Source organism: Syngnathus scovelli, chromosome 8 (genome assembly GCF_024217435.2).
Source record: "Syngnathus scovelli strain Florida chromosome 8, RoL_Ssco_1.2, whole genome shotgun sequence".
In the NCBI taxonomy this organism is placed as follows: Eukaryota; Metazoa; Chordata; class Actinopteri; order Syngnathiformes; family Syngnathidae; genus Syngnathus; species Syngnathus scovelli.
The window spans coordinates 7,139,423-7,372,138 of record NC_090854.1 but is presented as its reverse complement, the minus strand read 5'-3'; the positions used below and the strand labels follow the sequence as shown (position 1 = coordinate 7,372,138).

The following is a 232,716-nucleotide window of genomic DNA, read 5'->3' as shown; positions in this document are numbered from 1 at the left end:
ACACTATTGTTATTGCTGTCCTTTATTAGTGTGAAGGTGAAGACCTTCACACTATTGTTATTGCTGTCCTTTATTATTATTAGTGTGAAGGTGAAGATCTTCACACTATTGTTATTGCTGTCCTTTATTATTATTATTATTATTATTATTATTATTCTACTTATTCCGCTCACTTTTTTGACGCTTAACTCCTTCCACATACTTCAACCGATTCACTCCGTTCCACTTTTCACTTATTCCAAATATTCATGACACGGCTGCTTACATTTTTTTTGTTCGAAAAATTTTCCGTTTTCACAAAATTCACGATTTTGTGGCATTTTTTTCCCCATTCATTCTTAATGGCAGATTCAACATTTCACATTTTTGTTGTTCCAGTTTGAAATTCACTTATTTCAACACATTCAAATCACATTGGGGACATTCCCAAACTTGCCAAATTCAAAAATTTCACGTTTTCACTTTTAAAATTTGCACAAAATTTTGCAAAATTTCACAAAATTTAGTTTTTCACTTCTAGTTTCTACATTTTTCCACCGATTCAACTCGTTCCAACTTTCAACTGTTCATCTTTTGCCTACCTATTCCACACCTTCCCACTTAGCAAAATTTGCAAATTTTCAATTTTGAAATTCACACCAAATTTTCCCAAAATTTAGTTTTTCCCTTCTAATTTCTACATTTTTCAACCGATTCAACCCATTCCAACTTTATTCACTTTGTTCACCTTATGCTTACCATATTCACCCCCTTCACCCCCACTTCCACAATTCAACCCTTGACCCCCACTTCCAGAGTGGCGGCCATCTTGGATTGACCCTGAAGTGCCCCAATGAACCCGGAATGAACTGGAAGTGCCCCAAATCAAACCGGAATTGACCCCAAATGAACCGGAAGTGACCTCAGGTAAACCGGAAGTGACCCCAAATCAAACCGGAAGTGACCCCAAATCAAACCGGAAGTGACCTTTTTAAACCGGAAGTGACCCCAAATAAACCGGAAGTGACCTCAGCTAGACCGGAAGTGCCTCTAATCAAACCGGAAGTGACCCAAATAGACCGGAAGTGACCCAAATCAAACCGGAAGTGACCATATTTCAACATTAAGTGCCCTAAATACCTACATTTGCGCTAACTTTTGCAAATTTTGCCCGATTAAACCCATTTCAACATTTTAACCCCAAAAGTGAACCTCCTAAAGCTGTTTTTTTCCTTTTGTTCCAAATTTCAAAAAATTTTGATGCAATTTTTTTTCTTTTAATTCCCATTCATTCTCTATTAGGATTCAAGATTTGCTCTAACTTCTACATTTTTTAACCGATTCAACTTGTTCCAACTTTGAACTGTTCTTCTTTTGCCTTCCTATTCCACAACTACCCACTTACCAAAAATTCTCTACAATTTTGTTTTTCTAATCTAATTTCTACATTTTTCAACTTATTCAACCCATTCGACCTTTCAACTGTTCATCATTTTCCTACCTATTCCACAACTTCCCACTTACCCAAAATTCCAAATTTTCAATTTTGTAACTCACACCCAATTTTCCCAAATTTCCTTTTTCCCTTGTAATTTCTACATTTTTCAACCGATTCAACTCTTTTCAACATCATTCTGCAACATTCCCCAAGTATTTATTCAACCTCTTCACCTTCACACGCAATTTCTTCAGGAATTGCAAATTCTAGTTAGTGTGAAGGTGAAGACCTTCACACTATTGTTATTGCTGTCCTTTATTATTATTATTATTCTACTTATTCCGCTCACTTTTTTGTCCGTTAACTACTTCCACATACTTCAACCGATTCACTCCATTCCACTTTTCCCTGATTCCAAATATTCATGACACGGGTGCTTACATTTTTTTTGTTCGAAAAATTTTCCGTTTTCACAAAATTCACGATTTTGTGGCATTTTTTTCCCCATTCATTCTTAATGGCAGATTCAACATTTCACATTTTTGTTGTTCCAGTTTGAAATTCACTTATTTCAACACATTCAAATCACATTGGGGACATTCCCAAACTTGCCAAATTCAAAAATTTCACGTTTTCACTTTTACAATTTGCACAAAATTTTGCAAAATTTCACAAAATTTAGTTTTTCACTTCTAGTTTCTACATTTTTCCACCGATTCAACTCGTTCCAACTTTCAACTGTTCATCTTTTGCCTACCTATTCCACACCTTCCCACTTAGCAAAATTTCCAAATTTTCAATTTTGAAATTCACACCAAATTTTCCCAAAATTTAGTTTTTCCCTTCTAATTTCTACATTTTTCAACCGATTCAACCCATTCCAACTTTATTCACTTTGTTCACCTTATGCTTACCATATTCACCCCCTTCACCCCCACTTCCACAATTCAACCCTTGACCCCCACTTCCAGAGTGGCGGCCATCTTGGATTGACCCTGAAGTGCCCCAATGTACGCGGAATGAACTGGAATTGTCCCAAATCAAACCGGGATTGACCCCAAATGAACCGGAAGTGACCTCAGGTAAACCGGAAGTGACCCCAAATCAAACCGGAAGTGACCCCAAATCAAACCGGAAGTGACCTTTTTCAACCGGAAGTGACCTTTTTAAACCGGAAGTGACCCCAAATAAACCGGAAGTGACCTGAGCTAGACCGGAAGTGCCTCTAATCAAACCGGAAGTGACCCAAATCAAACCGGAAATGACCATATTTCAACATTAAGTGCCCTAATTACCTACATTTGCGCTAACTTTTGCAAATTTTGCCCGATTAAACCCATTTCAACATTTTAACCCCAAAAGTGAACCTCCTGAAGCCGTTTTTTTCCTTTTGTTCCAAATTTCAGAAACTTTTGGTGCATTTTTTTTTCTTTTAATTCCCATTCATTCTCTATTAGGATTCAAGATTTGCTCTAACTTCTACATTTTTTAACTGATTCAACTCGTTCCAACTTTCAACTGTTCCTCTTTTGCCTTCCTATTCCACAACTTCCCACTTACCAAAAATTCTCTACAATTTTGTTTTTCTACTCTAATTTCTACATTTTCAACTTATTCAACCCATTCCACCTTTCAACTGTTCATCATTTTCCTACCTATTTCACAACTTCCCACTTACCCAAAATTCCAAATTTTCAATTTTGAAATTCACACCCAATTTTCCCAAATTTCCTTTTTCCCTTGTAATTTCTACATTTTTCAACCGATTCAACTCTTTTCAACATCATTCTGCAACATTCCCCAAGTATTTATTCAACCTCTTCACCTTCACACGCAATTTCTTCAGGAATTGCAAATTCTAGTTATTATTATTATTCTACTTATTCCGCTCACTTTTTTGTCCGTTAACTACTTCCACATACTTCAACCGATTGACTCCGTTCCACTTTTCACTTATTCCAAATATTCATGACATAGGTGCTTACATTTTTTTCGTTCAAAAAATTTTCCGTTTTCACAAAATTCACGATTTTATGGCAATTTTTTCCCCATTCATTCTTAATGGCAGATTCAACATTTCACATTTTTGTTGTTCCAGTTTGAAATTCACTTATTTCAACACATTCAAATCACATTGGGGACATTCCCAAACTTGCCAAATTCAAAAATTTCACGTTTTCACTTTTAAAATTTGCACAAAATTTTGCAAAATTTCGCTAAATTCAGTTTTTCACTTCTAATTTCTACATTTTTCCGCCGATTCAACTCGTTCCAACTTTCAACTGTTCATCTTTTGCCTACCTATTCCACACCTTCCCACTTAGCAAAATTTCCAAATTTTCAATTTTGAAATTCACACCAAATTTTCCAAAAATTTAGTTTTTCCCTTCTAATTTCTACATTGTTCAACCGATTCAACCAATTCCAACTTTATTCACTTTGTTCACCTTATGCTTACCATATTCACCCCCTTCACCCCCACTTCCACAATTCAACCCTTGACCCCCACTTCCAGAGTGGCGGCCATCTTGGATTGACCCTGAAGTGCCCCAATGAACTCGGAATGAACCGGAAGTGCCCCAAATCAAACCGGAATTGACCCCAAATGAACCGGAAGTGACCTCAGGTAAACCGGAAGTTACCCCAAATCAAACCGGAAGTGACCCCAAATCAAACCGGAAGTGACCTTTTAAAACCGAAAGTGACCCCAAATAAACCGGAAGTGACCTCAGCTAGACCGGAAGTGCCTCTAATCAAACCGGAAGTGACCCAAATAGACCGGAAGTGACCCAAATCAAACCGGAAGTGACCATATTTCAACATTAAGTGCCCTAAATACCTACATTTGCGCTAACTTTTGCAAATTTTGCCCGATTAAACCCATTTCAACATTTTAACCCCAAAAGTGAACCTCCTAAAGCTGTTTTTTTTCCTTTTGTTCCAAATTTCAAAAAATTTTGGTGCAATTTTTTTTCTTTTAATTCCCATTCATTCTCTATTAGGATTCAAGATTTGCTCTAACTTCTACATTTTTTAACCGATTCAACTTGTTCCAACTTTGAACTGTTCTTCTTTTGCCTTCCTATTCCACAACTATCCACTTACCAAAAATTCTCTACAATTTTGTTTTTCTAATCTAATTTCTACATTTTTCAACTTATTCAACCCATTCGACCTTTCAACTGTTCATCATTTTCCTACCTATTCCACAACTTCCCACTTACCCAAAATTCCAAATTTTCAATTTTGTAACTCACACCCAATTTTCCCAAATTTACTTTTTCCCTTGTAATTTCTACATTTTTCAACCGATTCAACCCTTTTCAACATCATTCTGCAACATTCCCCAAGTATTTATTCAACCTCTTCACCTTCACACGCAATTTCTTCAGGAATTGCAAATTCTAGTTATTATTATTATTATTATTCTACTTATTCCGCTCACTTTTTTGACGCTTAACTCCTTCCACATACTTCAACCGATTCACTCCGTTCCACTTTTCACTTATTCCAAATATTCATGACACGGCTGCTTACATTTTTTTTGTTCGAAAAATTTTCCGTTTTCACAAAATTCACGATTTTGTGGCATTTTTTTCCCCATTCATTCTTAATGGCAGATTCAACATTTCACATTTTTGTTGTTCCAGTTTGAAATTCACTTATTTCAACACATTCAAATCACATTGGGGACATTCCCAAACTTGCCAAATTCAAAAATTTCACGTTTTCACTTTTAAAATTTGCACAAAATTTTGCAAAATTTCACAAAATTTAGTTTTTCACTTCTAGTTTCTACATTTTTCCACCGATTCAACTCGTTCCAACTTTCAACTGTTCATCTTTTGCCTACCTCTTCCACACCTTCCCACTTAGCAAAATTTCCAAATTTTCAATTTTGAAATTCACACCAAATTTTCCCAAAATTTAGTTTTTCCCTTCTAATTTCTACATTTTTCAACCGATTCAACCCATTCCAACTTTATTCACTTTGTTCACCTTATGCTTACCATATTCACCCCCTTCACCCCCACTTCCACAACTCAACCCTTGACCCCCACTTCCAGAGTGGCGGCCATCTTGGATTGACCCTGAAGTGCCCCAATGAACCCGGAATGAACTGGAAGTGCCCCAAATCAAACCGGAATTGACCCCAAATGAACCGGAAGTGACCTCAGGTAAACCGGAAGTGACCCCAAATCAAACCGGAAGTGACCCCAAATCAAACCGGAAGTGACCTTTTTCAACCGGAAGTGACCTTTTTCAACCGGAAGTGACCCCAAATAAACCGGAAGTGACCTCAGCTGGACCGGAAGTGCCTCTAATCAAACCGGAAGTGACCCAAATCAAACCGGAAATGACCATATTTCAACATTAAGTGCCCTAAATACCTACATTTGCGCTAACTTTTGCAAATTTTGCCCGATTAAACCCATTTCAACATTTTAACCCCAAAAGTGAACCTCCTGAAGCCGTTTCTTTCCTTTTGTTCCAAATTTCAGAAACTTTTGGTGCAATTTTTTTTTCTTTTAATTCTCATTCATTCTCTATTAGGATTCAAGATTTGCTCTAACTTCTACATTTTTTAACCGATTCAACTCGTTCCAACTTTCAACTGTTCCTCTTTTGCCTTCCTATTCCACAACTTCCCACTTACCAAAAATTCTCTACAATTTTGTTTTTCTACTCTAATTTCTACATTTTCAACTTATTCAACCCATTCCACCTTTCAACTGTTCATCATTTTCCTACCTATTCCACAACTTCCCACTTACCCAAAATTCCAAATTTTCAATTTTGAAATTCACACCCAATTTTCCCAAATTTCCTTTTTCCCTTGTAATTTCTACATTTTTCAACCGATTCAACTCTTTTCAACATCATTCTGCAACATTCCCCAAGTATTTATTCATCCTCTTCACCTTCACACGCAATTTCTTCAGGAATTGCAAATTCTAGTTATTATTATTATTCTACTTATTCCGCTCACTTTTTTGACGCTTAACTCCTTCCACATACTTCAACCGATTCACTCCGTTCCACTTTTCACTTATTCCAAATATTCATGACACGGCTGCTTACATTTTTTTTGTTCGAAAAATTTTCCGTTTTCACAAAATTCACGATTTTGTGGCATTTTTTTCCCCATTCATTCTTAATGGCAGATTCAACATTTCACATTTTTGTTGTTCCAGTTTGAAATTCACTTATTTCAACACATTCAAATCACATTGGGGACATTCCCAAACTTGCCAAATTCAAAAATTTCACGTTTTCACTTTTAAAATTTGCACAAAATTTTGCAAAATTTCACAAAATTTAGTTTTTCACTTCTAGTTTCTACATTTTTCCACCGATTCAACTCGTTCCAACTTTCAACTGTTCATCTTTTGCCTACCTATTCCACACCTTCCCACTTAGCAAAATTTCCAAATTTTCAATTTTGAAATTCACACCAAATTTTCCCAAAATTTAGTTTTTCCCTTCTAATTTCTACATTTTTCAACCGATTCAACCCATTCCAACTTTATTCACTTTGTTCACCTTATGCTTACCATATTCACCCCCTTCACCCCCACTTCCACAATTCAACCCTTGACCCCCACTTCCAGAGTGGCGGCCATCTTGGATTGACCCTGAAGTGCCCCAATGAACCCGGAATGAACTGGAAGTGCCCCAAATCAAACCGGAATTGACCCCAAATGAACCGGAAGTGACCTCAGGTAAACCGGAAGTGACCCCAAATCAAACCGGAAGTGACCCCAAATCAAACCGGAAGTGACCTTTTTAAACCGGAAGTGACCCCAAATAAACCGGAAGTGACCTCAGCTGGACCGGAAGTGCCTCTAATCAAACCGGAAGTGACCCAAATAGACCGGAAGTGACCCAAATCAAACCGGAAGTGACCATATTTCAAAATTAAGTGCCCAAAATACCTACATTTGCGCTAACTTTTGCAAATTTTGACCGATTAAACCCGTTTCTACATTTTAACCCCAAAAGTGAACCTCCTGAAGCCGTTTTTTTTCCTTTTGTTCCAAATTTCAAAAGATTTTGGCGCATTTTTTTTTTCTTTTAATTCCCATTCATTCTTTATTAGGATTCAAGATTTGCTCTAACTTCTACATTTTTTAACCGATTCAACTCGTTCCAACTTTCAACTGTTCAATTTTGGTTTTCTACTCTAATTTCTACTTTTTTCAACCCATTCAACTTATTCAACCCATTCCACCTTTCAACTGTTCATCATTTTCCTACCTATTCCACAACTTCCCACTTATCCAAAATTCCAAAATTTCAGTTTTGAAATTCACACCCAATTTTCCCACATTTCCTTTTCCCTTGTAATTTCTACATTTTTCAACCGATTCAACTCTTTTCAACATCATTCTGCAGCATTCCCCAAGTATTTATTCAACCTCTTCACCTTCACACGCAATTTCTTCAGGAATTGCAAATTCTAGTTATTATTATTATTATTCTACTTATTCCGCTCACTTTTTTGACGCTTAACTCCTTCCACATACTTCAACCGATTCACTCCGTTCCACTTTTCACTTATTCCAAATATTCATGACACGGCTGCTTACATTTTTTTTGTTCGAAAAATTTTCCGTTTTCACAAAATTCACGATTTTGTGGCATTTTTTTCCCCATTCATTCTTAATGGCAGATTCAACATTTCACATTTTTGTTGTTCCAGTTTGAAATTCACTTATTTCAACACATTCAAATCACATTGGGGACATTCCCAAACTTGCCAAATTCAAAAATTTCACGTTTTCACTTTTAAAATTTGCACAAAATTTTGCAAAATTTCACAAAATTTAGTTTTTCACTTCTAGTTTCTACATTTTTCCACCGATTCAACTCGTTCCAACTTTCAACTGTTCATCTTTTGCCTACCTATTCCACACCTTCCCACTTAGCAAAATTTCCAAATTTTCAATTTTGAAATTCACACCAAATTTTCCCAAAATTTAGTTTTTCCCTTCTAATTTCTACATTTTTCAACCGATTCAACCCATTCCAACTTTATTCACTTTGTTCACCTTATGCTTACCATATTCACCCCCTTCACCCCCACTTCCACAATTCAACCCTTGACCCCCACTTCCAGAGTGGCGGCCATCTTGGATTGACCCTGAAGTGCCCCAATGTACGCGGAATGAACTGGAAGTGCCCCAAATCAAACCGGGATTGACCCCAAATGAACCGGAAGTGACCTCAGGTAAACCGGAAGTGACCCCAAATCAAACCGGAAGTGACCCCAAATCAAACCGGAAGTGACCTTTTTCAACCGGAAGTGACCTTTTTCAACCGGAAGTGACCCCAAATAAACCGGAAGTGACCTCAGCTAGACCGGAAGTGCCTCTAATCAAACCGGAAGTGACCCAAATCAAACCGGAAATGACCATATTTCAACATTAAGTGCCCTAAATACCTGCATTTGCGCTAACTTTTGCAAATTTTGCCCGATTAAACCCATTTCAACATTTTAACCCCAAAAGTGAACCTCCTGAAGCCGTTTCTTTCCTTTTGTTCCAAATTTCAGAAACTTTTGGTGCAATTTTTTTTTCTTTTAATTCCCATTCATTCTCTATTAGGATTCAAGATTTGCTCTAACTTCTACATTTTTTAACCGATTCAACTCGTTCCAACTTTCAACTGTTCCTCTTTCGCCTTCCTATTCCACAACTTCCCACTTACCAAAAATTCTCTACAATTTTGTTTTTCTACTCTAATTTCTACATTTTCAACTTATTCAACCCATTCCACCTTTCAACTGTTCATCATTTTCCTACCTATTCCACAACTTCCCACTTACCCAAAATTCCAAATTTTCAATTTTGAAATTCACACCCAATTTTCCCAAATTTCCTTTTTCCCTTGTAATTTCTACATTTTTCAACCGATTCAACTCTTTTCAACATCATTCTGCAACATTCCCCAAGTATTTATTCAACCTCTTCACCTTCACACGCAATTTCTTCAGGAATTGCAAATTCTAGTTAGTGTGAAGGTGAAGACCTTCACACTATTGTTATTGCTGTCCTTTATTATTATTATTATTCTACTTATTCCGCTCACTTTTTTGTCCGTTAACTACTTCCACATACTTCAACCGATTGACTCCGTTCCACTTTTCACTTATTCCAAATATTCATGACATAGGTGCTTACATTTTTTTCGTTCAAAAAATTTTCCGTTTTCACAAAATTCACGATTTTATGGCAATTTTTTCCCCATTCATTCTTAATGGCAGATTCAACATTTCACATTTTTGTTGTTCCAGTTTGAAATTCACTTATTTCAACACATTCAAATCACATTGGGGACATTCCCAAACTTGCCAAATTCAAAAATTTCACGTTTTCACTTTTAAAATTTGCACAAAATTTTGCAAAATTTCACAAAATTTAGTTTTTCACTTCTAGTTTCTACATTTTTCCACCGATTCAACTCGTTCCAACTTTCAACTGTTCATCTTTTGCCTACCTATTCCACACCTTCCCACTTAGCAAAATTTCCAAATTTTCAATTTTGAAATTCACACCAAATTTTCCCAAAATTTAGTTTTTCCCTTCTAATTTCTACATTTTTCAACCGATTCAACCCATTCCAACTTTATTCACTTTGTTCACCTTATGCTTACCATATTCACCCCCTTCACCCCCACTTCCACAATTCAACCCTTGACCCCCACTTCCAGAGTGGCGGCCATCTTGGATTGACCCTGAAGTGCCCCAATGAACCCGGAATGAACTGGAAGTGCCCCAAATCAAACCGGAATTGACCCCAAATGAACCGGAAGTGACCTCAGGTAAACCGGAAGTGACCCCAAATCAAACCGGAAGTGACCTTTTTAAACCGGAAGTGACCCCAAATAAACCGGAAGTGACCTCAGCTAGACCGGAAGTGCCTCTAATCAAACCGGAAGTGACCCAAATAGACCGGAAGTGACCCAAATCAAACCGGAAGTGACCATATTTCAACATTAAGTGCCCTAAATACCTACATTTGCGCTAACTTTTGCAAATTTTGCCCGATTAAACCCATTTCAACATTTTAACCCCAAAAGTGAACCTCCTAAAGCTGTTTTTTTCCTTTTGTTCCAAATTTCAAAAAATTTTGGTGCAATTTTTTTTCTTTTAATTCCCATTCATTCTCTATTAGGATTCAAGATTTGCTCTAACTTCTACATTTTTTAACCGATTCAACTTGTTCCAACTTTGAACTGTTCTTCTTTTGCCTTCCTATTCCACAACTACCCACTTACCAAAAATTCTCTACAATTTTGTTTTTCTAATCTAATTTCTACATTTTTCAACTTATTCAACCCATTCGACCTTTCAACTGTTCATCATTTTCCTACCTATTCCACAACTTCCCACTTACCCAAAATTCCAAATTTTCAATTTTGTAACTCACACCCAATTTTCCCAAATTTCCTTTTTCCCTTGTAATTTCTACATTTTTCAACCGATTCAACTCTTTTCAACATCATTCTGCAACATTCCCCAAGTATTTATTCAACCTCTTCACCTTCACACGCAATTTCTTCAGGAATTGCAAATTCTAGTTATTATTATTATTCTACTTATTCCGCTCACTTTTTTGTCCGTTAACTACTTCCACATACTTCAACCGATTGACTCCGTTCCACTTTTCACTTATTCCAAATATTCATGACATAGGTGCTTACATTTTTTTCGTTCAAAAAATTTTCCGTTTTCACAAAATTCACGATTTTATGGCAATTTTTTCCCCATTCATTCTTAATGGCAGATTCAACATTTCACATTTTTGTTGTTCCAGTTTGAAATTCACTTATTTCAACACATTCAAATCACATTGGGGACATTCCCAAACTTGCCAAATTCAAAAATTTCACGTTTTCACTTTTAAAATTTGCACAAAATTTTGCAAAATTTCGCTAAATTCAGTTTTTCACTTCTAATTTCTACATTTTTTCGCCGATTCAACTCGTTCCAACTTTCAACTGTTCATCTTTTGCCTACCTATTCCACACCTTCCCACTTAGCAAAATTTCCAAATTTTCAATTTTGAAATTGACACCAAATTTTCCAAAAATTTAGTTTTTCCCTTCTAATTTCTACATTTTTCAACCGATTCAACCAATTCCAACTTTATTCACTTTGTTCACCTTATGCTTACCATATTCACCCCCTTCACCCCCACTTCCACAATTCAACCCTTGACCCCCACTTCCAGAGTGGCGGCCATCTTGGATTGACCCTGAAGTGCCCCAATGAACTCGGAATGAACCGGAAGTGCCCCAAATCAAACCGGAATTGACCCCAAATGAACCGGAAGTGACCTCAGGTAAACCGGAAGTTACCCCAAATCAAACCGGAAGTGACCCCAAATCAAACCGGAAGTGACCTTTTAAAACCGAAAGTGACCCCAAATAAACCGGAAGTGACCTCAGCTAGACCGGAAGTGCCTCTAATCAAACCGGAAGTGACCCAAATAGACCGGAAGTTACCCAAATCAAACCGGAAGTGACCATATTTCAACATTAAGTGCCCTAAATACCTACATTTGCGCTAACTTTTGCAAATTTTGCCCGATTAAACCCATTTCAACATTTTAACCCCAAAAGTGAACCTCCTAAAGCTGTTTTTTTTCCTTTTGTTCCAAATTTCAAAAAATTTTGGTGCAATTTTTTTTCTTTTAATTCCCATTCATTCTCTATTAGGATTCAAGATTTGCTCTAACTTCTACATTTTTTAACCGATTCAACTTGTTCCAACTTTGAACTGTTCTTCTTTTGCCTTCCTATTCCACAACTACCCACTTACCAAAAATTCTCTACAATTTTGTTTTTCTAATCTAATTTCTACATTTTTCAACTTATTCAACCCATTCGACCTTTCAACTGTTCATCATTTTCCTACCTATTCCACAACTTCCCACTTACCCAAAATTCCAAATTTTCAATTTTGTAACTCACACCCAATTTTCCCAAATTTCCTTTTTCCCTTGTAATTTCTACATTTTTCAACCGATTCAACCCTTTTCAACATCATTCTGCAACATTCCCCAAGTATTTATTCAACCTCTTCACCTTCACACGCAATTTCTTCAGGAATTGCAAATTCTAGTTATTATTATTATTCTACTTATTCCGCTCACTTTTTTGTCCGTTAACTACTTCCACATACTTCAACCGATTGACTCCGTTCCACTTTTCACTTATTCCAAATATTCATGACATAGGTGCTTACATTTTTTTCGTTCAAAAAATTTTCCGTTTTCACAAAATTCACGATTTTATGGCAATTTTTTCCCCATTCATTCTTAATGGCAGATTCAACATTTCACATTTTTGTTGTTCCAGTTTGAAATTCACTTATTTCAACACATTCAAATCACATTGGGGACATTCCCAAACTTGCCAAATTCAAAAATTTCACGTTTTCACTTTTAAAATTTGCACAAAATTTTGCAAAATTTCGCTAAATTCAGTTTTTCACTTCTAATTTCTACATTTTTCCGCCGATTCAACTCGTTCCAACTTTCAACTGTTCATCTTTTGCCTACCTATTCCACACCTTCCCACTTAGCAAAATTTCCAAATTTTCAATTTTGAAATTGACACCAAATTTTCCAAAAATTTAGTTTTTCCCTTCTAATTTCTACATTTTTCAACCGATTCAACCAATTCCAACTTTATTCACTTTGTTCACCTTATGCTTACCATATTCACCCCCTTCACCCCCACTTCCACAATTCAACCCTTGACCCCCACTTCCAGAGTGGCGGCCATCTTGGATTGACCCTGAAGTGCCCCAATGAACTCGGAATGAACCGGAAGTGCCCCAAATCAAACCGGAATTGACCCCAAATGAACCGGAAGTGACCTCAGGTAAACCGGAAGTTACCCCAAATCAAACCGGAAGTGACCCCAAATCAAACCGGAAGTGACCTTTTAAAACCGAAAGTGACCCCAAATAAACCGGAAGTGACCTCAGCTAGACCGGAAGTGCCTCTAATCAAACCGGAAGTGACCCAAATAGACCGGAAGTGACCCAAATCAAACCGGAAGTGACCATATTTCAACATTAAGTGCTCTAAATACCTACATTTGCGCTAACTTTTGCAAATTTTGCCCGATTAAACCCATTTCAACATTTTAACCCCAAAAGTGAACCTCCTAAAGCTGTTTTTTTTCCTTTTGTTCCAAATTTCAAAAAATTTTGGTGCAATTTTTTTTCTTTTAATTCCCATTCATTCTCTATTAGGATTCAAGATTTGCTCTAACTTCTACATTTTTTAACCGATTCAACTTGTTCCAACTTTGAACTGTTCTTCTTTTGCCTTCCTATTCCACAACTACCCACTTACCAAAAATTCTCTACAATTTTGTTTTTCTAATCTAATTTCTACATTTTTCAACTTATTCAACCCATTCGACCTTTCAACTGTTCATCATTTTCCTACCTATTCCACAACTTCCCACTTACCCAAAATTCCAAATTTTCAATTTTGTAACTCACACCCAATTTTCCCAAATTTCCTTTTTCCCTTGTAATTTCTACATTTTTCAACCGATTCAACCCTTTTCAACATCATTCTGCAACATTCCCCAAGTATTTATTCAACCTCTTCACCTTCACACGCAATTTCTTCAGGAATTGCAAATTCTAGTTATTAGTGTGAAGGTGAAGACCTTCACACTATTGTTATTGCTGTCCTTTATTATTATTATTATTATTATTCTACTTATTCCGCTCACTTTTTTGACGCTTAACTCCTTCCACATACTTCAACCGATTCACTCCGTTCCACTTTTCACTTATTCCAAATATTCATGACACGGCTGCTTACATTTTTTTTGTTCGAAAAATTTTCCGTTTTCACAAAATTCACGATTTTGTGGCATTTTTTTCCCCATTCATTCTTAATGGCAGATTCAACATTTCACATTTTTGTTGTTCCAGTTTGAAATTCACTTATTTCAACACATTCAAATCACATTGGGGACATTCCCAAACTTGCCAAATTCAAAAATTTCACGTTTTCACTTTTAAAATTTGCACAAAATTTTGCAAAATTTCACAAAATTTAGTTTTTCACTTCTAGTTTCTACATTTTTCCACCGATTCAACTCGTTCCAACTTTCAACTGTTCATCTTTTGCCTACCTATTCCACACCTTCCCACTTAGCAAAATTTCCAAATTTTCAATTTTGAAATTCACACCAAATTTTCCCAAAATTTAGTTTTTCCCTTCTAATTTCTACATTTTTCAACCGATTCAACCCATTCCAACTTTATTCACTTTGTTCACCTTATGCTTACCATATTCACCCCCTTTACCCCCACTTCCACAATTCAACCCTTGACCCCCACTTCCAGAGTGGCGGCCATCTTGGATTGACCCTGAAGTGCCCCAATGAACCCGGAATGAACTGGAAGTGCCCCAAATCAAACCGGAATTGACCCCAAATGAACCGGAAGTGACCTCAGGTAAACCGGAAGTGACCCCAAATCAAACCGGAAGTGACCCCAAATCAAACCGGAAGTGACCTTTTTAAACCGGAAGTGACCCAAAATAAACCGGAAGTGACCTCAGCTAGACCGGAAGTGCCTCTAATCAAACCGGAAGTGACCCAAATAGACCGGAAGTGACCCAAATCAAACCGGAAGTGACCATATTTCAACATTAAGTGCCCTAAATACCTACATTTGCGCTAACTTTTGCAAATTTTGCCCGATTAAACCCATTTCAACATTTTAACCCCAAAAGTGAACCTCCTAAAGCTGTTTTTTTCCTTTTGTTCCAAATTTCAAAAAATCTTGGTGCAATTTTTTTTCTTTTAATTCCCATTCATTCTCTATTAGGATTCAAGATTTGCTCTAACTTCTACATTTTTTAACCGATTCAACCCGTTCCAACTTTGAACTGTTCTTCTTTTGCCTTCCTATTCCACAACTACCCACTTACCAAAAATTCTCTACAATTTTGTTTTTCTAATCTAATTTCTACATTTTTCAACTTATTCAACCCATTCGACCTTTCAACTGTTCATCATTTTCCTACCTATTCCACAACTTCCCACTTACCCAAAATTCCAAATTTTCAATTTTGTAACTCACACCCAATTTTCCCAAATTTCCTTTTTCCCTTGTAATTTCTACATTTTTCAACCGATTCAACTCTTTTCAACATCATTCTGCAACATTCCCCAAGTATTTATTCAACCTCTTCACCTTCACACGCAATTTCTTCAGGAATTGCAAATTCTAGTTATTATTATTATTATTCTACTTATTCCGCTCACTTTTTTGACGCTTAACTCCTTCCACATACTTCAACCGATTCACTCCGTTCCACTTTTCACTTATTCCAAATATTCATGACACGGCTGCTTACATTTTTTTTGTTCGAAAAATTTTCCGTTTTCACAAAATTCACGATTTTGTGGCATTTTTTTCCCCATTCATTCTTAATGGCAGATTCAACATTTCACATTTTTGTTGTTCCAGTTTGAAATTCACTTATTTCAACACATTCAAATCACATTGGGGACATTCCCAAACTTGCCAAATTCAAAAATTTCACATTTTCACTTTTAAAATTTGCACAAAATTTTGCAAAATTTCACAAAATTTAGTTTTTCACTTCTAGTTTCTACATTTTTCCACCGATTCAACTCGTTCCAACTTTCAACTGTTCATCTTTTGCCTACCTATTCCACACCTTCCCACTTAGCAAAATTTCCAAATTTTCAATTTTGAAATTCACACCAAATTTTCCCAAAATTTAGTTTTTCCCTTCTAATTTCTACATTTTTCAACCGATTCAACCCATTCCAACTTTATTCACTTTGTTCACCTTATGCTTACCATATTCACCCCCTTCACCCCCACTTCCACAATTCAACCCTTGACCCCCACTTCCAGAGTGGCGGCCATCTTGGATTGACCCTGAAGTGCTCCAATGAACCCGGAATGAACTGGAAGTGCCCCAAATCAAACCGGAATTGACCCCAAATGAACCGGAAGTGACCTCAGGTAAACCGGAAGTGACCCCAAATCAAACCGGAAGTGACCCCAAATCAAACCGGAAGTGACCTTTTTAAACCGGAAGTGACCCCAAATAAACCGGAAGTGACCTCAGCTAGACCGGAAGTGCCTCTAATCAAACCGGAAGTGACCCAAATAGACCGGAAGTGCCTCTAATCAAACCGGAAGTGACCTAAATAGACCGGAAGTGACCCAAATCAAACCGGAAGTGACCCCGAATGAACCGGAAGTGACCTCAGGTAAACCGGAAGTGACCCCAAATCAAACCGGAAGTGACCTTTTTAAACCGGAAGTGCCCTGTTTAAACCAGAAGTGACCATAAATAAACCGGAAGTGACCTCAGCTAGACCGGAAGTGCCTCTATTCAAACCGGAAGTGACTCAAATAGACCGGAAGTGACCCAAATCAAACCGGAAGTGACCATATTTCAACATTAAGTGCCCAAAATACCTACATTTGCGCTAACTTTTGCAAATTTTGACCGATTAAACCCGTTTCTACATTTTAACCCCAAAAGTGAACCTCCTGAAGCCGTTTTTTTCCTTTTGTTCCAAATTTCAAAAGATTTTGGCGCAATTTTTTTTTCTTTTAATTCCCATTCATTCTTTATTAGGATTCAAGATTTGCTCTAACTTCTACATTTTTTAACCGATTCAACTCGTTCCAACTTTCAACCGTTCAATTTTGGTTTTCTACTCTAATTTCTACTTTTTTCAACTTATTCAACCCATTCAACTTATTCAACCCATTCCACCTTTCAACTGTTCATCATTTTCCTACCTATTCCACAACTTCCCACTTACCCAAAATTCCAAATTTTCAGTTTTGAAATTCACACCCAATTTTCCCAAATTTCCTTTTCCCTTGTAATTTCTACATTTTTCAACCGATTCAACTCTTTTCAACATCATTCTGCAGCATTCCCCAAGTATTTATTCAACCTCTTCACCTTCACACGCAATTTCTTCAGGAATTGCAAATTCTAGTTATTATTATTATTCTACTTATTCCGCTCACTTTTTTGACGCTTAACTCCTTCCACATACTTCAACCGATTCACTCCGTTCCACTTTTCACTTATTCCAAATATTCATGACACGGCTGCTTACATTTTTTTTGTTCGAAAAATTTTCCGTTTTCACAAAATTCACGATTTTGTGGCATTTTTTTCCCCATTCATTCTTAATGGCAGATTCAACATTTCACATTTTTGTTGTTCCAGTTTGAAATTCACTTATTTCAACACATTCAAATCACATTGGGGACATTCCCAAACTTGCCAAATTCAAAAATTTCACGTTTTCACTTTTAAAATTTGCACAAAATTTTGCAAAATTTCACAAAATTTAATTTTTCACTTCTAGTTTCTACATTTTTCCACCGATTCAACTCGTTCCAACTTTCAACTGTTCATCTTTTGCCTACCTATTCCACACCTTCCCACTTAGCAAAATTTCCAAATTTTCAATTTTGAAATTCACACCAAATTTTCCCAAAATTTAGTTTTTCCCTTCTAATTTCTACATTTTTCAACCGATTCAACCCATTCCAACTTTATTCACTTTGTTCACCTTATGCTTACCATATTCACCCCCTTCACCCCCACTTCCACAATTCAACCCTTGACCCCCACTTCCAGAGTGGCGGCCATCTTGGATTGACCCTGAAGTGCACCAATGAACCCGGAATGAACTGGAAGTGCCCCAAATCAAACCGGAATTGACCCCAAATGAACCGGAAGTGACCTCAGGTAAACCGGAAGTGACCCCAAATCAAACCGGAAGTGACCCCAAATCAAACCGGAAGTGACCTTTTTAAACCGGAAGTGACCCCAAATAAACCGGAAGTGACCTCAGCTAGACCGGAAGTGCCTCTATTCAAACCGGAAGTGACTCAAATAGACCGGAAGTGACCCAAATCAAACCGGAAGTGACCATATTTCAACATTAAGTGCCCAAAATACCTACATTTGCGCTAACTTTTGCAAATTTTGACCGATTAAACCCGTTTCTACATTTTAACCCCAAAAGTGAACCTCCTGAAGCCGTTTTTTTCCTTTTGTTCCAAATTTCAAAAGATTTTGGCGCAATTTTTTTTTCTTTTAATTCCCATTCATTCTTTATTAGGATTCAAGATTTGCTCTAACTTCTACATTTTTTAACCGATTCAACTCGTTCCAACTTTCAACTGTTCAATTTTGGTTTTCTACTCTAATTTCTACTTTTTTCAACTTATTCAACCCATTCAACTTATTCAACCCATTCCACCTTTCAACTGTTCATCATTTTCCTACCTATTCCACAACTTCCCACTTACCCAAAATTCCAAATTTTCAATTTTGAAATTCACACCCAATTTTCCCAAATTTCCTTTTTCCCTTGTAATTTCTACATTTTTCAACCGATTCAACTCTTTTCAACATCATTCTGCAACATTCCCCAAGTATTTATTCAACCTCTTCACCTTCACACGCAATTTCTTCAGGAATTGCAAATTCTAGTTGTGTGAAGGCGATGGCCTTCACACATATGTTATTCTACACCATTCTCTATTATTATTATTATTATTATATTTTATTCTCCACACTTTTTTGTCCCGCTTCTTCTTCCACATAATTCATCCGATTCACTCCGTTCCACTTTTGACGTGTTCCAAATATTCACGAGATGAGCGCTTCCATTTTTCTCGTTCCGAAAATTTTCCGATTTCGCAAAATTCGCGAACTTACGACAAATTTTTCCCCATTCATTCTTAATGGCAGATTCGACATTTCACATTTACATCATTCCACTTTTTTCTACATTGTTCAACCGATTCAACTCATTCCAACTTTCAACTGTTCATCTTTTGCCTACCTATTCCACAACTTCCCACTTACCAAAAATTCCAAATTTGAAATTCAACCAAATTCTCCAAAATTTCGTTTTTCCACTCTAATTTTTACGTTTTTCAACCGATTCAACCCATTCCAACTTTCAACTGTTCATCTTTTTCTAACTATTCCACAACCTCCAACTTATGAAAAATTCCAAATTTTCAAATTTGGAATTCAACCAAATTCTCAAAAATTTTGTTTTTCTACTCTAATTTCTACATTTTTCAACCGATTCAACTCATTCCAACTTTCAACTGTTCATGTTTTGCCTACCTATTCCACAACTTCCCACTTACCAAAAATTCCATATTTGAAATTCAACCAAATTCTCCAACATTTTGTTTTTCTACTCTAATTTCTACATTTTTTAACCGATTCAACTCATTCCAACTTTCAACTGTTCATGTTTTGCCTACCTATTCCACAACTTCCCGTTTACCAAAAATTCCAAATTTGAAATTCAACCAAATTCTCCAAAATTTCGTTTTTCTAATATAATTTCTACATTGTTCAACCGATTCAACCCATTCCAACTTTCAACTCTTCATCTTTTGCCTACCTATTCCACAACTTCCCACTTACCAAAAATTCCATATTTGAAATTCAACCAAATTCTCCAACATTTTGTTTTTCTACTCTAATTTCTACATTGTTCAACCGATTCAACCCATTCCAACTTTCAACTCTTCATCTTTTGCCTACCTATTCCACAACTTCCGACTTACCAAAAATTCCAAATTTGGAATTCAACCAAATTCTCAAAAATTTTGTTTTTCTACTCTAATTTCTACATTTTTTAACCGATTCAACTCATTCCAACTTTCAACTGTTCATGTTTTGCCTACCTATTCCACAACTTCCCGTTTACCAAAAATTCCAAATTTGAAATTCAACCAAATTCTCCAAAATTTCGTTTTTCTAATCTAATTTCTACATTGTTCAACCGATTCAACCCATTCCAACTTTCAACTCTTCATCTTTTGCCGACCTATTCCACAACTTCCCACTTACCAAAAATTCCATATTTGAAATTCAACCAAATTCTCCAACATTTTGTTTTTCTACTCTAATTTCTACATTGTTCAACCGATTCAACCCATTCCAACTTTCAACTCTTCATCTTTGGCCTACCTATTCCACAACTTCCGACTTACCAAAAATTCCAAATTTGAAATTCAACCAAAATCTCCAAAATTTCGTTTTTCTACTGTAATTTCTACATTGTTCAACCGATTCAACCCATTCCAACTTTCAACTCTTCATCTTTTGCCTACCTATTCCACAATTTCCCACTTACCAAAAATTAAAAATTAAAAATTTGAAATTCAACCAAATTCTCAAACATTTTGTTTTTCTACTCTAATCTTTACATTGTGCAACCGATTCAATCCATTCCAACTTTCAACTTTTCATCTTTTGCTTACCTATTTCACAACTTCCCACTTACCAAAAATTCCAACTTTGAAATTCAACCAAATTCTGCAAAATTTCGTTTTTCGACTCTAATTTGTACATTTTTCAACCGATTCAACCCATTCCAACTTTCAACTCTTCATCTTTTGCCTACGTATTACACAACTTCCCACTTACCAAAAATCCCAAATTTGAAATTCAACCAAATTCTCCAAAATTTCGTTTTTCTACTCTCATTTCTACATTTCTCTACCGATTCAACCCATTCCAACTTTCAACTCTTCATCTTTTGCTTACCTATTCCACAACTTCCCCTTACAAAAAATTCCAAATTTTGAAATTCAACCAAATTCTCCAAAAATGTGTTTTTCTACTCTAATTTTCACATTGTTCAACCGATTCAACTCATTCCAACTTTCAACTCTTCATCTTTTTCCTACCTATTCCCCAAATTTCCACTTGCCATAAATTCCACATTTTAAGATTTTAAACTCAACCAAATTCTCCAAAATTCTGAAATTCCACCAAATTCTCCAAAATTCCGTTTTTCACCTCTATTTTCTACATTTCTCAAGTAATTCAACTCGTTTCAGCATAATTCGCCAGCATTCGCCAAGAAGTGATTCAAAGTCTTCGCCTTCACACGCAATTTCTCCAGTTATTATATTTTATTCTCCACACTTTTTTGTCCCGCTTCTTCTTCCACATAGTTCATCCGATTCACTCCGTTCCACTTTTGACGTGTTCCAAATATTCACGAGATGAGCGCTTCCATTTTTCTCGTTCCGAAAATTTTCCGATTTCGCAAAATTCGCGAACTTACGACAAATTTTTCCCCATTCATTCTTAATGGCAGATTCGACATTTCACATTTACATCATTCCACTTTTTTCTACATTGTTCAACCGATTCAACTCATTCCAACTTTCAACTGTTCATCTTTTGCCTACCTATTCCACAACTTCCCACTTACCAAAAATTACAAATTTGAAATTCAACCAAATTCTCCAAAATTTCGTTTTTCCACTCTAACTTTTACGTTTTTCAACCGATTCAACCCATTCCAACTTTCAACTGTTCATCTTTTTCTAACTATTCCACAACCTCCAACTTATGAAAAATTCCAAATTTTCAAATTTGGAATTCAACCAAATTCTCAAAAATTTTGTTTTTCTACTCTAATTTCTACATTTTTCAACCGATTCAACTCATTCCAACTTTCAACTGTTCATGTTTTGCCTACCTATTCCACAACTTCCCACTTACCAAAAATTCCATATTTGAAATTCAACCAAATTCTCCAACATTTTGTTTTTCTACTCTAATTTCTACATTTTTTAACCGATTCAACTCATTCCAACTTTCAACTGTTCATGTTTTGCCTACCTATTCCACAACTTCCCGTTTACCAAAAATTCCAAATTTGAAATTCAACCAAATTCTCCAAAATTTCGGTTTTCTAATGTAATTTCTACATTGTTCAACCGATTCAACCCATTCCAACTTTCAACTCTTCATCTTTTGCCTACCTATTCCACAACTTCCCACTTACCAAAAATTCCATATTTGAAATTCAACCAAATTCTCCAACATTTTGTTTTTCTACTCTAATTTCTACATTGTTCAACTGATTCAACCCATTCCAACTTTCAACTCTTCATCTTTTGCCTACCTATTCCACAACTTCCGACTTACCAAAAATTCCAAATTTGGAATTCAACCAAATTCTCAAAAATTTTGTTTTTTCTACTCTAATTTCTACATTTTTAACCGATTCAACTCATTCCAACTTTCAACTGTTCATGTTTTGCCTACCTATTCCACAACTTCCCGTTTACCAAAAATTCCAAATTTGAAATTCAACCAAATTCTCCAAAATTTCGTTTTTCTACTCTAATTTCTACATTGTTCAACCGATTCAACCCATTCCAACTTTCAACTCTTCATCTTTTGCCTACCTATTCCACACCTTCCGATTTACCAAAAATTCCAAATTTGAAATTCAACCAAAATCTCCAAAATTTCGTTTTTCTACTGTAATTTCTACATTGTTCAACCGATTCAACCCATTCCAACTTTCAACTCTTCATCTTTTGCCTACCTATTCCACAACTTCACACTTACCAAAAATTAAAAATTAAAAATTTGAAATTCAACCAAATTCTCAAACATTTTGTTTTTCTACTCTAATCTTTACATTGTGCAACCGATTCAATCCATTCCAACTTTCAACTTTTAATCTTTTGCTTACCTATTTCACAACTTCCCACTTACCAAAAATTCCAAATTTGAAATTCAACCAAATTCTGCAAAATTTCGTTTTTCGACTCTAATTTGTACATTTTTCAACCGATTCAACCCATTCAAACTTGTAACTCTTCATCTTTTGCCTACGTATTACACAACTTCCCACTTACCAAAAATCCCAAATTTGAAATTCAACCAAATTCTCCAAAATTTCGTTTTTCTACTCTCATTTCTACATTTCTCTACCGATTCAACCCATTCCAACTTTCAACTCTTCATCTTTTGCTTACCTATTCCACAACTTCCCCTTACAACAAATTCCAAATTTTGAAATTTGAAATTCAACCAAATTCTCCAAAAATGTGTTTTTCTACTCTAATTTTCACATTGTTCAACCGATTCAACTCATTCCAACTTTCAACTCTTCATCTTTTACCTACCTATTCCCCAAATTTCCACTTGCCATAAATTCCAAATTTTAAGATTTTAAACTCAACCAAATTCTCCAAAATTCTGAAATTCCACCAAATTCTCCAAAATTCAGTTTTTCACCTCTATTTTCTACATTTCTCAAGTAATTCAACTCGTTTCAGCATAATTCGCCAGCATTCCCCAAGAAGTGATTCAAAGTCTTCGCCTTCACACGCAATTTCTCCAGAAATTGCATTTTCTAGTTATTATTATTCTACTTATTCCGCTCACTTTTTTGACGCTTAACTCCTTCCACATACTTCAACCGATTCACTCCGTTCCACTTTTCACTTATTCCAAATATTCATGACACGGCTGCTTACATTTTTTTTGTTCGAAAAATTTTCCGTTTTCACAAAATTCACGATTTTGTGGCATTTTTTTCCCCATTCATTCTTAATGGCAGATTCAACATTTCACATTTTTGTTGTTCCAGTTTGAAATTCACTTATTTCAACACATTCAAATCACATTGGGGACATTCCCAAACTTGCCAAATTCAAAAATTTCACGTTTTCACTTTTAAAATTTGCACAAAATTTTGCAAAATTTCACAAAATTTAGTTTTTCACTTCTAGTTTCTACATTTTTCCACCGATTCAACTCGTTCCAACTTTCAACTGTTCATCTTTTGCCTACCTATTCCACACCTTCCCACTTAGCAAAATTTCCAAATTTTCAATTTTGAAATTCACACCAAATTTTCCCAAAATTTAGTTTTTCCCTTCTAATTTCTACATTTTTCAACCGATTCAACCCATTCCAACTTTATTCACTTTGTTCACCTTATGCTTACCATATTCACCCCCTTCACCCCCACTTCCACAATTCAACCCTTGACCCCCACTTCCAGAGTGGCGGCCATCTTGGATTGACCCTGAAGTGCCCCAATGAACCCGGAATGAACTGGAAGTGCCCCAAATCAAACCGGAATTGACCCCAAATGAACCGGAAGTGACCTCAGGTAAACCGGAAGTGACCCCAAATCAAACCGGAAGTGACCCCAAATCAAACCGGAAGTGACATTTTTAAACCGGAAGTGACCCCAAATAAACCGGAAGTGACCTCAGCTGGACCGGAAGTGCCTCTAATCAAACCGGAAGTGACCCAAATAGACCGGAAGTGACCCAAATCAAACCGGAAGTGACCATATTTCAAAATTAAGTGCCCAAAATACCTACATTTGCGCTAACTTTTGCAAATTTTGACCGATTAAACCCGTTTCTACATTTTAACCCCAAAAGTGAACCTCCTGAAGCCGTTTTTTTTCCTTTTGTTCCAAATTTCAAAAGATTTTGGCGCATTTTTTTTTTCTTTTAATTCCCATTCATTCTTTATTAGGATTCAAGATTTGCTCTAACTTCTACATTTTTTAACCGATTCAACTCGTTCCAACTTTCAACTGTTCAATTTTGGTTTTCTACTCTAATTTCTACTTTTTTCAACCCATTCAACTTATTCAACCCATTCCACCTTTCAACTGTTCATCATTTTCCTACCTATTCCACAACTTCCCACTTATCCAAAATTCCAAAATTTCAGTTTTGAAATTCACACCCAATTTTCCCACATTTCCTTTTCCCTTGTAATTTCTACATTTTTCAACCGATTCAACTCTTTTCAACATCATTCTGCAGCATTCCCCAAGTATTTATTCAACCTCTTCACCTTCACACGCAATTTCTTCAGGAATTGCAAATTCTAGTTATTAGTGTGAAGGTGAAGACCTTCACACTATTGTTATTGCTGTCCTTTATTATTATTAGTGTGAAGGTGAAGACCTTCACACTATTGTTATTGCTGTCCTTTATTATTATTATTATTATTATTATTATTCTACTTATTCCGCTCACTTTTTTGACGCTTAACTCCTTCCACATACTTCAACCGATTCACTCCGTTCCACTTTTCACTTATTCCAAATATTCATGACACGGCTGCTTACATTTTTTTTGTTCGAAAAATTTTCCGTTTTCACAAAATTCACGACTTTGTGGCATTTTTTTCCCCATTCATTCTTAATGGCAGATTCAACATTTCACATTTTTGTTGTTCCAGTTTGAAATTCACTTATTTCAACACATTCAAATCACATTGGGGACATTCCCAAACTTGCCAAATTCAAAAATTTCACGTTTTCACTTTTAAAATTTGCACAAAATTTTGCAAAATTTCACAAAATTTAGTTTTTCACTTCTAGTTTCTACATTTTTCCACCGATTCAACTCGTTCCAACTTTCAACTGTTCATCTTTTGCCTACCTATTCCACACCTTCCCACTTAGCAAAATTTCCAAATTTTCAATTTTGAAATTCACACCAAATTTTCCCAAAATTTAGTTTTTCCCTTCTAATTTCTACATTTTTCAACCGATTCAACCCATTCCAACTTTATTCACTTTGTTCACCTTATGCTTACCATATTCACCCCCTTCACCCCCACTTCCACAATTCAACCCTTGACCCCCACTTCCAGAGTGGCGGCCATCTTGGATTGACCCTGAAGTGCCCCAATGAACCCGGAATGAACTGGAAGTGCCCCAAATCAAACCGGAATTGACCCCAAATGAACCGGAAGTGACCTCAGGTAAACCGGAAGTGACCCCAAATCAAACCGGAAGTGACCCCAAATCAAACCGGAAGTGACCTTTTTAAACCGGAAGTGACCCCAAATAAACCGGAAGTGACCTCAGCTAGACCGGAAGTGCCTCTAATCAAACCGGAAGTGACCTAAATAGACCGGAAGTGCCTCTAATCAAACCGGAAGTGACCTAAATAGACCGGAAGTGACCCAAATCACACCGGAAGTGACCCCAAATGAACCGGAAGTGACCTCAGGTAAACCGGAAGTGACCCCAAATCAAACCGGAAGTGACCTTTTTAAACCGGAAGTGACCTTTTTAAACCGGAAGTGACCACAAATAAACCGGAAGTGACCTCAGCTAGACCGGAAGTGCCTCTATTCAAACCGGAAGTGACTCAAATAGACCGGAAGTGACCCAAATCAAACCGGAAGTGACCATATTTCAACATTAAGTGCCCAAAATACCTACATTTGCGCTAACTTTTGCAAATTTTGACCGATTAAACCCGTTTCTACATTTTAACCCCAAAAGTGAACCTCCTGAAGCCGTTTTTTTCCTTTTGTTCCAAATTTCAAAAGATTTTGGCGCAATTTTTTTTTCTTTTAATTCCCATTCATTCTTTATTAGGATTCAAGATTTGCTCTAACTTCTACATTTTTTAACCGATTCAACTCGTTCCAACTTTATACTGTTCAATTTTGGTTTTCTACTCTAATTTCTACTTTTTTCAACTTATTCAACCCATTCAACTTATTCAACCCATTCCACCTTTCAACTGTTCATCATTTTCCTACCTATTCCACAACTTCCCACTTACCCAAAATTCAAAATTTTCAGTTTTGAAATTCACACCCAATTTTCCCAAATTTCCTTTTCCCTTGTAATTTCTACATTTTTCAACCGATTCAACTCTTTTCAACATCATTCTGCAGCATTCCCCAAGTATTTATTCAACCTCTTCACCTTCACACGCAATTTCTTCAGGAATTGCAAATTCTAGTTATTATTATTATTCTACTTATTCCGCTCACTTTTTTGACGCTTAACTCCTTCCACATACTTCAACCGATTCACTCCGTTCCACTTTTCACTTATTCCAAATATTCATGACACGGCTGCTTACATTTTTTTTGTTCGAAAAATTTTCCGTTTTCACAAAATTCACGATTTTGTGGCATTTTTTTCCCCATTCATTCTTAATGGCAGATTCAACATTTCACATTTTTGTTGTTCCAGTTTGAAATTCACTTATTTCAACACATTCAAATCACATTGGGGACATTCCCAAACTTGCCAAATTCAAAAATTTCACGTTTTCACTTTTAAAATTTGCACAAAATTTTGCAAAATTTCACAAAATTTAGTTTTTCACTTCTAGTTTCTACATTTTTCCACCGATTCAACTCGTTCCAACTTTCAACTGTTCATCTTTTGCCTACCTATTCCACACCTTCCCACTTAGCAAAATTTCCAAATTTTCAATTTTGAAATTCACACCAAATTTTCCCAAAATTTAGTTTTTCCCTTCTAATTTCTACATTTTTCAACCGATTCAACCCATTCCAACTTTATTCACTTTGTTCACCTTATGCTTACCATATTCACCCCCTTCACCCCCACTTCCACAATTCAACCCTTGACCCCCACTTCCAGAGTGGCGGCCATCTTGGATTGACCCTGAAGTGCCCCAATGAACCCGGAATGAACTGGAAGTGCCCCAAATCAAACCGGAATTGACCCCAAATGAACCGGAAGTGACCTCAGGTAAACCGGAAGTGACCCCAAATCAAACCGGAAGTGACCCCAAATCAAACCGGAAGTGACCTTTTTAAACCGGAAGTGACCCCAAATAAACCGGAAGTGACCTCAGCTAGACCGGAAGTGCCTCTAATCAAACCGGAAGTGACCTAAATAGACCGGAAGTGCCTCTAATCAAACCGGAAGTGACCTAAATAGACCGGAAGTGACCCAAATCACACCGGAAGTGACCCCAAATGAACCGGAAGTGACCTCAGGTAAACCGGAAGTGACCCCAAATCAAACCGGAAGTGACCTTTTTAAACCGGAAGTGACCTTTTTAAACCGGAAGTGACCACAAATAAACCGGAAGTGACCTCAGCTAGACCGGAAGTGCCTCTATTCAAACCGGAAGTGACTCAAATAGACCGGAAGTGACCCAAATCAAACCGGAAGTGACCATATTTCAACATTAAGTGCCCAAAATACCTACATTTGCGCTAACTTTTGCAAATTTTGACCGATTAAACCCGTTTCTACATTTTAACCCCAAAAGTGAACCTCCTGAAGCCGTTTTTTTCCTTTTGTTCCAAATTTCAAAAGATTTTGGCGCAATTTTTTTTTCTTTTAATTCCCATTCATTCTTTATTAGGATTCAAGATTTGCTCTAACTTCTACATTTTTTAACCGATTCAACTCGTTCCAACTTTATACTGTTCAATTTTGGTTTTCTACTCTAATTTCTACTTTTTTCAACTTATTCAACCCATTCAACTTATTCAACCCATTCCACCTTTCAACTGTTCATCATTTTCCTACCTATTCCACAACTTCCCACTTACCCAAAATTCAAAATTTTCAGTTTTGAAATTCACACCCAATTTTCCCAAATTTCCTTTTCCCTTGTAATTTCTACATTTTTCAACCGATTCAACTCTTTTCAACATCATTCTGCAGCATTCCCCAAGTATTTATTCAACCTCTTCACCTTCACACGCAATTTCTTCAGGAATTGCAAATTCTAGTTAGTGTGAAGGTGAAGACCTTCACACTATTGTTATTGCTGTCCTTTATTATTATTATTCTACTTATTCCGCTCACTTTTTTGACGCTTAACTCCTTCCACATACTTCAACCGATTCACTCCGTTCCACTTTTCACTTATTCCAAATATTCATGACACGGCTGCTTACATTTTTTTTGTTCGAAAAATTTTCCGTTTTCACAAAATTCACGATTTTGTGGCATTTTTTTCCCCATTCATTCTTAATGGCAGATTCAACATTTCACATTTTTGTTGTTCCAGTTTGAAATTCACTTATTTCAACACATTGAAATCACATTGGGGACATTCCCAAACTTGCCAAATTCAAAAATTTCACGTTTTCACTTTTAAAATTTGCACAAAATTTTGCAAAATTTCACAAAATTTCGTTTTTCACTTCTAGTTTCTACATTTTTCCACCGATTCAACTCGTTCCAACTTTCAACTGTTCATCTTTTGCCTACCTATTCCACACCTTCCCACTTAGCAAAATTTCCAAATTTTCAATTTTGAAATTCACACCAAATTTTCCCAAAATTTAGTTTTTCCCTTCTAATTTCTACATTTTTCAACCGATTCAACCCATTCCAACTTTATTCACTTTGTTCACCTTATGCTTACCATATTCACCCCCTTCACCCCCACTTCCACAATTCAACCCTTGACCCCCACTTCCAGAGTGGCGGCCATCTTGGATTGACCCTGAAGTGCCCCAATGAACCCGGAATGAACTGGAAGTGCCCCAAATCAAACCGGAATTGACCCCAAATGAACCGGAAGTGACCTCAGGTAAACCGGAAGTGACCCCAAATCAAACCGGAAGTGACCCCAAATCAAACCGGAAGTGACCTTTTTAAACCGGAAGTGACCCCAAATAAACCGGAAGTGACCTCAGCTAGACCGGAAGTGCCTCTAATCAAACCGGAAGTGACCTAAATAGACCGGAAGTGCCTCTAATCAAACCGGAAGTGACCCAAATCACACCGGAAGTGACCCCAAATGAACCGGAAGTGACCTCAGGTAAACCGGAAGTGACCCCAAATCAAACCGGAAGTGACCTTTTTCAACCGGAAGTGACCTTTTTAAACCGGAAGTGACCCCAAATAAACCGGAAGTGACCTCAGCTAGACCGGAAGTGCCTCTAATCAAACCGGAAGTGACCCAAATCAAACCGGAAATGACCATATTTCAACATTAAGTGCCCTAAATACCTACATTTGCGCTAACTTTTGCAAATTTTGCCCGATTAAACCCATTTCAACATTTTAACCCCAAAAGTGAACCTCCTGAAGCCGTTTCTTTCCTTTTGTTCCAAATTTCAGAAACTTTTGGTGCAATTTTTTTTTCTTTTAATTCCCATTCATTCTCTATTAGGATTCAAGATTTGCTCTAACTTCTACATTTTTTAACCGATTCAACTCGTTCCAACTTTCAACTGTTCCTCTTTTGCCTTCCTATTCCACAACTTCCCACTTACCAAAAATTCTCTACAATTTTGTTTTTCTACTCTAATTTCTACATTTTCAACTTATTCAACCCATTCCACCTTTCAACTGTTCATCATTTTCCTACCTATTCCACAACTTCCCACTTACCCAAAATTCCAAATTTTCAATTTTGAAATTCACACCGAATTTTCCCAAATTTCCTTTTTCCCTTGTAATTTCTACATTTTTCAACCGATTCAACTCTTTTCAACATCATTCTGCAACATTCCCCAAGTATTTATTCAACCTCTTCACCTTCACACGCAATTTCTTCAGGAATTGCAAATTCTAGTTATTATTATTATTATTATTCTACTTATTCCGCTCACTTTTTTGACGCTTAACTCCTTCCACATACTTCAACCGATTCACTCCGTTCCACTTTTCACTTATTCCAAATATTCATGACACGGCTGCTTACATTTTTTTTGTTCGAAAAATTTTCCGTTTTCACAAAATTCACGATTTTGTGGCATTTTTTTCCCCATTCATTCTTAATGGCAGATTCAACATTTCACATTTTTGTTGTTCCAGTTTGAAATTCACTTATTTCAACACATTCAAATCACATTGGGGACATTCCCAAACTTGCCAAATTCAAAAATTTCACGTTTTCACTTTTAAAATTTGCACAAAATTTTGCAAAATTTCACAAAATTTAGTTTTTCACTTCTAGTTTCTACATTTTTCCACCGATTCAACTCGTTCCAACTTTCAACTGTTCATCTTTTGCCTACCTATTCCACACCTTCCCACTTAGCAAAATTTGCAAATTTTCAATTTTGAAATTCACACCAAATTTTCCCAAAATTTAGTTTTTCCCTTCTAATTTCTACATTTTTCAACCGATTCAACCCATTCCAACTTTATTCACTTTGTTCACCTTATGCTTACCATATTCACCCCCTTCACCCCCACTTCCACAATTCAACCCTTGACCCCCACTTCCAGAGTGGTGGCCATCTTGGATTGACCCTGAAGTGCCCCAATGAACCCGGAATGAACTGGAAGTGCCCCAAATCAAACCGGAATTGACCCCAAATGAACCGGAAGTGACCTCAGGTAAACCGGAAGTGACCCCAAATCAAACCGGAAGTGACCCCAAATCAAACCGGAAGTGACCTTTTTAAACCGGAAGTGACCCCAAATAAACCGGAAGTGACCTCAGCTAGACCGGAAGTGCCTCTAATCAAACCGGAAGTGACCTAAATAGACCGGAAGTGCCTCTAATCAAACCGGAAGTGACCCAAATCAAACCGGAAATGACCATATTTCAACATTAAGTGCCCTAAATACCTACATTTGCGCTAACTTTTGCAAATTTTGCCCGATTAAACCCATTTCAACATTTTAACCCCAAAAGTGAACCTCCTGAAGCCGTTTCTTTCCTTTTGTTCCAAATTTCAGAAACTTTTGGTGCAATTTTTTTTTCTTTTAATTCCCATTCATTCTCTATTAGGATTCAAGATTTGCTCTAACTTCTACATTTTTTAACCGATTCAACTCGTTCCAACTTTCAACTGTTCCTCTTTTGCCTTCCTATTCCACAACTTCCCACTTACCAAAAATTCTCTACAATTTTGTTTTTCTACTCTAATTTCTACATTTTCAACTTATTCAACCCATTCCACCTTTCAACTGTTCATCATTTTCCTACCTATTCCACAACTTCCCACTTACCCAAAATTCCAAATTTTCAATTTTGAAATTCACACCCAATTTTCCCAAATTTCCTTTTTCCCTTGTAATTTCTACATTTTTCAACCGATTCAACTCTTTTCAACATCATTCTGCAACATTCCCCAAGTATTTATTCAACCTCTTCACCTTCACACGCAATTTCTTCAGGAATTGCAAATTCTAGTTATTATTATTATTCTACTTATTCCGCTCACTTTTTTGACGCTTAACTCCTTCCACATACTTCAACCGATTCACTCCGTTCCACTTTTCACTTATTCCAAATATTCATGACACGGCTGCTTACATTTTTTTTGTTCGAAAAATTTTCCGTTTTCACAAAATTCACGATTTTGTGGCATTTTTTTCCCCATTCATTCTTAATGGCAGATTCAACATTTCACATTTTTGTTGTTCCAGTTTGAAATTCACTTATTTCAACACATTCAAATCACATTGGGGACATTCCCAAACTTGCCAAATTCAAAAATTTCACGTTTTCACTTTTAAAATTTGCACAAAATTTTGCAAAATTTCACAAAATTTAGTTTTTCACTTCTAGTTTCTACATTTTTCCACCGATTCAACTCGTTCCAACTTTCAACTGTTCATCTTTTGCCTACCTATTCCACACCTTCCCACTTAGCAAAATTTCCAAATTTTCAATTTTGAAATTCACACCAAATTTTCCCAAAATTTAGTTTTTCCCTTCTAATTTCTACATTTTTCAACCGATTCAACCCATTCCAACTTTATTCACTTTGTTCACCTTATGCTTACCATATTCACCCCCTTCACCCCCACTTCCACAATTCAACCCTTGACCCCCACTTCCAGAGTGGCGGCCATCTTGGATTGACCCTGAAGTGCCCCAATGTACGCGGAATGAACTGGAAGTGCCCCAAATCAAACCGGGATTGACCCCAAATGAACCGGAAGTGACCTCAGGTAAACCGGAAGTGACCCCAAATCAAACCGGAAGTGACCCCAAATCAAACCGGAAGTGACCTTTTTCAACCGGAAGTGACCTTTTTCAACCGGAAGTGACCCCAAATAAACCGGAAGTGACCTCAGCTAGACCGGAAGTGCCTCTAATCAAACCGGAAGTGACCCAAATCAAACCGGAAATGACCATATTTCAACATTAAGTGCCCTAAATACCTGCATTTGCGCTAACTTTTGCAAATTTTGCCCGATTAAACCCATTTCAACATTTTAACCCCAAAAGTGAACCTCCTGAAGCCGTTTCTTTCCTTTTGTTCCAAATTTCAGAAACTTTTGGTGCAATTTTTTTTTCTTTTAATTCCCATTCATTCTCTATTAGGATTCAAGATTTGCTCTAACTTCTACATTTTTTAACCGATTCAACTCGTTCCAACTTTCAACTGTTCCTCTTTCGCCTTCCTATTCCACAACTTCCCACTTACCAAAAATTCTCTACAATTTTGTTTTTCTACTCTAATTTCTACATTTTCAACTTATTCAACCCATTCCACCTTTCAACTGTTCATCATTTTCCTACCTATTCCACAACTTCCCACTTACCCAAAATTCCAAATTTTCAATTTTGAAATTCACACCCAATTTTCCCAAATTTCCTTTTTCCCTTGTAATTTCTACATTTTTCAACCGATTCAACTCTTTTCAACATCATTCTGCAACATTCCCCAAGTATTTATTCAACCTCTTCACCTTCACACGCAATTTCTTCAGGAATTGCAAATTCTAGTTATTATTATTATTCTACTTATTCCGCTCACTTTTTTGTCCGTTAACTACTTCCACATACTTCAACCGATTGACTCCGTTCCACTTTTCACTTATTCCAAATATTCATGACATAGGTGCTTACATTTTTTTCGTTCAAAAAATTTTCCGTTTTCACAAAATTCACGATTTTATGGCAATTTTTTCCCCATTCATTCTTAATGGCAGATTCAACATTTCACATTTTTGTTGTTCCAGTTTGAAATTCACTTATTTCAACACATTCAAATCACATTGGGGACATTCCCAAACTTGCCAAATTCAAAAATTTCACGTTTTCACTTTTAAAATTTGCACAAAATTTTGCAAAATTTCGCTAAATTCAGTTTTTCACTTCTAATTTCTACATTTTTCCGCCGATTCAACTCGTTCCAACTTTCAACTGTTCATCTTTTGCCTACCTATTCCACACCTTCCCACTTAGCAAAATTTCCAAATTTTCAATTTTGAAATTGACACCAAATTTTCCAAAAATTTAGTTTTTCCCTTCTAATTTCTACATTTTTCAACCGATTCAACCAATTCCAACTTTATTCACTTTGTTCACCTTATGCTTACCATATTCACCCCCTTCACCCCCACTTCCACAATTCAACCCTTGACCCCCACTTCCAGAGTGGCGGCCATCTTGGATTGACCCTGAAGTGCCCCAATGAACTCGGAATGAACCGGAAGTGCCCCAAATCAAACCGGAATTGACCCCAAATGAACCGGAAGTGACCTCAGGTAAACCGGAAGTTACCCCAAATCAAACCGGAAGTGACCCCAAATCAAACCGGAAGTGACCTTTTAAAACCGAAAGTGACCCCAAATAAACCGGAAGTGACCTCAGCTAGACCGGAAGTGCCTCTAATCAAACCGGAAGTGACCCAAATAGACCGGAAGTGACCCAAATCAAACCGGAAGTGACCATATTTCAACATTAAGTGCCCTAAATACCTACATTTGCGCTAACTTTTGCAAATTTTGCCCGATTAAACCCATTTCAACATTTTAACCCCAAAAGTGAACCTCCTAAAGCTGTTTTTTTTCCTTTTGTTCCAAATTTCAAAAAATTTTGGTGCAATTTTTTTTCTTTTAATTCCCATTCATTCTCTATTAGGATTCAAGATTTGCTCTAACTTCTACATTTTTTAACCGATTCAACTTGTTCCAACTTTGAACTGTTCTTCTTTTGCCTTCCTATTCCACAACTACCCACTTACCAAAAATTCTCTACAATTTTGTTTTTCTAATCTAATTTCTACATTTTTCAACTTATTCAACCCATTCGACCTTTCAACTGTTCATCATTTTCCTACCTATTCCACAACTTCCCACTTACCCAAAATTCCAAATTTTCAATTTTGTAACTCACACCCAATTTTCCCAAATTTCCTTTTTCCCTTGTAATTTCTACATTTTTCAACCGATTCAACCCTTTTCAACATCATTCTGCAACATTCCCCAAGTATTTATTCAACCTCTTCACCTTCACACGCAATTTCTTCAGGAATTGCAAATTCTAGTTATTATTATTATTATTATTCTACTTATTCCGCTCACTTTTTTGACGCTTAACTCCTTCCACATACTTCAACCGATTCACTCCGTTCCACTTTTCACTTATTCCAAATATTCATGACACGGCTGCTTACATTTTTTTTGTTCGAAAAATTTTCCGTTTTCACAAAATTCACGATTTTGTGGCATTTTTTTCCCCATTCATTCTTAATGGCAGATTCAACATTTCACATTTTTGTTGTTCCAGTTTGAAATTCACTTATTTCAACACATTCAAATCACATTGGGGACATTCCCAAACTTGCCAAATTCAAAAATTTCACATTTTCACTTTTAAAATTTGCACAAAATTTTGCAAAATTTCACAAAATTTAGTTTTTCACTTCTAGTTTCTACATTTTTCCACCGATTCAACTCGTTCCAACTTTCAACTGTTCATCTTTTGCCTACCTATTCCACACCTTCCCACTTAGCAAAATTTCCAAATTTTCAATTTTGAAATTCACACCAAATTTTCCCAAAATTTAGTTTTTCCCTTCTAATTTCTACATTTTTCAACCGATTCAACCCATTCCAACTTTATTCACTTTGTTCACCTTATGCTTACCATATTCACCCCCTTCACCCCCACTTCCACAATTCAACCCTTGACCCCCACTTCCAGAGTGGCGGCCATCTTGGATTGACCCTGAAGTGCTCCAATGAACCCGGAATGAACTGGAAGTGCCCCAAATCAAACCGGAATTGACCCCAAATGAACCGGAAGTGACCTCAGGTAAACCGGAAGTGACCCCAAATCAAACCGGAAGTGACCCCAAATCAAACCGGAAGTGACCTTTTTAAACCGGAAGTGACCCCAAATAAACCGGAAGTGACCTCAGCTAGACCGGAAGTGCCTCTAATCAAACCGGAAGTGACCCAAATAGACCGGAAGTGCCTCTAATCAAACCGGAAGTGACCTAAATAGACCGGAAGTGACCCAAATCAAACCGGAAGTGACCCCGAATGAACCGGAAGTGACCTCAGGTAAACCGGAAGTGACCCCAAATCAAACCGGAAGTGACCTTTTTAAACCGGAAGTGCCCTGTTTAAACCAGAAGTGACCATAAATAAACCGGAAGTGACCTCAGCTAGACCGGAAGTGCCTCTATTCAAACCGGAAGTGACTCAAATAGACCGGAAGTGACCCAAATCAAACCGGAAGTGACCATATTTCAACATTAAGTGCCCAAAATACCTACATTTGCGCTAACTTTTGCAAATTTTGACCGATTAAACCCGTTTCTACATTTTAACCCCAAAAGTGAACCTCCTGAAGCCGTTTTTTTCCTTTTGTTCCAAATTTCAAAAGATTTTGGCGCAATTTTTTTTTCTTTTAATTCCCATTCATTCTTTATTAGGATTCAAGATTTGCTCTAACTTCTACATTTTTTAACCGATTCAACTCGTTCCAACTTTCAACCGTTCAATTTTGGTTTTCTACTCTAATTTCTACTTTTTTCAACTTATTCAACCCATTCAACTTATTCAACCCATTCCACCTTTCAACTGTTCATCATTTTCCTACCTATTCCACAACTTCCCACTTACCCAAAATTCCAAATTTTCAGTTTTGAAATTCACACCCAATTTTCCCAAATTTCCTTTTCCCTTGTAATTTCTACATTTTTCAACCGATTCAACTCTTTTCAACATCATTCTGCAGCATTCCCCAAGTATTTATTCAACCTCTTCACCTTCACACGCAATTTCTTCAGGAATTGCAAATTCTAGTTATTATTATTATTCTACTTATTCCGCTCACTTTTTTGACGCTTAACTCCTTCCACATACTTCAACCGATTCACTCCGTTCCACTTTTCACTTATTCCAAATATTCATGACACGGCTGCTTACATTTTTTTTGTTCGAAAAATTTTCCGTTTTCACAAAATTCACGATTTTGTGGCATTTTTTTCCCCATTCATTCTTAATGGCAGATTCAACATTTCACATTTTTGTTGTTCCAGTTTGAAATTCACTTATTTCAACACATTCAAATCACATTGGGGACATTCCCAAACTTGCCAAATTCAAAAATTTCACGTTTTCACTTTTAAAATTTGCACAAAATTTTGCAAAATTTCACAAAATTTAATTTTTCACTTCTAGTTTCTACATTTTTCCACCGATTCAACTCGTTCCAACTTTCAACTGTTCATCTTTTGCCTACCTATTCCACACCTTCCCACTTAGCAAAATTTCCAAATTTTCAATTTTGAAATTCACACCAAATTTTCCCAAAATTTAGTTTTTCCCTTCTAATTTCTACATTTTTCAACCGATTCAACCCATTCCAACTTTATTCACTTTGTTCACCTTATGCTTACCATATTCACCCCCTTCACCCCCACTTCCACAATTCAACCCTTGACCCCCACTTCCAGAGTGGCGGCCATCTTGGATTGACCCTGAAGTGCACCAATGAACCCGGAATGAACTGGAAGTGCCCCAAATCAAACCGGAATTGACCCCAAATGAACCGGAAGTGACCTCAGGTAAACCGGAAGTGACCCCAAATCAAACCGGAAGTGACCCCAAATCAAACCGGAAGTGACCTTTTTAAACCGGAAGTGACCCCAAATAAACCGGAAGTGACCTCAGCTAGACCGGAAGTGCCTCTATTCAAACCGGAAGTGACTCAAATAGACCGGAAGTGACCCAAATCAAACCGGAAGTGACCATATTTCAACATTAAGTGCCCAAAATACCTACATTTGCGCTAACTTTTGCAAATTTTGACCGATTAAACCCGTTTCTACATTTTAACCCCAAAAGTGAACCTCCTGAAGCCGTTTTTTTCCTTTTGTTCCAAATTTCAAAAGATTTTGGCGCAATTTTTTTTTCTTTTAATTCCCATTCATTCTTTATTAGGATTCAAGATTTGCTCTAACTTCTACATTTTTTAACCGATTCAACTCGTTCCAACTTTCAACTGTTCAATTTTGGTTTTCTACTCTAATTTCTACTTTTTTCAACTTATTCAACCCATTCAACTTATTCAACCCATTCCACCTTTCAACTGTTCATCATTTTCCTACCTATTCCACAACTTCCCACTTACCCAAAATTCCAAATTTTCAATTTTGAAATTCACACCCAATTTTCCCAAATTTCCTTTTTCCCTTGTAATTTCTACATTTTTCAACCGATTCAACTCTTTTCAACATCATTCTGCAACATTCCCCAAGTATTTATTCAACCTCTTCACCTTCACACGCAATTTCTTCAGGAATTGCAAATTCTAGTTATTATTATTCTACTTATTCCGCTCACTTTTTTGACGCTTAACTCCTTCCACATACTTCAACCGATTCACTCCGTTCCACTTTTCACTTATTCCAAATATTCATGACACGGCTGCTTACATTTTTTTTGTTCGAAAAATTTTCCGTTTTCACAAAATTCACGATTTTGTGGCATTTTTTTCCCCATTCATTCTTAATGGCAGATTCAACATTTCACATTTTTGTTGTTCCAGTTTGAAATTCACTTATTTCAACACATTCAAATCACATTGGGGACATTCCCAAACTTGCCAAATTCAAAAATTTCACGTTTTCACTTTTAAAATTTGCACAAAATTTTGCAAAATTTCACAAAATTTAGTTTTTCACTTCTAGTTTCTACATTTTTCCACCGATTCAACTCGTTCCAACTTTCAACTGTTCATCTTTTGCCTACCTATTCCACACCTTCCCACTTAGCAAAATTTCCAAATTTTCAATTTTGAAATTCACACCAAATTTTCCCAAAATTTAGTTTTTCCCTTCTAATTTCTACATTTTTCAACCGATTCAACCCATTCCAACTTTATTCACTTTGTTCACCTTATGCTTACCATATTCACCCCCTTCACCCCCACTTCCACAATTCAACCCTTGACCCCCACTTCCAGAGTGGCGGCCATCTTGGATTGACCCTGAAGTGCCCCAATGAACCCGGAATGAACTGGAAGTGCCCCAAATCAAACCGGAATTGACCCCAAATGAACCGGAAGTGACCTCAGGTAAACCGGAAGTGACCCCAAATCAAACCGGAAGTGACCCCAAATCAAACCGGAAGTGACCTTTTTAAACCGGAAGTGACCCCAAATAAACCGGAAGTGACCTCAGCTAGACCGGAAGTGCCTCTAATCAAACCGGAAGTGACCCAAATAGACCGGAAGTGACCCAAATCAAACCGGAAGTGACCATATTTCAACATTAAGTGCCCTAAATACCTACATTTGCGCTAACTTTTGCAAATTTTGCCCGATTAAACCCATTTCAACATTTTAACCCCAAAAGTGAACCTCCTAAAGCTGTTTTTTTCCTTTTGTTCCAAATTTCAAAAAATTTTGGTGCAATTTTTTTTCTTTTAATTCCCATTCATTCTCTATTAGGATTCAAGATTTGCTCTAACTTCTACATTTTTTAACCGATTCAACTTGTTCCAACTTTGAACTGTTCTTCTTTTGCCTTCCTATTCCACAACTACCCACTTACCAAAAATTCTCTACAATTTTGTTTTTCTAATCTAATTTCTACATTTTTCAACTTATTCAACCCATTCGACCTTTCAACTGTTCATCATTTTCCTACCTATTCCACAACTTCCCACTTACCCAAAATTCCAAATTTTCAATTTTGTAACTCACACCCAATTTTCCCAAATTTCCTTTTTCCCTTGTAATTTCTACATTTTTCAACCGATTCAACTCTTTTCAACATCATTCTGCAACATTCCCCAAGTATTTATTCAACCTCTTCACCTTCACATGCAATTTCTTCAGGAATTGCAAATTCTAGTTATTAGTGTGAAGGTGAAGACCTTCACACTATTGTTATTGCTGTCCTTTATTAGTGTGAAGGTGAAGACCTTCACACTATTGTTATTGCTGTCCTTTATTATTAGTGTGAAGGTGAAGACCTTCACACTATTGTTATTGCTGTCCTTTATTATTAGTGTGAAGGTGAAGACCTTCACACTATTGTTATTGCTGTCCTTTATTATTATTATTAGTGTGAAGGTGAAGACCTTCACACTATTGTTATTGCTGTCCTTTATTATTAGTGTGAAGGTGAAGACCTTCACACTATTGTTATTGCTGTCCTTTATTATTATTATTAGTGTGAAGGTGAAGACCTTCACACTATTGTTATTGCTGTCCTTTATTATTAGTGTGAAGGTGAAGACCTTCACACTATTGTTATTGCTGTCCTTTATTAGTGTGAAGGTGAAGACCTTCACACTATTGTTATTGCTGTCCTTTATTATTATTATTCTACTTATTCCGCTCACTTTTTTGACGCTTAACTCCTTCCACATACTTCAACCGATTCACTCCGTTCCACTTTTCACTTATTCCAAATATTCATGACACGGCTGCTTACATTTTTTTTGTTCGAAAAATTTTCCGTTTTCACAAAATTCACGATTTTGTGGCATTTTTTTCCCCATTCATTCTTAATGGCAGATTCAACATTTCACATTTTTGTTGTTCCAGTTTGAAATTCACTTATTTCAACACATTCAAATCACATTGGGGACATTCCCAAACTTGCCAAATTCAAAAATTTCACGTTTTCACTTTTAAAATTTGCACAAAATTTTGCAAAATTTCACAAAATTTAGTTTTTCACTTCTAGTTTCTACATTTTTCCACCGATTCAACTCGTTCCAACTTTCAACTGTTCATCTTTTGCCTACCTATTCCACACCTTCCCACTTAGCAAAATTTGCAAATTTTCAATTTTGAAATTCACACCAAATTTTCCCAAAATTTAGTTTTTCCCTTCTAATTTCTACATTTTTCAACCGATTCAACCCATTCCAACTTTATTCACTTTGTTCACCTTATGCTTACCATATTCACCCCCTTCACCCCCACTTCCACAATTCAACCCTTGACCCCCACTTCCAGAGTGGTGGCCATCTTGGATTGACCCTGAAGTGCCCCAATGAACCCGGAATGAACTGGAAGTGCCCCAAATCAAACCGGAATTGACCCCAAATGAACCGGAAGTGACCTCAGGTAAACCGGAAGTGACCCCAAATCAAACCGGAAGTGACCCCAAATCAAACCGGAAGTGACCTTTTTAAACCGGAAGTGACCCCAAATAAACCGGAAGTGACCTCAGCTAGACCGGAAGTGCCTCTAATCAAACCGGAAGTGACCTAAATAGACCGGAAGTGCCTCTAATCAAACCGGAAGTGACCCAAATCAAACCGGAAATGACCATATTTCAACATTAAGTGCCCTAAATACCTACATTTGCGCTAACTTTTGCAAATTTTGCCCGATTAAACCCATTTCAACATTTTAACCCCAAAAGTGAACCTCCTGAAGCCGTTTCTTTCCTTTTGTTCCAAATTTCAGAAACTTTTGGTGCAATTTTTTTTTCTTTTAATTCCCATTCATTCTCTATTAGGATTCAAGATTTGCTCTAACTTCTACATTTTTTAACCGATTCAACTCGTTCCAACTTTCAACTGTTCCTCTTTTGCCTTCCTATTCCACAACTTCCCACTTACCAAAAATTCTCTACAATTTTGTTTTTCTACTCTAATTTCTACATTTTCAACTTATTCAACCCATTCCACCTTTCAACTGTTCATCATTTTCCTACCTATTCCACAACTTCCCACTTACCCAAAATTCCAAATTTTCAATTTTGAAATTCACACCCAATTTTCCCAAATTTCCTTTTTCCCTTGTAATTTCTACATTTTTCAACCGATTCAACTCTTTTCAACATCATTCTGCAACATTCCCCAAGTATTTATTCAACCTCTTCACCTTCACACGCAATTTCTTCAGGAATTGCAAATTCTAGTTATTATTATTATTCTACTTATTCCGCTCACTTTTTTGACGCTTAACTCCTTCCACATACTTCAACCGATTCACTCCGTTCCACTTTTCACTTATTCCAAATATTCATGACACGGCTGCTTACATTTTTTTTGTTCGAAAAATTTTCCGTTTTCACAAAATTCACGATTTTGTGGCATTTTTTTCCCCATTCATTCTTAATGGCAGATTCAACATTTCACATTTTTGTTGTTCCAGTTTGAAATTCACTTATTTCAACACATTCAAATCACATTGGGGACATTCCCAAACTTGCCAAATTCAAAAATTTCACGTTTTCACTTTTAAAATTTGCACAAAATTTTGCAAAATTTCACAAAATTTAGTTTTTCACTTCTAGTTTCTACATTTTTCCACCGATTCAACTCGTTCCAACTTTCAACTGTTCATCTTTTGCCTACCTATTCCACACCTTCCCACTTAGCAAAATTTCCAAATTTTCAATTTTGAAATTCACACCAAATTTTCCCAAAATTTAGTTTTTCCCTTCTAATTTCTACATTTTTCAACCGATTCAACCCATTCCAACTTTATTCACTTTGTTCACCTTATGCTTACCATATTCACCCCCTTCACCCCCACTTCCACAATTCAACCCTTGACCCCCACTTCCAGAGTGGCGGCCATCTTGGATTGACCCTGAAGTGCCCCAATGTACGCGGAATGAACTGGAAGTGCCCCAAATCAAACCGGGATTGACCCCAAATGAACCGGAAGTGACCTCAGGTAAACCGGAAGTGACCCCAAATCAAACCGGAAGTGACCCCAAATCAAACCGGAAGTGACCTTTTTCAACCGGAAGTGACCTTTTTCAACCGGAAGTGACCCCAAATAAACCGGAAGTGACCTCAGCTAGACCGGAAGTGCCTCTAATCAAACCGGAAGTGACCCAAATCAAACCGGAAATGACCATATTTCAACATTAAGTGCCCTAAATACCTGCATTTGCGCTAACTTTTGCAAATTTTGCCCGATTAAACCCATTTCAACATTTTAACCCCAAAAGTGAACCTCCTGAAGCCGTTTCTTTCCTTTTGTTCCAAATTTCAGAAACTTTTGGTGCAATTTTTTTTTCTTTTAATTCCCATTCATTCTCTATTAGGATTCAAGATTTGCTCTAACTTCTACATTTTTTAACCGATTCAACTCGTTCCAACTTTCAACTGTTCCTCTTTCGCCTTCCTATTCCACAACTTCCCACTTACCAAAAATTCTCTACAATTTTGTTTTTCTACTCTAATTTCTACATTTTCAACTTATTCAACCCATTCCACCTTTCAACTGTTCATCATTTTCCTACCTATTCCACAACTTCCCACTTACCCAAAATTCCAAATTTTCAATTTTGAAATTCACACCCAATTTTCCCAAATTTCCTTTTTCCCTTGTAATTTCTACATTTTTCAACCGATTCAACTCTTTTCAACATCATTCTGCAACATTCCCCAAGTATTTATTCAACCTCTTCACCTTCACACGCAATTTCTTCAGGAATTGCAAATTCTAGTTATTATTATTATTCTACTTATTCCGCTCACTTTTTTGTCCGTTAACTACTTCCACATACTTCAACCGATTGACTCCGTTCCACTTTTCACTTATTCCAAATATTCATGACATAGGTGCTTACATTTTTTTCGTTCAAAAAATTTTCCGTTTTCACAAAATTCACGATTTTATGGCAATTTTTTCCCCATTCATTCTTAATGGCAGATTCAACATTTCACATTTTTGTTGTTCCAGTTTGAAATTCACTTATTTCAACACATTCAAATCACATTGGGGACATTCCCAAACTTGCCAAATTCAAAAATTTCACGTTTTCACTTTTAAAATTTGCACAAAATTTTGCAAAATTTCGCTAAATTCAGTTTTTCACTTCTAATTTCTACATTTTTCCGCCGATTCAACTCGTTCCAACTTTCAACTGTTCATCTTTTGCCTACCTATTCCACACCTTCCCACTTAGCAAAATTTCCAAATTTTCAATTTTGAAATTGACACCAAATTTTCCAAAAATTTAGTTTTTCCCTTCTAATTTCTACATTTTTCAACCGATTCAACCAATTCCAACTTTATTCACTTTGTTCACCTTATGCTTACCATATTCACCCCCTTCACCCCCACTTCCACAATTCAACCCTTGACCCCCACTTCCAGAGTGGCGGCCATCTTGGATTGACCCTGAAGTGCCCCAATGAACTCGGAATGAACCGGAAGTGCCCCAAATCAAACCGGAATTGACCCCAAATGAACCGGAAGTGACCTCAGGTAAACCGGAAGTTACCCCAAATCAAACCGGAAGTGACCCCAAATCAAACCGGAAGTGACCTTTTAAAACCGAAAGTGACCCCAAATAAACCGGAAGTGACCTCAGCTAGACCGGAAGTGCCTCTAATCAAACCGGAAGTGACCCAAATAGACCGGAAGTGACCCAAATCAAACCGGAAGTGACCATATTTCAACATTAAGTGCCCTAAATACCTACATTTGCGCTAACTTTTGCAAATTTTGCCCGATTAAACCCATTTCAACATTTTAACCCCAAAAGTGAACCTCCTAAAGCTGTTTTTTTTCCTTTTGTTCCAAATTTCAAAAAATTTTGGTGCAATTTTTTTTCTTTTAATTCCCATTCATTCTCTATTAGGATTCAAGATTTGCTCTAACTTCTACATTTTTTAACCGATTCAACTTGTTCCAACTTTGAACTGTTCTTCTTTTGCCTTCCTATTCCACAACTACCCACTTACCAAAAATTCTCTACAATTTTGTTTTTCTAATCTAATTTCTACATTTTTCAACTTATTCAACCCATTCGACCTTTCAACTGTTCATCATTTTCCTACCTATTCCACAACTTCCCACTTACCCAAAATTCCAAATTTTCAATTTTGTAACTCACACCCAATTTTCCCAAATTTCCTTTTTCCCTTGTAATTTCTACATTTTTCAACCGATTCAACCCTTTTCAACATCATTCTGCAACATTCCCCAAGTATTTATTCAACCTCTTCACCTTCACACGCAATTTCTTCAGGAATTGCAAATTCTAGTTATTATTATTATTATTATTCTACTTATTCCGCTCACTTTTTTGACGCTTAACTCCTTCCACATACTTCAACCGATTCACTCCGTTCCACTTTTCACTTATTCCAAATATTCATGACACGGCTGCTTACATTTTTTTTGTTCGAAAAATTTTCCGTTTTCACAAAATTCACGATTTTGTGGCATTTTTTTCCCCATTCATTCTTAATGGCAGATTCAACATTTCACATTTTTGTTGTTCCAGTTTGAAATTCACTTATTTCAACACATTCAAATCACATTGGGGACATTCCCAAACTTGCCAAATTCAAAAATTTCACATTTTCACTTTTAAAATTTGCACAAAATTTTGCAAAATTTCACAAAATTTAGTTTTTCACTTCTAGTTTCTACATTTTTCCACCGATTCAACTCGTTCCAACTTTCAACTGTTCATCTTTTGCCTACCTATTCCACACCTTCCCACTTAGCAAAATTTCCAAATTTTCAATTTTGAAATTCACACCAAATTTTCCCAAAATTTAGTTTTTCCCTTCTAATTTCTACATTTTTCAACCGATTCAACCCATTCCAACTTTATTCACTTTGTTCACCTTATGCTTACCATATTCACCCCCTTCACCCCCACTTCCACAATTCAACCCTTGACCCCCACTTCCAGAGTGGCGGCCATCTTGGATTGACCCTGAAGTGCTCCAATGAACCCGGAATGAACTGGAAGTGCCCCAAATCAAACCGGAATTGACCCCAAATGAACCGGAAGTGACCTCAGGTAAACCGGAAGTGACCCCAAATCAAACCGGAAGTGACCCCAAATCAAACCGGAAGTGACCTTTTTAAACCGGAAGTGACCCCAAATAAACCGGAAGTGACCTCAGCTAGACCGGAAGTGCCTCTAATCAAACCGGAAGTGACCCAAATAGACCGGAAGTGCCTCTAATCAAACCGGAAGTGACCTAAATAGACCGGAAGTGACCCAAATCAAACCGGAAGTGACCCCGAATGAACCGGAAGTGACCTCAGGTAAACCGGAAGTGACCCCAAATCAAACCGGAAGTGACCTTTTTAAACCGGAAGTGCCCTGTTTAAACCAGAAGTGACCATAAATAAACCGGAAGTGACCTCAGCTAGACCGGAAGTGCCTCTATTCAAACCGGAAGTGACTCAAATAGACCGGAAGTGACCCAAATCAAACCGGAAGTGACCATATTTCAACATTAAGTGCCCAAAATACCTACATTTGCGCTAACTTTTGCAAATTTTGACCGATTAAACCCGTTTCTACATTTTAACCCCAAAAGTGAACCTCCTGAAGCCGTTTTTTTCCTTTTGTTCCAAATTTCAAAAGATTTTGGCGCAATTTTTTTTTCTTTTAATTCCCATTCATTCTTTATTAGGATTCAAGATTTGCTCTAACTTCTACATTTTTTAACCGATTCAACTCGTTCCAACTTTCAACCGTTCAATTTTGGTTTTCTACTCTAATTTCTACTTTTTTCAACTTATTCAACCCATTCAACTTATTCAACCCATTCCACCTTTCAACTGTTCATCATTTTCCTACCTATTCCACAACTTCCCACTTACCCAAAATTCCAAATTTTCAGTTTTGAAATTCACACCCAATTTTCCCAAATTTCCTTTTCCCTTGTAATTTCTACATTTTTCAACCGATTCAACTCTTTTCAACATCATTCTGCAGCATTCCCCAAGTATTTATTCAACCTCTTCACCTTCACACGCAATTTCTTCAGGAATTGCAAATTCTAGTTATTATTATTATTCTACTTATTCCGCTCACTTTTTTGACGCTTAACTCCTTCCACATACTTCAACCGATTCACTCCGTTCCACTTTTCACTTATTCCAAATATTCATGACACGGCTGCTTACATTTTTTTTGTTCGAAAAATTTTCCGTTTTCACAAAATTCACGATTTTGTGGCATTTTTTTCCCCATTCATTCTTAATGGCAGATTCAACATTTCACATTTTTGTTGTTCCAGTTTGAAATTCACTTATTTCAACACATTCAAATCACATTGGGGACATTCCCAAACTTGCCAAATTCAAAAATTTCACGTTTTCACTTTTAAAATTTGCACAAAATTTTGCAAAATTTCACAAAATTTAATTTTTCACTTCTAGTTTCTACATTTTTCCACCGATTCAACTCGTTCCAACTTTCAACTGTTCATCTTTTGCCTACCTATTCCACACCTTCCCACTTAGCAAAATTTCCAAATTTTCAATTTTGAAATTCACACCAAATTTTCCCAAAATTTAGTTTTTCCCTTCTAATTTCTACATTTTTCAACCGATTCAACCCATTCCAACTTTATTCACTTTGTTCACCTTATGCTTACCATATTCACCCCCTTCACCCCCACTTCCACAATTCAACCCTTGACCCCCACTTCCAGAGTGGCGGCCATCTTGGATTGACCCTGAAGTGCACCAATGAACCCGGAATGAACTGGAAGTGCCCCAAATCAAACCGGAATTGACCCCAAATGAACCGGAAGTGACCTCAGGTAAACCGGAAGTGACCCCAAATCAAACCGGAAGTGACCCCAAATCAAACCGGAAGTGACCTTTTTAAACCGGAAGTGACCCCAAATAAACCGGAAGTGACCTCAGCTAGACCGGAAGTGCCTCTATTCAAACCGGAAGTGACTCAAATAGACCGGAAGTGACCCAAATCAAACCGGAAGTGACCATATTTCAACATTAAGTGCCCAAAATACCTACATTTGCGCTAACTTTTGCAAATTTTGACCGATTAAACCCGTTTCTACATTTTAACCCCAAAAGTGAACCTCCTGAAGCCGTTTTTTTCCTTTTGTTCCAAATTTCAAAAGATTTTGGCGCAATTTTTTTTTCTTTTAATTCCCATTCATTCTTTATTAGGATTCAAGATTTGCTCTAACTTCTACATTTTTTAACCGATTCAACTCGTTCCAACTTTCAACTGTTCAATTTTGGTTTTCTACTCTAATTTCTACTTTTTTCAACTTATTCAACCCATTCAACTTATTCAACCCATTCCACCTTTCAACTGTTCATCATTTTCCTACCTATTCCACAACTTCCCACTTACCCAAAATTCCAAATTTTCAATTTTGAAATTCACACCCAATTTTCCCAAATTTCCTTTTTCCCTTGTAATTTCTACATTTTTCAACCGATTCAACTCTTTTCAACATCATTCTGCAACATTCCCCAAGTATTTATTCAACCTCTTCACCTTCACACGCAATTTCTTCAGGAATTGCAAATTCTAGTTATTATTATTCTACTTATTCCGCTCACTTTTTTGACGCTTAACTCCTTCCACATACTTCAACCGATTCACTCCGTTCCACTTTTCACTTATTCCAAATATTCATGACACGGCTGCTTACATTTTTTTTGTTCGAAAAATTTTCCGTTTTCACAAAATTCACGATTTTGTGGCATTTTTTTCCCCATTCATTCTTAATGGCAGATTCAACATTTCACATTTTTGTTGTTCCAGTTTGAAATTCACTTATTTCAACACATTCAAATCACATTGGGGACATTCCCAAACTTGCCAAATTCAAAAATTTCACGTTTTCACTTTTAAAATTTGCACAAAATTTTGCAAAATTTCACAAAATTTAGTTTTTCACTTCTAGTTTCTACATTTTTCCACCGATTCAACTCGTTCCAACTTTCAACTGTTCATCTTTTGCCTACCTATTCCACACCTTCCCACTTAGCAAAATTTCCAAATTTTCAATTTTGAAATTCACACCAAATTTTCCCAAAATTTAGTTTTTCCCTTCTAATTTCTACATTTTTCAACCGATTCAACCCATTCCAACTTTATTCACTTTGTTCACCTTATGCTTACCATATTCACCCCCTTCACCCCCACTTCCACAATTCAACCCTTGACCCCCACTTCCAGAGTGGCGGCCATCTTGGATTGACCCTGAAGTGCCCCAATGAACCCGGAATGAACTGGAAGTGCCCCAAATCAAACCGGAATTGACCCCAAATGAACCGGAAGTGACCTCAGGTAAACCGGAAGTGACCCCAAATCAAACCGGAAGTGACCCCAAATCAAACCGGAAGTGACCTTTTTAAACCGGAAGTGACCCCAAATAAACCGGAAGTGACCTCAGCTAGACCGGAAGTGCCTCTAATCAAACCGGAAGTGACCCAAATAGACCGGAAGTGACCCAAATCAAACCGGAAGTGACCATATTTCAACATTAAGTGCCCTAAATACCTACATTTGCGCTAACTTTTGCAAATTTTGCCCGATTAAACCCATTTCAACATTTTAACCCCAAAAGTGAACCTCCTAAAGCTGTTTTTTTCCTTTTGTTCCAAATTTCAAAAAATTTTGGTGCAATTTTTTTTCTTTTAATTCCCATTCATTCTCTATTAGGATTCAAGATTTGCTCTAACTTCTACATTTTTTAACCGATTCAACTTGTTCCAACTTTGAACTGTTCTTCTTTTGCCTTCCTATTCCACAACTACCCACTTACCAAAAATTCTCTACAATTTTGTTTTTCTAATCTAATTTCTACATTTTTCAACTTATTCAACCCATTCGACCTTTCAACTGTTCATCATTTTCCTACCTATTCCACAACTTCCCACTTACCCAAAATTCCAAATTTTCAATTTTGTAACTCACACCCAATTTTCCCAAATTTCCTTTTTCCCTTGTAATTTCTACATTTTTCAACCGATTCAACTCTTTTCAACATCATTCTGCAACATTCCCCAAGTATTTATTCAACCTCTTCACCTTCACATGCAATTTCTTCAGGAATTGCAAATTCTAGTTATTAGTGTGAAGGTGAAGACCTTCACACTATTGTTATTGCTGTCCTTTATTAGTGTGAAGGTGAAGACCTTCACACTATTGTTATTGCTGTCCTTTATTATTAGTGTGAAGGTGAAGACCTTCACACTATTGTTATTGCTGTCCTTTATTATTAGTGTGAAGGTGAAGACCTTCACACTATTGTTATTGCTGTCCTTTATTATTATTATTAGTGTGAAGGTGAAGACCTTCACACTATTGTTATTGCTGTCCTTTATTATTAGTGTGAAGGTGAAGACCTTCACACTATTGTTATTGCTGTCCTTTATTATTATTATTAGTGTGAAGGTGAAGACCTTCACACTATTGTTATTGCTGTCCTTTATTATTAGTGTGAAGGTGAAGACCTTCACACTATTGTTATTGCTGTCCTTTATTAGTGTGAAGGTGAAGACCTTCACACTATTGTTATTGCTGTCCTTTATTATTATTATTCTACTTATTCCGCTCACTTTTTTGACGCTTAACTCCTTCCACATACTTCAACCGATTCACTCCGTTCCACTTTTCACTTATTCCAAATATTCATGACACGGCTGCTTACATTTTTTTTGTTCGAAAAATTTTCCGTTTTCACAAAATTCACGATTTTGTGGCATTTTTTTCCCCATTCATTCTTAATGGCAGATTCAACATTTCACATTTTTGTTGTTCCAGTTTGAAATTCACTTATTTCAACACATTCAAATCACATTGGGGACATTCCCAAACTTGCCAAATTCAAAAATTTCACGTTTTCACTTTTAAAATTTGCACAAAATTTTGCAAAATTTCACAAAATTTAGTTTTTCACTTCTAGTTTCTACATTTTTCCACCGATTCAACTCGTTCCAACTTTCAACTGTTCATCTTTTGCCTACCTATTCCACACCTTCCCACTTAGCAAAATTTCCAAATTTTCAATTTTGAAATTCACACCAAATTTTCCCAAAATTTAGTTTTTCCCTTCTAATTTCTACATTTTTCAACCGATTCAACCCATTCCAACTTTATTCACTTTGTTCACCTTATGCTTACCATATTCACCCCCTTCACCCCCACTTCCACAATTCAACCCTTGACCCCCACTTCCAGAGTGGTGGCCATCTTGGATTGACCCTGAAGTGCCCCAATGAACCCGGAATGAACTGGAAGTGCCCCAAATCAAACCGGAATTGACCCCAAATGAACCGGAAGTGACCTCAGGTAAACCGGAAGTGACCCCAAATCAAACCGGAAGTGACCCCAAATCAAACCGGAAGTGACCTTTTTAAACCGGAAGTGACCCCAAATAAACCGGAAGTGACCTCAGCTAGACCGGAAGTGCCTCTAATCAAACCGGAAGTGACCTAAATAGACCGGAAGTGCCTCTAATCAAACCGGAAGTGACCTTAATAGACCGGAAGTGACCCAAATCAAACCGGAAGTGACCCCAAATGAACCGGAAGTGACCTCAGGTAAACCGGAAGTGACCCCAAATCAAACCGGAAGTGACCTTTTTAAACCGGAAGTGACCTTTTTCAACCGGAAGTGACCCCAAATAAACCAGCTGGACCGGAAGTGCCTCTAATCAAACCGGAAGTGACCCAAATCAAACCGGAAATGACCATATTTCAACATTAAGTGCCCTAAATACCTACATTTGCGCTAACTTTTGCAAATTTTGCCCGATTAAACCCATTTCAACATTTTAACCCCAAAAGTGAACCTCCTGAAGCCGTTTCTTTCCTTTTGTTCCAAATTTCAGAAACTTTTGGTGCAATTGTTTTTTCTTTTAATTCCCATTCATTCTCTATTAGGATTCAAGATTTGCTCTAACTTCTACATTTTTTAACCGATTCAACTCGTTCCAACTTTCAACTGTTCCTCTTTTGCCTTCCTATTCCACAACTTCCCACTTACCAAAAATTCTCTACAATTTTGTTTTTCTACTCTAATTTCTACATTTTCAACTTATTCAACCCATTCCACCTTTCAACTGTTCATCATTTTCCTACCTATTCCACAACTTCCCACTTACCCAAAATTCCAAATTTTCAATTTTGAAATTCACACCCAATTTTCCCAAATTTCCTTTTTCCCTTGTAATTTCTACATTTTTCAACCGATTCAACTCTTTTCAACATCATTCTGCAACATTCCCCAAGTATTTATTCAACCTCTTCACCTTCACACGCAATTTCTTCAGGAATTGCAAATTCTAGTTATTATTATTCTACTTATTCCGCTCACTTTTTTGACGCTTAACTCCTTCCACATACTTCAACCGATTCACTCCGTTCCACTTTTCACTTATTCCAAATATTCATGACACGGCTGCTTACATTTTTTTTGTTCGAAAAATTTTCCGTTTTCACAAAATTCACGATTTTGTGGCATTTTTTTCCCCATTCATTCTTAATGGCAGATTCAACATTTCACATTTTTGTTGTTCCAGTTTGAAATTCACTTATTTCAACACATTCAAATCACATTGGGGACATTCCCAAACTTGCCAAATTCAAAAATTTCACGTTTTCACTTTTAAAATTTGCACAAAATTTTGCAAAATTGCACAAAATTTAGTTTTTCACTTCTAGTTTCTACATTTTTCCACCGATTCAACTCGTTCCAACTTTCAACTGTTCATCTTTTGCCTACCTATTCCACACCTTCCCACTTAGCAAAATTTCCAAATTTTCAATTTTGAAATTCACACCAAATTTTCCCAAAATTTAGTTTTTCCCTTCTAATTTCTACATTTTTCAACTGATTCAACCCATTCCAACTTTATTCACTTTGTTCACCTTATGCTTACCATATTCACCCCCTTCACCCCCACTTCCACAATTCAACCCTTGACCCCCACTTCCAGAGTGGCGGCCATCTTGGATTGACCCTGAAGTGCCCCAATGAACCCGGAATGAACCGGAAGTGCCCCAAATCAAACCGGAATTGACCCCAAATGAACCGGAAGTGACCTCAGGTAAACCGGAAGTGACCCCAAATCAAACCGGAAGTGACCCCAAATCAAACCGGAAGTGACCTTTTCAAACCGGGAGTGACCCCAAATAAACCGGAAGTGGCCTCAGCTGGACCGGAAGTGCCTCTAATCAAACCGGAAGTGACCCAAATAGACCGGAAGTGACCCAAATCAAACCGGAAGTGACCATATTTCAACATTAAGTGCCCAAAATACCTACATTTGCGCTAACTTTTGCAAATTTTGACCGATTAAACCCGTTTCTACATTTTAACCCCAAAAGTGAACCTCCTGAAGCCGTTTTTTTTCCTTTTGTTCCAAATTTCAAAAGATTTTGGCGCAATTTTTTTTTCTTTTAATTCCCATTCATTCTTTATTAGGATTCAAGATTTGCTCTAACTTCTACATTTTTTAACCGATTCAACTCGTTCCAACTTTCAACTGTTCAATTTTGGTTTTCTACTCTAATTTCTACTTTTTTCAACTTATTCAACCCATTCAACTTATTCAACCCATTCCACCTTTCAACTGTTCATCATTTTCCTACCTATTCCACAACTTCCCACTTACCCAATATTCCAAAATTTCAGTTTTGAAATTCACACCCAATTTTCCCAAATTTCCTTTTCCCTTGTAATTTCTACATTTTTCAACCGATTCAACTCTTTTCAACATCATTCTGCAGCATTCCCCAAGTATTTATTCAACCTCTTCACCTTCACACGCAATTTCTTCAGGAATTGCAAATTCTAGTTAGTGTGAAGGTGAAGACCTTCACACTATTGTTATTGCTGTCCTTTATTATTATTATTATTATTATTATTCTACTTATTCCGCTCACTTTTTTGACGCTTAACTCCTTCCACATACTTCAACCGATTCACTCCGTTCCACTTTTCACTTATTCCAAATATTCATGACACGGCTGCTTACATTTTTTTTGTTCAAATAATTTTCCGTTTTCACAAAATTCACGATTTTGTGGCATTTTTTTCCCCATTCATTCTTAATGGCAGATTCAACATTTCACATTTTTGTTGTTCCAGTTTGAAATTCACTTATTTCAACACATTCAAATCACATTGGGGACATTCCCAAACTTGCCAAATTCAAAAATTTCACGTTTTCACTTTTAAAATTTGCACAAAATTTTGCAAAATTTCACAAAATTTAGTTTTTCACTTCTAGTTTCTACATTTTTCCACCGATTCAACTCGTTCCAACTTTCAACTGTTCATCTTTTGCCTACCTATTCCACACCTTCCCACTTAGCAAAATTTCCAAATTTTCAATTTTGAAATTCACACCAAATTTTCCCAAAATTTAGTTTTTCCCTTCTAATTTCTACATTTTTCAACCGATTCAACCCATTCCAACTTTATTCACTTTGTTCACCTTATGCTTACCATATTCACCCCCTTCACCCCCACTTCCACAATTCAACCCTTGACCCCCACTTCCAGAGTGGCGGCCATCTTGGATTGACCCTGAAGTGCCCCAATGAACCCGGAATGAACTGGAAGTGCCCCAAATCAAACCGGAATTGACCCCAAATGAACCGGAAGTGACCTCAGGTAAACCGGAAGTGACCCCAAATCAAACCGGAAGTGACCTTTTTCAACCGGAAGTGACCTTTTTAAACCAGAAGTGACCCCAAATAAACCGGAAGTGACCTCAGCTAGACCGGAAGTGCCTCTAATCAAACCGGAAGTGACCTAAATAGACCGGAAGTGCCTCTAATCAAACCGGAAGTGACCCAAATCAAACCGGAAATGACCATATTTCAACATTAAGTGCCCTAAATACCTACATTTGCGCTAACTTTTGCAAATTTTGCCCGATTAAACCCATTTCAACATTTTAACCCCAAAAGTGAACCTCCTGAAGCCGTTTCTTTCCTTTTGTTCCAAATTTCAGAAACTTTTGGTGCAATTTTTTTTTCTTTTAATTCCCATTCATTCTCTATTAGGATTCAAGATTTGCTCTAACTTCTACATTTTTTAACCGATTCAACTCGTTCCAACTTTCAACTGTTCCTCTTTTGCCTTCCTATTCCACAACTTCCCACTTACCAAAAATTCTCTACAATTTTGTTTTTCTACTCTAATTTCTACATTTTCAACTTATTCAACCCATTCCACCTTTCAACTGTTCATCATTTTCCTACCTATTCCACAACTTCCCACTTACCCAAAATTCCAAATTTTCAATTTTGAAATTCACACCCAATTTTCCCAAATTTCCTTTTTCCCTTGTAATTTCTACATTTTTCAACCGATTCAACTCTTTTCAACATCATTCTGCAACATTCCCCAAGTATTTATTCAACCTCTTCACCTTCACACGCAATTTCTTCAGGAATTGCAAATTCTAGTTATTATTATTATTCTACTTATTCCGCTCACTTTTTTGACGCTTAACTCCTTCCACATACTTCAACCGATTCACTCCGTTCCACTTTTCACTTATTCCAAATATTCATGACACGGCTGCTTACATTTTTTTTGTTCGAAAAATTTTCCGTTTTCACAAAATTCACGATTTTGTGGCATTTTTTTCCCCATTCATTCTTAATGGCAGATTCAACATTTCACATTTTTGTTGTTCCAGTTTGAAATTCACTTATTTCAACACATTCAAATCACATTGGGGACATTCCCAAACTTGCCAAATTCAAAAATTTCACGTTTTCACTTTTAAAATTTGCACAAAATTTTGCAAAATTTCACAAAATTTAGTTTTTCACTTCTAGTTTCTACATTTTTCCACCGATTCAACTCGTTCCAACTTTCAACTGTTCATCTTTTGCCTACCTATTCCACACCTTCCCACTTAGCAAAATTTCCAAATTTTCAATTTTGAAATTCACACCAAATTTTCCCAAAATTTAGTTTTTCCCTTCTAATTTCTACATTTTTCAACCGATTCAACCCATTCCAACTTTATTCACTTTGTTCACCTTATGCTTACCATATTCACCCCCTTCACCCCCACTTCCACAATTCAACCCTTGACCCCCACTTCCAGAGTGGCGGCCATCTTGGATTGACCCTGAAGTGCCCCAATGAACCCGGAATGAACTGGAAGTGCCCCAAATCAAACCGGAATTGACCCCAAATGAACCGGAAGTGACCTCAGGTAAACCGGAAGTGACCCCAAATCAAACCGGAAGTGACCCCAAATCAAACCGGAAGTGACCTTTTTAAACCGGAAGTGACCCCAAATAAACCGGAAGTGACCTCAGCTAGACCGGAAGTGCCTCTAATCAAACTGGAAGTGACCCAAATAGACCGGAAGTGACCAAATCAAACCGGAAGTGACCATATTTCAACATTAAGTGCCCAAAATACCTACATTTGCGCTAACTTTTGCAAATTTTGCCCGATTAAACCCGTTTCTACATTTTAACCCCAAAAGTGAACCTCCTGAAGCCGTTTTTTTTCCTTTTGTTCCAAATTTCAAAAGATTTTGGCGCAATTTTTTTTTCTTTTAATTCCCATTCATTCTTTATTAGGATTCAAGATTTGCTCTAACTTCTACATTTTTTAACCGATTCAACTCGTTCCAACTTTCAACTGTTCAATTTTGGTTTTCTACTCTAATTTCTACTTTTTTCAACTTATTCAACCCATTCAACTTATTCAACCCATTCCACCTTTCAACTGTTCATCTTTTTCCTACCTATTCCACAACTTCCCACTTACCCAAAATTCCAAAATTTCAGTTTTGAAATTCACACCCAATTTTCCCAAATTTCCTTTTCCCTTGTAATTTCTACATTTTTCAACCGATTCAACTCTTTTCAACATCATTCTGCAGCATTCCCCAAGTATTTATTCAACCTCTTCACCTTCACACGCAATTTCTTCAGGAATTGCAAATTCTAGTTATTATTATTATTATTCTACTTATTCCGCTCACTTTTTTGACGCTTAACTCCTTCCACATACTTCAACCGATTCACTCCGTTCCACTTTTCACTTATTCCAAATATTCATGACACGGCTGCTTACATTTTTTTTGTTCGAAAAATTTTCCGTTTTCACAAAATTCACGATTTTGTGGCATTTTTTTCCCCATTCATTCTTAATGGCAGATTCAACATTTCACATTTTTGTTGTTCCAGTTTGAAATTCACTTATTTCAACACATTCAAATCACATTGGGGACATTCCCAAACTTGCCAAATTCAAAAATTTCACGTTTTCACTTTTAAAATTTGCACAAAATTTTGCAAAATTTCACAAAATTTAGTTTTTCACTTCTAGTTTCTACATTTTTCCACCGATTCAACTCGTTCCAACTTTCAACTGTTCATCTTTTGCCTACCTATTCCACACCTTCCCACTTAGCAAAATTTCCAAATTTTCAATTTTGAAATTCACACCAAATTTTCCCAAAATTTAGTTTTTCCCTTCTAATTTCTACATTTTTCAACCGATTCAACCCATTCCAACTTTATTCACTTTGTTCACCTTATGCTTACCATATTCACCCCCTTCACCCCCACTTCCACAATTCAACCCTTGACCCCCACTTCCAGAGTGGCGGCCATCTTGGATTGACCCTGAAGTGCCCCAATGAACCCGGAATGAGCTGGAAGTGCCCCAAATCAAACCGGAATTGACCCCAAATGAACCGGAAGTGACCTCAGGTAAACCGGAAGTGACCCCAAATCAAACCGGAAGTGACCCCAAATCAAACCGGAAGTGACCTTTTTAAACCGGAAGTGACCTTTTTCAACCGGAAGTGACCCCAAATAAACCGGAAGTGACCTCAGCTGGACCGGAAGTGCCTCTAATCAAACCGGAAGTGACCCAAATCAAACCGGAAATGACCATATTTCAACATTAAGTGCCCTAAATACCTACATTTGCGCTAACTTTTGCAAATTTTGCCCGATTAAACCCATTTCAACATTTTAACCCCAAAAGTGAACCTCCTGAAGCCGTTTCTTTCCTTTTGTTCCAAATTTCAGAAACTTTTGGTGCAATTTTTTTTTCTTTTAATTCCCATTCATTCTCTATTAGGATTCAAGATTTGCTCTAACTTCTACATTTTTTAACCGATTCAACTCGTTCCAACTTTCAACTGTTCCTCTTTTGCCTTCCTATTCCACAACTTCCCACTTACCAAAAATTCTCTACAATTTTGTTTTTCTACTCTAATTTCTACATTTTCAACTTATTCAACCCATTCCACCTTTCAACTGTTCATCATTTTCCTACCTATTCCACAACTTCCCACTTACCCAAAATTCCAAATTTTCAATTTTGAAATTCACACCCAATTTTCCCAAATTTCCTTTTTCCCTTGTAATTTCTACATTTTTCAACCGATTCAACTCTTTTCAACATCATTCTGCAACATTCCCCAAGTATTTATTCAACCTCTTCACCTTCACACGCAATTTCTTCAGGAATTGCAAATTCTAGTTATTATTATTATTCTACTTATTCCGCTCACTTTTTTGACGCTTAACTCCTTCCACATACTTCAACCGATTCACTCCGTTTCACTTTTCACTTATTCCAAATATTCATGACACGGCTGCTTACATTTTTTTTGTTCGAAAAATTTTCCGTTTTCACAAAATTCACGATTTTGTGGCATTTTTTTCCCCATTCATTCTTAATGGCAGATTCAACATTTCACATTTTTGTTGTTCCAGTTTGAAATTCACTTATTTCAACACATTCAAATCACATTGGGGACATTCCCAAACTTGCCAAATTCAAAAATTTCACGTTTTCACTTTTAAAATTTGCACAAAATTTTGCAAAATTTCACAAAATTTAGTTTTTCACTTCTAGTTTCTACATTTTTCCACCGATTCAACTCGTTCCAACTTTCAACTGTTCATCTTTTGCCTACCTATTCCACACCTTCCCACTTAGCAAAATTTCCAAATTTTCAATTTTGAAATTCACACCAAATTTTCCCAAAATTTAGTTTTTCCCTTCTAATTTCTACATTTTTCAACCGATTCAACCCATTCCAACTTTATTCACTTTGTTCACCTTATGCTTACCATATTCACCCCCTTCACCCCCACTTCCACAATTCAACCCTTGACCCCCACTTCCAGAGTGGCGGCCATCTTGGATTGACCCTGAAGTGCCCCAATGAACCCGGAATGAACTGGAAGTGCCCCAAATCAAACCGGAATTGACCCCAAATGAACCGGAAGTGACCTCAGGTAAACCGGAAGTGACCCCAAATCAAACCGGAAGTGACCCCAAATCAAACCGGAAGTGACCCCAAATCAAACCGGAAGTGACCTTTTTAAACCGGAAGTGACCCCAAATAAACCGGAAGTGACCTCAGCTGGACCGGAAGTGCCTCTAATCAAACCGGAAGTGACCCAAATCAAACCGGAAATGACCATATTTCAACATTAAGTGCCCTAAATACCTACATTTGCGCTAACGTTTGCAAATTTTGCCCGATTAAACCCATTTCAACCCCAAAAGTGAACCTCCTGAAGCCGTTTCTTTCCTTTTGTTCCAAATTTCAGAAACTTTTGGTGCAATTTTTTTTTTCTTTTAATTCCCATTCATTCTCTATTAGGATTCAAGATTTGCTCTAACTTCTACATTTTTTAACCGATTCAACTCGTTCCAACTTTCAACTGTTCCTCTTTTGCCTTCCTATTCCACAACTTCCCACTTACCAAAAATTCTCTACAATTTTGTTTTTCTACTCTAATTTCTACATTTTCAACTTATTCAACCCATTCCACCTTTCAACTGTTCATCATTTTCCTACCTATTCCACAACTTCCCACTTACCCAAAATTCCAAATTTTCAATTTTGTAACTCACACCCAATTTTCCCAAATTTCCTTTTTCCCTTGTAATTTCTACATTTTTCAACCGATTCAACCCTTTTCAACATCATTCTGCAACATTCCCCAAGTATTTATTCAACCTCTTCACCTTCACACGCAATTTCTTCAGGAATTGCAAATTCTAGTTTCATATTGAAAATGGCTAAGGATAGCCCCGAGGCTAAAAACGTGCAGTGTGAAAAGCCCTAAAATGTGATAGATGTTAGGAGTCATCAGCAGTTTATATGCAGTCAATTTTGGCTTCAGAGATTATACATGACTAATATTTTCGTTACAGAGAGTAGCTACAGTAACTCCTGGTTTTGCCTTAACGTCTTTCTCAGATAGTAATTGTTAGATAAATTGTATATATATGTTATCATGCGTTCCCTAATGAGTACTTTTTAATAAAGTTATTGCGCAGAATGCTTGCTGTTTCTTCTTGCAGACATCACCCAGTCCACAGCAAGTCAAACGATGCTGTCTGGAGCTTCCTGACCTTCTACACATCTGGGAATCCAAGAAAGTTGTTGATGTCTGCACATGTCATTTTGTCTATGCACTCTTTTCTCATGACTACTTTGTTTCCCATAACATTCACTTTTCGGTTCTCATGGGATCCTGTCCGCGACTTCTAGTTTCACATAGAATCTCGTTTCTTCACTCTTGAGACTAGCCCACGCTTTCCCCCCCACCTATCAGGGGCTAGTCTCACATTGTAGGTAGGGCATTCCTTAATAAAAAGAGAGGAGTGTAAACATGACCTTTAGTGTATTTTGGATTGCTGTAAGTCTGGATGCACTCCTCGCGAGAAAAGATCAACATTCTGTCTCACTGGTTTTGTCTGCTGATCCTTGTGCTGAATCTGAACCTAACAGATTTTTGGGGGCTCGTTCCGGGATCTCAATAGGACTATTTCTGGTTCCGGCCGACTTTTCGACGCAGGACAAGTCCTTGGCCAAGGCATATTGAGAAACCCTTTTCACGGGGCTGACTCGATCAGTTGGCTGGACACCGGAGTGGTTGACGAGATCATCCGAGGAGAAGGCCCAGCAGACTGTGAGTACGAATCTTGATTCTGTTGAAGTAATGAAAGTGCAGTGACAAGAGGTCACTTAAAACCTTGACAATTCTAGACCCTATCAAGTGCAATTAGAAACAGTAAATTCTGCTGGGATGTTGGAGTCCCCTGACTGATGAGTCAGTTAAATTCCATGGGAAAGCGGACCCATCTGTTTTCTAGAGAAGTACAGGTAATTTGGAGCAGTTAAATTCCGCTGAGGTGTCGTGGGCCTCCTAGTTAACCTTCCTAGCTTTCTGCTGTCATCTGTGGTGTTTTCTTAACTCTGGTTTAGCTGGTTTGGCTTCTTGATCCGTGAAAAGATAGGTTTTATATCGGCTTTGGGGAAAAAGCAAAAATAGGGTTTTTCTTACACAATAGGAAGGTTAGAGAGTTTAGATTTTGTTAAGTTCCACGGGAGGGCGGACTCCCCTGCTTGCCTGTGGGAAGATAAGAGTGCGCATTGTGTGTGTGTGTGTGTGATTTGACTGAGAGTGATCTCCTTTGAGCTCTCCTTTGTGTAAAATACACGGGACTGTAAACCGTGGCTTTGTGTGGACGAAAGCAGAGATTCTCCGTTTCCTCCACACATCGAACATTTAAACACTGTCCTGTGAATAAAGTCAAAACTGAAATTTAGAAAATAAACCATGGGGACAGCGAATAGCAAACAAAAACCGCTACCCCGACATGAATTAAAATGCAAAGATTGGTAATTGATGGAAGAAGGCGACCCCGAAAATGTAAGATATCTTGATAAATGGATAACTGATTACAAATTTGATGGTCAGCTGAAAACGAATTCGTTGAATAACCTAAAGCAAGCAATTGATGCTAAATGTGGTGTAAAGAAGAATAGAGACGGGTATCATCTGATAGTACAATGGGAATTAGAAGCGGAAAAGAGAAAATGTGGGCAGATAAGAGAAAAATTGAGAGATAAGGAAGACGAAGAAAAGATAAAAAAGAACTTGCTGTTGCACAGGCAGGAGGATGATGAGACAGTGTCAGCTCGGACCCGCTTGAGGGCCGAGGCTGACAATGCGATGAATGAGGATGAAAAAAATGATCAAATTGTCAAGGCGGAGATTGCGGCACGCCGAGGCGAACCAACTTTTCCGTCTTTATACCCCAAATTACCAAACACAGATCATCCTCCTGAGTATAGTGCTTCTGCTCGTGGTATGTTGGCGCGGAGCCGTGCTCGTGGTATGTTGACGCGGAGCCGTGCTAAGTTGGATCATTCGGCTGACGCATACCCGATGATTGAAGTGGCAAATCCTCATGATGATGGAGGACCCACAATTTTAGTGTACAGAACATGGACCAGTGCTGATATAAAATCGGCAATTGAGGGTATAGCGTTGCCCACTGAAGATGTTGATCAATACTGTACTGACGTGAAACAACTCATTGCTTCGTATAATTTGAGAGGCGATGAAGTACAGCAGGTTTTCATGGCATCCTTAACCAAACATTGGGCAAGCGTTAAAGGCACCTGGGATCCTTTTGATTCCCGGGGCCGTCCATTGGAATGTAACGGGGTGCCATTGCAGACAGAAATTGACCGCCTATTGGGCAGGATAAAAATAAAATTCGAACGTAGAGCAAATTACACAGACATTGGCCGAACCAAACAAAAAGCAGATGAGTTGTTTGAAGACTTTAGACACAGGCTCGAAAGAGTGTTCAAAGCCAATAGTGGCTTGGAGCATGGAACTGATGTTTATGACCAACAACTCAAAAATGCTCTGCATGCAAATTCGCATCCAGCAATCCAAACCTGGATCACTAAACATATGATCACTTTCCCGACATCTACCTTGCCACAGTTCATTGATCATGCAATACACGCCGAAAAAGTTGTCAATTCAAAAAGAGCAAAAGATAAGGGGAAAAAAGACACCGTGTTTTTTGTTGAAGGAGGGCAGTCTGAAGTGTTCTATCAAAATAAGACCTTCGAACCACACCTAGGGGGGCGTGGTCGTAACAAATTCCGTGGCAGAGGTAGCGGGGGGTACAGTCGTGATTCTCCCAATTACGGAACAAATGACCAGCCCGCTTCAGGTCAGTCAAAGCGGTACAATTCTGGTCATGTGGGAAGAGAGGCCATATAGCAAGAAACTGCCCAGGTAATTACAAGGGCGGGAGCAGACCTCCCTTATGACTAGACAAAGATCAAAATACAGTTGGAACAACTGTCTTGTCAACAGCTCCCCCTGTTGATGTCGATTTGAACATTCAAGATTTGTTGATGAACAATATTGAGAAGCCAGTAATAACTCTAATGGTAAACGGGACTCCAATAACCTTTTTGTGTGACTCAGGGGCATGTGTGACCACATGTCGTGACATACCGGCAGGTGTGCAACCAAACGGTAAATCCTTTTGGGTGAGAGCAGCAAATGGGCTGGCAACCCCAGTTCCCCAGTCTCGACCAGTTTGGATACGGGACCTGGAAGGGGGAAGTTGTTGCATTCCCATTTTGCTGATGCCCAGTTGCCCTATTAATTTGCTAGGTAGAGATGCTCTCACTGCCCTTGGGCTTTCCCTTGTGTCTCTTGACGGTCAAATTGTTGTCAAAAGGCGACACCAGTTACAGATTTTTGGTCAATTTCACTGCTACTATTTTTATTCATTGGATTTGGCTGATGCGGAAGTGATGGAATTTGGTTCCCCTCTTTTGGCCCGAGTGGCCACTCTTTTGCGTTGCCCTGAACAGGCAATGGAGGCCGATAAACTGCACCTAACTATGTGGCATAAAGACACACCTGGTCCTGATCACAACTACGAGAACATGCTTGAGGCTGCTACACCTGCCACTTTGACGGCATCTTTCCTTCTGCATGATGGTGAAAGCCGTGCTTGTGTGGTTATACAAACGGCTCCCCCTGCTGTTCAAAGATTGCACATGTCTCCCACTCCGCTCCACATCTCTCTCTACAGGCCTCACACCGCAGCGTGGCAATGTTTGGGATTTATGGCTGGTGATGCCTTGGCAGTTTCTGACTGGACTCAGGTTAATTCTGACTCCTTTTATAGTCCTTCCACCAAGCTTTTCAAACAAAATATGGCTCGAGATTTGTCATTCATTAGTGGAATCCATGCTGATCCTGGTGTTGAGCAAACACCCTCATTTTGAGATTTTGTGCTGACGTCAGATGACGAGCATGTCCTCGCTGAGGTCCCGAGTCATCTTTGGTCTACGGGTCCTTCTGACGTTGGTTTAGTGAAAGGTGCGCTTCCTGTTGTCATAAGACCTAAAACTGAATACCGCCCTTGTGTGAGGCAATATCCTTTAAAATCTGATGCCTTACAGGGGATCGCACCTGTTATTTCTGATTTATTAAAAGCAGGTGTCATTGTTCCTTGCCCGGATTCTCCTTGCAATACTCCAATTTTCCCTGTGAAGAAGGCACTCCCTTCTGTTGGGTGGAGACTGGTGCAAGACTTGCAAGCTGTAAACAATGCGGTTATTCAGAGGGCACCTTGTGTCCCTGACCCGCATACCTTATTAAATTCATTGACACCTGATGCGAAATTCTTCACAGTGATTGACATTAGCAATGCTTTTTTCTCTGTCCCTATTGCGGAAGAAAGTCAATTTTGGTTTGCGTTTACATATGCTGGCTCCAGGTACACCTTTACGAGGTTGCCACAGGGGTATTGCGAAAGCCCGACAATTTACTCACAGGTGATGGCAGCCAGCATGGCTAAATTTGTCCCGCCGATGGGAAGTCAAATCTTGCTCTATGTTGATGACATTTTGATAGCGTCTCCTGATTTGGCCTCTTGCCAGAAAGACACGCTTGCTGTGCTGCATCACTTGGCAGGTGAAGGCCACAAGGTCAGCAAGAACAAGCTTCAACTGTGGTCCGCTGAAATTAAGTATCTAGGCCACAATCTGAGTTCCCAAGGTCGATCCATAATTGAGAGCAGAAAGGCCTCTATTTTACAAGCTCCTAAGCCGCTAACAAAGAAGCAAATGATGTCTTTTTTCGGTCTCACGGGTTATTGTAGAAGCTGGATACTGGATTATGCCCAAATTGTTGCTCCTCTGTCCAAATTGATGTATGTGGAGGACATCTCGATGTCCACTCACTTAAAATGGACTCCTGAAGCTGAGGATGCTTTTGTTTTGATCAAACAGACTTTGGTCTCCAGCTCCACTCTAGCCTTGCCCAACTATGAAAAGGTATTTGTCCAAACTGTTGACTGCAAGGGTCATTACATGACCTCCGTTTTGCTCCAATCACATGGCTCAAGGTTGCGACCTATTGCTTTTTATTCCTCTAAATTGGACAGTGTTGCATGTGCTCTCCCTCCGTGCGTGAGGGCCGTGGTGGCGGCCTCCATGGCTGTGGAGAGCAGTGCTGGTGTTGTGTTGTTTCATCCTTTGACGCTGAAAGTTCCTCATGCTGTCTCAGCTCTTCTGCTGCAGACTAGTATGACCTTCCTGTCGCCTGCGCGTCATCTTTCTTGCATGGCTACGTTGCTGTCTCAGGCACATCTGACCGTTGAAAGATGCACGACACTCAATCCTGCCACTCTCATTCCCCTTCCTGGCGACGGCGAATTCCATGATTGTGTCGATGCTGCCCAACAAGTTGCTAAGGCTCGGCCTGATTTGGAAGATACGCCTCTGCCAGATGGTCATGTGGTTTTTGTTGATGGGTCTTCTAAGAAAAATGAATCTGGTGTGACCCTTACTGGGTATGCCATTGTTACTGCCGACATGGTTTTGGAGGCTGCTAGACTGCCATCCAATATGTCTGCACAGGCCGCTGAGCTCATTGCTTTGACTGGGGCCTGCAAATTGTTTGCAAACAAATCCGTCACTATCTGGACTGATAGTCAGTATGCTTTTGCTACAGTACACGTGTTTGCTCAGCAGTGGAGCAACCGTGGCATGATAACTTCTGCAGGGAAGCCCGTCACCCATTCCACATTGCTGACTCAACTTTTGGACGCGGTCCAGCTGCCTTTAAAGATAGCAGTTTGCAAATGTGCTGCTCACACTGCGTGCTCTGATCCTGTTTCTCTCGGTAATGCTTTTGCTGACAAATCCGCGAAGGCCGCTGCACTAAATCCCCTTTTGATCATGTTGTTTGTGTTCCAGGAGCCGTCCGTGTTCCAACCTGTGTACCATGGCTTTTGTCTTGGGCTTATAATAACTCATTAATGTTTACTGTGGCTCCCAATACATCTTCTTCTATTATTTTACCTTTGAAAAGTTTGAAAGGGTTTCGTAATGGTCGCCCCACTACTGGAGATAAATGGCTCGGGTATTGGTGGTATTTAACTGGCCACCCGGTTAACACCGGCTGGGGCACCCTTGTCACCACACAAATGCGAGGGTATTGGCCCTCTGGTTCCAGTGACGAGGCTGTGTTCTTTGCTAAACGAGTGACTTTGATAAATCGGGGCACAAGCCTCCTTTTGACTCTTACACTCCCTGATGGTCAAATTCGTCCTCCAAATGTCACCTTGTTTAACACTTCTTGTTGGGGTTTTCAACTGTGGGCTTGGTCCTCTGGAATCGATCCTCGCTTTCCTATTGCTATTTGCCTTAATAGAACAATGTCGGTCGCAGACCGTCCCGTTACAAATAAATACACCCTGTCAGCAGGAGCAAAAATCACAAGTACGCTTCTCACTGATGTAGATAGCTATTTTGTGGCCTCCACAGGGATAAGCGGTCATACTAACAACTGGCTTCTTATGGCTGAGCAGGCCGCAAAGATGGCTGGCGCCAGTTGCGTTGCATGCATGGGTCCAAGACCTCTTTTGAAAATCATACCTGCGAATATAGGTCCTAAGTGTGCTGTTACTTTAATGTTAAGCCTGTCCATTTCACCCGCTCATGATTGTTTTAAATGGGATAAGTCAAAGTCAAAGTCAAAGTCAAAGTCTCCTTTATTGTCAATAGCTCCGCATGTCAAGACACACAAAGCGATCGAAATTACGTTTCTCACTATCCCAGGGTAACAAGACAGAGTTCACAACGCACATACAAGTAAACAACACAGGAAAAATAAAACAAGAAGATGAACAATAAGAGTGATAGCACGCTAGCCGCTCCCGATCCACAGCAGAGTCCGGAAAGATGACAGTCAACCAGGCCACTGTGAACACGAGCACACAGCAGGCACGCACTGTCCGGTTCGTGGATCTTATCAGGCGAACGCAACCCATCTTGTCGTCCCGCGAACGAACGTACGCCAGTAGAATGGAAGGCACGGCTGGGCGAGGTGGGGTGGCCGCAAGCCTGGCCCGATGTCTCCGCGCTGGCCCCTCTCCCGCTGCCTCGCAGACCCGCTGCCGACGCATCCCAACAATGCTCCAGGACGGAGCAGTCCGAGCTCACGACGCAGTCCAACCGGGGGAGGAAGAGCAGGCCAGTCCGGCGTCGCTCCATGACGAAGCAGTCCGAGCGCCCTTAATCTCTCCGCACCAAAGTCCAGAACGCCATAAAACCCACTTCCGCCGATGTTGAGCAGAACATGCCCGCCGCACTAGTAGCACGACGTATCACACGAGACGAACATACATAAAATTGCCGGACAAACACTCAAATACACCGAACGGGACAGAGAGTGGCCGCTGCGTGTGCACGCGCCGCCATCTTGCTCCTTTACCCTTTTAAGGTTTACCCTGTTGCCGCTATGACAAAATATAAACCCCTTTTTTCGTCCGATGTAGCTAAGGGTAATTTTACATGTCTTAGATTACCTGGTACCGGTGAGAAGCTCGGCGCCCTGCCTCCTCTATGGTGTGGGTCCGTGACCAATGTCACTGCCCCTTTTTTGCCCATTGCTCGTAGTGATGTTTGGTTTTGGTGTAATAGTAACAAACTTTATGATAGGTTGCCTTTCGACAGCTCCGGAATTTGCGCTTTGGTAACCCTATTGCTGCCCGTTCATTTGATACCGATGTCCTCTTATGATCTGACATCTTTTGCTAAGTCCGTGGTTCCCGTATTCTGGCCGAGAACAAAACGAAGCGCCGAATGGCGGGGCGCGGCTAATCCAACTTACATTGACGCCATTGGTGTTCCTAGAGGAGTACCGGATGAGTATAAGCTGGTGAATCAGATAGCAGCTGGTTTTGAATCCGCCCTGTGTTGGTGGTGTACTATTAACAAAAATGTTGACAGGATTAACTACGTCCATTACAACGTGCAGAGGCTTGGAAACTGGTCCGAGGCGGGTTTCAGGGCGGTCCACTCCCAACTGGCCGCTACTTCCCTCATGGCTTTCCAGAATCGAATGGCCCTTGACATGCTACTCTCAAAGGAGGGCGGTGTCTGCGCCATATTCGGTGAGCAATGTTGCACGTTTATTCCGAATAATACTGCAGCCGGCGGAAGCCTGTCCCAGGCCCTTGAGGGCCTGCGGACCTTGAACGGGAAGATGAAGGAGCACAGTGGGGTGAACACAGAGGTTTGGACCGACTGGTTGAACGTGTTCGAAAAGTACCGCACCCTGGTTTCCTCTGCCCTGGTCTCCATAGCCGTTTTCTCTGCCATTTTGACCTTGTGTGGATGTTGTTGTATCCCTTGTCTCCGATCCCTAATTAACAGACTAATTACAACTGCTATCTCTCCACCAGCTGAGACTTTCCCGTTGCTCCAAAGGGATGACCTTTCGATCGACGCGGGTTCCTTCTCTAGTGACGACCCGGTCGACGACTCTTTTGTGGTAAACCTGTCCGGTTTGTTTCTTGACCCTAGCTTTGCCGATTATGACTCAGTTTCCTCCCGTGTGTAAGTTAGTTCTTGCGAAATGTGATCCCTCGGCTGAAAATCTTTTTGAAGTGGCCATATGGGTGATGAGTTGTTCTCCGGGAACTTATGATAATACAGGGGGGAATTGTTAGATAAATTGTATATATATGTTATCATGCGTTCCCTAATGAGTACTTTTTAATAAAGTTATTGCGCAGAATGCTTGCTGTTTCTTCTTGCAGACATCACCCAGTCCACAGCAAGTCAAACGATGCTGTCTGGAGCTTCCTGACCTTCTACACATCTGGGAATCCAAGAAAGTTGTTGATGTCTGCACATGTCATTTTGTCTATGCACTCTTTTCTCATGACTACTTTGTTTCCCATAACATTCACTTTTCGGTTCTCATGGGATCCTGTCCGCGACTTCTAGTTTCACATAGAATCTCGTTTCTTCACTCTTGAGACTAGCCCACGCTTTCCCCCCCACCTATCAGGGGCTAGTCTCACATTGTAGGTAGGGCATTCCTTAATAAAAAGAGAGGAGTGTAAACATGACCTTTAGTGTATTTTGGATTGCTGTAAGTCTGGATGCACTCCTCGCGAGAAAAGATCAACATTCTGTCTCACTGGTTTTGTCTGCTGATCCTTGTGCTGAATCTGAACCTAACAGTAATCTAACATAAACGTTAGTCAAACAACCCTAATCCAATGCTAATAATATTTGTTTCCAGAGACGGGGACTCGAGTCACTGTGACTTGGAGTCGAGTCGACTCGAGTCGCTGTTTTGATGACTTGTGACTTGACTTGACAAAAAATGAAAAAACTTGAGACTCGACTTGGACTTGGAAGTTAAAGACTCGGGACTTGACTTGACTTGAGACACGATGACTTGAATGACTTCAGTGTTATTTAGTTTATGTTTTCAGTTTGAATATAAAATGAATAATGCATTTAAAAAAATAATATCGATAACACGGTAGGAGCGCAGGCTGAGAATGGCGTTGTCATGATTGGATCACTACCCTGTCAATCAATCAGTCGTGCCCTCTCTACCTACCGAACGTGTTTATTGGAGAATCACGCCCCTTTATATCAGACATGCGCAAATATGTCAGCGGGAGCGGTATCGCGAGTCATCACCTTGGGCTATCGCAATTACTTTTATGACGGCAAAAGACGGACAGCACAGTGCGAGATATACAACAAAAACATTTCGGACAGCCAGACGACAACTTCAAACTTTGTCCGTCATTTGAAGAGCCATTCTGCCAAGTAAGTGTTTTTCATTTATCTAAATAGGTGTGTATCTATATAGCTTTAATGCAATGAATATGATGATGAAACTGAATTAAGTAAATATGATTTAATATGGAGCAAGTTAATAAATAAAAACTACAGTTAACTTGACTTGGACTTGACTTGACCTATTTAAGGACTTGACTTGACTTGCCCAAGAAAAAAATGATTTGGGACTTACTTGAGACTTGAAGGTTAAGACTTGAGACTTACTTGAGACTTGCACATGTGTGACTTGGTCTCATCTCTGTTTGTTTCACATTCTTGTTGGGTGTTTCACTAGCATGTTGTGGGTAGTGGAATGCCATTAAACAAAACCAAAGAGAGGATCATAGTGGTAGAGAACATTTATATTTGTAACACAATAACAACATTACCATTTATTATTAACAGTGTTCAGACAGTCCAAACACACACACGTCTGTACAAGGTAGGTGTTTCACATAAGTGCTTGTATCCTCTTTGATACTGTATGTTCCCTGTGCTCTTGTCTTCGTCATTTTTCTCTCTGTTACGTGTGCCTCTGCGTCTTCTACATTTGAAAGGGAAACAAAGTGTGTGTGTGTGTGTGTGGGGGGGGGGGGTAGATAGAGAGATAATGTGATGACTAACTATATGTATTGTAGTAGCAATGCTCCAAAACATGTATTGGTTGTTTTTCTGTTTCCCAGATGCTCAACCTTGGACGACACTACAGATATCTTCTAGACCTAATCTAATCTAACCTAGCCTGAAGGGTCTATCGTAATCTTGCAAGATCAAAGACTGAGCTGGACACCCCTGCACTGTAGTTACACATCACAAAATCAACATTCTCTTGATTCCTGTCTATTCCAGACTAAATCTGACTTTGACTCATACATGCTGTGCCCATGTTACAGGATTAAGATGCTGTGTCCATGTTACAGGATTAATACACATCTCTCACACCCATATTCATAGCTTTCTCCTTAAGAGAAAAAACAGAGCAAATTTCACGGCCAGTCCAATAAAATAAAATACAGTAATCATGTGTCATATGTTTAAAGTAAAGTGCATCATCAAAGACTCCTATCATCCCAACCACACACTGTTTACTCTCCTTTCTTCTAGGAAGCGATACCGGACTCTTCGGGTCAAGACGAGTAGACTGAGGAAAAGCTTTTTCCCCTCTGGCGTCATCGCCCTGAACTCCGCAGCACAACACCCCTGTCATCCCCCTGAACCCTTATCATTCTGAACCCTGCAGCACAACGACCCCACTACAACAACACTTGTATTACCTGCATATACTGTCCATATCTGCATAAAATTCTATATAATCTATATATTTATTCATCACTCTTACTCCGCTTGGACATATCTGTTCATATCTGGTTATACTGACACTCTGTTGTATATTTATAACCCTATATTTATAATTAGCATTCTAGTACCGCCTGCAAAGATTTGTTCTACTGCACCATATTGTAAATACTTAGCTAGTCATATCCGTACTCGTCCCTCATGTATATTATCCCGCATAGTATGACTCTCCTCATATTTACTTGATTGCACTGTACCTACTGCTCAGTATTACTTTTTACTCTGCACTTTACTGCTTTTCGCACTTCTGCTTGGATGTCAAATTTCTTTTCGCTGCACTGTACTTGTGCTGTACATTGACAATAAATTTGAATCTAATCCAATTGTTCTATTGCACTCTCTGGGACATCACAATTAAGTACGCCAACTAGTAACGTTACAAGCACTAACGTTAATATCACGTTAACGTTAGCCATCTAGGTTAATTGCAAGCAAGCTCGGTAACGTCAGTATGGCTGAATACTGTTTGCGAAATACAAGAGGAAATATGCCGGGGTTCAACTATCTTAGTAAAATTTAATGAAAACACTACAGATGTTGGATCATAGTCTTGAAAGTTTTATTAGAATTATATTTACTGTCTTCCGATGCAATGGAGACGGCATGCAGTTCCATCTTGTTTACATTTTGGGGGGGTCCTTAATCCCCGTATGCGAATTGTCAATGGTTTATCAGCTAGAGGTGTCCAACGATAGGCATGAGAAAACATTTCATTAAAATGTAAGATTGTGTAAAAGGATGACCAAAAATTAGCTCCCAACAAATTGTTTTTGACTTAATATGATAACAAGATATCACACACAAAGAATTGTGTACTCCCTCGATGCAGATCAATTAAGTTCACTTAAATCGTGTTTGGCCCACTGTCTAGATGGAAAAAGCTGTTGCTCAATCTTGAAGTTCTCGATTTGAGAAAGTGGGAAGAACAGGGTATGACCGGGGTGTGTGGAATCAGTACTGATGTTTTTGTCTTTCTTATGGAGTCGACCAGTGTAGGTGTCTTCGAGGGAGGGCAAATCAGAGTTACTTCTGCTGTTGCCTTTGCAAGGCCAGTTCAGATATGCGTTATCGCGAATTTACACGACATTCAAGTGTGTTCGGCCATCGGAGGGGGGGAAATGACATACCAGCTCTGCCGAACCCCTGAAGCCGACTCACCGAACCCCTAGGGTTCCCTCGAACCCAGGTTAAGAACCACTGGTCTAAGCCCAGGTTGTGCAGCTTTGTGACCAGCTTTTGGGGAATGACCATGTTAAATGCTGAGCTGAAGTCCACAAATAGCATTCTCACATAGATGTTTCTCTGATCCAGGTGAGTGAGGGCTGTGTGGCGCGCCATCATGACTGCATCCTCCGTTGACCTCTTTGCTCGGTAGGCAAAGTGGTACTGGTCGATGTTGGCTGAGATGGCGGACTTGATGGAGGGGAGGATGAGTCTCTCAAAGCATTTAGTGATAATAGGGGTAAGGGCAACCGGGCGATAGTCATTCAGGCAGTTCACTGTGTTCTTCTTGGGTATAGGGACAATGATGGCAGATTCAAGACAGGTGGGAACCACGGCCTGCTGGAGCGAGAGGTTAAAGATGGTTGTGAATACCTCCGTGAGCTGGTCTGCGCAGACTCTAAGTACCCATCCCGGGACACCATCTGGGCCAGGTGGCTTCCTCGCGTCGACATTCCTCAGGGTGTCTCTGACTTTTGGCTGCAGCTGAAGCTGGCTGTCATCCTCTGGTGGAGCAAGGATGGGGTTTTCCCTGCTGTGATGGTCGAAGCGGGCGAAGAACTGGTTCAGTGCATCTGGGAGGGTGCTATCTGATGGTACTGTGGCTGTGGTGTTGTTATAACAGCCAGTCAGGGCCTTAATCCTCTGCCACATACCTCTGAAGTTATTGTTTGTGAAGTGTGTCTCGATATGCTCTTGGTAGCTGTGCTTGGCCTTCTTAATGCCCCTCCGCAGGTTTGTCCGTGCTTCCTTGTAGCTTAGCAGGTCCCCTGTCCCATGCTTTGAGCAAGGTCCTCACTTCACTATTAAGCCACAGTTTCTGGTTAGGGAACACTTTGATGGTTTTAGTCTCTGTCACATTCTCAGTACAAAAGTTGATATAATCCAGTACTGCAGATGTGTGATTCTCCAGATCTGTTCGCTGTGCAAAAAAAACCCCAGTCTGTGACCTCAAAACAGTCCTGTTGAGTTAAGGTGGTTTCCTCAGTCCAAATTCTGACTGTTTTTGTGGTTGGTTTTTGACAACCACAGACAATAAATACCTAGAATATAGTTACAAAATATTTGATTGTTAAAAAAAAAAAATAGCTCATGCAACTATAACTACACTAAGAATAAAACAACAAATAATCTCGGGGACTTCCTAAGAAAAGTCTCAAACCATATAACAGATGATGAACGTTGTGCTTCTCCTTCTCCCGACGTTCTTTGGTGGAGCTGAGCACAAACTAGCGTACATTAAACTACAGGGTCCAGCAAAATGATCTGACACATTTGTAGGTTTAATAAAATGCAAATAAAATAAAGAAACAAAAAAGTTTTTTATTTTTGAAAAGTACATATAATGCCATTTTGTTTTGTTTCGTTTCAGTTCATTTTTGTTTCGTTTTCGACTAATGTTATTTTGTTTGGTTTCAGTTGCTAACATGAATTGGACCGGTGAGCATCGCGCTTTCATTGTGGAAACGTTCATCAAGAACGAATCTGTAACTGCAACACAACGAGCGTTCCGTTTGCGCTTCAGACTTGGTGGACATAATCCCGTACCTGCTCGAAACACGATCTTGTTATGGGTTACTAACTTCAGAGGCAGTGGATCAGCATTGAAACGAAAATCAACCGGCCGACCTCGCACTGCCAGAACTCCAGAAAATATGGCAGCGGTAAGACCAAAATAACATTATTCAAAAACGAAACGAAGACAAAACAAAATGGCATTATACGTACTTTATGAAAAAAAAAAAAAAAAAAAAAAAAACTTTTTGGTTTCTTTCAATTATTTGCAGGGCGGCTCGGTAGCACACTGGGTAGCACGTCCGCCTCACAATTAGGAGGGTGCGGGTGCGATTCCACCTCCGGCCCTCCCTGTGTGGAGTTTGTATGTTGTCCCCGTGCCCGCGTGGGTTTTCTCTGAGCACTCCAGTTTCCTCCCACATCCCCAAAACATGCTTGGTAGGCTGATTGAGCACTCCCAATTGCTCCTAGGTGTGAGTGCGAGTGCGGATGGTTGTTCGTCTCTGTGTGCCCTGCGATTGGCTGGCAACCGGTTCAGGGTGTCCCCCGCCTACAGCCCGATGACAGCTGGGATAGGCCCGCGACCACCGTGGGGACAAGCTGTACAGAAAATGGATGGATGGATATAACTGAAAAGTGTAACTTAAAATAAGAGGCTGTAAGAGGGGCTCCTATTTGGTTTTCCCATGTACGTAAATGACCTGCGTGAACTTGGCCCCCCCAACCTCGCAAAATTTAAGGAAAATAGTCCGATTCGTTTGTGCTTCGTTTGTGCCGGTTTGTGCAGCAAAAATCATCGTTTGTGCTGCTATGTTTTTTTAGTTATGAACGATTATTTTATAGGTCATCCAGAGTTCACCCAGCCCCCCCTTTCCCCCCAAATGGACCCAAAGTGGTACCGTTCGTTTGTGCTTCGTTTGTGCTCGTTTGTGCAGCAAAAATTTTCGTTTGTGCTGCTTTCGTTTCGGAGATATTACACATTTATTTTTTTGCGATGACGTCATCGAAACTTTTTGCTGCACAAACCAGCACAAACGAAGCACAAACGAACGGTACCATTTTGTGTCCATTTGGGGGGAAAGGGGGGGCTGGGTGAACTCTGGATGACCTATAAAATAATCGTTCATAACTAAAAAACCATAGCAGCACAAACGATGATTTTTGCTGCACAAACCGGCACAAACGAAGCACAAACAAATCGGACTATTTTCCTTAAATTTTGCGAGGTTGGGGGGGCCAAGTTCACGCAGGTCAAAAATGATGTTATCAACAGAGCTGAGCCATTCAATGGATGAATGTTTATAGAGATGCTGTATGAGCAAAAGTGTTTGTTACAACCACTAGATGTCACTGTTGTCATTCAGAGGGGCCAAAGATTGCAGCCAGGTACACTATGACGACATTAAGGGACACCCGGTACCTGTTGAGTTGCTGTCACGTTACTACCATTCGTCTGATTTAATTTTTAATTTAACCTTTATTTACCCAGGCAAACAATTAAGAAGAAGTTCTTATTTACAACTGTGGCCTGACCCAAAGAACAATGGCAATAATAATACTGATAAGTATTAAAGGTATTTCAGTGTACATTTATGGACTTGTATGAATTAAACTACACAGCGTTTATGATTGTGTTCATCTTGTAGACATTTTAAACAGACGCTTGAGCTACGAGCATGAATTTAATGTCACCTCCAAGCCTGTTGACATCACTCAAGTCAGATCAACACGGACCGTCGTACCCCATCGCTTCGCTTCCTTAGGAGGCCTTCATAATGACGTTAATGTCTTGGTGAGTGTGAGAAACCTTTATTTTAACTAACTTTTCACTTTCTGTGATGGACACCCACAGTCAGCACATTAATAGTGGAGTTGTAGTGGTACTCTATTATCCCTGTGCGCCTGTCATTGGGCTGGCCGGATTTGAAACTCCCGGGCTGAAAAATGGTCCCTGCACGCCACTGCGATAAGCGATTTCAGAAAATGGATGGATGACATACAGTACACACTGTACACACACCACATAAGCTATTTTAATCTACACTGCTGTTTTGTGTATAGAAGTCACTATCATCACATGAGTTTTGTATTGTAAATTGTTTGCACAATTGAGTCAAGATGGCCCCAGTTTACGATACATTTTGTATGTTGATTTTGTACCCTCTAAAATTGATTCTGGTCCCAAATATGCTGATAGCAAATTCAAACGTTCTTTATGGGAAAAGGTACTTCATTGCACTTTATAATCAAACACACAATGCCAAGACATTTCCTAGCCATGATGTTCATTTATCCCACACTCCATGATCAAATACAGAAGAAAACTAAGATAACTTCATGCAGTAGTGGCCCTGGGCATTTTGGTGCTCTGGGCAAGATTTTCCCATGAGCCCCCTAGCCGTGGACGTGGTGTGCAGCGTATGCGCCATGCAGACTTGCGGAGGGCTTGACTATGTGGCTTAATGTCTCGCATATCAAAATATGCATTTATGAGTTAGAACAACTTAGAAAGTAAATGATAATAAAAAAAATATATTTTTTTTTTCTGGTGGTTGCAGGTCCTCTCAAAATAGCCATACAGATGCAAGTACATAGCTTGTATATGTCTACCCTCCTTCGGTGCAAAATAAAACAAGATTCCACCAAAGTAGTGGTCCCCAAGTTGCCCTGCTCCATAGGACGCACACAATTCAATTTCCCTTTTAGGAAGCACACCATTCACCTTCCCTCTTTCGGAGGCACCATCGCCCATACTACCCAAACTTATTTTAGTGCTACCTACTTCATGTACCACGTAGATTTTTTAGCCTAATGCAACCTGATTCATATTTCATATAGAGTTTTATATGTATAACCTGATTGTTACTAGGCATGTATAGATATATTCATAGGGGTATATGGAAATATACTACAACAACCAGATATCTCTGAAATCACGTAATTATTTAATAATTAAAACAATGTAAAATACTTGTTTCTGAATTTACACAAATAAATAAATATCAGCAACATAACAACAGTGTTCCTTGAATAAACATACAGTTGATATTAAACTCATGAAAGAATGTGGTCAAGCCCTGAAAGTAGCATATAAAACGAAATCAACAAATGTTAGACAGCACTTTGCTGTCATGCGCTCACGTTTATTTTTCCGGATTTCTGTCTTGTCTGTGTCGTAACTTCACTTCCTGTTTTATTTTGTCATCCCTTCCATTTCAGTTTGTGTTTCCTTCCTCTGTTTTCGGTTGTCTTGTATTCCCTGATCCCGATTGTGTGCACCTGCATGGTTGGCGCTAATTGTCAGCACCTGCGTCCCAGCCCTTTTGTGTGTATTTAGTCCGTGTCTTCCTCTTGTCTTGTGCCAGTGTGTCTTGCCTCGTCCCGACCACCAGCGATTCCTTGACGTCCAAACTCCCAGTACGATTCCTCCTTTTTGTCTCGCCACGGAGCGACGCTTTGTGTGTATGCCTTGTTCCCCATAGCCCTTTTTGTCTCGCCCGAGTGCGACGCTTTTTGTTTGAACTTTTTGCCTAGTGTTTCCCTCGCAAGAGGCGCCTTGAGTTGTATTTTTTGATCATCATTTGTTGGAATAAATCAGAGAACAGAAAGACTCTGCATCCAAGTCCTCCGCCTTGTTCCCTGCCTGACACTTTGCCATGTTAAGAAATAAGGAAGTCAGATCTTTAAGAAAAGCAAAGGCTGATTTCTTTATCACCATAATTGAAAAAATCAAATGGAAATGTCAAAATAATATGGAACCAGCTAAAAAAAATAACACAGGTGATTGCCCCACAGGGCAAACTAAAATAAATGGACAACTATCAAACAATAATTCAACTTTAGCAGAGACATCCAATCTTTATTTCATTAATTCTGTGACTAACATAGTAAGTTGTTTTACATCACGGACATGTACAGTTCTTCAATCGACAGACCCAGTTTTTAGTCTTTAGTGTCATAGACTATTCACTCAGACTATTCAAATTATATATCGACAAATAAGATTTTTGATATGGATACAGCTGCTTAGTCAAAAAGTTTGCCCACCCCTGGGATAGATAGATGTTATGAGATATAGATGTATCGACCGATAGACAAACAGACGGACTGGGCGTTCAGGCAGAGAGAGAGAGAAAGGAGAAAGGAGAGAGAGAGAGAGAGAGAGAGAGAGAGAGAGAGAGAGAGAGAGAGAGAGAGAGAGATAGGCGGGCAGGCAGGCAGACAGACAGACAGATAAAGTAAATAAACAATAAGCAGCAGCGCCAAACCACAGAAAACACACAATGTCAGCGAAATACCAGCAGGAGGTGTTGCTGTAGAGCCGACATGGCATCACCAGCAAGCCCACCAGAAAGTTAGAGGAGCATTAGCCTGGTGTTTCCCAACCACTTTTAAGCAGCAGAACTCCCAAAACACAGACCAGTTGCCGCTGTGTTCGATGGCGTGGTTTCAACATGGATGGCAAGTCTATGACGTAGGTTTCCATTTCGTACATTTCGTGCACTTCAGAGGGGCGTGGGGTGTAAGTCAAGAATTTGGACATGGCCCCTCCCAACTCTTCTGTAGTCTCACGCCATACCGATCGAGGGCGCTGCAAATTATTTCAGCCACACCACAAACGTGTAACTTGTTACTCGTTGTCCTTGCGTCACCACATGGTCAACCGGATGTTGAGATCAACGTGGTATCAGTAGAAGTAGAAGGTTTGTTTTTCTTATTCCACAATTAATGCCACTCAGTGATAACTAACCGACATGACTGAAAGTAAAGGAAAAGCGAGTTCTAAGATCGGAAAACAGTTACTGTCGTTGAATCCTGAGCAAGAAAATGAGTTCAAAAAGAAGGTAAAGGAGATGAAGAATTTCAACAAGGTGGGTTAATGTTCATCATAAATCATAACCAAAACGATATTTAAAATACATAATACGGACCTGGGAGGACTGCGTAGCAAAGTTACCGTCCGGGCATACGCTATGGTATTTCTAACTTGCTAGTTTGACGAGAGGGGGGGTTCAGGGTACGTTAAAATGTCCAGTTTGGATATAAAAAAAATCTGTACGTTATTGTACGATATATGCGCGGATTGAACCTGAAAATGTGTGTTCTGTTTTACAGGGCAACCGTTTGACACCTGGCGTGGTATATGTCGGCCATTTGCCACTTGGGCTCTTTGAGCCACAGCTCCGAGACTACTTCGAACAGTTTGGAACAATTTTACGGCTACGACTATCCAGGAGTAAAAAGGTAAAGAAACGTCTCATTTTAACGGAATCATGATAGACGTGAGCAATGTTCCTTCAAAATTTTCAAGTGTCTGGGCATACACAAAAGGTCCCTGAGCACACTGGGGACCACTGATCAAAACCTTTGATCATAGCATGTTACATGGCTTATTAAAAGAATCAAATCACAGTAGCAGTTTTCATTACTTTTAATATAAGTGATTTGGCTCACTTTAAATGAAAAACACAATCTTGTTGGTGTTCATAAGATATTTTGTGTGTTTTATGTTACATGTGTTAGCGTACTGCTTTGGCCATGGTAAAAGTCATTCTTTGGCCTGGGTGTGGAAGAAATGAGTTCTATACACCTTTACAGACAACATTTTGTTCACGTTAAAACATTCACATTTTCCAAAATGACGTGCTGAAGCTTGTGATACAGTGTAAATTCCTGTAACTCTTTGTCTGTAAAATATCTCATTACACAGTTTATTTAATAAAAAAAATCTTAATAAATGTCAAAGGTACTGGTTAACACGTCAGCCTCATAGTTCAGAGGGTGCAGGCTTGAGTCCACCTCTGGCCCTCCCTGTGTGGAGTTTGCATGTTCTCCCCATGCCCGCGTGGGTTCTCTCTCGCATCCCAAAAACATGCTTGGTAGGCTAATCGAGCACTCCGAATTGCCCATAGGTGTGAGTCCGAGTGCAGATGGTTGTTCGTCTCTGTGTGCCATGCAATTGGCAACCGGTTCAGGGTGTCCCCCGCCTACTGCCCGATGACTGGTAGGATAGGTTCCAGCACGCCTCCGACGCCCGTGTGGGCAAGCGGAACAAAAAATGGATGGATGCATGAATGTCACTAGAATATGTACAAATTTAACTTTAATTTGTTTACTTATTTTTCACGTCTGTCCTCACTTCACCAATGGCTGTACCCTTTGGCTTTGCTGTGTATTTTGCAGAGTAGACCTTTCTCACTCATACCAGCTCTGCCGAACCCCTGAAGCCGACTCACCGAACCCCTAGGGTTCGACCGAACCCCTAGGGTTCGATCGAACCCAGGTTAAGAACCACTGGTTTAGATGGAATATTGGACCTGAGACAATGTAAAGTTTAATTTAGCCATTTAGAGTTTGTAAACGATGTGGTGTCATTTTGGGGTGTGGCGTTATCTGGAGGCAAAAAGATGTAGCACGCTTGCTTGAACACGCAGGTTAAAATATCTCAACAGTGTGTTTGCCTAAGAAAGAATGTGAAAAATGACCAGTTCAGTGAATATGTGACAAAACTCACTCTCCTCCATCGTAAGTGTTAGAATATAAGTACTTGAATGATGACGTTTGGTGGTGTGGTCACAAGTGCTGTTATGATTCTTTTCTCTTATATAATTCTTTTAATATGCTACTGTTTTCAGACGGGTGGAAGCAAAGGCTACGCATTCGTGGAGTTTGATTGTGATGAAGTCGCCAAAATTGTAGCTGAGACTATGAACAACTACCTAATGGGAGAGAGACTCATTAAATGTGAGTATTGTGTTGGGTGTGCCTCCGATATCACTAAGATTAAGTCTCAAATTTAAACACGAACTGGTTTTGTCATTCTAGGCCCTCTATGTACCAGTACCGTACCAGAAAGGAAAGCGACACTAGTATTGATTAGCAGAAAGAAGCACAGTGACACAGTTTCCATGTTGCATAAGAATGTAAAAAACCAACAACAATAATTGCAATATATCAGCCCGCCTCATTTAGCCGATCGGATGCGTGGAAAGTCCACAAAGAGCGCGTAATGCTAGTGCATGTGCCTTGAAATTGATATCAGACATGTTGAATAAAGTGCCAATGACTTTCCATGGTCCCCAGTTTTGTTTGATTTGTATGCATTGGATTTGTGAGCTATTGTCTCAAAAGAATCATCTTATCTAAATCAGCATTCATTCATTTAAGTCATTCATTTGAAGTGTGGACAAAGTCGGTTCCGTAGATGTTTACTTTTTATTCATTCTAATTGTGTTGTAATGTAAGCTGATTGATAAAATGCACATGCAAATATTCTCAACCTACTGCGCATCCCCTTTTTGTAGGTCATGTAATTCCACCAGAGAAATTGCACGAGAAGCTGTTTGCCGGCTCCCAGAGGACTTTCAAAAAGCCTTCTAAGCCAGCTGTTGCCCGCTACAACATGGAGCGAACAAGTGACCAAGTTTCCAAAATGACCAACAAGCTCTTACACAAAGAGAGAAAGCTCCGCAAGAGGCTTGCAGGACAAGGCATTGATTATGACTTCCCAGGATTTGTAAGTGTTTCCCTATTTCCTAGTGCTCATTTATGAAGGGGAATTATACACCAACAAAAACAATTCTTACTTTTCCTTTTTGTACCGATGTGTTTTATTGCCCTCACAATGTCCTGTATTGTCGCATTTTGGGGGGAAATTTATTTGACAAAAATCGAGACCCAGAACAGTAGAGCTCTGACTTGCACTCAAAATCCCTGTCTGTTAAGAAATATGGTCAGAGCGTGCGCTGTTTCACTCTTATTGTTAGGAAACTCAGAGCATTGTTCAAACGTGCCGTTCTAGGGCTGGCGATATGGATGAAAAGTACAGCATGATATACAGTATCTCACAAAAGTGAGTACACCCCTCTCATTTCTGCAATGTTTTAATTATATCTTGTCATGGGACAACACTGAATAAATGACACTTTGATCCATTGTTAAGTAGTCACTGTAGAGCTTGGATAGCAAAGTAAATTTATTGTTACTTCAAAGTGACTCAAAATTCAGCAATGAATGTGTGAAATGCTGGCAACAAAAGTGAGTACACCCCAACTGAAAATCTCAAAATTAAGCCAAAATTGGGACCAATTAGGCATTTTTCCTCCCTGTGTAATGCGACGAGTTAATGTACTGAGGTGTTAGGTGTGATTGGCGATTAGGTGTATTCAATTAGGTATTTTCACTCTCATACTGGTCACAGGAAGTTCAACATGGCACCTCATGGCAAAGAACTCTGAGGATCTAAAAAAAAGAATTATTGCTCTACATAAAGATGGCCTAAGCTATAAGAAGATTGCCAACACCCTGAAACTGAGCTGTAGCACGGTGGCTAAGACCATACAGCGGTTTAAGAGGACAAGCTCCATTCACAACAGGCCTCGCCATAGTTGACCAAAGAAGTTGAGTGCGCGCGCTCAGCATCATATTCAGAGGTTGGCTTTGGAAAACAGGCGTATGAGTGCTGAGCATTGCTGTAGAGGTTGAAGGGGTGGGGGATCAGTCTATCAGTACTCAGACCATACGCCGCACACTGCATTCAATTGGTCTGCATGGCTGTCGTCCCAGGAAAAAGCCTCTTCTAAAAAAGACAAGCAGACTAAGGATATGGGTTACTGGAACCATGTCCTGTGTCTGATGAGACCAAGATAAACATTTGGTTCAGATGCTGTCCAGCGCGTGTGGCGGCAACCAGGTGAAGAGCACAAAGACAAGTGTGTCTTGCCTACAGTCAAGCATGGTGGTGGGAGCGTCATGGTCTGGGGCTGTATGAGTGCTGCTAGCACTGGGGAGCTATAGTTCATTGAGGGAACAATGAATGCCAACATATACTGTGGAATACTGAAGCAGAGAATGATCCCCTCCCTCCGTAAACTGGACCGCGGAGCAGTATTCCAACACGATAATGACCCCAAACACACCTCCAAGACGACCACTGCTTTCCTAAAGAAGCTGAGGGTGAAGGTGATGGACTGGCCAAGCATGTCCCCAGACCTAAACATCCGTGGGGCATCCTCAAACGCAAGGTGGAGGAGCACAAGGTCTCCAACATCCACCAGCTCTGTGATGTCATCATGGAAGAGTGAAGATTATTTGGTGCTTCCGTTCTGAGACGTGCATGCGCAACCCAACTGTGATGCCCCCGCCCCGTGTGTGGAGAGTGGAGATCCAGGCCAAATTTTACAGGCAGTATTATAGTTTAACGCGTTCAATGAACGAAGGTTTATGAACTCGTTCATATTTTGGACGAACGTGAATTGTGCGTAGCACATATTTTCTCCATGGACGTTTTTGTGAACGCGCTCATTTTGGGACGATTAAATGGTTTTGAACGGCAGTTTACTTACATTCAAGAATGCCAGGTTTTCTCTTCTGAGACTTCAAAATAAAACCCCGCAAAACACACTGTAAACAAGTCTTAAATAGGCAGGGGGAAAAGATTTGGCAACCTCGGTCACAAACAGTCGCATGGCGTGATGATGGACGCTCCATTCGATGAAAACTCGTGTCGTGCAACAGGCAGCCCTGCCCCCACTCGCACTTAAGTGTTGAGTGTGAGGAGTGTTTTTTTAAACATGTTCAATAAATGGTTTTCCAATTTCAAAAACATAATCGTGTAAATGATTGAGATTTCAATATTGAACAGAATAATCGTGATAATGATTTTTACCCATAATCGAGCAGCCCTGATATATATTGAATATTTTTAGTTTTTTTACTGAATGAGACGAGTGCGCTTTGACTCCACGCACACGCACACAGAGTGATGTTAGGCCATTAGAGTGAATTTCCAACACACCCTATGGTGATGACAGCGAACAAGTTCCAGTTTCATTTTTAATTTTGGCTTCTAACTACGGAAAGGTTTTTCTTTTTTAGTTTAAAATTGTTTAGCTTAACTACAATCCTGCATTGCGGTCAAAGGTGTTTAGCTCTTGCATCTGTAAACCCTTGCTGTGGCATAAGGAAGGTGCATGTTAAACGAGCGATATGTCACACATTTGTTGCGATCTGTCTATGACTGGTACTACTACTTCTGCTTCCATTTCCTCTACTTGCTTTTAGACAGGAGGCAAATACATTTGGTACATTAGCACCACCTAATCATCACTGTCAGTACTGCACCAAAATATTTGCCAACCACGAAAAGAAAGTCAACATGATTATGGAATGGAGATTTTGGGTGCTAGTCCAAGGTCTTTTTTTAGTATATACACAAGTCCTACTGTAGTAAAAGTCACAAGACCGGCCAAACTATTAAAATAGTGTTGCCTATAGTCTTTAAAAAATCTGGTAATTCTCAATGTAGTCATGTATTTATAATGTTTCACGGATGAAGTCAATCTGTTTTCAGGGATATTGATCAACCTCTGATTTGTTGAAATTTTTATGGAATGCAATCGTGCATCACTGTGAAGTCATTGTTAATATCCAGTAATCTACAAATTAGTGTACGTAGATTAAAGGACATGCACAGTAGTTGAAGTGGAACTTGATACTGATCTGCATATTAAATTCACTTTAAATAATATTCTACATCAGGGGTGTCAAACTCATTTTTTTTTCACGGGCCGCATTGTAATCATAGCTTCTTTCGGAGGGACATTATGACTGTCAACCCAAATAAATGTACGAGCACCTGATATTATATACAGTAAAAGCTACAAAACAAATTGAGAAATAACTCATTTTCAAATCGGATGAGTAAAAACTGGTCAAATATTTAAAAAAAAATTAAAAGTGAAGACAATTTGCAATTCTAGGAATGACACATGAATTTGATGCACAATTTGTGTTCGCGGGCCACATAAAATGAAGTGGTGGGCTGTATCTAGCCCCCGAGCCTTGAGTTTGACACCTGTGTTCTACATAAATCACCGTGCTTAGTTAGACCAAAAGGCTGCAAAAAACTTTGACTTAAAAGCACTTGTTTTCCCAAATTTGGTGGTAGAATTTCTAACTGTACAATCTTACAGCCATTCAACTTTGCATGCATGTGTGTGTTTGAATAACTACAGCACCATAGAGCAGAAGGCATTTTCACCCTGTGTTTTTCTTTTATAGGCTAGCCATGTACCCCAGAAGAAGAAGCCTGATTCCTTGAATGAGTCTGCATGCAGTGATGTAAGAAGCATAACTATCTTCCTACTGTTGGTGTGGCGCAGACTGAAAATGATCCCAGATGTGTCAGTGGTCTGGGGTCAGATAACTGTGCCTAAAGTAATGTGGTGCATTAAACTTGCCATGTTTGTCTCATAGTGACGAACGTGATAAACGTTATGCACCAACATGTAGCTACGATGTCACAGTACTCAAAAGCAAACTTAAAACTGATAGGTTTTACTTAACAAGTCCATCTCTTCTCCTTTAGGACACCACACCACTCTGCACGCCTTCTTTCCTGGAGCGAAGGAAGTCCATGGTCTGTGATGATGAGGATGAGATTGTCGTCAAGATGCCGTCTGTAGACAAAGATGAGTGCTCCTCAGAGGAAGAAGAAGAGGGGGAGGAAGAGACAGAGAAGGCCGGTGTGAAGGGTAGTGATTCTGAGTAATGAAACCTGTGGCACTATTGAGACATTTATACAGAGATGTGTAACCAGAATCTTGTTTTTTGGTGGACTCCTTTCTCTTGGTTTCAGAGCTGTTAGTGTATACTGTTTTGATGCAAGTTTTATTCATACAAATGTCACATCCCCCATTAAAAAGATCATACCATCAATGTCATCAATTGTGTTTGCAAAAAACTGAGCTGAAAATATGTATCATGTTGCATTTTTCAAAAAGTGTAATTACAACCGCATTCTTTTCATTGTGTATCAAATAAATGTTAATGTCCTCTTAAATCATGTTGGACAATATTTGGCTGCAGAAATATTTCCCTATTATGTGCCGTAGTTTTGATAGCTCAGGATTTGGATATGATTCCCTCAGCCTCAGTGGTTTTGTGCTGTTGTCATGGGACATCCGGGCCAGCGCGACTGCCTATATCGCAGACTTGTGTTTTTGTATATACTACTGAATTACAGTAATACAAAAATGTCAAATTGTGATATATATGGTCTTATACCAGCTATGAGACTCGCCGCACATGATTCTTTCGAGGAGGTAACTTCAAGTCAACGGTGTATCGAAATTTAGTTTGTATGTATTACCGTCGTCCAGCAGATGTCACCATAGGATCTTCAGCGGTTCCGATTTGCCATGCGACAGTTCTCCAAGTGCCATCATCCTTCTACCTTCTGCGCATGCGCGCGACGATCCCATTCTTGTGCTGCAGGCAGCATTCCGGGTGGAGAGAGAAAAACACGATTCTTAGGCCATATACCGAAACAACACCAAGAGATAATTTGCCAAGACCATCAACAGTCTTCAAACTGATTATGGTAGGTATTTTAATAGTTTATCCTCACTGCTCGCTTCCTTTATTGTCATATTTGCTTCGTGCTCTGCCAGTTCACTGACGTCTCATTGAAAGGGAGCGCTTCGCGACAATACAAGCTTTAGTTTTAATTCCTCATGCACAGTCTGACTATTATAAACAGGGCAGCTGTTTCCTCCTGGAAGCGGTGCATGTAAAGAATTATTTCTTGAGATTTTGATGCAGGTAGATTCTTTTGTGGTATAAGTGTTGAGTCTGACAAGGTGTTTTTACTTGATTTGCTAACAATGATGGTCTGTCTGCGAGTTAGCAGGAGCGCAGCTAACACTGCACAAAAGCACACAAACTGGGTGGCAGCACAAATAATGTCAGACTGCCATATCAAGGGCACTTTAGGTATGAATGTCACATGATGTCGTCACGTAATTCCGTAGTACGCCGCGTGTGGTTGACTTTCCCCCTGTGTTCTGACCAAATATATCATCTTGAAGAATCGGTGAAAGCATACATCCAAATAAAGTAATCAGAACGGCAACACGGTGAGGGGTATCTGAAAATAATTAATAGGAATTGTTATAGATTAACGCTTTGGTGCAATATTGAGACGACTTTTACAGGTTCTAAACTCGTGGACACACTTGAACGTGCAGGAAACACTGTTTATCTGTCGATACCAAGAAACCATCAAGTGTGGTGATTGTAAATTGTATGAGGTAACTTGTTTGTAATCTTCTCTTTAACAGTTTTCCTGTCGCAGTAAAGGTATTGTCTCAAACAAATGTATAAAACCCACACTGGAAAAGGACACACTAATTTTTAAATATTTGAAAAACATCTGTATTGCTCATAAGATCGGGCCCATTTATCAGTTCAATAGAGCTCCAAGAAGCACATTATTTCATATCGTCGGAAATTGTTTTCAAGAATTGAAAGTCAAAATAGAGAGTGTGTTTGTGCGTGTGTGTGTATGAATGTGTACTGTCAATACAGTGGATAAACACGCCTGTGTCATATTTGTGAAGTTGAGTGCCCAGCCCTCACAGGTATTTCCATGATAGTCGGTCATGCAATCATGTGAGGCTCTCCTTACAACAGGACATGAATCGGCAACAACAGGCTAAACCAGGGGTGGGCAAACCTTTTGACTTGCGGGCCGAATTGGGTTCTAAATTTTGACCGGGGGGCCGAACCAGGAGCAGATGGATGTATTGTTTGTGTGAAGTAATATAAACGACCTGTAAAGGTCATTGCATAAAAGATTTTGGCCTTTATTAGGTAGTAAAGCATAGATATTCAAAAAACGTTTTTTGAAAACAAATGCATTTATTAACAGCATTAAAAAAAAATCCCTAAAAAACTGCTCTCAGTGATTCTCATAAAATACGACACTGTTATTATGAATAACAGTCTCCATCACTTCAGTGCCTGCAGGTCAGATTAATGAAAGATGTTTATCTTATGAGGTCACATCAAACGGCAAACATTCTGACCAAATATATCATCTTGAAGAATCGGTGAAAGCATACATCCAAATAAAGTAATCAGAACGGCAACACGGTGAGGGGTATCTGAAAATCAGAGCAGAGTTTTAACTCACAAACACCTGGTAACAGAAGTGAGGAAACGGGAAACACTTCCTTAAAGTAAGCCTTAAGAACTTTAAAGGTTAAGATTAGTCACAAACAGGTGGTGCATCAATGTCCTTGAGCATCCTGCATTGTTTGAAAATGAGAATGGTCGCTAGTTTCAATCCCTGCTATTTGTACAGATCATATTCAAAATGCATTTTTTTACAACAAACTTGAAAGCCTCCCCTTCATTTTCAGTGGGAACAGTGTTGTTGGTCTCTCTTTTTTTTGCTAGTGTGTCGTAGTCTGGAGTAAAATTTGTTGTGGCAATTCTTAGGAGAGATCTGAGGTGTTGGTCCGTTTACCTAGATCTGTGACGGGTTGATGTTGATGTTCATGTGGCTGAACGTCACGTCGCGTACGTCGAGCCAAATTGGCCACTTTTTTTAAACACTCGGCACTCTGTGTCTACCTTGCTTTTCCATGGGCGACTCATTTTAATGGAAGGATTGCAGGGGAAGGTTTGTGGGTGGCTTTAGCGTAAAACTGTATCCGAAAGCTCGGCGTGCAAATTACAAGAATGCTGTCGTCACAGCCCACGCTTTAAATTCGGCACTGATACAAATAGAGCGCGAGTGCGCCATTTCCGTACTACTGAGTACTTACACGCACTTGTGAGTGTGCACCGAGCTTTCTGACACGGCTTCCGGTAGTAAATGCGCAGGCGAGTGGTTCCCCATCTACTGGGGAAACACAGTCGTTGCAGGCAAAATGACCGGAAAAAAAAAAACGTTTAATAATACAATTTATTTAGGGTTGGCGGGCCGGATTAAACGGTCCCGTGGGCCGGATGTGGCCCGCGGGCCGTAGTTTGCCCATACCTGGGCTAAACTATACGATCGCTAATGTTACATAAACACAAATGAGTAACTGAGAACGTGCCTGACATAATATATGAACAATTATTCAAATAACTATAACATAAAGAACACGTTTATCAAACCGTCTGTGTCACTCCAAATCACTAAATCCATCAAAATCTTCGTCCTTTGTGTCACTTGTAAACAACGCCACTGTTGACCCGGAAGTATGTCAGACTCATCGTCAGTTGCGGCTCCAATATTTCCAGACCTATGTAGTAACTGTATATAAACTATACACCAAATAACTATAACATAAATACAAATTTTATCGAACCATCCGTGCCACTTCAAATCACTAAATCCATCGAAATCTTATAAACACCACTGCTGACTCCGGAAGTATACGCGGCGCTGAGGTCAAAGTCATTGTCAGTTGTGGTTCCAATTATTACACAGGCCAAGAGCGCTGTCATGTGGTTTAAAGTGAAAATAACATGTGAAGTGATCAACTATAATACGAAGTAAGTAATGTGTTAATGATCAAGTAATAATGTGTTAATAATTTCACATATAAGTCACTCCTGATTATAAGTCGCACCCCCGGCCAAACTATGAAAAAACTGCGACTTATAGTACGGAAAATACGGTAATAACATCTTGAGCCTTTTCTATTAGTGTTTTCTCTCATGTGTTTTCTGCCTTTTCAGGGCTTTCCGGGGAAGATCCCAGGAATACACGTGGAGATGTGATCTGGCCTTCATCCTTCACCATTTGCCACTTTGATTGTTGCTCTCCAAAACCACCATTGCAAACACTGCAGCAGTGGTTTGGCTCCAAGTAAAACCCCAAGTTAGAGGCACTAGTAAACATTCCCCAGCTGCTGCCTTGACACACATGGTGCATTGCTGCCATTCCCAAAGCCCGACTCCATCAGTCTCGAGGGCCCAGCCACTAGCTTGCTGGTGTGCTTACAGTAGCCACAAAAAGAAGGAGGGTCCTTTTGGATAATTGTTTACCCAGTCACCAATATATATTCAAGTGTTGGGGTTTACAGAAACTTCCTGAGGCTTTGAGCTCTCAGGATATTTTGTAATCATCCAATCAAAATCTGGGAAGACTGACAAACACAGGGAAGGTGATTATTTTAGCCCAGGTTGATGGAGTACAACATGGAGAGCTGTCTAGCTCAGGTCCTGCAGAAAGATGTGGGCCGTCGTCTTCAGGTGGGCCAAGAGATCATCGATTACATCGTGGATAAAGAGAAGTCTCATGATCTGGAACAGGATCAGACTGCACTTGATAAGATGGTTGATGGCATTGCCAGCTCCTGGGTCAATTCCAGCAACTTCAAGGTAAACTCCATTGATGGGGCTGGGAACTCTGATGTGGGTTCTTTCCGCATGCATTTTGATTGCATGCTACGAGTGATGACGCTAATTGAAATTATTTTGTAATTCAAGATGGTCATCAGAGCATTAAAAAAAAATAAAAATGCATGGTATCCTATCAGATCAGAATTAGGCCTCTTCCAAATAAATTGGGATTAAAACACTGAGTGGCATGATACGGGTAACTTACAATTCAATATTGTGATGATATATGGCCCACAATTCAACAATATGATGATACATAATATTTACGTCTGTCTCCCAGCCTTTTGAATTTTAAGTTCATATCATGAATATTAATTACATGTTACCACAATACTGATCCCTCTCAGCCCATCCTCATAAAAGAAAAGAAAAGAACATTGAGCAACCATGTGAGGGAAAACAAAGTACATATTGACAAGACATAAACATGAAAGATGAGTAGTTAGGACACGTGACTGAGCCGCTTGCCTGTGGTGACGCTTGGGCTAATGGGAACAAAGTGTCAGCACATTTTACGTTTGTGGATGACGCAAAAAACAAGTTAACAAGGATGTCTGCACATGGGACAGCATACAGACTGCACGCAGCGACATACAATCACAAGAGTGGACAGTAAATATAAACATGCAGTGAATTGAACAGAATTTATGTTCTGATGTCTCAAGTCTTAGTCATGTTGGGGCTGCTCAATTAATCACATTTTAATCATGATTATAATTTTGGCTCCAGACGATCTCATAATTCATATAATCGAGTAAAAATGATTATTTAGTGTTTCCGTTCTAAATCTAATTGTGTCTCAACAATATCATGATGGGGATGATGTTGAAAATCATTGTTTAACTTTGGTTTTGTAAGATAAGATTTGACTGTTAGTGAGACTCAGAAATCTGAGTGTGGCAACAGTAAAAAAAAAAAAGAAGAGTTTTGGTACTGTTGGTACTGTCTGTGTGTAAGGTGAAGGCTGCTGGTTGGGAGAAAAGCTAGTTGGATTTTGGATGATCACTAAATTCTTTGAAAAACAAACCTTTAGCGGCGTCATCAAAAATCTTTGTCTTTGATCAAGCTGTCACGTGTTTCCTTTTAAACAATACACAATTAAAATTTTCAATCAAGAGTTTAAATTGATTTTCACTCAATTTCACTCAAACAAGCTGATCACATGAAAACTAATGTGCAAGCTCTTGAGTTTGGGATAGTAAGTGACAGAAAGGATGACAGATTAATTTGCCTTCCATGAATAGTTGGAGGGAATGCCTTTAAATCGTCTAATGCTGCATGTGGATCTGCGAACATCACTCCAACCTCCCCATTGCATTCTAATGGACTTTAATTACAAACACATTTTTGCTATTTGTGGGTAGGCTGAGCACCTATTTCCCACAAATAACGGGTATCAACTGTACTTACTGTATTGTAATGACTTGGAAGCGTTTGGCAAGTGGCTGTGCCTCACTGGTTTATGTGCATTTTGATTAGCTATAATTTGCAACATTGTGGAAGTGCAAGTCAGATTTTGAATCATCACAAGTCTAGTGGCTGAGGCTTGGCCACTCGTGAGATCTTGTGGCAGAACCCCCGCTTCATTGGCGTTCTGCTTCATCCCACGGTGTGCCCAAATTATGTCACTTATAATGTCTAAAAACTATTCATTTTTATAACAACCTGCAACGGAGAAAACAATGGCAAACGGCTGGCGGCATTCTCTCATTGTCATCAGGCTCATAAATGTTAAATCTAAAAGTAGATGTTCCCAAATATGCTAAAAACCGCCAGAGAACAGAGAACTTTCCAGAGTGTTTTTTCATTGGGTTGGGGGTACTTGCAGGCATCATTTTTAAGTCCAACAATAAAATAAGTGTGAATGTTTGCCCCATGACCAGTGTTCCCTCTAATTTTTCAAGTGTCTGTGCAAACACACAAGCTCCCTGTGCTCACTGTGGACCACTGTGTGCAACACTAGATTAAATAAATAAACAAATGAATGAATGAATGAATAAATAAACAGTCAATGAGAACTTTAACTTGCTCGGGGTCGGATTTTGTTTTATGTGACACCTCGTTCCTTTTCTGTCGATCTTTTGCGCTGTCGCAATAATGTACCGATCCCCTGTCCCATCTTGAGTCTTTGTACAATTCCAACAGCTTTCAAATAACATTTCTTCTGAATGTGACGCTTGAGGTAGTCCAACTTCCATTCGTTCCATATTTTTCCCTCAGTAAACTCGCCCGCCACTTTGGCTTCACTGCATGTTTTGCAGAGGAGACCTTTCTCATTTGAAAAAGAGAAAATCTCACCCAGTTTCACTGTTTCCTCTTGTAGTTGCACACACTCCGACAGCCATCCAATCTCAAAAGAACTGCCGCATCTCTTATTTATTTTGTCTTGGCGAGTGGATGTGTCGCCGCTCATTCATTTCCCCATAATTAGCTAATTTAGCATTCGCATCGCTTGACTCCGCCGCACTGTCGTTAGCTAGCTAACCTGCGTGGCACGGATGTGCAGGACACATATGTGACATACATATATGTAGCGTAAGTGAACCATATCATATCATTGGCTGTACACCTGTCAATTACTGATTTACACTACAAAAAGGCACAGAAAGAAAATTATTCGTCCACTTAATTAGATTAGATTACATCTAACATTAGATATTAATCTATCAGTTCATGCTGAATTTTATTTTGTGCGCAGCATGGAATTTCTTGTGCGCAAAGACTGCGCGACCAGTGCGCAATTGCGCAGCTGCGCAGCTTAGAGGGAACACTGCCCATGACAGTTCCTTTTAAAGTCAAAAAGTCAAAGTCAAAGTCAGCTTTATTGTCAATTTCTCCACATGCCAAAGACACACAAAGAAACCGAAATTTCGTTCCCCCCTATCCCACGGTGACAAGACATGGCTCACAACAGACAAACAAGTAACAAGTATAACAAAAGCGTGCTGAATAAATAATGAATAAATAACACAACAATAAATAAATAAATAAGAGGAGCAGAAAAAAAAGGAGCAAGTGCGCGTACAGCAGACATTCCCGAAAATAGCGCAACAGTGCCACACGCTACGCAGAAGGGGGTAGCGAGTTCAGGGCCCTAACAGTCTGGGGAAAGAAGCTGTTGGCAAGTCTGGTGGTGCGGGAGCGCAGGCTCCTGTACCTCTTCCCAGAGGGCAGAAGGTCAAACAAAGAGTGAGCCGAGTGACTCACATCTCTGGCAATCGAGGTTGCCTTGCGGGCGAGATGGGAGGTGTAAATGTCCTTCAGGGAGGGGAGCGAAGCACCAATAATCTTACCAGCCGTATTCACTATGCGCTGCAGGGCCTTCAAGTTCTGTTCAGTGCAGTTACCACCCCAGACAGCGATGCAACTGGTGATGACGCTCTCAATAGTGCCACGGTAGAATGTAGACAGGACTGCCTGAGGAGCACATGCACGCCTGAGCTTCCGCAGGAAGTACAGGCGGCGCTGAGCTTTCTTTGCCAGTGACGAGGTGTTTGCGGACCAGGAGAGGTCCTCACTGATGTGCACCCCCAGGAACTTGGTGCAGCTCACCCTCTCCACCACAGCACCATCGATGATCAGCGGCAGGTGTGTTGTGTGACCCTTCCGGAAGTCAACAATGATTTCCTTGGTCTTATTTACGTTCAGCAGGAGGTTGTTGTCCCTGCACCACGTGGTCAGAAGGTCAACCTCCGACCTGTACCGAGTCTCGTCGCCCTTTGTGATGAGACCCACCAGAGTCGTGTCGTCAGCAAACTTCACTATGCGGTTGTCGCTGTAGGTCGCAGTGCAGTCATGCGTCAGCAGGGTGAAGAGTAATGGACTGAGCACGCAGCCCTGGGGGGCCCCCGTGCTCAGCGTGATGCTGGCGGAGATTTTGTCGCCAACACGCACCACCTGAGGCCTCTGACAGAGGAAGTCCAGTATCCAGTTGCAGAGGGAGGTACTGAGGCCCAGCTCGTCGAGTTTGCAGATGAGTCGCTGCGGCACAATGGTGTTGAAGGCAGAGCTGAAGTCCACAAACAGCAACCTCACATATGAGTCCTTTCTCTCCAGATGGGTGAGGGCCGAGTGGAGGGCAGAGCAGATGGCATCCTCAGAGGACCGCTTGGCACGGTACGCAAACTGGAAAGGGTCAATGGTGGGGGGGGGAGAATGGACTTGATATGCTCCATGACCAGCCGCTCAAAGCACTTCATGATGATGGGCGTCAGTGCCACAGGGCGGTAGTCATTGAAGCAGGACGGTGCAGGTTTCTTCGGCACAGGAACGATGGTGGCAGCCTTGAAACACGAGGGGACGATGGCCTGCTGCAGGGAAACGTTAAAGATGTCCGTGAAGACACCCGACAGCTCCCCAGCGCAGTCCTTCAGCGCTCGACCCGGGATGTTGTCAGGGCCCGCCGCCTTACGGGTGTCAATAGCGGCAAGCGCCCTCCTCACACCGTCGGCAGAGAGGCGCAGGGGCTGCTCGTGTGGGGGGGGGAGTGGTCTTCAGCGGGCAAGTGCTGTTCTGGGCGTCGAAGCGAGCAAAGAAGCGGTTCAGATCGTTCAGCAGACGGACGTCGCCCTCACAGCTCCTCGGCGCGGGCTTGTAGTCCGTGATGGTCTGAATGCCCCGCCAAAGGCTACGTGCGTCCTTGCTGTCCTTGAAGTGGGTGGAGACCTTGCACGAGAACGCCTTCTTCGCTTCTTTGATGCCTCGGGACAGGTCGGCCCTCGCTGTCCTCAAGCCAGCCTCATCCCCCGCTCTGAAAGCCTTGTCTCTGGCCCTCAACAGTCTGAGGACAGCCCCCGTCAGCCACGGCTTCCAGTTCGCGCGAGTGACGACGGATTTCGAGCAAGTCACATCATCGATGCACTTCGTGATGTAAGAGGTAACAGAGTCAGTATACTCCTCTATGTCCGTCCAATCGTTGTAGGTGGCTGCCTGCTTAAACAAGTCCCAGTCAGTGGTGTCGAAGCAGTCACGAAGTGTATCGGAGGCACCCTCAGGCCACACTCGAACCTGCCTCCGAACCGGCCTGGATGCCTTTACCAATTGTCTGTATGCGGGCAAAAGCAAAAGCAAAACGGTGAGATGGTCAGAAAGCCCCAGATGGGGGAGGGGGGTGGCTTTGAAAGCTCCCTTTTGCGCCGAGTAGACTAGGTCCAGGAAGCTGTCGCCACGTGTCGGAAAAGGAACATGCTGGTGAAGCCTCGGGAAAACAGACTTCAGGTTGGCATGATTGAAGTCTCCAGCGAAGATGGTGAAACCGTCAGGGTGCGCTGTTTGCTGTTCACCGACAGCCTGGTACAGTTCACCAAGCGCCGCGATCCTGTCTCCTTCGATGTTGGAAGGCGGGATGTATACCGCGACTAGCAGAATCGCGGTAAATTCCCTCGGCAGATAAAAAGGACGGCACTTAATGATCACAAACTCCACAAGCGGCGAGCAGTGCTTACATACCACCACAGAGTCCCGGCACCATTCTTCTCGGATGTAGACGCATATTCCACCTCCACGCGACTTTCCCCCTCGTACAATGGCACGGTCCGCCCGATAGCACGCTAGCCGCTCCAGGTGCACTGCAGAGTCCGGAATGTTGTCACTCAACCAGGTCTCGGTGAACACGAGCACACAGCAGTTCCGCACCGTCCGGTTCGTAGACCTCAGCAGGCGAACGTAATCCATTTTGTTGTCCAGCGATCGAACATTCGCCAGAAGAATGGAGGGCACCGCCGGTCGCGCTGGGTTGGCCGCCAGCCTGGCCCGGACGCCTCCGCGCTTGCCCCTCTTCTGCCGCCTCGCACACCGATTTGACTTCTCAAATTTACTGGCTCAAATGGCCAAAATGATCCCGATCATTAGTGACTAACTCAAGATTAGTTCTACTACTTCCATAAACCGAACCAAGTTTACAACCACTAATGCCAATAATTTGCTTTTTATGTATCTTAAAATTTCAAACCAATGGAGTAAGTAGAGCCAATGACCACATTTCCAAAGTCTAAACTTCAAGGCAACAAGTTGATGTGGGTTTTAGTGCATTGACTTCAACCAGTCAACAACAACCAAACAGGTAATGAAAATTGCATTCATGCAGAATAAATTTCAATTTTTGTGACCACGTGCTTGTCAGTGATCCACACCCTTACCGAGATGAACGCTGTGTAAAACGTAAACAAAAATAATTAATTTCCAAATCTTTTTGAACCTATATTTAATTCACAATAGCAGACCCATGACCCCCGTGAGAATCACCAGTTTGTAAAAGGAAGATGTATATTGACTCCTTTTGAATTTGATACCAAAGGCATATTCTAAAAAACTGTGGCAGGGGCATGTTTACCACTGTGATCCATCACCTTTCTTTTAAACCAGGGGTCACCAAAACGTTGCCCGCGGGCACCAGGTCGCTCATGAGGACCGCATGAGTCGCCCGCAGGACTGTTCTAAAATTAGCTCAAATAGCGGCACTTGTCAGTGAGCTGCATCTATTTATTTTATAGTCAAACCTCGGTTTTCGAATGTCGTGGTTCTCGAACAAATCGGAATTCTAACAAAAAATTCGAGATTTTTTGCTTCGGTTGTCAAACAAAATCCTGAGGTCGAACCTCGCGAGAGGAGCCGGGAGGACCCGAGAAAACCCGACCGCGCGGCCCGGATGCTGACTGACTCCATTGTTATTGTGTTTTCGTTACTTTGAGGATTGTATTAACCCCTAATCATGCCTCCAAAGAAAGCAAGTGGGAGCAGTAAAGCCATCCTAAAACACAAAGACGCTCTTAAAGCAATGCGACAGTGAGCGCCCGGCGCCCTGCGGTTGCGCGATTGGACCAAATTAAGCTCTCATCTGGTTGAGTTTTTCCAGGCCACGCTACACTATTCCACAAAGTTGCCATGATACATACAAGTTCTTTAACAGTTAAGTTCTTGTTCATATTTGCTGTGGAGTTTTATCTCACAATGAAGACACTCATTCATGTTTTCTTGTGAGCGGTTCTCGACACAGTAATTTACTACATGATTATTTTTTTTTATCTTGAAATATCTTCAGACTAATCTTGTGTTTAAGAGAATTTTTTATTTTACGTGCCCAAAATTTTGCTGCAGCCTCTCTCCAAATAATATTTTTAATATACTTGAATGTTTCATTGTACTGCAGTCATATTTGAGTGTTGCAAGTTTGATTTATGCATATTTAGTTGAGTGTTTTGTGGGTGCTAGTGGAGGTTTGGTTGGGGTAGGTGTGGGTGTTCCTCAGATAAACGCTGGTTCTGTTAATTGTCAATGTTATTTCTGATACAAAGGCTGTTTATAGTCCTTGCCTGTAGCAAACAGGACTTATCACTAACGTCACACTCCATCCCGTGGTTGCCGTCTGATAGGCCACATCACTGCCTTTAAGCACACATGGCTGTTGTTGGCTGAATCAAATCTGTTTTTGAACAAATACTGTATATTGTTAAAAAAAAGTTCAAGGCAAAACCTTTCTGAGAGTACAAAGTTGAGTTCCTTAATGAAGAGGCTATTAACTGCAGGCTGGAGCTATACAGTAGGCAGATTATTTCAGTGTAGTTGTATGACTAAATTTCACTGGAGATCCAAGTGTGCTCATACTGGGAAATCATCAGGGTTATTGTACTTAATACTGGGGATATGGGCACATTTACTGTATTTTTAATCATACAATTATGTTTTAAGATCTTAGAGAAAAAGCTGCAGCTTTTATTAATTTCTGGCTTTCCTTGAACCGTTGACCAAGTACTGTGGCGGTATGTTTTTTTTCCCCTCCATGCAGTTTTACAGAACCTAACATCCTGTGCCGAAGTGCTAGAGGACCACTACTATGACATTTGATAACCTTTTTTACAACAGTCAATTGTCTTGGTGAATGAGTACAAGGATGAGAATTTTCCACGGATCCGCGGATTTCCGTGTTTTTTTCTGTCGAAAGTATCATTTTCGTGAATCGTGTAAATCCGTCGAGAAAATGTTTTTTATATATGAGGGGGGTGTAGGGAAGCAGCCAACGTTAGCCTCGGCACTCACGAGCATTCGCTCGCCCGACGCGACGTTACCTTACGAAAATCGGCTTGCCTCTGTAAACCTAACTAACTGGCAGCACTGATGCGACAACATCCGCCTTATCGTCAGCAGCATTTTGCCGCTACTTTCGTCACATCATATCTCCTTGTTAACTTAAGTTATGCGGAGAACTAAGTGTTTTTACACCGCCACAATGTGAATTTGCAATTGGGTTTTCATCACTTGTAGACGAGTCATTTAGTTAGATAGATCTAGGGAGATATATATATATATATATATATATATATATATATATATATATATATATATATATGTACTCATCGCACAAAAGAAGGCACAACCGGACCACACACATATCAACGATAAATAGATTCACAATATGTCACGCCACAAACTCACCCAGGCAGAACGCAGCATACTAGCAAAAGGACTCAACTACGCGATCACACCCAAAAACATACCCGTCGATGATTTCATTTTAGCCACGGAGTTAGCATGCAAAAAAATACGCATATAAAAACGGCTAAATCACCACCCAGTAACATTACAAAACAAGAAGTAAACGCAATGATCACACTAGCAAAAAATAAAGACATTACAATCCTCCCAGCGGACAAAGGTAGAACAACAGTAATTATGGACAGAGACACTCACGAAGAATCAATGCAACAGTTACTACAGGACGACACTTACGAAGTAGTACAAAAGGACCCAACAGAAGACAAGAAAAATAAACTCAAAGCATTACTCAAACCACTACTCATTGAAAATAAAATAAACAAACAGGCATACAATCACTTAATACCCACAGCAAACATCATCCCCAGAATTTATGGCACACCAACAATCCATAAACTAGGTACACCTCTCCGCCCCATCGTAGATAGCATAGGGTCAGTCACATACAACCTTTCAAAAGTACTCACAGAAATAATAAAACCACTACTAGGACTCACGGATCGACACTTCAAAAACTCGAAACAACTCGCCACAGAACTCACACACATAAAGGTACAGAAAGATGAAATGTTCATATCACACGACGTCATTTCACTCTTCACAAAAACACCCACACAGGCCACCATACACATAGTACATGACAGACTATCAGCAGACAGGATACTCAAGAAACGCACAAAGCTAACAGCACAGGACATCACCCAACTACTCCACTTCATCGCCACCTCCACATACTTCCAATACAGAAACACAATCTACAGGCAAAAAGATTCCCCATGGGAAACCCTCTTTCTGCCATCATGTGCAATTTTTTTATGGAAGATCTAGAACAAAAGGCACTCTTAACAGCTCCGGACACATACAAACCCACGCTATGGAGACGCTACGTCGATGACATTCTAGAAAAAACAAAAACAGGACATACACAACACCTCACAGACCATCTTAACACCATAGACACCACTGGTAACATCAAATTCACCCATGAAGAAGAAACAGATCGATCCATAGCCTTTCTAGACATCAACATACACCACACAGACAACGGAGACATACAAATAAAAGTACACAGAAAACCCACACACACCGACCAATACCTCCTCTGGACATCAGAACATCCCACTATACATAAATAGTCAGAACACTATACGAACGCACAACAATAATCACGGATCCGGAGGACATAACACAGGAAGAACAATACATACAACACGCACTCAAAAAATGTCAGTATCCACAATGGGCAATAACCAAAGGTGCAGAACAGGTAAAAAACAAAAAATACAAAACACAGGGGAAAAGAAAGAAACAAACACGGAAACAAAAACCCAGCGGAATGGTGACGTTGCCGTATGTGAGAGGAATTACGGAACGCATCAAAAGAGCCATGAAAAAATACAACATAAACACACCTATCAAACCACATACAACACTCCGTCAAATACTGGTCCACCCAAAAGACAAAATTAACCCGGAAAATAAATGCAATTCTATATACGAAATTCCATGCAAATCATGCAATAAATCGTACATCGGGGAGACAGGGAGGAACTTCATCACAAGAAAAATAGAACACAAGAAGGAGTGTGAGAAGGAGACAGCAACAAGACAAACAATAGCAATAAAACTACAAGCAGAACAGGAACACTACAAGTCAGCTATAACCGATCACTGTAAAAGAGAAAGCCACATCATGGACTGGGAAAAGGCCAGAGTCATCCGCACTGAAGAAAACAAATATCAGCGTTGGATCAGGGAGGCCATTGAGATCCGCAAGCGGGGCCCGAGGACCATCAACAAGGATGAGGGAGCCTATATGCTCTCTACAACCTGGAACAGCATTCTGGAGAGGTGAATGGACAGAAGAGGGCGTGACTCACCTGTCAAATCTGACAGGTGAGCCACGCCTTCATCCATCAGCTGATAAAGACGCGTCACTATCACATCGGTGACACTCTGATGAAGGCGGAAGAAACCGCCGAAACATGTCAGGTAATGAACCTAAAACAATTTGTTTGATATAAAAGAAACCAGTGAAGTGATTAAAAAGGAAAAACAAGATTAACTTAGTACAGCTATATATATATATATATATATATATATATATATATATATATATATATATATATATATATATACTTTTCTGTGTTTTTTCACATTTGTCATTCTCATCCCTAACGAGTACTATGTTTTCCGGACTGTAAATCGCTCCGGAGTACAAGTTGCACCAGCCATAAAATGCATAAGTCGCATTTTTTGAGGAAATCTATTTGATAAAATCCAACACCAAGAACAGACATGTCATCTTGAACGCAAATTTAAAATAAAAATAAAATAGAGGCAACAACAGGCTGATAATTGTACGGTATGCTAACTTTACATGACACATAAACAACGAACTGAGAACGTGCCTGGTATGTTAACATAACATATTTAGAGCTATTCAAATAACTAGCATAAGTAACATGCGAACAAGTTTACCAAACCATTCATGTCACTCCAAATCTCTAAATCCAAGGAAATCTTCATCCTCAATGTCACTTTTAAACAACTCTGCTAAGTCCGGAAGTAGAAGACACGGCGCTTCCTCTTCTATGTCGCTTATGTCAGTTGCAGAAATTGTCAGCGCAGTCCTATAGCGCCCTCTTGCGGTTTAATGTGAACATAACATGTGAAATGACAAAATGTGTTAAAAATTTCACACGTAAGTCGCTCCTGAGTATAAGTTTCACCACCACCCAAACTTTGAAAAAATCTGTGATTTATTGTCCGGAAAATACGGTATACTGTACTACAGGTTAGCCAGGCACTGGTGCAGTAATTGCAATGCTTTCAATTAGGGTTCCATTAAGATTGGCACATGCTGCTCATGTAAATCCTATCATTTTAACTTGTTGCTCTTTCAGCCAATATTACTACGAACACTCATATAGCCTTCCCTTTCCTAATTCCCTTATCATATTTTTTATCTGAGCGCTTATCTGAAGTTTTTTTTAAGCTGTATTCACAACTTTGGTTTTCTTTCGTCTGTGTTCCTCTTGTTTTCTCTGTCTGTGTTGTCTGCTTCTGTTTACCCTGTTGTATGCATTTACATCAGGATTGTCCGAAGTCTGGCCTGCAGGCCAAATGCGGCCCGTGTCTAAATTTAAACTGGCCCGAAGCATTGTGTCATAAAATCAATAATAAGTGGCCCGCTGGCACTGTCGAGGGGACCTGCACGCCCCAGAGCGAGCCACAGAAATGAAACTTGTCCTAGCGCTCATGATCAGTTGCGAGCATGTCTCCTACGTCCCTTCCCAGTTCACGTGCACACAAGTGTCTGTATGCAAGATAATCAGTGACACAGACACTTCCTCATTCAAATGTCCACACATCAAGGACTAAGGCGACGCTAAAATCAGAGACGCTGCAAGTGATGCTGCACAGGGAAAGGCAAAAAAAAACAAAAAAACAAAACACGGACTACTGGTGAGAGCTGTCTACTTCATACTAACTCTACACACTACTGCGCGTCCGCGCCGCCCACTCTCAGTGATCGCAAACAACAAAAAGACTATGGATTATTATTTTGTGATTATGAAGTAATTTGTTGCGTATGAAGTAGAAATAAAAAAGTTAAAATGGAGAATGATTTATTTTGGATTAAAAATCTGACATGATGCAACCTGGCCTGTTTACTGCAGTCACAAACACCAATATCACACTTCTTATTAATACAACAATTACCGTATTGGCCCGAATATAAGGCGACCCTTAATATAAGATGACCCCCTCTCAGACTCAAGTTGGAAAAAGTACTTTTTGAACACCAAATTTAATTTTTATACTGAAAACAATTACAGTACATCTGAAACAAATGATTATAACAATATATTCAAGAGAAAATGTATGTTATTTTGCCTCATTCAAATCATGCAAAAACTGTCAATCACATCTTAATATCTGAACATTTAAATATGTAAACTAAAGTGCAATCACATTTGTAAATGAATGGCTTCCGGTTCTTGAAATGTAAATAAACTAATCTACTGTGATAAAACAACAAAACTGCAATAACTGCATTAACCATCAAAGTCTAACTGTAACTGCACTGTAGCTCAGTGGCCTAGTAGTAGAGTGTCCGCCCTGAGACTGGAAGGTTGTGGGTTCAAACCCCGGCCGGGTCATACCAAAGACTATAAAAATGGGACCCATTGCCTCCCTGCTTGGCACTCAGCATTAAGGGTTGGAATTGGGGGGTTAGATCACCAAATGATTCCCGAGCGCGGCACCGCTGCTGCTCACTGCTCCCCTCTCCCCCAGGGGATGGATCAAAATCACATGGGGATGGGTTAAATGCAGAGGACAAATTTCACCACACCCAGATGTGTGTGTGACGATGATCATTGGGACTTTAACTTTAACTTTAACTGTAGTCTTGAAACAAATCTGAATAAGGAAAAACATTGCAACAAAATAATGCAAATTGCTACCGCTATTTTTATTTTTCTTCTTCGTGACAGGGGTTCGCTTTGTTCTGGGGAGTTAAGTTCAGCATTCGCTTTGAAGATATCTGGCGCCATCTAGCGTTGTGAATGGCTATAATGTCTAGACCCCGAATGTAAAACGACACCCACTTTTTCAGTCTCATTTCAATGCAAAAAACACCATCTTATATTTGGGCCAATACGGTACAAAACAAACTTAATACAGCTAATAAAAAATTCATTCAACGTTCATAAAATTGTTCATTTGTATTTAATTTATTATTTTAATCTTTAACTTTTCTGGTAGTGCAAATGACAACAGATCCTCATTTACAATATGAACCCATCTGCAGACAGCAAAGGATATAGTTGAAAATTTACAAGTTCATTTACAGTAGTAATGGTTCAATGAATGTCGGTGCGAATGGTCGGCCCCCTTTTCATCTAACCAAATCTGGCCCGCTTTGCAAAAAGTTTGGACACCCCCAATGTACGTACTGCTTTCAGATGGAGCTAATTTTAACCCTCATGTTGGTTGAATTGTTATTGTCAAGCCATTGTGCAGTCTGTGAAACATTCCTCTTCAGCAGGGGTGCCCAAACATTTTCAGCTCGCGAGCTACTTTTGAAATGACCTAGTCACAAAGATCTACCCACTAAAAGAATGTGTGTGTGTGTGGGTGCGTCTGTCTGTCTGTCTGTCTGTCTGTCTGTCTGTCTGTCTGTCTGTCTGTCTGTCTGTCTGTCTGTCTGTCTATCTATCTATCTATCTATCTATCTATCTATCTATCTATCTATCTATCTATCTATCTATCTATCTATCTATACGTTATCGTGAAAAAAAGTCCTCCTCTCATTCCCTATGAAAGTGATACTTTTTTAAAAATCTTTTTACTATGTCCAGCTGCCCCACCCATTTTTATACCCTTTCTTAAGTTTAAGAGAAAAAACAGGGTTCTGACAATTGGAGGGAACTCGCGAGCTAGCGTGTTAGTGTTGTGTTGTTAGTGCCGTTGTTTGCGCACGCGTCAAGTGCGAAAAAACCCCCCAAAACATTTTAATGTCACGCGATCGACCAGTAGTGGCCAGGCGATCGATGGGTCGATCGCGATCGACGTATTGGGCACCCCTGCCCTTCAGTGTTTTATATGCTTGGCAACAAGATGGATCAGTTGGGTCTATACATCCACATCAGATAAACTATGTCAACATTCTGAAATGTCGAATTCCACATTTCTATCAGAACTGTTTATAAAGGATGTAATCCGCCTTTCAGTCTAAAATGCATCAATAATATTTGCAAAGATCATCATTTAATATTTCCGTTTTTTGAAATGCCAGATTAGCTGCGCTCATTAAATAACAAACTATAGCTCGGATTATTAATTTATTTCGTTTCGTGAGTCAAGTTGTGAACTGTTTCTCATTGAAATGAAGGGAACTAAATCTGTTCCGGCCCCCGAAAGAAGCTATGTTTATTTTGATATGCATCCCGTATTTATTCTAATTATCGCCCATATTCTAATAATCGCCCAGTGTGTGTTAGCGATGACATACATAAAAAACTTTGATACCTCTAATTATCGCCCATGCTGCTAAAAATTCCCCCCAAAACTTACGTTTTCCTCCGCGACCGCATGCCGACGTCATTGCACAAGTTTAAATATGACTGATTTGACAGCATGTCAAATGTCCCTTTTAAATTGTTTTTCTCCGTAAACTATGATACAATTACACTCGTCACTCCGCTACAATAGCCTCATACAATTACAATATCGGGGCGTGCGCTCGAAAAAGACGATCACGATAACATGACGTGCGCAAGACGTGTTGTGCGACGGTAACGTGTCGCATTGATGGAGCGTCAATTGACGCACCCCGCTGTTAGCGGTAGATCATAACAGCCGCTGTTCTAGTGTTAAGAATACCAGTGAGATGCTGGTATTGCATACTACATAAGAAAAATATACATATTATTGCCCATTTAAGTGCCCCTTGGCGATCGGACAAAAAGTGTTCTCTATTAATCGCCCACCCCCACTGTTGGACATAAACCTTCTCTAATTATCGCCCTGGGCGATAATTAGAATAAATATGTTACCTATTTAAATGTTCAGATATTAAGATGCGATAGTTTTTGCATGATTTGAATGAGGATTTAGAATAAATACGGCATATATTTTTACTCAGTGTGTGGTTAACACACACTGTGCTCACTATAGCAAACATAGCAACTTTGCAATGCCTTTGCCTTTTTTGATATATTACTGTTTATTTTCACTATGGATCCCCAGTCCCCGATAAGAGAAAGGTTTCGGGACCCCTGCCCTACACGCTGAGAACCAGATTTACTTATTTTCTCCATGTCACTTGACGTCGTGCTTTGCGTGCATGCGTGTAACATTTTTCTTCTTTATATTGTTGTAAAAGGTTTAACTAGTTGGGTGAAAGTGAAACGAGAAAGATTCAATAAAAAAATACCAATATGTGTTCTAAAAATTGTTTTTCTTTTTTCCAAAAATATTGCAAAATTATTTTTGATGACAATTATGCTGTTTTAGGCCAAAACCCTATAAGTTACACATTGGTGAATTTCTATTCATTAGTCTGCATGTGTGGGTGTCAACTGATTATTGACCAATTGAAAGTATTTAAAATTGCTCGCTCTCTTTCCCAATTCAATGCAAATGGTTGCACACACTTGCCATTTTTTAGGTATATTTTGGTGGTACAAGGTTTTAGCCCGATGCCACCAATATATATGTGTATATGTGGTCTTCATTGGTGTCCTTCGAATTTTGCATATGGTCATAATGTCAGAATTAAAAAACAATCTCTGTGCATGGTGTCTCAATTATTAAATTAAATGGTTTATTTGCCCTTTATTTGCTCTGCTTGTTCTTTGTATCAATTGGTCAATGATAATTTTGTGTTCCACAAAAAGTTTTTTCAATGCAATTGAATGGCTAGTGAATAAAAACAATATGTCACTGACAGATGAGACCAAAAAGAAGCAAATTTAAAATTAATAGTTGTGTGTCCCCACTAGGTGGCTCTGCTAGGCTTGGATCTCCTCTCTGCTTTAGTGACGAGATTACAGGAGAGATTTAGGGCTCATGTTGGAACAGGTATGTTTCAACTATTACATCATTATGTGGTATCAAAATTGATGAACTGTCAATTGTCTGGCATCTGGAAAAAAACATTTTAACTGATTTTTAATACTTGTCTGTTAAAAACGCAGCCCTATTATATTACTATATGCGTTTACCTTTCTGTGCTATTTAGTTTAAAATTTAAATTCATCTACTGAAATTAAGACTTAACAAGAATTGTATTCCTCTTCTTTACTTATTTTCCTTACATCCCATGCTGTTTTTCTGACGATTGGACCAACATTTAATGGCGTGATGACTGTTCTTTGCATTTGAATGCAGCCACTGTCTGGTATCTGGAAAAAAATATTTTAAATAACTTTTATTACTTGTCTGATGAAATTGACAGTTGAATCTGTGTTTTTATGTGAAATCCCGGAATACTGCCCAAAGAGTGAAGAGCTTCTGTGTTACTCGCATGTGAATGGAGTTTTCCACTTTTTCTTCTTCTTATTGTTTTGTTTTTATTTATTCAGCTCTACCTAGTCTTATTGATCGATTGGGAGATGCCAAAGACCAAGTAAGAGAACAAGACCAAGCACTGTTGCTTAAGATCATGGAACAAGCTGCATCTCCACAGGTATAATATATATTGTACATTATAGTACACTTTTTTATTGATATATTACTTGTATATGTAACCAACTTGATTAATTAAGTTATAATTTATGTAAATCTTAGTTTTGTTATCTTGTGTTGTATTAGTACGTGTGGGATCGAATGCTTGGAGGCTTCAAACATAAGAACAACAGGACCAGGGAAGGAGTCTGCCTTTGCCTTATTGCCACATTGACCATGTGAGATTCCTCCTTTCTTCCAATTTCAATTTTTAGTTCCGTGTTTTCCGGACTATAAGTCATGTCAGTAATAAAATAATTACCTTATTGGGTGGGGAAACTTATTTTATAAAAACTGAGAAAATGAAGCTTCAAATTTGCTTTTATTTTATTTAACTCCGCTAGATGGCATGCTTTGTTCAATATTGGCTCAAAGTACACTGACGTGACTTTTCTTAAACGCCTTTATTTAAACCAACAGTACCATCAAGAGGAGTAAAAAAAAAAAAAAAAAAAAAAAAATACAACTGGTTTATGAAGCAGTAAGCGAGACACTAACACCATGAGCAGGACACTGAATCCCCAGTTGCTCCTGATGGTACGTCATCAATAGGTGAATGAGGAAGATGTGTGAAGTGCTTTGAATAATCACAATAGAAAAGTGATATCCAAGTGACAGCTTATTTGTTAATTTCACTCAATTTCCCTTTTTGTCCTTCAGGTATGGAGCTCAAGGCTTGACTCTCAGTAAGATTGTACCCCACATATGTAACTTGTTGGGGGATCCCACAAGCCAGGTATAGTTAATCATATCCACATTTTTGTCGTTTAGTATTTTGAAATGTTAAATGTACTTTGAGCAATGAACTGGAAACATTGTAATAGTAAAGTGATTTTGCAACAATTAATGGTATGAGTATTAACAACTCTGTGTACTGCAATAATGCTGTCTGTAATAATTAAATTAATGATTGAAGGTAAGATTCAGTTGCGATTCTATAAGCGCACGAGTTATTTACAAAGAAAGACAGTGCACAAAAAGCCTTTTTGCCTCAGGACGAGAATGACGTTGGTGATGGTGGATTTTTTCACACTGCTCCACGCTGTCAGGATCCACTGGCAGACTTGTGCGAAAGTTGCTCTTCGCATGCATCCAGTTTTTGTAAACGATTTTTCGCCGCTGGGTATCCAAGCCTCCCATTCAAGTCGGAGGGCCAAGTTATTCCAAGTTGACGTGCAACCGCTCTGTTCCCTTCTTTATCAGCCAGCTCAATGGCTTTTATCCTGAAAGCTGCGTCATACGCACGCCTTCCAGTGTCTTCCATCATTGGACTCTGTTTACGCTAACTTTCCTCATGCACAAAGCGCCACTACTGTTTTCCTCGATGCATATATTCCACCTCTCTCACTCTTACCTTTTCTGCTTGAGCCCCCCCGGATGGCCGTTAGAAAAAATGCCTATAAAGTCGCCGCATGATTACGTAAGGTTTTTAATCTTTAATTCCCATTTGTAAGAGAATATACACAAAGATGATTGTCAGGAAAGAGATGATTATTTAGAGACGCATAACCTTTATTAACATAACAGCACAACAGCGGTCCACAGCCTTTTTATGAGTGTATAAGTGTATTAGTCATGAAAAAAATCACAGAAAACAAACTATATAAGCTGCACTGGACTTTAAGCCACAGGGTTCAAAATTTGAGAAAAAAGTAGCGGCTTATAGTCCGAAATTTACGGTATATTAACTTGAAGAAAAAAAAACAATACAGCAGACTAAGGTACTAGTCATCTTGTGTTGACACTTAGGTACGAGACGGGGCTATGAGTTGTTTGGTGGAGATCTACCGCCATGTGGGTGAGAGAGTGAGGATGGATCTCAGCAAGAAGGGCTTGCCTCAGTCACGGTACTTCCATCTCAGTTTCTGCTTCTTTTTTTGTTTCGGGATTTTGCTTTGTTTGTTCACATTTGCACTTATTGTCTTGCGAATAAAACTTCAAGCTCTAGGATACCCAAAAGTAATCAATGACCTGGTAAGATAGTTGCAAAGGTTTGCTTTTATGTCCACTAATATGCTGTTATTTTTTAATTCCTCCGTAGCTCATAATTGCATACCTAAGCATATTTTTATTCCTTTTATCACAAAATCGGACCTATGAATCAGGCGCATGGTTTTAGGGGCTCTTTGATCATAGCAGCAAATCATTTCTCCCCTTGTTTTTTAATTTTATTGTTCACAATCTTCTGGACAAACATGTCAACTGCCATATAATTTGGTCAGTAATGGTAAATATTGAATTGAATTTTCATTTGTAAACCAATAACTTTTACTCATTGAGTATTTGAATTATTGTTATTCAAACAAGTATTTTTTAATCAGAAAAAATAATATTCAATATTCTAAACTAATATTTTTCAAACTTTAAATGCAAAACCTTTATGTTTCCCAAATGAGTTTTCATGATTTGCTTTCTGAGGATGCTAATTCCATTTTGGGATATACATTCGGGTCCCTGATGTTGTCGTGATATACTTGGCTTGACTTTTGTGCAGGCAGCATAAATTAATTTTCCACTCTGTATGTTTACTATATGTGAGTGTAAATGGTTATTTGTCTCTATTATGCTCCCTGCAACTAACTGGCGACCAGTTCAGTTGCAGTACTTAAGTATGGCATGCTCCCCCTCAACAGCAACACGCAGTAAAATGCAATACAGTTCATTACACTATCGTATCTAATCTGTTTTTATCGCCTGCTCACCGTAACACGGCACTGGATTTCGTATCGTAGGTTACCAAATAGCAGAAATGTCCATGGCTGAAATTGTAATTAATTGACAGTCCATTAATACCATGTTTCTGACTATCTTCAACAGTAAACATATGTTCAACAGGAATAATAAAACCTTTATTTTTTTCAACATGCTAAAAAAGTGTTATACTTATCATTGAGCATTAATATAGACGCAGAACTTGATCAAATTGCATATAGCACAGTATTTATACATATATTGATTAATCCTGCATCATGGTTTTAAGATTAGTCAAAAATAATCCTATTTTCCATAGTCTCTAAGCATGTGGGGCCCGCAAAGGGAGTTTAACAGTAAAAAAAAAGAATGCTTAAATAAGTCACTAATCATGTTAATGACATAAGTATTCACTAAAAAAAAAAAAAAAATTGTTCACTGTCGAACTCTCAACCGTGACAGTCTGCAGACCTCCTTGGCTCTAGGCACAGGCCTTCCCTCAGATTTAAAGAGAAAAGTCAAGTCAAATATTTTATTTATACTATGTTGATTGAATCCCCACTGGTCTAAACACAATATTCAGTTTGTTGAATATAAATAAAGCAGAAAAATCCACCCATTTTTATCCATCTCAGGGGGCTGCCATTTTGTTTTGAGGGCTCAAGTTTTTGGATTGGGTCATGTGACCTTTAAGGTCGAAGAACATTTTGGACTTGACTCTTCATGGTTTAAAATGTGCTAAATTTCCCTCTCTTTTCTCTCTCTTTACTTCAGAAACAATAAAAAAAAATAATGTTTTTTTCACCACTTTTGTCTTTACCATGATGCAAGAAATGCATTTGTGGGCCACCATCGCTTGCTCTTTCAATAAGGATTACCTTTATTATGTATGCCTGAAATTTTAAAACATCAGTAACATTTTGAAAGTAGCCTGGCTATTTCATTTCACACATTTACACATAATAAAAGTTACTAACTTACAATTTATCATTATTTTTATTTTTACAAATATCTTTACCCTTATTGATCAAGTGATATGAAAATGTCCCTTATTCAAGTAAAATAAAATAATTCCATGTCACATTGCCTGGTCTTATACTTTTAACTACATACAGTGGATAGATGGATAGATAATGTTGATCAGCGGTGCCCAAAGCGGGGTCCCTGAGAGCCACTACCCAGCCTGATTTAGTTGTCCCTCTCGTCCAACACACTTGATTAAAATAATCAGGATCGCTTCCGCAAAGCTTGCTACCGAGCTACCGTATTCTTCGCACCATAAGGCGCACTGGATTATAAGGCACACCCTCATTGATTTTTTTTATTTGAGACATTATTTTATATATAGGGCGCACCGGATTAAAAGGCGCATAAAATAGAAGCTATACTGCAACAAACTGAGGTTGACTAGGTTTGCGGTATGCATCCACTAGCCAATAACCAATGAGCCCTCAGTAAACAAATGCGTTTCTCAAACTATCACCTATAAAAGTGATCGGAACCGACTAAAGTTCGATCTAACACATTGGTACTGCTTACTTATGTTTCCCTTCCATATCGATCCGTAAATTTACTCGAAACATTAACGGAGCAGCCTAATTTGAAATGAAGTAGCCTCGTGCGTATAGCAGTTATGATTATAGCATTAGCCACCTGCAAACTCCTTAGCCTTAGCTCGCAGACTCCCATGAGCCTCAGCAAAGTGTCATGGCGGCTCCCTGTAAACCACATATGTCAGAGTCAAGGCCCGCGGGCCACATCCGGCCCGCGAGAAGGTTTTTTACGGCCCCTGGGATGATCTTGATTTATTATTAGAACCGGCCCGCAGACCGCAGCAAGCCGGCAGCCCGCAGATCTTTTACACGCACCAATACTACATTTCCCACAATGCAACGGTGACGCACCGAGCAGTACGCTGCTTCATTTCAGTGTTTATTATTAGCAGTCAGCATAACTGTAAAATTAACTTTCAAAAATGGCAAAAAGGAAGGTGGACACTGAGAACTGGGGGTTTCAAACAAGTGGGAGTCGGAGTATATCTTCACGGAGGTAGCTGGAAAACCTGTGTCTTCTGTGTGGAGAAAGTGTGGCGGTACTGAAAGAGTATAATCTGAGACGACATTATGAAACGAAAGACGCGGATTATTTTTTTCTTTGAAGTAAATTTAGCCCACTTTTGCTAAAATAGAAAGTTTAAAAGTTAAAGTTTAATATTTGTTTTCACTGCATGTTACTTCTCCTTGAGGAAAGTGTTTCTGATTAATAGATTTTTGCACTTTATTTTATTGTATTTCAGTCCAATTATATTTTAAAAATATTTCAGTTGAGTGGATGAAAGAAAATTGCTATTATTTTTTTCTTTGAAGTAAATTTAGACCACTTTTGCTAAAATATAAAATATAGGTTACTGATGGTGCCTTAAACAATACAGGTTTCTTTCATTTAATGTTCATGTTGTTAGGCTACGGATTTTAGTTATTGATCTGACTCCAAATTGCAATCAACACTTAACACATGAGTTGCTATGTCCCAATCCACACACTGGCGCACCTAACAATTTTGCAAGTTTGTTCTGTCAAAGAGAAGACCAGTAGATCAATCAGACCAAATTTACCAATTGTTTATTCCTGACAAAGCGCACTAATACTGGCCTGGGTCCCGGGTCCCTCACACTAAAACTCGTGCGTTTTTGTGACCACCAAAAGACGATACATTCTTCCGGGTTGCCCAGTTTTGAAGAAACACAATATGAATATTAAAGCATGCAAAACATTGTGTGATGATTGGTTGATGGCCATCTCCTCCCCGTCTAGGTGTTATTACTGAGGTCAGGCGGTTGGGTTTTCCCCGCGAAGCCCAACCACCTGGACGTGATGTTGTTCTCGTTTCTCACCGACCTTGAGGTGTTCTCGTCCGGTACTCCCTGTCTGGGCCTATTCCACAACACTTCGAAGAAAACAAGTTCATGCAGTTTACCTGCACATTCTTCGCCACCCACCAATCCACACGAGCACTCCGATACTAGATATAATATTAATATGATTATAAGTTTAACACAACCTTAAAAAATGTTTGCAAACTGCCGAAAGCACATTTCCCTTTAATGTTATGGGGATTTTTATATAAAGGAAATTTGTCTTTTGTGTCTGTTGAAAATTAAAGATTACTGACAGAGCCATCAGAAAATATTGCTTTATTTATCTGATCATATTGGAATATATTTGTTAGGTTTTCAGTAGGTTCAATTAGGTTCACTAGACTATATGCGTCATTTAAAAAAATTTCAATGAACATTCGATCAGTCCGGCCCTTGGCTTGTAGCAAATTTTTTTATTTGGCCCTCCGTCCATTTGACTTTGACACCCCTGCTGTAAACGATCACGTTTCTCAAACTTGCTCACATAAAAGTGATCAGAACCGACTAAAGACTGATTTAACACATTGGTGCCGCTTATTTACGATTCCGTTGGATATTGATCCGTAAACGTACTCGAAAACATTAACGGAACAGCCTATTTTGAAATGAAATAACCTCGCGGGTACAACAGCTATTCAGTGATGCCCCCTGACCACGGATGCCGTAATGTTGGGAAGCAATGCGACCCTGTAATTTAATAGTTGTACTAAAACGTACTGAAACATATTGGCAGAGCGCCTTGTACAATCAGTATGGATCAACAAATTCATCAATTGATCCATATATAAGGCGCTCTGCATTATAAGGCGCACTGTGTTTGTTTGAGTAAATTTTAAGTTTTTAAGTGCGCCTAATAGTGCGGAAAATACGGTAATTATTTGAAACACATATGTTGGACGAGAAAGACATCTAAACCTGGCTGGTTAGGGGTTTTCAAGAACCAAACTTGGACACCCTTGCTTAGGCAAGAGCTAGATGGATACTTCATCACTTAAGGGAATTTTACTACACACAACAAACAAGTTCTGTCATGGAGAAGTTTTGCAGCTTCCTGCCTAAAGTGTGTCTTTGTACGTGCACAAAATGCCTCCTCCCTCTTTACAACGATGACATTTTAGAAGCATAATGCAGATCAAGTATGTATAAATACAGCGTTAAGGTTTACGTTTAATTATAGTCCAGATGCCACACGTTAATTACTACATTATTTGGTGGCCATTGGGTTAGTAGTGCAAACCCTTGTCAGACATTTGCTTTATGCAGTAAATGCCAACTGAGCCCTCCAGTGTATTGTATTGTTACCATAAATGATAGTATAATGTCTTATTTCTCCTTTTACTTTTAAATTTCCTGTATTGTGTAATGTGTATCTTTGCTCATTATGTGTTTGCTACACATCAGTTGGATTTTTTGCCATATTTTTTTTTTTCTCAGCAATTCTTGTCCTGTGCTTGCATTACAGATTGAATGTAATCTTCAGCAAATTTGATGAAGTTCAGAGATCTGGGAACATGATCCCCTCTTCAGGCTCAGGTGAGTTTACTGCCTTGGTGACATTCAGTAACAATAATAATATTGTTGCCATTCACTAAAAATAACTTTTGGGAGGTTTTAACCATTGACATCTGTCCTTTTTTCCTCGCCATTAAGATCTCAATGGGAAATAGACGAGATGAATTTCGTGAATTTTGATGTGTACTGTACTGTAACCTGGTATCATTTGGAGGCAGTTTGTATCGTTAGTATAGATGAGCCAATCTCAAGAAGCTCAGTATAGTTGAGAAATGAAAACATTTCACTCGCCTATTTCCACGCTGTCATCAAGATGGGCATGCCACAAAAAAGTCGATATTTATGATGAATATATATTATTGTAATGAGAGATGAGTGTCAACATTATTCACCTAACTACATCCCCGTTGTCATGTGTTTATACATATACCGTATTTTTCGGACTAAAAGTCGCTCCGTAATATAGGTCGCATTAGCCATAAAATGCACAATAATGTAAAAAAAAACATATATAAGTCGCTCCGGAGTATAAGTCACATTTTGGGGGAAATTTATTCGACAAAATCCAACACCAAGTATGTTAGAGATTCGCTCACTCCAACTTATTTTGCAAGAACCACACGGGAGACAAGTAAGTCCTTTTAGACACCTGCAGGTGGAGAGTCCATTCGTCGCTGTGCGTGCAGCGATGTTCGAATGGAGGTCTAAAACTCTCCCTCCTGCAAGGGCATATTTATTAGGAGAAACAGAGTGGGGGTGAGAGTGGACAGGTTTGGTGAACCCCAGGTCTCTGATCAAATCAGAGCAGGGTTTTTTTTACGATGTTGTGGGAAACAGAACAACTTTGATTGCTTCCTCTGCAGCTGGTCAATCAAGCAGAGAATGCAAACACTTTATTTTACTGCGTTGTGAGAGCAAGACAAGATTGGTTAATCATTATAGTCTACATTCCAACATAATCCTACAATAAAGATAACCTGGAAAACCCTAACATCTCCCTCCTGTTTTATCATATGATTATGTCACCCCAAACAACAAAGACAAGTAAAAAAAACATATATACATGTATAATGAAGAAAGAAGAATAGTAAAAATAAAAAAAACAACAAACAATGATAGCAACACTTTCCAGTGAAGATGAGATATTACCTTAATACCCCAGATCAAACCTGCTGGCCAGATGTTATTAGCAGGAAAATTCTCACACGGTCCCTCTGCCTTAGGCGACCAAAATGCTATCAATAAAAAAAATAAAAAGAAAAACACAGAAACAGTACATCATTGTATCCATTACTTGCGAAGCATTTTTGATGGTCAAATCAACAAGTTTCCGTAAAACATGCTCAACAGAACAGCATCTACCCAATCCACGTCTCATTATCGTCATCACATCTGTCACGTCTAAGAAGTTGTATATATGTTTTCGTCAGCTGATGATGTTCTAGTCTGTAGGTGTTGTCTGTCACACACACTGGCGCACACACTCGTATCCAGTTGGCAGGCAGCATCGGACAACTCTTGTGACCTCATCAGTTTTCATCTTTCTAGCTTTTGTCTCTTGAATTCGTTCTCATCTCAAAGAAGAGCAGAGCAAGAGATTTACCGTTCTTATTTCCCATCTTAATTTTAGTAGTTTAAGGTTTTACAATTTTTTTTTCCAAATTTTTTCTTTGAGGATCCTCAATGCAGGTTTAAATTGACCTTTCAACAAATTACTAGCCTGTATTAATGCCGTGGATCAATGCTAGAACTGCTATTTAGTCAATTTATCCTACCAGTCACACACTCAATCACACAAGTTATCCCTGCCTACGCGAAGTCCTCCTTTTAAAAAAAGGAGCTGCTTCATCCAGTGAGGGGACTCTACAACACCCCCCACCTTCCCTGGGAACTAAAGACAACAGTCCTTGTCCCCAGCCCTGACAACGCGAAGTCCTCCTTTTAAAAAAAAAAGGAGCTGCTTCATCCAGTGAGGGGACTCTACAACACCCCCCACCTTCCCTGGGAACTAAAGACAACCGTCCTTGTCCCCAGCCCTGCCAACGCGAAGTCGTACTCTTTAGAACAGTGGTCGTCAAATAATGATCCACGGAGGTACTGAGATTTTAAAACAGTTTGAGAACCACTGCTCCAAAAGAGACACCTCATCCAGAGGGGGACCCTACAACACCCCCTCCTTCCACAAAACTTACTTTTTCCTGTGCACTTCTACCTTTTTACGCGTTTCACAACAACAACACAATCACACAACTTCAGGCCTTTAACTTACTTGTGCCCTGGTTCGTTGCACTGCCGGGTCCTGTCAATCCACCTCTGTCAGACGAAGGCAGACCTAAGATGCTGGCCCAGTGAAGAATTCTCTTCCCAGGACTTTCTTCTCCAGGTCCTCCTAATGGACGCTGGCATGTCGACAATGCAGCACGTCCTTCTTCGTCAGACAGATAGCAGGTATGAGGGATCCCGGGTTTCGGCACCAAAATGTTAGAGATTCGCTCACTCCAACTTATTTTGCAAGAACCACCCGGGAGACAAGTAAGTCCTTTTAGACACCTGCAGGTGGAGAGTCCATTCGTCGCTGTGCGTGCAGCGATGTTCGAATGGACGTCTAAAACTCTCCCTCCTGCAAGGGCATATTTATTAGGAGAAACAGAGTGGGGGTGAGAGTGGACAGGTTTGGTGAACCCCCGGCCTCTGGTCAAATCAGAGCAGGGTTTTTTTTTACGATGTTGTGGGAAACAGAACAACTTTGATTGCTTCCTCTGCAGCTGGTCAATCAAGCAGAGAATGCAACCACTTTATTTTACTGCGTTGTGAGAGCAAGACAAGATTGGTTAATCATTATAGTCTACATTCCAACATAATCCTACGATAAAGATAACCTGGAAAACCCTAACAAAGTACAGACATGAACGAGCAACAACAGGCTAAACGATAGGTATGCTAACGTGACAAAAACACAAATAAAGAGCTGAGAACGGGCCAAACATAACATTCAGAGTTATTCAAATAACCATTACATAAATAACACGTTTATAAAACCATGTGTGTCACTCCAAATCATTAAATCCATCGATCGTCCTTTATGATAACAATGCCGGCCGGCTGCGCGCTGCTGACGGCGCTTGCGCTTCAAAATATCCCACAGGCCCATATAACGATATATAAATTATATATTAAATGACTATTATATAAGCAATAATATTACCAAATCATCTGTGTCACTCCAAATCATTAAATCCATCGATCAAATTCCTCGCCCTTTGTCAACAACGCCCTGACGTCAGCCTCGTTGTTCTTCCACAGATCTAGTATATAACTATATTGTTGCGTTAACAAAGTACAAGGAAAGACGTGGGTTTGGTAAACACTCCTTAATTAACAAAACAAAGTTAAAGTCCCAATGATCATCGTCACACACACATCTGGGTGTGGTGAAATTTGTCCTCTGCATTTAACCCATCCCCATGTGATTTTGATCCATCCCCTGGGGGAGAGGGGAGCAGTGAGCAGCAGCGGGGCCGCGCTCGGGAATCATTTGGTGATCTAACCCCCCAATTCCAACCCTTAATGCTGAGTGCCAAGCAGGGAGGCAATGGGTCCCATTTTTATAGTCTTCGGTATGACCCGGCCGGGGTTTGAACCCACAACCTTCCAGTCTCAGGGCGGACACTCTACTACTAGGCCACTGAGCTCAATGAGCCAACAACTACTGAACTGTAACGATAAAAACATATACAAGTTGCTACACGAAATAAAATATATCAAATATAACTATAACATAAATAGTTCACCGTCACACGGCCCCAAGCACAGGTGTGGACTTCCATCCCCGGAGGTGGCACTTCCAGCCACGGAGGTGGAAGAGAGCTCCATAGAATGGGACCGGGCGTGCGTAAAAGCCATGTCCGAGTCCCCTCCACCTTCCCTGGACAGCTACCCGGCCGAGCGCCGGCCCCCGACTTCCATCCACGGAGGTGAAAGAGAGCTCCGTAGAGTAGGACCGGGCATGCATAAAAGCCATGTCCGAGCCCCATCCACCGTCCCCGGACAGCCACCCGGCCGAGCGCCGGCCCCCGACTTCCATCCACGGAGGTGAAATAGAGCTCCGTAGAGTAGGATCGGGCGTGCGTAAAAGCCATAATAGTTTTTCAAACCTTCTGTGTCACTCCAAATCACTAAATCCTTCAAACTCTTCGTCCTCCGTGTCACTTACAAACAAAGCCGCTAATGATGCCGGTAGTACGTGGGGCCCTTCGTCATCTTCGTCATCCCGTGATCAAATCTTTGTCCTTTAGGTAAACAACCGCCGCGCGCTGACGTCACTTGAAATTCAAATTACAGTAATCCCTTGCTACATCGCGGTTCGTTTATCGCGGTTTCACTTTTTTATTTTATTTTTTTTATTTTGAAAATTTGTGACAAAATTCACGAGTGTCGCTCCTCTGTATAAGTCGCCACCCCACCCAAACTATGAAAAAAAACCCGCAACTTATAGTCCGAAAATTACGGTACATTTAGGATCATTTAGGGATCTGAAAAACACGAGAAATCACAAATATATTTGTGGATCCGAAAAACGTGAAAACACAGATGTCGTCGTGTGACTAATTTAGACGAAAATCTCTCCCTTGCAAATAAAATGACAAATTAAGACCGACACATAAGGTTTGTGCAAAACAAAGATGGAACTGAATAACATTCAAGAGGTTCACAATAGGAATTTTGACTCAGGCCCATCTGTACGGTGTTTGCATGTTCTCGTACTTGCTTGGGTTTTCCTCTGGTATTCCAATTTCCTATCACAGACAGTAATGTGTGAAAATACATGGTAGGTTAAGTGAAGACTTTAAATGTCACAGTCTGAGTGCTAAAGGTTGTTTAATAATTGATCACAATAATTTATGTGACGACACTGACTAAGGTCATTAACGGGCTTCTGCAAAGCTTGCTGATGATCTGATAATTTGAATCAGGTCTGTTGGAGGAAGGGAAACAAACATGCAGAATAATTCTTCTCGAAGACCGTAGTTGGTGACCCCTGCTGTAGAGCTTTTCTAAATATGCAAAGATACAAAACAATTATTTGTACAAAAATATTTACTAAAATACAAAAACATTTGGTGTTGTATTTGTTCTGAATGTGGGGATAGGATTCTGCTGTCCTTGAATGCAGTGATGGCTCTAGTCTAGTGGGATAAAGTGCTGTTGGCCACTCCAAAATCTTGAAAAATCATTCACCAATTGCCCCGAGTACGTATTTCCATTAATTAAAGCTGAATTTTAAAATGGTCCTTGTGTCCTTTCATCTGTTATGTATGTGGTCTTCAAATATAAAAGTTTGGATACACCTCTGATTTAGTCTTTAAATCCACTAGCTTGATGGCAACGCTATTTAGCATCTGTGTTATTTAAGTTTAATGTATTTTCTAATTCACTTGTAAGTGTATCAGAAAAAAACCTAAACAAATCTCCTATGATACTTTGTTCAACTGTTGTTGTATAAATTTAGATGTTAATGTTCTATGTTACTATTGCACTGCAATGAGGATGAAATAGCGAATTGGGGAGGGCTGCTGAAACTGAGTGGAGAGATCATAGGGAAAGGCGTGAGGGAGGGCTGTTGAGCAAAACAAAGCAGCCATTTCTCTAGTGCTGAACAGTGCGTGAGAGCTGGAGAAGCCAGAGGGAAGGGTAAGAGTGGCTGTGAGCTGTGCGGTGGCTTTGGCATAGCTGCACCATGACAGCAGGAGAAGGTAAGACTCAAAAGAACATGAAATTTGACATTCTGTTCACTGTGGTCAGATTGCAGACATATCAAGATAAATGTCCTACAGTACAGGAATGTTGAAATTGCTTTTGTTATATAATTTGCACAAGTACGCAGCTGCAAATGGTCATCCTGTCATGCAAAGATGCTGCTTGGTAAATAAAACGTGAATGTACCTTGGTTTAAATGAGGAATAGTCGTTGATGCAATTTGTTCTAACACTGAGTAAATATGGTTGATGGTTTTGACCTGTATTGCTGTAAAGCTGCACCACTTAAAATAGGCTCAATATACAAAACCATCCATGTTAGGATAACGTTAATACTGGTGATGAGTCCAAGGTGAATGGGCTTCATCTCACTAATGGTGACAAGCCATACACAAAAATATTTTGGGGGTGTTTGTGCAAGAGATTCAGAGCCTGATTTACCCACGGTTTGTAATGTTAAAACAGGTGCAGACTTGATTGCTCAGGCAAGCAGATATGGGAACTCTTACAGCTCACCTGTTTTCTTGGTTTGGTCACGGCTTACCTGCTTTCTGTGTTTGGTCATGTCAAATTTCAATCGCCAGCAGTGCAAAAATGGCAGCGGTCTGGACAAAAGTTTATTTTTTATTTATTTTTAATTCATGTTCCATAAATGCAGTATTATTCAGAATACCTTGTTTAGACTAGTGGGGCACATAAAATATTATTGGGGAAAAAAAACTGTCAACTTGATTTATTCTTTAAATTCTTAATGGCAGGTGCAAACTGGCCCTGATGTATGTATTGAGGACTGGTTACTGTGTCGAAGAGGAGGCGTAGGCAAAATAAGAGCCGATGGGGGTGTATATTTTTAAAGAATACCAATCTGGTAACTTCTGAATGAACTTCAATCGGAATTTAGTACTCTCAATTTAGCACGCTCTTCTAGAGATCTATAGTAAATCAGGTCCATTTTGTAATTTGTTAATTTTGGTTTTATTAGATTAGATTAGATTTGAATAAAGACAACAGTTATACTACATAAATACTTTTTTACAACAGTCGTTTCCTTGTTCTTGCCTACGGTATACTGTAAATTGAGTGATGAAAAATGTAAACTGTGTATACCTTTGATGCTTGTGTGCTGCAAGCCAAAGACCTCCTTGACATTTACCTTTGGAATTCCGATAGCAAAAATTAGACATAGTACAACACACTTGGTTAATGGTCTTCTTAATGGTCTTCTGTGACTGCATGCAATGGTCATCCAGTTAGGTTTCGGAATCCTGTCAATGCATAATGCAAATTATGGACTCTCTTTATAATCTAAGAATAGCTGGTCAGCCAGAATCTGTAAACTGCGTACTTTGCTGCCACGGCAGCCACTTTCAGTTCTTCTAATGACGTCATTTGATCTGCACACAACATAGCTTTCTGAAGGATTAAAATGATGTATGTATTTGTGTGGGTGTATGCCTCTTTATCTGCTACTATTGGCTGCTGGAATGAGCGGAGGAGAGATTTAGTTTGAATCCGGTTATACAACGTTTTCAGCCATTTTAAATACCAAAAGAATGCTTTTTCTCTGTACTTTGAAAATATGTCAAATTGTTATGCATAGAGTATTCAAAAGCCTTTAGGATGAGGCCCAAGCGAGGAGAAGCAGTGTAGTGTATGTATGTGTGATCCGTCAAGTAACACTACCAGCTACTTGCATGATTTACATTTTTCTATACTGATTTTAGCATGCAGATATTGCTTTGACAATGTAGGTATGTAATCACATAATGTGTGATACAAACTGAATGCTGTTTTTTGCACGAGCATGGAGTTTCTTCTGTGTGCCCTTCTGTCTCACTACATTATGGAGTGTGAGGAAAAAGACATTTCATTGTTATGTTTGGAGCTCAGTGTCTCTGCTGTCAATGAACACCTTTATGACTGAGCTTTTCTTTTTATTTGCATGTTTGCACAAGTTATGATGATGTTTGGAGCTCAGTGTGTCTGCTGATTATGAACACCTTCATGACTGAGCTTTTCTTTTCATTTGCATGTTCGCACAAGTTATGATTATCAGCCTTTTTACGTTGCAGAATTTGTTTTGGGTATCAGAGCAGCTGTCTAAAGAGCTGACATTGGTCACTCGCAGTATTGAACCAGCATTATTTTTTATTATTATTATTATTATTATTATCCATCCATCTTCTATACCGCTTGTCCCCACGGGGGTCGCAGGCGTGCTGGAGCCTGTCCCAGCAGTCATCAGGCAATAGGCGGGGGACACCCTGAACCGGTTGCCAGCCAATCGCAAGGCACACAGAGACGAACAACCATCCGCACTCACACTTAGGCCTACCAAACGTGTTTTTGGGATGTGAGAGGAAACCAGAGTGCCCGGAGAAAACCGACCCGGGCACAGGGAGAACATGCAAACTCTACACAGGTTGGGCCAGCGGTGGAATCGAACCCGCACCCTCCTAACTGTGAGGCAAACGTGCTAACTCGTGTTCCACCGTGACACCAATTATTATTCTCAATATTATTATTTTTGACGGTTGCTAAGTATCTGTCAATGTCAGGCATTTTAATTACATGAGCCTTTGAGTCTTGAGTATGAGTCAGTGCTTGTTAGAACAGGTCAGACATTAGCTTTAGAAACTTGCATAGGTAAGTGAGATTTTTTTTTGTATAGTAAATTGAGTGCTCAGACTACCGACAGACTACTTAGACGGAAGTAAAGTGCAATACTGTCGAATATATTAGATCATTACCTTTGCTTTATTGTGAAACAACGGGAAAGTAATGTGTCACTTGTCTTGGTCAGTACTAAAGTGTGCACAGTCTAGTTCCTTTTGAAATACAGCACGTGATAATGTATTTAATGCTCAGTTGAAATCACCCCTTAATTAGCAAGATATATGTGTGGTGATCTTACTATAACACTGATCACCTTGTCATCTGTCTTTATTATGTAGCCTCTGCAGCTGGTTGCTACATCACATGTGGTCCACGCTCACGAAGGAATGTTGGGGTAAAAAGACCTTTGAAATTTGGCTAGAAATGTGTGTGTTGAGAACAGGGCATATATAATTGCTGTAGTTTACACTTTAAAGTGTACCCTGACTCCTCGTGGACATCTCTGCGAACAGTGTCTTCGGTCCCTATGCATCATTATCATGCCCCTGCAGCCTTTTCCTCATTGGTCGAAGTGAGGTTTGGGAAACCAATATGATTGCTGCTGTTTTAAGGAAAAGAGTAAACATGATAATTCATTGAGGGGTGCCATGCATTCATCTTTTGTCCACAAATTCTTTGTAACACAAGTGACAAAATGGTGATCTCACATTAAGAGCTCTTCTCACTACTGTGTGTCAACCATCGTGAGTCACACAAACGCACACATACACCATCACACACTTTTACACACATATTGATAACCTTAGAGAGGCAGGCTTTAAGGGTTGGGTTTTCTGGCGCTGAGAGAGCCAGCCGAATGCAGATCGGGCACGCATATAGCCACACAGTTACTGTGGGAAAGAATCATATTACAGTATTTAGTCCAAAGCAGAGATGCTGAGGAAGCTAGTGTGCGAGAAGATCTGCTCTAGTAAGAATGATGTCCTTTTATATTGTTCTCTTATTATTTGGCTGTTGTTTTCTGTCTCCTCTTCCTGTGTTTTATCTTGTCCTCCTGTCCATTACTGTCAGTTTTTTTGCCAAACCATCACTTTTTCTCTCCTGCTGTATCTCATTCTCTTCTAAGTGGACCTGTTGCCTTATGCACTACTTTTCCCCTTTTTAAATGTTTGGGAATGGCAGCCCAGAAACGTGTTTTGCTTATTTATGTTCATAAATCAGACTATTGAACTCTGGATTCTATATGTGTACTGTGATGTTATGTGCTTTATGAACAATGAGCAATATACTGTGCAAAGGGGTGGAGCTCAATCAGAAACAACACTTTTCTCTCAATTTGTTGTTGCTAAAGGGCATTGTTAAAAAACGCATTGCGAAAAAACAAATTTTTACTAATGAACTTTCAATTGTGTTTTGAGAAAAAAAATGATTCTTTCTCCCAGCCACTATACACTGTCATATCTGCTTAAAGCTAATCCCTGTGTGAATAGTCATGTAGTTGACAGGGCTGTGTATTTATGCACGTCTGCCATACTCGATTAAGGTCAGCTGGATGGTTAGATACTAAATCCTAAATAGACGCATGCACACGGCCTGACAAACCGATTCAGGAACACCCTTTCGTGCATTGTACTACAATGTTTTGTCGTGTTTATATTGTACTACAATGCAGAGCTGAGTCACTGAGCTGATAAATGAGGAGCGTTGTGATGCATTTCAGCATGAAAACTCATTCCAAGTAAAAAGAGCATTGTGTGAAAATGTCTATCCTTTGTGTAAAACAATGAGTGATAAATTGTTTATTGTCTATACTAAACACACAAAATTGTATTTGTAAAAATGGTGAACTCTTAAAATGTTTGTTTTACAGATAAGAATTTTGAAGATGAAGACTCAGTTGATGGAGGCCGGTCCTCCTCTTCCTCATCCTCCAAAACACCTAGTGTCAGGCGAACTGTAATGACTGCTAGAAGACCCAGCTCAGCAACCTCAGCTAAGGCCACAGGTGAGTGTGAATGTACTTGTTAGTGTATGTGTGTGTGTGTACGCGCATGACCTGTCAATTATGTCAGACGTATCTATAAGTTTTCTTGTAATATTTAAAGGTAAAGAAGCAGCTGCCGGTGCCGTTGATGAAGAGGATTTCATCAAATCTTTTGAAGATGTGCCCTCTGTCCAGGTATTTGAAGATATGATATGATATGATATGATATGATATGATATGATATGATATGATATGATATGATATGATATGATATGATATCATTCAGACCACAAATGGTTCGAATAGTAAAAACAGAACTAACACTAACCCTCCTATCACCAGATTTACTCTAACAGAGAGCTGGAAGACCAATTGACGAAGATTAGAGAAATTCTGTCAGATGACAAGCATGACTGGGAGCACAGAGTGGTAGCGGTAAGTCAAACACGCACGCGCAACACTTGCTACCTGCATACTTTTCCAATTCAAATTAATCAGAATGTGACTACCAGACACCTACAAATACACACAAACACGTTTGAGGTGAGGTGAGAGGAAAATAAGGTAAACATTGTCTCATATCCGTTTACTGTGGTTCCCTTTTAGCTGAAAAAGGTTCGCTCACTCATGCTGGCTGGCGCAGCAGAATATGAAGGCTTTCCTCAGCAACTGCGTCTGTTGGAGGCACCACTCAAATTGTCAGCTAAAGATCTACGCTCACAGGTGGTCCGCGAGGCCTGCATCACTCTAGGGTATGTTGAAAAAGTGCAATTCGATCTGATGAGTTCCTATTTTTTTAAGGACAGTTTTTTTCACCAAGCACGACCTGTTAACCTCTCCAGTGGTTAACCTTGTTCAGTATAAAAAAAAAATGTCATACCAAGATTGTATAAAGGAGGGTTTCCAAATCAAGAATAATAATGCATTGACGTGTACTTTTAAGTTTATGACCAACATGGGCATAGGAAGAAGTTAACCTTACCCCTTGACTCTGACATATATAGAAAATTACATGTTCTGGGTCACCGGGGCCTCCCTCAGGAGCCAGGCCTGGAGGCGGGGCTCGAAGGCGAGCGTCTGGTGGCCGGGTCTTCGCCCACGGGGCCCGGCCGGGCATAGCCCGAAATGGAAACGTGGGTCCCCCTTCCCATGGGCTCACCACCTGTGGGAGGGGCCAAAGGGGTCGGGTACAATGTGAGCTGGGCGGCAGCCAAAGGCAGGGACCTTGGCGGTCTGATCCCCGGCTGCAGAAGCTGGCTCTTGGGACATGGAATGTCACCTCTCTGGCTGGAAAGGAGCCCGAGCTGGTGTGCGAGGCAGAAAAATTCCGACTAGATATAGTCGGACTAGCCTCCACGCACAGTTTGGGTTCCGGTACAAGCCCTCTCGAGAGGGGCTGGACTCTCTTCCACTCTGGAGTTGCCCACGGTGAGAGGCGTCGAGCAGGTGTGGGTATACTTATTGCCCCCCGGCTGGCGCCTGCACATTGGGGTTCACCCCGGTGAACGAGAGGGTAGCCTCCTTCCGCCTTCGGGTGGGGGGATGGGTCCTGACTGTTGTTTGTGTCTATGCACCAAACGGCAACTCAGAGTACCCACCCTTCTTGCGGTCCCTGGAGGAAGTGCTGGAGAGCGCTCCTTCTGGGGACTCCATCGTTCTACTGGGTGACTTCAATGCTCACGTGGGCAATGACAGTGAGACCTGGAGGGCCGTGATTGGGAGGAACGGCCCCCCCGATCTGAACCCGAGCGGTGTTCTATTGTTGGACTTCTGTGCTCGACACGGATTTTCAATAATGAACACCATGTTCAAGCATAAGGGTGTCCATGTGTGCACTTGGCACCAGGACACCCTAGGCCGCAGTTTGATGATCGACTTTGTAGTCGTGTCGTCGGATTTGCGGCCGCATGTTTTGGACACTCGGTTGAAGAGAGGGGCGGAGCTGTCAACTGATCACCACCTGGTGGTGGGTTGGCTCCGATGGTGGGGGAAGATGCCGGTCCGACCTGGCAGACCCAAACGCTCTGTGAGGGTCTGCTGGGAACGTCTGGCAGAATCTCCTGTCAGGAAGAGCTTCAACTCCCACCTCCGGCAGAGCTTTTCCCACGTCCCGGGGGAGGCGGGGGACATTGAGTCTGAGTGGACCATGTTCCGCGCCTCCATTGTTTAGGCGGCCGACCGGAGCTGTGGCCGTAAGGTCGTTGGTGCCTGTCGTGGCGGCAATCCCCGAACCCGCTGGTGGACACCGGCGGTAAGGGATGCCGTCAAGCTGAAGAAGGAATCCTATCGGGATGTTTTGGCCTGCGGGACTCCGGAGGCAGCTGACAGGTACCGGATGGCCAAGCGGAACGCGGCTTCTGCGGTTGCTGAGGCAAAAACCCGGGCGTGGGAGGAGTTTGGTGAGGCCATGGAGAATAACTTTCGGACGGCTTCGAGGAAATTCTGGTCCACCATCCGGCGTCTCAGGAGGGGGAAGCAGTGCAACGTCAACACTGTTTACAGTGGGGATGGCGTGCTGCTGACCTCAACTCGGGACGTCGTGAGTCGGTGGGGAGAATACTTCGAAGACCTCCTCAATTCCACCTACACGCCTTCCATTGAGGAAGCAGGGCCTGGAGACTCTGAGGCGGATTCTCCAATCTCTGGGGTCGAAGTCACTGAGGTAGTTAAAAAACTCCTCGGTGGCAAGGCCCCGGGGGTGGATGAGATCCGCCCGGAGTTCTTAAAGGCTCTGGATGTTGTGGGGCTGTCGTGGCTGACACGCCTCTACAACGTTGCGTGGACATCGGGGACAGTGCCTCTGGATTGGCAGACTGGGGTGGTGGTTCCCCTCTTTAAGAAGGGGGACCGGAGGGTGTGTTCCAATTACAGGGGAATCACACTCCTCAGCCTCCCTGGTAAGGTCTATTCAGGGGTGCTGGAGAGGAGGGTCCGTCGGGAGGTCGAACCTCGGATTCAGGAGGAGCAGTGTGGCTTTCGTCCTGGCCGTGGAACAATGGACCAGCTCTACACCCTCGGCAGGATCCTCGAGGGTGCATGGGAGTTCGCCCAACCAGTCCACATGTGTTTTGTGGACTTGGAGAAGGCGTTCGACCGTGTCCCTCGGGAGGTTCTGTGGAGGGTGCTTCGGGAGTACAGGGTGCCGAGCCAACTGATAAGGGCGGTTCGGTCCCTGTATCACCGACGCCAGAGTCTGGTTCGCATTTCCGGCAGTAAGTCGGATTCGTTCCCAGTGAGGGTTGGACTCCGCCAAGGCTGCCCTTTGTCACCGATTCTGTTCATAATTTTTATGGACAGAATTTCTAGGCGCAGCCGAGGCGTTGAGAGGGTCCGGTTTGGGGACCTCAGCATCGCGTCTCTGCTTTTTGCAGATGACTTGGTGCTGTTGGCTTCTTCAGCCCGTGGTCTCCAGCTCTCACTGGAACGGTTCGCAGCCGAGTGTGAAGCGGTCGGGATGAGGATCAGCACCTCCAAATCCGAGTCCATGGTCCTTGATCGGAAAAGGGTGGAATGCCCTCTCCGGATCGGGGATGAGATCCTGCCCCGAGTGGAGGAGTTCAAGTATCTTAGAGTCTTGTTCACGAGTGAGGGGAGGATGGAGCGTGAGATCGACAGGCGGATCGGTGTAGCGTCGGCAGTAATGCGGACCCTGTACCGGTCCGTTGTGGTGAAGAGAGAGCTGAGCCAAAAGGCAAAGCTCTCAATTTACCGGTCGATTTACGCCCCTACCCTCACCTATGGTCACGAGCTATGGGTCGTGACCGAAAGAACGAGATCTCGGATACAAGCGGCCGAAATGAGTTTTCTCCGCAGGATGTCCGGGCTCTCCCTTAGAGATAGGGTGAGAAGTTCGGTCATCCGGGAGAGACTCGGAGTAGAGTCGCTACTCCTCCACGTTGAGAGGAGCCAGATGAGGTGGCTCGGGCATCTTATCAGGATGCCTGCTGGACGCCTCCCTGGGGAGGGGTTCCGGGCATGTCCCACCGGTAGGAGACCCCGGGGACGACCCAGGACGCGCTGGAGAGACTATGTCTCTCAGCTGGCCTGGGAACGCCTTGGGATCCCCTGGGATGAGCTGGACGAAGTGGCTGGGGAGAGGGAAGTCTGGGAGTCCCTCCTAAAGCTGCTTCCCCCGCAACCCGACCCCGGATAAGCGGAAGAAGATGGATGGATGGATGGATGGATGGATGGATGGATGGATGGATGGGTTCCTATCAAAGTTAGAAAAAGGTTGCTATAAAGTAAAACTGTAATGTCATCATTAATTTCATTTATCAGCCAGTACTCTTAGTAATAACAATTTAGAAACAAACAAAGTAGAAACCCTGTCCCAGTTTGGCTTTAGCCACAGGCTCTTCGACTCACCCCTCAGATAAAAGAGCTCCCGGGAAGCCGGTTAAATAATTAAAGCTAAACTATGGTAGTGTTGTTGTTTTATTCATTTATTTTTTCTGAACCTAGACTTGCCACTTCTCATTTTGAGTGTATTTCAAGTTACTTGGGTAAACTCCAGGTGCAACATTTGAGCACTTACAATGTCTCATCCTTTGTGGTCACCAGCCTGACTAAATTTATTATCCCTCATTCATTCAGTTTGCACGAGTGTCCAACTCTAGTATGGTCCTGGTGGTTTTGAACTTCTATTTATAAAAGCCATTGTTCTCATTAGGACCTTAAAAAGACCAGAAAATGTTCTCTACCCATTCCCAGATTAGTGCCTTTCCTAATAATGTCCAATCAATGGACTCCAATTAAGATGTAGAAACGTACTAGGATGATCAGTGGAAACTTGATGCACCTGAAATAAATTTTCAGCTATATATCAGAATCAGAATCAATCTTTATTTGCCAAGTTTGAGCATGCCAAACAAGGAGTTTGACTCCGGTACATCTCGGCCTCTGTCCAACATTTAGGTAGCTAACAACATTCAGGACGGCATGTGCAAAAATTGACAATTATTGTCAAACATCCCCTGATCTTAAACTCCCAGGAGGGCAAGGAAAAACTCAAAACTCTTACTAGGTGTTAGAGATTCGCTCACTCCAACTTATTTTGCAAGAACCACACGGGAGACAAGTAAGTCCTTTTAGACACCTGCAGGTGGAGAGTCCATTCGTCGCTGTGCGTGCAGCGATGTTCGAATGGAGGTCTAAAACCCTCCCTCCTGCAAGGGCATATTTATTAAGAGAAACAGAGTGGGGGTAAGAGTAGACTGAATAGGAAGCCCTTGTGCTCTAGTCAAAACATATCAAGGGGTGTTTTACGACCTTGTGTAGGATGAGACAAGGTAGGTTATTTATTACCGGTTGCATTCCAACATAATCATACGATAAGGACAATCTGAAAAACCCTAACATCTCCCTCCTGGTTTTATCATATGATTATGCCACCCCAAACAACAAAGACAAGTAAAAAAAACATATATACATGTATAATGAAGAAAGAAGAATAGTAATAATAAAAAAAAAACCAATGATAGCAACATTTTCCAGTGAAGATGAGGTATTACCTTAATACCCCAGATCAAATTTATTGTGTAAGCGAAAAACCTGCTGGCCAGTTGTTATTAGCAGGAAAATTCTCACACGGTCCCTCTGCCTTAGGCGACCAGAATGCTATCAATAAAAACAAATAAAAAGAAAAACACAGAAACAGTACATCAGTGTATCCATTACTTGCGAAGCATATTTGATGGTCAAATCAACAAGTTTCCGTAAAACATGCTCAACAGAACAGCATCTATGCAATCAACGTCTCATTATCATTATCACATCTGTCACGTCTAAGAAGTTGTATATGTGCTCGTGTTTTCGTCAGCTGATGATGTTCTAGTCTGTAGGTGTGGTCTGTCACACACACTGGCGCACACACTTGTATCCAGTTGCCAGGCAGCATCGGACAACTCTTGTGACCACAAAACCACGATCCGTTCTGAACAGGCACGTGCACTCTTAGGATGCAGGTGAGGCAGTGCTTCCGAACTTCTGGACGAAGTAGGTCCCGTCCGATGGTGCAGCCATGTTGGTAGTAGAGCCCTTACACCTTGAAAACGGCTCTCTCATCCTGGCACACAGCGGCGATGTCCAAAGCTCCCATCCAGTCTCCTCCTGGAGAGCAGTCATCGTTAACGCTGACGTGGGTCACGTTACCTTGGATGTAACATGTGTAATTCACTCCAGCTGGTCTCTCTGTGTAGGCCTCTTGCGGTATTGTTCGTCCTTTAACAGTCACATTGAGATTTGCCCAGAATAGCTGATCACAGGCACCGTCCGCAAGTCCAGGGCGGTAAGGGTCGGCATCCTTGACTGTGACAGCACGGTGTTGATATCCAACTCTTGGATGCCGTGTCCCTGTAAAACAATGCTCTAGACTTTCTTGCTACGTTTCACACAATAATAATGATGAGTAAATCATCAGATACCTCTCGTGCATACACTCCAACAAACGTTAAGTAGATGTGAGATAACTTGCATGAAGTCTACTTAACCAAACATTGAGTAAATATGGGATAACTTAAAAAACTGTCCCGGTCAACAACAATTCGTAAATAGAAACTACAAGGTATAATAAAGAACTTCTCTTTAGCTAAACAAGGAACAAAGGTGTCCTGTTCATAACTAGTGAGGGCCTCTCACAGATAAGACAAGGAAGGGAGTATAAGAACTCCCTTAAACCTGGCAGATGTGTTGGCCTTGAGCGAAGGTATGAGACCTCTGGTTCAGGCCGGCCAGCGCTTCTACAAAACTAATTATCCTGACATTTCCCCACTGTTTATCACATATTTGCTCAAATTCACACATCACCGTAAACAACGCCTTACAGATGCAGGAATTTTGCCATCAACATCATCATGTTGCCTCTCAGACATTAGGTATATCTGAGCAATCTCGTCCTCCATGGGCGATATTACTGTAGTGACGAGACGAGTAAACAGAGCACGAAGACACGGTATGCAACATCCATACAAGGTGAGCACAGCAGCAATACTGCAACTGATGGTAAAATTGAGGACACAATGGCGTTATACTTCCCAAAAGCCGTCATCCACTTGTAGTGCTCTTTTATCCTCGTTTTGAGGGATCGCAGGCCTGCAATCCGTCAGGCTCCCATCAGGGGCGGTGTTGTTGGGGATGAAGGTGCAGCATTGTTCTCCAAACATTGCGCAGACGCTTCCTTTCTCAGACAACAACATATCATGAGCATTGTGGTTCTGGATCGACATTAGGGAAGGCGTGGCTAGCTGTTCATGCACTGCCTCGAGCCCCGCTTGTGTCCGTTTGCCCAATTTCTGCATGTTGTAATGGATGTAATTTATCCTGTCTACGTTCTTGTTCATCGTTCACCAGCAGCAAATGGAGGACTCCCATCCCGCTGCAATTTGGTCATTTAATTCTTATTAATCAGGAACTCCTCTAGGGACTCCAATTGCATCAATTTCGGTCAAATCATCGTCGCCTCTCAAATTTAAAGATATTTTGTTTTTTACCAGCTTTTCCCCCAGATCTTGGCATGTTGATGTATATACAATTTCGTTTGACTACATTCTCTGAAAGCAATGGCTTCTTTTTTTTTTTTTCTTTTTTTTTTTCTCTCAATTGATATCATATAGAATGCTCTGTCACACATTTCACAATCCAGTAGACGTGACAGATTTCACACAATCTTTGGTCAATGGCAATGGTACAACATAAATAATCGGTCGCAAATCCATACATATGACATTCAATTTTTTTTTCTGTCTTTGCAGCTTGTTTTGCCATAAGCAATCAATTGTTTCTTTTTTCAGTTACTCTTATAGTTAGTTACCTGAAACAAATTATCCACATTCATTCTAGATATTCATCCCATTCTTTAACATCTACAGAGGTTGTTGACAAAGTACACATATAAACATCATACTTTCATGGCAGTCCAGATCTGACACAGCAGATCATCCTGCAAAGGTCAAATTGATCTTTTAAATTGAAGGCATTCAGTGTTTTTGTTTGTGTTGAAACAAGCTCTACAAAAAAAAAAAAAAAATTGTTTTGTTTTGAAAATGTTTTGAATATGAATCAAATCCATATGTTGTATAAAGCTGACTGACCTGCCCCACTATCCCTCCTCTTGAGCCATGTGACACGCACCATGGCTCAATATTGCTGCCCATTTGCATATGTTCTTTGGTAGGATAGGTCTGTCTTCTGGTCATTTATAGATGCCATTCTCTAATCTTGCCCCTCTTTTCGTCCATAATTGAATTTCACTCTATGGACTTTGTCGCTGCACAGCTTTAAAAATGTTTCAGTGATCTAATCTGCTTCTTGTGCATATAAAATTTGAAGTGTCTTTTGCGCTGCAGCTTTGTGGAATCTGTCTTGTTACCTCTTGAGACCTTATCAGTCTTGTGTTTGTGTGTACTGCACACGTGCATATAGCTACTTTTCGTGGCAATTGGACTGTTTTGACAACTAGCTTAGCAAGTAAATGGATGGCCTCCCCGAATGGGGAGCGACTCAGCTAGCAAATGATTAGACATTTTCACTTTCTTGTAGTTTCTTTAGTTACTTTTCAATCGTTTTCTTATTGTTTATCACAAGAATCTTAGAAATTTGAATACGAATCAAAATGTTTTATTTTACTCAATCGTATGATTTAGAGAATCCATATGTAGTAAAGTGTTGTATTACTACATATGATTTCATCATCATTTAATTTGACTTTCTTTCCAAAATGCTTCTTAATTTCTCAGTTCACACATCTTCTACATGTGTTACTGGTTCTCCATTTTTTCTCTAGTTAATTATCAATCCAAAAGCTACGTTTGCTTTTTAGCATTCAACCTGCTCAAAATCACTCTTTCATCAAAGTCGCTCTACTAATTTTCTATAGTAGTCGCCAACGACTTCAACCATTCAACCTTTCATTCAGGCAATCATTCATCAATGCTCATCATATGCATCTCACACAGTCTCCAAAAAGGAGTCATAGTATCACATTGGTCCCAATTCATCCAAGCTCAGCACACAACATTCATACATCATTTTCACCTCAAGTTTCCTGGTAGAACAATCCACCAATTCAAAAAAAAATTAACTAAAACAAACAACTGTCAAATTAATCTGAATTTTTTCTTTGTTTTTAAATTTGAAGAACTCAATCTCTCAGATTTAGCTTGCATTTAGAATTTTGTATAATCTTATAACACAACCAATCAATTATTCCTATTAAATGTAGCATTGCAAAATCTTAAATTCACAATTTAGCTTCTTCCAATTCCTGAAAGCATGTTTTGTCGTTTTTTTTTTCTTCTTCGAATTTCTCATGTGGGCTCGACACTTAACATGCACTAGTGTGGATTAGTTTCTGTTCGCAAACAGGTAGGTCCCAGCACCAATGATTCGTCACAGGCTGGCCATTTCCTGTGGTCGATCATGAGCTGGTCCCTCCCATGCACACGAGGACAGCACATTCTAATTTTATTTATTTAACTTCTAGAAGCAAGTTGTATTTCTTTACCACTTAATTTGCATATTTCAACTTTAGTGTAACACAATTTGATCTCTAGTCATTTGTAATTGGGCCTACAAACAGCATTGTCATACTTGTATGGACAGGAGCTCTAACAATCTAAAAAGATTTTTGATACCCTGACAATGACATGTTTTGCTGACATATGGGAGAGGTTTCAGATCTTTTAAATTTCGATACATGATTTGCATAGGACCGGAAACTCCTCTTGCCCCTTGCTTGAGCCGCGGCTTGAGCTGCGGCCTTGCACCTGCTCACAGGGGCCTTATTGTCTCCTGGTCTGACAAACACTTGTGACCTCATCAGTTTTCATCCTTCCAGCTTTTGTCTCTTGAATTCATTCTCATCTCTTTGTGAAGATTTCAACCACACACTAGCACTTCTACCACTTCTTCCACATTTCAAATTTCTTTGTATTCCATACATATTCTTTCACTTCAGCATGTATTGCATACAATTAAGAAATCTACTCGCCATGAACTTCTCATTTCAAAGAAGAGCAGAGCAAGAGATTTACCGTTCTTATTTCCCATCTTAATTTTAGTAGTTTAAGGTTTTACAATTTTTTTTTCAATTTTTTTTTCTTTGAGGATCCTCAATGCAGGTTTAAATTGACCTTTCAACAAATTACTAGCCTGTATTAATGCCGTGGATCAATGCTAGAACTTGTCAAACGCACCTCTTTCAATAAGGTGCCCCCGGCTTCCCGGTAACGGGTTTGTCTTAGCCGGGTTCGGAGATTCGTCCGTAATCTAACCACCCGAGTTAAATTAACTCCACCGGAATCAATCTAATTTCTGTACGACGCCAATCCCTCTCAAGTCACCCGAAGCTCGAGCCAAGTAACTCAATTCGAGGCAAGACTTCGAAGTGACCGCATCGTATTGATGGCTCCCCGCTAATGTTTGAAGTTCTTATTATGTTACGGATATTTTTAGATGTCTTTGTTAAGACCTCAGGGATTCGTTTGTATAGCGCACCCTAGCACTAGTTTTGCCGAAGTAAATGTTGATATGGGTCCGTTCTACTTGGTCGCTCAAGCAGCGAGCCGACCAACTTGTTTATTCGAAAGAGAATCGAATTAATAAAAGTGTGACAATAATAGCATTTAAGGAGAAAATTAATGCACTTTACGTTATTAATTCTAACTTCTTATATGTAGATCTAGCACTTAACTGTCGGAGTGCTTCACCCCACTTGATTGCTTTAAAAAGAATAACAACTTTCTTAAAACGAATAAAAATGTCTTACTCTATTTAGATTTGCCCAGTAATTAATTTGGAAGGCAAGTCTATTTTTCGATCGTGTCCTGTTTAACTTTTGACGCGGCCCGACAAAATTAGGAGCTGGGCCGCGCCCGTCGGACAATCGAAATACTTCTATCCTTCACCAACTCTAATGATCTATTTTAACCATCGTCGTTATTTTATTTAGAGGAAGCAAATTTTCAAACTAATTCACTTTTAACGAAATTCACTCTTCCCTTAAATATCTACGAAAGTTATTTAATTCTCTAACATGTTCGGAGTTACTTTTTACGCGGCCCGTCAAAAGGGAAAACGGGCCTGCGCCCTTCAAATAATTAAATTACTTTCAGTTCTACACTAAACCAATAATCCGATTTAAACACTTCCGTTAATTTACTCAGACGAAGCAAACTTTCAAACGGATGGAAATTCACTCGTGTCTCAAATAACTACAAAAGTTATTCAATTCTCTAAAATTGTCTGATGTTACTTTTATTTATTACGGTCCTATGTTATACCATAATAACCCCCCGCACATTAATCAAATTGTCAAATCAACCCCGAACCATCGATTGCACATTCAGTACAAATCAGCGCACAACGAAGTAGATGAATATATACAACACATTTATTGAAGAAACATGAAATAGAATTACAAATCTTAATCACTCCAGAAACCGAACAATTTCACCCACTGATACCCGTGTTAATAAAATCATTCAATCCCAGAACAATTCGATTGCAAAACACAGTTCATGAAAGAGGGAAAAAGTAAATACCAGCTGCGTGCTATTTTTGGTGGAAGCAAAGTCGAGTGATCAATTCGATCTTACTTCTAAAATCCAAATTGGAGGAACAGGCTGGCCTCGAGGGGACCGGCGGCCCGATGACTATTCCCCACCCTCGCTAAAATACAGAAAAGTCGTTCCTCTCACCTAGTTTCTCCTGCAAAGTTGTCCAGTCCAATTCTTTGGAGTAAATTCAAGTTAATTTCAGACCAGCGATCCTGCGTCTCACACAAAGATCTCGGGACTTTGGAAAAAATTTTGAAACTCCCTCGGGCTTCTTCACGTATGAGCGCTCTTTGGGGGAAAAAGCCCCGTAGCTGACCCTGCAGGACTTTTTATAGACTTTTCTGTCCCCCCCCCCTTTCTTTCTTCTATACCCTCCCTGTAGGGTAAGACTGACCAGTTTTCCCACGCCCCTATAGAATAAAACTGGTCAGTTTTCCCACGCCTCCTATAGGGTATGATTGCCCAGTTTTCCCACGCTCGGACACCTGTTGCCTTCAGCAGCTGTTTCCGCCCTGACCACGCATTACTTTCCACCAAATGTACAGCTAGCCCCTGGTAAAACCTTTCACTTCCCCTTTTCTTCACTTCCTGTTTCATGAGAATAACTTTTTAAAGTTATGCTTCAATTAACTCTGAAATAAAAATCCAAACCTTTGATCTATTTCTTTAAACAATTTATGTCACGCCACTATTCTCATAGTGACGGGTCTCTTGATCGAATTGACTAACAATATTGCTTTAAGCTGTTACAGAATACATTTTTAGCCAAGCAAAGAAATCAAAAAGTAAAAATCACATTTGTGCCTCTCCAAGCAATTTGTCACGCCACTATTCTCATAGTGACGGGTCCCTTGATCGAATTGACTAACAATATTGCTTTAAGCTGTTACAGAATACATTTTTAGCCAAGCAAAGAAATCAAAAAGTAAAAATCGCATTTGTGCGTCCATGCGTGACTCACAATCCGACACCGTGTTCCTGTTTTATTTCTATTTTAACTTGCTTAGCTTATTTTGGCCCCTTTTTTGGGCTCATGTTTTGGTCTGGCGCCATCTTTTGGACAAATTTGGAATTTCAGCTCTGCCAATTTATTCCTGTGAACAATCCATATTTTACCATTTGCACCATCTCTTCCCCCCATGTTACATGACAAACTGCTATTTAGTCAATTTATCCTACCAGTCACACACTCAATCACACAAGTTATCCCTGCCTACGCGAAGTCCTCCTTTTAAAAAAAAAGGAGCTGCTTCATCCAGTGAGGGGACTCTACAACACCCCCCACCTTCCCTGGGAACTAAAGACAACAGTCCTTGTCCCCAGCCCTGCCAACGCGAAGTCCTCCTTTTAAAAAAAAGGAGCTGCTTCATCCAGTGAGGGGACTCTACAACACCCCCCACCTTCCCTGGGAACTAAAGACAACAGTCCTTGTCCCCAGCCCTGCCAACGCGAAGTTGTACTCTTTAGAACACTGGTCGTCAAATAATGATCCACGGAGGTACTAAGATTTTAAAACAGTTTGAGAACCACTGCTGTTATTGCGCAGTAATGACTCTGAGACTCTATGAGTGGTGTGAGTTTATCAGAGCGACAGCCTGGGGGAAGAAGCTGTGTCTGTGTCTGCTGGTTTTGGCGTACAGTGCTCTGTAACGCCGCCCGAAGGGGAGTAGTTCAAATAGACTGCGACCTGGGTGAGAAGGGTCTGTAGAGATGTTACTTGCACGTTTCCTGGTCCTGGACAGGTACAAGTCCTGGATAGATGGGAGGTTGGTCTCGATTATCTTTTCTGCAGTCCTGATTGTCCGTTACAGTCTGTGCTTGTCTTGTTTGGTGGCCGATCCAAACCAGATAGTGATGGAGGTGCAGAGGATAGACTGGATGACGGCAGTATAGAAGTTCTTCAGCAGCTCCTGAGGCAGGTTGAACTTCCTGAGCTGTCTCAGAAAATACAGCATCTGCTGGGCCATCTTCCAGACAGAGTATATGTGGCTGGTCCATTTCAGGTCCCGAGAGATTGTGGATCCCAGGAACTTGAAGGTTTCTGTGGAGAGAATAGTATTACTGTGGATAGTGAGGGGTGGAAATGGTTAAGGGTCACTCCTGAAGTCCACTGTCATCTCCACGGTCTTGAGCGGGTTCAGCTCCAGATGGTTTTGGCTGCACCAGTGGACCAGCCGCTCCACCTCCTGTCTGTACGCAGTCTCGTCACCACCCCGGATCAGTCCGATAAGAATGGTGTCGTCTGCATACTTCAGGAACTTCACAGAAGAGTCGCCCGAGGAGCAATCGCTAGTGTAGAGAGAGAAGAGCAGTGGGGAGAGGACGCACCCCTGGGGGGCGCCAGTATTGGTGTTCCGGATGTCGGATGTGATAGTCCCCAGACTCACATGCTGCCTCCTGTTGGTCAGGAAGCTGGTGATCCACTGACAGGTGGAGGCAGGCACCGCGAGCTGAATGAGCTTCTGGTGGAGGATGTCAGGAGCGATGGTAATCTTTGGATGAAAGTTTTGGGACGGGACTCGATAAGCAAGGCTGCTTCCACCCGTTCCGTTTTCGGCGAGTACGAAACGAACTCTAAGCTCTGTAAAGAAAGTGTGACTTTGTAGATGTCTGTGTACGAGCTGAAATAAACAAAAAAAAAAAAAAAATGAACGCCGAGCTGAAGTCCACAAACAGGATCCTGGCGTATGTCCCTGGGGTGTCCAGGTGGTGCAGGATGTAGTGCAGTCCCATGTTGACCGCATCGTCCACCGACCTGTTTATTCGGTAGGCAAACTGCAGGGGGTTGAGCAGGAGGCCCGTGATGACCTTCAGGTGGTTCATCACTAACCTCTCGAAGGATTTCATGACCACAGATGTCAGGGCGACAGGTCTATAGTCATTCAAACCTGTGATGGCGGGCTTCTTGGCCACCAGTACGATGATGGACTTCTTGAAGCACGAGGGCACCTCACACAGCTCCAGGGAAAGGTTGAAGATCCGTGCAAAGGTGGATGCCAGTTGTTCAGCACAGACTTTCAGGCAGGAGGGTGACACGCTATTGTCTCCGGAACATCTGACACACCTCCTCCTCTCGAATCTGAAGTGCGGGCGCGGCTTCTGTAAGAGAGAGAGAGAGTAGGTGATAACGATGATGGAGGTGTGGACAGGGGGGTTGTGGGGGGAGGTGTGTATTGTGTGTATGTCTATCGTGATGCAGGAGGTCCTGTTGTGTGAGTGGACCATTCAAACCTGCAGTAAAACCTGTTTAGCTGGTTTGCAAGCCTTGGGTTCTCCACACGACGGGGTTGGTTTCTTGTAGCCCGTGATGCTCTGTAGACCTTTCCACACTGTTGAGGTATCAGGATTGGCAGAGAGGTGTCTCTTCAGGCTCTCCCCATAACACCTCTTGGCTTTCCCGATCTCTCGGTTCAGTGTATTTCTGGTCTGCCTGAACCGGTCCCGGTCCCCATTTCTGTAGGCCTCCTCCTTGGCTTTGCGCAGCATCCTGAGGTTTGGTGTAAACCAAGGTTTGTCGTTGTTGTACGTGCAGAAGGTCTTAGTCTGCACACACAAGTCCTCACAAAAGCTGATGTATGATGAGACAGTATCGGTGAGTTCATGCAGGTCCGAAATTGCAGCTTCAAAAATCCCCCAATCGGTCCAGTCAAAGCAGACTTGGAGGTCCTGCTTTGACTCCACTGTCCACTTCCTCACAGTCCTCACCACAGGCTTAGAAGTTTTTAATTTCTGCCTATACGTATATTGTACAGTTATTAACTGTTGACCTCAAATGGGAAACTACTTTACAAAATAGTTAAATTCCAATGAATTGGGCTAATGAAGATATGAATTGCTCTGGTGTGAAATAAGCAGCAAGCCTGACCAAAATCATTATTCATTTACATTTTATTACAACCCTGATGAAATGGAACATACTTAAAATGAAAAACGCTATGAGTAAATGAATGGACCGTAGATGTGGATGGACTTAACGATTTATAACTGTTTGGACCCCAAAGTAGGGCCAATGTATCATGGAATGTAACAAACAGTTTTGTATGAAGTAATAAATGAAAACATCATCCATCGTATAAAGAACAAGTAAAGGAAAAGATAAGCCAAACAAAAGTGTTCCCGATGAGCAGGGGAAAAAAGGTAAAAATGCTGTCTAACGAACTGAAAGAATTAATCCAAAACTACAGCGCTTACAACAAGTAATCACCACGGCAAAAATGGGAACACAATGAAAAAAATAGTAAGTGGAGGGTTGTAGGCAAGACTTCAAAAACCAAATGGATCTCTATTGTTTTCAATTTCACTCTCATGTTCAGATGACAACCCCGTTCAGAGCCTGAAAATGCGAAGTCTCAGACTCAATTGATGCTTACAATCAAATACAATAATCTTAGGATCACTTGTGTCATTCTGTTAATTTTTTTAATAGCCTTGTTGCAGACCTAATATTAGGATGGGTTGACAAAAACATTCTTTCAAACAACGTTTTGGCATGATGAATTTTAAGATAAAAGGGATGTTGCACAAAATTGCTACAGGAAAACTGCTTCATTCCTTGCATTATCTGATAGACTCTCCAAAGAAGAAAGCCACGGGTTCTAATCACACAATCTCCCCCCTCCCTCCTGTCATTCAGTTATTTATCATCGCTGCTGGGTAACAAGTTTGACCATGGAGCTGAGAGCGCCATGCCTATACTCCTGAACCTTGTGCCCAACAGTGCCAAAATCATGGCCACATCTGGAATGGCTGCTATCCGCCTCATTCTTAGGGTGAGCTGTCACGACATGGGAAATACTGTGTTCATTCTCATATCGTATGTATTGCATGATTAAGTCATATCAGCAGGCACAGATCTCAAATAATTTTCCCGTCCTGGGAAAACCAAATTAAAAAGTCATTTGTCTGTTTTGATAAGAGTTTTAATTCTTTTGTCTTACAGCATACACACTACCCACGTCTTATCCCCATCATTACAAGTAACTGCACCTCCAAATCAGTTGCAGTCAGGCGGTAAGGTGACCTTTTTAGCATTCTAGGGAAATAAACTTCCTTGAATTAAAATGATCTGCCTTATTTTAAAATCTTCAATATTTATTTTTTGATAATAATAATTAGTTAATTAGGAAAATTGAAATAGTTTTGAATACACTGTTGTGAAATGAACAATGTTTTTAATGGCATTCCTAACCCCAGGTATTTGGTTTTATTATATTTTTGTATAGTATCAAGGTGTTATTTATTCAAAACTTTGGTTCCATTCCAGACGTTGTTATGAATTTTTAGAACTGATGCTCCAAGAGTGGCACACTAGTACATTGGAAAGGTAAGCAACATGGTTTCTTGAATACAGTATATCCACTATGTCCTTTACAAAACAAATATTCATAAAATTGCTGGCTGAGTTTTTCTCCTCTTCCCGCTCACGTCATTGCTTTTGGGTTCATTAGCAGTTGACGAGGTTGGGTGCGCCACTCACGATGGCCATTAAATTGATAAATTCTGCAAATTTTAATCACCAAATTAGAAAATCACATTGGTCCCTCTCGTTAATTATCATGAAACCACCTCTGGGACTTTAAAAGGCGTGTGATAACCGGTCCCATTCCTTGTCGACAACCAGAGGAAAAATCTGGAGACCGACGACAAGAAAGCAATACAACTACTCACCATGTTCCCTTGCTGTCGTAGGCATGTGGCTGTTTTGATTGAGACCATCAAGAAAGGCATACATGATGCCGACTCAGAGGCCAGATCCATTGCAAGAAAGTAAGTACCGTATTTGCCGGTGTATTGGTCGACCTTTTTCGATCCAAAATCGACCGAAAAAAATCGACCTCGACTTATACACCGAGTCATAAAATGTAACTTCGTATTCATCGCTTCAAATGTGATGGTAACCAAGGCCGTTTCTCATGCATCTCATTGTTGCACTTAGAAAATTTGAACCGGGTGGCGTGCGCGAGTGCGCGGCCCGCCGGAAGTCCAATGAGGCTCCGCGATCTCCGCGGTGCTTATAAAGTGCCGATCCGCTCGGTTTGGAGCTATTTCCGGCCTCGCGTTGGTGCCGGGCGGCGTGCGCGAGCTCGCCGGCCGCTGGAAGTCGAATGAGGCTCCGCGATCTCCTCCGCGGTGCTTATAAACAGCCGCATGCGCACGACCTCCCGGAATTTGAACACATTTCGTCAATAAATTTCGCATATTGAATTTTGAAGTTTAATATAATGCAACAATTGAGCTCGACTTATACAAAGGATATATCATAAAATCGTAAATTTCCGTCGAATTTTAGGGGGTCGACTTATACACCGAGTCGACCTATACACCGGCAAATACGGTATTAAATGAGAGTTTCGGCTAAGCTCTGACAATTTTTTAGGACACGTGAAAATTTTGGACTCTTGTCAAAATGATTTTGCTTGTCCTTGTCATTAGGTGTTATTGGGGTTTCCATGGCCACTATAGCCGGGAAGCAGAGCATCTCTTCCAAGCGCTGGAGTCCACATATCAAAAAGCACTTCAGACTCATTTGAAGAGCTCTGACAGCATTGTGTCTTTACCCCAGTCGGATCGTTCCTCGTCATCTTCCCAGGAGAGTCTGAAGTAAGAAAACGTTTCCGTAATTTTAGCCAGATTTTTCTGTAGGTTTTGCCAGGCTAATTTTTTTCTTCTTCTGATATTTGGGAGAATAGCCCAGGAGTGTAAATATAAATTTTAAATCACCATCTGATGAATTTGAGGACTTGGATTTTTTTGCATGTGAATGTTTTTGTGCCTGTGTGCGTGTGTGTGTGTGTGTGTGTGTGTGTGTGTGTGTGTGTGTGTGTGTGTGTGTGTGTGTGTGTGTGTGTGTGTGCGTGCGCCTGCGCGTGTGTGTGTGCGTGTGTGTGTGTGTGCATGTGTGTGTGTGCGTGCATGCATGCGTGCGTGTGTGCTTGTTAGTTCATGCTGTCAAACGCACCTCTTGCAATCAGGTGCCCCCGGCTTCCCAGTAACGGGTTCGTTTTAGCCGGGTTCGGAGATTCGTCCGTAATCTAACCACCCGAGTTAAATTAACTCCTCCGGAATCAATCTAATTTCTGTACGACGCCAATCCCTCTCAAGTCACCCGAAGCGCGTGCCGAGTAACTCAATTCGAGGCAGGACTTCGAAGTGACCGCATCGTATTGATGGCTCCCCGCTAATGTTTGAAGTTCTTATTCGTTACGGATATTTTTTAGATGTCTTTGTTAAGACCTCAGGGATTCGTTTGTATAGCGCACCCAAGCACTAGTTTTGCCGAAGTAAATGTTAATATGGGTCCGTTCCACTTGGTCGCTCATGCAGCGAGCCGACCAACTTTTTTTATTCGAAAGAGAATCGAATTAATAAAAGTGTGACAATAATAGCATTTAAGAAGAAAATTAATGCACCCTATATGATTAATTCTAACTTCGTATACGTAGATCTAGCACTTGACTGTCGGAGTTCTTCACCCCACTTAATGGCTTTGAAAAGAATAGCGACTCTCTTAAACCGAATAAAAATGTCGTGCTGTATTTAGATTTGCCCAATAATTAATTTGGAAGGCAAGTCTATTTTTTGATCGTGTCCTATTTAACTTTTGACGCGGCCCGACAAAAAGGGGAACTGGGCCGCGTCCGACGGACAATCGAAATACTTTTATCCTCCACCAACTTCACTGATTTAATTTAACCGTCATCGTTATTTTATTTAGAAGAAGTAAATTTCCAACAATTCACTTTTAACGAAATCCACTCTTCCCTTAAATATTTGCAAAAGTTATTTAATTCTCCAACTTCCTCGGAGTTACTTTTTCCGCGACCCGTCAAAAAGGGGAAGCGGGCCTGAGCCTTTCAAATAGTTAAATAACTTTCCGTTCTACACAAAACCAATAATCTGATTTAAACACTTCCTTTAATTTTATTCAGACAAAACAACTTTCGAACAGATCGAAATTCACTCGTGGCTCAAATAACTACGGAAGTTATTTAAGTCTCTAACTTGTTCGGAGTTCCTTTTTACGCGGCCCGTCAAAAAGGGGAAGCGGGCCTGAGCCTTCGGTTGCATATTTAGTACAAATCCGCGCACAACGAAGTAAGTAATATACAAAACACATTTATTGAAGAAACATGGAATAGAATTACAAATCTCAATTACTCCAGAAACTGAACAACTTCACTCACTGATACCCGTGTTAATAAAATCATTCAATCCCAGAACAATTCGATTGCAAAACACAGTTCATAAAAAAGGGAAGAGGTAAATACCAGTTGCGTGCTATTTTTGGTGGAAGCAAAGTCGAGTGATCAGTTCGATCTTGCTTCTAAAATCCAAATTAGAGAAACAGGCTGGCCACGAGGAAGCCGGCGGCCCGATGACTATTCCCCCCTCTCGCTAAAATACATAAAAACGGTCATCCTCACCAATTTCTCGTTTAAAGTTGTCCAGTCCAATTTTTAGGAGTAAATCCAAGTTAATTTCAGTCCAGTGATCCTGCGTCTCACACAAAGATCTTTGGGACTTTGGAAAAAATCTTGAAACTCCTCCGGGCCTCTTCACGTATCAGAGCTCTTTTGGGGGGAAAAGCCCTGAAGCTACTCCAGCAGGACCTTTTATAGACCTCTCCGTCTCCCCCCCTCCCCTTTCTTTTCTCCTGTACTTTCCCTATAGGGTAAGACTGCCCAGTTCTCCCACGCGTATAGAAGGGACTGTCCAGAAATCCCACGCCTATGGAGGGACTGGCCTTTAGCAGCTGTTTCCGCCCTGACCACGCAGTACTTTCCACCAAATGCACAGCTAGTGGCAAAACCTTTCACTTCCCCTTTTTCACCTTTGACCTACTTTCTGTTACATGAATTGATCGAATTGACAAATAATATTGCTTTAAAGCGGTTACAGAATACATTCTTTGCCAAGCAAAAAAATCAAAAAATAAAAATCACATAATAAACATTTCATTTGTGCTTCTCCAAACAATTTATGTCACGCCACTGAGAAGCCACTATTCTCTGTGACGGGTCTCTTGATCAAATTGACAAATAATATTGCTTAAAGCGGTTACAGAATACATTTTTAGCCAAGCAAAGAAATAAAAATAAAAATCACATTTGTGCTTCTCCAAACAATTTATGTCACGCCACTGAGAAGCCACTATTCTCAGTGACGGGTCTCTTGATCAAATTGACAAATAATATTGCTTAAAGCGGTTACAGAATACATTTTTAGCCAAGCAAAGAAATAAAAATAAAAATCACATTTGTGCTTCCATGCGTGACTCACACTCTGACACCGTGTTCCTTTTTTATATCCATTTTAACCGGTTTAGCTTATTCTGGCCCCTCCTTTGGTCTCATGTTTTGGTCTGGCGCCATCTTTTGGACAAATTTGGAATTTTAGCTCTGTCAATTTATCCCTGTGAACAATCCATATTCTACCATTTGGACCATCTCTACCCCCATGTTACACGACACCCTCCCCTTGGATTGAAAACAGGTATAAATTATCCCTGATCCCCAAGAGTTACACAGCCATGTCGTCGTCCTCGTCTGAGATATTCACAACCTCAGCGGTCGTTGAAGTAGGGCAGGCCGCTGCCATGTCTCCCTGCCGGGCGATCTCTGCGAGGGCGTTGATCAGGCGCGACAACCGACTAGCAGCGTTGTCGTCGTCAGCGTGGTTCTCCACGGCGAGGGCTCTCAGCTCCGGTGTTGAACGCCCCGTGGCCACACTCTCGACATCTGCCTCCTCATTTTCAGCCTCGCTCCCGCGTCCTCCGTCTCGAGCCTCATCGTCGTCCTCAGACTCAGAAGGAGCTGCATCCACATCCAGCGGGCTTATCAGCCGTACGGGGCTGGTGGGCGAGTCGAGGGGAGGACCATCATTGTAACCAGGCCCTCCATACGTACGGCTGCCGTCTGGATCCCGACGCCCCATGCAACCCTCGCATGGCTCTCTGCACCGGACGTAAGACCCATCCAGGGTCCAATGTCCAACACACCGTCCTCCTCCCCGACGCGCAGGCCGGACAAGCCCCACAGGGGCCTCGCTGGGCATCCCCATAGGTCGGTGTAATCCATATCCTGCGTCTGGGTGCGTGTAAAAGTCAGCCGGGACAAAGCGATGAGGAGCGCTCACTGTCAGACAGCGCCCACATTGCCAATGTGAAGTGACGCATCGGGTGCCGTTCTGTTGACGCCAGGTCATGTGAATCAAAGGCCAGATAGTGCCGTGGGTTACTCCTGCTCCATGCATGAGAACCGTACGTGCCACCAGGGGCCCTGTAGTTGTCTCGAGCAGAGTCGCGGTGGTCATCAAATCCGCACATCCTTCCCATCCGAGATGGTCCAAGCTGGACTGCTCTCCCTCTTTTACATACAGACCGTCAGGGACCAGCCAAGCCAAACTAAAGCCGGCCTGATAACAACAGTTTCCCACATAAGATCTCCCGATCACCCAGGCCAATTTCATGTGGCTCATCCCGCATAGGATGCATTTAGGTGCATCCGTTATACGGTGTACAGTCTGTAACACATGGAAGCACAAATTTTAACATTTTTCATGTTACACATTAAACAATCACCCCTCTGCCAGCCCCTCGGTATACAATAGAGGGGCTTCTCGGCTGCTGCCCTCCCGCCTCTCGGGGCGGGAGGGGAAAAAAAACAGAGTATGTAAAAAACCAGGTTATCATTGCCAATTGGTCCACCACTTCGGTCCAAAGTAACACAGACAATGACCCCCATACTATGCACCAGAGTACGAGTTTGGCCGTACGCCATCTCCACGCGACAGAGGTGCGGGCATGCTGGTCAAGTCTGGCTACCATCTTTATAACATACATGGCCATTCCAATCACTAATATTGCTTCTAATATGACAACCCCAAACACTACATAATAAACAAAAATTGACACCACTTCCAAAACACTCCACAAAATAAGCAATACCATTTCGGCGATACCTCTGGGGGTATCAGGGTCAACATACATTCGGCCATGCATGTAAACTACAAAAAGACCCAAACCCATCGTGTGTCTTGTGTATAAAAATCTCAAAATCAAAACCTTGAATATTGATATGACCAAAACCACGGGGCGAGTGAGTTGTTGCAAATCCCAAGACCCAGAACAGCAGTAGGCTGTCCAGATACTGAATAAAACCCAATATTGAACTTCGTTACTCACTCTCATCGCTCCTGGCCTCCCTTTTGGATTTAAAAACCCGCTTGAGCTGTTTGTTGCCATAATTAGTTCTTCTTCTTTTCTTTTTCCTCTTCTGTCTCTTGAAGTTCCAGTCTCTGAGCTGTCAGGCTCAAATGCCCAACGGCCGCCCGACTTCTCCTTTTAATAAGACGTTCCGACCACCCCTCTTGTGGGCCGTCATTTGCCTAACTAGAGACGCCTTCTCTCTCGCGGGGGTCAAACAAAAGCCTCTTAATACTTCCTTTTATGGCAATGCACAAAGTTGTTGCTATTCCTATCAACGCAAACCCTACTAGCACCCACGCCCAGATTGGCCCCAGTACCACCTCCAATGCACCGCTGATCACATCACCAAAAGCCTCAACCGCGGCACTTGTTGCTGACTGAAGCGCCGCCCCTATCTTCTCATACCAAGTGCAATCATGAATATTATCTCCATGACCACATTTTATCCAATGCTCTGACGGGGAGAAACATGTTCCATTATTGAAAATTCTATTGGGGCCAACCCAATCAAAACCTATAAACTGCCGCCCCTCACACAGACTCTTTCGGAACGCACGCCCCTCAGCAATCTGCATCAGCGCAGGCAGCCGATAGGGGATAGACACTGGCTTGCCTAAATTTAGCAATCCTTCATTTTGTACCCAGGTACTACAAGGCACCCGGTCTCTAGCGGGCTGACGCTTCCACCTGTTTTGTGGCGAGACGTACTCCCACAAAGCCCCTTCCACACTTCTGTATCTCTCATCTTGATATTTATCTAAACAATATTCTTTCCAATTAGGCAGTGTAACACATTGTTCACGAGCTAAGGCAATCAAACATTTTGTTTTCTCAGTGTTACAAGTCATCGCCCAGGGCCGAGGATTCACATAGATATATGGGGAATATATTCCTGTGGGCTTGATATCAGTCTCTTTTGAATATACTGTTGACATATATTGGTATTGAACCCAGTAATTTGTTGTTACGTTTAAACAGGGTATAACCCATTGCTTCATCTCATACCCGTTAAATCCCCACCATGTCTTGGCGGGGTCCCGAACGTTTATCTCAGACCATGCCTGTAAAATTCCTTTCACTGTTTTGTTTACTAAGAGACTGGCACAGTTGTGAACCCACCTGGTGCCCAAGACGGATCGCTTGATCTCATCCAGGTCACATCTTGGTGACTTCCCAACTGTCCAATCCCTCCCATGCAATCCAGCATAAATTTTGCCCACTACACATTGGTCAATTTTATCAAATTCTCCCGGAGTTACCGTCAACAAATCGGCAGGAGTGGGTAACCGTTGAACCCATAAGTGCCTTGCCGATGGGTACAACCGGTGTCTGCCCTGGTCACTGCTGGGCACAGCGATCTGTCTCTGTACCTGCCATAACCATGGAAATGAACTATTTAGCCAAAATTCAAAATCCACTGGTTCCTTATTTGGGTTGAACTTCCTCCCTCCCCTTGTTGACACTGCGACAGGGGACTTCATCTTTTGGAATTTATAGGCCCACATTATCACATGATAATTATTCTCACAAAATTGTCCCACATTAAAGTAACACGCATTTAACCTACTAAAAACTCTCTGACAGTCCCAAAATACTGGCTTCTGGCTGTCGGACAGGCTTCTCGGCACCCGGTTAAGGCGACGCTTACTTAAATAATCCTGAGTTTTTTCACAAACCAAATCTAAACAACTCCAGCACGGCTCCCATCCGGGATAAGTGCCACGGCACGTGGAGTTTTTCCTTGGGGCCGGGAATGAAAATTCATCCGGCCTTTTCCCACTCTTTTCCCAATACCCTCCTTTTGATTCGGGCAACGGGACACACGAGGCATTGCTATACCATTCCGCATGCTCCTCGCCCACTTTCAAAATCCAATTTCTTTTAACAATTTTCTCTTCACGTTTGTTCTTGCAAATCAAGCTTATCGTTAAATTGGCAAAGTTTTCTGGCGCTTTGAAGTACCTCATATCACAAGCACTGATGTTACTTATTATTTGCCCTGTCCAATTCACGCGACCCAAATGATCGGGAAAGTGAGTTACTTCACTCACTATTTCCCTTTTTGTCTTATACCGTCTTTCCTCCTCGTCTCCTGCGCGCGGAATTGCACCTGGTTCCAGTGGCAAGGCGATCATCTTCTCTCGTCGTCGCAGCACCGATGTCCAATATTGTCTGGTAGCGATGTCTGGTGCTATGGATGTATTCCATTTCACGGTGACGCTTCCAAAGTCCACTGCCCAACAGGTTTGATTGAAGAGCTTCGTTCCATCGTACTCGATATTGATCATCTCCATCGGATCATCGCGGGCCGCGCTCTTCCAAAGTGTGAAGCTGAGTAGGATGCCTGTCAAAATGACTGAAAGTATTATAGCTGTCAGACAATCCGTCACCAGATTCTTCTTCCATGATATCGCCGGCTGAGGGAAAGTAGATGGTCTCCATTCAATTGTACTCCAATCCATTGGAGGGTTGTCGGGTAGATTCGGTGGTTCGTTGCAGAAGGGCGAAGTGCTGGAAATCTCATACCCGCTGTCTGCAAATAAAGTTGCTCCTCGACTTTCAAAGTTCGGCTCTGGATCCTTTTTCACGGGAACTGCGTTCGCGTAGATTGGCTCCAGAGCTATCCATTCCTGATTTACATAAATCTCTTGCTCTTCTTCCATGAAAAACGGATTCCTCCAGTTCTTCCCATCGTTGTCTGTGGAAGCCCCGGTCCCGGGGCTCAGCCTACCCGCTGGTTCCACCGGGTTGCAACCAGCGGGATCATCCATGTAGCCTGGGGGGGCCATTGGTGACTCCCCACTCTCCAGGCTCATTGTTCTCCTTCTCTTGGCTCCGCGCGGGTAGTTCATGGTGGGTCACTCCTCAGGCCTGAATGAAGATCTGGCTCTTCTCTCCTGGCTTTATAGGAGGTCTTCCAGCCCCTCCTCCTTCCCTGGCTCCTCCCTTGTGCCAAGGAAAACGCCCACCTCCTTGGCCAAGGTGGTCACTCCTTCTGCTGTCCCCGTCTGGTCTTCTTTCTGTTCTTGGTTATGTACAGTCCATTAATAATACATTGTCATCATACTTCTATATACACATGTATACATACACAATTACATGCCTATTCATTTACATATACACGTATGTACACATTCTTCTTTTTTTTTTTTTCAGTCATTCTCCCCCTGGGAATCTGGCTGGCTCCACAGCCTAGTCAATTCCTCTACTGCGGCCCGACCCCTCTTTTTCTTTTGAGGTTCTGTTTTTGTGGACCACACTGCATAATAGGAGGCCGTTCGAGCCAACGTTCCCAGCGGCCTATCGGATGCAGACGGACCTGGTTCCTCGGGCCTGGTGTCTACCGCATCATTGTGTGAAGGCGATGGCCTTCACACATATGTTATTCTACACCATTCTCTATTATTATTGTGTGAAGGCGATGGCCTTCACACATATGTTATTCTACACCATTCTCTATTATTGTGTGAAGGCGATGGCCTTCACACATATGTTATTCTACACCATTCTCTATTATTATTATTATTATTATTATTCTTCTATTTTATTCTCCACACTTTTTTGTCCCGCTTCTTCTTCCACATAGTTCATCCGATTCACTCCGTTCCACTTTTGATGTATTCCAAATATTCACGAGATGAGCGCTTCCATTTTTCTCGTTCCGAAAATTTTCCGATTTCGCAAAATTCGCGAATTTACGACAAATTTTTCCCCATTCATTCTCAATGGCAGATTCGACATTTCACATTTACGTCATTCCCCTTTTAAATTCACCTCATTCAGCACATTCAAACCACATTCGGAATGATTCTCGACATTCCCAAAATTCCCAAATTCAAAAATTTCACGTTTTCACGTTAAAAATTCCGACAAAATTTCACGAAATTTCGTTTTTCACCTCTAATTTCTACATTTTTCGACCGATTCAACCCGTTCCAACTTCCAACTGTTCATCTTTTGCCTACCTATTCCACAACTTCCCACTTACAAAAAAATTCCAAATTTTCAAATTTGAAATTCAACCAAATTCTTCGTAATTTCGTTTTTCTACTCTAATTTCTACATTTTTCAACCGATTCAACCCATTCCAACTTTCAACTGTTCATCTTTTGCCTGCCTATTCCACAACTTCTCACCTATCAAAAATTCCAAAATTTCAAATTTGAAATTCAACCAAATTCTCCAAAATTTCGTTTTTCTACTCTAACTTCTACGTTTTTCAACCGATTCAACCCATTCCAACTTTCAACTGTTCATCTTTTGCCTACCTATTCCACACCTTCCCACTTACCAAAATTTCCAAATTTTCAATTTTGAAATTCAACCAAATTCTACAAAATTTGGTTTTTCTACTCTAATTTCTACATTTTTCAACCGATTCAACCCATTCCAACTTTATTCACTTTGGTCACCTCATCCTTACCATATTCACCCCCTTCACCCCCACTTCCACTATGCTTACAAAATTCAACCCTTGACCCCCACTTCCAGTGTGGCGGCCATCTTGGATTGACCCTGAAGTGCTCCCAATGAACCTAGAATGAACCGGAAGTGGCCCAAATCAAACCGGAAGTGACCTTAGGTAAACAGGAAGTGACCTCAGGTAAACCGGAAGTGACCCCAAATCAAACCGGAAGTGACCTTTTTCAACCGGAAGTGACCTTTTTAAACCGGAAGTGACCCCAAATAAACCGGAAGTGACCTCAGCTGGACCGGAAGTGCCTCTAATCAGACCGGAAGTGACCCAAATGGACCGGAAGTGACCCAAATCAACCCGGAAGTGAACTTATTTCAACATTAACTGCCATAAATAGCTACATTAGGCGCTAACTTTTGCATTTTTTGTCCGATTGAACCCGTTTCAACATTTTAACCCCAAAAGTGAACCTCCTGAAGCTGTTTTTTTACGTTTTGTTCCAAATTTCAAAATATTTTGGCGCAATTGCTTTTTCTTTTAATTCCCATTCATTCTCTATGGGGATTCAACATTTGCTCTCACTTCTACATTTTTTAACCGATTCAACCCGTTCCAACATTCAACTGTTCATCCTTTGCCTGCCTATTCCACAACTTTCCACTTACCAAAAATTCCAAAAATCAAATTTGAAATTCAACCATATTCTCAAAAATTTAGTATTACACTTCTATTTTCCACATTTCTCAAGAAATTCAACTCATTTCAACATCATTCGGCATCATTCCCCAAGAAGTGATTCAAAGTCTTCGCCTTCACACGCAATTTCTCCAGAAATTGCATTTTCTAGTTATTATTATTATTCTTCTATTTTATTCTCCACACTTTTTTGTCCCGCTTCTTCTTCCACATAGTTCATCCGATTCACTCCGTTCCACTTTTGACGTGTTCCAAATATTCACGAGATGAGCGCTTCCATTTTTCTCGTTCCGAAAATTTTCCGATTTCGCAAAATTCGCGAACTTACGACAATTTTTTCCCCATTCATTCTTAATGGCAGATTCGACATTTCACATTTACATCATTCCACTTTTTTCTACATTGTTCAACCGATTCAACTCATTCCAACTTTCAACTGTTCATCTTTTGCCTACCTATTCCACAACTTCCCACTTACCAAAAATTCCAAATTTGAAATTCAACCAAATTCTCCAAAAATTCGTTTTTCCACTCTAACTTTTACGTTTTTCAACCGATTCAACCCATTCCAACTTTCAACTGTTCATCTTTTTCTAACTATTCCACAACTTCCAACTTATGAAAAATTCCAAATTTTCAAATTTGGAATTCAACCAAATTCTCAAAAATTTTGTTTTTCTACTCTAATTTCTACATTTTTCAACCGATTCAACTCATTCCAACTTTCAACTCTTCATCTTTTGCCTACCTATTCCACAACTTCCCACTTACCAAAAATTCCATATTTGAAATTCAACCAAATTCTCCAACATTTTGTTTTTCTACTCTAATTTCTACATTGTTCAACCGATTCAACCCATTCCAACTTTCAACTCTTCATCTTTTGCCTACCTATTCCACAACTTCCGACTTACCAAAAATTCCAAATTTGGAATTCAACCAAATTCTCAAAAATTTTGTTTTTCTACTCTAATTTCTACATTTTTTAACCGATTCAACTCATTCCAATATTATTATTATTCTTCTATTTTATTCTCCACACTTTTTTGTCCCGCTTCTTCTTCCACATAGTTCATCCGATTCACTCCGTTCCACTTTTGATGTATTCCAAATATTCACGAGATGAGCGCTTCCATTTTTCTCGTTCCGAAAATTTTCCGATTTCGCAAAATTCGCGAATTTACGACAAATTTTTCCCCATTCATTCTCAATGGCAGATTCGACATTTCACATTTACGTCATTCCCCTTTTAAATTCACCTCATTCAGCACATTCAAACCACATTCGGAATGATTCTCGACATTCCCAAAATTCCCAAATTCAAAAATTTCACGTTTTCACGTTAAAAATTCCGACAAAATTTCACGAAATTTCGTTTTTCACCTCTAATTTCTACATTTTTCGACCGATTCAACCCGTTCCAACTTCCAACTGTTCATCTTTTGCCTACCTATTCCACAACTTCCCACTTACAAAAAAATTCCAAATTTTCAAATTTGAAATTCAACCAAATTCTTCGTAATTTCGTTTTTCTACTCTAATTTCTACATTTTTCAACCGATTCAACCCATTCCAACTTTCAACTGTTCATCTTTTGCCTGCCTATTCCACAACTTCTCACCTATCAAAAATTCCAAAATTTCAAATTTGAAATTCAACCAAATTCTCCAAAATTTCGTTTTTCTACTCTAACTTCTACGTTTTTCAACCGATTCAACCCATTCCAACTTTCAACTGTTCATCTTTTGCCTACCTATTCCACACCTTCCCACTTACCAAAATTTCCAAATTTTCAATTTTGAAATTCAACCAAATTCTACAAAATTTGGTTTTTCTACTCTAATTTCTACATTTTTCAACCGATTCAACCCATTCCAACTTTATTCACTTTGGTCACCTCATCCTTACCATATTCACCCCCTTCACCCCCACTTCCACTATGCTTACAAAATTCAACCCTTGACCCCCACTTCCAGTGTGGCGGCCATCTTGGATTGACCCTGAAGTGCTCCCAATGAACCTAGAATGAACCGGAAGTGGCCCAAATCAAACCGGAAGTGACCTTAGGTAAACAGGAAGTGACCTCAGGTAAACCGGAAGTGACCCCAAATCAAACCGGAAGTGACCTTTTTCAACCGGAAGTGACCTTTTTAAACCGGAAGTGACCCCAAATAAACCGGAAGTGACCTCAGCTGGACCGGAAGTGCCTCTAATCAGACCGGAAGTGACCCAAATGGACCGGAAGTGACCCAAATCAACCCGGAAGTGAACTTATTTCAACATTAACTGCCATAAATAGCTACATTAGGCGCTAACTTTTGCATTTTTTGTCCGATTGAACCCGTTTCAACATTTTAACCCCAAAAGTGAACCTCCTGAAGCTGTTTTTTTACGTTTTGTTCCAAATTTCAAAATATTTTGGCGCAATTGCTTTTTCTTTTAATTCCCATTCATTCTCTATGGGGATTCAACATTTGCTCTCACTTCTACATTTTTTAACCGATTCAACCCGTTCCAACATTCAACTGTTCATCCTTTGCCTGCCTATTCCACAACTTTCCACTTACCAAAAATTCCAAAAATCAAATTTGAAATTCAACCATATTCTCAAAAATTTAGTATTACACTTCTATTTTCCACATTTCTCAAGAAATTCAACTCATTTCAACATCATTCGGCATCATTCCCCAAGAAGTGATTCAAAGTCTTCGCCTTCACACGCAATTTCTCCAGAAATTGCATTTTCTAGTTATTATTATTATTCTTCTATTTTATTCTCCACACTTTTTTGTCCCGCTTCTTCTTCCACATAGTTCATCCGATTCACTCCGTTCCACTTTTGACGTGTTCCAAATATTCACGAGATGAGCGCTTCCATTTTTCTCGTTCCGAAAATTTTCCGATTTCGCAAAATTCGCGAACTTACGACAATTTTTTCCCCATTCATTCTTAATGGCAGATTCGACATTTCACATTTACATCATTCCACTTTTTTCTACATTGTTCAACCGATTCAACTCATTCCAACTTTCAACTGTTCATCTTTTGCCTACCTATTCCACAACTTCCCACTTACCAAAAATTCCAAATTTGAAATTCAACCAAATTCTCCAAAAATTCGTTTTTCCACTCTAACTTTTACGTTTTTCAACCGATTCAACCCATTCCAACTTTCAACTGTTCATCTTTTTCTAACTATTCCACAACTTCCAACTTATGAAAAATTCCAAATTTTCAAATTTGGAATTCAACCAAATTCTCAAAAATTTTGTTTTTCTACTCTAATTTCTACATTTTTCAACCGATTCAACTCATTCCAACTTTCAACTCTTCATCTTTTGCCTACCTATTCCACAACTTCCCACTTACCAAAAATTCCATATTTGAAATTCAACCAAATTCTCCAACATTTTGTTTTTCTACTCTAATTTCTACATTGTTCAACCGATTCAACCCATTCCAACTTTCAACTCTTCATCTTTTGCCTACCTATTCCACAACTTCCGACTTACCAAAAATTCCAAATTTGGAATTCAACCAAATTCTCAAAAATTTTGTTTTTCTACTCTAATTTCTACATTTTTTAACCGATTCAACTCATTCCAACTTTCAACTGTTCATGTTTTGCCTACCTATTCCACAACTTCCCGTTTACCAAAAATTCCAAATTTGAAATTCAACCAAATTCTCCAAAAATTTCGTTTTTCTAATCTAATTTCTACATTGTTCAACCGATTCAACCCATTCCAACTTTCAACTCTTCATCTTTTGCCTACCTATTCCACAACTTCCCACTTACCAAAAATTCCATATTTGAAATTCAACCAAATTCTCCAACATTTTGTTTTTCTACTCTAATTTCTACATTGTTCAACCGATTCAACCCATTCCAACTTTCAACTCTTCATCTTTGGCCTACCTATTCCACAACTTCCGACTTACCAAAAATTCCAAATTTGAAATTCAACCAAAATCTCCAAAATTTCGTTTTTCTACTGTAATTTCTACATTGTTCAACCGATTCAACCCATTCCAACTTTCAACTCTTCATCTTTCGCCTACCTATTCCACAATTTCCCACTTACCAAAAATTAAAAATTTGAAATTCAACCAAATTCTCAAACATTTTGTTTTTCTACTCTAATCTTTACATTGTGCAACCGATTCAATCCATTCCAACTTTCAACTTTTCATCTTTTGCTTACCTATTTCACAACTTCCCACTTACCAAAAATTCCAAATTTGAAATTCAACCAAATTCTGCAAAATTTCGTTTTTCGACTCTAATTTGTACATTTTTCAACCGATTCAACCCATTCCAACTTTCAACTCTTCATCTTTTGCCTACGTATTACACAACTTCCCACTTACCAAAAATCCCAAATTTGAAATTCAACCAAATTCTCCAAAATTTCGTTTTTCTACTCTCATTTCTACATTTCTCTACCGATTCAACCCATTCCAACTTTACACTCTTCATCTTTTGCTTACCTATTCCACAACTTCCCCTTACAAAAAATTCCAAATTTTGAAATTTGAAATTCAACCAAATTCTCCAAAAATGTGTTTTTCTACTCTAATTTTCACGTTGTTCAACCGATTCAACTCATTCCAACTTTCAACTCTTCATCTTTTTCTTACCTATTCCCCAAATTTCCACTTGCCATAAATTCCACATTTTAAGATTTTAAACTCAACCAAATTCTCCAAAATTCTGAAATTCCACCAAATTCTCCAAAATTCCGTTTTTCACCTCTATTTTCTACATTTCTCAAGTAATTCAACTCGTTTCAGCATAATACGCCAGCATTCGCCAAGAAGTGATTCAAAGTCTTCGCCTTCACACGCAATTTCTCCAGAAATTGCATTTTCTAGTTCGACATGTTGTTCTCTTGGCTACCGGCTTGTTTCCTGGTTTCGGAGGCTTTGCGCTTCATTTCTGCCAGCACTGGACATGTCTTAAGGGTGCGGTGACGCTCCGGACCCCATCTGGTGTTTCCTTTTCCATCACATCCAGGCGTGGGACACACCTCGAGGCTCCCCACATACACCGGGCAAGCTCTAAATGAGCGGTGGTGTGTTGCCCCTGGTCGGGCGCTACCGCTCCCGTCGCAGCCAGGAGTAGGGCAATTTGCCGGATACAACTTCGTCCAATCAAAAGGGGTCCAGTCTTGTAGAATCCTCCTGGGTTGGTCACTTACGCCACCGCCCTCCGCTTTTGGACATGATAAGTTTCCCTCCTGGACTTTTGCTTCTGGCAGGAGTGAAGTGGGTTGACTTTCCACTCGGACTTCTGGTTCTGGCGGGAGAAAAGTTGTTTGAATTTCCACTTGGGCTCCTGCTTCTGGCGGGAGTGAAGTGGGTTGACTTTCCACTCGGACTTCTGGTTCTGGCGGGAGAAAAGTTGTTTGAATTTCCACTTGGGCTCCTGCTTCTGGCGGGAGTGAAGTGGTTGAATTTTCCTCCGTCACCACCGATTGGAACATGCTTCCTCCAGCTGGACATCCCTGTGCCAACTCCTGGCTGGGACCTTTATCCCATTCTCTCGCTTCCGACCGGTCAAGATCATCTGTCTCCTTGGCCTTTTCTTGAGGTTCTATCTCCGCTACTGTGCCGTGCTCCTTTCTCGTTTGTATTTGTTCCCTAAGAATATCCCGTATCTGGGACCCGGTGTTTCTTATGGCTACAAATTGGCTAAGCCTTTTGGCCTCCAATTTGATTCCCAGTGAATATATTCCTTCGTAAGGAATGATGGCCATTTTCACTGTAATCCCTACCAGTGCTGCTTCACCCTCATTCACTATAAGGACTGATCCGACTTTATTCCCAGGGGCAAAACAGTATATTCCCTTTTTGGTCACATACTGAAAGTCTTTGTTACTTGTGTCCAAAACACTTCGATAGCAGTACATGTTGCTCACGGTCGGGCTTGTTTCCGCAGGGGCTGCCTCCACTTTGACCAATGGTGCGTCCTTGCACGCCAACAACTGGGCTATAGACCGAGCCCAAGTCATGGGCCTCCAAGGTCCCTCAAGCAGGTCCCCAAGGACTGCGGTTCCTCCTGCGGAAAGAACCGACTCACGAGCAAACAAGGCCATTCCGTCGGCCTTTTCTGTATAACTGTCGGGGGCAGGCCGGCCGACTGGCCTTGGCCAAGGCCAACAATGGCCCAAGGCCAGATAAAGGTTCTTCATGGCCTGATTATTATCATATGTCGGCCAAGACGCTCCTCCCAACACTGGATAGAGGGTCGCCAGGGGGGTCATTGCCCTGGTAATTTGCCATCCCTCTGCTTCTCCGACTTTCAATAATTTTCCTCTTGCCATGCGATCTAAACACATGAGGCAATATTTCAGCTCATCGCCGTCCCAAACACACGTGCACGAGCTAATTTGTCGAGCCCGTACATCCGTAGTTGGTCCGATCTCCCACTGTGAAAAGAACACCATTCGTGCCAAGATGGTAATTCGACACTGGTGGCATACCATGGCATCTAATACTTTGACTGGAAGCTTGTCCTCATTTCTCTGGGCAAATTCCAGCTCTCTTACTTCGGTGGTCAATACAGGTGGCATCATGAAGCCTACTCCCGACCACATAGCAGGCAACAGGTTGGGTGTCAAACAAATGACACAAGCTTCGTTGACCCATGTCCAGTGAAAATGTTCTGGTCCACCGGGTGTGCAACCCCGCTTGGCCAATCTCACCAGATTTAGGGCCCTTCCGGTCTGGATCCCATTTGGTGTTCTTCTTACGATGACCGCACCTTTGTGTGCGGCCATGCGCACGAAGGCTGGGATTGTTCCGTGGTCCGTTGCCATATGTTATTTAAATTACTTCTTGGCTTGACTCGGGTCAGCCGATAACGGCTTCAGCTGTTCAACTCCTTGGATACCTTTCTTCTTTAGTCGTACTGTGTTTCTATCCAAAACTTCACTAACTATGTCCGAGCAGTCGTACTTGGCCTTCACTGCCGTGTTGCTGTTCAGGTCCCTCGACTTGATCCACACCTTCTGTCCAACGCTGATCCGACACTTCTCTTTATTCTGGGACAGCCGTCTTGGGTTCTGCCCACTTCTTGTGACACAAAGAGTCGTTGGTTCAGTTATTCGGACGGGGAGGGCCGGCTGCTTCTGCTCCTCCCGTTTAGGTCTGCAACCAAATCAAGCAATTTAGTACTCCACTCTTTTGGGATTCCTAGCCACATGCACCCATCTTCTAGTGTCTTGATCACACTGTTTGCATTGGCTTTTCTCACTGCTTTCAGCCCGACGTGTCCTGACATCGAGTCAACCAGCACAACAAGGTATTTCTCACCCTTTGCGCCACTTATTCCCATGGGGCCAGCTACGTCCATACAAACCGAGCCCCACGGCACAGTACTCCTAATCTTCACTCCATCCGTGCGTCGTCCTCTTCGCCCTGCGTTGTTTTTGTTGCACGGATTACAATCCCGCAGGACCGCACGAATCGTCCGGTCAGGGACCCAGAGTTCCAGCATCTCTAACTTTTTTCGCGTAGGCAGTGGACCCGTGTGGCCTAGTGCTTCATGCACTGCCGACACGACTTGCCTCACGCTCTCATCTGGGACCACTTTTCCGCGAGGGGTCTTGTCCCATTTTTCTGCTCCTACAACTTTTATTCTTCTTTTCTGGACGTATCAATCAACTTCGTTATTACCTCTCCAATAAGCTCCTTCTTTCACATGAAATTTCTGGTGAACCACATCCAGACTCAAATTTAGCCGTAACTCGGCTATCTTTTTCCACACTTCATAGTGGGCCACTAGTTTTCCTTTCGCGCCCTCGAAGCCATTCTCTTCCCAAATGGCTAGATCAAATTTGAGAGCTTGCTCACAATAATGACTATCAGTTATAAGTCTTACGCGTCCAGCGTGATTTTTTTTTTTTTCCTAACAGTCCTTCCAACACTGCCGTGGCCTCCCCTGTTTGCGCGCTGCCGGGTGTCTTTCCTTTGCGGCGGCAACGCTCCACTCCATTTTGCTTCAGAACAAAACCCCAGTGGGCATTCTGCTCTCCTTCCTTTTTTGACCCATCGGTGTAAAGAGTCCATTCATAGGGCTTCTCTTCATCCGCGTTGAGAGGCATCCTGCCTCTATCGACGGGTTTGATCCCACTATGTACTCAGTCCATTTCTGAGGCCACTTCTCTAAGCCTCCTCCATACAATATTACACATGCTGGTTCTTCATGTCGTCTTGGAGAGTCTGGATTAGACCCCTCCTTTCCGGTTCCTTTCATAGGATTTCCAGGTTCGGGATCCAATCTCCTTCCACCGCTAGCCATCCTTTCAATGAGTAGCAGTTTCTCTAGTTGTAGGGTCGAGCTGTCTCCTTTCGAAGCCTTTCCGTGCGCATTCGGAACAGGGTCGATTCAGCTCTTAGTTACTCAGCGGCGCCCTTTGCGTCGCCTCTACTCAGAACACCAATATGAGAACTTTTGCCTCGCTTATTGATGCTCTCAACGGTGGGATGCACTTCTTTTTCTTTTTCTTTTTTCCCCACCAGGTTTTCTACTGACAGGAAATTCTAACAAGGGTACATTCAATTGCAAATTCTAATTCAAACGTTATTGTAGCGAACAGGAAATGACGACTAATCATCAGCCCGAAGCCACTCAGCCTTTCAATTCTTGGGAACCTGTAAGTCACAGAAGGTCTCCAACAGTTAAGAATCATGTACCATACAAGCCTTAAAAAAATTATCTTGGCTGTTTTTCTTCTGCCTGGAGAGTAAGTATAGTTACTACTCCTGGTCAGCCTTTACTGTAGTCTTCAACAGCAGGAAGAAAAAAAAAAAGAGAAAAGGGCGGAAAAAAGAAAAATCCTTTTGTGAGTTCAGCGGACAAAAATCTGTAATCCTCTGATGCGTCCGGGAACAAAAATCCTTGTAATCCACACAGGTGTTCAAAAACAAAAAAATTTGTAATCGACACAAGTGTCCGGGAACAAAAATGTTGTAATCCACACAGGTGTCCGGGAACAAAAAAATTTGTGGTCCACACCGGTGTCCAGGAACAAAAAAATTTGTGGTCCACACAGGTGTCCAGGAACAAAAAAAAAAAAAAATTTTGTAAGGGAGAAATGAAGGTTTATTATAAAGTTAAATTGAGAAAGAAAAAGGAAAAGGAAGAGGGGAGACAAGTCTTCTCTTTTTATCTTTCAAAATAAAAAGGCCTCTCTTCAGACGGTCTCCTAATTGGTTGCCTTCTCTTTGGCCTTGGCTTTGGCATGAAATCTAAAACATTTGCAGGCTCCTCATCGACTGGTTCATCTTCTGTATTTATACCCAATATCCGTGCCCATGTACCGGCCCCTCTTTCTCTTGCAAGTTCTGCCGCATACTCTGCGTACACTACAAACATTACTTTCAGCACCCCATACAAGTACAAGCTGTGAAGGATCTCCTCCTTACTCATGCTTAAAGTAATGTGCTGAGGGGCAACGGTCACCGTTTACTATGACACAATACAGTTCTAATCCTCCCGTGCTAATAAGGTTCTTTTCTAGGAAACTCTATTCCTTAAAGAGACTGTACTTATGTCACTCAAGGCCGTTCTGACATTTATTTGTATCAGTGAGCGGAATTAGGACAGTTTCTGGGAAGAAAAAACTGAAAAACTCCACACAGGTTCGTTTTGGAGCTGTGAGCAAAACAAAAAAACAAATGTTCTTCTATTGTCTCATTTGTATTTTTTATTTTTTCTAAACTTTTACTCACAACCCCCCTCCTACTCGTTGGGCGCCAAAATGTCAAACGCACCTCTTGCAATCAGGTGCCCCCGGCTTCCCAGTAACGGGTTCGTTTTAGCCGGGTTCGGAGATTCGTCCGTAATCTAACCACCCGAGTTAAATTAACTCCTCCGGAATCAATCTAATTTCTGTACGACGCCAATCCCTCTCAAGTCACCCGAAGCGCGTGCCGAGTAACTCAATTCGAGGCAGGACTTCGAAGTGACCGCATCGTATTGATGGCTCCCCGCTAATGTTTGAAGTTCTTATTCGTTACGGATATTTTTTAGATGTCTTTGTTAAGACCTCAGGGATTCGTTTGTATAGCGCACCCAAGCACTAGTTTTGCCGAAGTAAATGTTAATATGGGTCCGTTCCACTTGGTCGCTCATGCAGCGAGCCGACCAACTTTTTTTATTCGAAAGAGAATCGAATTAATAAAAGTGTGACAATAATAGCATTTAAGAAGAAAATTAATGCACCCTATATGATTAATTCTAACTTCGTATACGTAGATCTAGCACTTGACTGTCGGAGTTCTTCACCCCACTTAATGGCTTTGAAAAGAATAGCGACTCTCTTAAACCGAATAAAAATGTCGTGCTGTATTTAGATTTGCCCAATAATTAATTTGGAAGGCAAGTCTATTTTTTGATCGTGTCCTATTTAACTTTTGACGCGGCCCGACAAAAAGGGGAACTGGGCCGCGTCCGACGGACAATCGAAATACTTTTATCCTCCACCAACTTCACTGATTTAATTTAACCGTCATCGTTATTTTATTTAGAAGAAGTAAATTTCCAACAATTCACTTTTAACGAAATCCACTCTTCCCTTAAATATTTGCAAAAGTTATTTAATTCTCCAACTTCCTCGGAGTTACTTTTTCCGCGACCCGTCAAAAAGGGGAAGCGGGCCTGAGCCTTTCAAATAGTTAAATAACTTTCCGTTCTACACAAAACCAATAATCTGATTTAAACACTTCCTTTAATTTTATTCAGACAAAACAACTTTCGAACAGATCGAAATTCACTCGTGGCTCAAATAACTACGGAAGTTATTTAAGTCTCTAACTTGTTCGGAGTTCCTTTTTACGCGGCCCGTCAAAAAGGGGAAGCGGGCCTGAGCCTTCGGTTGCATATTTAGTACAAATCTGCGCACAACGAAGTAAGTAATATACAAAACACATTTATTGAAGAAACATGGAATAGAATTACAAATCTCAATTACTCCAGAAACTGAACAACTTCACTCACTGATACCCGTGTTAATAAAATCATTCAATCCCAGAACAATTCGATTGCAAAACACAGTTCATAAAAAAGGGAAGAGGTAAATACCAGTTGCGTGCTATTTTTGGTGGAAGCAAAGTCGAGTGATCAGTTCGATCTTGCTTCTAAAATCCAAATTAGAGAAACAGGCTGGCCACGAGGAAGCCGGCGGCCCGATGACTATTCCCCCCTCTCGCTAAAATACATAAAAACGGTCATCCTCACCAATTTCTCGTTTAAAGTTGTCCAGTCCAATTTTTAGGAGTAAATCCAAGTTAATTTCAGTCCAGTGATCCTGCGTCTCACACAAAGATCTTTGGGACTTTGGAAAAAATCTTGAAACTCCTCCGGGCCTCTTCACGTATCAGAGCTCTTTTGGGGGGAAAAGCCCTGAAGCTACTCCAGCAGGACCTTTTATAGACCTCTCCGTCTCCCCCCCTCCCCTTTCTTTTCTCCTGTACTTTCCCTATAGGGTAAGACTGCCCAGTTCTCCCACGCGTATAGAAGGGACTGTCCAGAAATCCCACGCCTATGGAGGGACTGGCCTTTAGCAGCTGTTTCCGCCCTGACCACGCAGTACTTTCCACCAAATGCACAGCTAGTGGCAAAACCTTTCACTTCCCCTTTTTCACCTTTGACCTACTTTCTGTTACATGAATTGATCGAATTGACAAATAATATTGCTTTAAAGCGGTTACAGAATACATTCTTTGCCAAGCAAAAAAATCAAAAAATAAAAATCACATAATAAACATTTCATTTGTGCTTCTCCAAACAATTTATGTCACGCCACTGAGAAGCCACTATTCTCTGTGACGGGTCTCTTGATCAAATTGACAAATAATATTGCTTAAAGCGGTTACAGAATACATTTTTAGCCAAGCAAAGAAATAAAAATAAAAATCACATTTGTGCTTCTCCAAACAATTTATGTCACGCCACTGAGAAGCCACTATTCTCAGTGACGGGTCTCTTGATCAAATTGACAAATAATATTGCTTAAAGCGGTTACAGAATACATTTTTAGCCAAGCAAAGAAATAAAAATAAAAATCACATTTGTGCTTCCATGCGTGACTCACACTCTGACACCGTGTTCCTTTTTTATATCCATTTTAACCGGTTTAGCTTATTCTGGCCCCTCCTTTGGTCTCATGTTTTGGTCTGGCGCCATCTTTTGGACAAATTTGGAATTTTAGCTCTGTCAATTTATCCCTGTGAACAATCCATATTCTACCATTTGGACCATCTCTACCCCCATGTTACACGACAATGCACAATCAAGAAAATATTCTTATTTTTTTGTGTCCATTTTGTTGTCATGTTCACACATTCATTTGTCCAGCAAGGATCCTTCACAATGTTGCTATTTATTTTCATTTCAGCCGACCACTCTCTGTGAAGACTGTCATTGGAGGCAGCATAGCGAGAAGTAAGCACATTTGCCTCTTGAGTTACTAATGTCCTAATTAATTATTGACTATCCTATGTCACCTGTGTTAGAGATTTGCTCACTCCAACTTATTTTGCAAGAACCACACGATAGACAAGCAAGTTCTTTTAGACACCTGCAGGTGGAGAGTTCACTCGTTGAAGGAATGAAGTCTAAAAAACTCTCCCTCCTGCAACAGCATATTTATTAAGAGAAACAGAGTGGGGGTGAGAGTAGGTTGAATAGGAAGCCCTTGTGCTCTAGTCAAAACATATCAGGGGATGTTTTACGACCTTGTGGAGGATGGGACAAGGTAGGTTATTTATTACCGGTTGCATTCCAACATAATCATACGATAAGGATAATCTGAAAAACCCTAACAACCTGCATTGTTAAAAAAATTGGAATCAGCATTGTTTTTCAGTACAGAATTGATAATTTCCGCAGAAAATGTGTACAAATATAAAGCGCAAAGCGTACATTCTTGATGTGCAGAAGGAATGAGTCTACTGTTGTTTTAGAATGCTTACTGATACTGTAAACCTGCAAACAAACCGTTGTCTGAAACAGTGTAGGAGTTTGTAAAAGAATAAGTTTAACAATGAGTTTATATTCCTCTGAAGCTGAAGCGATTATCTTCTCTCTTGTCTCAGCTAAACTCGTGAGTACGCGGATGCCCATTACATCGGGTTCCCTCCAGCGTTCGCGTAGCGACATCGATGTAAATGCTGCGTCCAGCGCCAAGTCAAGAGTGTCTACTGTTCCTGCGTCTCCGGCATTCAGCTCAGCAGCTGCCCTTCCACCTGGATCCTATGCATCATTAAGTAATCCATTAGTTCTCTCCATTAAGTTTCCAAAGTTAAACTAATACTTTAGCATACCTGATCCATTAGTAATCCATTAGTTCTCTCCATTAATTTTCCAAAGTTAAACTACCGTATTTGCCGGTGTATTGGTCGACCTTTTTCGATCCAAAATCGACCGAAAAAAATCGACCTCGACTTATACACCGAGTCATAAAATTTAACTTCGTATTCATCGCTTCAAATGTGATGGTAACCATGCATCCATTGTGCGTTGCACTTAGAAAATTTGAACCGGGCGGCGTGCGCGAGTGCGCGGCCCGCTGGAAGTCGAATGAGGCTCAGCGATCTCCTCCGCGGTGCTTATAAACAGCCGATCCGCTCGCCGGGGGCTATTTTCGGCCACTTGGCGCGTGCGCACGGCCTCCCGGATGTGCCGGGCGGGTGCGCGAGCTCGCCGGCCGCTGGAAGTCGAATGAGGCTCCGCGATCTCCTCCGCGGTGCTTATAAACAGCCGATCCGCTCGGCGGGGGCTATTTTCGGCCACTTGGCGCGTGCGCACGGCCTCCCGGATGTGCCGGGCGGGTGCGCGAGCTCGCCGGCCGCTGGAAGTCGAATGAGGCTCCGCGATCTCCTCCGCGGTGCTTATAAAGTGCCGATCCGCTCGGCTTGGAGCTATTTCCGGCCTCTCGTTGGTGCCGGGCGGCGTGCGCGAGCTCGCCGGCCGCGATCTCCTCCGCGGTGCTTATAAAGTGCCGATCCGCTCGGCTTGGAGCTATTTCCGGCCTCCCGTTGGTGCCGGGCGGCGTGCGCGAGCTCGCCGGCCGCGATCTCCTCCGCGGTGCTTATAAAGTGCCGATCCGCTCGGCTTGGAGCTATTTCCGGCCTCCCGTTGGTGCCGGGCGGCGTGCGCCAGCTCGCCGGCCGCGATCTCCTCCGCGGTGCTTATAAAGTGCCGATCCGCTCGGCTTGGAGCTATTTCCGGCCTCCCGTTGGTGCCGGCCGGCGTGCGCGAGCTCGCCGGCCGCGATCTCCTCCGCGGTGCTTATAAAGTGCCGATCCGCTCGGCTTGGAGCTATTTCCGGCCTCCCGTTGGTGCCGGGCGGCGTGCGCGATCTCGCCGGCCGCGATCTCCTCCGCGGTGCTTATAAAGTGCCGATCCGCTCGGCTTGGAGCTATTTCTTGCCTCCCGTTGGTGCCGGGCGGCGTGCGCGAGCTCGCCGGCCGCGATCTCCTCCGCGGTGCTTATAAAGTGCCGATCCGCTCGGCTTGGAGCTATTTCCGACCTCCCGTTGGTGCCGGGCAGCGTGCGCGAGCTCGCCGGCCGCGATCTCCTCCGCGGTGCTTATAAAGTGCCGATCCGCTCGGCTTGGAGCTATTTCCGGCCTCCCGTTGGTGCCGGGCGGCGTGCGCGAGCTCGCCGGCCGCGATCTCCTCCGCGGTGCTTATAAACAGCCACATGCGCACGGCCTCCCGGAATTTGAACACATTTCGTCAATAAATTTCGCATATTGAATTTTGAAGTTTAATATAATGCAACAATTGAGCTCGACTTATACAAAGGATATATCATAAAATCGTAAATTTCCGTCGAATTTTAGGGGGTCAACTTATACACCGAGTCGACCTGTACACCGGCAAATACGGTATTACTTTAGCATGCCTGCATGGCAACTTTTGTTTAATGTTAATTAAAATTAAATTAGTAACCAGTCAAACAGTATTGTATTACATGCTCTCATTTTTTCAATTTTTTCTTATAATGTTCCACTACTTTGCTATCTCATACAAACAGAAGACACAATAAATAACTAAAGAGTTGTAAATTCTCCCCTGTATTAATTTATTGACGAAAAGAGCTTCCAAATACCATAACCATGTTTTTTTTTTTTATTTGTTTTTTTTAGTCCCACCAGGAGTATTAACAGCTATGAAATTTCCAGTTAGACTGTTCAGTGAGCAGGAACGGCTTTAATCAAATGTTAACACTTGACAACGGCTATAGTAAGCACTCCTTCAGTTTAATAAAAAACAAAAACACTTCACTAACATTACAAGCTTGTACAGGTTGCGTTTAACATGTCCCAGGCCGAGACTGTGTGCTGCGTGAAAAATCCTTGCCTGTCCTGCTTCACTCCAGAGGGTCCATAATAGCAGATATTAACAACTTTCCTTGCCCACTCAATTCTTTCCCGCGTAAACTAACATTTTCCTCTTTACCACTTCTCCCACTCGTTGCTGCCTTGCCTTTCCTAAATGCCAAAAAGATGGCACCCCTGGTAAAAGTGATGGTAAGACTTATGTGTTTATCCATGTTAGTGTTTGCAGTTTTGCAAATTGTACTGACAATTTTGTATGTCTTCTAGTAAGCTATCTGTTTACGTCCTTATCGTCGTCTCTTCTCATCATTCCTTCCAAGTGATCATAGGTTGTGTGGAACTGCATGGACTATCTCTGCATGGACTTTCCGTAACCCAGACAATAATAGCTTCAGTTTCCTACAAAAATGTGTAATTGTATTTAATCCCCATGTGTCTGTTGTCATTTTCCCTATTTGTCTCAATACTCAAAATTTTGGAGACAAAAATTAACAGCCTTCTAAAAGCCTCACTGTGCTACCCTTTAAATGAAAAATATCTCTAGAATAAGTTACTTAATACAAGTTAACTAGCAATAACTTAATTTGTTAATATTACATCATAAAGCAACATTTTGACTCTATGAGCTCAAAAACTACAGTTGTATCAATTTTTGTGCCTTTACGATAGTCAATAATCATTCTCATTCTTGCTTTCGTTTGCGTTGGTGTCAGAACTGGCTCAGTGAGATAAAGCTGTGTTGATTACATCATTTTTGTACATGGGAAAACCAAATAGGAGCCCCTCTTACAGCCTCTTATTTTAAGTTACACTTTTCAATTATATCCATCCATCTATTTTCTGTACAGCTTGTCCCCACGGGGGTCACGGGCAAGCTGGAGCCTATCCCAGCAGTCATTGGGCAGCAGGCAGGGGACACCCTGAACTGGTTGCCAGCCAATCACAGCTTTTCAATTATAGTAATCATAAAATCTAAGTATAAAGTACGTTGAGATAAATACATACCTCATCATGTTTCTAACCTTCATGTGGATGTCATGTCTGCATCACTATCAAAAGTCTGAGTTTGAGTCTCGGCTCCGACCTGTGTGTATTTTCCATGTTCTCCCTATGCCTACTATATGGGGTTTCTATGGGCACAGTTTTGCCCCACATTCTAAAAACAAAAATGTGTGGTTAATTAAAGCCACAAGATTTGCTCCTGAGTATGACTATGAGTGTAAATAGTACCGTAATTTCCGGACTATAAGCCGCACCGGACTATAAGCCGCACCAGCTAAAATTCAGGGATATTTTAGTTTTTTTCTTACATAAGCCGCACCGGACTATAAGCCGCACATGCACATGAGTTTTTTACAAAGAAAGACAGTACACAGAAAGCCGTAAAAATCCATAAATACGCCGTGCCGCCATTTAAGCCTCGGGGTTCAAAGTAACCTTCTGAATAAATAGCATTAAAAGTACACATTCATTACAACTTGTTTTTGGTGAGCAAAATGTCAGAAGAATTGAATTTAAATGCTGATTGATTGGGTTTTAATACAATGCAGATGGTCCAAACAGCGCCACTGCTTTGCGTAAACTCTGAGTCACATGCTAGAGTAAGAGAAAGGGTTTAGAGCCCTTTGACGCAGGTCACCTAGCGTGCATTCCTACTAAAGCTCATAATAGTCACAAGCAACACAGCCAGAATAAGCAGGAGCCATAGTAGCGTTTCAAAATAGTATTTTTGTTGTTGTTTTTTTCTTCAAGATACCGCACAACAGTGGTTCGCAGCCTTTTTACGAGTGTATAGAAGTGATCAAGTCATCACAAAAATCACGAAAAAAAGCTTATATAAGCCGCACCTGACTATAAGCCGCAGGGTTCAAAATTTGGGAAAAAAGTCGCGGCTTATAGTCCGGAAATTACGGTAATTTGTCTGTAATCAAATGTGTGCTCTAGCTCACCCATCACCAGTGAACAATCTACAAAAAAAAAAAGATGGAAAGGGTTGAATCAGCCATCTAAATGGCATCTTCTGACGACATATTTTTCTCCTTTCTCCTGGACTCTGGTGCCTCCCATGTCATTCAGGTCGTATTCGTACCAGAAGGCAAAGTTCTGGCAGTGCAAGCGGAGCCAGTCCTTCAGTGGTAGACAGTCGAGGTCGGAGCCGGGCCAAAGTGGTTTCTCAGTCTCAGCGTATGTATATACTGAATTTAATTCTCGCAAAAGTTATATCATCATTAGTCTTGAAATTCATTCATTCATTTTGTGATCCACACAGTGTATATTGATAAAGTGTGAACGTTTTCTTAGCTCTGTTATTATGTATGCGCCACCACTCTCTAACAAGTGTGTGTGTGTGTGTGTGTGTGTGTGTGTGTGTGTGTGTGTGTGTGTGTGTGTGTGTGTGTGTGTGTGTGTGTGTGTGTGCGTGCGTGTGTGCGTGCGTGCGTGCGTGCGTGTGCATGTGTGTGTGTGTGTGTGTGCGTGCGTGCTGTGTGTGTGTGCATGTCTTTACAATATGTATGCTTGCATTTTGAGTTGAATTATGGTTTTGTTTTGTACAGATATATCATTTTTCATATTCTGTCATTGGAACCAAATCCACTCATCCAATCATTTAAAGTGGTGCCCTATGATTTCTGTGATGCAGTATAATAAAAAAAAATCTGATTGATCATCAAGCATTAACATACAAAAACCACTTTATCTCTAGCAAGTTGCAAAGAAATTAGCTAAAATACAGTCTTCTATTGCTTAAAAGTTGAGTTTCAGTTACTGTATCTCAAACTTTAATATGTGTCAGTCAGATGGTTATAAAAAACAACAACAGTGTTTTATCTGTTAATGGTTAGGAGAAAATAAAGGTCCATTGCCGATCATTTGTTATCACTTGTTCAATCAATCATCTAATACATAAATACATATAAAATCTCACAAATATTAGGGATATTGGGATGCTAACAGTATGCATTTGTTTCTAGTTAGAGTAGAAACAATAGCAGTTGATTACTGAATTAATTGTCAAAATCCCAATCAGCCACAGGTCATGTCACTGACAAAACTTAAATCATATACAGCTTCTAGATTTCATAGGGCCCTAGGAGTGCATGCTGCATAAAATCAATAAACATAACCCTTTGTCTCATTTTGACCAATCTCCAATTGTCCTGCCTATTGCTTCCATCATTCAGGATCCAGATCAGCCAATCCCATCAGTGGTAAGGCTTCATCCAATCACAAACTGGATGGCTAAAGCACTATCCCCTGATCCTACACAACTTTGCACTGCTCGATCCTTTAGACCTTTACTTTCAGTTCACCACTGTGCTGCATGCTTCATTTATGAACGTTGGTGTGTTGAGAAGATGGCGAGAACCTCAAAATTGCCCATGCCAATTGTCTTGCTTTTTATGTTTGTCTGGTAGCCCTTGTCACATTTCCATCCCTACTTAGAGCTCATACCCCATCTGTGTCAGCAGTGATTTATGTGAATCGATTCAGTTTATTTTCTGTTTGTCTCACATTTACTTGTTGCTGAAATCACAGCGTATCAAGCTCCTTAGCATTTTAAGAAGACATGGACAGTATATTACATTCACTTTACGAATGGAATACATACTCTTGGTAGTAAAATGTGGTCTGAACTTCATCTAAATCACAGGAATAAACAAACCATTGTAGTCTGAACAGTCACAAAGCACATGAAATCTGATTTTTGCCACGCTGTAACATCACTTATGCGGTATTGAATTCTTTACCAAACATTTCTGTTCATACAATTGTTTTTTATAATAAGTAAACGATCGTGTTAGGGATATGTTGTACTTGCATATACGTACAACTATTCAAGTTATGGATTGCACTAAATGTGTACATCCCTCCAATAATGTGATTTGATACGTATCTCGATACATTATATGCAATGATTAGATTCAGTTCGATTCCGTATGATTTTGATTCGATATGGTACGGCTCAGTTCAAGAGGGTACGTCATACCCTCAAGATTTTGTTGTTCCACAAAATTAATTAACTTGTCAGTGCTGTAAATGTAACATTTCCTTCCAAGCGATACGTATTTCGAAGCCGAAGAAATGCTCAGTATTATTTGGAGCTTTTGTCATGTTTAATAACATGTGACAGCACGTAGTAAACACGTTCCAAAGCCCAAACTATTAAAGTTACGTAAATTCAAAGAAACAATATCATTAGCAGCATCAAACCTATTTTTTCTTCATGATTTTTGACCAGTAGAAGCTATTGCATATAGAGACAGATTAATCTTTTTTGTGTACCAATTCACCCACACCTTTTTAAATCAAATGATTAGATTCAGTTCGATTCCGTATGATTTTGATTCGATATGGTACGGCTCAGTTCAAGAGGGTACGTCATACCCTCAAGAATTTGTTGTTCCACAAAATTAATTAACTTGTCAGTGCTGTAAATGTAACATTTCCTTCCAAGCGATACGTATTTCGAAGCCGAAGAAATGCTCAGTATTATTTGGAGCTTTTGTCATGTTTAATAACATGTGACAGCACGTAGTAAACACGTTCCAAAGCCCACTATTAAAGTTACGTAAATTCAAAGAAACAATATCATTAACAGCATCAAACCTATTTTTTCTTCATGATTTTTGACCAGTAGAAGCTATTGCATATAGAGACAGATTAATCTTTTTTGTGTACCAATTCACCCACACCTTTTTAAATCAAAACATGTTTTTCCCTCCAAGTCATTGGCACCGGCTTTATTTGTTATTTATAATCGGTTTAATGCAAAATACCTATTAGTTTGTTCAATATTTGTACACATATTAATTAATTCAAGTTGTGAGCATTTTCTTCTTTCAGGCTTTCTCACTACTTTGTTGTTAATTATTGTTCATGCTTTTTGTATATTGTAGATACCTGTATGTTTATGCCTGTGTATTTGTCAACAGCTGGCAGTCGCTCCAGCTCCCCAGGCAAACTGCTTGGACACGGCAGCTACGGTCGGATCCCTCGGGCAACAGTTTCTGCCTCTAACACACCAGCTGATAAACGCAGTAGGATTCCTCGCAGCCAAGGATGCAGTCGAGAGACCAGCCCAAGTCGAATGGGCTTAGGTATGCTCGGACACTTATGCACACAATTTGTATAGCCTGCTGTTTTCCTTTACTTGGACTGCATTATGATTCTGCAAAACTGACTTTTGTGGTAAACAAGAAAAGTCAGAACCTGAACCTATTACGACATACATTGGTTACACCAGAGCATGTTTATCAACAATGTGTAGCTGACATACAGATGGGTTGATCCTTTCTTATGGTTATTTTGAGAGATTCTGTCGATTAACTTTGGTTATGAATGTTTTGAAGGGGTAGTGCAAATTAAATTTCGATGCTGCAGCTAAATGGGTTGGAAATGAATTTTGTCTGTGAACTAAAGCAATTTTTGCTTGTTGGGCAACAAGTTATATATTTGATGCGTTTATTCTATACTTTTTTGTTTTGACACAGGGCAACTTTTTTGGGCTTGCATTTGTAACTGTACACACAATATAACCTTTTAACGTTTGGTTTGCTGTGTATCAATTTACTCTTATATCAGGCTTACTATTTTCTTGTTATAACCCCCAAATGTCTTTGCATTGCTAATTTGCCATGCTTTTTTGTTCCATGCAAATTGTGTTGCGATTCATGTAGGAAAGAACAGATCATCTTGAACACATTTTATTGTTACTATCAGTATTACAATTAGGACACAGCAGCAGCATGATGCACCGCATTTTATTTCCATTCAGTCCAAAAAGCTGTTTGAGTTTATCTCTTATTCCTCATCTCCGCCTGTCTAACATTTCTTCATGAATGCATACTGACACTTGCACTTAACTTGTTGTCCTCACAGCCAGCTTGTGTGGTAAAAAACCTCTTCTCCCTGCTGCTCTTCCCTACCGCACGCTAGCCCGGAGCCGCATACCCCGCCCCAGCATGAGTCAAGGTTGCAGTCGCGACACTAGTCGCGAGAGCAGCCGCGACACAAGCCCAGCTCGTGGCTTTACTCCTCTGGGTAAGTATCTGTGTGCTACCAACAACTGGTGCAGCCCAGATGTCCCAAAGAAATGGTCTTCCACAAAATGCCACATGCTATTAATGATTTTGTCTGAGGTCAAAAACATACCCAACTGTCTGCACATTCTTGCACTGTGTGGGTCCTCTCTATGCATGCTCTAACTTGGATTATTTTGATCGAGCAAATAACTGATTGAAAAGTAAACTAACAACTTGAACTTTTTAACTGGTATATGGAGGTATATGGGACCATCTTGAGTCATTTCAGGAGTGGCTTCAATACTCACAATCCATGGTTTTAGCGTCATGGAATCTGCTTTCATTTTGTCTCCCACATGATGGCCAGACCAGTTCTAATTTGTTTGTGATGAAACTTAATGAACCCAAAATAAGGATTAGTAATAATCAATCATCATCGAATCATTATTTCACAGAAATTAATCATTTCTGTGGTGATATAGACCCAAGGAACTGTTATCATTTAGTTCAAATACGTTTACTGCTAGATAATTCACTGTTTTTAAATATGAAAAGAAATAAGAACGAATCTGGCTAATGAGAGACAATGAACCAGTATGAAAAGGCATATGAAAGTCATAGCCCACAGTCATAGTCAAGTTTAACATGAACGGTTACTTTTTTGACACATACATTTTAACTTTTTCTTTCGGTCACTTAATCACCATCCGAGTTCGAATTAGTACACAATGTGGATGTAATGTTACATTACAAAAAGCAAGCATTTTTAAATGCCTATAGTCCCGCCCTCCAAAACAAAGGAAATCTGGTTATAAACCAAAATAGATTGAGAGACACTAAAATATGTGATTTGTCACCCTGTCCCCATATTGCCAACCTTTCCTGTACCCCGCAGCTTCCCGAAGGCATTCCCGTTCAACAAGTGCTCTCACAGCTGACCCTCATGGCCAGTCAGGTGACCTGCATGAACAGATGTCCCAACCCACCAGCCCCTCTTAGTTTTCCCCCAAAACCCTGTGTCATATCCGCCTGTTGTCTGTTGTACTTGCATGCTTTGTGATAACTGCAGGCAAGACTTGGAAGATTTTATTCTTAAATTTTAGTTGGAAAAATAAGAATGATGAGATCGGCATGTTATGATAAGCAGGTAAATTATTAGAGTCCTTCCGAGACAAGAAGACTCAGCATAATTATTGTTGTGATGTTTTTGGTCATTTAACGGGTTGTAGGCTGCTGTTGTTGACATGGGCCTATGTTGTGATGTTGTTCGTTTTTTTAATTTGGGACAGATTTATGATGTTTTTCCATCTTTAGTGCATTTTTTGGTGTGTCATCTTTTTGGGAAATCAGGGTTTAGAGTGTATACTTTTGTTTAGTACAAAATATTTGTTATTTCTCCAGAACACTGTTTCAATCTGAAAGGTTGACATAATTCCAATCTTGATCATAATCGCCTTCAATTAATGTTTTCAGTGTTCGTTATTTTTTTTTCAAATCTTATTATGAACATACTCTAAAAGTATTGGAACAGATGACTATAATACAAATTGTAGGTTTCCCATCTTGATCTGATACATATTGATCTTATGGCAGCTTTTGTTAAAACTAGGGCTATCAGTAAATCAAAATGTAATTACATGATTTACAAAGTTGACTCGGGATAAATTCCAAATTAATTGCACATTTCATAAATGTACAATTAAAGAATACTTTTCAAGTTTTAATACTCTTGATATTAAGGCTGTGTAATAATTAACATTCAATGCAATTACACTCCACCGTTACAAAATTAGCATAATAATAAAAATGATTATTAGTAACAATTATTATGTGGATATATCTACTACAACCTCAGTTCACAAACTATGCACGGGGCAGGTCAAATAGGGGGCATGCATTAATTGCATTATTTTAAAAACATAGTGCATTCTTTGCACGTTAATTTTGATATCCCGAGTTTAAACCCATCTGCTCTTCGTGTGAGTAAACATATTTGGTCCGATATTTTTACTCAACTATAATATAACATAATTCTAAGTACTAAGTTGTGTGTCAAATTAAGATGTAAAAACATGAATAGAAAAATTAATGTTTGTATGCCAAACACAAATGTCTCCTGCCAAAACAAAAGTCAATTTCTGTTTCAATACTAAAAGATTAAATAGTTTTAGTTTTGTTACAACTTCCATGCCAAATGTCGTGCCAAATGTGTTTCATCATGTTCTGTGTTTCATCCCCCCCCCCCCCCCCCCCCCCCCCTCCCATCTAACCCATCTACAGAGCGTTATGGTTTGATTCACCAAGCTAGAATCTCAGCGTCAGTCAATGCGATGAGGGTTCTTAATACTGGCACGGAGGTGGAGGCAGCAGTTGCTGATGCTCTGGTAAATTACGTTGAATTTTGAGAGAGCATTTTTTTTTTTTTTGTCATATTGTTATTTACACAATATAACCGGAAGCACATTACGCATAATAACCAGTAGAGTTGAAATATTATATGCCAAATAAGTAATGAAATCCTCTTTTGTATAGCCAGGAATGTTCTTGTTCTTTAAACTTTCTCCCTCTCCTCTTTCTTTATTGTTGTTCTTCATTTCAGCTGTTGGGAGACTCCAGGAATAAGGTAGTCGGTTAGACTAAACAGTGCACTGTTATATGTATTTCCATGTAATTATGCACTAATAAAGCATAGAAATATGCACTATAGCTTCAAAACTGTTGCTTCCCTTTTGTTATCGAAAGAAAAACCCTGAATGATCACTAAAATTTACAAACCGTGAAGTGAAATGACAATATGGAAATTCACCAAGACAAACCACTTAGTGAGAATGTCCTTTTGACGGATGTGACAAGATTGAAATGTTTTCTCTTAAAAGTTGCAACAATTGGCGTTCCCACAATATTAAAGTCTGTAACTTTGATAGAAAGTGGAGTCACAGTCACACCGGTTAGCACGTCATTTCACAGTTCAGAAGTACAGGGTTTGATTCCGGCTCCAGTCTTTCTGTGTAGAGTTTGAATGTTCTCCCCGTGCCTGCGTAGAGTTATTTCAGGTGCTCCGTTTTCCCCTCAAATTACCAAAAACATACACGGTAGGCCAATTGACCACATCAACATTTTCTGGAGGTGTGATTGTGAGTGTGGTTGCTTGTTTGTGCCCTGCAATTGGCTGGTGACCAGTTTAGCCTACTGCCCAAAGAGTGCTATGATAGGTTCCAGCACGCCCCCGTCACTTGTGAGGAAAAGTGATGATTGAATGAATGAATAATTGTGTTCAATCACAATTTAAAAGCAAAGTAAATTTTAATTTGGTAATTGTCTGTCCATTTTTATTGTAACATTTGTAATTTGCAAGGGTTTTCTTTCTTTATTGGGAAAGTAACATTGTTGTCCACAACCTGTAGTATCCCTTGTTTTGCTTTTTGCTCTATATATAACATATCCCAAATGCGTGCAGCAATATTACACAAAACAGTATTATTTTGTTGTATTCTTTTTGATTATCAGTTTAAGTATTTTCGTCTGTGAATTTCACCCCACCGCATTGTATTTGTTGTCATGATCTCTGCCTATCGAGGTGCACTGCTTGACCCTGCCTGGCTTTTGATGTTTAGTCAGAAAAAAATGTATATTTTAATTAGGGGATTAAAAAATGTGACATATTGCATGTCTGCATCTGAATTTTCAAAATATTTCTTTAGTCAAAAGTATCTTGACCCAAGAAAAACATACAAAGCATCATGGCTGCCTGATGATAGTGGTAACCATCTGTTCATGTGACAGTTCGTTTGTACACAGAGGAGCATTATGAGTATATAAATGTTATATTGGCTCATTCGTCCTTCTCTTTTTGTCATCTTCAGAGGAAGCCAATGAGGCGGAGGTACGAATCCCCAGGGATGTACTCCGATGATGATGCCAACAGCGATGCATCCAGTGCCTGCTCAGAACGCTCGTATGGTTCAAGAAATGGCGGCATTCCCCATTATCTTCGCCAGACTGAGGACGTGGCGGAAGTCCTGAACCACTGTGCCAGCTCTAATTGGTCAGAGCGCAAGGAGGGCCTTCTGGGATTGCAGAATCTCCTCAAAGGTCAACGAATACTGAGGTAAATAATGAAGACATCTGTGTTTTATGTCTTTTCTTATATAAACGCGTAACTATTGTCAGCTGTTTTGGAACAGTTTTACAGCCCGCAAACTACAGTGATCCTTTGCCACACCTTTTGCGAATGCGCTACTTAGCGGGTTTATAAGTGACGTGAGAACGTCATTAAAATACACGGCGTGCGTCTGAGCAATGTGCATCACTGCGATCAAGCGCGGGAAGCGTGGCAGCCAGCCAGTCACGAACGAGGCAGGACAACTGTTTATTTAGGGCATGCGAAAAAGGGAAAAGGGAGGCTGGAATGCCAGCGACTGACGGTCAGCGAGGTCGAGTTGTGCGTCGTGGTGGCATCTCTTTACACAGAGGATCAGGCAAACGGTAATCAGATGGTAGGCGTACGTGTATCAAGACAGACAACCAGCCAGGCGTACCGCGACAGCGGATTAGGCAAACGGGAATCAAGTGGCAGGTGTGCGTGTCAAAGCAGACGAAAGGGCGAGAACTGACTGGCGAAGGGCGTCTATGTACACGCCCTAATCAGCGGGTAACACGGGACATGTGGTGGCGATCAGCACCAATTAGCACATGCAATTTCGTATTGGCGACGCCCGTCCCTGAGGTCTAGAACAGAGGGCAGGGCGAGAGCGGAGATGTGACAAAGCTGCGCACATAGGAAAAATGCACCGCCGTGCAGAAAGAGCCGCGATAGCAGCAATGAGCACTCATAGCACGGGGCGTGCCTGTGAACAATGTGCGTCACTGCGGACGTGACTGAGTTCAAGCGCAGGAGGCGGCAGCTGGCCACGCGTGAGGCACTAACCCAGGGGTGGGCAAACCTTTTGACTTGCGGGCCGAATTGGGTTCTAAATTTTGACCGGGGGGCCGAACCAGGAGCAGATGGATGTAGTGTTTGTGTGAAGTAATTTAAACGACCTGTAAAGGTCATTGCATAAAAGATTTGGGCCTTTAGTAGGTAGTAAAGCATGGATATTCAAAAAAAGTTTTTTGAAAACAAATGCATTTATTAACAGCATTAAATTGCATTAAAGCTATATATACACACCTATTTAGATAAATGAAAAGCACTTACTTGGTAGAATGGCTCTTCAAATGACGGACAAAGTTTGAAGTTGTCATCTGGCTGTCCGAAATGTTTTGTTGCATATCTCGCACTGTGCTGTCCGTCTTTTGCTTGCGATAGCTGAAGGTGATGACTCGCGGTACCGCTCCCGCTGACATGTTTGCACATGTCTTATATAATTTCGGCGTGATTCTCTAATAAACACGTTCGATAGGTAGAGAGGGCACGACTGATTGATTGGGTAGTGATCCAATCATGACAACGCCATTCTCAGCCTGCGTGTTATCGATATTATTTTTTAAATGTATTATTAATTTTATATCCAAACTGAAAACATAAACTAAATAACACTGAAGTCATTTAAGTCATCGTGTCTCAAGTCAAGTCAAGTCCCGAGTCTTTAACTTCCAAGTCCAAGTCGAGTCTCAAGTTATTTCATTGTTTGTCAAGTCAAGTCACAAGTCATCAAAACAGCGACTCGAGTCGACTCGAGTCCACGTCACAGTGACTCGAGTCCCCATCTCTGGCAAATACCCCACAACCAGACACAAAAAATAAAACAAGCCATTGATCGTGGTTGGGTAACGTGGCAGTCCTCATCCATCTAGAAAAAAATACAGAGCCATTCCCTAGATTTTTGGATCCCAGGGGCAATTGATGAGGGCAATTGTGCACAAATGAAGAAAACTGAGAAAAGTGGGGAATATCTCAGGAATGGTTGATTAAGCGAGTGCAGAAATGACTCATCCAGAAGTTCACAAAACAACTCAGAGTAACATTTTAAGAACTGTGGGATCACTGTCAATATCATTACTTATTAATGATAACAAAATATTTGCCTTGGTATTTGGCAGAAGACTTCTGTTATTCTTTTATTTAGAAAACTCAGTCAGGGTTTATGCCCAAAAGACACATTACAAACAATATTGCATTTAAAGTTAAAGTCCCAAAGTCCCAATGATCATCGTCACACACACATCTGGGTGTGGTGAAATTTGTCCTCTGCATTTAACCCATCCCCATGTGATTTTGATCCATCCCCTGGGGGAGAGGGGAGCAGTGAGCAGCAGCGGTGCCGCGGTCGGGAATCATTTGGTGATCTAACCCCCCAATTCCAACCCTTAATGCTGAGTGCCAAGCAGGGAGGCAATGGGTCCCATTTTTATAGTCTTTGGTATGACCCGGCCGGGGTTTGAACCCACAACCTTCCAGTCTCAGGGCGGACACTCTACTACTAGGCCACTGAGCTGTTTATTTTGTTCTTAAGACTTTTTAGGGCCTTTGGTATAACGGAACATCAGTTTATAATGCAGTCTTTACATACATTTTGGTTTTGACTATCAAAACCCTCTATGTAAACAATAATGGATCCATGAAGCAAGCAAGTGGCACCTCTCCTGGAATCTTGAGGTATGACATGGCTATCCTGCCTCCCCATATCCTTTGTTTTAAATAGTAGCATAAATCATATCTTCTTATAATATCTATCATCTTATTAAAGCTAGCTAGCACTGTTGATGGAACCCCTCTCCTTGGTAAAGAGTTAATCTTGACATAATTAGCAGATTACGACATTTTTTTCTAAAAAAAACTAATGAAGGTCAAATGCCTGTTTCCATCAAAGCAATTCAGGAGTTTTCAAGGGCTTTCGGTTTATGCTTGAACATTAAAAGAATGTGAATATTTTATTAAGGACTGTTATAAATCTGAGCATTCCCATACAAAATGACCTGAGATACCTTAATGACAAAAGTCAAAACCTGAGATGTACTTTAAATTTTACTCCAATTATTTAAAGTTAACAATGGCACATACGAGGTCTGTCGTTGAGGGCTAGAACCTTGCTCGCCAAATCAAGAGGACTCTCACATCATATATGTGGCTATGGTGCTACATGTCAATAAGGAGATCCTTAAAATGATTGGAAGAAAAAAAAACCTCTAACTTTGTTTGGAAGAACAGACCTCATAATCTGAAAAAGAGTTTGACTTATCAATTCTTGTGAAAATGATGGTCTTAACTTCTTGGGTTTTCTCACTTTGAATGACACTTTGAAGATCAATTTTAATAGATAATACTGTCATAGCTAGGTAATATTGATATTAATATTAGTATATGATACAAATATTTTCATGCTTGCAATTATGACATTGATTCGATTAAGATGTCAGCCTTTTACTGCCAGACATTTCTTTCATGGTCACTCATCTACAAACATAACGTTTGACCACATACTTAATTAATTTGGAAATTCATCCACCCATTCATTCTCAACACTGCTTATCCTGTTCAAGGTCGTGGGGGATGCTAGAGCAGGGGTGGGCAAACATTTTGACTTGCGGGTTGATGTTGATGTTCATGTGGCTGAACGTCACGTCGCGTACGTCGAGCCAAATTGGCCACTCTTTTTAAACACTCGGCACTCAGTGTCCACCTTGCTTTTCCTTGGGCGACTCATTTTAATGGAAGGATTCCAGGGGAAGGTTTGTGGGTGGCTTTAGCGTAAAACTGTATCCAAAAGCTCGGCGCGCAAATTACAAGAATGTTGTCGTCACAGCCCACGCTCTAAATTCGGCACTGATACAAATAGAGCGCGAGTGCGCCATTTCCGTACTACTGAGTACGTACACGCACTTGTGAGTGTGCACCGAGCTTTCTGACACGGCTTCCGGTAGTAAATGCGCAGGCGAGTGGTTCCCCATCTACTGGGGAAACGCAGTCATTGCAGGCAAAATGACCGAAAAAAAAAGTTTAATAATACAATTTATTTAGGGTTGGCGGGCCGGATTAAACGGCCCCGTGGGCCGGATGTGGCCCGCGGGCCGTAGTTTGCCCATACCTGCACAAACCAGTGCAAAAGGAATCAGGACACATAACAATATCATGTTTGTTCTTTTATTAACTGTAAATGTACAATACATGCACAGAACAGTGCGGAAATGGTTATTAAGGGATTGGGAATGGTTTATGTCTCATAAAAGTATTTCGGAGGGTTTAAAAAGCTTTAATATTGTGTCCTGGACCAAAATGCAACAGGAGATTCATGCGCAACCGTGACTCACTTTGGTTTTTCTATGCATGATGTCCCTAGGTTAGTGTTAAAGGCCTAGAGACATCCCTTTTTTTTTTTCAATTAGAACGGAATTTGATAGAATGTATAAAGTGAACACATTTGCCGCATTGGAAATTAAAAATGGACACCGATTACTAAGAATAAAGCTACAATGAAATGCCAGTCTAACGATCGGGTCCCGCACGAAGCCACACTGGCGGCGCCATTACTGTGACGTCACAAGTTGTACATCTGGATGTCAACAAACCCAAACAACATGGCAGATGATAGCGACAGCTCCGTTTCTTGCGGCAATATTAGCATCATATTATCCGATTCAGAAACCTCTTTTGACGCAGAATATGATGAATTTAGCAGTTCACTTGGGCTGAGCTGAGCACATTTTCTGAATTGTGCCCCTCCCGTCACTCTGGTTAGGTTGGCATAGTAAAAAGTGCTCTTGGGGGCTTTAGAGTGCCGAGTTGATCTCGGCACATGAAGAAATGACCTGCAACGTTTGGTTTAGGTTTTATAAGCATTTTTTATTTTATTGCTTAAGTCGCATTTTCTCGACGAGCTGAGCACGTTTTCTGAATTGTGCCTCTCCCGTCACTGTGGTTACGTTGGCATAGTAAAAAGTTCTCAGGGGGCTTTAGAGTGCCGAGTTGACCACTGCGCATGGAGAAATGAACATCTGCAGCGTTTGGTTTAGGTTTTAGGCGCATTTTTAATTTTATTGCTTAAATCGCATTTTTTCAACGAGCTGAGCACGTTTTCTGAATTGTGCTCCTCCCGTCACGCTTCGACATACTTTTCAAAGTCAAAGTCTCAAAGTCTCCTTTATTGTCAATTCCTCCGCATGTCAAGACACACAAAGAGATCGAAATTACGTTTCTCACTATCCCAGGGTGACAAGACAGAGTTCGCAACGCACATACAAGTAAACAACACCGGAAAAATAAAACAAGAAGATGAACAATAAGAGTGATAGCACGCTAGCCGCTCCCAATGCACAGCAGAGTCTGGAAAGATGACAGTCAACCAGGCCACTGTGAACACGAGCACACAGCAGGCACGCACTGTTCGGTTCGTGGATCCTATCAGGCGAACGCAACCCATCTTGTCGTCCCGCGAACGAACGTACGCCAGGAGAATGGAAGGCACGGCTGGGCGAGCTGGGTTGGCCGCAAGCCTGGCCCAACGTCTCCGCGCTGGCCCTTCTTCTCTTTTTGTTTACATTCACTGAAGCTAAACGCGTACAACTTGAGACGTCATGAGACGTCACTTCCGGCTGGCGGCTCGGTGCAGTCAAACTCGTCTGCGCGGCAAATTTAAATTATATTTTTCAGAGCAACAGCTTCCTTTTCGTTGTTTCGATCGTCAATTTATTTTTATAAGCCCATAAGCTAACTAAAACCGATTTATACATATACCGGTGTCTCTGGGCCTTTAAGTGGTGATTCTGAAGGTGTACATGCATTGGTTGGCAAGAAAAAACAATTGACTTGCATTACAGCCATGCCCCCCAATCAGCCAAACAGAAACATTACGTGTTGGAAATTTCAATACAATACAACAATTTAAATTTCTTAATAATACATATGCTGTTTCTACTTCGCGGATTTTTGTTTTTCACCGGTGACTCTGGAACGCATCTACCGCGATGAACGAAGGATTATTGTATTGTATGTAGGACCTCGACCAAAAACTTTGTTTGGCTGTAGCATCCCTTTAGATTTAATAAATGGGCTACACTGGAAATTTAATTAGATCCTAATCGGGGTTTGACATTGACATCCACTAACCAACTCAAAGAGGGCAAATTTCATCAGTGGCAGGTAACTGTCACTCCACTGTCAGCCACCTCAGGTTGAATTTTATGCATATACGTATTTATTTGTAGTTTTCTCAAACCATATTTGCAATAAACTGATTACAATGTGTGACTAAAACACTTCAATGCCGATGTCTACTGCCTGCACATAGTGTTTGCTAATTGATCCATTTTAGAACCGTTTTGCCGACGTCACCACTGAAAGGGGTAACAACGGAACGGCGGTGATAAGATGAAGTTGGTGCATATTTGTGGTCGGGATAATGAACTTAAATACTGAAACCGTTAAGGACCATGAAGTGTCCCTTAGTCATAAAGGGTGCACCGTGACTAAACAGGCAAAGACGCTTGGTTCGAATAAACTGGCCGTTTTTGGCCTGTTTAATATTGCGGCGGTGAACTATCTGGCTTCCAAGAAGCCGAACTCAGCAGTCTGATAAGATGAGGATGCATATCTCAAAACATGTACTACATTAGTTGGGGAAGAAAACTCGACCTTTTACAGACTATCGTGGATTTTCAAAAATTAAGTTATTTGTAACATTGCTTTTGTTAATTAACAGAAGTAGTCTGGAAGTGGTGGAAGACAAAAAACAGTGTCGACATTTAATATTCCTACAGTTGCTTTGTCCCAGTGCGACTAGTGAAAATGCTGAATGGCTAGTAACTCTGGTAAACCACTCGTCATAGTGGCTCGTGAGCTCTAATTGAAATTCTGAGAGAAATAAAAGCACAAACGTTTTAAAATTAATTTATTAAGAAGTGTTTCTTTGTCTTGATACTTTTTTTAACAATAGTTAGACTACCATCATTTTTGTTCTGTATGGCCACTCTCAAAAGGCGATGGAAGATTAAATGTTAGCAAATGTAGATTTTGTTTGACTTGGATGCCTTCTTGTTTTGTTTTTCATATTTAGCCGAGTGGAGCTGAAGAGACTTTGTGAAATCTTCACAAGGATGTTTGCAGATCCACACAGCAAGGTGAAATTATCTGTTTAAAGTGCAATTGCAGCATACATAATGTTCTTTGTCTTAATGTATTCTATTTTTTTTTATTTTCTGACACAATGTTACTCATGAAACTAAATACTATACTGTATGTCTCTTTTGCATGGCCCGCTTTGCTGTGGATTTGATAACAGAGAGTAAGTTTGTTCTAACCCATTAACACAAAATTGGCTAAATATGACTATTGTTGTCAGAGTAATCAATAGTGTTGTTAATTCTTCAATATTATATATGGCGTTAGGTGTTCAGCATGTTCCTTGAGACCCTAGTGGATTTCATCACAGTACATCGAGAGGACTTGCAGGACTGGCTGTTCGTCCTTCTCACCCAATTGCTTAAAAAGATGGGGGCAGACCTGCTCGGCTCAGTCCAAGCCAAAGTCCAAAAGGCCTTAGATATCACAAGGTCTGCATGTTTTGCAAGCCAGACCTAAAATCTGTCTTAAAAATCTTCCAAGTAGAGTGGACAACATTTATATTCATTTTTTTTTTTCAGGGAGACCTTCCCATTTGACCAACAGTTCAATATTTTGATGAGATTCATTGTTGATCAGACACAGACGCCAAACCTCAAGGTATTGTTGAAAAGTAGAAAATTAAGAATTCTGGTTGTCCATTAGTACAGTTCACTTAGTCCCACTGCTTAATTTATTGTTGTGACCTCATAGGTAAAGGTGGCTATTTTAAAATATATTGAGTCTTTGGCACGACAAATGGACCCAACTGACTTTATCAACTCCAGTGAGACTCGCCTGGCTGTATCACGCGTTATCACTTGGACCACTGAACCCAAAAGTTCTGATGTCAGGAAGGTAAGACTGCTTTCCATATTGTAAATGTCCTCATAGGATGAAAATTAAGAATTGTCTTTATTAAATGTCTTTATTTTGATAATGTGAGATGCATTGGAAACTAAGAATAGCACAGCAAACAGTAAGAGAAAGTTTTATTTTTATTTTGTAGTAGGTACTATATGTCATCAAAGTGAAGTAAATATCAATACTCCATTTTTCTTTTTAGTATAAAAAACCCCAATCCTCTCCTTACCAAACATTATTTACTCTGCCAAAACTATTGATTCTTCGAGTTCCCATGTGTATTATAAACATGCTTTGATGTGCTTTTGTCATGCAAAGGATCATCAGTAAAGCATGTTTCTCACCATGTTTAAAGGTTCCATGCCATTTAAATCCAATTTCTTCCAGGTTTCACGCATAGCATCAAATATAAATGAGTGTGTGACAAAATTTTAGTTAGGTTTTAGAGCAAATTTGATTTTGACATCATTGTGATGGACATTTGTCACTCATCATTCAAAATCTGACCACTGCATGCTTGCTACAAGCCAAATCAATTCAGAAAAACAAAGCAGCTGCATCTTGTGTAAAGTTAAAACTTTACATTTGCTGCCTGCCAGCATCAGAGGAGTTGAGAAATAAACCAAGAGACGGAATGTCAGTCACCAACGGACGGCCATTTTGTGGATGAAGAACGAGAAAGTTCAAAAAACGACACGCTCAGGACGGGCGAAAGTGACCGTCTCTGTAATAGTCACTAAACCGGTGTGTGCCGACAGACCGTCACTGACGGACACCCATTTCACTGATGACTGGCAGGAATGCACCTTGCCTGTCTCGTGTGTTTATGCTACCTTCACCCGGGTGGTGACATCGACTGTGAATGCAGAGTTGTGTTCCTCTCAAGATGTGTCAAAGGTTTCTTAAAATTTCTAGGCAAGGTTGATTTGAAAAAATTTTTTAAAAAAAAGATACAACCTTGCATCCAAATATGATGGCGAAAGACTGTTGTCTTTCTGTAATGCCCATTCTGCCTTGCCGCTGTGCCCCAGACCCTACATAACTGGGTGGGTGAGGAACTAGCTGGTGGAGTCATTACTACAGCCTTACTGTCCAGTGAGGGCAACCCAGAAGAGAGGTGTAAGGAGGTAGAACCAGCTCCAACACATGACAAGTATCCAGTGCCTCGTCTGCCTCGTACCTAACCAGCACTTTCAAGACTGTATGAAACAGCAAGTGGCATATCTTATTTACTTCTGCCATTATACTTTAACTGGTATGCTCTAATAACTTTGTAAATTGTTAACTCACCAAACATTTTTTATGCAACCAGGGAATGAATAATACAAAAAAAGCCTTCGCTTTTCATGAATTGGCTTTGAGGTCATCAGAATTATCGCACAAAATTGCTTGGGAGTGCCAGTGTAGGATCTGACTAACTGCACCTTTTTGCCTGTCGTACACTCTAACAACCTTAAATGTCTGCATTGTGTTGACTTGAGTGTGATATGGACATATTCAACCTACGTTAAGGCATTAACATGAACGTTTCAGGTGGCCTTGCACAAAGACTTCCTGCAATGCACATTCATTTCTTTCTACAGTATTATTGTCATGGATTTGTTGTTGACATTATATTGAATAGCTTAGACAGAGATGCATGTATCCAATGTTCGACCGAGTGGCGAATTTGCCCAAGAGACAAAACCAACCGCGTTGTGTTTCTTAATTGTGGCAAGCTGTGATAGCCAGGGATACAATTTTGTTTTATCACTGTTTACTTATCGACTTGGCCATACTAAAATACTAAATAGTCCTGACCAACATCATTAGTACTCATGTAAAAGTCTGGACAACCTAGAAAAGAGACAAAAAAACCTAGATATTCTTATTTTGTTAGGAGTAATTTTGTATTTTAAAATGTTCATCTGTGATGTTTTTATATTTATATTGATTGCCATATTGTTTAGCTGTTTTGACCCCTCAGATAGAGGAATCATGAAATTAGAGGATAAAGTGCTTTTAAAGTAGATTTTGAAGATAACGGGTTCTTCAGAACATTAAAAACATAGCTATTCAGCTGACTTGCAAAATTGTTGCCATAGTAAAAGTTTAATGTTTTAATCTGGCCACCGGAGTGCTGATGTCATAGAGCAAGCACAAAATATTAATCTATCATATATTTATATTCTCCATATTCTGAACAAGCAACTGTAAAATTTGTCAAAACTGTACCAAGTGTTATGCACATTAAAAATACCTCAGCGGTTCTTGTACCATTTTGACTACTTTAAATATGGACATGTTATTCTTCAATACTCAACTAAAAGAACAAATAAATTCCTTTGAATATTGAGTACATATTAATTACATTTAAACAATACAACTGTTAATAATTAAAAAATTTTGTTCTCTCTGATTTTACGCTTTTAACAGTTGTTCTTTACAGACATCGCTTTAATAGTTGGTAGCGAAAATGTTGCCTGCCTTGATTTCAAATTAGCTTTGACGTTCGTGGTGTGTTGGTTTCTAAATAATTTTGGTCCTCTGTCTCAAAAGCAATTCCTGGTGAGTGCTTTTTTGAGTCAATATACTTCAAGATCATGAAATGCATGTGCATCTCCTCTGTGTGTCCCACTGCCCTCAGGCTGCCCAGGTGGTGCTTATATCATTGTTTGAGCTCAACACACCAGAGTTTACTATGCTGCTAGGAGCTCTGCCCAAGACCTTTCAGGATGGCGCCACCAAATTATTGCACAACCACCTGAAGAACTCCAGCAATGCAAGTAGCGGTGTGGTAAGTTGCGTGAACACTGGTAATGCAACGATATGTAAAATCTGTCAGTGTTAAGGCCATGTAACAGTTTATTGCAGTGGGGTAAGAAAAGAAAAAAAAAATGTAAGTTACGTTTTGTCATTCACGGGCGACATCATTGTCAGGTGACATCACATTGTACATCACATCACATTGTAGTCCGTCTGTGAATTCGGGCTCCTTTTTTCTCCCCGACTTCACAACTCAGACCTTCCCGTTCAATGGAGTGTTCTTGTGCACATTTCCTAGTTTGAAGTTGGAGAAGTCGGTGAAGTCTGACTTTCCACTTTCCTTGAATGCAGCACTAGCCCATTCATATTGAGCCCTCGAGTAGAATGCCTTGCGGCGCGGCTTTCATGTTGGTAGTAGAGGGCAGTGTTTCACTTCTTAGACCAGTGGTTCTTATCCTTGTTGGTGGTACCGAACCCCACCAGTTTCATATGCGCATTCACCGAACCCCTCATTAGTGAAAAATATTCTTCTTAAATTCAAGACATATGTAGATGTTTCTTACTGGTGCACAAAATGAGCTGTGCATGAACATCACCTTGTTCAAAGCACAACACCAACACAATGCATGAACTCACAACAAATTACATACTGGCAAATTAGAATTTATACAATAAATCAGTTTTTTTGGACCTCCTCAGTAGAGGCTCTGTCGAACCCCTGAGACCGACTCACCAAACCCCTAGGGTTCGATTGAACCCAGGTTAAGAACCACTCTCTTAGACTGTTGGCCACACTGTACACCACGGATCGGACAGGACAGCCAAGTGCGTAGCGACAGACTTTATTGTGGAAGGGGATGATGGGGGTGGCTGGCGCTGGAGCGGCGATCTGGCTGGGGTGGACAAGCAGTTCTGTGGATTCGAATTGTAAGTCAGATTCTCAGGGACAGATGAGCAAAGCATCACGGGACAGACTGACACTCGGGTCTGCGCTGGCGGCGCTGATATAGCGCTGTCCATGAACCCGTGGCAAGTGACGGCAATTCCACTGACAGGGGGGCGTGGTCCTGTCGCAGGTGGCACCAGCACGTGACAGAACACCCCCCCCCCCCCCCTCCCCAAGAACCAAAAACAAAAAAAAAGGAAGGCAATACCCTGGGCGACCAGGTGGGGGGGTCAGCACACCGCTGAAACGTCCGACACCTCGCCAGATGCAGGATCAACGGACGCGGGAGCAGAAGACCCCGGTACCGGCGGAAAAGATCTCACCGGACCCTTACCCCTGGTCCCCTCGTCCCTCCTCGGGCGCCCGTGCCGAGGACCCGGTTGGTCCGGATGACAGCGATGGAACTCCGTGATGAGCGAACGGTCGAGTATCCAGCGGCTCGGAACCCAGGAGCAGTGCGCGTCGTCATAACCCTCCCAATCCACGAGGTATTGGAGGCCACGACCGCGGCGCCGCGATCGGAGCAGGGAGCGGACAGCGTAAGCCGGACCCCCATCGACGAGCTGGGGCGGCGGAACAGGTGGCGGCGCCAACGCGCTCTCATGGATAGGCCGCACACGGGACACGTGGAACGTGGGGTGAACCTTCATGGAATCTGGAAGGAGAAGACGGACTGCGGCCGGGCCAATCACCTTCTGAATAGGGAACGGTCCAACAAAGCGGGGTGCCAGTTTGCGGGATCCCGCTCGCAGCGGCAAATCCCGCGTCGAGAGCCACACACGCTGCCCCACTCTGTACTCCGGAGCCGGTGTCTGGTGCTTGTTCGCCTGGCGGGCGTAGCCTGAAACAGAGCGGGGAAGAGTGACCCGGCCCCTCGCCCAGGCACGATGACAACGGCGGACACAAGCCTGGGCCGACGGGCACGCCGCACCACGCTCCTGGTGGGCGAACAAGGGTGGCTGGTACCCGAAGACGCAGTGGAAAGGCGAAAGTCCCGTGGCCGAGCTGGGGAGGGAATTGTGAGCATACTCTACCCAGAGAAGCTGTTGGAGCCACCCGCGCTGGTCCCCGGCGGCCATGCATCGGAGAGACCTGCCCAGTTCCTGGTTCAGGCACTCCGCTTGACCATTGGACTGAGGGTGAAACCCCGAGGAGAGGCTGGCCGTGGCGCTGAGGAGTCGGCAGAACTCCGTCCAGAAGGTGGAAGCGAATTGAGGACCTCGGTCTGACACGATGTCTTGTGGGAGACCGTGGTGACGAAACACCTCCCGCACCGTGATGGACGCAGTCTGCTTCGCAGATGGGAGCTTAGGCAGAGGGATGAAATGCGTCAACTTGCTGAAACGGTCCACCACCGTGAGGATCACTGTGTTTCCCTCTGAGGGGGGGAGGCCCGTGACAAAGTCGATTGACAGGTGAGACCAGGGACGCTGGGGAACCGGCAAGGGTTGAAGCAGCCCGGCCGGAGGACGAGTAGACGTCTTGTAGCGGTTACAAATTGAGCAGGCTCTGACGTAATCGCTGGTGTCCACTTGCCAGGTGGGCCACCAGAAACGCTGTGCCACCACGTACCTCGTGCGTGCAGCGCCGGGATGACAGGCCAGGCGTGAGTCGTGGGCCCATTGCAGCACGGACGACCGCAGGCCTTCAGCGACGAACAGGCGACCCTCCGGGCAGTTGCTGGGGCCGGGTTGATCGCGTGATGCGGCTTCCACTTGGCGTTCGATCTCCCATGTAAGAGCCGCCACCCGAACCAATCTCGGGAGGATAGTGGGAGGCGGACCCTGTCCCTCTTCGCCCCCCAGGAAACAAACTCGACAGGGCGTCCGCCTTCGCGTTACGGGAACCCGGTCTATAGGAAAGAGAGAACTCAAACCGGTCAAAGAACAGAGCCCACCGTGTTTGTCTCGCGTTCAGTCTCTTGGCCGATCGCAGATACTCCAAGTTGCGGTGGTCGGTCCAGACGATGAACGGAGTGGTGGCGCCCTCCAGCCAATGCCGCCAATCCTCCAAGGCCAACTTGACGGCAAGGAGCTCCCGATTACCGATGTCATAGTTTCGTTCCGAGGCTGACAGACGGCGAGAAAAGAAGCCGCATGGGTGGAGACGATTGTCTTGGCGGCTACGTTGAGACAACACCGCCCCGACACCCACGTTCGAGGCGTCCACCTAGACCACGAACTGTCTGTCGGGATCGGGAACCCTGAGGATGGGAGCGGATGTGAACCGCCTCTTAAGCTTCTGAAATGCCTGTTCTGCCCGTTCCGTCCATTTGTACGGGGAGGCGGGGCTGGTAAGGGCGGTGAGGGGCGCGGCCACCGTGCTGTATCCACGGATAAAACGGCGATAAAAGTTCGCAAATCCTAAGAACTGTTGCAGCCGCTTGCGTGTTTCGGGAACTTGCACCTTCCCAGGGTCCATTTCGATGGATCCCTCACGCACCACGTAGCCGAGGAATTTGACAGAGGAGGCGTGGAACTCGCACTTCTCTGCCTTCACATAGAGCGAATTCTCAAGGAGGCGGCGCAGCACCGCCCGAACATGCTTGATGTGCTCAGGGAGCGAGCGGGAGAAGATGAGGATGTCGTCCAAATAAACTTACACGAATTTGTCCAGCATGTCTCGCAACACGTCGTTTATCAGGGTCTGGAAAACCGCTGGGGCGTTGGTGAGCCCAAACGGAACCACCAAGTACTCGTAGTGTCCGCTCGGGGTGTTGAAAGCCGTCTTCCACTCGTCTCCCTCCCGGATGCGGATCCGGTGGTAGGCGTTGCGAAGATCCAGCTTTGTGAAAATGGTGGCACCCTGAAGGCTCTCGAAGGCGAAAGACAGAAGAGGCAGAGGGTATCGGTTCTTTACAGTGATCTCATTTATTCCCCGGTAGTCGATACACGGGCGTAGCGTGCCCTCCTTCTTCTTCACGAAGAAAAACCCCGCAGGTGAAGAGGACGGCCGTATGATACCGGCTGCCAGGGACTCCCGGATGTATTCCTCCATAGCCCGGCGCTCAGGAGCGGACAGGGAGTAGACGCGTCCCTTGGGAGGGAAGGTGCCGGGCAACAGATCGATAGCGCAATCATAGGACCGGTGTGGAGGAAGAGAAGTGGCCCTGGCTTTACTAAAAACCTCCTTGAGTTCGTGATAAAACGCTGGGACATTGGAGATGTTGGGACTGTACCTGGGCGGGGCTCTGCCGAGTGGGCTGGTGGCCGTCTTCAGGCACACCCGATGGCAGCGTTCGCTCCACTGCCGAACAACCCCCACCTCCCAGTCCAGCACCGGGTTGTGCTGCCGCAACCAAGGGTGCCCCAGTATGAGCTGCTGTCCTGGGAGGGAAAAAAGAAAAAACTGGATGGTCTCGTGGTGATTGCCGGAGAGCAGTAACTTAACTGGTTCCGTCACGAAAGCCACCTCGCTGATCAGACGGCCATCAATGGCACGTGCGGGAATGGACGGCCTCAGAGGGAGGAAGCCGACACCCCACTGGCGTGCCAGGCTAATGTCCATGATGTTCCCCTCCGCGCCGGAATCCACCAACGCCGCCACGTTCTGGTCCCCAGCAGACGGAGGAAGGTGACCACGCGGGTTCCGCGGGGACCTCCTCTCCCGATCGCGCCGCCGCGTCCGGATCCGCCGGTCTACTCGGGCCGCCAAGTCCATCGCGCCCTTCAGGGTTCGCGGGCGATCGTAAGAAACCAGCTCGTCTTTCATGTACTCAGCGAGGCCGTTGAGGAATTTGCTAACGAGCGCCGGCGTGTTCCATCCGCTGCTGCCGGCCAACGTCTGGAACTTAAGTGCGTACTCCGCGACCGATCGGCTACCTTGACGCAGCGTCGCCAGTTCCTCGGCGGCGTCTTCGGCGGCGGAGCCCAGGTCAAACAGGCAGAGCAATTCCTCCGCGAAGGCGTCGAATGAATCGCAAGCTGGGGCCATCCTCTCGTATTCGGCCAGACCCCACAGCCGCGCCTCGCCCGTGAGGTGGGTTAGGACGAACCCGACCTTGGCAGATTCCGACGCAAACGTGACGGGCTGGAGGCTGAACATTATACGGCAGTTAGTCACGAATGCCCTCACGTGGTTCGGGTCTCCGTTAAACTTCTCGATGCTGCCAAGGCGGGGCTCCGCGACGTCCACGAGCCTCCTGGCCTCAGCAGATGGGCGGTGCGGGAGTGCCGTGACAGCCGGGGACGCAGCCACCGACAGTCTCTGGAGGGCTTGGGCCATCTCCTGCTGCTGTAGCTGTTGTTGTTGACCAACTTCGATCAGATTCCGGATGTCGGCGGACAGGCTGCTGATGGCAGTCTCGGCTCGCTCCAGTCGGCTCAATGTCGTCTCGTCGTTCGCTGGCTGCATAGCGTGGTCAGTCTGTACTGTAAGGAATCGGCCAGTACAGCCAAGTGCGTAGCGACAGACTTTATTGTGGAAGGGGATGATGGGGGTGGCTGGCGCTGGGGTGGCTGGCGCTGGAGCGGCGATCTGGCTGTGGTGGACAAGCAGTTCTGTGGATTCGAATTGTAAGTCAGATTCTCAGGGACAGATGAGCGACGCATCACGGGACAGACTGACACTCGGGTCTGCGCTGGCGGCGCTGATATAGCGCTGTCCATGAACCCGTGCCAGGTGACGGCGATTCCACTAACGGGGGGGCGTGGTCCTGTCGCAGGTGGCACCAGCACGTGACACTACTGCCAGAGATGGATACCTAAAGATACTGCATTATTCCAAACACTTTGAAATCGAGATACTATAATATTTACTTGTAAATCAGAATAAAAGGAACTCACATTTAAGGTCATTAAGAACATCAAAATGAATTGTTATTTACTAAATTTAGGGCAAATTTTAACTTTTACGAGTATGTTGTCACAAGCATGCTGGGCCAAAAGGTGACATGATTTATTGTAATTCATACAGCCATTATCTGTACCGGAAATTAAATTTACTCTGCTGTGTATATTTTGAGTTGCCAACTTTCCACCAGACATAACCAAATTGCACACACAAAAAGAACAAGTCTTATCAGTCCATCCATCCATCCATTTTCTATACCGCTTGTCCCCACTGGGGTCGTGGGGGGGCTGGAACATATCCCAGCAGTCATCGAGCAGTAGGCCAGCCAATCACAGGGCACACAGAGAGGAACAACCATCTGCACTCACACTCACACCTAGGGGCAATTTGGAGTGCTCAATCGGCCTACCAAGCATGTTTTTGGGATGTGGGAGGAAACGGAGTGCCCGGAGAAAACCCACGCGGGCACAGGGAGAACATGCAAACTCCACACAGGGAGGAGGGCAGGAGGTGGAATCAAACCCACTCCCTCCTAACTCTGAGGCGGACGTTCTAACCAGTGCGTCACCAAGCCGCCTCAGTCTTATCAATTTTTAACTTAATTTTTTTGAGAGCAGAAAACGTTTTTTAACTAACTTTCTGAGGGCATTGCCTTTTAGGGTTCTCCAAGTAACACCATTGGTCGTATGACACCTCGCAACACAGCCAGTCGAACCAGCCCACTGACCTCTCCAACCAACTGCTCACACGGAGGAATGTCTCCAAGGTACAGTAATTTGCCTCTGCTGCAGTTCGCTCCTTGTTCTAGTGGAAGTTTGGTAATTAGCCATGTGAATGCAGCTTCAGTGTGTTAAGTATAACAAAAGCGCTGCAAGTATGCTACTGAGTGAGTTGCTCAAACTGATTTGAGCACATCCCCTTTTTCAACTGTTTCATTCAACACAGGGAAAGCTTCTCTCTAACTATTGACTGATCAAAAGTAAATAAATCAATGAGCATCTCTTATGTTGAATAACTGGGTTGTCAACTGAAAAAATCTGAAATCTGTCAGTCATCTTCTGATGACATCATCACCAATGCATGTTGTAGAAGCCAATTGAGCCTAACTTACCTGTGCCCTCTGCTGATAAAAATTCATCATACTTCCGTAGCTTTAAAATCAAGCATTTACACGAAATGATCTTTGCATCGAATTAAGCCCATACAACAATATGCATTATGAGTACTGTATCTGTAGAGCATACAATATTCTGCCTGTGCAATGATGCAAGTTTGCAGTTCATTCAAGTGAAGCATTAAAATATTCTTTAAAAGCAAGTAGCCAATAACAATACTTTATCATCTGGCTCTGAGTATTGTAGTTAGAAATTAATAATAGGTTTTTTTTCATGTGAGCTTTCTAATGTTTCATCTGTAATGTTTTATAAAACCTTAGAACTCTAGTCGTAGATCTCAAGACTGGTTTCGTTTTTGACTTTTCTCTTTCTGTACACTTTTCTTTCTCTTTCTCCTACTAACACCACCACACCACCCTCCCACCTTGTCTTGTCTTGTTTTGTCTTGCGGTCTTCTCCTGTTGTTTGATTCCATCCTTCATTCTTTTACCGCTGTCTGTCCGTCCTTCCCTCCTGACCGCGCTATGACAACAGTCGGTTATGGGGTTGGGGTGTCGAAGGACTGTCAAAGCAACCCCCTGCCCCTACTCCTCTTCCTCCGCCTAACTCCACCTCTGCTGCCCCTTCTTTCAGGGTCCTGCGCAGAACACATTCACCCAGGTAATGAGATGGAATGAGAAAAAAAAGAGATAAACAGATTCTAGCATTTCAGTTTTTTGCTGATTGTAGATTACATATTACCACTGACTGTGACACAAAGACTTCATCATACTTCATTTATGTAGATCATTTATCTCTGTGAATAACACATTTTACGAGCCCGAGTGACTAATATCCCAAATAGCGGGCGATTAATTACATGTCGGCCTCTGATTGCACAAGCTGTTGCTGGTAGTGATGCGTGTGAAATTAATAAAATCCCAAATTCCACATTCCCGCACTGTAACAGCCTGTGGGCTACTAAACTAACAGTGAATATGATACGGGAGTTAATAGTTTAAATCTTCTCAACAAACTACACCAATTAGCTTTGTCATTCTCTCTTTTTTTTTCCTTACTTGGTGGACCTGGTTACACCTGCCTTTCAGCTGCACTGTATGAAGACACAAAATTGAGAGAGTGAAATTTGTCTCGTGTTTGCTAAATCCCATTGTTCATTATCAAATCAACTTCATATACTTTTCCTACAATGCACAAAATGAACTGCTCAGAATCCAGGTTGTGCCCGGTTAACAGATCAGTTTGCACGTCTGTGTATGTGCGTAGCCAAGTCTATGCTTCTTTTTACGTTCGCAAACATTTCCTAAATCAGGCCCTCCACACTATTACTAACCCACGACACTTTTGGAAAATTAACAATGTTCAGACTTCACTATCATTATTTGTATGTTAACAAAACATCAACGTATTACCTGTCATTTTAATGTATTTTTTGTTTGATTTTTGTGTTAGCGTGATGGAGTATGACACTGAGAACATGAACTCAGAGGACATTTATAGCTCACTCCGTGGTGTCACTGAGGCCATCCAAAGCTTTAGCTACCGCAGCCAGGAGGACCTGAATGAGTCAATCAGACGAGAGGGCAAGCGAGATGATGCAGTAAGTTATTGTGTTTGGAATAGGAAAATCACTTTTCATTCATTTTTGAGAGTTAGCAAATAACAGCGCAACGATTACTTTTTTATGCACTACAGAATGTTGTTTTTTTTCTTAATTATTGCTGTGATCAAAGCCAGTAAAGATGATGAAATCTCATAATCTTTAATGGCTCACATGGCTAATCTCAATCTTTAATTACAGTTTGGTAACCATCAAAAGACTGCCACTCATTTAATTGGCATTTATTACTCTTTTCACTACTCATGCTTAATGTTTGAGGTTTTTGAGTGGCAAAATCTGTAAAATAGTAATAGTAACTATACCAAAATGATTTTTTTTTTAATATTTTATGTGTGTTATTTTAATATATGAGGATTTAAATAATAATATGGTGTGGGATGATTTCAGTTAGGACTGTGGGTTGCGATACCATGAATGCCAAAAGGCAGTAAAGAGAAAATGAAGCTTCAAGATGATTCATGAACCAGTTGTTGTGTTTGTTGAGTCCTCTCGATGAGACTTTGTGTTGAACATAGGGCTGAAAGCACAGTTTCTTGCCATTTCTTAAATCCCTTTCTTTAAACTATCAAAATGTACCTTACCATGATGCAAGATTAAATCTGGCCAATTAATTGTGTTTGGGCAATTGTAGAATGTTTCATTTCTATGCACAATAAGACCCTTACACAGTGTATTGTGTTTGTGCCATGTGTACCTGAATGCCCTCTACCCCAAAGTTGGATAGTTTGTATGAGTGGTATTCTGGTATTGAAGTGTTTTTTTTAAAAAAAGGTATTACTTACTTTGTTACTTCTATTACCCTGTGTACCCCTTGTTATATACACTAAACTGCATGTTAAATTACAATTATTAAATTTTTAACTCTACAGACTGAGTTGCACATTCATGTGATGATTTTTTTTCCTCCATGTTTTCATATAAATCTTATGCACAGTTACCGTCAATGGAAGATAGTAAGAGCATATGGAAGTTGGGTGAACTGACATGACTAACAATGAAGAAATTTATGTGTATAAAAAGCTGATGTTACATTATTTTTTAACATGCTCTCTGTCATCACTCCTCGTGTGGTGCTTTTATAGGCCGGGAGAGAAGGAATAGCTTCAACGCCTGGTTCAGACGCTCGCTTGGGCTTGGATGTACCAGAAGGGGGTCGTACTGCTTTGGACAACAAAACTTCACTGCTCAATACGCCATCACCGCGTTCCTTCTCTGGGCCAAGAAGTCGGGAGTTTGCTCCTTACGGGCATGGTGAAACAATCTGCACCTACGACAAGAGTGCCCTAAAGGAGGCTGTTTTTGATGATGACGTGGAACAGTTTCGTGATTGTGAGTTTGATTTTTTTATTCATATAAACTACCAAACAAAGTTTTACACCACCAAAATCTTTGTTGTTTTACTCATCGTTTTAAAATGTTGTTGAGGCTCTGGATAAAGAAACATTGCTGCTTCCAGAATAATAACATTTCTTTTAGTCATCCTCCATAGCCTGCTAACTAAGTCCTGCAATAAGTGTTGCATTTACATTGTTTTTATAACAACAAATTTTGTAGTTTGTACATTTAATATACATATAAATATTCAAATAAATAAGTTGCCGTATCCATTAATTAATTTTAATAAACTTACATTAATAAAATTACCGTGTTTTTCAGACTAAAAGTCGCTCTGGAATATAGGTCGCATTAGCCATAAAATGCACAGTAACGTGAAAAAAACCTATATATAAGTCGCTCCAGAGTATAAGTCGCATTTTGGGGGAAATTTATTCGACAAAATCCAACACCAAGAACAGACATGAACAAGCAACAACAGGCTAAACAATAGGTATGCTAACGTGACATAAACAAAGGAAGCGCTGAGAACGGGCCTGACATAACATTCAGTTATTCAAAAAACTATTACATAAATAACACGTTTATAAAACCATCTGTGTCACTCCAATTCATTAAATCCATTGATCGTCCTTTGTCAACAATGCGTGCGCGCCGCTGACGGCGCTTGCACTTCAAAATATTCCACAGGCCCATATAACGATATATAAATTATATATCAAATAACTATTATATAAGCAATAATATTATCAAACCATCTGTGTCACTCTAAATCATTAAATCCATCGATCAAATTCCTCATCCTTTGTCAACAACGCTGCACGTGCGCCCTGACGTCAGCCTCGTCGTTATTCCACAGATCTAGTATATAACAATATTGTAGCGCTCTTTATTTAACAAAACAAGAGTTCAACGAGCCAACAACTACTGAACTGTAATGATAAACACATACATATACAAGTTGCTACACAAAATAAAATATATCAAATAACTATAACATAAATAATTAACCACCACACGGCCCCAAGCACCGACGTCGACTTCCAGGCGTGTGGCGGCGTGGACTTCCATCCCCGGAGGTGGCACTTCCAGCCACGGAGGTGGAAGAGAGCTCCATAGAATAGGACCGGGCGTGCGTAAAAGCCATGTCCGAGCCCCATCCACCGTCCTCAGACAGCCACCCGGCCGAGCGCCAGCCCCAGACTTCCATCCACGGAGGTTAAAGAGAGCTCCGTAGAGTAGGACCGGGCGTGCGTAAAAGCCATAATAGTTTTTCAAACCTTCTGTGTCACTGTTTCCCATCATTTCGACTGTTCGTTGGAATAAAAAAACAACAAAACACATGTAGATATTTTCCAGAAAAAGGTTGTTTTTTTTTTGGCCAATGTAGGGCGTGGATGTGGCATGTGTGTGATTGTTCAGAAGCGTACCAGTTCTGTATTAATTTGAGCCATGACAAACCCTTAATGTGTAATAACAATCACTACTCCCCCGTTGTAGTCACATACAATCATGTGTGTCTATTGTCACGAGAATCTGTTTCCCATCATTCACCCTCATGTCTCCTCCACTCCTCTCCCCTTTAGGCCGGCGCAAAGAAAGTGGCGAAAATACAATGGTGCTCTCTGGTAAAGATTCCGTCACTGTATGACTCTTTGCTGAGTGTTTGGAAATTTTCACTGCTCGATGACAAGACAACTATTCTAATTCCTTTTGCTTTTTGTGTGTTTGCCCATGCTCATCTTCCTCAACTGGCACCCCTTACTTTATCTCTGCTTGTGACATTATGACTCTGTCCTTATTTTACTTATGGTCAGAGCCGTCTCGCCTATTAGACAATACAGGGCAAATGCAGCGGGCAATGTGGTCTCCAGGAGAGGCCCCAAAATTAGGAGTAAGGGGTGGAGTATTAACTACTAATAACTACCGTATTTGCCGGTGTATTGGTCGACCTTTTTCGATCCAAAATCGACCGAAAAAAATCGACCTCGACTTATACACCGAGTCATAAAATTTAACTTCGTATTCATCGCTTCAAATGTGATGGTAACCAAGGCCGTTTCTCATGCATCTCATTGTGCGTTGCACTTAGAAAATTTGAACCGGGCGGCGTGCGCGAGTGCGCGGCCCGCTGGAAGTCGAATGAGGCTCAGCGATCTCCTCCGCGGTGCTTATAAACAGCCGATCCGCTCGCCGGGGGCTATTTTCGGCCACTCGGCGCGTGCGCACGGCCTCCCGGGTGTGCCGGGCGGCGTGCGCGAGTGCACGGCCCGCTGGAAGTTGAATGAGGCTCAGCGATCTCCTCCGCGGTGCTTATAAACAGCCGATCCGCTCGGCGGGGGCTATTTTCGGCCACTTGGCGCGTGCGCACGGCCTCCTGGATGTGCCGGGCGGGTGCGCGAGCTCGCCGGCCGCTGGAAGTCGAATGAGGCTCCGCGATCTCCTCCGCGGTGCTTATAAACAGCCGATCCGCTCGGCGGGGGCTATTTTCGGCCACTTGGCGCGTGCGCACGGCCTCCCGGATGTGCCGGGCGGGTGCGCGAGCTCGCCGGCCGCTGGAAGTCGAATGAGGCTCCGCGATCTCCTCCGCGGTGCTTATAAAGTGCCGATCCGCTCGGTTTGGAGCTATTTCCGGCCTCGCGTTAGTGCCGGGCGGCGTGCGCGAGCTCGCCGGCCGCTGGAAGTCGAATGAGGCTCCGCGATCTCCTCCGCGGTGCTTATAAACAGCCGCATGCGCACGACCTCCCGGAATTTGAACACATTTCGTCAATAAATTTCGCATATTGAATTTTGAAGTTTAATATAATGCAACAATTGAGCTCGACTTATACAAAGGATATATCATAAAATCGTAAATTTCCGTCGAATTTTAGGGGGTCGACTTATACACCGAGTCGACCTGTACACCGGCAAATACGGTACTTAACCACTAGGTATAAAATAATAAATGTTGGAAAACCTTATTCTCCTGAAAAAGTTCCATAATGATGTGCTCAAGTTCTAAAATAAGGATTGGTCATGATGCTTTACAACTTAAATCATTACAAAATATTTTTAAAGACAAAAACAAAGGTTTATTTTTGCAACGATTTGTGTTCATTTTGGTTCGTTTTGTGCATAGGCAACGATTTAGTTTAGTTATCGTTTTTCAAAACACATTTCCAATTTTTATTTCATCAATAAATGCGTTATTTACTTAGTTTTCGTTAATTTGTTCGTTGTCATTGACAATTACCTTTGTAGTCAGTATAACGGGCCATGTACTCATCAATTTTTTTCCCCGGAATTTATGTTATGGAGGATTTTAGAGGCATTTGAAATGCTCACTCCATTTTATTTTTAATTTTTTTGAAAATTCTGCCAAGATAGCAACCCTTTGTCACATTACAACCCTTAGACAGCACGTCACAATTGCCATGATCAATCACAATATGTTGATTTATCGTGACATATATTGATTATTCTGTTTTAAATATACAATTAAAATATATGTAATAAAATTAAAAGTGTACATTGTTTTCCCTCATACACATATTGTATCTTTTAGTTCATTGATACAGTAATTTTATAGTAATTCATAGTTGTTGAGGTTAAAATATGTATTACTTCACTATATAGTTAATTACAGTATGTAGTTATAGTTTTTCTGCCACTAGTGCGTGCGAGCGTGCGTGCGTGCGTGCGTGCGCGTGTGTGTGTGTGTGTGTGTGTGTGTGTGTGTGTGTGTGTGTGTGTGCGTGTGTGTGTGTGTGCGTGTGTGTGTGTGCGTGTGTGTGTGTGTGTGTGTGTGTGTGTGTGCGTGCATGCATGCATGCGTGCATTTTAAGGTACAAGTCTTAAGATAAAAACGGTTTTGCTGCAATTCTTTCTTCTCTTGGTGAACAGTTGGTCAGGATAACTCTGACATGGTCGCCGACCTGCTTAAGGAATTGTCCAATCACAATGAACGCTCAGAGGAACGTAAAGGTGCCCTGGTGGAGCTTCTGAAGATCACGCGAGAAGACAGCCTGGCTGTGTGGGATGAACATTTTAAAACTATCCTTCTCCTTTTGCTCGAAACACTGGGTGATAAAGATGTAAGTAGCCTAATCTCTTATTCTTATGATGCAATTTTGAGGACACTTAGCAGCTATTATCGTGCCTTAAACCCCACAGCTCAGGGTCCGTATATATGAACAGGGTCTGGCAAAATGATCTGACACATTTGTAGCTTTAATAAAATGCAAATAAATTAAAGAAACAAAAAAGGTTTTTTTTTTTTTTTTCGAAAAGTACCGTATTTATTCTAATTATCGCCCATATTCTAATAATCGCCCTGTGTGTGTTAGCGGTGACATAAATAAAAAACATCGATACCTCTAATTATCGCCTGCTGCTAAAAATTACCTCCCAAACTTACGTTTTCCTCCGCGACTGCATGCCGACGTCATTGCCCAAGTTTAAATATTTGACAGCATGTCGAATGTCCCTTTTAAATTGTTTTTCTCCATAAACCATGATACAATTACACTTGTCACTCCGCTACAATATCCTCACACAATTACGTTATCGGGGCGTGCGCTCGAACTACACGATCGCGATAACATGACGTGCGCAACATGTGATGTGCGAGGGTAACGTGTCGCATCGATGGAGCGTCAATTGACGCACCCCGCTGTTAGAGGTAGATCAGAACAGCCGCTGTTCTAGTGTTAAGAACACCAGTGAGATGCAGGTATTGCATACTACTTAAGGAAAATATACATATTATTGCCCATTTCAGTGCCCCTTGGCGATCAGACAAAAAGTGCTCTCTATTAATCTCTTTAATGTATTTTTCTTAGACTGTTGCTTTAAGCATTGGTTTTGAAACTAGCACCCAGAATTAGCTTTAGGGTCAATAAAGTGTCCAACTAAAGACTCATAGATATTGTTTTTAATATACTGTAAGTCAGTCTTATTAATACTGTCCTGTGGAATGTGGACTTTTTAAAAATGGTAAATATTTCCTATTTCTGCTAGCATACTATCCGAGCCTTGGCGCTGCGTGTGCTGAAAGAAATACTCAAGAACCAACCAGCTCGGTTCAAGAATTATGCAGAGCTTACCATCATGAAGACCCTGGAGGCCCACAAAGATTCTCACAAAGAGGTGTACTGTTTCTCCACACAGAATGTATAAATTAATATGTATTAGCGATAGTCTTCTTTTTTTTTTATTACCGTATTTGCCGGTGTATTGGTCGACCTTTTTCGATCCAAAATCGACCGAAAAAAATCGACCTCGACTTATACACCGAGTCATAAAATTTAACTTCGTATTCATCGCTTCAAATGTGATGGTAACCAAGGCCGTTTCTCATGCATCTCATTGTTGCACTTAGAAAATTTGAACCGGGTGGCGTGCGCGAGTGCGCGGCCCGCTGGAAGTCCAATGAGGCGCCGCGATCTCCTCCACGGTGCTTATAAACAGCCGATCCGCTCGGCGGGGGCTATTTTCGGCCACTTGGCGCGTGCGCACGGCCTCCCGGATGTGCCGGGCGGGTGCGCGAGCTCGCCGGCCGCTGGAAGTCCAATGAGGCGCCGCGATCTCCTCCGCGGTGCTTATAAACAGCCGATCCGCTCGGCGGGGGATATTTTCGGCCACTTGGCGCGTGCGCACGGCCTCCCGGATGTGCCGGGCGGGTGCGTGAGCTCGCCGGCCGCTGGAAGTCCAATGAGGCGCCGCGATCTCCTCCGCGGTGCTTATAAAGTGCCGATCCGCTCGGCTTGGAGCTATTTCCGGCCTCCCGTTGGTGCCGGGCGGCGTGCGCGAGCTCGCCGGCCGCGATCTCCTCCGCGGTGCTTATAAAGTGCCGATCCGCTCGGCTTGGAGCTATTTCCGGCCTCCCGTTGGTGCCGGGCGGCGTGCGCGAGCTCGCCGGCCGCGATCTCCTCCGCGGTGCTTATAAACAGCCGCATGCGCACGGCCTCCCGGAATTTGAACACATTTCGTCAATAAATTTCGCATATTGAATTTTGAAGTTTAATATAATGCAACAATTGAGCTCGACTTATACAAAGGATATATCATAAAATCGTAAATTTCCGTCGAATTTTAGGGGGTCGACTTATACACCGAGTCGACCTGTACACCGGCAAATACGGTATATATATTTAGACAAACTCAGTTACTCTAGTTTGATGTGCATTTAAATAGAAAAAAGAAAACACCTTTGTAGAAAGAATACCGCTGCAACGCACAAAGGGAAACAGATACTACTATCATTATCATTATTATTATCCATTTATCCATTTTCCGTACCGCTTTATCCCCCGGGGGTCGTGGGCGTGCTGGAGCCTATCCCAGCAGTCATTGGGCAGTAAGGCGGGGGACACCCTGATCCGGTTGCCTGCCAATCACAGCTTTTCAATTGAGGAGTCAGTGTTGAGGCACTGCGAGTGCCTTGTAGAGAGAAAATCACTGGAAAAGGAAAAGCCCATTCACTCAGACGTATGATCTCACCATCCATCCATCCATTTTCTGTACCGCTTTGTCCCAACGGGAATCGCGGGCATGCTGGAGCCTATCCCAGCTGTCATCGGGCAGGAGGCGGGGGACACCCTGAACCGGCTGCCAGCCAATCACAGGGCACACAGAGACCACCATCCGCACTCACACCTAGGGGCAATTTGGAGTGCTCAATCGGCTTACCAAGCATGTTTTTGGGATGTGGGAGGAAACCCACGCAGGCATACTCCACACAGGGAGGGTCGAAGGTGGAATCTAACCCGCACGCTCCTAACTGTAAGGCGGACGTGCTAACCAGTGCCCCACCGAGCCGCCTATATATATGATCTCCCCATTTTATATAAATAGCTATATAAATATTAGAGGACTTTTTTTTCAGGAATCCCTTGGATCGCGGTAATCCTGTGGGACTTGTTTATTCATTTGTTTGTTTGTTTGTTTGTTTGTTTGTTTGTTTGTTTGTTTGTTTGTTTGTTTATTCATTCATCTGTTTACCCATTCATTTATTTTGTTGTTTGTTTGTAGCCTAAGATTATTTCATGATGCCTGGTTTGGAGAATAAAATGTGTTAAAAACAAGAGGACAATAATGCATTTAGCATCATGCCGTGGGAAAGGAGCTAATATCAGCTTAAAGGACAAAGTTGATGTATTTTTATCTGGTTCTCTTCATGTAATTTTTCAGGTGGTGCGTGCAGCTGAGGAAGCTGCATCAACATTGGCTGGGTCCATCCATCCAGAACAGTGTGTCAAGGTGCTGTGTCCAATTGTGCAGACAGCCGATTACCCAATCAACCTGGCTGCCATCAAGATGGAAACCAAAGTCATTGAACGCATTCCCAAGGACTCACTAATACAACTGCTGGTGGACATCATCCCGGGACTCTTGCAGGTTTGCGAATGTTTTTAGCCTCTTACCCATCTAAGTCAGCCTTTTTCATGGCTAGCTGACCTGTGGAAGCGCTGGAGTTGACGTGGCCATTTTTCCAGTTTTCTGTTTTCTTGTTATTTAGTTTTTTTTTGTTTTTTATCAAAAGGCTATCATAGCCTATAATATAAGGAATTTTCTTGCTGTCCTCGACATAAATTTAACGATGGCAACTTCTTTCTGAAAGGCACATGAATTTAGACTGTACTGTCACCCATTGATTCACCGGTTTACCAGGAAATGCAGTTTGAAAAATGGCATTTACTCAGTCAAGACATATTGTGAACTCGCCATAGACCTCACTTTTTTGTCATGCAATTTTGCTCAACTTGCTTAACTTTTTTGAAAATCACCTTGTCACCGAAGGATTTGAGTTTAGATTTTGGGACTGTCAGACGTGAGGAGGATCAGAGGGGACAGTTGGGGCGGTAGGGGATCAGGAGGTCGGATAGGTAAGGGGGAGTCAGGTGGTGAAGGGCTTTGACATTTTGATTTGAGGAATCCATCCATCCATCCATTTTCTGAACCGCTTAGTCCCCACGGGGGTCGCGCGTATGCTGGAGCCTATCCCAGCCGTCAACGGGCAGTAGGCGGGGGGACACCCTGAACCGGTTGCCAGCCAATCGCAGGGCACACAGAGACAAACAACCATTTGCACTTGCACTCACACCTAGGGACAATTTGGAGTGCTCAATCAGCCTACCACGGGATGTGGGAGGAAACCGGAGTGCCCGGAGTAAATCCACGCGGGCCCGGGTAGAACCACACAGGGAGGGCCGGAGGTGGAATTGAATCCTCCTAACTGTGAGGTGGACGTGCTACCCAGTACGCCACAGAACCGCCCTGATTTGAGGAATGATTTGTGTTATTTTTCTCAAGCAATATTTGTCATCTGCTACTTCGCATACACCTTGTTTTCCTTGCTCACGTATATGTGTATTTGCATTATTGTATGGCGGCACTGCGTGATATCTGTGTCTCATTGCAGGGCTATGACAACACAGAGAGCAGCGTTCGCAAAGCCAGCGTGTTCTGTCTGGTGGCTATATACTCGGTAATTGGTGAGGAGCTCAAACCCCACCTGGCACAGCTCACCGGCAGCAAGGTACTGAGCACTACAAAACATTGTTTAGCTGCATGTCAGTGGCGGGCACTACATTTTGAACATGGGCCTTAAAATGTTCCCACTTAAGTGACCTAATCCACCTCTATCAAGTCCTTTTACAAAATAAATGTTTCATATTAATTCATGGCTAATTCTACAAAACTAAAACATGTATGTCTAAGAAATTGAATATTGTTTATTGCAACACAGATTTATTTATTGCTTGTGTCTGTAAAAAAAAAAAAAAAAAACTTGGAAAGAGGCCCAAATCAAAGCACAATTACCTTTCAAATTCAAGTCCCTTTTCACCATTAAAATTCAAATCTAAGAACACTCCACAAGTGCAACTTGTTGAGTTTCTGTATGAATGTGTTGTGTCCTTGTTTGTTTGCAGATGAAATTACTGAATCTGTACATCAAGCGGGCCCAGACCACAAACAGCAATAGCAGCAGTTCCTCAGATGTCTCCTGTCACAGTTAATGGAGAAATGTTTAGCTGGAAATCATGCAGATGAACGTCGCCATCCATCCCTGGGCCCAATGACTTAAAATATCACATCCTCCTCTTGAAATCACTTTTTTCTTTTTTTTTTTTTCCTTTTTCTTTTTTCCTTTTTTTTTTAGCACGCTTGTTCTGAAAACATTGGAATGTCGTTTGGATATGGAGCTATCTCTTTTCTACCTTTGTAGATCCCGTACCAATCATTATTGTATTCACTGTTATGTTTCGCCTTTATTTAGCGATTTAGCTAAATAAAACTTGTTGGTAAAATAAAATGAATTAAAAACAAATACTGTATATATAAAAATGATTTAAATCAAATGAGAAAAAAAGCATTAGTACTGTATTCTAATTTCAGGTAGTATTTTAAGTATACTGGCGCACAGAGATGCCTCTGCGTTGAATGTTTTTTTTTTTTTTTTTTTTTTTTTATATAATTTTAAATGGCAAGTGGCTTCAATTGATTGAATCCCCTCTGTGTAGAAAGTACAGTGTAATGTAAAACATGTTTTTCTCAAGATGGAGTTGTGTGCGAGACTGCTGTTCCAACTTGAGTGAAAAGAGAGTTTGTAAATATTGCAATAGTCTTTTCTAGCTGGGAGTTGGGAGAGACCAACAATATGACGCTGCAGCCTTGCTCATGTCATGCACACAGTAAGCTTCTTCACGGCGACTGCAGTAACTGACTGGCATGTACAAAACTGTAAACTATCAGCTTATGAAAACTGTGAATCTATTGCGGGTGGGGGTGGATACTGACCCTTGTAAAGATGCAAGCAGTTTTCTCCAGTGTGTAACAACAGCCTCTACGATAATGAGATGCATTTGTTTGGACACCTTTAGACCTCTGCTTTGCAGCATTTTTGTTAAATCTAAGTTGCCTGTGTCGGATTTTTCCATGTTAGCCTGCATTTAACTTGCAGCACATTGTCTGTGTGAAGGGCCCAGGTTATTGGCTGTTCAAGTGCACTTGCAACATTGTATTACCCACTTCATTACTTCAATATGCGTTTGGTCGACATACCATTCGGACAGATTGTTTTAATTTTAGCATCTAATTTACAGTAAGGTATGATAAAGCTTTAAATGTTTGGAAAGTCAACTACTTTTCTTGGGTTAACTTAAATGTGAAAATATAGAATACAATCTACTTTTTGAAATTCAGCTGCTGTACAACGCCTCTCTACTTGATGTGATGAGTGATGTAACAGAGAATCCCAGGCAAATAGGCCCATTCTTCTGACTCAAGTAAAATGAATGTATATAATTTACTTTTCGCTGAAACGTTGTTTTATGTTTGTTTGTTTGTTTGTTTGTTTGTTTGTGTGTTTGTTTGTTTGTCTTTTAAGAATATCACATTAGATATACCGAAAGTGACGTGTAGCCCTCACACAGGCTATTGTCTTACACTTCTTTAATTTGACATCTTTTGAGGGTTTAAATAATTGCCAAGCCTGTTTGCTGTCAAATGAAAAATAATTTTGTCGAACTTTTACTCTGTGTACAGGGGAGGCAATTATTAGTCTGTCCATACACAGGTGAGGCAGTATTCTAATTTCAAATTATTTTTTGTTTTATTTTATTTTACCTTGCAAAATGTGTGCCCATATTTATTTGTACTTAATATTTTCTTTTATTTCTTTACATTGTACAGAAGGATGTTTTTGTTAACAACCACCCTTGATAGACTTGCAACAATTGAAATAGTTTGCTTGCATAATAAACAAACTCGATGATATGGAATTCTCTGGCTGGTCATTTCCCATTGGTCTACTTGCAAACATGTTTCTAATTACACTAGGACACTTGCAGCGGTACAGTCAGCATAGGCCTTTGCAAGAACATGTATCTAGCCTGTGATTACATTAGGAGGAGTCTTACTGTTATGGCACCAACCTTGAACAACAGTGAAACGAATATAGACTGAACAGAATCAGTGGTGGTGAGAATGAAGGAGTGGATCTTCGATTGATTGCACCTGTACCTGATGATTTCATGTGGTTTCTGATTATTACTGGTGAAAATAAAGAACCCCCCGCCCTTTACTATCATTATTATCCATCCATCCATTTTCTGAACCGCTTAGTCCCCACGGGGGTCGCGGGCGTGCTGGAGCCTATCCCAGCCGTCATCGGGCAGTAGGCGGGGGACGCCCTGAACCGGTTGCCAGCCAATCGCAGGGCACACAGAGACAAACAACCACTCGCACTCACACCTAGGGACAATTTGGAGTGATCAATCGGCCTACCAAGCATGTTTTTGGGATGTGGGAGGAAACCGGAGTGCCCGGAGAAAACCCACGCGGGCTCGGGGAGAACATGCAAACTCCGCACAGGGAGGGCCGAAGGTGGAATCGAACCCGCACCCTCCTAACTGTGAGGCGGACGTGCTACCCAGTGCGCCACCGAACCGCCCACTATTATTATTATTATCATTATTATTCTTATTGCATTGAAGTGTGTACTATTACCGTGTTCCGAAAGTGTGTAACAATTCAGGTCATACTTGTATTGTCCATATGAGGGTGCGCAAGGCACAGCTGCTACTGAAACAACACTGTACTGCTGTTTGAGTGCAGGCCTTAAAGCAGTGATTCTTAACCTGGGTTCATCATTATCATGTCACGCACCAACATGATAATGACAGAAATTGACTCCTACAGTACTAAGACCACAGGCCAGTCATTTTCAACAATGAACATTGTGTGCACTGTCACACACACACAAACTCTCAGTTCAACAAAGTCCACAAACAAAAACATAATAATTTACAATTGCGTTTTTTCACTTACTATACATTTTGCATAGTGCATTCCTTGCCTTGAACAATCGTCTTCAAATCTGACTTGTATTCCGTTGTTGCATCTCGAAGCTGTCACGTCTCGTCCCCAGCAGTTCCACTACGTGTCTGTTTTCTGGTTTCTGTCTGTGTGCTCGCTCCTCCCCTCCTGTGTTCCCATGATTAGTTTGATTATTCTCACCTGCCTCTTGTTACCTGTCGTGTATATATGCCCTGTCTGCCCCTTACGGATCATTGTTGTTGTCTTAACGTCTTCCTGTCTTTTTGTTGCACATCTTTGTCGGTCAGTCCTGTTGTTGGTTTTGTTTCTTAAGTCATGTCAGTTTGCCGACTCTGTTAGTTTGTGTTCTCCAATAAACCCTGGTCCAAGCTGCATTTGGTCGCCCTGTTCCATCCGATCCGTGACAGAAGCAATTCTTTTTGTTGGATGTCTGATACCATTCGTTTTAGTTTGTCCTTTTCAGGAGACAAGATTTCAACACCGTCACTGAGGCATTTTTTAACGAACTCCCCTTCATTGTATGGCTTTTTAGCCCGTGCAATGTTCCAAGCCAGTTGATGCAAGCGTGACAGTCTCTGAATGCTTCGTAATTTTTGGGAAAAACTGTACCTGTTTTTCTGCCTGACTTTTTTACGAAATTCAGTCCCATTTGGAAAGTCCTTATCGATATTAGCATGAAGTGAGTTGAAGTGGCGCTGAAGACTTGAAGCTTTGAAATGCGCTAATGACTTCTGACATACCAGGCAGAATGGCTTGCCATTGCGTTCAACAAAAAAATATAAACTTTCTCACTCTGTTAAAAACGTCTTGTGTTCATCTTCATATTTTCGTTTAGCTGTGAATTTTCTCCCTGCCATTTTGAAAGCGAAATTGACACTATTTGGTTCCTAACCTGCGTGAAGCTGGCCCCTTTCACCGAATGGGTTTGCCCCTCCTTTGCGGGATTTCACCTCATGCGCATATGCGTTTGACGGAAATACTTGATTTGACTTTATTAATTCATGTTTGAAGTGGAGCCGAAAAAAAGGCCCGACTGAAGAAAGAGCAGAACTTTACAATAACAGTAAAATATTAAATGTTTAAAAACATGTTTTTCAAGGCAGCGGAGCATGGAAAAAGTTCTGGGCATGGAAAAGGTATCAGGTTTGGTGGACATGCTGTTTTGCTTGTCTAAATAATGGCATTATACCAGGGGTGTCAAAACCTTTTGCAAGGAGATTCGATAAACTGAAGGGGCCCGGGGGCCAATACTTTTTTCAGGCATTTTTTAACTACAGAAATTTCATGCAAATACATACTGTTATGAAACAAATTTCATTGTCCCAATTGTCTTTATTTTTTAAATGACAAAATAACCAAATATAAGCCACTCGGGCAGATGTGAACAACTTTAAAAACACAAATTCTGCCTTTCATTCATATCTGAAGAGTCAGATAACATTGAACAAACTGTATGAAATAATTTAATTTACAAGAGTTTAGAATTATTTTTGCCTCATGAACATTTTAAACAGGAGTGATAAGTAATGCAAAGTTGTCTGTTATTATTAAAACTTAAAACAAGTGAATTTTGGTCTTGTCATTTACAATATTTTTCAGAAAGTAATAGTTTATGTCACGTCTACAGGTTCATAACTTCAACAGTACATGGCCATAGCTTTGTATTATTTTGAATCGAAATTGCTGAATTTTTATAGTTATTTTAAAACCGAAGACGATTCTCTCGGAGGAGCCAACTTCCTGTCAAGCCTCCTCTGAGGATTGCGTAATCACACGGCTGCCTACGTTGACAGGCTATGCAGTTAGACAGAACTGCTCTCTGTCTTCATGTCCCTGTTTAAGTGTTCAAACACTGTGGCTATACTAACTAATTTCGGTAGTTAACTGCCGTATATAATATCTTGTGTTTTTTGTCATCTGTCTGTACCGTCGTGTTTCTTCAGATGAACAAAACGGCTTTGAAAAGATACCTTACGGAGGTTACGAAAAAAGGTTCTCCAGCCTTATGGCAGCGAGTGCTAGTGATCCCGGGATGCTCCTACCTGTAGAATAAGAGAGCTCCAGTTCAAATTTACTGTGAGCAACTGAGGAACTGTTGTCCATTTATTTCGTTTTACATTCGTTTTTTTTCCCCCTGTTTTTACATTTCGTTTTACAATGGAGGATTACATATCCAAACGATTTTCACCTATGGATTTTCGGTCGAAGCAGGAGGTCATCAGTAAAGGAAGAGCAATTCCGGAGTTAAAAGGTTTGATTCGGACAACGGGACTTTGAAATGGAGTGGTTTTTGATTCCATGTGCTTTATTAAGTGTTTTTATGTGTGAAGACTGACCTTTTTTTTGACACGGTTAGGTGCCGGACAAATTTTACCGGGTGGGGAGGGACGTCAGTGCCTCCCCAGTCATGAACCTCACCGCACGTCACTGGTATGCGGAACGTCTCCAGCACCTGCAAACCTTTCGCAAGCCTTCTATTTTTTTGGGACGCCGCATGCGGATTTTCATGAAGCTGAAGAAATTACCGTATTTTCCACACCATAAGGCGCAATTGCGGGGGCTTTTCTGGATTCCAGCCACATGGGGCGCACCTCATTATAGGACACATGCATGCTGTTGGATTCTGTCCACAATTTAGGGAGCGCGTTATCTGCGCCTCACGGCGAAAGCCTTTGCCAATCACCTGTTATCCAATTTACTCACTGCGTGCTCGTTTGATTTCTTCAGATTTAGGAAAATGCAAAGACACTGAAGCAGAAATTAGACTTAGACAGATTGGTTGAGTTCAATCACAATTCTTGTTCAAAAAGCTCTGTTTTCAGGAAAGTACAATACAGCGCTGGGCCCTTCAAGAGCGGAAAGTCTCCATTCAGAAAAGGCAACGTCCAAGGTTGTTAGATCAGTTTTATATTCAGTAGCACATTGTGGGCCGAGATTGATGGGTGATGAGTCTTCGGGGTGGGGCAAGTTCGAAGGAGAGTCTGCTTCCATGGGAGTGGTGCTGGTTATGGGCGATTCGGTGTGTAGGTGGGGGGCTGTTGGTGTGTGTGTGTGTGGAGGGGGGCTGTTGTCTTCCATCCCGTCTTTCGGCCTTGGCGATCATCTTAGGCCGAGTTCTCGGGTGGGGGCTGTTGACTTCCCTCCCGTCTTTCGGCCTTGGCGATCATCTTTGGCCGAGTCTTTGGGTGGCTCCTTCTGGCACCTGCTGGTTTTATCTCCACGTGACCTTCCTGTGAACATTCTTCTCCAATCTTGGACATACACTGTCGTACCTCATTCAACCGTATCTTTTCTTTGTTAGGCAAACTAGTTCCCTCTGTGCAGAGCGTTCAGTAGTAATCAAAAACTGGCGTCTATCATTAGTCAAAACATAAGATACAATCAAGTACTGAACGGTCAAGACGACTCTGGCCGTGTCCATGATTCAGAGAAAAAACATCAGGCATGCATTCCACAGTTCCTTAAGGGTCATTAAGCTATTTAGGCAATATATCAAAAGTCATTTGTTATTTCAAAGTCCTTAGAAATATATCAGATCATAAAGTTATAAAAACCTTTCTCATCACCAAGCCGTGTCAGAAAGCTCGGTGCACACTCACAAGTGCGTGTACGTACTCAGTAGTACGGAAATGGCGCACTCGCGCTCTATTTGTATCAGTGCCGAATTTAGAGCGTGGGCTGTGACGACAGCATTCTTGTAATTTGCGCGCCGAGCTTTCGGATACAGTTTTACGCTAAAGCCACCCACAAACCTTCCCCTGGAATCCTTCCATTAAAATGAGTCGCCCAAGGAAAAGCAAAGTGGACACTGAGTGCCGAGTGTTTAAAAAGAGTGGCCAATATGGCTCGACGTACGCGACGTGATGTTCAGCCACATGAACATGTAGACGTCATCTGATGGCGCCGCGGATGGCTGCCACGGTGAGTCGCTCTCTGTTTCTTTGTCTTATTTTGTGTGTTTTCTGTGTCTTCTGCTGTCCATCCCGGATCACTTTTACTAGAGAAGCACTGTTAAACATCGGTCAGTCTTCTTCTGGTATTTTCTCTCCTGTTCTCTCTGATTCAGATTGTTTGTCGGAGATTTTAGCCGGAGCGGCGGTGCTATACAAGCTAGCGCGACGGCGGCGACGCGGAAAACGAGCGGGAGCCCTCGTAAAGCTGAGGCAAAGAGGGTTCCGTTCTGCCCTACCGTCAATTCATCTGGCGAATGTCCGCTCCCTGGCGAACAAGATGGACGAACTGCTGCTCCTCACTTCAAGGAACACGGACTTCAGCAGATCCGCCGCGCTGTGTTTTGTTGAGACGTGGCTTAGCGAACGAACCCCCCACCACGCCATGGAGTTAGCTGGGTTTCGGCTAACGCGTGCAGATCGCAGCGCGGAGCTCTCCGGAAAATCAAAGGGAGGTGGTCTCTGTTTCTACATTAATGAACGTTGGTGTACCGATGTCATGGTGTTGAAAGAGTTTTGCAGCCCTCTCCTAGAAACACTTTTCATAAACTGCCGGCCGTTCTATTCACCACGGGAGTTCTCCTCGATCGTCATGGCGGCTGTTTACATCCCACCACACGCACGTGCGAGTGAAGCCACGCAGATGCTGGCTGACCAGGTGACAGATATGGAGAAACTTCTACCAAATTCACTAATCATTGTTCTGGGTGATCTTAACAGGGCGAACCTCACACACGAACTCCCCAGATACAGACAGCACATAACGTGTCCCACCAGAGGGGCACAGACACTGGACCACTGCTACACCGTAATTAAGGATGCATACCACTCTGTGGCTCGTGCAGCTTTAGGACTCTCGGACCACTGTCTAGTTCATCTGGTCCCTGCCTACAGACAGAAACTAAAAACTTCTAAGCCTGTGGTGAGGACTGTCAGGAAGTGGACAGTGGAGTCAAGGCAGGACCTCCAAGCCTGCTTTGACTGCACCGATTGGAGTGTTTTTGATGCTGCAAATTCAGACTTGCATGAACTCACTGACACTGTCACATCATACATCAGTTTTTGTGAGGATCTGTGTGTGCAGACTAAGACCTTCTGCACGTACAACAACGACAAACCTTGGTTTACACCGAACCTTAGGAGGCTGCGCAAAGTCAAGGAGGAGGCCTACAGGAGCGGCGACCGGGACCTGTTCAAGCAGACCAGAAACACACTGAACCGAGAGGTCAGGAAAGCCAGGAGGTGTTACGGGGAGAGCCTGGAGAGACACCTCTCTGCCAATCCTGATCCCTCAACAGTGTGGAAAGGCCTGCAGAGCATCACGGGCTTCAAGAAACGAACCCCCCGTCCTGTGGAGAGCCCAAGGCTCGCTGACCAGCTAAACAGGTTCTACTGCAGGTTTGATCGGTCCTCCCACACAACGGGACCTCCTGCAGCACAATCCACACAATCCACATACTCACCTCCCCCCACAACTGCTCTGTCCGCACCTCCATCACCGTGGTCACCGACTCTCTCTCTTGCAGAGGCCGCGCCCGCACTCCAGATTCGCGAGGAGGAAGTGCGCCAGATGTTCCGGAGACAAAAGATCAGGAAGGCACCGGGCCCAGACGGCGTGTCACCTTCCTGCTTGAAAGTCTGCGCTGAGCAGCTGGCGCCCACCTTTGCACGGATCTTCAACCGTTCCCTGGAGCTGTGTGAGGTGCCCTCGTGCTTCAAGAGCTCCACCATCGTTCCAGTGGCCAAGAAGCCCGCCATCACAGGTATGAATGACTATAGACCTGTTGCACTGACATCTGTGGTCATGAAATCTTTCGAGAGGTTAGTACTGAACCACCTGAAGGATGTCACGGGCCCCCTGCTGGACCCCCTCCAGTTTGCCTACCGGGCAAACAGGTCGGTAGATGATGCGGTCAACATGGGACTGCACTACATCCTGCAACACCTGGACACCCCAGGAAAGTACGCCAGGATCCTGTTTGTGGACTTCAGCTCGGCGTTCAACACCATCGCTCCTGACATCCTCCAACAGAAGCTCATCCAGCTTGCGGTGCCTGCCTCCACCTGTCAGTGGATCACCAGCTTCCTGACCAACAGGAGACAGCGTGTGAGGCTGGGGAGCATCACATCTGACACCCTGACCACCAACACTGGAGCCCCTCAGGGATGCGTCCTCTCCCCACTGCTCTTCTCCCTCTACACCAACGATTTCTCCGCAAGTGACTCTTCCGTGAAGCTCCTGAAGTATGCAGACGACACCACTCTCATCGGACTGATCCAGAACGGTGATGAGACTGCGTACAGACAGGAGGTGGAGCGGCTGGTCCACTGGTGCAGCCAAAACCACCTGGACCTGAACCCGCTCAAGACCGTGGAGATGACAGTGGACTTCAGGCGAGGCCCTTCACCACTTTCACCCCTCACTATCCGCAGTAATACTATTCTCTCATCAGACACCTTCAAGTTCCTGGGAACCACAATCTCTCGGGACCTGAAATGGACCGGCCACATAGACTCTGTCCGGAAGAAGGCCCAGCAGAGGCTGTACTTCCTGAGACAGCTCAAGAAGTTCAACCTGCCACGGGAGCTGCTGAAGACCTTCTACACTGCCATCATCCAGTCTGTCCTCTGCACCTCCATCACTGTCTGGTTTGGATCGGCCTCCAAACAAGACAAGCACAGACTGCAACGGACAATAAGGACTGCAGAAAAGATAATTGGAATCAACCTCCCATCTATCCAAGACTTGTACCTGTCCAGGACCAGGAAACGTGCAAGTAACATCTCAACAGACCCTTCGCACCCAGGTTGCAGCCTGTTTGAACTACTCCCCTCCGGACGCCGTTATAGAGCTCTGTACACTAAAACCAGCAGACACAGAGACAGCTTCTTCCCCCAGGCTGTCGTTCTGATGAACTCACACCACTCTTAGAGTCTCAGAGTCATTACTGTGCAATAACATCCCGCTTGCCACACCTTTTTTGTCTACACTGTTTGTACTATGTGTCCTCTCTGCATCCATTGCAGCCTGGTCATCCTAGAAGAGGGACCCTCCCATCTAGTGGTCTCTTCTCAAGGTTTCTCATTTCCCCTAGCTGGAGTTTTGAGTTTTTCCTTGCCCTCTTGGGAGTTTAAGATCAGGGGGTGTTTGAGAATATCTTTCGTTCTTCACATGTCCTGAGTGTTGTTGTTAGTCACCTAAATGTTGAACAGAGGCTGTGATTTACCGAAGTCAAATTCCTTGTTTGGCACGCTCAAACATGGCGAATAAAAAACTCTTGAATCTTGAATCTTGAATCTTGAATCTTGAATCAACCCGTCACAGATCTAGGTAAGCGGACCAACACCTCGGATCTCTTCTAAGAATTGCCACAACAAATTTTACTCCAGACTATGACATACTAGCAAAAGAAGGGAGACCAACAACACTGTTCCCACTGAAAATGAAGGGGAGGCTTTCAAGTTTGTTGTAAAAAAATGCATTTTGAATATGAGTTGTACAAATAGCAGGGATTGAAACTAGCGACCATTCTCATTTTCAAACAATGCAGGATGCTCAAGGACATTGATGCACCACCTGTTTGTGACTAATCTTAACCTGTAAAGTTCTTAAGGCTTACTTTAAGGAAGTGTTTCCTGTTTCCTCACCTCTGTTACCAGGTGTTTGTGAGTTAAAACTCTGCTCTGATTTTCAGATACCCCTCACCGTGTTGCCGTTTTGATTACTTTATTTGGATGTACGCTTTCACCGATTCTTCAAGATGATATATTTGGTCAGAATATTTGACTTTGACTTTGATGTGATCTCATAAGATAAACATACATCTTTCATTAATCTGACCTGCAGGCACTGAAGTGATGGAGACGGTTATTCATAATAACAGTGACATATTTTATGAGAATCACTGATAGCAGTTTTTTAGGGATGTTTTTTTTTTAAATGCTGTTAATAAATGCATTTGTTTTCAAAAAACTTTTTTTGAATATCCATGCTTTACTACCTACTAAAGGCCCAAATCTTTTATGCAATGACCTTTACAGGTCGTTTATATTACTTCACACAAACACTACATCCATCTGCTCCTGGTTCTGCCCCCCGGTCAAAATTTAGAACCCAATTCGGCCCACAGGTCAAAAAGTTTGCCCACCCCTGCTCTAGCATCCCCCACGACCTTGAACAGGATAAGCAGTGTTGAGAATGAATGGGTGGATGAATTTCCAAATTAATTAAGTATGTGGTCAAACGTTATGTTTGTAGATGAGTGACCATGAAAGAAATGTCTGGCAGTAAAAGGCTGACATCTTAATCGAATCAATGTCATAATTGCAAGCATGAAAATATTTGTATCATATACTAATATTAATAGCAATATTACCTAGCTATGACAGTATTATCTATTAAAATTGATCTTCAAAGTGTCATTCAAAGTGAGAAAACCCAAGAAGTTAAGACCATCATTTTCACAAGAATTGATAAGTCAAACTTGTTAGATAAATTGTATATATATGTTATCATGCGTTCCCTAATGAGTACTTATTAATAAAATTATTGCACAGAATGCTTGCTGTTTCGCCTTGCAGACGTCCACCAGAACACAACAAGTCATACGATGCTGTCTGGAGCTTCCTGACCTTCTACATCTCTGGGAATCTTGAAAGTAATGAAAGTGCAGTGACAGGAGGTCACTTAAAACCTTGACAATTCTAGACCCTATCAAGTGCAATTAGAAACAGTTAAATTCCGCTGGGATGATGGAGTCCCCTGACTTAGTCACTTAAATTCCATGGGAGGGCGGACTCCTCTGTTTTCTAAAGAAGTACAGGTAATTTGGAGCAGTTAAATTCCGCTGAGGTGCCGTGGGGCCTCCTAGTTAACCTTCCTAATGTGTTAGCTTTCTGCTGCCATCTGGGGTGTTTTTTCTTAACTCTTGTTTAGCTGGTTTGGCTTCTTTATCCATGAAAAGATAGGTTTTATATCTACTTTAAGAAAAAGGCAAAAATAAGTTTTTCTTACACAATAGGAAGGTTAAAGAGTTTAGAGTTTGTTAAAATCCACGGGAGAGCGGGCTCCCCTGCTTGCCTGTGAGACGATAAGGATGCGCATTGTGTGTGTGTGTATGGTTTGATTGAGAGTGATCTCATTTGAGCTCTCCTTCATGTAAACAGTGGTTTTGTGTAAAAGCAGAGGAAAGGTAACTTACCACTCATTGAATATTTTATCACTGTCCGGTGAATAAAGTTGGCTTTAGGACACTGTAGGTGCCATTCGAATTGCCAACTCCGAAATTTAGAGAAATAAACCATGGGAAAATCAAATAGCAAACAAAAGCCGCTACCCCGACATGCATTGAAATGCAAGGGGTCGGCACCGACAATATAAAATATCTTGACAAATGCATATTTTGGACAGAGGGGATTGCATTATGTGACGTGGCGGTGGCGAGGCTCTCCGCACTTCAGTTGCTCCCCCCACCCTTGTTATCAGCTGGGAAGATTGTCATGTCTATGTTGTGGGCCCGTGTGTTTGTTTCTGTGTATGTTTGTCTTTGTGTATCAGTTTGTTATAAAGGATGCAATTGCGTTAAATTGGTGCACGAAAGCGGTGTGCTAGACAATGGGTTATCAGATTTGCATTGTTAAATGTAAAAAATTAGAAATTATAGAATAAACTGAGGGTTGTGGTCAGAAACTCGTCCAACGAGGAGAGTGCCCAGCCCTCATAAAAATGTGAGAGTAAGAGAGAACATACATTGTAGAATTGGATAAAATTAAATTATGATTGCAGATTTTAAATTTAGGAGGAATTATTGATTGGTTATGACATAAGACTATACAAGGACACATGTAAGGACAAGTCAAAGATTTGAATCACTTAGAGTTAAAAACAACATTGCAAGGGGGGCACTTTTTATCAAAAGAACACCAAGTAAAGTATTAAGTAGTGGGCATTCGTGATTGGGATTGAATTAAGGATAAAATTAGGTCAGTGATTAGAAATCAATGGTGCTCTACACAATAAGGCTTAAATTTTAATGGGGAAATATTTGGAGTACTGTGTTGGTCTACATAGGTCATGGGCCTACTTTATTTGGTTTTGATTGTGGTTTGGGTTTATTTTGTTTATTGTTATTCTCTTATCCCCTGCATTGCAAATGTCTTCTTGATGCAGATAGGTTAACAGCCAGATCAGGCTGGGACTTTAGTGAGGAGATAATTTGTCGATTGATGGGGGTTAGTAATTGTCCAAATTCTAGTCACATGTTTTGAGGGACCACAGCAACAACATTATATTTAATTTCCAGGCCATTATTTAGTATGATATGACGGTGTCTAGCTAAGTAGACTGTTCTATCAAAAAATGTGAGAGTGAAGGAGGAGGTTTGATTTGTAATCTGACATTTGGGTCCCATTTTGAAGAGCATAGATTGTTTTTGTTTGTTTATTTTTTAAGATATGTTTAACAGTTTATCTCGGTGCAGTAAGGATATAGAAATTTTGCAAGACTTAAAATTAAAAATTAAAAAGCAAAATTACATTCTCATTTTCCCAGATGTGAGGGAAATTGAAAGATAAGGAAGACGAAGAAAAGATAAAAAAGAACTTGCTGTTGCACAGACAGGAAGATGATGACACAGTGTCAGCGCGAGCTCGCTTAAGAACCGCAGCTGAGAATGTGATGAGTGAAGATGAGAAAAATGATAAGATTACAAAGACAGATGTTGTGGCACGGCAAAGCGAACCATCCTTTCCGTCTTTGTACCCCAAATTAAACAACTCATTGCTTCCTATAATTTGAGAGGTGATGAAGTACAACAGGTTTTCATGGCATCCTTAACCAAACATTGGGCAAGCGTTAAAGGCACCTGGAGTCCTTTTGATCTCCAGGGCCGTCCATTGGAATATAACGGGGTGCCATTACAAATACAAATTGACCAACTATTGCAGGATAAAAATAAAATTTCAACGTAGAGCAAATTACACAGACATTGGCCGGACTAAACAAAAACAAGATAAGTTGTTTGAAGACTTTAGACACAGACCAGAAAGAGTGTTCAACTGATGTCTATGATCAACAACTCAAAAATGCTCTACATGCAAATTTGCGACCAGTATTATGTCGACAACGAATAAATTCGACAATTTTTTTCCCTATAAAATGGTACCGTTTGGGTTTGAAGTACATAGTCGCTTTAAAGGAGGAAAAGCATGATTTAAGATACGCGATTGATCAATGAGAAGGCCCTTGTGCCAGGGGTGTCAAACTCATTTGTTCGCGGGCCGCGGTTTAGTCATGGCTTCTTTTGGAGGGCCGGTATGACTGTCAGTAGATGTGTGAGCGCCTCATATTGTGGGGGCTGCGGAACAAGCTGACGAGTACCTCGCTTTCAAATCAGACAAGTAAAAACTGGTCTAATATTTGAAATTTAACATATTACTAAAAGTGAAGATAATTTGCGATTCGAGTGATGGCACATGTATATGAAGCACAATTTGACACCTGTGCCTTATACAAAGGTAAAGTTGGATTGGAATTTGATGAAACGGATATGGACATCCACATATTCCATTAGAGTTTAAATTGCTTGCAATGTAATTGCGATTTAATTAACACCTGTGTGATTGATTGATTGGTTGATTGGTTGATTGATTGATTGATTGATTGATTGATTGAGTGAGTGAGTGAGTGAGTGAGTGAGTGAGTGAGTGAGTGAGTGAGTGAGTGAGTGAGTGAGTGAGTGAGTGAGTGAGTGAGTGAGTGAGTGAGTGAGTGAGTGAGTGAGTGAGTGAGTGGGTGACTTTTCTGTCGCCTGCACGTCATCTTTCCTGCATGGCTACGTTGCTGTCTCAGCTGCATCTGACCGTTGAAAGATGCACAACACTCATTCCTGCCACTCTCATTCCCCTTCCTGACGACGGCGAATTCCATGATTGTGTCGATGCTGCCCAACAAATTGCAAAGGCTCGGCCTGATTTGGAAGATACGCCTCTGCCAGATGGTCATGTGGTTTTTGTTGATGGGTCTTCTAAGAAAAATGAATCTGGTGTGACCCTTACTGGGTATGCCATTGTTACTGCCGACGTGGTTTTGGAGGCTGCTAAACAGCCATTCAATATGTCTGCACAGGCCGCTGAGCTCATTGCTTTGACTGGGGCCTGCAAATTGTTTGCAAACAAATCCGTCACTATCTGGGCTGATAGTCATGTATGCTTTTGCTACAGTGCACGTGTTTGCTCAGCAGTGGAGCAACCGTGGCATGATAACTTCTGCAGGGAAGCCCGTCACCCATTCCACATTACTGACTCAACTTTTGGACGCTGTCCAGCTACCTTTAAAGGTAGCGGTTTGCAAGTGTGCTGCTCACACTGCGAGCTCTGATCCTGTTTCTCTCGGTAATGCTTTTGCTGACAAATCCGCGAAGGCCGCTGCAGAAGGCCTGCTCCGTGTCCTCTCGTCTCTCACAGCTCATAATTCGATGTCACACATCTCCCCTGATGTGTTGCTTGACATGCAGTCTCAGAGCCCCTCCCAGGAACGGCTCTCTTGGGAAAAACGGGGTGCAACTAAAAACACTGTTGGTCTTTTTGTGTGACCTTTGGGCAAACCTGTCTTGCCTCATAACTTGTTCAAATGGGCTGCTATTTCGAGTCATGGGGTCACCCATGTCTCGACGGGGGGTATGGTGAAACAAGTTGAGGCTATTTATACAACATACAGCTTTGCAGCTTTTTCACAACAATTTTGCAGAGCGTGTTTGATCTGTGCTAAACATAACCCACAAGGCAATTTAAGACCTCAGAGAGGGAAATTCCCGACTTTGTTGTATCCGTTTCAGACAATACATATGGATTATATCCAATTACATAAATGTGAAGGGAAAGAATATTGTTTGGTCATAATAGACGCATTTTCTAAATGGGTAGAAACATTTCCTACCAAACATGCTGATGCACTCACGGTGGCAAAGGCCTTATGCAAAGACATCATTCCAAGATACGGTGTTCCAGAAAAAATTTACAGCGACAATGGTCCACATTTTGTAAATCAGATAGTGCATAACATTGGGAGAATGTTCCACATAAATCTAAAGAACCATTGTTCCTATCGTTCACAATCAGTTGTTGAGAGATCTAACGCGACTATAAAAAACAGATTAAAGAAATGTATGGAAGAAACCAAACGACCATGGACTCAGTGCTTAGACCTGGTCAAAATGTACATAAATATTACAAGTACAACAGGGCTAACTCCCTATGAAACTATGTTTGGAAGACCTTACAGGCTTCCTCAGTTCAAGAACACATGGGAGATCCCCGAGAAAGCCGCGTTAGCTGATTACATGAGAAAAATTTTGGAACGTCAAAAGAATCTAACCAATAACACTGATGGTGAACCCATTTCCCCGCAGGAAGACCCCAAAGTGGTACCGGGAGACTGGGTTTTGATCAAGAGTATCAAGAGGAAGAATTGGCATTCACCCAAGTGGGAAGGTCCCTTTTTGGTACTACTCACGACACCTAATGCTTTGAAAATAGCCGAACGCAACACGTGGATTCATTTATCTCATTGTAAAAAGGTGATCTCTGCAGACCCAACCTAAGTACGGAAGGTGAGCAAAGTCTGGTAATAGTGCCTGATCCTGGTGCCAAGATCCAGGGTTGACACGAAAGCTAGCAGAAGCCAATTTCCAAGACACCAACCCGAAGCTCAGGGTGTTGACTCTGAGGAGATCCAAAACATGAGCATTAGAGAGTCATTTGGTGAGTACTTTAATCGGGCTGTAGCCTGCGCAAAGTCTACCATGTGCTTTTGGTTGCTTTTGCTGGTTTGTGTTACCATTATATTTTTTTCGGGGGTTATTTTATTTGTATGGATAGACTACCATGAGCCTCGAACATTCTTCTCTCAGGCAGCTACCAACGCTAATTCTAATTGATATGGCTCATGGGGGAAAAATTGCTAGACATAAGCGCGACACTAAATCCCCTTTTGATCAGGTTGTTTGTATTCCAGGAACCGTCTGCGTTCCAACTTGCGTACCATGGCTTTTGTCTTGGACTTACAATAAGTCATTAATGTTTACTGTGGCTCCTAATACATCTTCTATTATTTTACCTATGAAGAGTTTGAAAGGTTTCGAAATGGTCACCCCGCTCTCTGGTTCCAGTGAAGAGGCTGTGTTCTTTGCTAAACGAGTGACTTTGAAAAATCAGGGCAAAAGCCCCCTTTTGTCTCTTACACTCACTGATGGTCAAATTCTTCCTCCAAATGCCACCTTGTTTAACACTTCTTGTTGGGGTTTTCAACTGTGGGCTTGGTCCTCTGGAATCGATCCTCACTTTCCTATTGCTATTTGCATTAATAAAACAATGTCGGTTACAAATAATTACACCCTGTCAGCAGGAGCAAAAATCACAAGTATGCTCCTCACTGATGTAGACAGCTATTTTGTAGCCTCCACAGGGATAAGCGGTCAAACCAACAACTGGCTTCTTATGGCTGAGCAGGCCGCGAAGATGGCTAACACCAGTTGCATTGCATGCATGGGTCCAAGACCTCTTTTTGAAAATCATACCTGCAAATATAGTTCCTAAGTGTGCTGTTGTTTTAATGTTAAACTCATCCATTTCACCCACTCATGATTGTTTTAAATGGGATAAGGTTTACCCTGTTGCCTCTATGACAAAATATAAACCCCTTTTTTCGTCCGATGTAGCTAAGGGTAATTTTACATGTATTAGACTACCTGGTACCGGTGAGAAGCTCGGCGCCCTACCTCCTCTATGGTGTGGGTCCATGGCCAATGTCACTGCCCCTTTTTTGCCCATTGCTCGTAGTGATATTTGGTTTTGGTGTAATAGTAACAAACTTTATGATAGGTTGCCTTTAAACAGCTCCGGAATTTGCGCTTTGGTAACCCTATTGCTACCTATTCATTTGATACCGATGTCCTCTTATGATCTAACATCTTTTGCTAAGTCCGTAGTGCCCGTATTCTGGCCGAGAACGAAACGAAACGCCGAATGGCGGGGCGCAGCTAATCCAATTTACATAGACGCCATTGGTGTTCCTAGAGGAGTACCGGATGAGTATAAGCTGGTGAATCAGATAGCAGCTGGTTTTGAATCCGCCCTGTGTTGGTGGTGTACTATTAACAAAAATGTTGACAGGATTAACTACGTCCATTACAACGTGCAGAGGCTTGGAAACTGGTCCGAGGCGGGTTTCAAGGCGGTCCACTCCCAACTGGCCGCTACTTCCCTCATGGCTTTCCAGAATCGAATGGCCCTTAGACTTAGACTTAGACTTAGACTTAGACTTAGACTCAACTTTATTAATCCCTTGGGATTACTCCTTCAGGGAAATTCTGTGTCCAGTAGCAGTAAAATACAAAATACACAAGAACAACACAAGAGATCAAGATATACAGAAGATGCAGAAATACACACAGTGCAAGAGATAGCAATTAAATGTAAAAGAGGCCAAAAGATAAACTAGGCAAGAAAATTGAGGGAGGTAAAAACACTACACAGTAGTTGCCATAATATTGCACATTGTATATTGACGTGAAGAATGTGTACAGTTATTACAAGCATCTCCATGTCCCTGTCCATGTCCATGTCACCTCCTCCCCAGTGAGGAGTTGAATAGCTTGATGGCTTGGGGGACAAAGGAGTTCTTCAGTCTGCTAGTCCTACAATTGGGGAGGAGCAGTCTCCCACTGATCCGGCTCCTCTGATTAGTGATGACAGAGTGCAGAGGGTGACTGACATTGCCTATAATGTCCAACAGTTTTTTCAGTGTCCTTGCCTCTGCCACCGTCTCCAATGAGTCCAGCTTCTTGCCGATCAGAGAGCCGGCTCGCCTGACCAGTTTGTCCAGTCTGGAGGTGTCCTTCTTGGATGTGCTGCTGCCCCAGCACACCACGGTGTAAAACAGGACACTGGCAACCACGGACTGGTAGAACATCTCCAAGAGTTTGTTGCAGATGTTAAAAGAACGTAGTCTCCTCAGGAAGTACATCCTGCTCTGTGTCTTTCTGTGAAGGTGGTTGGTGTGAGTTGACCAGTCCAGTTTTTTATCCAGCCACACCCCAAGGTACTTGTAGGAGTCCACAGCCTCCACCTCAGCCCCCTCCAACAGTACGGGCCTAGGCTTAGGCCTGTTCCTCCCAAAGTCTATGACCAGCTCCTTGGTCTTGGAGATGTTGAGCTCCAGTTGGTTGGCACGGCACCAGGTGGCGAAATCCCCCACCAGGCTCCTATACTCCTCCTCTCTATTGTCCCTGATACACCCGACAATGGCTGTGTCATCCGCGTACTTCTGTATGTGACACAGCTCAGAGTTGTAACAGAAGTCTGAGGTGTACAAGGTGAAGAGTACAGGGGCCAGCACTGTGCCCTGTGGGGCTCCAGTGCTACTGACCACAGTGTCAGAGATGGTGTCTTTTACTCTGACGTACTGTGGCCTGTCTGTGAGGTAGCTGGAGATCCAGGTCACCAAGTATGGGTCCACTCCCATCCTGCCCAGTTTGTCTCTGAGCAGGGGGGGCTGGATGGTGTTGAACGCACTGGAGAAGTCTAGGAACAGAATCCTCGCTGTGGCGCTTCCCTTATCCATGTGGGAGTGAACTCGGTGCAGTAGGTGGAGGATGGCGTCCTCCACTCCAACATCTGACTGGTATGCAAACTGCAGGCAGTCCTGAGCATGTCGCACTTGAGGTCTGAGGAGACCGAGGAAGAGCCGCTCCAATGTCTTCATCAGGTGTGAAGTGAGTGCCACCGGCCGAAAGTCATTCAGTTCACTGGGCCGGGTCTTTTTAGGAACCGGCGTGATGCAGGATGTCTTCCATAGTGTAGGCACCGTCCCCAGCTGCAGGCTGAGGTTGAAGATCCGTTGAAGTGGTTCCCCCAGTTCAGCAGCGCAGGTTTTCAGTAGTCTGGGACACACCTTGTCCGGGCCTGGTGCTTTCCTGGGTCGAAGCTTCCTCAGTTGTCCTCTGACCTGGTCTGCTGTGAAGTAAGGCAGAGCTTGTGTTGGCGTGGGGGGGCTGGAGGAGGAGAGTGGTGGTGCTGTGTCGTTACGGGGGTGGTGTGTTGTGGAGGGAAGGAGAGATGGCTGCAGTAGAGGTGGGGGGGTCGAGGGCCGATCAAACCTATTGAAGAAGTTGTTCAGCTCGTTCGCCCTCTCCGTTGTCCCTTCAACGACCCTGGTCTTGATGTTGTGGCCCGTGATAGTCCTCACACCTTCCCAGACGGCCCTCATGTTGTTTTCCTTCAGCTTCTGCTCCACCTTTGTCCTGTAGGTGTCTTTGGCTACCCTCACACAGTGTTTTACCTCCTGCTGTGCTGCCTTCATGGCCTCCCTGTCTCTGCTCCTGAAGGCGGCTTTCTTCCTGTTCAGGACGGCTTTGACCTCCCGTGTTACCCAAGGCTTGTTATTCGGGTAGTAGCGGACTGTCTTAACAGGAGAGACCACATCCATGCAGAAGTTTAGGTAGTCCGTCAGGCAGTGTGTCAACCCCTCTATGTCCTCACGGTGCGGATCGATCAGCACATCCCAGTCTGTGGTGTTAAAACAGTCTCGCAGGACACTTTCCATCTCTGGGGTCCACTTCCTGATGGTGCGGGTCGCAACGGGCTGTTTTTTGACCAGGGGGGTGTACTCTGGTTGTAGGTGGATCAGGTTGTGGTCTGACTTCCCCAGTGGGGGGAGCGGTGTGGCCTTGTACGCATCCCTCACATTGACATACATGAGGTCTATTGTCCTGTTGTTTCTTGTGGGGCAGTCAACAGCCTGATGGAAAACGGGCAGAGTAGAGTCCAAGGTTGCATGATTAAAGTCTCCAGAGATTATTACAAAAGCATTGGGGTGCTGAGTCGTTAGCCTGGCTGTGACAGTGTGTATAGTCTCACAGGCAGTGGCTGCGTCCGCGCTCGGAGGGATGTAAACACAGATGGTAATCACGTGACTGAACTCCCTCGGCAGGTAGTATGGCCGCAAGCTAACCGCTAGCAGCTCAAGGTCCCGGCAGCACAACACAGTCTTTACAGAAACATGTCCCGGGTTACACCAGCGATGGTTCACATACACGACCAGACCCCCACCTTTCCGTTTTCCACTAGCTTTGGCGTCTCTGTCGGCTCTCACCATAGTGAATCCCTGCAGGTCCACGTTAGCATCCGGTACGAGGTGGTTTAGCCATGTCTCCGTAAAGATGAGCACGCTGCTTTCCCTGGAGGTCCGCTGGTTGTTCAGTGCCGTCAGCTCATCGATCTTGTTGGACAGGGAGTTCACATTCCCCATGATTACGGAAGGAATCGATGGTTTATATCTCCTCCGGTTCTCCGACCGCCTGGCTTTCATCTTAGCACCGGCTTTGCAGCCCCGGTACTTCCTCCTCAGCTCCACCGGGATGTCGTGTCGTAGTCCAGCTTGCCCCATTAATCTCAGCGATAACAGTTCCTCCTTCAAGTATGTGAGCAAACCGGCTCCGCGTCGCATGATGATAAAAAAGAAGTGTCCACTACCTCCGAAAAGCAGTGAATAAATAAAGAAAGCACGAGCTTAAACTTAAAAGTCAAGAGCTGACCAGTTAAAGGACAAAGAAAAATAGACAAAAAATATAAATATAAATATAAATAAATAATAAGACAAATAATCCGAAAGGTCGAAAAAAGTCAAAAAATAGTCAAAAACAAGAGAGCTACTGGAAAGGCTGCCGTCTCCTACAGCGCCGGAAGTACTACTCTCAAAAGAGGGCGGTGTCTACGCCATGTTCGGTGAGCAATGTTGCACGTTTATTCCAAATAATACTGCAGCCGGCGGAAGCCTGTCCCAGGCCCTTGAGGGCCTGCGGACCTTGAACGGGAAGATGAAGGAACACGGTGGGGTGAACACAGAGGTTTGGACCGACTGGTTGAACGTGTTCGGAAAGTACCGCACCCTGGTTTCCTCCGCCCTGGTCTCCATTGCCGTTTTCTCTGCCATTTTGACCTTGTGTGGATGTTGTTGCATTCCTTGTCCATCCATCCATCCATTTTCTGAACCGCTTAGTCCCCACGGGGGTCGCGGGCGTGCTGGAGCCTATCCCAGCCGTCATCGGGCAGTAGGCGGGGGACACCCTGAACTGGTTGCCAGCCAATCGCAGGGCACACAGAGACAGACAACCAATCGCACTCACACTCACACATAGGGACAATTTGGAGTCTTCAATCGGCCTACCAAGCATGTTTTTGGAATGTGGGAGGAAACCGGAGTGCCCGGAGAAAACCCACGCGGGCCCGGGGAGAACATGCAAACTCCACACAGGGAGGGCCGGAGGTGGAATCGAACCCGCACCCTCCTAGCTGTGAGGCGGACGTGCTACCCAGTGCGCCACCGAGCCGCCCGCATTCCTTGTCTCCGATCCCTAATTAACAGGCTAATTACAACTGCTATCTCTCCACCAGCTGAGACTTTCCCGTTGCTCCAAAGGGATGACCTTTCGATCGACGCGGGTTCCTTCTCTAGTGACGACCCGGTCGGCGACTCTATTGTGGTAAACCTGTCCGGTTTGTTTCCTAACCCTAGTTTTGCCGAGTATGACTCAGTTTCCTCCCGAGTGTAAGTTAGTTCTTGCGAAGTGTGATCCCTTGGCTGAAAATCTTTTTGAAGTGGCCATATGGGTGATGTGTTGGTCTCCGGGAACTTATGATAAACAGGGGGGAATTGTTAGATAAATTGTATATATATGTTATCATGCGTTCCCTAATGAGTACTTATTAATAAAATTATTGCACAGAATGCTTGCTGTTTCGCCTTGCAGACGTCCACCAGAACACAACAAGTCATACGATGCTGTCTGAAGCTTCCTGACCTTCTACATCTCTGGGAATCCAAGAAAGCTGTTGATAGCTCAAACTATTTTGTTGATGTCTGCACATGGCATTTTGTCCTTGCACTCTTTTCGATTCTGATGACATCTTGTCTACGACTTCTTTTGTTTATAGAATCTCGTTTCTTTTCTCATGAGACAAAGCCCACACTTTCCCCCACCTCAGGGGCTAGTCTCACATTGTGGGTAGGGCATTCCTAAATAAAAAGAGCGAGGAGTGTTAACGGACCTTTAGTGTATTTCGGGACTGCTGTAAGTCTGATTGCACTCCTCGCGAGAAAAGACTCAACATTCTGCCTCACTGGTTTTGTCTGCTGATCCTTTTGCTGATTTTGAACCTAACAAAACTCTTTTTCAGATTATGAGGTCTGTTCTTCCAAACAAAGTTAGAGGTTTTTTTTTCTTCCAATCATCTTAAGGATCTCCTTATTGGCATGTAGCACCATAGCCACATATATGATGTGAGAGTCCTCTTGATTTGGCAAGCAAGGTTCTAGCCCTCAACGACAGACCTCGTATGTGCCATTGTTAACTTTAAATAATTGGAGTAAAATTTAAAGTACATCTCAGGTTTTGACTTTTGTCATTAAGGTATCTCAGGTCATTTTGTATGGGAATGCTCAGATTTATAACAGTCCTTAATAAAACATCAACAGCATAAACCGAAAGCCCTTGAAAACTCCTGAATTGCTTTGATGGCAACAGGCATTTGACCTTCATTATTTTTTTTAGAAAAAAACGTCGTCATCTGCTAATTATGTCAAGATTAACTCTTTACCAAGGAGAGGGGTTCCATCAACAGTGCTAGCTAGCTTTAATAAGATGATAGATATTATAAGAAGATATGATTTTTGCTACTATTTAAAACAAAGGATATGGGGAGGCAGGACAGCCATGTCATACCTCAAGATTCCAGGAGAGGTGCCACTTGCTTGCTTCATGGATCCATTATTGTTTACATAGAGGGTTTTGATAGTCAAAACCAAAATGTATGTAAAGACTGCATTATAAACTGATGTTCCGTTATACCAAAGGCCCTAAAAAGTCTTAAGAACAAAATAAATGCAATATTGTTTGTAATGTGTCTTTTGGGCATAAACCCTGACTGAGTTTTCTAAATAAAAGAATAACAGAAGTCTTCTGCCAAATACCAAGGCAAATATTTTGTTATCATTAATAAGTAATGATATTGACAGTGATCCCAGTGATCTTAAAATGTTACTCTGAGTTGTTTTGTGAACTTCTGGATGAGTCATTTCTGCACTCGCTTAATCAACCATTCCTGAGATATTCCCCACTTTTCTCAGTTTTCTTCATTTGTGCAAAATTGCCCTCATCAATTGCCCCTGGGATCCAAAAATCTAGGGAATGGCTCTGTATTTTTTTCTAGATGGATGAGGACTGCCATGTTACCCAACCACGATCAATGGCTTGTTTTATTTTTTGTGTCTGGTTGTGGGGTATTTGCCAGAGATGGGGACTCGAGTCACTGTGACGTGGACTCGAGTCGACTCGAGTCGCTGTTTTGATGACTTGTGACTTGACTTGACAAAGAATGAAATAACTTGAGACTCGACTTGGACTTGGAAGTTAAAGACTCGGGACTTGACTTGACTTGAGACACGATGACTTAAATGACTTCAGTGTTATTTAGTTTATGTTTTCAGTTTGGATATAAAATTAATAATACATTTAAAAAATAATATCGATAACACGCAGGCTGAGAATGGCGTTGTCATGATTGGATCACTACCCAATCAATCAGTCGTGCCCTCTCTACCTACCGAACGTGTTTATTAGAGAATCACGCCCCTTTATATCAGACATGTGCAAACATGTCAGCGGGAGCGGTACTGCGAGTCATCACCTTCAGCTATCGCAAGCAAAAGACGGACAGCACAGTGCGAGATATGCAACAAAAAACATTTCGGACAGTCAGACGACAACTTCAAACTTTGTCCGTCATTTGAAGAGCCATTCTACCAAGTAAGAGCTTTTCATTTATCTAAATAGGTGTGTATATATAGCTTTAATGCAATGAATATGATGATGAAACTGAATTAAGTAAATATGATTTAATATGGAGCAAGTTAATAAATAAAAACTACAGTTAAGCCTCAAAGAACTTTTTTTTTTTACCATATACTATGTTGCATGTCTGTCAGACCATACAGTACATCCCATTCATATTTATGCTTTTGTTTCACAGGTATGCAGAATACGAAAAGATGAGAAACACCTGCACTGATGCAGCGCAACCCTCAATTTCCCAGTTCCTCCAGTCTCGTCCGCAGGAAGCATATTCTCCAAACCATCCAAGACAGAAGGCCATAACAAATGCCATTCTCACAGACCTGATGATTGGATGCAGCATGCTTCTGTCAATCACGGAGAATGGACATTTCCGACATTTCCTGTCTGTGACTGACTCCAAGTACCAGCCTGTCTGTCGTAGGACAATAACTTCAAAGATAGAATCTCTCGTTGCGGAGACTCGGGAGAAAATAAAAGTGCGTCTTGCTGATGCAGACCATGTATCAGTTACAGTGGATATTTGGTTAGACAGGAGAATGCGTGGCTTTTTGGGAGTCACTGGCCATGTATTGGCAACATCTGAGGGGGTTCAGCTGAATTCGTACTTGCTTGCTTAGAATAGATTCAAAGGACCTCACACAGGAGAATGGATATCAGAACCCTTTGATTCCATATGTGACGAATATGACATCAGACAAAAACTTGACTTTGTTATTTGTGACAATGCCGCAAATATGAACCGAGCATTTACAGTGTGTTTTCCAAAAGAGCAAGGTGGTGAGGTCCCTGATGATGACAATCTGGATGACGCAGAGTTGTGGGAAGACCTATCCAGAGGTGAATGGGAGACTGTGGACCAGATGCTCAACAGAGGAAGCCCGAAACGTCAGCAATGCTTTGCCCATACGTTGCAGTTAAC

General features: G+C 41.5%; 2 protein-coding genes, 3 long non-coding RNA genes and 1 other non-coding gene across 39 annotated transcripts in view; 4 read left to right on the top strand and 2 right to left on the bottom strand.

The window, feature by feature from the left end:
• Positions 1-18,584: 18,584 nt before the first annotated feature.
• On the bottom strand, positions 18,585-42,980 carry LOC137840537 (uncharacterized). Its single transcript, XR_011087262.1, has 2 exons — positions 40,182-42,980; positions 18,585-25,206 (listed from the first exon to the last, which is right to left on the bottom strand). It is a non-coding gene; the product is annotated as an uncharacterized lncRNA (long non-coding RNA).
• A 5,143-nt stretch (positions 42,981-48,123) lies between these two features.
• LOC125973873 (uncharacterized) lies at positions 48,124-51,614 on the bottom strand. The gene is made up of 2 exons (XR_011087288.1): positions 50,497-51,614; positions 48,124-50,017 (listed from the first exon to the last, which is right to left on the bottom strand). It is a non-coding gene; the product is annotated as an uncharacterized lncRNA (long non-coding RNA).
• Positions 51,615-78,658: 27,044 nt separating this feature from the next.
• nifk (nucleolar protein interacting with the FHA domain of MKI67) lies at positions 78,659-85,872 on the top strand. Its single transcript, XM_049728497.1, has 6 exons — positions 78,659-78,901; positions 79,146-79,274; positions 80,666-80,774; positions 81,335-81,546; positions 85,092-85,151; positions 85,399-85,872. The coding sequence occupies exons 1-6, from the start codon at positions 78,785-78,787 to the stop codon at positions 85,579-85,581; spliced, it is 810 nt and encodes a 269-aa protein (XP_049584454.1). The 5' UTR covers positions 78,659-78,784; the 3' UTR covers positions 85,582-85,872.
• LOC125974410 (small nucleolar RNA ACA64) lies at positions 85,189-85,320 on the top strand. Its single transcript, XR_007483529.1, has one exon. It is a non-coding gene; the product is annotated as a small nucleolar RNA ACA64 (small nucleolar RNA).
• A 386-nt stretch (positions 85,873-86,258) lies between the features above and the next one.
• On the top strand, positions 86,259-208,881 carry clasp1a (cytoplasmic linker associated protein 1a). 34 transcript variants are annotated; one of them, XM_049728467.1, is made up of 43 exons: positions 86,259-86,412; positions 89,547-90,191; positions 106,217-106,295; positions 106,799-106,902; positions 107,028-107,119; positions 107,601-107,676; positions 108,690-108,787; positions 114,011-114,081; positions 124,303-124,437; positions 124,538-124,611; positions 124,759-124,851; positions 125,023-125,168; positions 140,602-140,737; positions 140,908-140,978; positions 141,232-141,291; positions 141,657-141,734; positions 142,401-142,568; positions 164,692-164,738; positions 165,392-165,562; positions 167,809-167,832; positions 169,717-169,824; positions 170,823-170,849; positions 172,575-172,739; positions 173,578-173,682; positions 174,559-174,618; positions 175,944-176,047; positions 176,263-176,286; positions 177,527-177,771; positions 184,655-184,718; positions 184,987-185,150; positions 185,241-185,319; positions 185,413-185,556; positions 188,189-188,338; positions 194,704-194,810; positions 195,694-195,819; positions 196,612-196,759; positions 197,863-198,109; positions 199,702-199,743; positions 202,001-202,191; positions 203,117-203,245; positions 205,289-205,495; positions 206,520-206,636; positions 207,031-208,881. In XM_049728467.1, exons 2-43 carry the CDS (start codon positions 89,997-89,999, stop codon positions 207,115-207,117), a joined length of 4,758 nt encoding a protein of 1,585 aa, XP_049584424.1. In that variant the 5' UTR covers positions 86,259-86,412; positions 89,547-89,996; the 3' UTR covers positions 207,118-208,881. The 34 variants fall into 34 exon arrangements, with proteins under 34 accessions (XP_049584424.1, XP_049584428.1, XP_049584418.1 ...); XM_049728471.1 differs by having other exon boundaries at positions 173,521-173,682; positions 195,793-195,819; XM_049728461.1 differs by having other exon boundaries at positions 173,521-173,682.
• A 22,760-nt stretch (positions 208,882-231,641) lies between these two features.
• The window catches only part of LOC137840565 (uncharacterized), a 2,131-nt gene continuing 1,056 nt past the window's right edge, over positions 231,642-232,716 (top strand). Inside the window, exons 1-2 of the long non-coding RNA XR_011087304.1 lie at positions 231,642-231,749; positions 231,973-232,716. The exon at positions 231,973-232,716 is cut by the window's right edge and continues 645 nt beyond it. This is a non-coding gene — a long non-coding RNA (uncharacterized lncRNA). The remainder of the gene's footprint in view (positions 231,750-231,972) is intronic.

Coding starts and splice junctions, on each gene's coding strand:
- clasp1a (XM_049728461.1), top strand. CDS start 89,997: ATGGAGTACAACATGGAGAGCTGTCTAGCTCAGGTCCTGCAGAAAGAT. Junction 124,852..125,022: donor GGGAGCACAGAGTGGTAGCG/GTAAGTCAAACA, acceptor GTTCCCTTTTAG/CTGAAAAAGGTTCGCTCACT. Junction 167,833..169,716: donor CACCCCTGGTAAAAGTGATG/GTAAGACTTATG, acceptor CATGTCATTCAG/GTCGTATTCGTACCAGAAGG.
- nifk (XM_049728497.1), top strand. CDS start 78,785: ATGACTGAAAGTAAAGGAAAAGCGAGTTCTAAGATCGGAAAACAGTTA. Junction 81,547..85,091: donor ATTATGACTTCCCAGGATTT/GTAAGTGTTTCC, acceptor TTTCTTTTATAG/GCTAGCCATGTACCCCAGAA. Junction 85,152..85,398: donor ATGAGTCTGCATGCAGTGAT/GTAAGAAGCATA, acceptor CTTCTCCTTTAG/GACACCACACCACTCTGCAC.